The 288,358-nt window shown below is 35.7% G+C and overlaps 5 protein-coding genes and 1 non-coding gene across 9 annotated transcripts; 4 read left to right on the forward strand and 2 right to left on the reverse strand.

Annotated features, from left to right (window-relative positions):
* Nucleotides 1–382: 382 nt before the first annotated feature.
* On the reverse strand, nt 383–24,647 carry Syngr (synaptogyrin). The gene is made up of 5 exons (XM_069841301.1): nt 24,498–24,647; nt 23,952–24,189; nt 16,662–16,801; nt 9,853–10,033; nt 383–6,081 (listed from the first exon to the last, which is right to left on the reverse strand). The coding sequence occupies exons 1-5, from the start codon at nt 24,597–24,599 to the stop codon at nt 6,044–6,046; spliced, it is 699 nt and encodes a 232-aa protein (XP_069697402.1). The 5' UTR covers nt 24,600–24,647; the 3' UTR covers nt 383–6,043.
* A 190-nt stretch (nt 24,648–24,837) lies between these two features.
* On the forward strand, nt 24,838–67,409 carry LOC138710415 (E3 ubiquitin-protein ligase ZNF598). The gene is made up of 6 exons (XM_069841300.1): nt 24,838–25,345; nt 25,460–25,702; nt 36,326–36,537; nt 51,328–51,440; nt 51,523–53,414; nt 67,038–67,409. Exons 1-6 carry the CDS (start codon nt 25,169–25,171, stop codon nt 67,221–67,223), a joined length of 2,823 nt encoding a protein of 940 aa, XP_069697401.1. The 5' UTR covers nt 24,838–25,168; the 3' UTR covers nt 67,224–67,409.
* Nucleotides 67,410–67,563: 154 nt separating this feature from the next.
* Nucleotides 67,564–124,762, forward strand: LOC138710417 (uncharacterized). 3 transcript variants are annotated; one of them, XM_069841302.1, is made up of 5 exons: nt 67,564–81,695; nt 110,861–110,988; nt 113,756–113,857; nt 114,226–114,407; nt 123,556–124,762. In XM_069841302.1, exons 2-5 carry the CDS (start codon nt 110,886–110,888, stop codon nt 123,781–123,783), a joined length of 615 nt encoding a protein of 204 aa, XP_069697403.1. In that variant the 5' UTR covers nt 67,564–81,695; nt 110,861–110,885; the 3' UTR covers nt 123,784–124,762. The 3 variants fall into 3 exon arrangements, with proteins under 3 accessions (XP_069697403.1, XP_069697405.1, XP_069697404.1); XM_069841303.1 differs by lacking the exon at nt 67,564–81,695 and adding an exon at nt 109,289–110,689; XM_069841304.1 differs by lacking the exon at nt 113,756–113,857.
* Nucleotides 124,763–142,620: 17,858 nt separating this feature from the next.
* On the forward strand, nt 142,621–216,863 carry LOC138710418 (SPRY domain-containing protein 3-like). 2 transcript variants are annotated; one of them, XM_069841305.1, is made up of 9 exons: nt 142,621–142,866; nt 147,205–147,398; nt 168,819–169,022; nt 174,296–174,452; nt 178,167–178,352; nt 181,366–181,515; nt 189,231–189,409; nt 198,859–199,000; nt 216,465–216,863. In XM_069841305.1, exons 2-9 carry the CDS (start codon nt 147,214–147,216, stop codon nt 216,597–216,599), a joined length of 1,338 nt encoding a protein of 445 aa, XP_069697406.1. In that variant the 5' UTR covers nt 142,621–142,866; nt 147,205–147,213; the 3' UTR covers nt 216,600–216,863. The 2 variants fall into 2 exon arrangements, with proteins under 2 accessions (XP_069697406.1, XP_069697407.1); XM_069841306.1 differs by lacking the exon at nt 147,205–147,398.
* On the reverse strand, nt 173,600–173,671 carry TRNAY-AUA (transfer RNA tyrosine (anticodon AUA)). The gene has a single exon. It is a non-coding gene; the product is annotated as a tRNA-Tyr (tRNA).
* Nucleotides 216,864–269,113: 52,250 nt separating the features above from the next.
* Nucleotides 269,114–286,757, forward strand: LOC138710033 (uncharacterized). The gene is made up of 4 exons (XM_069840688.1): nt 269,114–269,251; nt 269,442–269,560; nt 280,637–280,818; nt 286,476–286,757. Exons 2-4 carry the CDS (start codon nt 269,473–269,475, stop codon nt 286,650–286,652), a joined length of 447 nt encoding a protein of 148 aa, XP_069696789.1. The 5' UTR covers nt 269,114–269,251; nt 269,442–269,472; the 3' UTR covers nt 286,653–286,757.
* The last annotated feature ends 1,601 nt before the right edge of the window (nt 286,758–288,358 follow it).

Below are 288,358 nucleotides of genomic sequence, written 5' to 3' on the forward strand. Positions count from 1 at the left end.
ATTTGGCAACCTTAAGACTGAAAAATGCTAAACTATTCGAAAATTACGCTTGATTGTGGTTTCTGTAGGTATTATGAATAAAGCCTGACCACTGGTTAAGATGAAAGATCACTGGGGATACTGTTCTTATGTATAGTTCCACTGTTATTCTGTTCAGGACAAGCGAGTATTACGATTATCTTACTGAATAAAAATTTCTGTATTCAGCTGAGTATCACACATAACAAGCAAAATATTTCCGAATTTGACATAAGGAAATGAGTTTGTGGCAGTATACAACCATATCTACTCCACTTGCAAATTATAGGTTGTACACTACTACTAATATAACTAAAATTAGTGGAAGTATCTATTCACAGTTGTAGATAACAAAGAAAAGACGAATTTTCAAACACTTATTTTATTTGTTATTATATGATCATGTCACAATGGTACAACAAAGCAATGTACCAAAAACAACCTGTGATTATGACAGGCAATTCCAACTAAGAATCTGGCAACATATAAAAATTATATTAACTTAAAAACAATACTTACGTGATCAAAATTTATCTGATATGATTCATTGTGGATAAACCTACAACGTTTGTGATTTTTTTTAACCTAACTCTAAATGTTTTTTGAAGTAGCCATAAATAAGTTTTTTTTTTCTTTTCCACAATCTATATATAAATAATATAAGCTTATGTACATGCATATATATGTATATATATAATGCATTAGTAGTACACGAACATTACCCAAGATCATTTCTAGTTCAATGGAACATTACTTATTACAGTATTCTTTTCGATTCGACTGCGATAAATTCATCACACTGAATACTTATTGGGCAACATAAGGTTCCAATTCAAATTAATACACATATTGCAGTGTTGAGTAATTCTTCAGTAATATTACTGCATCAAAGTTATTACAAAATGAGTTTTTCATTTTAAGGTAATTGTAAAGATATATTAAATCGGTACACTAAGTGGCTACTTCTAAAAACAGTTAAAAAAAATTGGAACTGAAAATCATTTAATTTTAGGAAACAGAAAGCTTTCAATAAAATTGAACATAAGCAAGATTCATAAGAATTCCATGCACGACTTGCTGGATACCACATAATTAAGTAACTACATATCAGTGCAAAGAGAATCTTGAGGTAGAATATTAGATCTGTTCCACATCATGAAACATAACAAAACTTGCTTGATAATATGAATGATTCAATACTGAATTACTGTAAATACTTCTTAAACCAAGTACATCTTCTTATTTTCAATGTTATGTAACGATTTCATATTAATAAACAATTTCCTTATAATGAATGGAAATTACCTTTGAACTACAGTCAGCTGTTGACCACACTACCTAAACCTTCCCCTAATACTGCACTGACGGAAGAAAGAAGATTGCAAGCAAGACTAGAATGGTTCGTATTTCTGTGTTATTTTATTACTTATCATTCTTGCACTTGACCAGTAATTGTTACTGAGTTCTCAACACTGCACACTTATTACTAAACAAAGAGCAATAAAATAAACAAGTTCAGTTTTATTGCTCTACAGGAGGTAACACTTCTGATTTGTCTTGGCACACTGTGAGTGGCTCTTGAAAATAAAATGACTCAACAATATGCTTTAGCAATATACATAGATATTTAAACTCTGATGCCCTAATGGCAGTTCTTCATATCCTATAACATTAATATGCTGGTAAATCTCTTGTTTGGTCGGTAGTGTCATTATTCATATTATTACTTTACAAAGTAATCCATCAATAGTCAACATTGTTCCTGCTACCTTCATTTTTCTGCACAACCTCTTTCTATTTTATGTATCAACAACAATGCCGACACCTTGTGGAGTGGTATTCTTGATACAATATATACATTCAACATGATAAGGTACAAGGTTTATATTATAAAATATTCCTCCCCATCTCATTCCTTAAAATAAAGTTTACTGTCATTAGTGAAATTAAAGTGCGTCATGATGATGTATAATGAATCTGGATATGAAGATATCATCCTTGCAACCTACCCAACATCAGCAGACTCCCAGTGGAATGTTCATATGCAATAAAAGTGGAACCTAATGTGGCATTCTGTAATATTCTTCAGACAGAACAAATTAAGATTTGAATAAAGTTATTTTTCCATCCCAGGAACTCTCTAAGAAATACTTTCAAAACAAAATGGGTGTATAATCAACACACCAGCCCTGTAAGGACTCTATGTAAGCATAAATCCCGCATTATTTCAAGAAATTAGACAAAGATGTTTATAACAAACACCACTTCTTTCTGGAGAAAGAATACTTTGTGCTATTAATTTTATAGTAATTATTAACTGTTACAACTTTCACATATTCACGAAGCAATATTTACAATTGAACATCTCTGTTTTAACAGTTAAGAAAAAAGCTATCTCTTTGCAATCAACTGTAAAAAAAGAAGAAAAAAAAAACAAGACTGAGCTCCAGACGAATCTAAATTCACAGGGTAAAATAGTTCATGTGTCATAAATCTGCTAGGAATTTATAGATTTCAATCTTATAATGTTTCTCATTTTGCTATTATCAATTAGTTCAGATAGTGGCTGATATTGCTATTACTACTTTTATGAAAGAAAGATTTCTTAAATCCATCTGGCTTAAATCATTTTGCTCAGAGAGTTGGCCCAATGCAACCCCCAACTTGGAGGACCAAAAATTTAATTCATTCACATATAATACAGTATTCATTAAAAAAACTTGAATCATATGGACATGTTAAGAGAATGCCAGAAGAAAAGTTACCCAGGATAACTTTAGAATGGATAGCACTTGGAAAAATGAAGAAGGGAAGACCACATGGATATATACAGTCAATAAAGAACGAAGAAAAAGAGGATAAAAAGACAATAAAATGATAGAAATAACGACAATGGATTAGGAATTGAAAGAATAAGTTATTGGGCACCAGAAGATGTTTGAAACACTGTCAAACCAGATACACAGTATATGTATGAAAAGAAAGATCTGAAAATAAACATTATTATAATTCAGTGCAAAACTTTTTTGGTATTTCATATATATATATATATATATATATATATATATATATATAATATATAAACTAGGATATTATGTCCACTGTTTTAGAATAAATGCCTGGAATGAAGCAAATATCTATTGTGATAATTAACTTGATTGTCGAGCCACTATTCCCATTCCCATTATAAGCCAAAAACGAATAAAAATATATTAAATTCAATGTGACATATGCAAATTAACCCTACAATACATGAACCAATGTAATAATTCCAATGTTTTTCAGTAAAACTAATAAATATTTGTAACTGAAGTGTCCTGAAAATTAATTTAATTTAATGCTCAGACACTTGATCATTCGTCTAAAAATTAATGTTTGATATAGTGCTGTTTCATTTCAGCTACTGCAACGTGTTGGAAGATTGTAATCTATCAATTCTGATTTACTTACATGGCTATTTCATATTTTAATATATGTAATAATAAAATTTCTTCTGTACAACAGTATGCAAATCATTCACAGCCATTAGCTATCTCCTTTCAATCATTCCAACGAAAGTTTACTTGAAAAGTTTACAGTACATTTATATTTACAAAATGCAAACTGTTTTATTCATGAAAGACGAAAATAAAGATCAAATTGATTTATGCACCTAGATTATTAGCTTTAATAAAAGAATTACGTATAAATATGCAATAGAGAAAGATAGTTTTGGTCGATATAATTAGCACGTATATAAAATAAACTGAATAATGCTCCAAAAAATATTTCAAATTTATTCTGAAGATTATTTAGAAAACTGTAATTTTCAAAATTCGTACTTATTTAAGAATTTCTTTGCCACACTATGTTGTAGTAAATATAAGTGCCTCATTTTCCATCGGTTAATGATAAAAACAGTAATTGCTTAAGTCTGGGGACACAACCATACTTTCCGCGTAATTTAAAAATAAAAAGTACAAAAATCAAAAGTAAATGTGTAAAAATACTATTGGGATAGTATATGCCAGTGTTGGAAGGTCAACAAATTGTCAATCTTCTGGACTTAAAATGACAGAATGTGAGAATGTTTAGTTAACTCACAAGTTATGAAGATAGTCCTGTCAATTGATATGGATTGTACCACCACCATCTCTGACAAACAAAACTCTTTGGCAACTCAAATAAATAGTACAGTGTTTGTACATCATAATATGGCTTGCATAACATTCAGACCACATCTTGTCTACAACATTGTTCTCTACAGTACGTCATAAGCCACTTCCCACTACATACAGAAATGTATACACAACATCAACAAAGACGAATCATTGTACTAGCTTTATTTCCTTATGTGTTTATGTTTCTTTGAATGTTAAGTATTTCTTTTACATCTCGACGATAACCTCAAACAGAAAAAATTACTTCTAACACTACAAAATATACAAAACAGACATACCAAAAAAAAAAAAGTGCGATTCTTTCCGTGAGACTAGACAAACATTACATAGCTGCTCAGTTAGGTAGGTAGGGATTTATAACCAAACAAAGACTCTGAACTGCTGCAAAAATTAATCATTTAAATTTAAATATTAGGAGAGATAAATCGACATTTTTAATTTCTTTAATCTTCAAATAAAATCATTCTTCAAATCATTTCGATTTTCCTAGTAACAATGCAATGTGTAAAATGGCACAGAATTAATGCTACAACTAGGAACCATCTTCTTCACAAGCTTTCATCACGTCTCTCTCAAACTTGTTTCGATATTACGAAAACAATGACCTGAAGCCAGCAGTTGCTACTATAAAAAAGCTAAGGGAGGTAAGAAGAGAGAGAGATAACTACCAGGCTAACAAAAAAAAATATCATTACTAATATTAAATTATACATTTCATCACACATATAGAGCAGCTTTGTACCAAAACTGAAATCAAGGTTACAGTCCACTTTCCATTTCATGTGCAGAGGCGTGACAGTTTGCCACATTCCACTTTTACCACAGTTAGAATTTGCCGTAAGCTGATCATCCTACATTTAATTAAATTCAATAAATATTCTCTGAAACAATATTAATCTTACGTTAAGCAACATAAGTTTTTTTCTATCCACAGTCACTTCTGAAAAAGAATATCTTCATAAGCCAATGATCAGTGCCATTCTAAATGTCTTTAAAAAAATCGTTCCACACACACTTTCAAAGACTCAACTGTGGCTGTATTTGAAATTGACACCAACAGGTTTGTTCCCATAACACGGAGACAAGAATACTCAGTTCCAGTAAATTCTAGGAGCTTGCTGCTTATTTTCACTTCTTCCTGCACTAATGTGATCGGTTGTCATAATTAATACTGTGTGAACTCTTATACTGAAATAACAGCAAACATCTTAACATATCACAGCCCCTTCCCCAGTTGTATATTTACAATGGATATAACTGTTACTACTTTGAAGGCAAAGACTTTTTCATCGAAACCAATTAAAAATAATGAAGTATATAAATTATAAATTAAACTTTATCAAATCAATAATGGTAGTCATGAGATTCAAAAAGCAATATTAAGTACGACATACAATATTTGAAAATAACAATGCTTGTAATTCAAAATTTCCGTATTCATATTAACTGCAAAAAAAATCACTGCATAACTGAATGCTTCTTTCAAATTATAAAAGCACCTCAATATATCTTAATACATATCTTCAAACACTATACCCAACAGAAGTGAACACAGAGTCTATACATCATTCCCAAATTTTTTAAAAGCTATCCTCCAAAACAAAATCCCATTCCCCCAGAGAAATACTGACTTACATTGAATGATACTAACTACAAGTGATTCTCTGTAATTTCCTTTTTTCTAACAATTCCTATTCGGGTTCAAGAATGTAATCCCAGTTCAAATTCATTTCTAAACGATGCTACTGACAGCAGCTATGGATTATCGAACACATTTCAAACCTCCAATTTCCAGCGAAGTATTTAAAAAAAGAAAAGTACAACACAGTGTTTCCTCACTACTACTTTCATGTTGCCAGAAGGTTTTAATATGCAGGAGCTTGAAAATCTGTGCCTACAGCACCTGTAAATAAAGAAAAAAGATATTGATATAAGTACACTATGTTTTCTCAGCTGCTAGTAATAAGTGCAGCACTTAATATTTTAATCAATTGCTGACTATTAAAATATGATATTTTCAACCTGAAATGCATCTCTTAATGTTTCACCATGGGCAATTGCTTAACTGTTCAATACAAATACTTCAAATTATTCTTACATCACTTTCAAGATTTCATTAAAGTAACATCAGGCAGTGGTCTGAGTGGTGGTGGGGCGAGTTAGCCAATACTGCTAGGGGTATTTTATACCCATGTTACATGTAACTTCGTTCATAAGTGCTTGCCACTAGAAACCAACTAGTTTTTTGCAGTAAATATTTGAAATTAAACAGTAGCAGCTCCACTTTGACATGTTGGTTGGTTCTTCTATTGGCAAGAACTTACTAACCAAGTTACTGGCTTTTCTCAATTGATCTCATCTTAATTATTGATATCCATTTTAAAATTGTGCACATTGTACTAGTACATCAACAATATCATACAGACTGCACTTTCAGTGAAAGTACTACATAGGTCCAACAGATTTACCTACGTCTTCATCCAGTGGAAGCTACATTCAAGAATTTTTGCCTAACAATCTCTTGATCCAAACTAGGACAGAAACCACATTACTGGATTCAGTGGCAAGCATGGTAATCTGTTTAACTCTTGGAAGTGTCAGGAACAATCTTTCTGCACATTTAGCAAGCTAAGAACTCTCCAGAATAGTGCTGCCAAAAGTAAGAGAAATGTATAACATACAGTGGGTGGACAACGAATTAGGAATTTAAAAGAAATTTTGTATCAAACTTCTGTGGTGACAAATAATTAATGTACCATCATAATTATGTCAAAAGGAATGTTTCATATTCATTCATGCACTCAAACTCGCCAAACAAACCGAAAAAGTTCAAACAAACCTTCAACAACAGAAAGATTACGGCTACCATGTTTTGGGATCAAAAAGGTGTATTGCTTGTTGAGTTTATGGAACCGGGAACTATAATCAATGCAGCTGTGTGTCAGACTTTACAACGATTGCGGAGAGCCATTCAAAACAAAAGAAAAGGCACGCTGACTTTTGGAGTTCTTCTGATTCATGACAACGCCCGCCCTCATAGTGCTGCTGTAACCCAATAGCTTCTTCAGCAATTTCGATGGGAAGTGTTTGAACACCCGGCATATAGCCCCAACTTGGAGCTGAGTGACTTCCACCTTTTCCCTGAACTGAAAAAATGGCTAGGAAGGCAGAGATTCCGGACTAATGAGGAGCTTCAAAACAACGTTAAGGCCCATGTAAACTCATTGGCGGCAACATTCTATGAAGAGGGGATTGGAAAGCTCATCCACAGATATAACAAATACTTCAATCTTCACGGTGATTATGTCGAAAAGTAACCATGTTTGTTCATAACTATTGGTAATAAATTCATTTTGCTATTTACACTTGCCTTTTTTTTTTTTTTTTTTTTTTTTTATATATATAGACCATCAGAGGTTGAAAAAAAAACAGCATTCATACTCAAGATATATTAACATTTTTTATAGGATAAAGGTAGAATGTTTTTAAGAAAACTGACTCAGATTTATTTAGAAATACAAGTTATAAAATATATTTTGAATTTTTAAAATATGTTGATTTCATTGTTATTTTTTATGCAAATGCCCAATTTTCTCAGGAACTATAAATGATAGAGATTTGGATTTTTAAACACATTTTGACAACAATACAATAACGAAATGGACGCACATTAAGAGATTTATGTCTATTGGTTTGATCAGACAAAATATTTTACGTAAGAAATAACAAAATAAAATCAACATTATTAAAAAATCATATATTTTTACAACTTGTACTTTTTTTTAATATATCTGCATCCGTTTACCTACAAACCTTTATCCTGTAAAAAAATTTCAGTACTACATCTTCAGCAGTACCTGAGCTAATGAGTCATTAAATAAGTAAATATAATCAGAGTCTACTATATACAGTCGCGAAGCTTGAGGTGATTTTTTGCAAATCTCGTGATAAAGCGCTCCAAGCGGTTAGCAACTAGAAACAATAGACTGTCCACAGTCGACTTTGGACTGTGTCGTATTTCCATTGAGTGCTAGCTCATTGCGTATTTCACATTGATGCTTGTGAAATGTTCGTTATTGGTTGTAATGAAAATGTTAATGGCTAAAATACAATAATTGGAATAATAATATTTTACTAGAGACGTAGAAAAATTAAGTTTGTTTTAATGACATTTATTGATCACGTTTTATTTTCAATTCTGGAGGGATTATTATTGCTTAGGCCTACTTTTTTTTTTTCAAAGGATATGTTTTTAATTATAGCTGTTAATTTTGTTGTTATTTTTATTTGTTGCTTTACTAGAGACGTAGAAAAAGTCTGTTATAATAAAATTTATTGATCACGTTTTATTTCCAATTCTGGTGTGATTATTATTTCTTAACCTCATCCCACTTTGTTAACTACGTAAGCCTACACTACAAGTACCGGTACACGTAAGTTATTCCATTAATTCATATTTACATTATTATTATTGGTGTAAAGGAAAATGCAAATTAATATTTATTGGTTTCATAGTTAATTATCGCTATAATCTTGAATGAGTGAAGCGATTATAGTAAATTTCAGTTCGTTTTGCACAAACAAAAATAATATTAACCTATTTCTTGCAGGTATCTTCGAGTTTATGGTGGAATTTAATATACTTCATTAAAATAATAAATTAACTTTATGCATTTAATATTTCAATAATGGAAGGAAGGTGTTAATATTTCGAAAAGAACACAACGAAAGTGTAACATATTTTGTTGTCTACTAGGAGAGAGAACTGCGATGATGAAGCGATAGTAGCGATCCTAGTGGTGGGCAACTACCCATGTTTGCATTTTTACTACATACTGAGCTTCGCGACTGTATATAGTAGACTGTGATATCATTTTAGTTCAGAAAATTTAATCGAAAACACATGTTTTAGCTCACTTGTGTTCTCATATTCTTTCAACCTTTTAATTAGCTTATCTCGATTAAGTGAGCTATAACCTCGAAAGTTAAAGGCTTTATATTATTGTTTCTGTTGGTTATACGACATGGCTTTCATCATCATATCATTCAAAACTCAGTAGGTCTATCCATTATATTATGTATTTTGTAAAAGAAACTTGTTCATTTCAATTTTCAATTTCATTTATTAGTAGGTTGTATTTTGTATTTTTAAATTTCAAATCCATTGCAAACACTTTAATCCCTTACAAACGAGAGGATTTAATGAAAGTCAAGTGCTATGCAGGTTACCCTTCAAGAATCAAACATTATTTACATTATGGTGTGATAGAAAAAAAAAGTGCAGCACCATTGTCTATAACATAGGCCTAATGAAAATGTCACAATCCATTTTTTTGCAGTATTACATTTATACTCAGTATAATGACAAAATAAGAGATATACTGTATGCATAATTTAAAAATTTTTAAATTGTGGATTATTTATGGTGTGCCAGAATTTTGTCCCGCAGGAGTTTTTACATGCCATTAAATCTACTGACATGAGCCTGTCATATTTAAACACACTTAAATGTCATCGACCTGGGCTGGGATTGAACCCGCAACCTCGAGCATACAAGGCCAGCGCTATACCAACTATGCTACCAAGGCCAACTGTATGCATCATATTTCGATTACAATTATTAAGTGGTTTATTCAAATCTGAAGAAAAAAAATTTAATATAAACATTACATACCTCTAGTTTGATTGGCGGAAAATGGAGGTTCCTGATAACCTCCATCACCCTCTTGTCCAACTGGATATGAAGCATATGGAGCTCCTCCAGGAATAGAACCTGGGTCTGCCTCGTAACTTGGAGCAAATGCTGCATCTGTACCTTGACGAAATCGTTGAAATGCAAACCAGGCACATCCAGCCTTTGAATAAAATAAGCACACACAGCTGCTATTTAACCTCATACAACATGAAAAAATACAAAGACAACTGACGACAAAGCAAGTTATTTTACATAAGCCACACTTCTCTATTTCTACCTGTTCACACCAGGAATACTTTCCACTATTCACTGTATATGAACATTTAATAGAAACGTTATAATTATTATATTTTAATAATTTCTTATATACTATGCAATGTGATCCTTAAAATTAATCATGTTGAAATTACAGTAGAACTTGGTTATAACGACATCCAAGGGACCTTGAAAATTATGTTGTTATAAACGAGTGTCGTTGTAACCGAGATTCATATTATCAGTCTAGTGAGGTGGAAAATGAAAAATAATAAACATAATTAGGCTTATTTTAGATTTATGTATTCACTTTTAAGCATACCATGAACACAATAAAATACATGTACAATTATAAATACAGTATTCTGTATTAAAACAGTTTGTTCATTACTCACCAAACTTATTTACTGAGGAGTGAAATAATCAGTCATTTTACTCTGTTGTCTCCTACTTGCCCAATATACATTTTCTAAATTAAATTCTATGTTCATTAGTTCAGTTGAAATTTCACTGCTCCTTCCCCTAGCTTCACAGAAATGTTCACAATTCTAATGGCTTCTAAAGTGTCACTCACTTCTGTTAGTGGCCATACTGCGTTAAAATACGTGCACTTAGTGAAAACTTCCTGTCGAAACTGGCCGCATGCAGGTACCATTAATACCGCATGAATTCGGGCAGGTTACAATGGGGTGGGGAATCTGCCTGCATTCCAGAAGTCTATATTAGAAGGGAACAGTAAAGGATTTGCCAGATTTCAGCAAAATACTTTGGTTCTTAGAAAATTGTATTCCAAACTGAGGTTGAAAATGACGTTATATGCGAGGTAGACGCATATACGTTTGTCGTATTAAGCAAGGTAGGAAAGCATATGTCTTATGGGGGATTAGTTGGGACCACAGAATATTTGACTTTATAGGCAAGGTGTCGCACAAAACGAGGTTGCTATAACCAAGTTCTACTGTATTATAATTTGTATTTCATACATCCAGATTATACTATGAGAAAGGTGCAATAAAGTACAAAACAGTACACATGTTAACATTACAAGTGATGTGCATTTGCAGTGCAATACATTTCCTTCACTTAAACATTCGGTGTAGTTCAGCATAATTATCCAGTATCTGATGTCATATAAATGCACAACGAGTTCAGAATTTATTACATCAATTCAGACTAATTCTTTTCATACAGCGTAGTGACGTCGACTATAGTATTACCAAACTCATTTTGATATTTATGTATTTCTGCCATACAAAATTTTTAAAACTATAATTAAGACACAAAAGTCCATTTCGGAGAAAAGTTTTCCGGGCTATGAGGCCGTGGTCCATTGGTTGTTTGACCAAACGTTTCGTTCACTGCTGCGGTGAACATCTTCAGTGGTGTAGATTGCTGGTGCGGCTGGTTCTACTGCGTGTGCCAATGACAGTCTGTGCTGGCTGCATCGTTGTATATATGTGTGTGTGGGGGTAGGGGGGTGGCTTGCTGTTGTCGCCTCAGTCTGCACTCGAATGTGCTTCGCGGGCGGGCTTGCTGTTGCCTACAACAGCAAGGGCCCCCCCCCCACACGCACTATATATACAACGATGCAGCAAATGCAGACTGTCATCGGCACGTGCAGTAGAACCAGCCGCAGCAATCTACACCACTGAAGATGTTCACCGCAGCAGTGAACGAAACGTTTGCTCACACAGCCAACAGACCACGGCCTCATAGCCCGGAAAACTTTTCTCCTATTGACGCCAGCCGTGAAAGCCTACACTCTAATAAAAGTCCATTTCACTTTAATAACAAATTTGAATAAATGGTGTCAAAGATGACACTATTTGTCATATGTTTTCTGCATTTCAAAACTATCATTTAACCAATTTCATTTCTTTTTATATTTTGTTTTATCACTAGTCAAGTTACATTAACTGCCACGCTGGCTCTGTGCTAGGGGCTAAAGCGCTGGGCTTATATGCAGGGGGCCCATGGTCCAGGCAACACAGGGTTGTCTCTGGAAACTCCGATTCTCCTGTAACATTTCAACAGTTCTCCATCATTCATTATTAGTATAAAGTGGAACCACTGCCTGTGATGCACTCTGGATAATCTCTGATGAACTAAGTGGTCTATGCTTTCTTCTCAGCACTAGCGACATCAATAAGCTGCTCACAAGAATTGGGGAAAATAAAAGTTAAGGGCCCTAACATTGGACAAAAACTATTTAAGAACATATTACTGTACCATGTGACACAGAAGTCAGTTGACAAATGAGAAACATTACTCTAATTGCAAATACAAATTGTATACAATATGTTCACTACCGCAAATGTTTAAAATGTGCTCTAGTTACTTGAAGATAGTTCCTCACTCGATCCTGACTTTCTTCTGTCATGTTTAAAAGTGTTCCAGGTGGGATGTGTTGGATAACATGGGTGATCCATTGTTTCAAGTCATCTACAGATGTAGGCTCTGTCTGAAAAAGTGCTGTTTCACAAATTCCCATAGAAGCAAATCAAGGTGCGTGAGGTCTGGTGACCGTGAAGGCCAAGACTGAGGTTCACTGATATTCACTGAAAGTTGAAGAGATCATGTTGACTCCTGAACAGTGAGACTGGAGCTACTACTGCATTGTGGGAACAATCACAGGACAACAATCACTTAGCAGAATGGAATCGAACAGAATTTCTCTTTACAATGTATTTAAGTGGAAGATAGCAGAAAGTGGTGCATCAAATTGAAGCAAATCGAATAGAATAGAATTCATGAGCTTGAATATTTATTCCACTGCTGGAACAACATTTTTTTGTTTCGGGTATGATTGTAAGTTCTCGTGAAGCCTTCGTGAAAAAACAAATGAACCACATCCATTCTTAGTGGATTAATTTGTTTACTTGAAAGTTATTCCTGAAATAGTATATATACAAAAATCACAATTTAATATGAACAAAGAAAAATTAATAAATCTTGTGCAAAATTATTCTATTTTGTACAATAAAACACAAAAGCATTATTGCAATAACTATGCTCGTGATAATGCTTGGGGCGAAATAAGTAAATTAATCGAAAAATCGGGTAACATTTAACTTCATATTCATATGCAAGTGACATTTTTTTAATATCATAATACATCATGTAAATGAAAAGTAGTGAATTATAGACACATGCATATGTAATAATTAATTAGTGCCCTCGTAGTAATTAATAACAGTATCAGTACTAACTAGTAGACAAACTTAACTCTCATAATAATTGTAATTATTTTGTTGATAGTTGCTGAACTAGGATAATTGACAGTTAGCTCGTATTTCAGTACATAAGGACAAAACTATTATGTATTCAATGTCAACATAACAATAATTTTGAATTACAATTACGATCATACCATAGCATGAATTACTAGTTCACAACCATCCATCTCCGATTCACAATTCGTTCTTGCCTTGGCACTGAACCAAATAATTGAAATAATCGTTGAATTTATCTCTGACTTCACTTGCATTGGTAGTAGCATTTCCACCAATATGATGCATCTGTTGAAAAGTGGCGTGTCCAGGAATTTGCTGAATTCATCTGTGATAGAGTCTAAACTTTTGGGTGATTATATCAAATGTGTTTTCCACCACATTCCGGGCTCTGCTTAATCTGTAGTTGAAAATTCTTTTTTCATCATTATTTCCCATATGAGCTATTGAATAGGGGCGCATTAAATATGTTTTAAGGGGAAAAGCCTCATTGCCTAACATCACGTGAGGCAGACAGATATTGGTATTAGGCAAGACTTGATTTTGAGGTATATTTAAAGAAATGTTCTCCAGAACAGATTTTTAAACACACCACCATCACAGAACTGCACGCATTGTATTCTTCACCTGACATAATTAGGAATATTAAATCCAGACGTTTGAGATGAGCAGGGCATGTAGCACATATGGGTGAATCCAGAAATGCATACAGAGTGTTTGTTGGGAGACAGGAGGGAAAAATACCTTTGGGGAGACTGAGACGTAGATGGGAGAATAATATTAAAATGTATTTGAGGGAGGTGGGATATGATGCTAGGGACTGGATTAATCTTGCTCAGGATAAGGACTGATGATGGGCTTATGTGAGGGCGGCAATGAAGCTCTGGATTCTTTGAAAGCCATTTGTAAGTAGGTAAGTATTCACCATTTATTCAGAATTTATTCTATGGCTATTTGTCAGCACTGCTAAATATGTAAATCGCTCCACTTGTTTGATTCTATTACTATTTTATAAAATTATTTCGAATTTCTGGTCGGTGTTAATTGCCATATATTAATTTTTACTGGCTCTCTTCTGATAAAGGAAAAATTTTACAGTCCATTCAAAAGGAACCAAATGACCTGGAAATGTACAAAAACTTGCCCAGATATGTTCAAACATTTTTAACAAGAGCCAGAACAGGTCACATTGTCACTCAATTGTACCTACACTGATTTCACCTTTCTGATAATCCTACTTGTCTGTGGTGTAATAATCATGATGAAGGTCTGGAACACATTCTTCTATACTGTCCATCCATAAACCACAAAAGTAGTAAATTAAAATCATCAGTACCAGTTGCAGAAGACACAGCCCTGCAGTATATATTGACTACAATCCAACTTTGGCTACTAGCAACAGGCATCTATATTGGACACGATCAAAATACCCCTCATTTCTCATGAAAAACAAGAACTGAAAAGACTACAATGGACTAAGTTATAGTGGACTTTATGTTGTCAGCAAACAGCTGGATACATTAAGAAGACTGATTGATTGATTCTTAATTCCCAATGCTCTGTTTAATCTTCTTAACATAAATTCCATATCCTCTGAGTTTTTGTGCTATGACAACCTGATCATCTGCATAACTGAGAGAAAACAAACATTCCATTTCTTTGATTGGTATTCCATGGCAGCTTCTTTCCCACTGTTTTAATGCTCCTTCTAAATATATATTGAACGGAAATAGAGAAAGACTATAATCTTGTCTCAGCCTCAGTAACTATTATTTCATCTCAGAGTTCACTGTCAAATTTAACACGTGAAACATCTTTCGATACAAGAGTGGGTGAAGTCCCATTCCGAGATTAATGAAATTGTTGACTCCATCTTGTAAATGGGAGACCAATATCTCGTCTTCCTTGGGGAAGGTAGATGAGGCCTTGCTATGGGAAACGTTCATGAGACATCCTCTGCATTTGAGGAAACCACTGTTCTTGATAATGTTGAATTTCATTTGTCATTTTCCTTCTTTAAGGTGTTCTCTTATGTGGTCACTTCTCAACCTATCTCTTAAAGTCACTCCCATACTATATCGAAGGAATCTCATCTCAGAAGTTTCGATTCTTCTCTTATCTCGCTGCCTTAGTATCCAAGTTTCACTGCCATAGAGCATAGTGGGTTTTGAGATTATATCATGTAGTCTGATTTTAATTTCCATTCTCATACTTATCCCAAAATATCTATTTAAACAACCATTTAACCTGTTATATTTTTTAATATTCTCATCTAGGTCTGCATTAAATCTATTTACTGAAATTGTACAAACTAAATATCTAAATGTCGTCACCTGCTCTATTATTTCAGAATCTATCATTATTTTTGCTCTTTGTAAATGTTTTCCTTGCATAGCCATAGCCTTGGTTTTTCCAATCGATATTTTCATATTATAGACCAGCGGTCATCAGCACACTGAACCCTTGGGCTAGCATCTCTTACCCGCAGAAAAGAGACTGCACTATGGTGCATCCGTGGCTGCTGGAGGGTATGCTCTCTATCTCTTCCCAGTGCACGATGGAGCATATCACATTGCTCCACTTACCCTTTACCCATTTCAGCAAGTGCTGACAACCACTGTTTTAGTCTTTAATATTGTAATCAATTCATTTACATTTCTTTGTAACTGATCTTCATATACGAAACATTATTTTTATAATATTCCTTAATTATCTTGTATTAAGATCCTATCCTTAATAATAAGTACATAACTACAAATTAATTTAGCTGAAAATGATATATAGATGCAATAGGCTTCTAGTACAAAATCGAATGAAAATATTTTTAGATGCTCTACTGATTGTAGCAAACAGCTTTTTGATATTATTACAAATAAGAATTGTATTATATTTCATAACTGGATGAATAATAAAATTGTGGACACATTCTACTACAAAAAGAGAAGAAATGTTGTGAAGGATGCTTAATAATTAATAACTAAGAGAAGAAACTGTGATGAAAGAGAATGAGTAGATAATAAAACAAACTAAGGGCTACCGACAGGTGATAAAAAGTTAACTAAAAATTACAAATTCCAAATAATTACTATCATCATGGTTCAGTAATCTGCAAGCAACTCAAAATACGAAATGCAATTTAAAACTTACAGTTTCAGTAAAATTAAACGAAACTTTACTCTACTAAGACATTTTTAGCACCGGTAATTACTGTAACAACTTTTTAACATACCCAGGTATTGTTTAGCGTATGTATTAACTTTGTGAATTATTAATAAATATACGCATACACATATTATAACATACCCAGGTAAAGATAGAGAAGAATGAAAATGCGATAGCAGCTTGTACATTGTTCACTCCATAGCCTCCTTGGGGGGTTTCAGCACGGCTCCACTGATTTGCCAAATAGCAAAATCCAACGAAATACAAGAACGCCCAGAATCCTGAAAATAAAACCTTTTATATAAAAACAAGAAAGCTAGGAATAATTTTAAGATTGGCTTCCAGTTTGTGTTCAGACCAGGTCCCTAGAAAGATATGACCGACTTAACAATGGAGTTAATGAGTAACATTCATGTATACATTTTTCATTAGTTCATAAAATTTGTAACTGTTATACCACTGCTATTAATTATATGTCGTTCACAGATCTTTGTGAATTGTCCCATATTTCAAGAATGATATTCCAAAAAGAAATAAAATTTATAGCTACAGGCAGTGCAAAATAAAAGAAGCCAGGAAACATGAATGCATTTTGTTCTGATTATTAAAGTGAAAATAAAATCTGAAAAAAAAAAAAAAAAGTGACGACTCCACCTCACTGATCTAACATTAAAGCACATCAAACCGTACTAGTTGTTATGAATGCTTCATATTCTATTTAAGATGTAATAGCAAATAATAAAATTTGCAAATAGATAAATCATATTGATGAATTAAATAATATTATAGTCACAATCATGCCATGGTATGAAAGAAAAATTTCACAACCTCGAGCGGGAATCGAACCTGCGACTTCCTGGTCTCCGGTCAGGCGCTCTACCACTGAGCTATCGAGTTCGTCTCACGCCAAAGGCTCGGAATTATCCTTTCATACTGGCGACTCTATTATAAAGTACTGTCCATAGCGTCTGATCTTAGTCAGCACTGCTTATGGCTGGAAAGAAACTTTACAAATGTAATCAACGGACGTATATACGTCACCCAAACATCGTAAGATGAAGATTACATTTGTAAAGTTTCTTTCCAGCCATAAGCAGTGCTGACTAAGATCAGACGCTATGGACAGTACTTTATAATAGAGTCGCCAGTATGAAAGGATAATTCTGAGCCTTTGGCGTGAGACGAACTCGATAGCTCAGTGGTAGAGCGCCTGACCGGAGACCAGGAAGTCGCAGGTTCGATTCCCGCTCGAGGTTGTGAAATTTTTCTTTCATACCATGGCATGATTGTGACTATAATAGCATTTAATTCATTAATATGTCACATCAACGGACGTATATACGTCACCCAAACATCGTACGATGAAGATTAAATCATATTGATTGAGCATTTAAAATAAATTTATCATAATGCTGTACAACCAATAATACAACCGGACAAAGGGGCACAGCCCCACTCACAACCAACTAGAACCTAAATGTTTTACATCTATTTTCAGATTTCTTCATAGAAAGTAAAAAATTGTTTCTAATAAAAAAATATTCTAATTAACTTATGTAATTATTCGTATTTGAAAGCCACTGGATCTATTTTTAAAACATAAATATAAATTACAGTGCATGTTCCCTATTATAACAGAAAGGGAATAGAGGCACTGAACATCCAAGAAAGAATTCAGAAGAATGTCTTTTTTATTTTTTTACTTTTTTTTTTTTCCTGATGGCTTCGAAGCTTGTGGCATTTCAGTATTACTGTATTCAAAATGTATCCTCAGATTGCAGAAGGATTTTTAAGATCTGTTTAGAATTTTGGACCATATATGGATTTAAAATAAAAATAAATAAAATGAAAATGCAGCACATAATAATTTCAACAAAATGCCTTCAAATTTTTTAACCGATTATTTAACGACACTCCATCAATTGGGAAGTTATCTAGCACTGGTGCCAGCAAGAAAGTATTTGGCGAGATAAGTCTGAGGATTCGCCATGAATTTCTGTACCTGGCATTTGCCTTACAGTTGGGGGCAAATCGGAAAAAGCCTTACCAGGTAATCAATCCAAGCAGCAATAATATCCACATCCGAGCATTCAGATTCTTAAAGTTCGATTTCGTAAGGTGGCATAAGAGTCAACTTATCTTATGCAAAAAAGAATTTAAGAAAAAATCATCAGAGCAGATTTCGAATTAATTGCCATTTTATATGAGAAAGTAAAAAAAAATTAACGAAATGAAGTAATTATTAGTTAGCATTGGCCAGGCCATCTTCCCACAATACAGGTCGAGGGTACAGACATTACCAAATGCATAACTTACTTATATTTTAATGGTGGAGATAATTCTTTACAATTGCGTAACCAAAGGAAGGTGGATAACTATCCATACCCACTTACTGACCAAAATTGCAAAGTAGACCAAAAGGCTGAACTAACCAAACCTAATCTGTCACTGATACTCGACCCTACGAAATCTGTCTATGTACCTACCAAAAAGCTTATATCCAGGGCCTCTCCACCAGCAACCACTTTCACATTCCCTTATTCCAGTGCGAAATTGGCGTTGCCATTCCATTTGTCTTTCGGTTACGATATGTATGACTCGATTAGAAGCAAAGTTTGTAAATTTGGGTTCCCATAATGTTTTTTTTTTTTAATAGGGACATTTCCAAATTTTTACATTAAAAATATGGGACATTTTGTAAATAAATAAGGACATATTACAAATTAAGAAAACCATAAATAAATCATCACAAGTGTTTTATTTTAAATAACACAGTAATGGTAAGTATAAAAATACACACACTAACATATATTCTACCTTAAATATTGCTAAAAGAAGCATGGAGAGAAAAAAAAGAGCATCACCACAAGTATTTGCAACATCGTAATACAAATTGGTCAACAATGTTTCATCAATTGGCCACTAAGAGTGCTAGCTACATGGTTATATTTAAAAACGGAATGTAATCTATAATTCACAGTTTTCTTTCAGGAAGACACTTAAAAACGAGACAATGGAATAAATTCGGTACACCAGGACATTTTACCAAAAAACTTGTAGAATGGGAACCTTAATGTAAATACATCTTACCTTTTTTTAGTAACGCAATTGTAAAGAAATACCAACATTGTCTTACACACTAATGGGAAAGTAAGTTATGTGTGCTCTGGACCTCTACTGCAGGAAGATGGAGGCCAGGCTGAGGCTTATTACATGATTACCTAATGAACTAAACATAGTTCATCGTGATCATAGCATTTTAGCAGTAATATCAGAAGTTAGTAAGCATCTAACGAGAGAATTACTATCACCTTGTCATACACTGGTAAACAGAGATTTTAACTGTTGTTTCCGAGATAAAGGGACTTTATTATGCTTTAAGTTTTTGGTATTACTCGACCAAGGCCAGTGGAGTATTGCAGTCCAGAGCGTCACTTTTACTGCTTCTGTGTTCGTAATATGTCATCGCAATAGTTCACATTATGCCCGTGGCTCCACTCGCCTCAGTAGAGTAATAATTCTGTAGAAGAACTAGACCAAACAAGCACCATTTTTTCCTTTTACAAATATGAATAGCACTGAGTATTAAGCATGTGATTTTATTTTCCGGCATCCAATACAGTCCACAGAATAACCTAGAACTATTCACGTATTGACCATGGTAATGAATGGATGTATTGCTGCCATAAAGCCCACATCAGTGCATTAAAATGCTTTCTTGCTGGTGTGGTCCAGGCCCCCAAATGGCTAATATTACGATGCCTACCCATAATTCACCTCTACTGCGTCATTCATAAAGTAATTCACCTGGACATATGTAGCAAACTTACAGTGTATTCCAAATCTCAGTGGACCAATGGGCATCAATGATGTCACACTGCAGCGAAATAGGAACAAAACTGCTGGAAGATTCAAGACCTATCACAGTGGCTGTAAGAGTTGTATGTGCTACACTAGCAAAATTTTGCGAAATTTTCATACTGTCATCCTCGCTTAATAACAGAGAGCACAAACAATTTATTTCTTGATCCAGTAGTAATAACAGACCTGTTGACATGTTCGTTCATAAGCCATTAACTTATTTCTTTGACAATATGCTCATTACAAACAATGAAGCAGAACACACAACAGTGCAAGATGTTATTCGTCTGCCAATTTCCGCCCTTTACAAGAACCAATCAGATTCACTGATGGCTGCTGATGGACACTGCCACCACCTCTTCACATTGATGGAAGCGCTGGAACATCAATGACATCATCGCGGAAATTCGGAACACCGTGATGCTATCTGATTGCTCAGCGCTGAGATTTGGAATATGCTTTTAAATACATACAGCGTATTCCGAACCTCAGCGGACTGGTGGTCATCAGTGATGTCACACTGCAGCAAAATAGGAACGAAACTACTGGAAGGTTCAATAGCTATCACGATGGCTGTACAAGTTATTGTAAGCACTACACTAGCAGCATTTTGCGAAATTTTCATACTGTCATCTCGCTCAATGTCCCGCGTCGTGGTCTAAGGCATCCTGCCTAGGACTCGCGTTACAGAATGCGCGCTGGTTCGAGTCCTCATGGGGGAAGAAATTTTCTCATGAAATTTCGGCCAGTGTATGGGACCGGTGCCCACCCAGCATCGTGATGCACTTGGGGAGCTACGATAGGTAGCGAAATCCGGTTGCGAATACCAGATATAACGGCTGGGGGAATCATCGTGCTAACCACACGATACCTTCATTCTGGTTGGATTATCGTCCACCTCTGCTTCGGCATGTGGGCGTGAGGCCAGCAGCTGGCTGGTCGGACTAGGCCCTTCATGGGCTGTAGCGCCACAGATTATTATTATATCATCTCACTCAATGAAAAGAGAGCACAAACAATTTATTTCTTGAACCAGTAGTAATAACTGGTCCAATGACATGTTCGTTCATATGCCATTAACATTTTTCTTGCATTCTACTCATTACAAACAACACAGCAGAACATATCACTTTGACACAACAGTACACGACGTTATTAGTCTGCCAATTTCCGCTCTTTACAAGAACCAATCAGATTCACTGATGGCTGCTGATGAACACTATCACCACCTCTGCATGCTGATGGAAGCTCTGCTACAGTGCTGGAGCATCAATGACGTCATCGCTGAAATTCGGAACACTGTGATGCCATCTGACTGCTCAGCGCTCAGATTCGAAGTATGCTGTTACATTACATGTCTCATCAGCACGTAGCTGAATAGCTAACATGTCTGGCACTAGTTTCAGAGGACGTTGGATAAAGACTACCTCAGATAATTAATTAATAATAAAAACTTGGAATTAAATGAACGTTGTGATTCCAAGAACACAGCTAAGTCACACAGTAGGTCAGAAGATACGACAGAAAATTACAGAGAAGAGAAATGAAGGAAGACAGATAAGAAAAAGAGAGAAGAGTCAGGCAGAGTAATGTCATTTTCGTATATACCGTGATTTTTTACATCTGATGTGGACAATATGGCGGCGATACATCCATTCACTGCTACATACAAGCACAGTATAGTTTTAGGTTATATTGTGGAAAGTATTGGGTGTCAGAAAGTAAAATCACGTGCTTAACACTTAATACTACTCGTATTGGTAAAAGAAAAAAAAAATGTGCTTTCTTTGGTCTAGATCTTCTGCAGAATTACAAACTTTTTAATTACATGTAAGTTGGTATTAAAATTAAAGATAATAGTTGTGGAGACACAATAATTATTTATTGCTTCACCAGCTTCTGTGAGATGTATGTAGTGATAAACATGCGGTTTTATAGTGAAAAGTCACAAATACTGGTAAATGTTACTTATGTCCCGGCCACTACAGGAACTTGATAAAATACCTTCAAAATGCCTTGCATTGAAGGTATTGAGTAGTAGATAATTGATGTGATCACTGGGAGAGCTGTAAGCCCACCTTAAATACGTACCTTACTTATATACGAAAATCGTCGTGAATGAACGAAGGATACCACCATATTTCTTTAATGTAACAGTGGGTTTCAGTGTTGCCAACATTGTAATAATATACACACCTAATCAAACCTTACCTAACCTTTCTTATAAAACTACACACCTAATCAAACCTAACCTAACCTGTCACATAATACACACCTAATCAAACCTAACCTAACCTGTCACATAATACACACCTAATAAAACCTAACCTAACCTGTCACATAATACTACACACCTGTAGTAACATTCCTTACACTTAGTATCATTTCGTTTTCATGTATTGCCGGCTCTGCCAAATCGTGTCGTTTTCCATCTAGTGGAAGTGGATCGTACTAATACTACTTATTTGAAGAAGCAATGGCGGCTTTCGTAATAATTACATTTTACATGTTTCGTGATATACTAAATGTGTTAATGTAGTAATAATTCTTTTTTTATTTTATTTGGTTATTTTACGACGCTGTATCAACACCTAGGTTATTTAGCGTCTGAATGATATGAAGGTGATAATGCCGGTGAAATGAGTCCGGGGTCCAGGACCGAAAGTTACCCAGCATTTGCTCGTATTCGGTTGAGGGAAAACCCCGGAAAAAACCTCAACCAGGTAACTTGCCCCGACCAGGATTCGAACTCGGGCCACCTGATTTCGCAGCCAGACGCGCTGACCGTTACTCGATAGGTGTGGGCGTAATAATTCTCTATAGGTATATGGTACAGTGAGATTTTAAATGTGTTGTTGTTGTGATAAAAGTATTGAAAATTGGTTTATAGCGCCACATTGGCAGTGACAAACGTGTGCAATATTCGTTCAGTGGCCGGTGGATGCTCTACATTGACCCCCTCTACAATCTACTAACGTAACATGCAAGAGGTCCAGGACGAATTTTACTAGGGAAATGATTCGTTTCCCTAGTATTGATTTCTGGATCTCTCGAGTGCTATATTGGTAATAAGTAGGACGAATAGGGCTACAAAAATGTATATAAATACACAGATAAGTATCAAACGGATAAACTCCAGAACATGGATTGCACCCTTTCCCTCTTACTTCAAAATTCCAACCTTGTGCACACAAAATAAATTATTGCCACTGAAAAGTGCCTTTTCGTAAATACAATGATGCGCATTCGACAAACGCAGACAAATCTGCTCATTTTAGTATTTTAAGACATAATTTGGTAGGTGCAATCCGTGTTCTAAAATGTTCCCCTCACTTAAGCAAGTGAAGCAAGAAACAATTGTGCCTTCTTCAGTGAATCCTTTCTGGAGAATTACGGTTGTATAGGGGCATGTCATACCTACAGATGGTTTACAAACGAAATCCTTTTCTGAATTAACAAGATAGAAGAGATTTCTAGAAAATAATATGACATGCTTGGAACTAGATTGTAGCCTAATGAGAGAATAGGTCAGAAAATACTCGTACGAATCTTATGACTATGATCACCAACCTGAAAATCCCAAGTCGCCAAGAACATAATGTTTTCTTGTTTTCACTGATGACATTTGTTCAAACATGAATTCTCCTACAAGAAATCCTATTGATGCCAAGAAAGCAATGACTCCAATTCCAACTCCATAATTACAAGCATTGTTGTCCTTATTATAGAGACACACTTCCTTCTTCTCTTCATGATCAAAATAATATCCTTGTGATGAAATACATCCAAATACTATGATTGCAAAAAGCTGCAAAAGAAACCATTACAGACTTTAATAACAATAAAAATAATAGTATGTCATTATTTGATAGCATGCAAAAGTATAGTCTACTTCAGAATATATTTAATTTTAATATTATCAATAATTATAAATATAATTAACCATAATGTGATAATTGGAAAAATCAATATAATCTCTACAATCGACTCGCCCCCACTTTTGGGAGAATCATGGCGGTCCTTATGTCAAAATCGATTACTTGATAATTTTCATTCTTAATGCAAGTAAAGAAAACAATAAATAAATATTGGACCTGTATTTGAATATTTGCTTACCAAACACACTGCCCTTAAAATAACTTGCGGTCGTTGTACAAATTGTATTGGATCAAATGGAGCCCCAGCTTTTCCACCACCGTACGCCCCACCTCCGTCCATGTTTTAACCAACTAATACTAGAGTAATTTTACTACCTTGTATTATAATATATTTTAATAAAAGTGTATGCTATATTAAATATTACAATTATATAAATTCGTATAAATAATAGTTACAATTAAATTAGGTTAGTAATATAATATTATATCCAACACTATCTTCTGATAGTACGTTTTTACTTATAGTTGTACTTCTTAATCCAATTTATACGATCATAACAGACAGTCCGATTCACACGACCAAAATACAATTCTAGAATACGTCATTTCCTGTTCGATGGTTACAGCAAGGACTGTAAGAGAATCTGTTCTAGGAAAGATAAGTGAAAGCAGAATGAAATAGTAAAATTTAGAAATATATTCGTTGTTAGCATTGTAAATATAACAGAGTTAGCATATTTTCAATAACCTTATATATTTCGAACTATATAATTGAACAATTTTTATAATTCATATTGTTTCAATCTGTACATGTGAAATTGCTACGCACGGGGAATAACACGACCTTATACTCGCAGGTTGCTAGTTGAAAGGAAATTAAAATAAGATTATTATTTACTATAATTTAACATGACATCAATCGCAACTACGGAATACTCTGAAAATGCATGTGTTGTGTGCTTTAAAAATGTTGTTATATACTCTATTGGGGATTGTGATCATCCAGTTTGTTACGAATGTTCTACGAGAATGCGAGTGCTGTGTCGTCAAAATGAATGCCCAATATGTAGACAGGACATGCCCAAGGTAAAAATAGAATTATCGACACATCTGATTATATGACTTTCCACACCTTTGTTTTGGTGTATTGAATGCAAAGACGCATATTTATTTAATTTATTCTGTGTATAATTGTTACAGGTTATCTTCACCAAAGAGGTGCAACTATTTCGGCATGTTAAAAACAACTCTTACCTGATGGACAAAAAATTTAAGATATGCTTTGACAATGCAGACATTCAAACAGCTTATAGCAAATTGTTGGAACATGTGTGCAAAGTCTGCCATGGACGTCCAGCCTTTAGAACGTTTCAAAATCTTAAAGACCACATGAGAAAGGAGCATGAATTATATTACTGTGATTTATGTGTCGAGAACTTGAAGGTACATGTAGACACGATGTCTTACTTTGTTAGGTACAATGTCACTATTTTTAACGGGATATTTATTTTACTTCTCTTTGAAAATTAACATATTTTGATGCAGAATTGCTACTAGAAATGAAAAGTGGGACAAGATAGAGTATCCACCTGCCACTGAATGAATATTGAACACTTTTATCACTGCCAATGTGGCGCTATAAACCAATTCCTAACACTTATCACAGCCACAACACATTTCATAAGTAACCTTAGTGGTTTGTATTATTATGATGTACCGAAGTACATTTATGATATTTTCGTGCAGGAATTCTGCGTTATCATATGGTGAAGGATGGACAGAACATTGTGCCACTGTCACATATTCTGCGACACAGTACATGAGGCCACCAAAGGGAAAACTGAAGAGGCAGACTTAAACTGAGGGGATTCGATCCGGCATCGGAACTGGAATCCGGTGTGGCTTAGTGGATAAAGCGTCAGTACGTAGAGCTGAAAACCTGGGTTTGAGTCCTGGTGCCAGAGAGAAATTTTCTGTTCTGTCCATCCTTGATCATTAGTGGTTTGTATTTACTTAAAACATGCTTTCACTGATGTATTCTTATTATCGACTTACTGGTTCATAACACCCTTTCTAATTTAATTTCAGATTATTTTAAGGTAGCCTATTCATAAATATCAGTCGTATTTTGTGACTAATTGAATTGCCTGTGAAGAGTTATTGGGTAAAGTCTGCATAAACAGGAGGTGAGGTGGTGCACAAACAGTTGCTCTTCTTGAAACAAGTTAGCTTTTTAGTTAATTATTAAAAGTTCTCCCCCCCCCCAGATGTTTAGATAGACCTCTGTTGGGAATATGTCGAACCTTAAAAAAATCGTGGAGACTTGTAAGTGATATTTTATAATTTGGTAAAAATCTTTCAGAACATTTACTAATTTTATGTACAGTAGGATTAGACAAATAGGCCTACTCCAAGTTTCCTTGGCTTAGGACATAGCTAAATTTTAAAATTAAACTTAAGTGATCTAGAACAGTGTTCCGCAACCAGTGTGCCTTCACAAGATGAAAGGTGTGACGCGAAAATTAATTGAAATTAAAACGGTGTGTTGACAAAACGTGCCCAATCCCCAAGTGTGTTGTGTGTGGTGAAAATCTCAGTAATGCTATGGTTCCCAGTAAATTGAAACGACATTTGGTAACAAAACGTTCTTTTCTGTCAAACAAAGATGTAGCCTATATTATTATCGTCGGTTGTTGGAACAAAATAAAAAAACAAGTGACGCTCATGACGATGTCTGTACAGGTTTCACAAAAAGTACAGGAAGCTAGCTACAAAGATAGCCAAACTTATCGTAAAGGCCAAGAAAAAAAAACACATAATAGCTGAAACGTTGTTAATGTCTAAAAATCGGTTGTTTGAGATGTTCTCAACTGTATGGCCCCTTGCTGACGATAATAAAGTGTTGATGGACTTAATTAAAGAACATTTAGTAACCTTGCAGCAGAAGTTCAAGAATTATTTCGGAGAGAGTGTTCAAGATTTTTACTGGGTTCGTGATTCATTCATTGTGTACCGGTAGTCAAAACATTTTCCGAATAATATATTCGTACAAGAGGAACTAGCAGACTTAAAAGCAGACAGAATATTGAAATTAAAACTTCTCGAAGTGCCTTTGGAAACATTTTGGTTGTCAATAAGGAATGAATACTCGGCTATCTCCAAGATGGCAGTTAATTTGTTATTGCCATTTTCAACTATATATATGTGTGTGTGTGTGTGTGTGAACTGGGCTTCTCGACATTAACTGGAAATTAAAACATCAAAGAGGGAGAGACTCAAATCCATCGATGAAGAAATGAGTGTTGCACTGTTAACGATTCCACCACTGATCAGCCACTTGTATGCAGCTAAACAAGTCCATTGAAGTTATTTACTTTAATATTAGTAACAAAAATACGTATTTTCTACAGTGAATTAAAGTTCATAAATTCTTAATAAATGCAAGAGTCGATTTTGATTTATAACAACAACAGCAACAACAATAATAATAATAATAATAATAATAATAATAATAATAATAATATTAATTATAAATTTAATTACATTACGTAATTATATTAAGAGAATCTTATATGTTTTTGAGGGGATTAATATTTTGGTGTGCCGTGTTGAGTCCAGGCCCATCTAGGGTGTGCCATGAGTATAAAAAGGTTGTGGAACACTGATCTAGAATACTTAACTGAGCCTATGTTGCTCGAATACAGCGACATATTACTTGCAGCAGTTATGACAGAGACAAGACAGATTACTGATGCACATCAAGATTAGTTATGTATTGTGGCAGGATGTTAAAAACGTAATTAGGCAAAATAATTGAAAGAATGGATCTTATCACGACATCTTGCAGTTGCCCAGACTGTTCAGCTACTCTTAAATTATTGTACTAGAGCACTACCAAAGGTAGGCATGATTTATTTACTTACTTTGCCTTTAGTAGAGTTGTACGTACTGACAAAAAAAATGGACGACAATTTGAGTCAGAAAATCTATTACTTGTCTCCAATCTTCTTGCCTAAAGACTCATACTAGTGATTATGTGGCATCCTGAGCACGCCATCCTTTCAACTGAATACGTTTTGAAATTTATTCCCTCCAATCGCACATTGCAGCATTGCTGACATATGAATTCATCCCATAGGCCTTTGAAGAGTTTCCCTGGACCTTAAATACGTTTATATGAATAGCAGTGCATTAAATTCTAACATTTTCAAGTGAAAATTTGTTTTCCTTCGGTAGCACTCTTGTACAGAATTACGATATTATTTCCTGGTAGGACGTAATAGTTATATGTGGTATTGTTATATTGGAGATGGTCCTAATCTTCATGTAAAACAATTGGTGTAATTCAGCCAATTTGACACATAATAATTATGTAGCCTACAGTACTCAGATAATTGTAACATACCTGAAAGGTATATGCATCCTGTACGTCTGATGAACAATCTATCCCACCCAATCATTTCTGAAATAATTATCTAAGCTAACCAAATCTTTTCTCTGTCAGATAGCTATTCCCCAACCACGCTTTCTAATTCTATCACTCAACTTGGTGCTAAGCTAAGCCAAGCCAAGCCAAGATTACCTAATCTTCTTACAAGAGATAGCTATGTCCTGATCAATCCTTCTAATCTTTTTACTGAACTAGGGACTAAGGTAATCCAAGCTAACCTAATCGTTTGTACAAGAGATATCTGTTGTGTGCAACTGAAGGCCAGTATGTGCAAAAGGAGCTTAGATAGTTAAATACAAATTCAATAACAGACAACATACACAATTAAACGACATCTCATACAAGTTGAGAGGATGCGTAGGCATTTCTTTCCCCTTCTACTTGCCCTGAGTCAGTCAGTGATGGACCAGTAGCTGTTATCTCTTATACCTGCGTCCCCAAACTGTACACACAAGAAAATAAAATTTTAAATAAAGTATATTAGTGAATATAAAATACAGTGACACAGATATTTGACGATTATATGTTTGAGTATGTTGTTGTTGTTTTCTAATGCCAGGCATTTGACAATAAAGTCATTTGACCTCTTGCACTCCAATATTTTTCAAAGGTATTATCATGGTCAGCCACTGAAGCACAGATTTCGAGGTGTTCTGAATCCATTTCTTGGTTTGAGTTGCACAATGGGCAGTTAGGGGACTGATATATTCCAATTCTATGCAGGTGTTTGGCCAAACAATCATGGCCTGTTGCCAATCTAAATGCAGCTACAGACGATTTTCGTGGTAAATCGGGAATTAACTGTGGATTATGATGCAGAGAGTCTCATTTTTTTCCTTAAGATTGTGTTATCAAATTTTGTCTGTTGAAGTCTTAAGTATGTAGATTTAATAAATCTTTTCACAGAGTAATACGTAGATTTAGTAACAGGTCTGTAAGTAGCAGTGCTGCCCTTTGCTAAAGTATCCGCATTCTCGTTTCCCAGGATTCCACAATGGGATGGTATCCATTGGAATAGAATTCTTTTATTGAGTGTTATTAATTGAGAGAGCATTTTAGTTATTTCTGCTGTTTGAGATGAAGGTGTGTGTTTAGAGACTATTGATAGAATAGCTGCTTTGGAGTCTGACAATAGAACTGCATTCTTAAATTTATTGATGTGGCATAGAAGATTCCTGAGACTTTCACTTATTGCAATGATTTCTCCATCGAAACTTGTTGTTCCATATCCAAGAGATCTATAAAGTAAGAAGAGACTGCACGTAACACCTGCACCGGCACCTTGTTCTCTGGAGATCAAGTTTGAGTACATTTTAGTGTCGTTCTTAAATTATTTTCAACTAATAATTAATTGAATTAAGGGATGTTAGTTTGTATTATGAAGTCAGGAGGGAGTGACACAGTGCAGATTGTTCCATTGTTTGTGCTGTAGAGTAGCAACTAGCGGTGGAGAAAATATTTAGGCCTATCTTCTGCTCCCAGTAGCTTTTTAATGTGCCAGTTGATATAAACAGCAATAAAATTAAATAAAAGGGCTTAGTATAGACTTTTGAAATATACATTACCGGTAAACACTTTCGATAATAAAATTTGTCACTGTGATGGAAGTCAATTAATTGAACATTTGTGAGATGGACAGTAGCATCTTCCCCTTCACTGATGGCAGAGAGTGTGAGTAGAGGGGAAAGCCTATCAACCAAACTGAAATGGGGTTTAGTGTCATTGTTTTGTAATTGGAGGAATATACTAGACCCTTATAGCCAGGGCTTTGAAAGTGTATGATGGTTCATCAGTCAGGCAAAAGTTTCATTAGTTATCTTTGTCGAACTACATCAATTAAAAAATCAGTATTGGTCTCACTTGCCAAGTAAAAATTTTCACTTGTCCCAGACAAGCAGATGAGTGATTTTTTCAAGCCCTGCTTATGACTTCACAACAAATTTATGAATGTGCTGTGTATCTATGCAGAAGATTTTGAATATCACTTCATAGAGTGTCTGTTCCTTCTAATTTTTTCCATCATTGTTAACAAAATAGTACAATAGTTCTTCCATACTTTACAAATCCTTTCTCTATATTCAAATTGTATATATGTATCCAATGCCTACCCACTTCACTTTATGTGATTCGGGTTCCGCATATAGCGGATGGATGGCAGGACTGTGACCCATTTTCTAGTTGTACACCACTTCGGCGGGCCATGTTGTACATGGTGTTTATCTGTTGAGAGTTATGTTGTGTTCTAGGGTGAGTGTATGTGTAACTGTTTCTGTAGTGTAGTGTATGGAATGGGTGATGATGGTGAGGAAGGGTGAAGGAAGAAAACCTGATGCTGAACGTAGCCTACTCCTGTCGAATAGCACCAAGGAGGCTGCCAGGCTTAACGTCCCCATCTGACAGACGAATCACTATCAACAGTGACATAGGCCTATGCACTGCATTTTGGTGCACAATTTAATGATTAGAATTGTGCACCGCCATCTCTCCTAGTCCCTAGGTAGAAATTTTTTATGAACATTTCTGACCCCGCCAGGGATCGAACCTGGCCCGGCTAGTCTGAAGGTAGACATGCTATCCACAGAGCTAACTCGGCGGACATATTCAAATTGTTCCTGTCACCAGAATAGCTTTCCTTACAAAATAATTGCCTACTACTTGATTTGGACAGACTATATAGATGGAGTATCGATAATTTTCTTCTGTTAAATCTTAATAAATGTTGCTTTATGACGTGTTCTAAAAATAAGACAGTTGCTCAAAATTCGTATAAAAGTAATGGTATGAAGTTACCTAGAGTAGAATCATTTAAGGATTTGGGTATTCATTTTATACACAACTTATGTTTTAAAATGCACTTAAATCACGTGGTAAGTGATGCATATAGAAAATTAGGATTTATAATCAGAAATACAAAAGAATTAAAAAATATAAATACTATTGATACTCTATATAAAACTCTAGTTAGGAGTAAGCTAGAGTATGTGTCTGTAATATGATCACCTCAGTTTCAGTCCCATCAGATGCAAATAGAAAGGATACAGAAAAGATTTTTACGTTATTTATATTTTAAAAAAACATCATGTGTCGTCTTATGACAAGCAAATTTCATATAATCAGTTCCTTTTTTAATTTAATTATAAACTTTAAAATATCGACGATTAATAAATAGTCAAATTTTACTCTAAGACTGTTAACGATATATTGAATAACTGTGATTTTCTTAAGTTTCTTCAGTTCAATGTAAAAAAAAAAACAATTACGTCATAGGCAACCTTTTGTTATTCCCATTCCTAGAACTATTTTCTTCTAGAACTCTCCATTGTTTGTTATGTGTAATACTTACAACTCTCTGTCTTTAAACTGTGATTCTCAATTAGATTTCAGTTTAACAGTTGAAAAATTTCATACAATATTAAAAAGAATTGTATTTCCTTTGATGTTTAAATTATGAAGAAGTGTATTATAATGTTTCTACTTTAGTTTTTAAATAATATTGCATCATTATATTGACATTTGGCACTATATTAACTGCAATATTATATTCTAGCATCTATTACCATTATGTATTTTCTTTCTTTCGTTTGTGTTGTTTGTTTTTTTTTTCTTATTATGTATTTTGTGTATGTATCTGTGTAAGCCACCTGTAATTGGAAGCCTGCTTCTGTTGGTGGTGGATTTAAATAAATAAATAATTGATAGTGAGAGTAAACCAGCAAGGTACATGCTTAATTATTACTTATATGTTCACACGTTCTGCAACAATTCAGTTTCTTTTTCATATTTCGAATGATATTAATGCATAGCCTAGTATATTTTCAATTTTTATTGAAAAACATATGCGAAATTTTTTACTAAACTCCCAAATAAGATGCACTTTCGAAATATTAGCCAAGCAAAATAAACCAGAAGAACATAAACCATGAGCGATTATTAAAATGCACTCGAAGGCATTCTTTACAATCCAGAAAGTAAGATATTTGACTTTGCTTATACATTATACAATGTAATTCATTTTGCAGTGATTTAATTACATAAACTCGCTCTATTTATATTTATAAAAATAACATATGTAACATGTTAAAATACTTGTATCTTGCTTTGGTGATTCACTTATTCGTAAGAAATGGGTTTACAGTGCACCAATAATTCTCCAGTAATGACCCACACTATAGCCTACTACTTGTTTTTGTCAGAAGGAGTTAACGTTTTGACTAAATTCGCAATGAAAATTAAATAATCCTGTATATAGGCCTAATCATTTCTCTCAGCAGATTCTTTCTTAATACCGATGATACTACCTCATTTTTAAATTTATTCTACATAATGCAAAATGTATAAAGAAAGGTGTCTGCCAAATCTTGGAACACATTAGGGAGGCCTGCCATTGTTTTGCAAGACCCATTCATTTTTTACTACGAATTATATTATTCATGTGCGTCAATTCTATATAAACTGACTCGTGAATACTTGGTATGAATGTTCATTCATTCATAGTGTTCTGCCCAAGGACAGGTCTTTCACTACAAACCCAGAATTCTCCAGTCTTTGCTATTTTCTGCCGTCATCTTTGTCTACGCATGTGATCCATATATCTTAATGTCGTCTATCATCTGATATCTTCTTCTGCCCTGAACTTTTCTCCCATTCACCATTCCTTGTAGTGCATCCTTCAGTAGGCAGTTTCTTCTCAATCAGTGACACAGCCAAGTCTTTTTCCTCTTTTTGATCAGTTCCAGCATCATTCTTTCTTCATCCACTCTTTCCAACACAGCTTCGTTTCTTATTCTGTCCATTTCACATGCTCCATCCTTCTCCATATCCACATCTCGAATGCTTCTATTCGCTTCTCTTTACTTCGTCGTAATGTCGAAGTTTCTGCGCCATACAATGCTACACTCCACACAAAGCACTTCACTAGTTTCTTCCTTAATTCTTTCTGCAGAGGTCCGCAGAAGATGCTCCTTTTTCTATTAAAAGTTTCCTTTGCCATTGCTATTCTCCTTTTGACTTCTTAGCAGCAGCTCATGTTACTGCTTATAGTACACCCCAAGTATTTGAAGCTGTCCACTTGCTTTACTGCTTCATTTAGAATTCGCAAGTTTACCTTCTTTACTTTTCTTCCTATGACCATGGTCTTCGTCTTGTTGGCATTTATTTTCATCCCATACTACTCATAGCTGTCATTTAGCTCCAGTAGCATCATATCCCTTAGTATTGTCTCTTCTGCTAACAACGCCATATCATCAGCAAATCTTATGTACTTTATTCTTCTTCTTCCTACTATCACTCCTCCCATGTTCTGAAAACAGTTCTTCACTAAATCCTCCAAGTAGATGTTGAACGGGGTAGGTGATAAAAGGCATCCTTGTCGTACTCCTCTCCCTATTTCACTTCCTTCTGACATTTCTTCTCTTATCCTGACTTTAACTCGTTTCATATAAAGGTTACTGAACAGCCTCCTCTCTTTTCAATCCACGCCAATTTTCTTTAGGATCTCATCAGTTTATTCCAATCCACTCTGTCAAATGCCTTTTCTAGGTCCACAAATACAAATGTATATAATCAGGGGCATATATTGCGGATGTTCAAGGTGTGTGCTGGACACCCTGTAAATTCGGTAATCTCATTTTTTATTTTAAGTTGTTTTATATAATGCAACAATAATTTTAATTTATCACAATTTAAATGCGTGGTAATCTCATTGGAAGTTGATGTATATAGTTCAAGACTAATTTTAATTCATTACCATTTAAATATTTTAAATGCCTGCTGGTTGAATGTGCACACCATCCCCAGAACGGCTTTCGTTTTATAATGTACGCTCTGCCTGACGAAGGGGGATGAGTTCTGTTCTGGTTGTCCTGTCCGTACAAAAGAACATCCCCTGCTGAGAGTTACTATAATTCTCTGCGCGCGCAAGGTGGCATGGTGGGGATACTCGCTTCTCTCAAGCTCGCAGGTCGTCCTGTATACAGGCAGCTCAACTTGTCAATAGCGTTACAAAATATTATCTTTGATGTGTGTGTTTACTGTTTGTGTGAGTGAATTTACTGTGTTTAGGTTTTACTAGGGTTCATAGTTGCGTGCCAGCGCAGGTGAACAATTTAAATTACTTATTTAATGATAATAGCACTTGGAAATGTACACTGTAAAAGATCTTTTGCAAAAGCCATTCTCTTCTCGCCCACTAGGAGAGAAATTACATATAATGAATAAGGGTAGACCTACCCCGCCACTTCCGATTTTAGTGCAACAATATAAAACAAAAAGCGAACAATACACTAGACATTTTTCTACTTCACAATATGAAATTGTAGAATAGTTAGCAGGTTGTGGAACTTCAAATAGGTTATTTTGCTGGCCATGGTTATTGTTTGATCATAAGTAATGCAATTTTGAATAACGTTATTTGTAGTTGCCTCCTTTCTCCGGCATTTGCAGGGCAGTCATTGAAACAAGGTGATTAATTTTTAAGAAGTTGTGGTGCGAGTACTTTGAATAATATTTAAATGTCATTTTCTTTTAATTTTATGTCATTTTTCCTTTAGTTTAAGGGCATTTTAATGATCATTTTAAGTAGATTTTTAGGTCATCAACATCTGCCCCATAGTTATTATTTATAAATAATACTAAATTATATATTAAAAATGGCAGTTAATGTTGACCCGATATTTCACTTAGGCCTATAATAATTGTGCGAGATAGACCAACTATATATTTTTAACAGAACACCCAAACTTCAGATTCAGCATACACCACTGTATATAATACTTTATTGTTCTCTAGGTATCTTTCGCCAATTGATATGAACGAAGTCCATATAATAATTCTGAAGGAATCACAGTACACAAACGTGTATTTACGCGAAAATCATTAATTCTGTTTTTACAGCATCAGAGAAATTGTTCTCTTTCCTTAGAGACTATAACTGTATATTTAGGCCGAAGCTGTAGTTAATTATCATCAAAAGAATTGGATTTGATCTAGGACATTCTGTTTTGAACTAATGATGATTGGAATATGAATTTGTACCATACATTTTACTGACAATCATCCTGCGTCATCTTAAAATAACAAATTCACAACAGTGATATGCGATATACTTGTAAGTTTTGTCCCGTTTGTGTTATTATTATTATTATTACTATTATTATTATTATTATTATCATTATTATTATTATTTTTGTACAATGGTAGGACCCTTAAGTTGCCATTCTTCATCCCAACTGAATGAGTGTAACTCCTATATGTCACTAGTTTTATTAAGGAAACACTTTTTTACCTTTAATTACAGGTTATTTCCAAAATGAGACAACCTCTTACATTGTTCTTAAACTCATAAGAATTGTATGTCTGTATTTGAATATATTTTCAGTTGGTATGTTCAGAATTTCTTTTAAAGTAAACCTGAATAAAAAAGTTATGTGCATTTGAGATCAGAAATTTTATTTACGTTTATGTTCTAAGGATCTGCCACCATAAAAATATGTACCAGTTCTTAATTAGTTCAGCTTTAGGTTTCCATTCTATGTGAATACTTATTCTGAGAATAGACGTGTGTTAATTTCCTCAGTTAATTTCTTTATTAGGTACAAAAAATTCTTTTTTATTTGTAGATATTCACTGGTGAAAGAAGATCTTACACAAGACAGGAACTTGCTTTACATCGCCGGAAAGGTGATCCTGATGATAGATCTCATAGAGGCCACCCTTTATGTGAATTTTGTGATCAGCGCTATATGGACAATGATGAATTGTTCAGACATTTACGACGTGATCATCTTTTTTGTCATTTTTGTGATGCGGATGGCTTTCATCAGTATTACAGGTAATATATGTCTGCACCACTCCTGTAGGCTGTGTGTGTTTCTTGTCCTGAACAAAATATGACTAATCATTCTCAATGGTCTAATGATTATTGTGCTACCTTTGGGTGCAGACATCATGAGCCAAAACATATTTAAAGGGGATGAATTTTTTGGACTAAAAATCGAAAATGTACATGGCAAAAGCGAATGAAAACCCAATAAGATTCAGAATGCCATTACAATAACAGAAACCTGAACAGCATATCCCTTCTCAGTTGACTGTTTACATAGTCAGCAATGTACCACAAAACAAAAGAATTATTCATGAACAACCTGATTTGATGTATAATCTGATTTGATGTATAATGTAGTAGATCAAGAGAAACAAGGTGATTTAAAAGATAACAAACATTTTTCCATGAGAAAAATTACTTGAGTTTCGGCACAAAACAGCTGTTTCAAAATTTGTAAGTAATAATAACAAAGTAAACCAAATGGTGAGAAAAGAACAATTACCGTTATTACACGACAGGTGTTTTTTTATATAGTTGAACATAAATTGTGTGGTTTTCAACTACTGACAACTCTGGAGTGAGTGAAGAGGTGACTTGTCAAGGAAAGAGGTTTTCTCTCTGAAAGTGAATAAAGTTTGCTCCTAACCGCTACTTGTTAAATTACCGAACATTATTTAATAATACCAGCAGTAACAATAATACAAGCACTTTAATTATTGCAATTAAAATTAGAACTCACCTCATTGTCTGTAAATCAGATAAATTTTTTTGTTGTTCGTTTTAGTGTAGGCATCTGTGATCTCTTTGTAGAAGGGATAAGTTTTCATTAATCCACTGAAGAGATCCTTGTGGATGGAAGTTAAGGCTAGCAATGTCAACCTGCTGTTGCACAAACTATTCCTGAAATATGTTTTAATCCTCTTTAAACAAGAAAATCTTTTCCATATAGAAGAACGGGTCAATAGATTTGTAAGAATTAAACTGTATACTTTGTATGCTTGCAAACACTTCATCAGATCTCACTAAAATTTCATAATTTTTGTATTTCTATACGTTTCATCTTGAAATATCAAATCAAGTTCATGTTTTAGTCATTCTGTTTCAGGAAAATACTTTGGATGGCATAATTTTAAATTATCCAGAGCATCACTAGCAAATGTCTTTGAATATACAGGAAATTGTGACGTATTGAGTCTCTAAAAACGTGAGTTTCCTAACATCATTAACCCTCAAGCAGTAGTGCGGGATGTTGTCAACACTCCAGTCGCATATGTGGAGCTATAACTACATACTGTCTGATTAGTGTAATATGTAGCTAGTTGGCGATGTATGCAATTGAGAGGGAAAGAAACTGGCCACTCTAACCCATTATCTCCTGGCCTAGTTGACTCATAAGTGGTGCCTTGTTGGTATCATTTGTGAGGTTCAGACCTGTCTTCGGATAGTTGATTAACAACAACAACTACATACTGAGTTAACCTGTACTTCTGGAACTTTCATTACGTTTCTTAGAATTGGTAAGGCAACAATAACCATAAACATGTTTGAAATCGGAATTCGAGATAATAACGGTTTAAGTGGTGTGGGGTAACACAGTGTTACAACAATGCTCCTATTGTAAATAGTGACAGTGACTAAACTGGCCATACTATTGTAACAAATAATAACAATGGATGTTAAGTAGTGACTGTGCACACAGAAAAATCAAGAAAGTTGTGCGGAAAGGAAGATATTAAGTAAATTATGATTAGGTGTGAATAAAACCAATATTGAAATATTACCATTAGACTTACTGTACATTAATTATAACATTGTGATAGGTATTAAAGTAGTTCACATAGTTGAATAAATAAAAAAAGAGAGATATTTTAATTGTTCACTAAAAAAATAGTCCATAAGAAGCCATTATACTTGGGGTGTCAGCAACACCCCGCATGACTCTTATCCCCGGTTTCTGGTACACCTCAGTTAACTGTCAGTTACTTAACTGCACTTATAAATTTAACTGCACTGATAACTTTCATGAGTTTACGAAAAGATTTATCAGATCTTGTAACTAACAGTTGAGGTAACTTCAAGTTCAGTATCTCTTGTTGTCCATAGATGTCTCCACTAGTATTTTGTTAGTGGTTTTTTTTTTTTAGTTATTTTTATTTGCAGAAGTTTTCAGTAGTAACATGGTAGTGAGCTCTGTAGCAGTAGGTGCAAGGCTTTTTAATTAAGGAATCGAGTGATAAACGATAGTGTACATGTGCACTTCCATCTCAATCACAATATGATTAAAAAAGCAATAATTGTTGGTATTTGGCGTGATCGCCGAGGTAAGTAATACTAATGGAGAGAGGGCTAGATGTAATTTCTGCTACAAAACTGCAACCACAGTCAGCTGTGGTGGTTATGGCAGCCATATTTGTAATGTAAAATATGTTACATTCGTCCATATGAATGCTTTCATGTGTTCAAATGGACTTTTCGGAGACCGAAATACCATTGGCATTGGTAGAGCACCCAAGAATAAAATATTCCTTGACTGACGACATAAGAATCTGAAGTTTATGACGAAAATTAAGCTTAAGATATTCGAAATTGTCTTTACAAACACACATTATTATCCTAATACGTCATAGAAAGTAGAACATTTACCGTAAGTTATGTAAATAAAACGCCAAATTTTTTAAACCATATCGATAATATAGTAAATTAATTAATTCCGGTTTATATTATTATTTAATATCAGTTATTATAGTTTACGAAACAGTAATGCAGTAGTGCCGCATGTCAGTATTTGTTTGAATCAGTACTAAAAGCCAGGTAACTACAGACCAAGGCACAGTTACCAGTTGAAGCACAGATAACTGTAAAGATTACGATAACTGTTGTTTCGGAAACTCATTTTAAACATATCAGCGTGTTAAATCGTAGATAACTATGTATGTACAGGTAACTGTTTTTCCAGAAACCGGGCATTAATGTTACAAAGTTAGGCATGACTGCTTAAGGGTTAAAGCATTCATTAATTTTCTGCATCACATTACCTAGTATTTCATACAATAGGAGTTTTTAGTATTGAAAATATTCTTCTAACATGTTCCACTCCATTGATGGAGTTTCTACTTTCAACAAACTTGCTTCAATAATTCTTTTGATTGTGTCATCATTTCTTTTGTTAGTTAATGTCGTTCCCATTTTTTTTATCATACTTCTTAATTCTTAATACGTGTGTCCAGCTATAAGCTGATTACACGATGGCCACTGTAGATCACATATGCAATTGTTCAGAGCTGCGGATTGGTGAGAATTTCATGTAATGAGTGGTTTTTAATTCTTTCCTGCATTTTACGGTTGGTGATATTACATTGAAGTAGGATATGTTCTATTGTTTCTTCTAATGTTACACATTTTTGACATAGTAGTGACTGATAATTTAAAGCAATGCAGGTAAGCTTCCGTAACAAGGTGTCCAATTCTAGCCTGTGCAGCAGAATTTGTGTCTGTCTGGGGATATCACAGTAGATTTTAATATTGTTGGCTTGTTTCAAAATTTTCCATAGTGCTCTTCCTGTTTGTCCAGTTTTTGATCATGTTTACGCAAACACTAAAGTCTAATGATTTTATTTGCTATTGTGTGAACTCGAATATTTCTTTGAATACAAGCAAACTCAAAATCATAAAATTTGTTTAAGAATCTTTCAATTTGGCAAATAGGTGCTGGATCGCGATTTTCCATTATGCATAATTACATCCCACTCATTGTACTTCGGGATCTGTGAAAATGATGACCACCTCATGTCTGTTGCTGAGGGTATGCATCTTCCGATCTCGGAATGAAGAATGTCAGAATAGTAAAAGAAACGTGGTATATCATTTATGTTTACAAAAAATATATGACACTTTTGAATACTGTCAAAACTTTGTTGCAAAACTTGATTAAGTCTGTGCTGAACATTGAGCAAACACGGCTTGATCGACATCTGGACACTTTTTTTTTTGGAGACTATCTGTGTCCAGTCATAACTGCAATGCCATCGTAGCAATGTCCCACAAGCTTAGATTTGTAGTCAAACTGAGATAATGTGTCATCTAATAGACGAAAAAGTACGTCTGCTGTACATTCTTCACTGATATCTCTCAACTACACTACCACTGAAATCTAATTAGGGCCTATCTCAAAATTAAAGAACATTCTGTTTTCTGTGTGATACTTGTTGTGTCACAAATTTACACTGAACGAAATCCAGTCGTTTCTTCATAATTATTAAGACTTGATATAGTCAGATATATACCTCATGATTCAATTTTGAATTATCTTTGAATTCCCATCAAGAACAGCTTTTATGATTGAATAATGATTTTGAATTTCAATGGGCTTCCCGAGTATGAATCTGATATATTTATGGAATCTTAATTTTCATTATTCCACTGAAGGCCTTTTCTTTCTGCTTAAAAATAAGCTGGTTTAATTGGATAATGCATTAATAACCTATTCGACCTAATATTTTCATTGTACTTTATGTAAAGCCTTCAACTTCCTTAGAGAACATCAGAAATATAATTTAATATTCTTTTCTAATGCCTTGAATTCGACAATTAAATGTTCCAGCAAAGATTCGTGCATCTGAAACATGTGTAATACTGACATCATTGTTCTTACATGCGCTCGTTTTTATGTTGATTAATAAACACAGTCAATAGCACAACTTTTGAAAGAAACTATTGTCACGCAACAATTTATGTTCAACATATCACTCAGTTTTAAATTTCTTAATGAAAGTTTCTTAGTTTGGTTTTATTTCTGTTACCATACATTTTCTCCATACAAAGCCATGATTAAACAGATCCTTCTTGTCTTCATTTTCCAATGCAAAAATGGAATTTGAGGTAAACTGCACACAAAATCATTTGTGGGATTTATTGTAGTTAACAATAGTGCACATAAAACACTATAAAAACCACAAAATCTTTAATATACTGAAATAATATACATCTGTACCTGTCATTTAGAACTAGGTTCCAAGTTTCATGACATATAAAAAAAAAATTCAATTATGCAAAAATTAATACACCATCTGTTCCTGTTAAAACTAACAAGCAAACATTCTGATGGATGGAGATTAAAAAAAAAAATATTTTTTTCTTTCGCCATGTTAATAATGTCAAAACAAGTGCTTATGCAAATTTTAGCCACTTGAGCACAATTACAAGGGACATAAAAAAAGTTCACCAGGGGCTATTTACAGAAATAAAACACAATTTCATGGAAAGATTTATTGGAACAGTCACAACAATTGTTCAGCTATTTTTCAACATATTTCTCACTGAAATCGAGATATTTGTCATACCATGGTGTCAACTTTTGTATCCCTGTGTCATAGAAATCTGCCATTGGGATCAGAACTAGTGTGTGACAGCCATTTGCACCTCTCTATCGATCCCATGATTTAACCAGAATTACTCACATATGCTAACACGATAACAAAGATACTAGTATATACATATTAAGGGTTTGTTCCCCAAACATCACATAATGTAACTGATTTCATCTGAAATCCTTATATTAAAGAACATAATACTTAGTTAATCTAAAGGTATGGTCACACGTCGCTACTTTTGCTGCTCAACTTTTGTACTGCAGCTGCAAAAGTTGTGTGTTGTGTTCACATGTAAGCCAAAAGTAACTGACTGCTCGCTACTTTTTGTGCTGCGCAACCTGAGCGCTGCAAAAGTTGCAACTGGAGGTTGCAAATCTGTTCACACCTCTGCACACCTGTTTGCACCTCTCTATCGATCCCATGATTTAACCAGAATTACTCACATATGCTAACACGATAACAAAGATACTAGTATATACATATTAAGGGTTTGTTCCCCAAACATCACATAATGTAACTGATTTCATCTGAAATCCTTATATTAAAGAACATAATACTTAGTTAATATAAAGGTATGGTCACACGTCGCTACTTTTGCTGCTCAACTTTTGTACTGCAGCTGCAAAAGTTGTGTGTTGTGTTCACATGTAAGCCAAAAGTAACTGACTGCTCGCTACTTTTTGTGCTGCGCAACCTGAGCGCTGCAAAAGTTGCAACTGGAGGTTGCAAATCTGTTCACACGCAAGGCACTACTTTTGCAGCCGCAGTCTAGATGCAGCTTTCCATCTCTGTGTTGACTTTTCAGTATACATTTTGTGGTTATGTTCGCATTATTATGAAACTCATGCGATTGCTTAGTTATCTATTATTTGCTAGTATTCAGAAATTGGCATTATTTTTACTATAAAGCTATTAAAAACGCCTATATACTTGAATGATAACCAAAAGCATATTCATATAATCAATTTTGGCAACCCTCCTGTTTGAAACTATGCTATGGAAAATTAAAAAAATTAATTATATCATCAGCATTTATACTCTGTGTTGTATATTTAGTAACTGTTACAAATAATTTGTTTTCATCACATCTAACATTAAAATATATTCAAACAATAAAAGTATCATTGGCACATTTGGGTGGCAAAACTGGTCGCAACTGCCGCGAATTTTCAACAAAACCAATATAAAAAATGCTGCAGCTGCAACCTTGAAAACCCTGTTCACACATCACTACTTTTAAGCTGTGCATAGAATGAAAAAGTAGCGGGCAGCAGGTTCGGCAGCCACTACTTTTCAGGTTGCACTGTTGTCGCAATATGAGAGTCACACAGTTTTTTGTACTGCAGTGCTGCAAAAGTAATGACATATGACCATACCTTAAGCTGAAAAGTTGCTCAAGATATGAAAGAAATAAGATGTGGTTGGTTTCCAATGCATCTATAAAAAAGATTTTTCTGTAATTTTGCTAATCAGTTTTAAATGATCTAGAGGACACTAGTGAAGGATACATGCTTTGAATTGCAGATGAGCAATACAAAGATCACTAGAAATTTTGCTTCCAACATCAATCAATCAGATTTTATAAGCTGTGTTAAAATTAATATGATTATTCATGATTAAGCTTGGTTTGAAATGAAAAACCGTAGAAAGGAGAATGTTTTTCAAAAGGAATAAAACTAGTAATGGCATGTAATGGATTTAGTAAAAGACAAGAAACATGGAGAGTACGTAAAAAAGTGACCTACAACTAAGTCAGGTGGGTAAGATAATCTCTCCTGTAAAAATTTTGGTAAATCTCGTGTTAACAAGTCAGTGAAAACATTTTGCAGAGTTAGTGGAACAGACATTACCTCTTTATTCCAGGTTAACATTACAAGTCTTTGAATAATGTATGATATCATGATAGTAAAATATCTATGTTTAAGTTGTTCCATCTATTACTTATCTTTATTGTTTACTAACAAGTCAATACATTATGACGTGATTATGTAATACATTAGCAAAGAAAAGTGGGACAAGATGATGTAGATAAGTTTATTGAAAATAATTTCAGGAATACAAAGATAGTACTTTTTGATGCTGACTAAAACATTTAAGACTACGAATACGTGATATGAACTATTTCATAGTCATTTGTGATCCTTGAGATGAATAGGTTCTTTATTTTGGTGTATATTGCAACCAAGACCTCTTCAAGTGATATCTCTATCCAGTGCTTTTGCTTCAGTAAAGTTTCATTTTACAAACCTATGGATCAACAATTGGCTCTCTTCTGACAAAGGGAAAATTTTAGTCTATACAAAAGAAACCAAATGACCTGGAAATATACAAAAACTTGCCTCGACATGTTCAAACATTTTTAACAAGAGCCAGAACAGGTCACATTGTCACTCAATTGTACCTACACCGATTTCACATTTCTGATAATCCTACTTGTCTGTGGTGTAATAATCATGATGAAGATGTGGAACACATTCGTATATCCTCCTGTCCATCCATAAACCACAAAAGAAGTAAATTAAAATCATCAGTACCAGTTGCAGAAGACACAGCTCTGCAGTATATATTGACTACACCCCACCTCTGGCCACTAGCAACAGGCATCTATAATGAACACGGATCAAAATACCCCTCATTTCTTGTGAAAAACAACTGAATAGACTACAGTGGACTATAGTGGACTTTATGTTATCAGCAAACAGCTGGATACATTAAGAAGATTGATTGATTTTGGTGTATATACTAGATGAGTCATACAGACAGCTATATATAACGATTCAAAGTAGGCTTCCTTCTCACCTGATGATGAAGACAGAACCAATCTCTGAAACACCATGAAATTATATTCTATATTTTATCACCAGAAATGGAAATACATTGATGGGCTGAACAAGATGAGTACATGTAAATACTTTGTGGGTGTAATGTAATAAAATTAAAGCGTTCTTTGACATTTTTTCAGATATTGCTTTATTTCCGAGTTATATAGCAAAGTAAGGATAACAAATGCAGCACAAACTAAAAGTCATTTTTCCCAGACATTGATTGATTCCGATAAGCAGATGTAATGATTAACACGAAGTTCTTTCTCTACAGCTTGTATAACCAGAGTTCGTGCCATTTTTTAAAGCTTTATGAAATTTGATCAGTTGATATCAAAAGCAAAATTTTCAATAACTTTAAAATTGTCCATATACAATTCGAAGTGTGAGGTATGTAAGATTGCCAACCCTCCTGTCTTTCCCGGGATCTCCCTTATTTACCCCTAATTTTTAACAGTCTCCCAGTTCCCCGCATTTTTCTTCTCTTTGAGCATTTTTCTCCCTTATTTTTGCATAATGTAAAAATTATTATTCTAAATATTTGATTTTGCCATGAGAGATGATTGTTTATATGATGAATTTTTGTTATTCAAGAAATCCATTATAATGTGCAGTCTTTATAGGAGGTAATGCTTGTCAGAAATGGGTTTTAGTGTTCACCTGTTTAAAATTAAACAATACTGGTATTAAAATTATAAACAAAAACTGGCTAGTTTCGTTCTAAGCACACTAGATAGTAATGCTCATAAAAAGAAGATGTTTTATCTCATAAACAATTGGACAGATGTTCAAAACAGGAGCATGACACATCTAATCAAATCAGAGTCGACTTCAACTATTACACAAGAAAAATCTGTCTCAAAATACTCTTAATTTAAGCTTAGCTGCTAAAGTATAGAATAAAGTTGTTTTTCAGTAATTGATCGGAATAATTGGCCGATTTTCTATGTGAAATTTTGTCGATTTTCTTCAAAAGAAATTGGCAACCCTAGAGGTATGTATGCCTTTTTTTTCATTTCATTTCATTTGTTGTATTTGCTTAGGTCTTACATTAGCATTGAAGCTTTAAGATGTGGAACAAGTCAAAATTTTACAACTTTACAATTTTTTTGATAAGATGTAGTGAGATGAGGCCGAGGATTCGCCACAGATTACCTGGCATTTGCCTTATTGTTGGGGAAAACCTCTTAAAAACCCAACCAGGTAATCAGACCAAATGGGGATGAAGTGAGGTGAGGCTGAGGACTCGCCATAGACTACCTGGCATCTGCCCCATGACTGAGAAAAACCTCGGAAGAAACCAACCAATCAGACCAAATGTGGTATCCAATCCAAGTCCGAGCGCAGCTCCTGATCAGCAGGCCAACAGGTCTGCCGACTGAGCTGCATTGGTGGCTCTCCTAAAAATATACAGTAGCCTACATAGCAATCAGATTATTAAATTTACAAACTTAAATGATTATTCATCAGTTGAACTATAAAATATAAATACATAGCAAATACATATCATGCAATTACTTCAAATTACAAGAATATTATGGATTTATTAATTTGTCCTAATCTCTGTAATGTTGACAATTAATGTTTGAGGAGAAAAATTCGCTCTGGTGCCAGGGATCGAACCCGGGCCCTTAGTTCTACGTACCAAACACTCTGACCACTGAGCTACGCCGAATTCAATCTAGAGCACCGGGTCGAATCCCCGGTGCTGGAGCGAATTTTTCTCCTCAAACATTGTCAAATTGCAAGCATAAACAGTTCATCAGTTGAGGTATACAGATTACTATTCAATTTAAAGCATATACAGTTCATCAGTCAAACTATACAAACATACATAATACATAGTAAACAGATTAATTAAATTTACAAGCGTACTTTCGTTAAGCTATACAGAATTGTATAGTTCATTCAAGTAGATTAATTCAATTTATAATCATAAACAGTTCATCAGTTGAGCTATAGAAAAATATACAATACACAGTAAACAGATTAAGTCAATATACAAACATATTTTAGATGAGTTATACAAAATTGTACATTTCAAATCAAGTAGAATAATTCTATTTACAAGCATAAACAATTGATCACTTGTGTAGAAGATATGAGTATGTAGACATTGGCTAATTATTTTCTAAACCATTTCTCATGGTCCTACAAAGCTTTTAGATAATTAGGCAGTGCATTCAAGACTGTAATACATGAATAGCGAACTCCTTTTTTATAGCAGCTTTGACTAACAGAGGGTAGATGAAGATCTGATTTATGTCTTGCATTAAAATTATGAATGTCTTGATTAGTACTAAATGTGTCTTGGTTTTTAATATAAAACATCATTAGGGAGAGAATGCATTCACAAGATAAGGTCAAGATTTCTAAATTTTGGAAAATATTTTTACATGACGTCCTTTTATGCACACCAGCCATTATTCTTATAGCTTTCTTTTGTAAAACAAAAATGTGTTTAGCTTCAGGCGAGTTACTCCAGAATATTGATCTATATTTTATTGCAGAGTGAAAATGTGCAAAGATTTTAAATATGTTTATATCACCAATGGTAAATAAACATCTTAATTCCTAATAGGCAGAGCTCAATTTAGGAGTAGGCCTAATACATTGTGTGTGTTTTCCAGTTCAAGTGATTATCCAATTCTAAACCAAGAAACATTGTGCTTATAGATTCTTTGAGATGAGTTCCATTTAATAGAATACTGTAGGAAACCTGAGCACTGTTGTGTGTACTAAATTTGACTGCACTGGTTTTATCAACATTAAGTGCTAGTTTAAAGTGCCTGTGCACTTTTGCCATGTTATGCACCTTTGTCTGGTATGGCAGTGAATTCGAGGTTATACACAGTTTGTGCCATACAAAAAACCTTATCTGGATTACATACTAACAATCGTTGTATATATGAGGGGTTCACAACCAGAGTGGACCAAGTCCTGGAATAATTCTGAGAAATTGAGTCTTAAAGTTTCTGGCTCATGCTTAGCAACTTTCACCTTCCATAGGAAGTACTGCTCTCTGTGGAGTAACAAATGAGTTATGGACTTAGTTTGTTAGGGCAATGAATAAATCTAAATTTTCTTCATACGAAATTGTATTATCCACAAACTGACCACTGGTGGACTTGGTCCACTCTGGTTGTGAGCCTCTCATATACATCTTACATAAAACGACTGATTTTATTTCCATATCATATTTTAATTATGAGACATAGCCTAGTATTCTGTATGATGTCACAGTTTACAACACAAGTTATTAGTTATTTTAAATGTTTGTAATTTTTTCAATGTTTTAATGATTAATACTTCTGAAAATATTTCTAAAATCAGATATGTGTAAAGTGTTCATACTGCATTAACCATTTAACATGGGACCTGAAGATGTCATATATGACGAAAACGTTTGTCCCCGTTTTCTTCACTATTGTATTACATAATCACGTCATAATATATTGTAAGTTTATTTCAACTCAACAACAATGTAACTTTATTATCTCAACAATAGGATTTGCTGTCCACACAGTAACACAGTATTCGTTAGTGCACTCCACTGACGACAATGACAATTTACTTGGACTATTACGAACAACAATGAACTGTTAATCTTAACTAATATTTACAAAGCACTATTTACAACACAGAACGGTCAGTTTTCAGTTCACAGCTCGTTTGTCTCGGCTAGTTCTTCTAGCTCAGTCACTCGCGTTCACAGAATCTCGAACCACAGACCTTCAGAGATGATCCGCTGAACTTCGAACTCAGGTACCCCAACTGCGGTCCACTGCACTCGAACTCCGGACTTCAGGCTCCACAGTTACGGACACAACTCAAGTCGCGCTCTGGTCTCGAAGCTGGCTTCACTGCTACACAAGACTGGCTTACTGACTGACTAATCATGAATCACACTGTCCGAGTTCACTCACGTTTCTTCTTTTATAACCACAGCGATGTAGACTGGAAAGTTCGAGTTCGCGATTTTTCGACGCATGTCCAGATAGCACTCCAGAGAAAGCACTCGAACAATCCGGACACCTCCTCTCCGCCGCGATCACTCTTTCCCCTTTCTTCTCTCCGCAAGCACCAGATGCGCGCGCAACCCACCCAAAACACGGACGACTTAGCCTCTCCTCTCTGCCGCGCGCCGTCCCCCCAGTGCTCTGTGGAGCCCGTGTCGACTCGTGCGCGACCTGCTCTCTTGTGGGAAGCGTGTTCGAGTCTCGAGGTGGCTGTCACAATATTGACTTGTTAGTAAATAATAAAGATAAGTAATAGAACAACTTAAACATAGATATTTTACTATTATGATATCATACATTATTCAAAGGCTTGTAACATTACCCTGGAATAAAGAGGTAATGTCTGTTCCACTAACTCTGCAAAATGTTTTCATTGACTTTGTCATGTTTTAATTACGTTATGAAAATTTTTCACATCGTTTCTTTCTTTTTACATCTATTTTAAGTTACAAACCATGCTTGACCCCACTGAGCTTATTCCTTAGATTATGAGTGCCTGATGTTTCAGTTTCCTTTAAAGTTCATCTTTGCAAATTGGATTCCAATTCTGTTCATTAACAAAACAAATGGCATATTTACATATAGAGATGTACTTCTTTTACCATGTTACCTGTGATAGTTTATCTGTACACTCTGATGCCGTCAGAACGGTGGGGGGGGGGGGGATTGTCTCACTACAACACACAACAAAAATAGTGTTGGTTTCGGAAGAGGAGTTGAATTATTTTTAAGATGAAAGTAGACTTTATGAAGTTATTCTTAGAATTTCTTGCTGTACTCTTTATTTTAATGTATATTTGATGCTTAAAAATATATGCTGGTAATTATATCATTTTTTATTTTAACAACTAATGTTTCTGGAAGTGCAGTAGAGTGGAAGGATACTCTCTCGCACAAAAACTGTTTTGAAATGCACATACAGGATGATTCACGAGGATATACTGCCATTTACGGAGCTTATTTCTGAAAACATTCTAAGCAAAATATGTCATATAAGTGTGTGTCCTAATCTCAGTATTTTTAGAATTACACTAATTTGAAGTTGTTTGTAAAATACCATTATTTAGTTTTAAGGGTAAAAGAATATTACAGATAAAGAATGAACTATTCAGGAGTATCATTTCTTTAATTATACCTGGTAAGGTTTATCTTGTCTCAGTAGCAATAAAACCAAGTACCTTCAAATGAGGGTGGAGATTATAGGAGGGTTGTAAATTTTTCAGGATTCCTTTCAAAACCTTGTTATTGTACAGGCTACTGGAACTCATTTTCTTGAAAGACAAGCTCAGTGACGGAACTACACAGTATGAAGAGAGATATTTTGTAATTTTATTTTGTGCTACAGAATGTATCAACTAGTCCCTTCCACCACTGGATGGATGGACGGCATTGCTCCACTCCTTCATCGCCATAACAATACAGACGAAGTAAAACATATCTCCTTTCTCTCTCTTTTCACAGTGAGACAAGATATATCACACAGACTTTAGCTAGTATTCTGACGCTAAAAATGTGTTGTGCATTCCATAGTTGTTTCGTACAGAATTTTTTTTTCGATCTTTAAGTACAAAATTACATTTTTCTTACGCATTTATCACAACAATTCTTACAATTCACGCCACTCTTGTAAATTCTTTAATACTGTACATTAGGATGCATAATTAAACTAAAGAATCAAGTTCCTAAAGTCGTATGATTTGTAACAATATTGTTGCGATAAGTGTGTAAGAATGATGCAATTTTTAGTTAAGAATTCAAAAACGAAATCTGTACAAAGCAATTAACAACCCATTTTTAGCTTCAGAACACTAGCCAATTAAAGAAATGATACTTCTGAATAGTTCATGTTCTATTTGTAATATTCTTTCACCCTTAAAACTAAAGAAAAAAGGTATTTTATTAACAACTTCAAATTAGTGTAACTCTGAAAATGTTGAGATTAGGCCATATGTTTATGTGACATTTTTTGCTCAGAATGTTTTCAGAAATAAGCTCTGTAAGTGGCGGTAAATCGTCGTGAATCACCTGGTATAAAATGTCACAGCTCTTGTATGGCAGCAAAACTGGAAGTCCTGTCACACAGAGTTTGTGTCATTTAAAAGGCCTTATGAAATTTGATCAGTTAATGTCAAAAGCAAAATTTTCATTAACTTTAGTATTATCCATATACAGTACGAAGCGTGAGGTATGTATGCCTTTGTGCCTTGACCATGTTATGCATCTTTATTTGGTATGATAGTGAATTGGAGGTCCTGTATCACACAGAGTTTGTGCCATACAGAAAACCTTATAAAATCTGATTAATTGATGTTAGGAGCAACATTTCTAGTGACCTTTCTATTGCTCATCTGCAATTCAAAGTGTGTACCCTTCACTTGTGTTCTCTAAATCATTTAAAACTGACTAGTAAAATTCCGGAAAAATCTTTGTGAATATATATGGATGCATTGAAACCAACCACATCCTATTTTTTCATATCTTGAGAAACTTTTCAGCTTAGATTAACTAAGTATTATGTTCTTCAATGTACGCATTTCAGATCAATATAGTGTTTCTGTTTGATTTAAAAGCTAGCTTTTTTTTCAGTTCCTATGACTACCTGAGAGATCATTTCCGGTCCGAGCATTTCTTATGTGAGGAAGGTGGTTGTATGGAAGAGAAATTTACATCCGTTTTTCGGACTGAAATCGATTTGAAAGGTGAGCGAAGCAACTGAGTTCCTAACATCTTTTAGCAAATTTAAATTGTACACTGTTTTAATTCGGTTTTATTGTTTTACAGCACATAGAGCTTCAGTTCATGGCCGTACAATTGGAAAAGCTGCCACAAAACAAGCTCGCATGTTAGAGCTAGAATTTACTCTAGCTCCTCGGTCACGGGAGAGGCTTGATGGAGCAAGAGGTGGTCGAAGGGGAGGAAGGCAACGCACCCACCATGATGAAGAGGATTCTCAAGGAGCTGTAGGTGGAGACTACGATGATCAACGCTTTGAAACACCATATCCAAATATCAATACAAGTTGCATTGAAGAATTTCCAACTCTAAGTGGTGAAGCGCCACCTGTTTTGAGCCCTCCACAAAGACAAAATTCGCGCAAAGTTGCCATGAACAATGGTGGACTCACAATACGAACAGTTCGTCAATCTCAACCCTTAGCAGTGACAGATGAGAATTTTCCTGCACTTGGTCCTGAAGGAACTGCCAGTGGTTGTAAAACTGTAAGGTTGAGTGTCAATAGTGGTGGACAGGATCGCCAAAACTCTGTCTCTGGAAGTTCTGTGAGAGGAAGTACGCAAAAGGCACCGACAAATGTTTCTATCCACGTGAATCATCGTCCAAGTGGTAGTAGCCAGAACATTCGTATTCGACCCGCATCTGTTCCTTCTCAGTTTCATGATGATTTTCCTTCCCTTGGTGGACCCAAACCCACAAATCCCACATCTTCTGTGCAGTGGCTTGGAAGTCAAGGAAATATGGGTGCAAAATCCAAGGTTCAGTCTTCATCTCAATCACAACCTCCCAAAGCCTTTAGAGCAGAAGAAGACTTTCCAAGTCTGAGTTCCAAATTTAGTACAGGCTGTACTATGACAAATACTTCATCTTCAGCAACAAAAAGCGATAGCAGATCGAAGAAAGCATCATCTGTAATGATTCCAGTGACCTCGTCATGGACACTGTCTCAGACATCTTCAGATGTGTCACGGACTCATGAAAATTCTACAGAACCAAATAGTGTTCCTGCTAAATCAACTGATAGTGATCCATCACACACTGCTAGTCTAGGAAATATCAAGGTGAAATCGAAAAAGAAGAAAGCTAAAAATGTCACACATACTAATAGTGACGTATTAACGAAGTCTACACACACTGCAGCAAAGGAGAGCAGTGCAAATGAATCTGGGAAGAAAAAGAAGAAACAAGCAAATACAGAGACTGATGGACAGCGAAAATCGCAACATATGACGAATGAAAAAGCGAATGGTATTGACAATAGTGAAGTTGAAAACAGTGCAGATTATATCCCCGCTCTCGAGCGAAAGAGATCAGAGTTACTGATAACAAACCTAACAACTGAACACTCTCCAGAAGATAATAAGTGTGAATCGTCTTTGTCAGCAAGCAATAAATTGCATGAAGATGTGTGTCCTCCCTTCAGTGCTGAAGTAATAGAGGACTTCCCTCCAGTTAGTAGTTCGGCTTGTTGGCCTCCTGGGTTTGATATTCCCAAAAATCGAAAATTAACGTCAGCGCCCCCCCCTGGATTTGGAGGAGGGGGCAAGACGTCCAATCTTAGCAATGTTACAGCACCTCCTCCAGGTTTTTCAGTAACTCTTAACTCAGTAGCAAGGCCTCAGACAAATGGTCTGACATTTACCAGTAGCAGTGGTCAAAGTTATTCAATTCTTCCAGGAAGAAATGGGAACAGTTCTCATAGTTTTGTGCCACCACAAGACTTCTCCCATCGAAATCAGGCATTGGTAACCCGTGTAAAGAAAACTTTAGGTGATGCACGTTCCATGGATGAATTTTGTCAGGTGTCAAAGATGTTTCGACAAGGTGAAATTAATGCTTGTGATTTCTACAAACATTGCCAAGAAACAATGGGAACAAAGGACTTTGCAGAAATCTTTGCAGAACTTCTTGTTCTTCTTCCTGATATTGAGAAACAACAGGTAAGGCTAAGAGTCTTACATTTTTTTTTATCTTTATACACTATTTTTTGAACAAGTATGCCTTTGTGGTCACTGTTACCAGTACTAATTTTGCAGAAAGCACAAACAGTGTTCTGAGTTAAGTTAATTGTTGGACATATGAATAGCATGCCAAAGAATTTCTCAGTGTATTTGTAATTTAATCACATTTTTCATAAAGGAATTAAGTCAAAATCTGCTACTTTCCAGAAAAGTGGAAAAGTAGAGGGAGATGGATGACAATAATAATTAGGACCTACGAACTTAACATGTCCTTATTATTCTTTATGTGCTAAAGACTAAAGACATAAAATTTCATTCTATACTAATAATAAAGTGAAAGAATATTCCTTTAAGAATTTAATGTGAAATGGGTAAATAAAATATAGTCTTTGTTCCTTTCTTCACCACATTTAATATTTAGTTGGAAACACTTTATTTAACGAATAACTGCATTGTTTTGCTTAGAAAATCTTGTAACATCATTATACTGTAGTTTAATAAGTAGTTCAGTTTGTAATTTATTCATGAAATTGACGAACACAGCAGTTCGACAGTTTGGTAATCCTCATTCATGCTCTTTGTTAAAGGAACAATTTTATGTAGGACCTGAAATAATAGCTCTATATAATAATAGGTAGAAAAGTGCTAAATATGCATGTTTTTGTGTGTTCATTCCATGGATGCTTATTTCACTACGGAAACTCGTTAGTGATTCGATTCTTAGTTTGCATGAGAGGGCGTGGTATCTTTCACAGGCACCTTCACACAATTTACACACACACTCTACACTGGGCTCATGGTAGCCTTTCGTTTTGCAGATCTTGAAATGAAAACCATGCACTGCGAAGCGTGTGATGGTGTGTCTGAGTTCGTAGTACGGTCTCTTCCACTCGTCGGACAGCATGGCCTCTGTTGTATAGAAGTCGCTCCATATTTGTGACCTCTTCGTTCGGAGTTCCTGTAGGAGATTCTCGTACTGGGCAGTGGACGGGAGCAGTAGTTGGTGCCTCAAATCTTCGATATAGAAGGGTTCCCTTGACATTTCGTAGCATAGTCGTGATGGAGCATATTTTGATATGGATAGGGCTCTTTTAATAAATGTTGCCTTCACTCATTCTGTGCGTTTTAAATTGTTCTTTGTAAGGTTCTCCCATAATGCAATATAGGGCTGATTTTGACTTTGAATAATGTCATGGCTGTCTCTAGCAATAATTTTTTTACATGCTGTATTTCATGCATTGCTTTTATAGCATGTATGGTTCTTTCATTTACATGTTGTGTATACGTATCCCCATGTGTCTGGAGGGTGATTCCTAAGTACTTGAATTGGGTGACATTTTGTAGCTCCTTGTGTTCCAGACGGAGTGTATTTTCAGCTGCTATTCTTCCTCCTCGATGGAAGATCATGGATACGGTTTTGTCTACATTGATGGCTAATTCGATCTCTTGGGCCCATATTGTGACTTTTAATTCAACAATAATGTTACTTTTATTCACAACAGTAATGGCTTCCTATTTCTAAATTTAAACACTCCCGTCAACAATGGGTATTCCACTCCACACAGCAACACAGTATTCGTTATTGCACTCCACAGACGACAATGACAATTCACTTGGATTATTGAGAACAGCAATGTACTCCTAATTTCAACTAATGTTCTCAAAGCACTATTTACAAAACAAAACTGTCAGTTCTCAGTTCACAGTTCGTTTGCCTTGGCTAGTTCTTCTAGCTCATTCACTCAAGTTCACAGAATATCGAACCCAAGACTTCCAGAGACAGTCCATTGAACTTCGAACTCAAGACTCTCGGACGCATTGCTTCCACCCGGATGCTGCCACAGTTTCTCAGCTCACGGCCAGTCGATCCAAAGACTCCTGGACGTGTTGCTTCCACCTGGATGCTCACTGCTGCTTCACCAACTGACTGAACTAAAACTGGCTTCGCATCGAACCCTGGTCTCGAAAGGTGGCTTCCTTGCTCGCTCATGGCTGCTTCACAAAAACTGACTGAACTGGCTCTCTTCGAAGGCTGCTCACTTTTATTTGTTAAACCACAGTTCGCGAACCTTCGATTTTCGGGATCAATCTGTTTCTCCAACAATCGGTTCGCGAGCTTTCTGGGCCTCCCCACACTTGGAATCCAGACGTTCCCTTTATGTCGTCCAATCCGCGCCGGCCGCAGTCTTCTTTCCCTTTGTCGCGCCCGCTGACTTGCGTCCCCCCTCTCTGCCTCCTTCCTTCTGCCGGACGCGTGCTCGACTCGGAGGCAGCGAGAACTTTCCAGCATGGTTGCCACAATATTGATAACTGGTCTAGCGAGGACTGAAGCTTTTGCCGTGATGTGGATGCTAGGGCCATGTCGTCGGCATATATATATATATATATATATATATGCTAACTCCATCTAGCTTGACAGTATTCACAATATCAGCTGTCGCTACATTGAATAACATGGGGCTTAGTAGGTCGCCTTGCAACACCCCGATACTTTGTTCTATGGGTTCTGAGTATGTGATGCTGTCGTCGATTATTGAGCTATTGTGCAGTATGTTCTTTACTATTGTGGTGACGTAGTAATCTGTTCCAATCGAGCCTTGTTTCTTTATTACTGTGTTTCTGTTTATGGTGTCAGATACTTTGCTGTAATCCACGAAAACTGTATACAACTTTCCTTTCGGGTGTCGCAGTGCATCTTTCATGTCTTCCTGGAGGCATCGGACAGCTTGAATGGTCGATCTTCCTTCCCTAAATCCAAATTGTTCCTCCGGGATACTTGGGTCTATCGTTTCTGCCAAATGATCAGTTATTATTTTCGTGAAAGTTTTGAACAACACATCTGCCAAGGCAATACCTCTGTAGGCGTCTGGATTCTTAGGGTCTCCCTTTCCCTTATACAACATTTTAATTATTGCTGTTCTCCACTGTGCAGGGATTTACCCTGAGCGCAGGCATTCATTCATAAGTGCTGTCCATGCCGGCACCATGGTTGGGACCGCGAGCTTCAAGTGTTCATTTGTAATGTGGTTAGGACCTGGTGCTGTGTTTGTTCTGCTCATTTTTATGGTATATGTGACCTCCTCTTCAGTAATGGGTTCGAAGCCTACAGCTGGTGATGAATCAATCTTGGGGCATGTATCTTTCGCACCTACAATGCCACTTAGGTGTTGTGTCCATGTCTGTATCAGTATTATCTTCAGGAATCTGGGATTCTTTTGGCACAGTGCTTTGTATGGATCCGATTCTGCTTCTTCTACTAACTTCTTTTCTTTGCTTAGATGGTACATATGTTGTTTTTGCTTCCCTTATAGCCTCTTTATATTCTCGCCTTTTGTCGGCATAATTCCTGTAGGCTGCTTTATAAAATGCTTTAGCATCTACATCACTGATGTACTTAAGAAGCTTCTTTTTGGTTTCAGTCTTGTTGTTTATAGGAGCTGTTTCGTCGGATATGGTGGTTCCATTGAGAAACTTTGTAAACTTTATCCAGTTGGAACTTATTCTATATACAGCTGTTAATGAACAGTATGTTCGTGCATTAACAAACCGATGTTTTCTAAGTTCTATGTAAATTCTTTGAACATTGAGAGTATAAAAATTTAATGCTCCTTTATGTCATGAGACTTCTCTTCTGTTTCTTCTGATATGGCATCCTTCTTGAAGAACTTGGACTACCATCCATGAAAATATAGAATAAGTTAAGGTTTTCAGATTCCACAAGCTTTACTCGCACATATTGTTTGCTGTATAAAATGATTTTCAAATATTCTCTCAATGAATTAAATCCAATCTCTTTTTGAGGGCGATTCCAAAATCCCTATCTCAGGGAAGAAAAGAGTGACTCTTTTCTGGAAAATGTGTTTCATAGCTTTGAGACACGAACTCATTGAAGTAATCATTTAAAAGAGCACACCTTAGAGACCCCCTTTCAAGTCTTACTTCATGATACATGTAGACCACATATTTGTTGGTTTAAGATCGTGAATGCAAAATTTATGGTAGATATGAGATGTATGGTAATCTTTTTCATTTTATGTCATTATTTCTCACTTTAATAATCATTACTGCTGCATTCAGTTACTTTAAAACTATCTCAAAAAGTTTGTGTGTGTGTGTGTGTGTGTGTGTGTGTGCGCGTGCGTGCGTTTTTTTTTTTTTTTTTTTTTTTTTTTTGTTTTTTTTTTTGCTCTGGATTTAATAATGAAGTCATCATCCTTCTTGCTTCCCAATATTTTGATGGAAGGTCCACAAATGTCCTAAGAGTTTCACAATTAGCCAGGTGCTCCATCTCCATGTCTTCTTCTCTGGTGCACAGTAAGCATTTAGGTGAATTCAGTACTCAAATACGATGGAGGTGTTTACTAAGGCAATCCTGACCAGTAATTAATCTAAACATGACCACAGCAGATTTTCGTGGTAGGTCAGGAGTTAGTTTTGGATCTTTGAATGATTCTTTCCATTTTGATATATGCAAAATTCTGATTACCACAGCTATCTCAAAAAGTAAGATCTGTACTTGATAACCTATCCACTACTGTTGGGTAAATGATTAGCATGTCTAACCATGAAACGAGTGGGCCCAGGTTCGAATCCTTGTTGGGACAATATTGACATGGTTGAGGTTTTTCTGGAATTTTCCCTCGACCCATTAAGAGCAAATGAGAAGTAACTTTCAGTGTTGGATCCTGGACTCATTTCGCTGACATAACTTTCATCTCACTCAGACGCTATATAACCATCACAGTTGATAAATCATTATAAGAAGATATTAATTTTATGACACATGTTTATTAGACTTTTTTTTTTACTTGTTTCGATGTGTTCTACCACATGTTAAAATATTAGACTTTTTTTTTTTTTGGCACTGTGTGTGTGTGCGCGTGCATGCGTGCCCTTTTTGGACACATTTTAGACAGTGCTGCTGCTTCTGAAATACGTTTTCCAAAGCTTATGTTGTTCGTGTTGAGTATCTGATTCTTGAGTAGTCCTCGGATTTAAGTAGATGGTGCTCACTCAGCTGGTGAGCGAACAAGCCTACTAAAATGCGATCATTTTGGTCCAGAGACCACTCATTTGGTGCAATGATAATTCCTTTAACATGTTTCTTAATTGTTATTACATGCAAACATAGTTTAATGAAGATTGACATCATTTAGTTTTAATATGTGTACTTTATATTACTTGCTATATGTTTCCATTGAATTATGGTAATAAATTAATATTGTGACAGCGACGTGAGATTCGAACTCACGACCAGTGTCCCTCAAGAGAGCAGACCGTGCGTGAGCCGACGCGGGCTTCACGGAGCACTTTGGGATGGCGCGCGGCGGAGAGAAGTAAGGGGAAAGGGCCTACGTGGCGAGGGAGTTTGCGCGCGCATCTTCTGCTTGCCTAGAGAGGCCGAGAAATCCGTCGAAGTGGAAGAATCGCGAATTCGAACTTTCGAGGCAACGTCGCTGTGGTTATAAATTACGGACGCGAAGGAACGAGAGCAGTTTTTCAGTTATTCAGTCAGTGAGTAAGCCAGAGCAAGCAAGCCAGTCTTGTGTACCGGAGTTCGACTCGAGTGTGCGTCCGCAACTGTATCAGCATCCGAAGGCCTGAGTTCGAGTGCAGTGGACCGCATTTGGAGGGACCTGAGTTCGAGTACAGTGAACTGTCTCTGAAGGTCTGTGGTTCGAGATACTGTGAACTCGAGTGACTGAGCTAGAAGAACTGTGAACTGAGAACTGATAGTTCTGATTTGTAAATAGTGCTTTGTAAATATTAGTTAAGATTAACAGTTCATTGTTGTTCGTAATAGTCCAAGTAAATTGTCATTGTCATCGGTGGAGTGCTATAACGAATACTGTGTTGAGTGAAAATCCAATTGTTGACGAGAGCGTTTAAGGCGAATTGTAGAAAGGAATTATTGTTGGAAGAATAAAATCCTATTGTTGATTTGAAAGAAATTCACAATATTAACCCTTGTTTTCTACGTCTTCAGTAAATGGCGCTTGGCCCACTATGGCTCTGAACCCTTCAAATAACTTAAATAGTGATACAGCATATATAGTGATATGTAATTATATTTCTTTCTTTCGAAAATGTAAGAATTCACGATCTCCTATGTACCATTGCCACGGAATGAATAAGTGTGTTTTTTCTTTCTACTCAAAAATGTTATATTTTGCTCATAGGAGTTACTGCAGGAACAACAATGCTATAATCTGAGGTGGCAGTGAAAATGTATTGTATTGTTATTTTAAAAGTCTTGTATATCCTTAAATATCAGTCCTATCAAAATTTTGCATAGAATAAAACTTATAGGAAATCATTTTTAAAGAAACTTTTGTTATGTAACATTTTTCACAAAAAGCAATAATAAGAGAGATATTTCGATTTATTTAATACAGGCCCCTTTAAATAAAGTATTTTGAATGCCATATAGCCTAAAATCTAAGTTACAACGAACTTAATTTATATTTCAGTTTTCATCGAAATCCATTGAGCCATTATCATGTGAAAAGACAAGAAACATCCAGACAGACAGACATACAAACAAAAATTTCAAAAAAGCGATTTTCGGTCTCAGGATGAATAATTATACATGTTAACACCAATTATTTTTGGAAAATCGAAAATTACCAGAAAAATTTCTGTTACAGATTTATTATTAGTATAGATTATACTACATTTTCGTTTAGGCACGGTGATGCTGATGGACAATGATAATAATTATTTCAGAGGTGTCTACTGGTAACAAAAGTAACGAAATGTAAGAATTTAAAATACTCAAATGATCGTGTATAATGAAATTACGCATATTGTTCTGCTTCACTTATTTAATCTTGGCACAGCTGCCTGAGCTGTGGTAGTCAGTAGTCAGCGATTACTAGGGCCCGGATATTTGTGTGCTAAAACTTAGAAATATTTATTTTTTATGTGCTAAACATTTGAAAAATATGTGCTAAAACTAAAAAAAAAAATAATATTTTCTGAAAATAAAAACAAAAGCATCAAAATGTTCATAACTTACTATAAAAAATTATATTGAAACTGACCAATTGCAGCTAAACATCCGATGTAAAATGCTGACTAGAGTTGCAGTGCACAACAAATGTCATCTCCAGATTATGGATCACAAATCCTTGCCTATTATCCGAGAACAGTGCTTTATATTGTCAAAAGGAACGTTCTACATCACATGATGTTAACCTTGCACATTTGAAGAGGGGTATATCATTAACACACACACAGTCAAGTTCACTTATGTTGTGACCTTCCAAAACTTGAGCGACTTTGCAGAGGGTTTGGTAGCCACTATTTTTCTCAAACATATCCTTAAATTTTTTTCTTAGAACTTCTATTTTCGAACCTGAGATAGTGTTAAGTTGCCTTTCAACATACAGTAGCTCTTTAACTTAATCATCATCAACAGCATGGCTTAGGCCTTTGGCCTGTCCGGCTTCAAGTATTGTGCTTAGGTGAAATATTAAAGTGATATATTATAATTGTGTTGAGTTTTTATAAAATATTAAAATTTACAGCTTAAAATACTAAAATATTATTCAATGTTAATTAAAATTGATCTCTCCATCGTTTACATGAACGTCCTTGATCTCTTCTGCCCTTGGGATAATCAATAATTCTTTAACTTAATTACTCAATAAATTTACAGAAGTTCTTAGTTTCTTTATTGAAAGAATCAAGAAACTGGTCACATTTTAAAGTAGTATCACATATTAAATTCTGAATAATCTCAATTGCAGAGACATCGTCTTTGTCCAGTTCACTTACTACAGATGTAAATGCTTCAAAATGATCTGCATAATACAACACAGCATTAAGCCAGATGCCCCAATGCGTGACTACAGGTGTAGGAGGCAATGGAAGATCAGGATTTATCTTTTTGAAAAGATCAATCCATGATGATGATTTTAAGAAGTCCCCCCCCCCCCCATTGGACACTAACTTGGCCACATTAGGATAAATGCTTCGGATTATTTCACACAATTTATGCAGGGCGTGAATAACACACGTTACATGAATCATGTTAGGGTAACTTACACAAAGACCTTCAGCAGCTTTCTTATATATGCCATGGAGTAGGTAAGCAGAAGCAATACATTGTCATATTTCACATCATTCGACCACAAGATTTCCAAAGATTGATTAAATAGCCTACCTATTACATGATTTGCAGCTGGCATTTCTTTACAGGCTAGCAAGAAAAATTGCTTGCAAATAATTTCGTCATTTTTAAGTACACCTGCTATTACATTTCTCACTTTTCGATCACTGGAATCGGGAGTTTCGTCAATGCTCAACCAGGTTTTTTGATTTTCTCATATAGACCTAATGTTTTGTAATGTTTCATCATAGCACTTCGGAAGATAATTTTTCCTTAGCGTCAATTCGTCAGGAGAACTCATGTTCGTATATTTAGTAGTGCTGTTGATCGATCAAAATATTTAATCGATTAATTATTTGAATTTAATCGATTAATCGATAGATTAATCGAGTTTTGATCAACTTAAAAAATGTTTTAATATACTCTAGTATAGAATTATTGTTAAATTTAACTTGTGTTCAGTGATAAGCATAAGTATTAAATGTTGTATATCTGTATATATTGTATCGTTATATTACAAAATAACTATTTTAATTACTTACTAACATATTTATTATGAGGCTTATAATGTATTGTGTCAATTTCTCCGCGAATTTTTTAGACAAACATAAATAACAAAAAGTATGAAGACTCACCTAGTTAATACTGCTTCATCCATGATTTTAAACATGTGAGTGCATTCACATGGTCTGAATTAAGTGCCGCTCTACATTTAGTTACAAGCAACTCAAATCAAGAAATGGATCCAGAACATCTCAAAATCTGTGTGTCAGTGGCTAACCATGACAATATCTTTGAAAAATATTGGAGTGCAAGAGGTCAAATGACTTTATTGTCAAATGCCTGGCATTAGAAAACAACAACAACATTTAGTTACAATGTTTCCTGCATCACTAAACACAAAAAAACTTTTTTTCTGTCGAGCACTTCTCCACGATCGTTCAATTTAAATCCAAATGTTTCATTGAGTTTACTTCTCAAATTCTCATATGACATAATGGAGTTTACACTTTTCACAAACTGCAGAAAACTGATTTTTTTCTTTATCAAACTAAACACACAATCTTCATATACAAACTCAGTACAGAAACTGCAACTGCAAAACTATAGAGGTCGAAACAGAGGACTGGCCCCTATTGTAATTGAATTACCAGATTTTAGAAAGAGAAGAAGATAGTTATGCTCTCACTTGCACACAGTGTAGACATGGCTATTTTATAAGGAATGAGGAGGACGAATCCCAGAAAAGTATGTATTTCATGTGCCTAGGAAGATGAGCTGACAATAAGATGAAAGTTTTCTTGGAAAACCATTAAACTTAATAAGGGTTTCGCATTGTGTTTCAACTTTCAATACAGGTAGACTAGGTCACTGTCCTCATATCTCCATCTCTTTCTGAAGTGTTTATGGAAAGATTTTTCCTATGCTATCTGGTTTACAGTTAGAAAATAATAGTACTATTTGCTTTTAAGTAAGCAATTTTCGAGAGAGAAATATTGTCGGGATTTTTTATATGAGTTTGTATTAACAAAATAATAATTAATATCAACTACAACCAATTAATTGTAATCGACTCGATTATTCGATTAAATATTTTTGATCGATTAATAGATTAGATTAATCGATTAAATACCACAACATTAATATTTCGCTTGCTAAATGTTACAAGGGTGTATGTAGTAATATTTCTGATATAGACATAGAACCTTGTAATATTGAGCCAGCGATTTAGTAAGAAACTTTCTGACCTCAGGATCGTTCATCTTATAAAGGGGAATGTCAGCTGAATAATAATCTGAGTGTTTTGGAATGTTGGAGAATGGCATTGATTCTGCTATAAGAAATTGTCTCGACGAAACACATGATGCAGCTGTGATGTGCTTACTTCCTGACTTATGTTGTATTACCTGGGATTGTTGGTCTGCACTTACTGATTTTGCACATGGCTGGCAAAATAATATTTTTTCATCGGGGGTAAAAGTGTTTTTAAACTCTAGTATGTACTGTTGCAGATGCTCGTGTACACATGATTTCACTTTAGGCATTTTTAATTCACACAGCTACACTTCACAAAATAAACCAACGGCTCTAGAGATCTGATTCTAACAAGCAGGCAAGAATATCCTACTCACTGCTTTGTGTCACTGTTTACAGACTCAGAAAAAAACACGCACATTAACATAGAGGTCACTGTATGATGTAATATCGAAATTGGATTCTGTTCTTCCCCAATTAAGCACGTACAAGTGAATTATTCTCATCTCAAGTGTAAGTGAAGCATTCGTATTGAATTCATTAGAGATATTGTAAAATCTTAAAAGGGAATGAGGAAAAGTACTAAAATATGTATTTATGGAGAAAATATCGAAAATATTTATTCACATAACATTTTTTTTTTTTTTTTTTTTTTTTGTAAAATATGTGTTTTTATGTAAAATAAAATTTGGAATTTGCGTTTGTCGGACCTTGATATAGATATTAAACTTTGTTTTAGGAATATGCACATTGGGAGGGGGGGGGGGAATCATTTTTTTTTACATACAAATCCGGGCTCTAGTGGTTACATATGTGAGTGTAGTATAGTCTAGAAGGCGACAGAGAAGTTGACTATGCATCCATTGAAATGGAGATCAGAGAACTTAAGAAACAAGTCTGATGACAGATCGTAAGATGACTGAAATGTGATTAATGTTTTTCATCATCCTTATGAGTAATCATTAAGTTGTAGTAACTAATTTTTAGGATGCGTATTTTCCGGGCTAAAAGGCCGTGGTCTGTCGGTGTTACAACCAAACGCTTCGTCCACTACTCCAGTGGACATCTTCAGTGCCATGGTACACGTGTGCGGAGAGATCTGCTGTATCAGGAACTGGCATTGAGACTGGTAGCACGTCGATATTTAAGGTGTAGGACTGTTGTTGCTTGTCGTCGCCACGGTCCGCACTAGTGGCTTCAGTGTTCTGATTGTCATAGTGTCTAATTGTCAGAGAAAGGGTTAGATGTATGTGCTTCTGAGGGCCGGATACCAAGCTTTGTTGACCTTGAGTCCTTCCTCCTTACGGTTAAAGTTGTTTTTGTGTTTATGTATTTCAATACCTTCCCGATGTAACCTGTAGTGGACGAAACGTTTTGTTGTAACACCGACAGACTACGGCCCTGTAGCCCGGAAAATACGCATCCTATCAATGCCGGCCGTGAAAGGCTACATTCTAACTAATTTTTGTTTCACATTTTCAGTAGACATCTTGTTTCTACACTACACACTGTTCACACAAACATCTACCATGCTTCTGTTTTGAAATTGAACCAGCTACCTAGAGCGAGAATCCTGTCCCTACTTCCAAGTGGTACCTATAGAAAAAAAAAAAAGGAAAACATGCCACCCTAGATTAAGTTTCTTGTAACCAAAACCAAAGTTCAACTACTATAGATAATAAACCAGTGATAGTAGTGAGTGAAGGTAAATGACAAGACAAATCTGAACGTCAATGTGTATTGTTGGCCCAATGATGTTTGCACTTCAGTAGGCAAAAATGGATATTTGGGTGTCCCAAAGGAGAGTTTTGGGACAAGGGGACTTTTTGGTAAAAAAAAAACGGTATGGATGGGAACCATAGTATTTTATATACGAGGCGTGTTCTTAAAGTAAGTTCCAAAAGGGTGTAGTAAGTAAACGGGAATATATTTACAAACCATTTTTGTTGCATTGTATTCCCCACACTTCAATTACTTCTCAACATAATCTTCACCATTATTGAGGCATTTATCGAGTCGTGGCACAAGTCTTTCTATCCCCTCATTGTAGAATTTGCCCGCCTGCGATGCAAACCACTCCCGCACTGCTGTTTTCACTTCATCGTCGCCATCAAAACCTTGACCATCGAGGAACTTCTTGAGGTGCAGGAAGAGATGGAAGTCACTCGGAGCCAAATTCGGGCTGTAGGGGGATGGTCAATTTGTTCCCATCCAAATTTCGAGATGAGATTTTGGGTGTCACGAGCTGTGTGTGGTCGAGCGTTGTCATGAAGCAACACAACTCCATCGGTCAGCATCCCATGTCTCTTGTTCTGAATTGTGCGATGGACCTTCTTTAAGGTCTGACAATAGGTTTCTCTATTAATGGTTTCACCCCGAGGTAAGAATTCGATGAGTAGGACTCCTTTTCTGTTCCAAAAAATAGTGCACATGATGTTGCGTGTTGACATGGTTTGTTTCAATTTCTTTTTCCTTGGTGATGCAGTGTGCCTCCATTCCATGGACTGCTGCTTTGATTCAGGTGTCATGTGAGACACCCAAGTCTCGTCACCTGTCACGATATGGTCAAGAAACTCATCGCCTTGCTCACTGTAATGTGTGAGAAAGCTCAATGCACTGGAAGCTCGTTTGGTTTTGTGTTCCTCGGTGAGCATCTTGGGTACCCATCATGAGCACAATTTTCGATATCATAATCGATCTGTTACAATTTTGTAGAGAACACTTCGCGACATTTGTGGAAAATTCAAGGAAAGCGAAGAAATTGTGATCCTCCTGTCCTCATGAATTTTTTCAATGACAGCACGCACCAAATCGTCATTGATCAAAGATGGCCGACTGGTACGCTGCTTGTCATGCACAGAGACGCGGCCCTCATTGAACTTCCTAACACATCTCCTGACCATTCCACCACTAATGGCATCATCACCATACACCTCACAAAGTTGATGATGAATGTCAGCTGGTTTGATGTTTCTCGCATTCAAGAAATGGATAACAGACCGCATCTCACAGTCGGCGGGGTGCTCGATCACTTTAAACATTTCAACTGATCACAACTAACCACACGGACTGAAGCTCTGAAACTGCATGCACAGCTTGCCTGAGGACTGAAGAAGAAAACACGCATGCACAATATAACGATTGCAGCGATGCGACGGCTATAATTGAAAACATAACTTACTTTAGAACATGCCTCATACAACCGTTTAGTCTATGTATGTCTATGTGTGAACGGTGTTAATATATGGTAGTGACTATGTTTATTATGTTAGCAATTTGAATGTAGTACAGATATTAAATTTATTAGACTTTCGAGCACAATAGAGGTCTGGGCATAGTTTCTCTTCAGCATAGTAAATTATCACTGTTTCAGCACAACACTTGCAGAAGATGGGAGAAATTACTTCGTAGGTTGTTCTGCATAGACTTCCACTGTTGTCATTATTGACAGTGGCCATAGTGCGAAATAATTGACTACAGTGTGTAGTACATACATTCCTCAAATAAAATTTAATTCGGAACAGTAATTACAAAATAAAATAACAAGCAAGTCACCGAAGTGGTATAGAATGACTTCTTATCGTGAAGACATGAAGTAAGGACATTTACAACAACCTGATATTGGCAAAATTTTGGTCCGTTTAGGGTTTAATGATTGGTTCGGCATGTAATGGACATTATGTGAAGAATGTTTTCGTAATGCAATATTTATGTATTTGTGTTTTTTTTTATAGGAGCTTTGGTCTGTTCATACAGACAATGGAAAGTGGTCAACCCAAGAGTTTGAGGTATGTGCTACATGTCGACAAGTTTTGTCTGCTTCTGACCTTCGTCACCATATGGGCAGTCATACTCTTGAAAATCATTTTCCAGCCTTAGGTTCGTCAGAACCTGCAACACAAGCATGGAACAAGAAATGAGAAAGAGTCCAATACTGTAAATTAAAAAAAAAATTGAAGACTACTTCATTAAAATGTATTGGTTCCTATTGTCATATTTGCTGGTATGTGATAAAGCCAAGGTGCAGTCCAGTCATTTTTTAATCAATTTGGTGCCTGTTAGACAGTTTACAGAGACTTAAATAAAGTCATTGTTTATTCATTGAATATATTATTTATATCTTTATTTATATGCTAATCCTTGAACGAACTTCTATTATTTTATTAATTCAGTTATATGTGGGGTAAAATTTATAGTAGGCCTGTTGTTGAAAAAGCTTTAACTTTTGTCTTAAACTTGATGATCTTTACCATTCACCTGATGTCATTTCATGTTGAGTTTCTGGTAAACGACTTTGTTAATAAATGTAAACATAACTGAAAAGTTTGCAGGCACAGATAAAATATTATTGTTTAAAAAATCATTGTTTGCTTATTTTCACTTCGAGAAATCCATAAAGTTGGTAAGTTTTCTTTCTTTAAAAAGTAGAACTATCATCACAATAGTAATAACAGTATTTCATGTTATAATTGAGTTCTCCTGAATATGATTGTGTCAAATTCTTTTTCGTATTACTTTTCTTCTTAAAGATAGAAGGATAATGTTATGCAAAAGCTAGGTCTGTTGCCTGTTTATGCCTAATGCTCCTAAGCCATTGGGTTGATTTTAATAAACTACCTACTCAAAAAGCATTGTCATCAGTCCAGTAAAACAAGACATTTGAAATTAATGTGGCAGTTGAAATATAGTTGTTAATTTTTTAATCCTATAAAAGAATCTTCAAACTTTCGAGAAATGAAAAGTTACGTGACTTTCATGTTAAATTTCACGATTTTTTTCTCAGTTGCATGTAGGAAAACATATTATTTAGAGAACTGGCATATGGTATGATCACTATTATACATACAATTTTTTTTATTCCTAACTCTGACATAAATCATATGTAGATATGAAACAGTGATAATCCAAGTGAAGACAAACATATCACTATACATATAAATAGCATATAATATATAAAGAACCACTAGTCAGTGAACTGTAAAACGAATACAGTATTAATATAATGATATATTATTTGTCTCCCTAACATTCAAAATCGCTAATTATGTTTAATTTTTAAGATACATAAAGTGGAAGAACAATTAAAGTAACAGAGGTCATATTTTACCAAAAATATTTCCTTTACAACAGCATTTTTAAAATGCACTTCGTCATTGTCAGAGTATGTTGTATAACTCGAGAAGGAGCAAACTATTTATCCGTGTTCCATTTTCATGTTGAATGAAAGAACGACTTTTTTCAACTGCATTTGTTATTAAGTATCATTGTCGTGTCTCAGTCATAACTCATAATACATACGTAAACATGGACTTAGACATGACTGTAACAGTAAGCTTCTGAATAAAAGTATTCACAATGAAATTATTATTATTATTATTATTATTATTATTATTATTATTATTATTATCATTATCATTATCATTATCATCATCATCTATAAGCTATGACATTTCTTAGGTGCTGAGTTCATAGATCTCAGTAAGTCTTCGCAGATTGTTTCCCACTCACTGTGAAGAATTTTGAAACCAATTTCTAAATTGTTACTGGGTTTGTACAGTATATTTTAGTCGAAGCCTTCCTAAATTTCCTCTTTGTTTTGGAAAATCTTCAAACACTTAATTTCTTTTCTTTTTATAGTTCTGACAATATGACTAAGCCATTAATCATTAAATAAATTCAAACGTTTATTGAGAATTTGAACTTAAGAGTAGTGAATGTTACAAGAGCTATTTTGCTCTAGTTCTACAGCATACTCCCAGTATTACACAAGCAACATGTTAGGCATGCACATATACAGGGCATATCAAAAGTCCGGTAACACATTTTAATACATTATTACACAAAAAACTACTTTCAAACACACGTCAGTTTAAAGTCAAACTCTCAATGTTCTGTTTATACCTTACAGAGATTCAATGTATGAACCACGAGTGACTCGGCAGATGTCCAAACGATAATCAAACTCTTCCCATACCCTTTTCAACATATCCTCTGTGACCGTGGCGGCAGCTTCTCGAATTCTGGGTTTTAGTTCCTCTAAAGCACGTGGCAAAGGCGGTACAAACACATGGTCCTTTAGGTACCCCCATAGAAAAAAGTCACATGCAGTCATATCGGGTGACCTTGAAACATCTGTCCCTTACTTCAGCACATCCTATCCAACGATCAGACCTCTCCGTATTCAGGTAAGCACGAACTGCATTGTGGAAATGTGGCGGAGCCCCATCTTGCTGAAAGATGAAATCGTCATCGAGATCTTGTCTAAGTTGAGGCACCAACCATTGCTTCAACATGTCCAGATATGAATGTCCAGTCACAGTAGCCTCAATGAAGAAGAAAGGTCCGTACAGTTTTCGTTGTGACAACGCGCAAAAAACATTCACCTTTGGTGAATCACGCTCATGTTCAATGATTCTGTGAGGTTTCTGTGTACCCCAAACACGACAGTTGTGCTTGTTAATTTTCCCACTCATATGGAATGTCGCTTCGTCGCTGAAAATTAAGCGGCTGAATAACTTTGAGAGTTTGGCTTTAAACTGACATGTTTTTGAAAGTGCTATCATTAGTAGTTTTTGTGTAATAAAATATTTAAAGTGTTACTGGACTTTTGATGTGCCCTGTACAATGAAAGATCCTTTTTTTTTCCCCCCCCTCGAACATTTAATGTTAATATACATGTTTACTTTCGGAAATAGTTGAGTGGAAAAAGTGTAATTAATTTTGACATAAACCCATTCGTGATTTCGTCTCGAGATAAATATAATATAGTGGACAACTTTTATACTGCTCTGTACTAGATGCTATTGTAGTATGGCAGCAGAGCGAGGATTATTTCTGCACAATAATTAAATAAATGATTAAGTAAGTAAATAAATAAGCAAACAAATAAATCTTTCTATGATTGACATAATTCTTTAATTCTAAGCTTGCCAGTCGACTATTATAATTATGTATTACTCTTTTCTTCTTCTTTCGTGGCTTTACTGTCCAGGATGAACCTTGACCTCTTCTTGATCTGTTACTAATGTTTTCCAGTTCCAGTAGCCGATCCTTCTCAGATCTTCATCAATTCCTTCTATCTATTTAGTCTTCGGTCGTTCCAATCCACTTTCTCCACCACAATTTTCTTCTAATATTTGTTTTGAGAATCTCCATATTGACCTTTCTCGCTACAAGTCCAGCTCATCGTAATCTTCAGGATTTTATCATTTTTGTGACTGGTTGTTTTCTGCAAATAGAGTACAGCTCGTAGTTGTACTTTTTCTCCATCTTTGAAGTATTTTCCTGTAAAAGTTTTCTGTCTTTTGGTATTGTTTTCTGTTAATGACCTAAGTTCACTCCATAAGAAATATCATTTGACTGTGTCACTGTTGATCAGAGATACTGAAATCTTTTCACTCTCTCAGATTCATATTCACTATTGATAGAGAGTCCCATGAAAGTGTTTTATTTTTAAGGAAAATTCGTTTTGAAATTTCAAGATTTCGGTGTTATTATTCTTATTTATGTGCACTAGTAGCTAAGAATGTCATCAGTATACTAAAATGAATGTGTTGTCTGTTGGGAGATTTCTGTGCCTGATTCACAAGTCTCCAAAATCTAACAGAAGGTAAATTAATCATATGGTTGGCAGTATGTATCTTTTATACTGCATGCTGACATGTAAGTGACAAAATATTGACAGTATTTTGTTTTGATACCATTGCCAGCACTATCTGACACGTTAGTATACAAGATCCCTGCTGCTGTCCATGTGATTAATTTACCTACTGTTAGATTTCGGAGACTTTTGAATCAGGCATAGAAACCTCCCATGGACACCATATGGGCTATTCCATATGAAATTGATCAGTAGAAAACCTCGCATTTTTTTAATACTCAAATTTTTTCCCTTTGTATACAAGGTGTTGAGGACAGTGCATTTTCAAAAATATACTATCGAAAGTCAAACGGTTTTCGTACTATTGAGCGACAAATTTAGCATATTTTATAAAAACAACCCTCTTTCAGTGCTCAGAACTCTGGAACCATTTACTGCAGAACATTGAACGGGAGCTCATTTTGAAGCTGACATATGGTAGGTTATGTTAAGAAGTAATCCTTATTTTTATTATATACAGAGAGACAGATAATATGATTTTACTTACTTTTAGGCTTTTTCCCAATTTGTAAAAAATATTGAGAAAAAACCTTGCATTATTAAGAGGGACTTCGGCATTGTTTGCTTAGTGGCTCGGCAATAAGTTTCGAGAGTATTAAATAAAATATTTTCACACGCCTAGACTTGAACGGCGCAGTATCGCACGTACTGGCCGAGAACTGAAGATAAGTGAGCGTTCGGCATCATTTTACTCCTGTATTTATGAAAACTTGTGATAAAGCTAGCCCAGCTATGCGCTACTAGACGACACATCACGTGTTTGTCTCCTGGCTTTGCTTGTCTCGGCTAGCTCCCGCCTCACAGTCAGCTGGTTAGTTCGTGCGCGTACTATTTATTTTTTTTTATTTGATATTTTCAATACTTTATTATCAACGGTACACCAGTAAAAAATATGTGTTTATTTGTACTTTCAATGTGGAATCTAACCATATATTTTAAAAATATTTTTTCGTGGTCAAAGGCGTCTTAATAAAGAAACATCTAAATTTCTCCATTTCCATAAAAAGTAAGAAAAACTGTTTACATGTCAATATAAACTTTAACTTCTCAGCATCAAAGTAAACCATGATTTTGATCATTGGGTGAAAGGGTTTCGGAGCCACAACAGTTTAAAGTTGCTAATTTTATGAAAATACGATAAATTTAAATATTTTAAATTGAAACACTGAAGTTCTGATGCCTCAAACTTTGCACAAAGCATTGTATCACAGTTGTCAACGGACAGAAAAAGTTTCATTGTATTTAAAAATTGCAAGGTCAATTTTCTCTATATTTCGGTCGATTTGAGATGGAATAGCCCACATTCATTCTAGTATACTGGTTGGCACTCTCAGCTATTCCTGTGGACATGCTTCAAAATCCGCTATTCACTCAATTTTGAGATTTCCGTCACATGAGCTGCTTGTCTTGCTGATTTCTTTGGGAATGGGTGTAGGTTGTCCAGCAGTTGTTCTTGGTGTGTGGGGCTAGTTGATGTCCGTGACCTTTCAGAACCTTTCATCATGCACAGTTCCATCAGCTTCAAATGTATCTCTGATGCAATGGTGCGTCGAGTTGGTGGATGCTTGTGGAACTGTCTTGCAAATTGTTATTGCGCCTCCGTGATGTTTTCGTACTTCCAGTAAAATTTTAGGACAAATTTTCTTTCTTCAAAGCTTAGTCGCACCTCTGCATTATTTCATGTTACTTGCACCTAGAAAAAAAGACAAATGGTTGTGAGTTATAGACAGTGCGAAAGTGAGTACACCTTTTAGGGACATCCTGCAAATGCAGAATATTTATTTCTTGCTATGCTAAAATCTCGTAAAGAAATTATTGTCCTGTCTACTACAGTAGCAACAAAACTACTAATTAACAACATTATTATATGAATTGTATTTGTTGTATAACAATCAAAATTGTTTTACCTCAAGAAAGATAAACCTAATGTGAAGTGGATAACAGTTACTTTCAAGTTACATATTAACAGTGGATATGAAGTTTTCCAGTAATTCAACATTATTAAAATAGTTCAGAATAGTGTGAGACAATTTCTTTGTATTTATCTACACAGGAACAAAATATTTTAGTTATAACACTTAATAAACAGTACTAAATTAGGGTAATTTAATATTGTATAGTCCACACCTGTGGAGTAACAGTCAGCGCGCCTGGCCAGGAAACCAGGTGGCCCGGGTTCGAGTCCCGGTCGGGGCAAGTTACCTGGTTGAGGTTTTTTCCGGGGTTTTCCCTCAACCCAATATGAGCAAATGCTGGGTAACTTTCGGTGCTGGACCCTGGATTCATTTCACCGGCATTATCACCTTCATTTCATTCAGACACTAAATAACTTCAGATGTTGACACAGCATCGTAAAATAACTCAATAAAATAAATAAATAAAAATATTGTATAACTGAGGGTGTGTGTGCAAGAATGGAATCTTCATAAATCTTGCATCAAGATCATTAATTATTATTGGTGTAATAGTCACAAATTTTCACAGGACATTCCTGAATGTTATGAAGAGTTGCATATCGTGCTATGTTTGTAGCATTGACATCTTCTGGATTTACAGCTTTTGCAACAAGAGCATGTTTTAAATCCTTGTCCATTTCCAACTTAAAGATTACGAACCAAAGTTTTTATACTGTATTCTGACCTTGGAACATTCTTTAGGAATATGCCTTTATAATTTTTTACTTCAAAATTGTTTCGCTGAAGCCATTGAATAATAATTCCTTCCATAGTGCCAACTCTATATTTATTATCTTTAATTTCTAAAACAATGCCAGAGGTTTACATGATCCCCACAGCCGCAATAAAAATGTGGCACAAACACATTAACACCATCACCAAGTTCAATTGCCTTTAATTTGTTCTCTGTGTGTTCAACATTTTTTCAGCCAGGGAATAAAAATTCATACTTGCTAAAATGCTGCTTAGATGATTTGTAAGTAGTCAACTCTGGATATAGTGAACATTCAGGTATAGTGAACCTAAATTGTTGGTCCTGCATACATTAAAAAGTACATTAATATTTCCGTTTATAGTGAACGCTCGCTTCGGTTATAGTGAACCTTGTATCCTAACAAATTCTTTTGAAGTCAGACCTTCTTGTATAAAATTGAAAGAATGTGTTGAGAACAAGATTCTAAGTTTCTTACTCATTTAGTCAAAGGACAAAGATAGGATTAGTGATTCCTAGATAGTGAGCTGTACTGTAAATCCAGGCAACGCATGACGACCTTGCCTCACTCCACATCGAAGGGTTAACATTCTGTTCTGAGGCACACTACTCTACTGTTATTTCTAATCCTCCACTGTCAGAGGGTTGCCTTTTGTTCTCAGAAACATTTCCATTATGACAGAATTGAAACAACAGAATGAAATTGCCTTCTTTTATTATTATGTCCAGAGCATAAATGAAGGTAAGATTTCGATGGCTTTCAAACTTCATCAACCCTTTCCCAATTTCCATTAAGGGACCTGGGAAATTCCAAGGCTGAGTACACAGTCACACCATAACAGCATTTGTCATTTCTACCTGATCGTCTGTTTCTAGTGTTCCAACATTGAATGTACTATATAAAAATCTCGAAGCGTAAAGTGTTTTCTTTGGAAGATAAGGCGAATATTATAAGTGACATTGAACATGGTATTATGCAAGTGGATGTGGGTCGACGGTATAATTTAAGTAAGTCAAGTGTGAGTATCAGTATACAGTGTAATCCATTCCACGAAAATGAAATATTTTATTTTCTTGTTCACAGTTTCATTCATTTCTGTCATTTAAGATTAGGGGAGAGACACTTCAGATATAGCAAACGAAATATGCAAGTCCACAGAGGTTCACTATGTCTGGAGTTGACTGTATGTAGCTTTCACCCCTGTACATAGTAGGATGTTCATTGTCTCTAAAATGCTGTATTTGTTTGATATAAACAATTATTTTATTTATATCAGTTTTTTCCATTAATACCTTTCTATAATTTTTTGTTTTCATTCAGTTCAAATATAATTGCTTCAATACCTTATGAAGGCTTGCATAACTTCCTCTAAATCCAGTACTTCCCTCTAATTTAGTTTTTAGTCTCCCTATGGTCGATGTACACTCCTCCAATGTGTAAAATCAATGTGTTGTCCTCACTATACACTGATCAAAATCGTACAGTCCACCACTGTGGAGTAATGGTTAGTATGTCTGACTGTGAAACAAGCAGGCCCGAATTCAAATCTTGGTTGGAACATGTTATCTGGTTGAGGTTTTTTCCAGGGTTTTCCCTCACCTCAATCCATTAAAAAACAAATGCTGGGTAACTTCTGGCACTGGCATTATTTCTTCATTTCACTTAGGTGCTAAATAACCATAGCAGTTTATAAAGCATCATAAAATAAACCGATTAAAAAAGTCATGCAAGTCCATAACAGTCTTATGACGTTCACGATTTTTATGAACAAAGTGGCTCTTCCTCTTTTGCTTTATTACATACACCATTCTCTCTTATTTGCCTGCAGCAGCTGCAGTCCTACCTTGTGATTTGCTGACAGGAATACGGAAGCCACCACGATTTACTTCATTCATAAACTCTAATACATTAGCACAAGCTCGCGATTTTGACTACTCAGTTTTTTGTTTTTAACTTCGGACATGATTGGTGAAGAAATTGTAAATGAAAACGATAGGTACCAGTACACAATTTAAGGGGACACGCTACTTAGATTTCTAATCTCCACAATTTTGATTGTAAGTTTTTGAAATTTTAAAATCGAATAGATGTTGATGAGTTACATGTGCACAATTATTTTCAAAATTTTATGTTGAAAAATGTACTCGGAAAAAAATTATGTTTAAAAAAGTGTTTATAATTTTAGCAAACAAATATCTGGGTCTAATATAAAGATAATTTGTTTCTTAAACTTTTAAAATGATGCTAAGACTACCTAGTCAATACAGTTCATTAGTAAAAAAAAAATTAACTTTTAACATTGACCAAAATTGACGAAAATTCAGTAGCGTGTCCCCTTAAACTATGAGTAGGGGTGGTGATTTTTCGCAAGAGCGATAAAATGTAAAATGACTAAAGGCTTGTGCTTTTGTATTTTCATTTTTCACGACCTATAGGTATATCCCATTTTAATGAATTTTGAATATGCGATAAAATGCGAAATGACTATAGGCTTGTGCTTTTGTGTTTTCATTTTTCACGATCTATAGGTATATCCTATTTTAATGAATTTTGAATATGCGATAAAATGCGAAATGACTAAAGGCTTGTGCTTTTGTATTTTCATTTTTCACGCTCTATAGGTATATCCTATTTTAATGAATTTTGAATATGCGATAAAATGCGAAATGACTAAAGGCTTGTGCTTTTGTATTTTCATTTTTCACGATCTATAGGTATATCCCATTTTAATGAATTTTGAATATGCGGTAAAATACGAAATGGCTAAAGGCTTGTGCTTTTGTGTTTTCATTTTTCACGACCTATAGGTATATCCTATTTTAATGAATTTTGAATATGCGATAAAATGCGAAATTTGTACTAAATGTGATGTAAATGCAAAAGCGACCATTTTTCAAATTACATTTATCTTATATAAAGTTATATTTTTGTAGTAGAAAATGACTTTCTTACATTCAAGAAGAATGAAAAATTGCATATTTGGGTTTTCTTGAGGAAGGGTATCCAAACCTTTAAATACTTTTATTTCCATTTCCTTTGTTTACATGCTACAATTCATGGTTTCAGTTTGTAGAATAATATGTTGACAATATTTACCTGCTTTGAAAATTTCTTCCGATATTTGGATGAGAATTTAGTGAATAGTAATAAAATTCTTCAACTCTCGCAAAAACAGTGAAATCTAGATATAACGCTACATCATGGACCATAAAAAAATATTATTGTAGAGGAATTTATTGTTACAGCAAGAATTTACAAAAAAAAAATGTGGAAGAGATAGTGTATAGGAACCACTTCTGCAGTTGAAGTACAGTACTTCCTCTTAATCCAGTACTTCCCTCCATGGTTTGTCCACAAATGGGTCCACAAGGCGCATTGACATCATCGCTATCCCAACAAGATCAACAAGCAGATCATAATTGATCCAACTGTAAGGATGGAAACGTATGAAAATCAACCTATTGAGGTACATCAGGAAAAATGCGACATATACGACCCCACTATAGCATATTATAATGAAAAATATCATCTAATGTCGATCGAAGTTATTGGATTACTGATTGGGGCTAGAGGGACCATCACAAAAAGATTCGCGCATATTTGCAAGCAGTTTGATCTAGGACAAACTCTTGTCATTGAAGTATCTCTGTCTGCAGTGAAAGGATCTATAAAAATCCTAAGAAACCATCTCTACACTTAAATAGATTGATCTCTTTCCTATGGCAATCTGCTCACTTAAGTTGGGTCTTGCAACTAGTGCTAAATAGATAACTGTGATCACCTGATAGCAAATAGATACCGTACTAGGAAATTTTGTATTTCTTCTGGAATTAATGATGTTTTGTTTAGTCATTTTCAAATATTTATAATTAATTGTGTTATTTCTTTTTCTTTTCCTTCTCCATTGTTTTCTTTTTTTCCATTATAATTGTTTACTTACCATTTGCTCAAAAAAAAAAAAAAAACAATTTTTTGATAAGCTTTGACTTCTAGGCAGCCTTCATTTGGAGGAAGCTGAATTCAAAATAAATATTATTTAAGAATTCATAATATTTGGTAATGTTGAGGGCTTGAATTTGTTAGCATAAAACACAAATCGTAAAGAAAAATAATGCAATTTTATTTTTAATACATAAAAATTCTTACCTCACTGTTAAATACAATACAATATAGTAGACAAGTATACAATAATTATATCTCAACCAAGAAAGAAGATCAAATTGATTATCGTAAGAAACGGGCAATTGCAAAGAGAGAAGTTCGAAAAAAACATAGACAAAACTGGATAAACTTTGTGGCATACTTAGAAAGTGATGTTACTCGGCCTCAACCACAGACTTATACAATTCTTAAGAAATTAAATTGTGAAGTTAAAGATAATCTAAGAATAAATGTTATTTCACAGGACACTTGGTTACAGTATTTTCAACGACTATGGTCAACATCAACACAAGCTCTCACGCTTCCATTTTCTCCTAATCCTTTAATGGAGTTAATTTCTATGGATGAACTACAAAGGGTCTTGGCTAAATTGAAAAACAATAAATCTCCAGGAGAAGATTTAATAAATAGTGAATTATTCGAATATGCTAGCCATAAATTTCTACAAAGATTTTTGAGATTTTAAAATTTGATATGGGAAGGACAAGGAACTCCAGAAAGTTGGACTAAATCTATTGTAATCCCTATACATAAAAGAGGAGATTTGAAAATTACGGATAATTATAGAGGAATAAGTTTATTGAACACAGGATATAAAATTTATGCAAATATTTTGAAAAACAAACTCAATGAGCATTATGACAATATTATCAGTGAAGAACAAAATGGTTTTCGTCGAGGAAGATCCTGTTGTGGTGGATATTTTGCATTGAAATTACTGGTTGAGAAACATAGAGAATTTAATGTAGAAACACATATGGCATTCATTGGCTTTAAAAAGGCTTTTGATAAAGTTAATCAGAATAAATTACTTCAGATTTTGGCAGATGATCAAGTACCTCAACAGATTATACAAAATATTTACAATATATATATAAAACATCCATCATAGCAATTCGAAGCAACAATTGACTTTCATAATGGCGACCCATTTATAGTGGAGTAGACAAGGCTGTGGTCTTTCACCACTTCTGTTCATTATATATATAAACAGAATCGTTCAAGACTGGCGACAGACACGCCATGGATTTATTCCAATTAATCGAAATTTGCAGCTTGATGCTTTACTTTTCACTGATGATCTGGTTCTCATAGTATCAACTGAAGATGATTTACAATATTCAGTACACAATTTAAATATTGACAGTGAAAAATATAACATGGAAATTGATATTGAAAAAACGAAAATCATGTCATTTTGTGGGAAATCCCCTGTACCAAGTAAAATCTGTTTGAATAATAAAATAATAGAAAGAGTAAATACTTTCACTTACCTTGGCTATACACTATCACCTTATGATGAAGTAGATATTGCTGAAAAATATGTAAATATAATAAAACAATGGGGATCATTAATAAAATCATGAAACCTTCACTAGTACAAAGATACACAATAATAGGCTGGTATAAAACCTTAGCACAGCCAGTATTAAGCTATGGTAGTGAAGCGTGGACTGTGAAGAATAAAGACGTCAGTAGAATAACAGCAAGTGAGATGAGGTTCATGAGAGCAACAGCTGGTTTTACTTGCTGGGATCATAAAAAAATGAGGACATAATGCAAAAACTTAAAGTAGAACCCATTATGCAGTTCATCAGCAAGTATCAACTTCAGTGGAAGGGTCATCTCGAACAAATGGATCGATGTAGAATTCCAAAAGCACTGTTTCATTACATCCGCATGGCAAAAGTTCTCTAGGCCGTCCGAAGAAGAGATGGACTGAAAATTCTAGTTTGAGACCGTAACAGGCCACTCGGCCTAATACTTGTTAGGAAGACGATACCATTATAGTAGACCTACTATGCATTATGTTGATTCACTTTTTGTCCTTTTCAAGCGAACACATTTTACATATTAGTCACAGAAACCTTGAAGACATAACAAAGTGTTCTAAATTTTATTTTTAGCCCTCTTTGAAAAAGTCAGAAATGACAGGACAGTCTGTTTTACCTTTTTTTTTTATGAAGATCTTACTGCATCAAGAGTCACAAAATGACCTTCCAGAATACAAGGGACACTTGTAAGAAACGTTTGTAACATGTCTTAGAAGTCAGTGGCTTATACTGGGGTTAAGTTGGTAGATTTATATTTTATTCTTTTTCCTCTTCTTCCCCTTTCTCATTTTCTGCTTGTTTGCTTTGAATTTCCTCCACAATGTCTTCTTCCATTAGTTGTGCAAAAACAATCTCATCATCAACCTGTGGGTATTCTTTTTGGTGGAACAGTGTCACTAAACAGTTCACCATAGTTTGTTAAAGCAGTAGCCAACATTTAAATCACTCTCCGTCTTCAGAGTTGTTGTTTAACAACCACTTCATACATTCTTAATTTAGTCCACACCTGTGGAGTAATGGTTAGCGCGTCTGGCCACGAAACCAGGTGGTCCGGGTTCGAATCCCGGTCGGGGCAAGTTACCTGGTTGAGGTTTTTTCCGGGGTTTTCCCTCAACCCAATATGAGCAAATGCTGGGTAACTTTCGGTGCTGGACCCCGGACTCATTTCACTGGCATTATCACCTTCATTTCATTCAGACGTTAAATAACCTAGATGTTGATACAGCGTCGTAAAATAACCCAATAAAATAAAAAAAAATACTTAATTTAAAACACATCAGACTGCCAAAGAAGCACACAGGAAAAACACTGGTCACTGCCGGCTTACTGCACAGTACACAGCAGAATAGGCACAAAGAAAAAGTTCACGCAGCATCACTGTACACGTATTTGGCACAAGGGTTGATAAATTCCAGAGCTGTTCTGGATGGGGTGGCAGGAACAAAACGTTGTGGCTGGTGGTGGTGGTGGTGGTGGCAGAGCTTTCAATGTCCAGGAGGTTGATTCTACTCTTTAAATCAACGTTGTTAGACAGAGACTAAACGGAGCAGAGCGCTCCACTATGACTCGTTGCGTGCTCCAGTGTTTCCACAGACATAAGCAAGTTCACGCTCCGACTGCACCTCTCTAGCTCTACAACCGGTTTTGGAGCTTACAACTCCGACACTACTGCTTTAAATGAAGGAGTAGATTTGTTGTAGTTCATAAATCATAATTTACTCTTTTGCGACCTATTTTATCTTACTCTCAAGAGAAAAGTATATTACAGAGACTAAAAGTAATCGTAATGGAGAGGTTTATCGTTATTAAGACTATCTTAAAATTGAGGGGGAATTTTACATTACATTAATGAAATTAATGTCGAGATTATGATATTTTAATGTTATAAAGAGTATTATTGTTATATCAGTAATTGTTGTACAGAAATTTCACTGTATTTTTAATAAAGAGTGTAGTTATTTTTAAATATACTGTTGGACTAAGTTTATGAGCTAGGTTTCCGTTTCAAAAAGTTAATAATTCAGTTGGAGGGCTTTAGTTACCCTTTTGTACATAAACTGTGGGATGAGCTGTTAATAAGCACCGTCCTCAAAAGATGTACTAAATGATGGTTACCTACAGATGTGTTTGGAATTTTTTAATTCTTGTTCAGTGATTTAATAAGCGGTAACTAACATGAATAAATACAGGAAGGGTGGTGAAGATAATTTCAACAGAATCAGTAATTGAATAGCTGCCTAGAATAATGAAAGTCCATTTTTGGCCAAACTGAGTTTTCGGCTGAAAAATGTTGTATCGCACATCTTGCACATCATGTGCTGCAATCGTCTTGCTGATATTCACACTACATCGAGAACTGTAGTATTTTGATTGTGTTGTTTAGCTGAATAACGTAACGCAAATAAAATGGCGGACAATCATACTTATAGCGTGTCACATGGTCTCATAAAAACGTAAATAGAAAGAGAAAACATAAGATTAATACGTACGTAAGACACCACAGGATCAGGGGAAAGAATATACTTTGAAGAAAGGTGACATTAAACCAGCTGTGAAACGACCTGAACTGGTGAGTGGAATAATGTTGTAAGTCAATGTAGGCCTATAGAGTGCTAAAGGAGAATAGTTAAAGGTAATAAGGTCATGGTTACTCTGAATTCTGTCATGGCCTAATAAGAGAATAAAGAAAAAAGAATTCTTGTCTGTCTAATATTGATATTGTATGCCTAAACATATGTTCTAAGTTGTGTAATTTGTTTCAAGTTATGATATAAATTTGTCTATTATTATTATTATTATTATTATTATTATTATTATTATTATTATTTAATGTACTCAATGTAACAACTATAAAGAATCTACCAGGAAACATGGACAGTATTTAAGTTTCTTTGCTTTACAACATTGTTCTTCTGGATTGACTTACAATGTTTTTCTACTGTAAATGTTAAAAAAGTTGTGTTATTTGGAAGACGAAGACAATACATATATATATGGTGTGAATACTTACTGAAGTATTAATACAGATCTTACACTGTCATGTTTTGTAATATTTAACAATGTTAGTATGAAATAAACATATTTTTAATTTCCTAACAAACTGTAAAAACTGACTTACAACGTTATTCTAGGCAGCCATTCAATTATTAAGAAAAATTATCTTAAAAATGGAATAGGATGTAACTTATGACCTATTTAAAAACTTAAATTATAAAGAACTACAAATAACCTCTTACACTAGTGTAAAGTTATTCATATCTTACTCCATTAATTTAAAGGGTAAAACACAGTTAAAATTGGGGTGAGAGTTACCCGGGCTAATAGCTAGACCATGCCGGAGTCATAGTTACCTGGGCTAATAGCTAGACTGTGTTGGAATGAGAGTTACCTAGGCTAATAGCTAGACCGTGTCGGAGTGAGAGTTACCCGGGCTAATAGCTAGACCAAGTTGGAGTGAGAGTTACCCGGGCTAATAGCTAGACCATGTTGGAGTGAGAGTTACCTGGGCTAATAGCTAGACCATGTTGGAGTGAGAGTTACCCGGGCTGATAGCTAGGCCGTGTTGGAGTGAGAGTTACCTGGGCTAATAGCTAGACCGTGTTGGAGTGAGAGTTACCCGGGCTAATATCTAGACCATGTCGGAGTCAGAGTTACCCAGACTAATAGCTAGACCGTGTTGGAGTGAGAGTTACCCAGGCTAATAGCTAGACCGTGTTGGAGTGAGAGTTACCCGGGCTAATAGCTAGACCGTGTTGGAGTGAGAGTTACCTGGCTAATAGCTAGACCATGTTAGAGTCAGAGTTACCTGGGCTAATAGCTAGACCGTGTTGGAGTGAGAGTTACCCGAGCTAATAGCTAGACTGTGTCGGAGTGAGATTTACCCGGGCTAATAGCTAGACTGTGTCGGAGTGAGAATTACCTGGGCTATTAGCTAGACTATGTTGGAGTGAGAGTTACCCGGGCTAATAGCTAGACCATGTTGGAGTGAGAGTTACCCAGGCTAATAGCTAGACCGTGTCGGAGTGAGAGTTACCCGGGCTAATAGCTAGACCGTGTTGGAGTGAGAGTTACCCGGGCTAATAGCTAGACCGTGTCGGAGTGAGAGTTACCCTGGCTAATAGCTAGACTGTGTCGGAGTGAGAATTACCTGGGCTATTAGCTAGATTGTGTTGGAGTGAGAGTTACCCGGGCTAATAGCTAGACCGTGTCGGAGTGAGAGTTACCCAGACTAATAGCTAGACCATGTCAGAGTGAGAGTTACCCAGCTAATAGCTAGACCATGTCGGAGTGAGAGTTACCTGGGCTAATAGCTAGACCGTGTCGGAGTGAGAGTTACCTGGGCTAATAGCTAGACCATGTCGGAGTGAGAGTTACCCGGGCTAATAGGCCGTGGACTATGGCCATGTTATGACCATATATTTAGTCTGCAACTGTGGTAGACATCATCAGTGGTGAGGCACTCTGAGATGTGGTGATCTTGTACTGCTGAGGAGATCACTGCGTCCTAGACTGTCTTGCCACTGATGATGTCTACTGCAGCTGTACACGAAACATCTGGTCGTAACATTGCAGTAGACCACAGCCTATTAACCCGGATAACTTTCATCCTATTGACTCCAGCCATGAAAGCCTACATTCGAAGAACACAACATTATGTCCGAAACTCACAACAGCAGTCACAGTCTGCCACACTCCCTTTCTTTTGCATGTTGGACACATTGTGTAGTCTAATACAATTTGAAACAGATACTAATCTCTCATGTGTCTCACCGGTCATCTAGGTATGAATCATGTCTATCCCAAATTATTGAAAGTTGTTGATTATTTGTATTAAAAATTTGAAGCTGTTTCATTAAAATTACCTATGTAAGGGAGCTTTCATAACGTGTAATTAAATGTAATCTAAATAAAATAAAATGTTTGGGATGGATGGTAACCATATATAAAGATATTGTAGTTTTTATTCACACAACAATGTTACTTTTATTGTCACAACAATAATCACTTTCTATAATTGAATTTAAACACTCCCGGCAACAATGGGATTTCCACTCCACACTGCAACACACTATTCGTTATTGCACTCCACAGACGACAATGACAATTCACTTGGATTATTGAGAACAACAATGTACTGCTAATCTCAACTAATGTTCACAAAGCACTATTTAAAAAACAAAACTGTCAGTTCTCAGTTCACAGTTCGTTGCCTTGGCTAGTTCTTCTAGCTCATTCACTCAAGTTCACAGAATATCGAACCCAAGACTTCCAGAGATAGTCCACTGAACTTCGAACTTAGGTCCCCAAACTGCGGTCCACTGCACGTCGAACCAAGGACTCCGGATATGCCGCACTCGCCAGGACGCTCCCACAGTTGCGAACACACTCAAGTCGAACTCCGGTCTTGAAGCTGGCTTCACTGTTACACAAGACTGACTGCCTTGCTGTCCAAAAACGGAACTCTGGCTCTCTTCGAAGGCTGCTCACTTTTTATTAGTTAAACCACACTTCGCGAATCTTCGACTCTCGAAGTTTCTGCTTCTACAGACTTCTGTTCGGAGGTTTCGTTCCCCCCTTCACCTCGCCAGCGCAGCACCTGCAGCTTTGCATCCCCTTTGCTTTGTACCACACCTCAAATGCCCATGCACCAGATGCGCACGCAGCCTCCCCCGCTGCGCCGCTCGTCTCTCGTGCTCCCCACCCTCTGTGGGACACGCGATCGACGCCCAGTTGTCACAATATATTAAATTCAGGTTTTGTCAGTCTTATTAATGGTATGCCATGCTGGCTTGTTTCCCAGATTTTGTATACGTACTGGGCTCACACCAGCTCACTTTAAGCACTACTATTGTCACAAATGAAAATGTGAAAGAAAAAATGAAAAACCTGTTTATGGTGTGTATACCTAAGTGTAAGGAAAGGTTGATCAGTTATAAGGTAGAAAATAACACAAATATTTTTAACCTTACCATTGCTAGCCAGGTATTCCCAGTTGATTTGAAAGGTTTATGTGAGGGCAAAACAAAAATACCATTTTTTGGGCTGTTAACATAAACAGCTTTGTTGAGAGTGGTCTCCTGGATGTGTAATCCAAGTAAATGGACAGTCGAGAACAATCAGGACTAGCCACACTGCGTGGTCTGCAACCTGGCATATCGTCTAGCAACTATCCAAATGAACGAATCCATCTGTTTTCTCTGCATAGCCTCTAGGCAGCTAATACTGTTTTTTCACATTACTTGATTTGGAAGAACTGTCAGAAGTGTTACCATTTATAATATAAGGTTATTCAAAAGTAAGTTCTCATTTTGAAATGGTAATAAGTTTGTCAAATTTTTAGATTCCACAAAAATAAAAACATCGATTTGTTCGTAAAGAAATGGGATTTTGTTAAAACACAAAAAAATTAAATATGACCATCACCGTCTTTCTTCTATGCTATAACTGGCATTAGTAAGCACATTCCTAGGGATGTTTTCAAACACATCCGATATTGACTGTTTCAGTTCCTCACGTGTAGTAGGTCTACTAAGAAATAACTTTTCTTTTAGATGAGGATGAGCAGGCTCTGGATAATGTATCAGCTACTGTGTTATCCTTTCCAAGACGATAGACAATATCAAATTTGTAACATGATAATTCTAATCTCCAGCATTCAATCTTCTCATTTTTTATTTTTCCATGTTTAGTATAATTACACATGAATGATACTGACTTTTGATCAGTTAATAGCGAAAATGGGCGTCCTATTAGGTAATGCTTCCATTTTCGCAGTGATTCAACAATAGCGTAAGCCTCTTTCTCTACAGCAGAATGGCGACGTTCACTTTCAGAAAGGGTTCTAGAAAAGAACGCTACTGGCCTTGCAGAATGGGACAAAGTTGCAGTTATAGCAAAATCAGAAGCGTCAGTCTCAACCAAGAATGGAAGTGACTGTTGATCTTTAGGAATAGGTAGATCCAGTAAAGGACGAATACGATCAAGATCAGGTTTAATAGTGTTGTTTATAATTTGATAACCTAGGAGGTTAATGGATTTAGTAGAGAATTTACATTTGCTTTCATTGAGAGTAAGGCCATATTTCTTTACAGCCTCAAGAAACTTTCTCAAGTTTTTATTGTGATCTAGTTGACTAGTACTACACACAGTAATATCGTCTAAGTAAGCATATACTCCATTTAGTTTTTCATTACTGATAATTGAATTAATCACCCTCTGAAAATATGCCACACCATTCGTAACACCAAATGGAATTCGCAGAAATTGATAAAGTTGTCCACAGGCTTCAAAAGCTGTATAAGATCGCTCATGTTCAACAATGGGTATCTGATGATATGCACTCTTTAAATCGACAGTACTGAAATATTAATATTTAGCTACTTCTGAAATAATGCTTTCAACACTAGGAAGAGGGTACGCATCAAGTAGTGTAAATTTATTTATGGTTTGTGAATAGTCAACAACCATTCGCTTCCTATGATTAGTACTCGAAGTAACAAGAACTTGTGCCCTCCACAGCGATGTACTCATTTCAATTATGCCTTCACTTAAAAGTTTGGCGATTTCAGATTCTATGAATTTGTTGTCTTCTTGTGGATGTTTACGAGACTTTGTAGCAATAGGATGACAATCCTGAGTGAGATTAGAAAATAATGACACAGGCGATATGGAAGCAGTAGCAAGACCACAAACATAAAGGGGTTCACGAGGTCCCCCAAAAACAATTTCAGTAGAAGAATAAAGTTTGAGTATATCATGCCCAAGTACTATATCAGCACACAAGTCATCCATAATTAATAGCACGACATCTCGATAAATGTGATCATCAAGTTCTATAGTAGCATTACAGCTACCTCTCACATGAGAAATGAGTACTGATGATGCCATTGCAATCTGCACATTAGCAGGTGTCGTTTCAAAATTATGCCTGTTTACTAAGGAACTGTTAATGAAGCTGGTGGATCTATGTCTGGTTACCTAGAATGCCAGCTGTTCGGAAAATGCCTACTAATTACACAGTCACCAAATGTGTTGCGTAATAGTGATTTTACATTATTGTGTATGTGAGGTGGAGCTCCAGCTTGCATGAAAAAATGTTTTCGATTTCATGATTCTGTAACGCTGGTATTGCAAAGTCTTGCAACATTTGAAAATATCGCTGCCCGGTTACCGTCACAGTTTTTGTTTGTCCATCTTCAATTTCTTCAAAGAAATATGGTCCTATTATGAAATGTGACCTAAAACCGCACCAGAGAGTAACCTTGATATCATGTAAAAGTAAAACCATTGTAAAAATTATTAAAATCACTCTCCTACTGTCATCTATTCTGAACAACAATTATTGTTTATACAAGCGTGATACAGTTACCATAGCAATGAAACACACATAGATAAAAAACCTCAAACCTTCTAAATATTGTTACACTAGCCTCTTCCAGAATTCGAAAATTATACCCTTTGGTTAATAGACGTTCACAAATTGGATTGGATTGTTCAATGCTACTCTACACCTTGCTTGTACGACCACTTTTAACTTATGCAGCGCCAGTGTGGGGGACAGCAAATAAGACTCACATGCATCGCCTACAAGTTCTCCAGAACAAGTTCCTGCGAACAGCAACAAATGCCCCGTGGTTTGTAAGAAATCAGCAACTGCATCAAGAATTGGGAATTATTCCACTAGAACAGTACATCCCTTCAATGTCAAAATCTTTCTTCAACAAACTTCCTGGCGTTCCTGGAGCTGTGACATATAACATTGGAGCAAGATCTTGTCAGCCATCTAGACTTAAAAGGAAACTACGTCAGGACATCTTTCTTAGCGATACTGACGACTCTTCATAAATTCAACACAGAAAATCATCATATTTTTATTCTCATAGTTCACAAAAATGATTAATTAATTTAAAATAAATTTAATTAGAGGAGCCTTTACAGCCAACCTCAGCATTATATTCTTTATGGGATATTCCATAATTTAACAGTGGTCTGTATAGCAAGTTTGCTGGTCGACCAAAAATAAATTTAAAAAAAAAACCTAAACAGTAATAGTACCTATATGAAACCAAACTGCTGATATGTACAGAAGCTACAGCTGTTTAAAAATTGGAACTTACTTTTCAATAACCTTGTATATTTACTTCATATATGCAGAATTTCAAATTACATTTTATTTTCGTACTTCAATTTTAAGTGTACGTTTATTAATATAGTGGACTTCCCCAGAATAAAGAGTTCTAAGGCTGCAGGCCCTCTTTCGGAAAAAAAGTCTTTCTTCAAGTGATATGCATGCTATGTAACACTGAACAACAAATATTTACTTTTCGTCTTGATTCGAAATAAAAATAGGTGAATATTACTTATATGTGTGCCCTAAATCTGAATTTAAAATCCAAATTGCCCCATCACGTACCATTTTCCAGGGAAAATGAATCGAATTTTTTTATGACAAAACTTATTTGTTTTTAATTTTTCACTGCTACTGATAAAATTAAAACATATTAGGGATTCAAAATTCCTCATAATACTTGAAAAATGTGTACTAGATACAAAAATTATGTTACACAGTTTAAGACACAACAACAATAAAAATATTTCATGTATATAATGAGAAAAAAATCTGAATTTGAACTTCATTTAAAATAATTTTCTGCATGACTTCTGTTTATAACTAGACCTGGGACTGTCTTTTACAAGGAACCAACAATAGTCTGCAAGCATGCTGGATGATGATCTTCCTTTATATCGCCTTTCCATTTCAGATATTTCTTGATGAAATCTTTCCCCATGCTCATCGCTTACCACTTCAAAGTTAGGAGGAAAGAAATCCTAATGAGAATGTAAAAAGTGTATTTTGAGAGACATATTACACTTCATTTTGTCATATGCGCTTCACATGGTTTCCACAACAAGTTCTATGTAGTTCTCTGCCCTAAAATTTCCAAGGAAATTTGAGCAAACGTCTTTGAAAGCGAGCCGTGCCATTCTTTCTGTAACTGAAAGATTTTCCTCAAACAAAGGGTCAGCCATAACTTTGTAAATTTGTGGACCGATGAAAATGCCCTCTTTTAATTTGCCTTCACTCAAACTGGTAACTTTTCGTTTAAATACTGAAAACCACACCCTTGTTTGTTCATTGCATAGACCTCACTTTGAACTGTTATGATATTTACTTAATAGAAGGGACCAATATCTGTTTACTTATTAGAAGTACAAAATAACATGCCAACAACCTTAAGAAATCGGAAATAAGTCATAAACTCATAAAATGCATTAGCTTTTGTTTTCATTTATACCCCCAACCCGTGCCAGATGTTTCCTTGGGGAGCACTTATTGAAAAGTGAAATCATAGTGTATCTTAAAACTCTTCATTTTTGGATTCAGTGCAATTCAAACCATAAGAGACAAATTGTTTTAAGTCGGAGCAAAATTCTTGTTGTTCAATGTAATTAGTATCTTGTTTTTCTATTTTTCTCCAATTTTAGTTAGCAGAATATTGAATGTTCTTGTAGTTATTCATAAATACTAAACAATCTCTTCCTCATAATTCTGAAATTAAATTCCTGTGTGCAATTCTCGAAAGGTTAACATCATGCACCCAACATGACAGTCGATATAGGAAATCATATATGTGCATACGTATGAAAAGGGACCAGTTGTCGGATATTGAGTTATTGTTATTTTTTAACTCTACGATATTGGTTGAATATGAGCATTGAAATAATTAGTGGATTTAACCCTTTATGGCCAGAATTAAATACTGCAAGCCCATGCAACTATCATTTAAATCCCAAGTAGCACAGTATCCCTGATGGATTTAAACAGTGATGATTTCTTCATGTTTCTTCTTGTAGGAAGTGAGAAAGTCCCTAGCTCTTACTGTGTCGTCTTTTGTAGTATTCTGTACTTTTGTAATGGTCAGTTTGACTACATAGTTTCAGTCTCTGCCAGTTTGTTGCCATCAAAAGATTTGTCTGCGAGGTAGATTTGGTTGTAGTTATAAAAACAATGTCGTTTTAGTCATGACTATGATATTCGGAGAGCTCCGAATTACAAGTCAGATGAAAAAGTGTCTGTTAACTTGCCACAATCTGGTGACCGGGAGTGTTCTCTAAACCGAAGCTGCTGTTAGCGCTGGTATGACACCAAGTTCCAAGAAGAGTATTAGACGACTGTCCTCGAGATATCTATGCCATACAACGTTACTTGAAACTTACCTGAATCGCAAGCAAAATGTTCAGGTATTACGTGGTGTGGATCTCCAGAAAAAATCACATGTGTTTTCCATATCACATCTGCAACGGGAAAACAACACGGTCATGGTGTTCAGTAGGATGGAGCATTATCTCACTGAGGAGAAGTTCGTGAAAAACATTCGTCATGCTGCTGAGGTCGTGGTGGCCAATTACATGGCGTACAAATTCTCCAGATGTGACGTCACACGATTTCTTTGTTTTGAGTGCTGTAGAAAATGATGTCTATGCGCACTGCACAGCGACCCAGGGATACTGATGATCTCAAAGCAAAAATTTTCTCAGCTTTTCAGAAAGCCACCCCTGAGATGTTACATCACACATGACAGAAATAAGCCTTACGACATGAATTGTGTTGTGTGTGCATTGGTGGCACGTTCAGGATTAATGTGGGAAAAACTCCCATCCTTCTGGAATACAGAGAAATGTTTCAGTATATCTATCGCTATGGTGAAAAAGGATGCCAAGAATTAAAATAATCACACGCAAATTCTAATCAAAAATAATTTAATAACAATAGTGTTAGAATGGACCTCAAGATTCCATGATGTCCACCCATAAGGCCTACATTTTTTTCTTGTGAGGTTATTTGAAATTGAGGATCTGCAAGAACAAACCACGAGACATAAAAGAGTTGCAACGAATAATTTTGGATGAGAGACAACAGATATACCGAACAGTGTTGATGAAAAAGTTTAAACATTTCCAAGACAATATTATGCATTTTTTGGCAGTGAATGGGGTCATTCAAACACATTCTGTGAACTAGCATTAGCATGTGACACAATTAGAAGGTTGTTAAATGTTATTGTTTTGAATGGTTTATCACTCTTTAAGTTCTATGCATTGTGCTAATATTGTACTTATATTTTAATAGTGCAAATCCAATTTTATAAACTATCAATGTGTGTATGTGTCTTTTTTATTTATAAATAAATGCTTTTGTGTTTTGTACATTTTGAGAAGGCGATCATTGACGGCCAGTGGAGTCGGACAATGACGGCCGGCGAAGGCAATCATTGAGGGCCGGTGGAGTTGGACAATGACGGCCGGCGAAGGCAATCATTGATGGCCGATGGAGTCGCACAAAGATGGCCGGCGAAGGCAATCACTGCTGGCCGGTAGAGTCGCACAATGACGGCCGGTGATGGCAATCACTGATGGCCGGTAGAGTCGCACAATGACGGCCGGCGAAGGCAATCACTGATGGCTGGTGGGGTCGCACAATGACGGCCAGCGAAGGCAATCATTGACGGCCGGTGGAATCGGACAATGACGGCCGGCGAAGGCAATCACTGATGGCCAGTGGAGTCGCACAATGACGGCCGGCAAAGGCAATCACTGATGACCGGTGGAGTCGCACAATGGCGGACGGCAAAGGCAATCACTGATGGCCAGTGTAATCGGACAATGACGGACGGCGCAGGCGATCACTGATGGCCGGTGGTGTCGCACAATGATGGCCGACGAAGGCAATCACTGATGGCCGGTGGACTCGCACAATGACGGCCGGCGAAGGCAATCATTGACGGCCAGTGGAGTCGCACAATGACGGCGGGCAAAGGCAATCACTGATGGCCAGTGGAGTCGCACAATGACGGCCGGCGAAGGCAATCATTGACGGCCAGCGAAGGCAATCATTGAAGGCCGGTGGAGTCGCACAATGACGGCCGGCGAAGGCAATCACTGATGGCCGATGGAGTCGCACAATGACGGCCGGCGAAGGCAATCATTGACGGCCGGTGGAGTTGCACAATGACGGCCGGCGAAGGCAATCATTGAAAGTCGGTGGAGTCGCACAATGACAGCCGGCGAAGGCAATCACTGATGGCCGGTGGAGTCGCACAATGACGGCCGGCGAATGCAATCACTGATGGCCAGTAGAGTCACACAATGACGGCCGGCGAAGGCAATCACTGATGGCCGGTGGAGTCGCACAATGACGGCCGGCGAAGGCAATCATTGACGGCCAGTGGAATCGGACAATGACGGCCGGCGAAGGCAATCACTGATGGCCGGTGGAGTCGCACAATGACGGCCGGCAAAGGCAATCACTGATGACCGGTGGAGTCGCACAATGGCGGCTGGCGAAGGCAATCATTGACCACTGGTGTAATCGGACAATGACGGCCGGCGAAGGCAATCACTGATGGCTGGTGGAGTCACACAATGACAGCCGGCGAAGGCAATCATTGACGGCCGGTGGAGTCGCACAATGACGGCCGGCGAAGGCAATCACTGATGGCCGGTGGAGTCGCACAATGACAGCCGGTGAAGGCAATCACTGATGGCCGGTAGAGTCGCACAATGACGGCCGGCGAAGGCAATCATTGACGGCCGGTGGAGTTGCACAATGACGGCCGGCGAAGGCAATCATTGACGGCCGTGGAGTCGCACAATGACGGCCGGCGAAGGCAATCACTGATGGCCGGTGGAGTCGCACAATGACGGCCGGTGAAGGCAATCACTGATGGCCGGTGGAGTCGCACAATGACGGCCGGCGAAGGCAATCACTGATGGCTGTTGGAGTCGCACAGTGACGGCCGGCGAAGGCAATCACTGATGGCCGGTTGAGTCGCACAATGACAGCCGGCGAAGGCAATCATTGATGGCCAGTAGAGTCACACAATGACGGCCGGCGAAGGCAATCACTGATGGCTAGTGGAGTCGCACAATGACGGCTGGCGAAGGCAATCACTGACGGCCAGTGGAGTTGCACAATGACAGCCGGCGAAGGCAATCACTGATGGCCGGTGGAGTCGCACAATGACGGCCGGCGAAGGCAATCACTGATGGCCGGTGGAGTCACATAATGACGGCCGGCGAAGGCAATCACTGATGGCCGGTGGAGTCGCACAATGACAGCCGGCGAAGGCAATCACTGATGGCCGGTGGAGTCGCACAATGACGGCCAGCGAAGGCAATCACTGATGGCCGGTGGAGTCGCACAATGACGGCCGGCAAAGGCAATCACTGATGACCGGTGGAGTCGCACAATGGCGGCTGGCGAAGGCAATCATTGACCACCGGTGTAATCGGACAATGACGGCCGGCGAAGGCAATCACTGATGGCCGGTGAAGTCGCACAATGACAGCCAGCGAAGGCAATCACTGACGGCCGGTGGAGTCGCACAATGACGGACAGCGAAGGCAATCACTGATGGCCGGTGGAGTCGCACAATGACGGCCGGCGAAGGCAATCACTGATGGCCGGTGGAGTCGCACAATGACAGCCGGCGAAGGCAATCACTGATGGCCGGTAGAGTCGCACAATGACGGCCGGCGAAGGCAATCATTGACGGCCGGAGGAGTCGCACAATGACGGCCGGCGAAGGCAATCACTGATGGCTGGTGGAGTCGCACAATGACAGCCAGTGAAGGCAATCACTGATGGCCGGTAGAGTCGCACAATGACTGCCGGCGAAGGCAATCATTGACGGCCAGTGGAGTCGCACAATGACGGCCGGCGAAGGCAATCATTGACGGCAGGTGGAGTGGCACAAAAACGGCCGGCGAAGGCAATCATTGAAGGCTGGTGGAGTCGCACAATGACGGCCGGCGAAGGCAATCACTGATGGCCGGTGGAGTCGCACAATGACGGCCAGCGAAGGCAATCACTGATGGCCGGTGGAGTCGCACAATGACGGCCGGCGAAGGCAATCACTGATGGCCGTTGGAGTCGCACAGTGACGGCCGGTGAAGGCAATCACTGATTGCCAATTGAGTCGCACAATGACAGCCGGCGAAGGCAATCATTGATGGCCAGTAGAGTCACACAATGACGGCCGGCGAAGGCAAGCACTGATGGCCGGTGGAGTCGCATAATGACAGCTGGCGAAGGCAATCACTGATGGCCAGTGGAGTCGCACAATGACGGCTGGCGAAGGCAATCATTGACGGCCAGTGGAGTCGCACAATGACGGCCGGCGAAGGCAATCACTGATGGCTGGTGGAGTCACACAATGACGGCCGGTGAAGGCAATCATTGTCGGCCGGCGGAGGCTGGAATTTAAGTTTGCGTCCGCTGTTGTTGAAGTATCACAAGTATCTAGTGCAGAGCTCGCTGCTAAAATAGCACTAATTAGAAATGAAGACTTGAATTGTAGAACATCGCAAGTCCATAGAACTATTTTTTTCAGTAGAGACAAAAAACTTTATAACTATAGAAGTTTTTGTTTCACTGAAGTCATTTTTTGTCAGTGTGTGTGTCATGCTCCCTTTCACACTCCCTAAAAGTTTCAACAGCCTGCAGTGCCTAATTTAGGAGGAAATTATTAATATATAGCTATGGACTTGGGATGTTTTTCAATTCATGGTAAAAAAAATAGGTTATGGAAGAAAAAATCACTTTATTTAAGCTATGATTTAGACATTCTAACACAAATGATGGTAATAAGCATGAGAAAATAACAAATCACATCATTTGCAAGTAGGAAAAGTAAATTATCAGCTGTTTCTTTATTGGAAAAATTTCAGTCAGCTGCTTCTTCTTCTCCGGAGTGCATCGATATTATTTCAAGTTGAGAAAATCCTGTGAGATAAATATAATGCTGCACGTGCTTGTGATAAATACTTTACTAAACGTTTTAGATTTTCTGACTTTATAGGTGGTGTATTGACATACAAGGTGAGGTTGCTAAAAGTAACATCCCGGAAAGGATTTTTCATCAATGAATATATCACAAAATCTGTTCCTCCCATATTTTCTGTAACTGCGACTTTCCCTGGAAACTTGTTTGAGTACTTCTGACATCTGCACTTCGCTGACATTTTACAATACTGTCTCAAGTGTTGCTTGTGTTCTTGAAAGTCTCCACATTGAAATTTCCTTCATTCTTCACAATGTCATCCGATTCTCTCGGAGTTTCTACTTTTTCTTTTTTCCTTTTGATTTTTTCTATTTTTTCAAAGTTTGTGTCACATGGAAGAAAACTGTGACCTTTTACAGGGAAGTGGTAAGTGATGCACTTGAATCTTCCAGAAGCAACTAGAGTTGTAAGATATTGAACTACTGTCATATTTTTGTTCTGGCTAATGCAACCATCGGAGAACAAGTAGAGGGAGTCAACTTCAGCAGACAGTACATTTGTAATATAGTTGTTTCGTGTTTAAACAACTTCATTAACACCCCTGTGTCCCTGAGATTCATTCCACACGAACATTGTGCTTTTTGTTGATTTTGCACTGTGAATACAAAAGTTGAATTGCCACAGCTGATAGAGGTAGATATCTCGTTCACAGATAGTAAGGGCATGGCAAGTTCCGTTGAAGTCAATGTTATTTCTATCTTTGGCAAGATTTGAGAACTTTTTCTTGTTGTAGAATACAGAAGCTTTTCGTTTGTGTATTTCTAGCTTTTGTGTCATCTGTCTCTTCAAGCCGTGATTTGTGCAGAATTTCAACCTATTTCCTAACTCAGCACATGTATTATACACGTCCGTAGCAGGACATCCGAAAGCATAGTTGAAGTTGTAAATATACTATTTGTGGAACCAATGATATTTCATCTCTACATTTACTTTTTAAGGAGTTGTATCACTTTTGATTTTAAGTAATTTTCTAGGTACTGCTTCTCCAGATAGAGGGTGTAGATTTTCATAATACTTACTTCTGATGACAGATATCGCCTTTTACTTTTATTCCTTTCATAATGGCTCACGTTATAAAGGAAAGGATCGCATGTGATCACCTACCGGATACAGATAAGAAAATAAAACTTACCACATTTAGGACTACACTAAATACATTAAGTGAAATTTTTAAAATTTAAAAATCGAAAGAAAACAAATTAAACACGCAGTACCTTACTTAAGGTCACAGCAGATTTACTATGTCTGTTATTATGTAGATCTCTTTTACCAGTAGGAGATTGCAGTTATCGTTGCAAGGTGATTTACTCTTCCTTGTCCGATGCATGAAGACTGCAAAATACATCCGGCATATGAGATTATTAGTTGTTCCTACAGATACCTAAAAATACATAATAATATACGTGCAATTTCATAGAAAAAAACTCTAGCAGTGACTTTTAATATTTTATGAGAGTTCATAAAAATTGATGGCAATATTTCATTGTAGCTACGATTGGTTATTTGTTTAATGTGGTATGTATAATATGAAAAAGTATTTGAATATTTCAACTTACTTTTTACTTCTTAGTGAAGTTCTTTTTGGGAACATTTGTCTGTTAGCGGTCTTCAACAGAAAACAATGCTTGGTGACATCAGTCCACAAAGATGAACGTTTTGCTTATTTTTGCCAGCCAAAACATTAAAAGTAATTACAATAGATACCTTTTCTGTTTCACTAAACATATCACGACATTTTCTTCTGCATTCGCAGCTAGAGTCTGACATTCTAGCTGGATGTATTTTTCCTTTGCTTGTTGTATATTCTTCTCCTCCGTTTCCGTTTTGCTAAATTTCTTTTCCACTTCTCACACACTTTACGTTTTTTTCCACGTATTTGTGAATCACTATCACTTGAAACTTCCTCCATTTTAAATAGTAAAATAGTCCACACTGTGGAGTAACGATTAGCCCGTCTGGCCGCGAAACCAGGTGGCCCGGGTTCGAATCTCGGTCGGGGCAAGTTACCTGGTTGAGGTTTTTTCCGGGATTTTCCCCTCAACTTAATATGAGCAAATGCTGGGTAACTTTCGGTGCTGGACTCCGAACTCATTTCACCGGCATTATCACCTTCATCTCATTCAGATGCTAAATAACCTAAGATGCTGATAGAGTGTCGTAAAATAACCTACTTAAGAATAGTAAAATATTATCGCTCACAAATTTTAATTTTCTCACTGAAAAGATCGTAAGGAAACTGACTGAAATAAATACACATGTAACTGCATGGAAAAACTGACCAAGTCCATGGACTTGGGAAGTTATTCCATTCAGTAAGAATTATATTGCGTCATTATATATGGTAAGAGTTGGATTTCGGCGGTAATAAAGTGCAAGGAGGTAACCCTAGATATGTACATTAATTTAACAAAAAAAGTGAAAATCGAAAAAAAGTGGACTTGGGATGTTCTGCAATTCAGGTTTTCAAATATTGTTGACAATCTGAATCATGCTGAAGATATAGTAGAGAAAACATACGTGCAATTACGAAAAAGATCTCATCATGTAAATAAATAATTGATAAATTTACAATGATAATTAATTCGTATCATCGCCGCGGTCTCATGCTTAACATTCGGCAGATCTTTGAGCGGCCTCGTGCATAACATTCGGCAGGTAATTATTGTTTTCAGTTTCTTATGTCGCCGCTCCAATCACTCGCCTCAATTTCATTATTGCAACCAATAAGCTGCTTCCATTATTAAATGACACCTACTTGTCTAATCCACGTGGACTAAAACCGAGGTTGCAATGTCTTGTGCTGAGGACGAACATTAAGGTATGTGATTAAAAATTATTATTAAAGATTTATTAATAATAATAATAATAATAGTCATTTAACAATATAACAAACTAGTGCTTATTCTTATCGAGGAAGTAGACGTGACAACGTGACGCTTAGAGTGAAACCTACAGATTGTTGCAATCGGTCGGCAAAATTATGTTTTAAAAGCACACCGCACGTTATTGTATGATGCCGACATGTTAACCATGAGAGCGCGGCGATAATAACTAGTTTTAAAATTCACTTCCAATTGTATAGTTAATCAACGCAAAACCAAAAGTACTTAACAATCTGAGTTGTTTCTCTTGATTCAACTGCAATGCTGCTAGCATGGGAGCCACTGGTCTAGTAACAGAGTACAGAACTGCTATCAGATTGAGACAGGAGTCCATTATTATGTAAGTTGAATGCTTAAGTTCATACCTTCACTGTTGAGGGGGTGGGGAAGGAGGCGAGGGCGGTTGGTCGGCGCCTTCAGAGGTCTGTTGGCCCTGTTCCATTCTCTCCGATGGAATCTCCACCTCCTTGTATGTCGTATAATCCGTGATTTCGATGACCTCCTCTAATGGTGCGTAGAGGTGCTCCTCTTTCAGCTTGCAAAATTTTTTGCTCCTTTTGAGGAACATCCTTTTGATGGTGGCTTTCTGTGTGTCATCCTGTGGACAGTCACAATTATCGCTTTCGTGTTATAGTAGCGGAAGGCGGCGTAAGCGGCTCCCGCCAAGCCTGCTACACCTACAGTCCTTATCCCGTTGACGAGGAGTCTCTCCGGTCTTAAGGACTCTCTCAGTCTGGGGTTATTTTTCATTTGTTGCAATGCGCCTCTCAAATGACCCAACATTTTCATGGATTTAATTCGGAAGACATGTAACACAGCAACGGCATTGCTATTGTTGCCATGCATCGTCTTTCTCTCTCCATAGAGAATGCATTTAGAGTTCTCAATTGTTGTTTCGCTAAGTAACGTTTATGTAGATGCAGACCCTACCTCTCTTTTATAATATTCATAATTAAAAGTGTTGATATGGGCCTATGTTTTGCCTGTGTTGTAGGCATAATAGAACTTGAATGTTATGAATCCACTAATACTAGAGGCTTGTGCAGCAAATACTGCAAACTAAGTTCATAAGAATTTCAAATAAAAATTGTTCAGATTTATTTTCAATGAAGAATACCAGACATTTTGAAAGTTATTTGCTTCCAGAATAGTGAAACATACTCCCTCTGAATGTTTTTTTTTTTTTTTTCTTTTTTTTGGCCAAATACTTTTCCTTGAACCTATCCGTCTTCAGTTCTTGAGTTTCAATGCGAAATCGCAAGTAACAATGTCAGGACGATGATCGAGTTTTTCATGTGGGAGTAATGCAGTAGCTATTTCAGGTCATTGCGGATTGTAGGTGAAATTTAAGAAAATGTGAGGTTTGTCATGCTTTGAACAAAAGACTTAGATGCATGTTTCGTGAACTACCCTGAAATGTAGAGGGCAGAATCACTTTTTCCCCACTAAGAGATCTTGCTGGGGTGATCAAACGACTACAAAATCTTGTAGGCCTCTTATTTTATCAGTAAGTAATACTTGGGGTCTTTTCTTAGGAATTGTAATTTTTGCGGTTCCTCCAGACAATACTAATCTACCAAATATTGCTGGATTAATTTATGTTTCATTCGTTGCTGGTTGCGGGAAATAAACTTACTCATCATGGTAGCAAGAAGTGTAATGGCCTGCATATTTTTCCTACAACAAAATATGCTTGGCAGCGATCACAAATTTAATCGATTAAACCAAAGAAATATGAAATTAATTTTTATGTAGTTTAAAGACGCAGCTGAAATAGGAAGCATGACTCAATTACTACCAAGGAAAATTAGAGAATCAGACGTATAAATATTTATATCACACCGCCATTAAATATATGAAAAAGACCCACACCACTTGATTAATAACTATAAAAGTATTTCATTTTTAATAATAATATTGTTACTTTACATAAGTTTTATAGTTTTCAGTAACACACACACACACATATATATATATATATATATATATATATATATATATATATATAGCCGTTACTCAGTAAATTATAGGGTTATTTACAAGAAGTCGTCGCTGAACGATTCACATTATTTCCAGGTTAGTTGAATCAACTCATCTAGTGAACGATATAAATCTTTAAAAGACTAGGTGTCTCTCTCCCTTCTCCTCTTGTTACTTGTCCTTATATACCCGTCAGTCAAGGCCTTCTGACAAATAAAAGCAATTGACAATAGATATCTCAGTCATGACAACCTCATAAAATATCCTATCAATTGAATAATCGATCTTGCTACGTACAACATAATTATATTATATTATTATATTATTACCCATTTCAGCGAGTACTGACGACCACTGCAAAATACGATAATTTGGTCCAGGAAGCATTGTCTTTTGGCACAAGGATGATTTATGTAACATGTTTTTAAATTATTCGTTTTTTAAATACCGGTACATTCTTTAATAAATCACTGAAAAACAAATGTGAATATAGGAAGTGGAGTGAGTACGAAATTATTATTTTTTGGCGCATCATTTTTACGTAAATAACGATAAATAAAAAGGGATTATTAGCAAGTACGTACACTGCGTTTGTGAAATGCGTATCACCATGCTTTCGAAAAGGCACTTTTCAGTGCCCGACACCCCGCTTTTTTTCATCATGTGCTACATGTCGGATCATCATCGGGGCTTGCAGCCCCGATACCCTGCTTTTTGCATCATGTGCTACACGTTGGATCATCGGGGCTTGCAGCCCTGATACCCCGCTTTTTACATCATGTGCTACATGTCGGATCAGCCCCGATACCCCGCTTTTTACATCATGTGCTACACGTCGGATCATCATCGGGGCTTGCAGCCCCGATACCCCGCTTTTTACATCATGTGCTACACTTCGGATCATCATCGGGGCTTGCAGCAACGATACCCCGCTTGCTACGTGCAACACAATTATATTATATTATTACTCATTTCAGCAAGTACTGACGACCACTGCAAAATACGATAATTTGGTCCAGGGAGCATTCTCTTTTGGCACAAGGATGATTTATGTAACATGTTTCTAAATTATTAGTCTTTTAAATACCGGTACATTCTTTAATAAATCACTGAAAAACAAATGTGAATATATAGGTTGTGGAGTGAGTACGAAATTATTATTATTTTTATTTTTTTGGAGCATCATTTTTACGTAAATAACGACAAATAAAAAGTAACATGCCACATAACATTATTTCAAGAAATACAGGAAACAAGCATGAACAATATTCACCATTCTTAATGATCGGGGGATAGAAAAAAAACGTATGGAATAGAAATTACATACAAATGTGCGTGTAATAAACAATAAGCAAACCATTTTGGATTAATAATTCCAAAACAACGTGAATATAGCGTGGATTGTGTAGGAAAATAATTTCTTACATGTTGCTTCCAATGTGCATCATTGTTAACTTATGAAAACAAATGAAAATTAACATGGCATATAAACACTATTTGAAGAAAGATAGGAGATATTAAGTAATATTCATCGTTCTTAATGATCTTTGGATGGACAATAACAATGAAATATGTATAAAATAGAAATTACATACAGGTGAGCATATAAAAAACAGTAAGTAGAATCATTTATTTGATTAATAAGCTTAAATTACTCCAGGTTTAGTGTAAGAGTGGCCTATATATCTAACGATGCCTCCCAGCAAATTACTTAATTTAAAAACAAAAAAATCGTGTTAGAAGAGTGAATTTGTGTATTTTCTCTGAAACTTTCCAAATATTTGTAGGCAGTCTTTTACATTAGATTGCCAAACATTGGTTTATAGCGCAACATTAGCATTAGCATCCATCTTGACGATGTTGTGTAACAATAGACAATGGAATCATTCACAGAAGTGGACTATAAATGATGTGAATCGTTCAGTGCATCCATCTTGTTGTGTAACAATAGAAGTGAACTATAAACGATGTGAATCGTTCAGCGACGACTTCTTGGAAATAACCAATTATAGGAATGAAGATCTAATATAAAATATTCTTTCACTGCGTCTACTTAAATAAAACTCCAAAAATTTTCACTTTCATATCAACAATATAGCATTAACTTATGTGTTACATTAACTATAATAATATTTACTTTTTAATGGCAATGTCATCAAACATTCTTAAGTTTTGTAGATCTTAATATCCAATACACAGCTGTACTCTGAAAACTATAGACCAGAGAATCAGACCTGTAAATTATTATTATTTTTTTTTTTTACATTATCAAAAAATTACACAAATGAAGATCGACATATTGGTATAATGATGTGAAAGAATCTGAGCCATCTGAACTCTAAATATGTCAGCAATCCTGCAGGCCATGACCTTCGCGTTTTATTGTTTATTGTAGTGTGTGTTTTGTTTTATTCTGAAATGCAATTAATTAGTTCTCAAAACTGACGAAAGATGGATTTTGGAAAATAGGAAAATGATGTAGGAAAATTGACACTTCACTGAAAACTACTATTTTTCTGAAAAACTTTGAGTTCCAAGCTTCAAAATGAGGGGTCATTTATTAAAATCCGTTCAGCCGTTTTCCCGTAATTTCCATTACCAGTTCAAATTATATATATAGATATTGTAACGTGTAACGGCTTAGATTCCAAAAGTAGGGCTACATATTAATGAGCAGTTTGTTACTTCGCGAAACTGACTTGTTAAATTCAGTGGACATCGATTTATTTATTATTAATTAATTAGTTCATTTATTTCCATATTAATTCAATAATTTATTTACTCATATACATATTCATTCCTTTAGTCGACCTGGTTGGCGAGTTGGTATAGCGCTAGCCTTCTATACCCAAGGGTTCGATCCCGGGCCAGGTCGATTGCATTTAAGTGTGCTTAAATGCGATAGGCTCATGTAAGTAGATTTACTGGCATGTAAAAGAACTGCGGGACAAAATTCCGGCACACCCGGCGACGCTGATATAACCTTTGCAGTTGCGAGCGTCGTTAAATAAAACATAACATTTCATTCCTTTATATATCTATTCATTCATATCGATACAGGTATGTGTTTTACATAGTAGTTTACACCATGAAGAAACATAAGTGAAATCCTACCTAAATAAATATGTATTAGTTACATGACATTTGGTTATGAATTTTTCGATTTTAATTATTTATATTTTATTTTACATAGGTACTAATAGAAAGAATTGCAACCAGCAGTAGAAATTAATTTCAATATTAATTGTGAAAGTTTTTATTTCTTACGTTATTTTCATTCGCCAACATTAATAATGTATGTATGTATTTATTCACACTGCAGTGGGTATATACCCGGTGGCAGTGGTTACTAATTACACTCAATAATGACAATAATAAACTTATTAATTAAAAATACAATTAATAATAATAATAAATAATAATAACAACAACAACAACAACAGGGAATATACTAAATTAAATGAAACGATCACTTAAAATAACATTTGAAATAAATCTAATTTGTATCTTAAAACTAAGATCGAACTAAAACCCACGAGTATGATATGTTCATATCTGCACAAGTACCTTTCAAATTACACTCATTTCGCTGTTAACTCACTCACTGCAATGGAACTACGATACATTTCACTGATTCTATCCTGATTTCACTAACACTTCAAAAACATTTCACTGTTCAAATACTATGCACTGCCACTATAAACTATAAAGCTTCACTGACAGGAACACGTTTCACTTACACAGCACACTTCACTGACACGACATACTTCTTCACTGATACAACACACTTCACTGACACAACATAATTATTCAGTGATACAACACTTCAATAACAACATATCATTTACACCCTTTAAATACTGTGTATAATTACCGTCTATTAGTAAGGTCCTTAAGCCTATTTTTAAATACATTTTTGGTTGTTGGTAAAGCCTTTAGTAAGTCTGCAGGTAAAGGATTCCAGTCCTTGATAGTACGATTGAGAAAAGAAAACTTTCCAGTGTCCGTCCTCTACCTTCTTTCCCTCAATTTATATGAGTGGTCGTTCCTTGAAGAGTAATTTGGCGGCTGCAACCTATTTTTTATTTCTCTCCAGGCAGGCAATAACTATGGTAACATGTTGTACATAATGAAGTTGACAATAATTATTGCCTTATTATTCGGTTTACCGAAGGCTCGATTTGTTTCGCTCTCTTTGTGGGAGGACAGCTGCGGCTTTTGGATATAAAAGGCATATCATCACGTCATTGAACCATCCAGATATTACAGTTATCTATCTTCAGTAGCAACAACTTACAACGTAAAACTACATCCATCAGAGATTATATTCTTTCTTAAAACTGTCATTCTATCTACTTAGAAATGACTTCTTAATGAAATAATAATGTATGTGTACTTACAGTAGTTAAAAAGCATTATACAGAGTGATTCAGACCACCCGTAACAGACATTTATTCCGGAAACTAGTGCATTAAAATATTCGAAAAAAATATTTATAACTAAACCACATGTGAACTTTCACTTGAGCTTGATTTCATCATTCAGCTCTAACAGGAAGTAGGGTCAGTGGCGTATCACTTTAAAATTTCAAATGGGAGTCGGGGTCAAATAGAGTACCATTTTATAGAGCTCTTCAAAACAAACAACTTTCATAAGAAACGTTTTTATCAATTTCTACTCTTTCAATCAGAAAACGTACAAAAATTCAATGCCATCAATATTGAGGAATGTTACAAGACGAAAATGTAAAGAAGACAATTAATGTTGACATGCTATTGAAATACTGGAGAATTCCATTAATTTTTATAAATGTTCAAACTGTCTGCCGTTCTGAGCAGCACACACCCGTACTCTTCTTCTAACACTGAGCGTGTTCACGCCTGTAGAGTAACGGTGAGCGCGTCTGGCCGCGGTGGCCCGGGTTCAATTCCCTGTTGGGGCAAGTTACATGGTTGAGGTTTTTTTCCGGGGTTTTCCCTCAACCCAATTTGAGCAAAAGCTGGGTAACTTTCGGTGCTGGACCCCGGACTCATTTCACCGGCATTGTCACCTTCATCTCATTCAGACGCTAAATAACCATAGATGTTGATAAAGCGTCGTAAAATAACCTACTAAAAAAAACACTGAGCGTATTCCGAATCTCAGCGCTGAGCAATCTGGTGGCATCGCGGTGTTCCGAATTTCAACGATGACGTCACTGATGCTCCACCGGTGTCTCACCGATCAGAGTATTCCGAATCTCACCGGTCCGGTGGCATCAATGACGTCACGTTGCAGCGAAATAAGGAACAAAACTGCTGAAAGGATCGATGCTGTCATGGCGACTGTACAAGTTGTTGTCTGTGCTACGCTAGCAAAATTTTGCGAAATTTTCGTACTGCCATCTCGTTCAAAGAAAAGATAGCATAAACAATTTATTTCTTGAACCAGTAGTAATAACTAGTCCGTTGACATGTTCGCTCATAAGCCATTAACATACTGTTTTTACATTGTGCTCATTACAAACAATACAGCAGAACTAAAGCAGAACACACCGCCATGACACAACAGTGCACGATGTTATTCGTCTGCTAATTCCCGCCCTATACAAGAACCAATCAGATTCACTGATGGCGGCTGATGGAGACTGCCACCACCTCTGCAAGTTGATGGCACTGGTGCGACACCGGTGGAGCATCAATGACGTCATCGGTGGAATTCGGAACACCGTGATGCCATCGGATTGCTCACCGGTGAGATTCGGAATACGCTCTATGCCATCAGCTTGCAGGTGGTGGCAGTCTCCATTAATGAATCTGATTGGTTCTTGTATAGGGCGGGAATTAGCAGACGAATGACATCGTGCACTGTTGTGTCATGGCGGTATGTTCTGCTTTGGTTCTGCTGTATTGTTTGTAATGAGCACAACGTAAAAACAATATGTTAATGGCTTATGAGCGAACATGTCAACGAACTACCGGTTCAAGAAATAATTAGTTTATGCTCTCTTTTCTTTGAACGAGATGAAAGTACGGAAATTTCGCAAAATCTTGCTAGTGTAGCACAGACAAGAACTTGTACAGCCGCCATGACAGCCATCGAACCTTCTAGCAGTTTTGTTCCTATTTCGCTGCAGTGTGACGTCATTGTTGTCCACCGATCCGGTGAGATTCGGAATACGCTGACTGTCAGTGACTCCTAACACTTCTGCGTGGTCAAGTGACTGGCAGGTCTCACGGATTCGCTGTCTTATGTCATCTCTTGTGGGACGATCTTGATAGACGATGTTTTTTAACCGTTCCCAAAAATAGAAATCCAAAGGATTCAAATCAGGAGATAGTGCTGGCCATGTCACATAACCGCATCTCCCAATCCATCGCCCAGGGAAGAGCTGATTGGCTGTATCACGTGCCACCAAAGAAAAATGAGCTGGGCAACCATCCTGCAGAAGCCATATTACTGCTCGTATTGCCAGTGGTACTTCCAAAAATTGGTTGAGGATGTTCTTCAGGAAGTCAGCATACATGACACTATTCAGAGCACCTTCAAAGAAATAAGGTCCAATGGTTCTGTGTCCGAAGATGTCACGCCAGATATTGACACTCCACCTTTGCTGGTTGTCTACTTCTCTCAGCCAGAGAGAATTGACTTGAGACCAGTGGATATTATGGATAGTGACATCGCCATTGCTCTTGCATGTCGCTTCATCTGTGCAAAGAATACTGCGATGAGACCGACGGTTTTTACCTGACAACCAATTGCAGAAAACCGCAAGACTCTGAAAATCTTCTCCTTCAAGCTGCTGGTGCATACTGATGTGGTAAGGATGCTAACCTATTTGTTGCCATTCAGTACCCTCCACACCGTAGTCTGACTAGTATCAGATTCCCTAGCAATTCTCCTGGTCGAGTCGGGAAGATTGACAAGAACGGTAGCAATGACATCAGCTGATCTCTCGTCTGTTATGGTTAGGCTGCAACTGTCCACTTGCTTGTACAAGAGCAGCAAGACGCCTGAAAACAGTGCAAGATTGACGAGCACTTTGAGGGTACAGACGCTTGGCAACCCAGAAGTTTCTACGAGATTCGCCCATACCGTCAACATATCAAAACCGAATCAACTGACACGGAAGTTCGTCTCACAAGTCAAAATTCTGATGGGGGCAGATAAAAAATTGATTTTTTTCCTTCTACGATGTTAATAATTTATTTTATTGGGTTATTTTACGACGCTGTATCAACATCTAGGTTATTTAGCGTCTGAATGAAATGAAGGTGATAATGCCGGTGAAATGAGTCCGGGGTCCAGCACCGAAAGTTACCCAGCATTTGCTCGTATTGGGTTGAGGGAAAACCCCGGAAAAAACCTCAACCAGGTAACTTGCCCCGACCGGGATTCGAACCCGGGCCACCTGGTTTCGCGGCCAGACGCGCTGACCGTTACTCCACAGGTGTGGACACGATGTTAATAATGTCAAAAGAAGAAGAAGTGCTAATACAAATTTTGGCCACTCGACAGCAAGTATGAGGCCACCCAGAAAGTGACTTTCCCTGGGACCATTTAAAAAAAACACAATTGCATGGAAAGATTTATTGAAGCATATACAGCAATTGTTGCGCTATTTGTCAACATATCCCCCACCATAATTGAGACATTTGTCATACCACGGAATCAGTTTTTGTTTCCTTGTGTCATAGAAGTCAGCCGCCTGGGATCGGAACCAGCGTTTGACAGCCACCTGCACCTCTCTGTCGATCCCATAGAATGACAAATGTCTCAGTTTCGGTGGGGAATATGTTGAAAAATAGCTCAACAATTGCTGTGTCTGTTCTAATAAATTTTTCCAATGAAACTGTGTTTTCTTTCTGTTAACGGCCCCTGGCGAACTTATTTTTTTGCGACCTCGTAATCGCGGTCGAGTGGCCAAAATTTGTGTAAGCACTTTTTTTGGCATTATTAACATGGTGGGGAATATGTTGAAAAATAGCTCAACAATTGCTGTGCCTGTTCTAATAAATTTTTCCAATGAAACTGTGTTTTCTTTCTGTTAACGGCCCCTGGAGAACTTATTTTTTACGACCTCGTAATCGCGGTCGAGTGAACAAAATTTGTATAAGCACTTTTTTGGCATTATTAACATGGTGGAAAAAAATATTTTTTATCTGACCCTATCAGAACGTTTTGCTTGTCAGACTAAAAATGATCTTCTCCCTCCATATCCTTGGTGATATAGCTACGACTCATGATAAGGTCACAGAGCAAGTCTGTCTACTGTCTCCTCTACTGCAGTAATAATAATAATAATAATAATAATAATAGTAATAATAATAGTAATAATAATAATAGTAGTAATAATACTAATAGTAGTAGTAATAATAATAATAATAATAATAATAATAATAATAATAGTTATTTACTGGCTTTTAAGGAACCCGGAGGTTCATTGCCGCCCTCACATAAGCCCGCCATTGGTCCCTATCCTGAGCAAGATTAATCCAGTCTCTATCATCATATCCCACCTCCCTCAAATCCATTTTAATATTATCTACCCATCTACGTCTCGGCCTTCCCAAAGGTCTTTTCCCCTCTGGCCTCCCAACTAACACTCTATATGCATTTCTGGATTCGCCCATAATAATAGTAATAATAATAATAATAATCATCATCATCATCCTTGCATGTATTGGGCCTAGTGGCCCGTTACGGTCTCTTGCCAGCGTTTGAACGGTCTGCCAAAGGATCTCTTGCCCACAGGATGGTAATTTAAAATTTGGCGTGGAATTCTAGAACGAGGCATTCTGATGATATGTGATCTCCAGTTTTGTCTGTATTTCTGTAGGTATTCCGTAATCGGTTCAATCTACAGTTCTTTCATAATGTCAAAATTTCTAATGTGATCCATTCTCGTGTATCCCTCTGTACGACGCATAAATCTCATTTCTGCCGCCGTTAATCTTTGTGAATCAATATTACGAATCGTCCAAGCTTCACTACCAAAACAGAGTATAGGTCTGGCAAATGTTTTATAAATTCTGGTGCGCGTGTGTTTTTGTACTAAGGTTGGTTTGAATATCTGATTAATTATCCCCATTACCCTGTTGAATTTAATAATTTTCTCATTCAAATCTTTTTCTTCTTCATATGAAATCTGGTAACCGAGATAACTAAAATTTTAACTTGTTCGATGATCTTATTATTGATGCAAATTTTGCTACGGACTGGTTCCTTTCCTTTCCTTAGATTTGTCAGTTGAGATTTCCATATTGAAACTTTCTGCCATTTGATTAAAGTTGTAAACCAAACGTTGTAAATTATCTTCTGAAGTTGCCATAAACACAATATCATCAGCAAATAATAAAGTATCTATTTGGGACAAACGACTTATCGGTATACTTCCATGTGGTTTCAATCTCCATTCCTTAATAATGTGATTCATGTATATTATAAATAATAGGGAGATAAACTACAACCCTGTCTCACTCCTTGTAGCAGAAAAGTAAAGGTAAGCGTTCACTACATCGTATCGCACTCATCGGACGAATCGCACGGATCTGAAAAAGACTATCTTTGCTGTAATTGTTATGTAACCGCGTTCACTACATCATATTGCATGCATAGGCTCTCGGCAAATCCGTCCGCGTTTCTCGGATGAGCAACTTTTCCGATGCGTGCGATCATGGCCTTCTTTAATAAATCAATTTTAATTGCTCAACTGTTACTATTATGTTGTGCCATGTTCAGTGTCGCGCCAAAATGGCAGACGGAAAACTTATTTCGCGTGTAGAAAATTGCGAAGAATTATGTAATTTGAGGCGTTCCCATTACAGTAATCAAGTCGTTTCTTGCAAATATATTATGTAACCAATATTTCTTTCGTTTCTTCCTCTTCAATTAAGACGCATGAAGCAATTACAAATTCTTATTCGCTAACAGACGTAATTAATAGACCTAACCTCAACTCCTTTGTTTTCAGTAATGTCAATATCGTACGACGTCATGTATTAAACAGCTGATAGGGGAATCCGATGAGGTGGAGCCGTTACAGTGAACGCACTGCACTTAAAATATCCGTTGCGTGCGATTCGTCCGATGAGTGCGATACCACAGTCCAATATATAATATATTAGACTGTGGCGATACGCTGTAGTGAACGCTTACCTTTACAGTAATAAACTTGGCTGATATCACAATTAACGTAAGATTCACTAAAACAATTATTCTGATACTGATAACGTTAGTCTTGGTATAAGCACAGTCTAGTATATACATTCACGAAGCTTGAGTTTTGAGGGTGCTAGGAACAATAGACTGTGCCGGTACTATTTCGCATTGTCTTTGATGAGGCGATAGTAGCGATCCTAGTGGTTAGCAACTATCTATGGATGCATATTCCCTACGTACTGAGGTTCGTGATTGTATATACTAGAGTCTAGTTTGGTAACTAAACTGTGGTATAAGCCAGAAATAATTCGAGTGCTAACACTTTTACAACGTTCACGCTCCGCTGCTGTATCCAACTGACATATAAATTGTTTTTTCCAACGCGATATATAAAATCTATGCTTCTTGGAAATGGTCAGGTGATACACATTGAACTGGTACAAAGAAGACGACTCTGCCTGAAAGTAAAAATTAAATTAAGAAGAAGAAGAAAAAGAAGAAGAATGATTACGTCTTTACGCTATAATTGTAAATTGAATCATTGCCTACTTTAATCAGAACTATAGTTATAAAACGTGTAATACGTAACAATATTGTGGAAATTATGTAACCTACCTCGCAATTGTCTGATTCACGTCTGATTACTACTCTATTAAAGTTTATTGATTCTAAATTATTGATTAAGATGTTATTACACTAATTATTGCTACATAGATTGGGTAAGTTGCTTTACTTGCTTGAAATAAAATAGGCCTACTTTATAGATTTTTAAATCAATTTTTGTTTATTTTGGCACATAACATAATCGTAACAATCTATTCATTCACACTTCGTATAATAGCTGACAAAATCTTGTGATTTTATATAAAAATATGTTTAATTGTTCATAGGTTACACAAATATACAAAATTCACAATGGCCCAACAGCTGAATTACGATATAGCTGAAGATTTAAATTACGACTGCAACTATAACATGTTCCTAATAAGGACTATGATGGAAAACCTTCGAAAAAATGGTAAGTTGTCAAGAGATGTGTTATTTTTACATATCAAAAACAGGTTAATAGCTCTGTTATTAAGGAAACGCATATAACTTATTTATATACATTATTATTATTATTATTATTATTATTATTATTATTACTTTTACTGTTTCTTACCAATGTTTATTATTGTCACACTAACATTACTTATCCAACTTTCATTATTTACTTTCATGTTGTTTTATGGTCTAGATATGTAATAACTATGTAATCAATTTATTGTATTCAATTAGAATTAGAGTCTGGCTGGGCGGAAGAGAAAGCCTACTGGCCTTAGCTCTGCCAGATTAAATAAATAAATTATTAATTATTATGAAAGTAAAATTGAATATATGTAATATATACCTAATTAGAATATTTATAATTATATCATTATAAATCATATAGGTGCAACTGGCTATAGTTTATCAGTGACTGAATGTCTCCTAAAAAAATAAACTGACGTCCGATCCCTTGTACATTCGGTGATGGAAGACCGGACGGTGGTGTGAGATTGATTTTTCTCTGAGTGTTTATGTTCCTTCCACTGTATTATAATTGCATCCCTGAATAGCTCCAGTAGTTTGAAAAGAACATTACTTATAGAATTACTATTACAAAAACGTATTACCTAAACCAGCGTTTCTCGAACTATGGTCCGCGGACCATCTGTAGTCCTCGAGTTCTGTCCTTGTGGTCCTTCAAAAAAGACAGAAAAAAAAATAAAATTCAAACGAATTCCGTAATACACTATAGCTGAAAATTTCAGACTTTGGAAATTACACATGGCAATCGCCTTTCACTTTTTGTCCCAGTACTAATATTTTATGAAATTTCTTACCCTACCCGTCTACCCATTTCCCGCTCTAATCTCAGCAACAAATGAGGGATTTAAAGCACTATGAACGTGGCGTTTCTCGCCAGCTTTTCCCTGCATATCTGGTTCCGAGCCTGAAACCCAGCCAGGGAGCACCCGAATTCATAACAGAGGACCAAAGTACCGAACCTTTTCATGTATTGATGACTTTCTTCATAGTTTTGCCGACACCCAGTCTGCACATTGAAATGGGCACGTACTATAGGTCGTAGGCCTACACCAATAATAAAACGTGCCAAATCGCATCTTTACTTGTTGAAAATCGGGCATGTTTCTGCATTAATTTTTTATTTGTTTTTCCAGATGACGATATAAAAAATTTTAGACTCCGCCTATTTTAAAATTCGACAAGTTTACTTTTTACACTTACGTCCAAGTGTCGTTTCAATTTCGCGGGTTCCATACACTCGTTTGAAAGCACTTCGTAACAAACAACGCACCGAGGTTTTGGTTCACTCTCATTGCCACATCAAGTAAATCCAAGTTCCAAATAACTCTTGTGATATTTACGAAAGCATTTTTCCTTTGAATAGCTTCTAGTAGGACTAGATATTTCTTTAATGGCACTATAATTAATATAGTTCTTCACACACAGCTTCTGAACTGCACAGCTCAGACAATAGCGCGTTTCCTGCTGATTTGCAGCTGCGCTGGGCGTGAATTCGTTTCAAGCATGGGGTCATTACCTGGTTGGTATTTCCGAGGTTTTTCTCAACTGTAAGGTGAAAGTCACATAATTTCCGGCGAATCCTCGGTCTCCAAATATCTCTCGCTGTCACCAATGCCATCGACGCTAAATAACCTAGTAGTTGACAAAGCATCGTTAAATAACCGACTTAAAATGCTTGTTATGAACTTTGCGTCTTCCTAGCCGTGCAATAACGTCATAATTATTTTTATGCTCGACCATGCGGAAATGTAGTAATTATACACCTGGTAGCAGTCCTTTAATGCATGTCATTAAAGTACACCTACTCCTTAAAGTTCAGGTGTTTTCAGCCAATGACAACTCAGATTACAGGTGTTCAGCCAATAACGAGTCAGCTTTGTACCGTTATAAAACCGCAAGTATCGATTATTCTCGGATATGCAATCGAAAGAGCATTACTAGCGAAAAGTCACGGAGGCTGGAAATCCAATACTGTCGCAGAAGGTTATGTTCTGTTACTATAATAATTAGCGTTAATTGTAAATAATATTCAAATAAATTCAATTTGTCATCTCGTTTTTCAATGTCGAATTCAATAATCAAAGTTATACCAAGTTTAACGGATTACACAAGGTCAATGACATTATTGTTCCTCGGAAAAAATCAATACTTTCGCGTCTGCGCACATCTCACAATTCACGACCTAGAACAAGGTCACTTCCGATCTTGTAGATATAAATAAAATGTATACATCTGAATACTGTAATTTCAAGTTAGAAAATTATGAAACTCGCTTGCGCTCGTTTCATAAACATCCATACTCGCTTCTTAATTACTATCATTATAAGCTCGTTGCATAATGTACTATTATGCTCGACCATGCCGAAATGTATTAATTATACACCTGGTAGCAGACCTTTAATGCACGTCATTAAAGTACACCTACTCATTAAAGTTCAGGTGTTTTCAGCCAATGACAACTTAGCTTATAGGTGTTCAGCCAATAACGAGTCAGCTTTGTACCGTTATAAAACCGCAAGTATCGATTATTCTCGGATATGCAATCGAAAGAGAATTAGCGAAAAGTCACGGAGGCTGGAAATCCAATACTGTCGCAGAAGGTTATGTTCTGTTACTATAATAATTAGCATTAATTGTAAATAATATTCAAATAAATACAATATTTGTCATCTCGTTTTTCAATGTCTAATTTTATTTCAATGTTATCTCTGTAGGTTCTTATGGCCTAGCAAGGTCAATGTGGACATCTGTTCCTCGGAAAAAATCAATACTTTCGCGTCTGCGCACATCTCACAACATACGGGACATTGCTCCTGGTCAGATACAATAAAATTAATAATATCAAGTTAGAAATATGGTCGAGCATAAAAAGTCGTATGAAACTCACCTATAATGGTAATTAAGAAGCTCGTATGAAAATTATGAAACTCGCTTGCGCTCGTTTCATAAATATCCATACTCACTTCTTAATTACCTTCATTATAGGCTCGTTGCATAATGTACTATTATCGCACAGGGTTCTCTAATGGAAACTGATAAGCTTCTGATATCATCAACTGCATCCAGAGAATGCAATCTAAAATTTGAGAACCTTCCCTGAAAAACAATGAGACAGACTTTCATGTCGTAAACTGGAAGTGAAAGCTGATTCTTAATTATTATTAAATTCAATGCTTCATTTCAGACAGGCCTCGTGTCATCAGCTGGATGCGGAAGCTCGCCGCATGCAATAGAAGCATCGATGAAATGCGACTACGAAACGACTTCATGTATTATCTTGTGCTAAATGTGCAGAAAGGTGAGCTGAAGCCTCCCTTCACCGAATCTCCACCAATCGGACCCCTTCCGAATATTTGTAACGTCGTGGTAAGAAATCAACTATCAACGCAGAATCTGCCTTACTATACAAGTAGAGTTATTTGCTTACGCCAGCCGTGGCGGAAATGTGAACTTGCGCCGAGCCACTGTGTAACCTGCAACGTGCAGGTTGCAAGGGATAGTGAAGTGCATTCCATAACCTCTCCTATCCAAAACCCAACCTCAACCTGCTCGTGGTGCAACCTGCTTTTACAGATGAGGCTCTGGGGACCAAATATTGGCGGCATAACCACATCAGAAATAGAGGAAATGCTATTTCATCTCTTACGCTGGCCTGCCACGGCGTAGAAATGTTCCACAAGTGGTGCTTGTGAGAAAGGTCGGTGGACTCTAAAACTCCTCCCGGCCAGGTCCGATGGACCCATTAACCAACGACAGGTGTGGCCCTCCAGTCATACTGGGGGTTTACGTGAGTGGGTGATGTAACCACCATTATAAACAAAAAATTGGTGCCCACAAAAAAACGGTTACACTTATGCTAATTAACGCTAATGGCTTCGTTGCCAAAGCCCGGCATTAGATAACAACAACAACAACAACCTGCAACGTGCATAGCACCTATGGAGGAAGGCGGACACCCGAAGAAGTGAAGAAACTGTCTGACTTATTAACGGATTTTCATTTTCCTTACGTCAGTCACTTAAATATAATTTTATACAGTATAAGATTACAAACTAATGTTTAGTACGTGTAACGAAGAAAGAAATGAATAAGAAAACATAGAACACATTACCACAATCTAAAATTAATTGTCTTCAGAATGTCTCTGCGACAGAGTTTCAAAATCAGAAATTATGTCACTTACTGCCAGTCGTAGTTTATTACGAATGTGTTTGTCTGTCAGTCGTGATCTAAATTTGGTTTCTACTATTTTCATTGTTGAAAATAATTTTTCACAAACGTAAGTTGTAGCGAACATGGCTTCAACAGAGTAAGCGAAAGAACGAAGCTTCGGATAGGCTAATAATAATAATAATTATAATAATAATAATAATAATAATAATAATAATAATAACACTTCACCTTTTAATGTTTCATGAGTGACATGTAGTATAATGCCTTTTATGTTATACAAACGTTTTCCTGGTAATAATTGTAAACAAATCGTACATTTAATACTCGTATTCTCATCAAACATCATATTGGCAGCAAAAAAATGCATCCTCTCATCCTACTTGAAACTTTCGTTTTTGTAGAGGTACTGTACATGGTTTCGAGAGAGACATTGCGACGATACGCCACTCACATGTCAGAGACAAATACAAATGGAACGGAGTTTGACTCCAGTGAGTCAGAGGGTGGGGGTTGGGAAAGGTAGGAAGTAAGAGAAATGCACATCTATCATTTCGAGCCACAATGTGCTCGTGAGTCACATTTTCGCCGCGGCTGGCTTACGCTATTGTAGAAGATGGACAAGTATCGCTACGTTTTGATTTATTTGCACTACTGATTCATATGGAGATGCAGTTCAGGTATGAAACTCGCCAACTGCTCTGGATAATTAATATTTCGTGACTTTTTTTTATTTTCAAATGACACAGTAGGCCTACATGTAGGAAACTTTCAGTTACTCTTCACTCTTCGAGTTAGCTATTTTCTGTTTGTATCAGTGGAGATCACATTTTTCCAAGTTAGCATTTAGATGGAGCTTTCTTCTGTAACAATGTATGCTAAGATTTTCGCAGTGGATCTGGATTTTTGGGAGGTTTCACCATTAAATATTTTGGAACTATGTATCGACTCCATCTTTAGGGAATGCAAGGGTTACACTGTTGTTATTGTATACGAAACTTATGTTGTAACACAATATTATATACTGCATAAATTTGTATATTTTTCTTTCTTCATTGGATGTAATAAAACAATGACTTTGGAATAATAATAATAATAATAATAATAATAATAATAATAATAATAATACATTTAATAATAATAATAATAATGATAATAATAATGATAAATTTAATAATAATAATAGTAATAATAATAATAGGCCTAATAATAATCATCATCATCTATATATATATATATATATATATATAATTTATTGGAACTGGTAATGGAAATTACCGGAAAACGGCTGAACGCATTTTAATGAATACATACATACATACTGTACATACATACATACTGTACATACATACATACATACATACATACATACATACATACATACATACATACATTTATACATACATACAGCCACCGACGTAGCTAAGGCGGCTAAGGCGCTTGCCTGCTGATCCGGAGTTGCGCTCGGGCGCGGGTTCAATTCCCGCTTGGGCTGATTATCTGGTTGGGTTTTTCCGAGGTTTTCCCCAACTATAAGGCCAATGTCAGGTAATCTATGGCGAATCCTCGGTCTCATCTCGCTATCATCAATTCCATCGACGCTAAATAACCTCGTAGTTGATACAGCGTCGTTAAATAACCAAGCAAAATACATACATACATACATACATACATACATACAATTACATTATATTTCATTACAAATATATTACAAAAGAGTTCTGGCCTTATGTCGAGAGAGCTCTCAAACTTACGCATCCTAATGTCGTTAAAATACCACAACTGCCTACCTATTCCTGTTCGTTGGTCCATCAAGAAAGAGTCAGGAAATGAGCAAAAGTAATTTGGTCTAAGTACAAAAGTTGAACTTTCCATTCATTTTTAATTCTCGGTACATGGTCAGTTCTTCAAATGGTTTGAATAATTTATTTGTGTTTTTGATTAAGGTGAAATTTTATTCAAAATACTCATTATCTGTCTGTACAATAAAATTATTCAATTAGTTATAACTTATAACCCAGTTTTTACGGGAAGCGGTTGACTAGAAATATTTCTGAGGGAAGAAAGAGAACATGAAATATAATTTAAAATTAAAATTTCCTTTGTTATGAATTACTGCAATATTACAAACTAGTTGGGCTATAATAGTAACACTATATAATTATGTTTTAAACAGTAAAATACTTCCTTGCCGCTTTACAGATGATGCCGTTTCTTTATTATGAACGACGTAAGTATGATGAGAACTGGTTTTCTATTTATACATACGTTATGTATTTCATATCCCACAATAATTTATTAGTAATTATTACCTATTCCTGTAATATTACGACTATATTATTTTAATTTACATGTTACAGTTCTACATTGGTAAATAAGGAAAATTGCTATCTCAAATTTAATAGTTACTTCATTGACTACGTAAAAATCAGTGGCGGCTCGTGAACTTGTGGATTGGGAGAGCTGCAGTAGATTTCGGTACATACAAATTTTACTTCTTGATACCATTACTAATAAGTATAGGACAAAAATAAATATACTACATATCGGAAAACCAAAACTTCCTGACTTAGTTGGGAGATGTCTGTGGGACCATTTGCTAATCCCTAAGAAAAACTAATACCATCGATTTCAGTCTAAATTTCAGATCGGCAGACACTCAACTTACAATCTACCAGTTCATTCTGAATTGTCTTAGAATAACCTTAAACAGTGACATGTTCCAAATGATTTTTGAGAGGCTCGTTTAGATTACTCACGGACTGTAGCAACCCACGAAACACATCAGGGTTCTTCGAATCGTTTTTTCATCATGTTCCCTAAGGGGAAGTTCATATTGGCCGCAAAATTTGATACAATCAATTTTTTTAAATAATTTCACGATTTTTTCTCACTTCTTGATTATGTTTGAGAATGTTTGTTCTGTTCGTTTCACTTAATTGCACAGCAGTATGAGTTGCGTAACATAGCCAATGAAACAACATTTTTCAGGTGAGACTGCGAAGATTCGTGCATTTTGCTTTTTATGGGCAAATGTCCTAAATCTGTCACACCACTCTTAGTCCATGCAGCATCACCACCGAAGAGGAGGAAGGAAAACAAAATACAGATTTTTTTGTTCACATCCACGTAACCACAAATGCTTAGCATAAATTTCATTGTTATACTTCCTTACATATATGCACTATTTCGGCTGGATGAAGCTTAAGTAAGATTTAAGTCGGGTAACGGACGACCCTTTAATTTCACTTCATTACATCAATATTCTCCGCAAGGGAAAGTTGAGAAAAATAAAATTAATATTTTGTAATTCACACACACTCATGCTTGCAAATTTGCACTGGTTAAGTTACGGTATTAAGACGTCACACCAAAGCAACACTCAATATACTAATGGTGAACAATTTTCTAAAACTGGAAAAGAAGTCTCTTTCGTATTTTATGTGCTATATCAAAAGGATTCTACTCGTGCAATCATTTTGAGTTAAGGAAAATATTAGGTTCTGCTGGAGGCTGTATATATACGTAATAATAAGGCAAAAGAGAATATTAATTTCGTTACCGTAAAGTGGGGTGACTTTGAACGCTGAGGTGACTTTGAACAGTAATTTAGCTCCTTTCTAAATTAAATGCTGTAGCCAATTGCGAAAAAATTGTTTAAGTTGTCAATAGATTAGTTCAGTTTACGGTATATTAACTCGATAAGATTCTTCAACAATAAGTATGTGAAAAGAAAATAAAAATTTTGTCATTAAGTTTCATGGGAATAGAGAATCCATTTGACGCAGCATTACAATAGCGGTGTGGGAGGAGAGGAAAGATCCCTTGTGGCCTGGCTCTGCAAGCCACTGCAGCGAGATATGGGTTTTAAACAGCGGCAGTTTTCCTCTGCTTCCCTTCACCTCTCTACCCCATGACCATGCAAGACACACTCTCTATGAGCTGACCACTCTGCAGGTCCCAGGACGACTTTGAATGCAGTGCCAATTCCAATACAGTCGACGCGCAAAAAGATTATGCATAAGATAATAGTACATATTCCCGGCCAGATGAAATATAAAGCAATTTACCAATAAAAGCTGTAACAATTCTTCTACAAATTAAAATAAATATTATTTTTATTTTCCTGTCAAAGCAGGGAGTACTGCAGCTCCGCAGCTCTTATGGACGAGCCGCCCATGGTAAAAATGTAGCAATTTGATATTACTTGACTCATTATCTTGCTACAAGAATGAGAGACAACTGTGATTAGATCTTCGTTTTATTTTATGGAAGCTGATTTTTCATATTGAACTAACAATAAGAATGTTCTTGTCTAGGTTATCTTGTTTAGTTTTAGAATTATAATAAACTATAAATTTCATCTTTTCTGAAATATTTAAAATAATTGAAAATTACGACTATGAATTCTATGTTATTAATGAACAGATGCATAACAATAAAATTACTTACAAGCATGCTAATTGAAATTTACGGTACATGATATTTCAATGTATAAATTGGAAATATTGTGACAATATATTTTCATAATGAGACAATTGTTAAAATCAATTGTTGAATTATTTTGTCTGATATGTAATCATGTTATCTTATATTAGATTATGATGACAGATAAAATATTGACGCATAGCTAGGGCCTACCACTTTAATGATGTTACATGATTATAGTCCAAGTCTTCATATACTGTACATCTTGCAATTAACTTTGTTACTTATTTAATTTGGAGTTATGACTAAGTATAAATAACAATTTAAAATAAGCCATTTGCATAGAAAATATCAGAGAAAATTTTGAAATAACAGAAATAAATTGAGTCATTTTAATGACATACACATAGGCCTACAAAGTGGACGTAAAATAATCAGGCATATACAAGGAATGTTAAGAGCACCCAACAACTATAAAAAAGCTAAATTTTATTTTGTTGTGAAATGCACGGTTAATTAGATAATTAAGTTTAAAACACTATAACACTATAAGGAATTCAGAAATTTTGTTCAATCAATAGATTTCACATCACTGTAAATATTGTAAATAGTGAAAATACTACTCTACTTAAAATTAGTATTAGTATTCAGTAGTAGTAGTAGTAGTTAGATATGTTAAAATAATTATAAGCAATTCACGACCTTTATTAAGTCAATAGATTTCACGGCAGTGTATTATATTGTAAATAGTGAAAATACTACTCCAGTTAAAATAGTATTAGTATTAATAATTTTAAATAATTCATAAACTCTATTCAGTCTGCTGACTTTACATCCTTGTAAATATTGTAAATAGTTTAATATTAGTTTTTGTTTTAAGTTCAGACAGAATGTAAAAATAGTGTAGCAACAAATGTGTGTAGTATTGCATTACTGCAATGGAGCATACTGAATAAAAAGGGGACACATTTTTAGAAAAAAAAAAGTTTAAAAGTTCATCAGAGAGGCAACATCGCGTAATCTCTCGTGGCAGTGAATGAACTTCAATATAAATAAACCATTACATATATATATATAGGTTACCCGCCAGACATAACCTCTTGGGCTTACAATGACTCATCTGTCTTTGAACTTGAATGTAAACAAAACATCATGTACTTACTAGTTTATTTCCATTACCTCTTTTAAAGTTATTCATAATTGAATGATACCGGTACTTAAAAACAATATTATTAGACATCAAACCACAATAACAACATTGGTAAACTATCCTGAAGCATTACACGAACATTTCAGAGGTAATGTTCAATGGCCTCATTCGCTTCTACATATGCTTGACACCTTCTCAACCAATTTTGTTGTGTCTTTGCGATGATCCCTTTGTCGTTTCTGATTTCCCTAGCTGCCTGAAAAATACGATCGTGAAGTTCGTTTTCCGTATTAATTTCACCCTTGTAAACTCTGCTCTTCCTGTCGCCAGACAAATAAAAATCCAGAGGTTTCAAGTCTGGGGTCCTGGCCGGCCATATCACAGCACTAAAATAAAACGGCCGCTCCGATTCGGGAATTTCCTTGTTAAGTGCCGACGCACTGTACGAGAGATATGGGGTGATACACCACCATAGAGGAACCACATCTTCCTTCTCTTCTTCAAAGGAACGTCCTCAACAATTTAGGTAAATCATTCCTCAAAAACTGTTTATGCATTCTAGCTGTCAAGCGAGGTGTAAGCACGGAAAGATCAATAAGGGAATCATCTATAATACCGGCCCAGATATTGATAGAAAACCTGTGCTGGAAATTCTGCTGTTGGATAGTGTGAGGGTATTCTACAGCCCACGTGTGAGTGTTGTTAAAATTTGTGATGCCGCCGCGTGTAAAAGTGGCCTCGTCCGTCACCAGGATATTTGCTACAACATCTGGATTCTGGGTACATTGATCGAGTAGCCATTCGGAAAACACCACTCTTGGTTGATAGTCATTTAGAGGTAAACACTGTATGCGCTGGACATGGTACAGGGTGCGTCAGAAAGAACGGATGGATTTCACATGGCAAGAAAATTGTAAAGATTCGTCAAATCAAAAATTTATTGTTATCAACATATTCACCAATACATGCAGTTTATTTATGTAAAACAACATTATCCATATGATGTCCTTGGCTTTCAATACAGGCATCGAGGCGTTTTCTGATGTTCGCCATCACTTTCACAGTCATAGCTGGTGCAATTGCCACGATTTCTTCACGAATCGCTGTCTTCAGTTCGTCCAGTGTATGTGATCGATGTTTACAAACTTACGCCTTCAAATGGTCCCAAAGAAAGAAGTCGCAGGGCGTGAGATCTTACCGTAGCCTCGGACAATCTCAGTGCAATAGAATTTCGTCCAGGTGATTTCTTCTTTAATGTTGAACCTGTGATACGAAATGAAGCCTCCCACCGCAAAATTGTATTCCGAGTTGGAATCCTAGCGTGACATCCGATGTCGAAATGAGTCCTGAGTGGCGATCACAGACTCTTCATTTTTCAAAAATGTCTCTACGATGAAAGCACGTTGTACACCAGACCAACACCATGTTCTCAACTGAAACTGCATTCTCTGGCTGACCCAACAGTCGTGGTCCCCCTCACTATATCTCTCTCCTCGTTGCGTATCGATAGTTTGAAATCCATCCGTTCTTTCTGACGCACTCTTTATAAACTCTAAATCAGTTCTTTAAATGTTCTAAGTACAGTCCAATGGGATGTCCCAACTTCTCGAGCAATATCGCGACTGCTACGTCCAGGGTTTTCTTCCACAAATTTAAGATATCCTCCTCTTTGTTCAATATTTCGTTAGGGCGTTGTCGCCCACAGTTATGATAACCTGCATCAACGCTTCCGGTATCACGGACCCGCTGACAGACTGCAATAAATGTCTCTGGATTTGGAATATTTCTCTCAGGATATCGCTCTCCATAAATCACTTGAGCAGTACGAGAACTACATCGTGTTTCGCCGTAAATTAATATCATGTCAAGATATTCGCTGTTTAGAAATCGTGGCTTACGTGATACATACAAGCACTAAACAAAAACTCACTGGCTCTCCGAAGTAGGAACCGATACAACAAGGAAACGAACTCGGTTTAATGATAAAATGCACATTTTTGGTCAAATGTTTGTTACAGTGTTCATAAAATCGATAAAATACATAAAATTGACGGAGATATGCTACAGTTGTACGAGCACTTTATAAGTCTTTTGAACTTTTTAACTTAGGTTTGTCTGTCAAGTGAACGACCCCTACCACAACCATCCCCTCAGGTCAGCACTAAACAACCATTCACCGGCTCTCCAAAGTACGCACTGATACAACAATGAAACAAACTCAGGTTTGTCTGCCAAGTGAATGACCTCCATTAAGCACCTCCTCAGGTTACAATATTGCAACCTCTTCGAATTTTAAAATGTTTAAATTATCCTTACGTTTAAATTAAATTTACTCGAAAACCGTGCACTCTATTGAAATACGCCAAAGGAAAAAATAATTCTTTATTAGATTCTCTATCAACATAGACATAAATTACGTTCGCACTCGCAATAGTTATCGAAACAGAGGGTGTTAAAGATTTTGAAAAAAAAAAAATTTCTGCGAAATTTACAAACTTTACACCAATATGATTCTAGACATTTTTGTTATATGCAACATGAACTATTCATCCTGATAATTTTCCTGGTTATTTTACTCCCACTTATTATTATTATTATTATTATTATTATTATTATTATTATTATTATTATTATTATTATTATTATTATTATTATTATATAATCACGCTAAATCCGAATTACAGGTATCAGAGACATTTCAGTATTCTAGTGTACCGGTATTACATGATTTCCACTTCCTGACCCAGTACAAATTTCGTCCAACAGCAACATGACCACGGAAGTGGAAGCGAGTCCAAAAGAGGAGAGAAAGATGCGAGTGGGGCAGTACCATCTCCAACTGAATGGATGGATGAAGTGGATACAGGAAAGAAAGAGCGTCCGTTTATTTACCAGCATTCGCCCGATGGTGGTGCCTTCCTAGCCTCGCAGCCAGTACCACGATGCGGTGCTTTCTGCTACCTTGCTGTTGTCAGCAAAGCAGAGGAAGAATAATGTGTCTATCATAATGAGTAGGCCCTACCAGTTCTAGTTGTACCAAATTAGAAAGTAATATACAAGTAAAACCATAAACTATACTGTATGTGTTGGTCGCAGGGAAAGCAAAATATTTATCATTGTTTTGGGTACATGGAAGCTTGTCGCAGCTGATAAAATATGGCAGGAGAAATTGTTATATTTCTGTGTTATTTTCATAAATTAATGCTCGCTTAGATTTTCCATTTTTTTTCAAATGTCAATATGATACACCGGCTTTATTCCATCGAAGTCTGCTGAAGGTATTATACCAGTAAATAAAATTATAAACATGGAAAGTTTTACTGAAGTGAATACAATAATATGTAAACCTTATTTATACAATTTATATAATACAGCAATCAATACAACTGTACTGATAATTTAGTAATTCGACATCCCTGAAGAGCAATTATATTTGTATCATATTTCTTTGTCTTATTTAACATTTTCTCACTATCTTAATAAGTTTGTGAGTTTCATGACAACCTGCATTGTAGATAACAGTTATTTTAATGTTTTATAATGTTATAATGCCTTCCAACAATAAAATTCTTATTTACAATTATTGAAAAACTCTTTCTACAGAAAGACATTTGAGACTGGAGTGCTTGAAATACAAGAAATCAACATGTTAATGTTGGGAACAGTTTCTGGGACATCTTTACTAAAAATGGTAACCAAATTTGTTTTGAATACTCATATCTCTGAGCATTCAGTGACCTTATTACATTATAACATTGCAAAATCCTTCAAAAATGTCAAATTCAATGGCAGGAAAATGTCTTGGAATTTCAAAATAGAAACAAGTTATTTTTATAAACAGAAAACTGAAAATCTGCATTATAAATTTTCTTACAATATTTACAAATGTTTTCTGAAAAATCAGTTTTTAAGTATTTACGCATTTCCTCTGAAAATTCCTCAGTTGCTATTTCGGAAGTAGGTCTTCAGTCATTTCATTTTTACTTAAAATTTCATGTGTCTGAGTTTTTGAATGTATTTCACTTCTACCCCTTCTACTGGTGAACTTGCATCCAAGGCCGCATTTGCAGTCAAAGACGTCTTACGGTCACAGTATACAATATTGAGTGAGTGAGTACAGTACGTACCAGAAATATGATCGTATTTTCCAGAGAATAAAGTGAATTCATTATTGAATCATATTTTCGCACAGGTACTGTGACCGTTTGGTTTCATCACTTCCCGATTTCCTCCACGCGTTTCTGCTGGCCCCTCTGTAAAGACTAGTGGCTGGGTTATCAGCTCTTTTCTGAAAACATTTTGCTGTCAGGAATTGGACGTCTACGTAATGTTATATAATTGTTTAAAATAATTTAAATAAAAGGGCCTCGTTAAGTACAACTGTCACGTGATTTCACCCCTTTCTACGACCCTGCGACATAACTACTTGGACGGACAGTAGACAGCAATCTGAGTAAATTTATATGTGCGAATCGGGCAGAAGTGAATTGATTACAATACCTTGCTAACGGAAACAACGGGTAACTTTGAATAATAAGATGTCCCGTAGTTTTCAACGAATACTTCATTCCGTACTCTTTTATGATATAGTTTCAATAATAGTGCAGGGTTGGGCAGATAAAACCGGCCCCATCTCATGTCATATGATTTGGAAAATAAATTATGTAGGGTATTGTTTTCTTTTCTTCCTTTTTTCTTGAAAATGTAATTATGTTGGCTATACTGTATCTTCCGCGTGTTTTGTGTCATTGTTGCGCTATTGTTGCTTATAACCTCTTCTGGTTACTGTTTAAAAGTCAGACGTTCTAAGCACATGTAAACAGTTGTTTTTAAAGTCAGACGTTCTAAACACATGTAAAGAGTTGTTTTTTAAATAAGCATGACTTATTCAATACCAGAGCGAATATTCATTTTGGAGGCGTACGTACAGACCAGCTCTATTAAGGAAACACAACAATTATTCAAAAACAAATATCCGCTTCGCTCAGTACCAGCGAAAAGCAGCATTCAAGATTTGGTGCGAAAATGGCGTACGACTGGATCCATAAAAAATGGAACAGGAATGGAATGTAACAAGGAACAGAACTCCTTCTGTCCGGACTCCTCAACTTACAGCGCGAATTAATGAATTTATCACCCATGAGGAATTGACACGTGTTTTCATTAACCTGTTAAAACTGCACAGAAGTGTCTAGATGCAGATGGAGGGCACTTCCAACATTTATTATGAAGGTAAATGCATTTTATTTTCATTCCATTTGAAGTTTGTTTCAAATCATTAGTACCTATCAATGTCATAACACGGGCCGGTTTTATCTGCCCAACCTTGTATTTCACAACACTTCTATTATATTATTATTATTATTATTATTATTATTATTATTATTATTATTATTATTATTATTATTACTTATGCATTATTTATAGACTTGAGTCAGTGGAAGAGAAGGCCTTAACCAGTGTTGCCATATTCAGCGATAAGTCGCTAAATCTAGGGAATTTTGAATCAGTCTCGGCGACAAATTTTGTAACATACGATTAGCGACTTTTCTGCGGATTTTTATATTTTTTCCACTTTTTTCTTTCTTTTAAGTTAAAAAATTCAACTGAAGTAATGCACTTCTTAGTTTTAGAAGAGGCATGGGTGCATGTTGAGTAGTCTAATGATTCATACGTGAAAGCTCTGATCTCATATATTTGTGATCAGGGGTGAAAGATGCTGATTCAATTATTCTCACGGGTTAGGTCTCTCTCTCAGTGCTACTGTTCCAACACCCATAAACGTGGCAACTTTGATTGACACGTGACGAGTCGCAAGCTGCAGCGGATGTAATCTTGGTTTTTCCTCGTAACGCGGAGATTTTCCACTCCGAACCGACCCGAGGCAATTGAGTTTTGGAATTTCGTGCCGACAGTTCGTGTGAAGCAAATGAGATTGTAGTTTTTGCTAATTTTAATATATTTAATATATATTTAACAAGTGTTACAACTTGCCAGAAAATGTAGTATCAATGATTGAAACAAGTGCAGTGTATTCTTATTTTTTTTTTAGTGATATTTATTATTAATTTTTAGCGACATTTCTGAGGATTTTTTAAACAAACTTTGGAGAGATTTTGCTACTTTTTGCTGAAAAGTTAGCGAGATTGTAGGGCGACATGTTGGCAACAATGGTCTTAACTCTGCCAGGTAAAATGAAATAAATTATTATTATTATTATTATTATTATTATTATTATTATTATTATTATTATTATTATTATATTTTTGGATATATTAATATTTAATTTAAACATTTTGCCATTGTTTTTGTAAAAAAACTGATTTATAAATAAATAAAGATGTATTGGTTAAGACTTTAAAAATTCTAAAACTGTCTCAGTCCCTTGGATTTAAATTAAAATTACCGTAAATCGTAATATTCATGATTAAACCCCCGCAATACAGGTTGCATTGTTCAACAGAATTATTATAAGATAATACGAACTGAGCATACGCGATATATATATATATATATATATATATATATATATATATATATATATATATATATAATAAGTTTGTACCATCAAGAGTTTAGTATTTATTGTGTTTATAGGGCCTACTTGAATTTTCTGCGTAGGGCTCTTTTTGTTAACAAAGAGGAAAACTCAACACTTACATCACACACAATTTGTCATTATTGCGTCAAATGTAAGAACAGTTGTATTCTCCAAAAGCCTCAGCCTAGTTGCGAGATACGTGTGAGATCAATATACTGTATTTTGTTTCAAATTATATTAAACTACACAATGTGTCCATCACGCGAAAAGAAGTGTGGCAAGCTGTGGCTCCTGTTGTTTCTGATAACAATGTTAATCGTAAGTATCTTATCGTTTCAATAAATGTGGTGAGTTATAACTATGAGTAACTTTCTATTAGTCTCATTATTTAATATTATTATTTTACGTGCTAAGAGGTTATTTGTAGTTTTAGTATTTGCAGTTTTCTAAAACTCCCTGCATGATATTCAATTTTGAAGTTAATTTTTCTAAATGATTACCTATTGAATTTTTTTTTCTTTTTTTAATTTTCGCCACTACCTTTCCTACATTTTATTCCCAGTAGTTTCATACCGTTGCCTCTCTTAAAACCACTTTGAGCACTGAATTTCATGGTTTTATAGGTTAGATTAGATGTAAGGTAATTAAATTTGTGACGAAGCCAATAATTATGTTTCCCCCCCACCTCCAAAATACCTTCATCCGTCTTTAGATGATTTGGTTACGTGAGTATAACTTCTCATTTGAATTGCTTCATAAAGAAAGGGTATCAGTCACATTTTTTTTCGAAATTGAGTTAACATTGAATTTCCGATCTTGAATGTTCAACACATCGCTTTATGAAGAAAGGAAGCCAGTTCAACGCAGTAGCGGACGGTGGGTTTGAACGTTGAGGAGGCCAAGACGTGAATGATGAGAATATAAAATTATAAGGTCTGTGACGTACCTCATTACCAAGCGCAGAATTTATAGATTTTAAGAAATTAAAATTAGCTTTTCAATTTATGTTTTAGGATTTTAAATCTTATGTTTAGGAATTTATATGATTTTACGGGATAGAAAAATAAAAATAAACAACATGCTGTTAATATATTACAAAGGCTTGGTAAAGATTGCCACTCTTTGGGACACTTTAAGTCCTAACCTATGAATTAGGTATTTTTAGGTCCTATTACATTTAAGAATGTTACTCTTTGCTACATAAAACGAACAAGAAAAACAATATTTCGAGAGTAACGAGATAGCAACAAAATTGATTCGAACTTAAGAATCCGGGGCTTGCTCATTACTATTACATAGTCTAATTTTACAGCAAATTAACTGGACGTTTCTCTTTCTTCGCAAACCGATCAAATAGGTCACAACATACTGAATAACTGCTACTAGAAGAAGCTTGAGACAAATCTGCATTCGTATCTAAATTCTCGATATATTTAAAATAGACTACTGTATAAGTAAATACATGTCGTAACACAAAAGAATAAAATAACAAGAACGCCCGCAAACAAGAGAAAATCTAACAACATAAATTAAAACTTTTACGCAGGAAGAGAAAACTAACAACACGTGACTCAATTTTCTAAAACCAAAAAGAGAGAACGAGAGAGAGCTTCCCAATACAGCCGAAACCAGCCGCGACTATAAGCAGTACAGTTGTCAGCGGTGGGTAGGACGTCACCAATTAATCGGCTCCCCTCGCGCGTTCTATCAAGTTTAAACACTCTTCTAACCAGCTATCTTATTGGTTGAACTGCTGTTGTCATAGTAACCGGGGAGTAGCGTCATGTAGCAGACTCCTCTCTCCCGCTCTCGCATAGACACTGCAGGCTGCTAGATATCGACTATACAGAGTCCGTGGATATACAGAGTAGCGCAATCACCGAATCGGCCGCCATTGTTATTCCTTTTCAACACGCTAGGGATAGGAATATTTGAAGTAAAACTCAGATATTTTTAATTTGAAGGGCAAAACCGTCTAAAGGAGCTTCTCACATTATAGAACATTATTATCAGTCAACATACTAATGTATAAAAACTTCATTTAATAATTATTACACCATAAATACGCATTTAAGTGTTCAATATACTCCTTCATAAACATCACAGTTATAGGTATTACGGCAGCATGAACTTAATAAATTACAAGTAACAAATGAAAACAACAATTTTGCAAATAAAATAACAATAAATCTAAACATTTCCAACTGCATTCCTCGTGCAAACTCTCCGGCTTCCGCATATAAGGGCACACTATACTGAAATTTCTCGAAGTTTATTAGTTTTAAGAGTTCACAACAGTGAAACCAATAACTACCATACTTACGAAGCTAGATTCACCAAATTTTGATCACTGGTATATCTGCTTATTAGTGATAAGTGTACAAAATTGCATCCGCCTATGATACGTGGTTCGCAATTTATTAATTATTTTATTAAAATATTGAACCGCTTTATATAAAAAGTCGCTTGCATTACAATTGACATTATTCTTAAGTGATTTTCATTTATAAGGCTCCTTACATACATGGAATTAAAGCTTACTATAAGGTTTTGCTGTAAAATTAATAAGTAAATTGCTAGAATTTTTTATTAAATAAAAAAATTAAGTTATAAAAATTCCTAGTAATTTACCCTTTCGCTGTACAGATAATTCCAATAGTAATGTTTGTTCCAATGTATATAAAGAATCTTATAAGTGAATATCAATGAAAAATAATGTAAATTGTGACGCAAGGGTCTTTTTGTATAAAACAATACAATATTATTCTATTAAGTTATTAATAAAATGCAAACCACTTATTATAGAAAGACAAAATTTTCTACATGTGTTATTATTAACCAGATATACTAGTGATAAACATTTTGTGAATTTAGCTTTAAACATATGGAAGTTAGTAATTTCAGTATAATGTCCCCAAAGATACACTGACGTGAGGTTTTGTCATTTTGGTCAAAAAATGGTTTATTTGTTTTTACCTTTAAAAATTCATTTTTGGTCTAAAGATGCCCTCGGCCAATTTTCATGATCATACGACCAGTCTATCAGCTATTTAGGGTCACATTTTTAAAAGGCTGCGGGCTCTGACTGTTAATTTAAATGCTCCGTCCACGCTCTCCATTATGAATTCTGCTACCATTTTGCAAATTACGCTCTATTTTATACATTATTTATAATGTTAGATTTCCAATTGAGCAAGTGTAACTTCTCGAAATATTTCTTCATGGAATCCAACAGGTGTTAGGCCTACTTAAGAGGGTGCTTTCCTTAAAAAAAAATTTTATTGGGTTATTTTACGACGCTGTATCAACATCATCTAGGTTATTTAGCGTCTGAATGATATGAAGGTGATAATGCCGGTGAAATGAGTCCGGGGTCCCGCATCGAAAGTTACCCAGCATTTGCTCGTATTGGGTTGAGGGAAAACCCCGGAAGAAACCTCAACCAGGTAACTTGCCCCGACCGGGATTCGAACCCGGGCCACCTGGTTTCGCAGCCAGACGCGCTGGCCGTTACTCCACAGGTGTGGACTCCTTTAAAAAACATTCAGTTACAAAGGAGAGCACAACTCTTGTCTAAAGGAAAATTCCGCTTGTTGCTAGGTGCCATAACGTGTTTTCCATGCTTGGTTTCTGTTTGTGATACAAGAAATATATGCAAGTTTCTAACAGTTTTATTATTAGTGTTATAATAGTATCTACAGTATATAGTAATTTGTAAGTAATATTTATCTATTATAGTGTTTTCATAAGTTTACATAGTTATTTTAGTTACCGTTATTTATTAGTGTAGGTTAGGTGTGCACAGCGTGGTAGTATATATATATATATATATATATATATATATATATATACATATATACATATATAAGGGTAAGTTCTGTACATAATATGCTAGGTCTATAAGTTTCAAAATGCCTAGAAAATAAAAAAGACAGAGACCTGGTTCATTATTATCGTCCAAAACTTTGAAGTGAATTTTCTCCACTTTAATTTACTGTAAATTTTGCTAAAATTCTACTCTTTCTACAGATTTTGTACTACGTGCATGATTTTTTGTAGAGTTTTTTCCTTAATTTATTTATTTTATGTCGTTTTAGCTTAGGAAGTCATTTCGCGAAAGTACATAAACAATTCTTACAGTTTACATAGAGTTTACTGTATTAGAATAATGATTAGAGGTTTTTGAATATGTTCTTAACAAAACTTACTATCAGGATTATACCTAACACTCATATTTTTTGTTGTTGTTGTTTAGTCAAATGTTCGAAGACATGTTTGAATCTCATAAGTACCACCAACAGTCATGAGACAACTAGGTCAGGAGATAATGGGGTAGGGTGGCCAGTTCCTTTCTCCCTCCAATGCATACTTCGCCGCTTAGCTACATATTCCACTAATCAGACTTCAGATGCATACAAACAATTGTTCTTCCTCGGACACATATCGTCAAGTGAGATGTACTGCCTGATAATATATATGCATATCAGCCAGAATATTAATAAAAAGGTATTTTTAATACTATTTTTTTTACGCTCGAGTTGAATTTTTTTCTGTTTTTACACTTTTAGTGCATTAAATATTTTTAATTATTTTTTTAGTAAAATAAAAGGAAAATTGTATACTAAATTCTGAAGGTCTGGCAAGTATGTAGACAAAAATTCTGGCCATAATAGTAGCAATTTTTGAAAACCTAAATTTACACAATTTAAAATTACAAATTAAAAGTATAAAATTTCAGAGATCTATCTAGAATAGTTTAGAAAATTGAAATTTCACATCAGTCTAACCTTAATAGGGTTTCTAGTTTCTACAGTCTCTGCATTTTCCAATCGAGCCAAACAATACAATCTTGTCTCAAGAATGAATTCAGAACTTCACAAATATATTATGTCATTCTTGCAAATAGCAAATAGGATTAAATTCAGAAATGCTTGATTTGAAAGGGAGAACATGGTAAAAATTTGATACTGATCCTAATTGGTACGTGATTTTCATTTGTTTTATGTAGAAATATCATTGCTGAAACAATTTAAATTCTAGATTAGTTTTATAAAAATATTTTGGGGATCAATTTTTGAAAAAATAAATATCAAAATACAGTCATTCATTAATCTCACAATGGCATGTTCGCTTAGGTAGCGGATCGTTCCTTTTTATATTTATAACCACTTCTTTCCTTTTTCCTTATTTCTTTCACCTTGTCACAGTGAAAACAAATGTGCGCTTTTTTCAGTTTTCTGTGAACAGTTCTGAACACAGCAGCATTGCATTTTTTCGCACTTCAATTACATTATTTCCCTATGCAACTGTATACTGCATAGAGCGCGCTGGACTAACAATGGCGGATTTGTCGGCATTTGCCGGCTCAAACGATTGCGGTACTCTGGATATCCACGGACTCTGGACTATACAGGTTACAGCGCTATCTGTTATTTTTCAGTACGAATTATTTGTACTATCTACAGTATAGGGAGCGGGCATCACCAACTGAATGTGGTCGACTTGACGTAACTTACATCTTAGTCGTAGTGAATAGTAAAATTAATATAAAAGGAAAAATGTTCGTCATTTGCTATAACTTGTCTGTGATCTTAATTCAGCTGAAATTATTACTGCCATATTGTGTTCTGGTAAAATATTAGGGGAGGCTCGGCCTCCCTTGCCTCCCCTGAAAATCCGCCGCTGGACTTCAACGTTTCCTTCATTGTTATATTGTGATCGGAATGTGAGCGTTTTGTAAAGGAAGAGCATCAGTCAGGACAGTTTTTCTTAATTTCCCACAACTTAGCTAAAATGGACTGATGCTCTTTCTTTATGAAGCAATTCATTTAATATTTGGGCTTTATTTAAAGAAACTAATAAAACATACAGCTGTTGTAAAACGTCTAGTTTTGTGTGTTTTTACTTTCTACTTGTTAACATAGGCTTAATATGTAACTCAATTTACAGTAATACTAACTTCATCACTGTCGTTTTCTATAACATTCGAGCCACTCCCCTTTATTTTGACCAAATAAAACATGGCGGACTAATGTTCAATTGTCTTCAACCAGAAGGCGTTGTAGTCACTATAGTAATATAAATCGTTGGTATTGAGATCGTTTTGAATACAATACCCATTTTCATGGAACTCAATCCGTATTGAATACGACCCGATCTCACCTTTTAGGTGCATCGATCTTGAGACTCAGGTCATTTTGAATCCCCGTTTTCATGGAAGTTTGAATACGGTAATCGTATTCAAATGATTTGAATACTCTACGAAAACATAATAAATGTATCGTGATCCCTTCCGGCAATCCTGTCTCCTCGTATTCTATTTACTCAACATCAGGAACCCTACCGCTGAAAACCGCAGGCGTAAAAGTTAATTTCCATGTAGACCCTATCCTTGCCTTGACTCTCTTCCTGTAAGATGTGTTCCGATTTTATTAAACTCGTTCAATCGAAACTTAACCCTAACGGAGTAAACCAAAAATCAAGCCCCTACAGTCTCGGTTGCGCGAAACGAGGAAACCGGGGCAAATTGAACTCTGCGCTTGCCGCCATATTGTTGGAGATCAGACGCATAATAACGCTGTGATGATCTAAAATTGACAGATTATGGCCATTCTCGACGTTTAACGTAAAATTAGGACGAAATAAACATATTCAAAGCTTCATTGATATGCGTTAAAACATTAAAGAAAATAAAATACGTACGCAGCAATTTGTAGAAAACATACTCATACATCCATAAATAGGCCTACACAATACACATTATACTGCAGATTGTATAATTTTACGATAATCAGCAATTTGTTAGGTTTCAGAGAATCTAAAATTATATTAACATACATTACTCTTAGATCACAAGACATAAATATATGCACCTTGATTACACAAGTTCTTATTATAATCAAATTCTTAAGTGAAATAAATATGTGATAATCAGTATAGACGTGTTGTTAAGTTTTAGAGAATCGAAAATTATATTACCGGTACTTCTAGACCACAGGACATAGGTAATCTTGCAAAATATAATGTGCGAATGTAGCCAAATTACATTGAATTCATTCTTCAATTAATAAAGGTAATGCTATAAATTATAAAAAGTATCGGTACCTAATACATTGCAAACAATAGGTAACGCGAAGACCTAAAAACTAAACAATCAGTTTATGCAAGATAAAAAAAACCGCATACTTTTTATGTGTGGATGTTTTACATATTGTATTGTTATGTTAAGTAAATAAACTAGATATATTATCATTGCTTGCGGAGTGTTGGTACATAATTTTTACGCACATATGTAATATCAATAAGATGCCATTTCTTGCTTTTGTTAATAAAATATATCCGGCAAAATGTAAAAGAGTTATTTATAGGTGAACTCTGAATCATAAGTTCACAAAGAAGGCTTAGCTATTATAGCTATTTATTTATTTATTTATTTATTATCTGTCTATTTATTTATCCATATATGGATCTTGAATGAAAGTTTATTATCTTGCAGATAAATTCATTTACATAATAAAAACAAAAAGTTATCTTTCCACTAATGTTTTAACATCTGATGTGTAAGTCTAAATTCACTTAGTGGGATTTCTCTACAGTCTGATATACCTGTACTAACAATTAAGTATTCTTTATTGTCGTAAACTACTGATTGATTTTTAATGATATTGATATTGTAACAACAGATATAATATTATATCGTACCTTTTACAAATGGCTTGGAAAATTAAACGGGGATGGTATTATCGCCGCGCTCTCTTGGTTAACATTCGGCAGGTTTTTGAGCGGCCTCATGCATAATATTCGGCACGTCTTTGAAATGTATTATTGTTTTCAATTTCTTTTGTCGCCGCTCAAATCACTCGCCTCAATTTCAATAATGCAACCAATAAGCTGCTTCCATTATTAAATGACACTTACTTGTCTAATCCACGTGGACTAAAACCGAGGTTGCAATGTCTTGTGCTGAGGACGAACATTAAGGTATGTGATTAAAAATTATTACCGGTATTAAAGAGTTATTATTAAGAGTTAAGAAAGCCAACGTACTCGTATATGAAATAATAATAATAATAATAATAATAATAATAATAATAGCCATTTAACAATATAACAAACTATATAGTGCTTATTCTTATCGAGAAAGTAGACGTGACAAAGTGACGCTTAGAGTGAAACCTACAGAGCAACAATCGGTCGGCAAAATTATGTTTCAAAAGCACACCACACGTTATTGTATGATGCCGACATGTTAAGCATGAGTCCGCGGCGGTAATATATCATCATATATCATCTTTCAAAATTCTATCGCCATTACTTTTACACTGTTCACTGAAAACACCCGACACAAAACAAAGGACAAGTAAGACAATCGTGTTTACCGCTCCATTTCTACCAGTAGCATGGGGGCGTAAACATACGCAGACTGGTTTCAATTTTGGACAGCACACCAGCGCTCTGTGTGAGTCTAGTATACTACTGTATATAACGTCTTTGCAAAAAATGAACCCAGAAGTATATTACGGTAGTCAGGGATTAACACTAACACATCTCAAAAGAAAAAAAAACACGTATGAAAGCAAAAACCACACAGAAGGATGAAAAAGAACGCAAGAAAATCACTTGAATTGTAGAACCTCTAAACCATACCTGCACAAACAGCTCTCAACGAGCGCGCGCGCTCCTTCGGAGCGGGAGAGCCGTATTTACCGCTCGCCGAAACGGAGAATGACATAGACTTGCTATAGGTAGAGGAGAGGGAAACGACCACTCAGCTATCTAGTGAAGAACTGTTTCACGTTGCTTACCTACTGCTACAGTATGGAGGAATCTAAAAGACGGAAAAGTGATCATCAGGCAAATTCTTTCAATGTTGCATGGGAAAATGCTTATTTTTTCATAGCTGCTGGAGTAAATACTCTAGTGCCTTATCTGCGATAACATTTTGAAAGGGAGAAAGAAACATTACATAATGCGTCATTACGAGTCCAGACATAAAGATACTCACGATTGTTTTATTCCTGAAGATCGCAGTGAAAAGGTTCAGGAGTTGAAAGCTGCATTATTACCCGAAGTAGGTACAGTCGGTATTTTTTTTATAAATTTGGAATACATTGTCTTATCAGAGGTACTTTCTTAATTACTTCTATGCCCGAGGTCGCGGGTTCGATTCCGGGCCAGGTCGATTGCAGTTAAATGTGCTTAAATGCGACAGGCTCATGTCAGTAGATTTACTGGCATGTAAAAGAACTCCTGTGGGACAAAATTCCGGAACACGGGCGACTCTGATATAACCTCGGCAGTTGCGAGTGTCGTTAAATAAAACAATATTTTACATTTAACGATTTACAGCTCGAACTTATTCAACTTCATTGTGACCTAAGGGCTAAAGATCGTTTGAATAGTACTACTAGCCTGGTTGAGTTTTACAAGATTAAACATTAGCAATAATATCCACGACTACACAGGCTGGCTGTGAAAATAATTGCTATGTTTGGCTCAACATTTATATTTGTGAGCAACTGTTTTCTATAATCAGCTTTAATAAAGGCAGGGATGGAACATCTGTAACTGATGTTTCATTATGATCAGTAGGCTACCAAAGAGTTTGTAATACTTACTAGAGACACATACCCGTGAGTGGCAGGCAAGAAAAATGTCACAAATTGAATCGGCTAGCATCCGCCATTAAAGGGAGTGTTTGCGGCGCGAAATTCGAAAACAGTACCATAATACATTGATGTAGCTTGGTGATAGACACTGTTTTAAACATCTTTTACAAAGAATGAGTCGTGATGAAATAAACATGAATGCAGAGGAGCGCTATATTTATTAAAGTATTATAATGATTCATCTTTGGCGATATTCTAAAAAATAAATTAAATCACCCATATACACTCGGGATAAGTATGTGAAATATTGAATAATGGCAATGTCAACATTAATTTTCAGTATTACTAGTATTGTTTTAAGGACACAATAATGGATATTTACTGTAATATTTAAAATGATCTATAGTCCTTTCATGCAAGGAAAGAGGAAGGTATATGGTGCTTTGAAAATATTTAGTGGTGAAATATGAGATTATAAAAATTCTGGAAACTGATTTAAAATATAATGAGAATAAATTTTATCATAAAACAGTCTATTCATTGTGTAGTTAATGACCACCAGGTATGAGGTCAGTTCAGACTTTTTAATACAATTAGTAGCGGTAATAATAGGCCTAGTAGTAGTGGTAATAGTAGGCCTAGTAGTAGTGGTAATAATAGACCTAGTAGTAGTGGTAATAATAGGCCTAGTAGTAGTGGTAATAATAGGCCTAGTAGTAGTGGTAATAATAGGCCTAGTAGTAATGGTAATAGGCCTAGTAGTAATGGTAAGAGGAGGCCTAGTTTTGGTAATATTACTAGGCGTAGTAGTAGTGGTAATAGTAGGCCTAGTAGTAGTGGTAATAATAGGCCTAGTAATAGTGGTAATAATAGGCCTAGTAATAGTGGTAATAATGACCTAGTAGTAGTGGTAATAATAGGCCTAGTAACTTAGTAGTGGTAATAGTAGGAGTAGTAGTAGTGATAATAGTAGGTGTAGTAGTAGTGGTAGTAGTAGGTCTAGTTTTTGTGGCAATAGTAGGCCTAGTAGTAGTGGTAATAATAGGCCTAGTAGTAGTGGTAATAGTAGGCCTAGTATTAGTAGTAGTAGTGGTAGTAGTAGTCCTAGTTTTTGTAGTGGCCTAGTAGTAGTGGTAATAGTAGGCCTAGTATTAGTGGTAATAATAGGCCTAGTAGTAGTGGTAATAGTAGGCCTAGTTTTGGTGGAATTAGTAGGCCTAGTAGTAGTGAGACCTAGTTAGTAGTAGTGGTAATAATAGACCTAGTAGTAGTGGTAATAATAGGCCTAAGTAGGCCATCAGCTATATTTTCACTAATTTCTTTGCACATAATAGCCCTATAACCAAAAGCTAGAAGTACATACTGTACAAAACGGAAATTAAATGATTAATTCATTTATTGTGAAACAAAACAGTTTTAGACAGATATAGTCTGGGATTTTCTTATGCACTGTGCTATTATAATCCACTGTAATGTGATGGCACCTAACCCTTACAACCTTATAAACCTGATTAATGTGTTTCTGGAAAAACTTTATCCAAGAAATATTCCGACAATCTGTAAACACATTCAAAGGAGGAACTGCATTTGGAACATTCTTCCAAATATTAAGATATGTATGCTTTCCTGAGCATCCTGCAATAGTAGCTATGTTCGAACAATTATTTGCAACGCAGTATTTCACCATTTTCTTATTATTTCCCTTCAAGTGTAATTATATTTATTCGTATTCCTCAATAAGCATGAACTGCTCGCACTCCCGGCGAAGCATCAACTTCCTTTAATGGCAGCCGAACATCGGTTCAATTTTGTACGCGAAACTAACGCCGTTGGTGTCCCTAGTTATATATTACAAACTCTTTGTAGGCTACTCTTCCTTTCAGCTGCCAACAGCATAAAACCTCTTTTCATGTACTGATAAATAAAAATATAACAAAATGATATTGTACATTTATTATTTCTGTAAAATAAATATTTCTATTATTTCTGTAAAATAAATATTTCTTTATTAATTAATAATAGTCCAAGATAGTTTTGCAAAGAATGAACGAGAATTCATTTCATGAACACTCGTAATAAGTACTTCCTTTTGTGTATATTTTGTACGAGATCACCCCTTCTTTCAGTCCACCTTTATACAGAGCGCAACTAGAGTATGTGTGATGTATCTTGTCTCACTGTGAAAAGAGAGAGAAAGGAGATATGTCTTACCTCGTCTGTATTGTTATGGCGATAGGGGAGTGGAGCAATGCAAACAAAATATCTCTTTTCGTACTGTGTAGTTCCGTCACTGAGCTTGTCTTTCAAGAAATTGAGTTCCGGTAGCCTGTACAATAACAAGGTTTTGAAAGGAATCCTGAAAATTTACAATCCTCCTATAATCTCCACCCTCATTTGAAGGGACTTGGTTTTATTGCTACTGAGACAAGATAAACCTTACCAGGTATAATATCTGCATTCCGCTCATGAGCTGTGAGCCTGCTCGGAGAGCGCAAACCTTGTGCAGGTCTGCTCTAAACCTTGTAGTACCCAGTTGTACCAAATACTCTCTAACAATAATACTGGAAATCTTGCCTGTTTAGCATTGCAAGCGGCGGCGAAAAGTGACTGTGCTGCTATCTAGCGGCTTGGATTGTTATACACTCCTAGCGGCGTGCTGGGTTACGTAAGGAAAAACGGAGAGGTATGCATTTGATGTCAATAAGAAAATGTAAATCAATAGAATTAATTAGAGTCACAAAATTCACGACATTTTAAATTAATAAGAAGTTACAAAGTTATTGAAATAAAAATGAAATGAGACAATTCTTGTATTTGATTTAGTTGTGCATGACTTTAAAAACTTTCATACATTGCGTATTTCGTTTCTTAGCTAATGATTATACATTTTATTTTTGATGTAACAATTTATTAGCACATTGAAATATTTGTCAGTGAAAATACTGGCACAGTCGCTGCTTTAGGGATGAATCCTGTATCTTGTATTTTATCTCTTAGATCAAGCAGATGTGATTTTAAAATCTCTGCAGACATGGCATCTTTTTTTTCGAAAATAACTTATAGTTTGCTTTAAAATTTTGTTTGCTTGGTTTGCAAACGCACTTCTGAAATTTTTACGTCAGTTGAAGTTTGTTGATTAGGCCTGTCTATACCTAATTCAGTGGATCTCTCAAAGCGTTTTTTTTAGCATTATAAGTTATATTTTCCTCCAAAGACATTTTATCTTCAGTAATAATAGTTACAACCTTTTCATTCAATGGTAGAATATCGGATTTTATTTTTAATAATTAATTGTATGGTGCGATTTATACCGGGGCCTATACCAAATTCATGGAGCCAATTTTTGAGAGATCTAACTGTTGGTGAACATACAGTAATTTTCCTCTTAAAAATCTTTAGCCTTGAGGTGAACATTAATGGAAAGTTGCGGCAAAATTTCTGTCGTAACTGGAATATCGTCTCCCCAGTTCATTCTTTTTAAGCAGAGTTGTGACTAATGAATTCATTATCTTGAACAATTTTAATTAAATCGGCATTTGAACTCGCACTGTTCCCGCTAAAAAAAAACAAATGGAACTCAGATGGAACTACGAAACTTGAAATTTCCCCGTTTCAAATGGTGGTAATACCATGTGTGCTATTCAATATTAATTGAAATGTAGTATTATTATGATAATCCAAATTTGTGGGCACAATGTATAATCGGTATCTTGAGTTGGAAGACTCTGGTTCTAATGAATATGATAAAGGCAGTACAATCGTGACGACCGTAGTATATTTTGTATGATAATTTTGCAAATTCTAGCTCACTTAGCACTAATGCAGCCTATTTTTACATGACTGCGTAATTTTTGGGGTATTTAGAGGTGTACAGTATTTTGATTTGGATACAGTTTTGTTTTCTAGCTATTTTGTTACACAAAGAAACTGTTCCGGATTTAAGCCAGGCAATCTAGGCAGAGTTATGGGGGGGGGGGAGGTACTGCCCCCCAAACTTGTCTGAACTCTTCATTGTTTCTATTAACGTTAGAAAATATTAAATTCAAAAGATATTTTTTGCTTTTGTTTATGATTATGTTTCTGTGTTTAAAATGATGAATTAATTAATGTCTTCAGATCATGTGTCATAATATTTATTTTAAATTTCTGAATATATAATAATTTCTATACCTCATTTGAGGAATGGAAGCACTGTAATGTTTCTTTTTGTAACAGCCTGTACTCATGTGTTAGAAGTCTGCAGGTGTTCAGGCCACCACTTGGAGATATATGAATAACATACTGCGCAATAGTTCAGAATAAAAAAAAGTGATTCCAGTAGGCTATAATTTGTAAACTTAAAGACGAGATTAAATTAAATAATTAGAGCAGCGGCCATCAGTATAGTGCACTATGGTGCATCCGTGACTGCTGGCGGATATGCTCTCCCTCTTTCTGTTGCACGACGGGACACATTACGTTGGACTGCTTACCCTTGACCCATTTCAGCGAGTAATGACGATCACTGAATTAGAGATTATATTTCATTTATGGTATCTTCAGAAAGGTAAAGTTCATATAAAAAAGGTTCTGTTAGCACTGTTACGTAGTTTTATTGATGTATGCATGTGTTTCTGTACGAGAGAGAAAAAGAGAGAGATTGTTTTATATTATGCCCTATTACAATTTGTAGTAGATCTACATTTCAAGCCCTATACAACTCGGTCCGAAACATCACGGATATGGATTTAACACTGTAAGAAACATGCCCCCGAAAATATCTTTATTAAATGATCATACTCAGATATACTGTACCACGGTCAAGCTATAACGGGGAGAGGAGGTAAATGATGTCCCTCATAACCCCGTTATATGAGGAGTCTATGGTTTTGCTTTGCTTCCCTCCTCCCCAAGGAAATGGATCTCTCTCCGCCTATGTTCGGCAAAGAGTTGGAGTTTATTTTTCAATTTACTTTATTATACTTCCTATCCTTCACAAATCAATTTTGTTTTAACAATGAATAAGTTTGAATAGTCTTTGTTTCTTTGTATCGAGTCTGATGTGCTTTCCTTTTTTTCGATTTTTTTACGACGCTGTATCAACATCTCAGGTTATCTAGCGTCTGAATGGAATGAAGGTGATAATGCCTGTGAATTGAGTCTGGGGCCCACCAACGAAAGTTACCCAGCACTTGCTCGTATTGGGTTGAGGAAAACCCCCGGAAAAAAATCTCAACCAGGTAAATTGTCCCGGCCGAGATTCAAACTTAGGCCACCTGGTTTCGCGGTCAGTTGCGCTAACCATTACTCCACAGGTGTGGACATGTGCTTCGTCAGATCGACTTTGATGACATCATCAATGCTTTCTCTGTGAATAAACTGCGAAGAAAATCTTTATACTTCACAAGTAAGATGCATGTATTGTGATTCCAGTAATTTATTGTTTTCTGAATTGGAACATTTCATTTAAAACTAATTTAAACTAAACATGACCTGTATAATAGCTACTCATAAATTGTTTGTGGGAGTTGGGGGGGGCAAATTTTGGCAATGCCAAGGGGCGGTACTATACAGAGTGACTATACCTAAATCCGACCCGGCAAAGAAAAAACTTATTTTTTATCACTGCCCTAGGGCTGTGTCATGGATGAATATCCATGGCTATTTTTACTCACCTAGCATATTTTTTCAGGAAGCGTTGGCGACACTGATTGGTAATACTGATTGTTTCATGGCCTTCACGTCTATGAATATGGCTGGTGTTGTGATCTTACTTACAGGTGTATTTCTAGATATCAAGCGACAATTTGTAGTAATGGTTAATAATTTTTGTGTGTAAAACACTCTACCCCGAATTTGGGGCGAATTTTATTGAAAAATTTTTAAACTGTTCCAATTTCACCGAAAAATTAGACGATTGCTTCCTTCTGATCGAAGAGTATTTTCCAGGTAATAGTGTGTTGATTGCGGCAATAATTTTTTTGTTTTGATATCACTTTTGGGTTTTTGGTTATTTTAAAAGTAGCATGTGGGAAATAGGAATGATTAATATATAAAAGTAGCGCTAATAAGAATTTGGTTCTAAAGTTTTAGGTTAGGTTCTCATTATTCAAAAAATTTTCCCTTTCTGAATGTGGCGTAGGTACGAGGTAGTGAATAAAGGGGTTTTCAGTGTCGTCAACACCTCTCACATAATACTACACACGTAATCTAACCTAACAACCTCTCACACAGTTAATACTACACATCTAACCAAACCTGACCTAACCTGTCACATAATACGCACCCAATCTAACCTTTCACATTACTACACACATGTAGTAACACTTCTCATGTTTAGTATCATTTCGTTTTATTAATTTGGATAAATTTCAGAACACGGATTCCTTCCTTTCCCCTCTTACTTCAAAATTCCAACCTTGTGCACACAAAATGAATTATTGGCACTGAAAAGTGCCTTTTCGTATGTATGATGATGCGCATTCGACAAACGCAGACACCTCTGCTGGGTCTATATGACTATAGGATATCGGTAGTGTGTTTATGAGAATATATGTTGGCTAGATTGGAGAATGGGGTGATGTCATGTGGTCGACGTATGTTAGTTGAGGTGATATCTCAGTGAGTTTTATTTACTCGTCGTGTTGGTTTACGTCGGCCATGTTGTGACGTTAGAATCGTTTGTCAAACTTCACGAAAATTAAGCGATATCCTATAATAAAAGAATCCCATTAATTATTTTATGTAAGAGCTGTCTATGTGCTTATCAAGTACAAATAGTCATTAAATACAATAGTGCAATAAGAGATCAATGATTAACGTTTTCGGCAATATTTGCCATCTTCAGATCAACGATCTAACATATAATTGTAAAACACAGTGATACATATTGGTAGAAGTTCAATTAACAATATGTAACCTACAAGTTGTATACAGGATAAATATGTGGTTAAAATTTACAGTGTTGAATAGGTTAAAATTAACAAATTACCCTCCATGCCCCCGAAGTGCCTTCATGACATGTTACGGGGATACCTTTACCTTTTTTACCTATGTGGCTAGCAGCTTTGTATCATTATGAAACTACTGTAGTTGTACATATTTTTCCATTGGAAGGTATTCACACATGCGGAGTCAGCTTTGGCCGAGTTTGACTGTAAAAACGAATCAAGTATTGTAAGGAACTAATTCGGGTTATATGTTTCTGTTTGAAAACTTTTTATGTAGCCTATAGGCCTAATACAAGACTTACGTGATGATGAGTGAGGAGGTTGCTGTATTCCTTGGACTAGTTCGGCTGTTACCGACTTCTCGCATCGTGTTCACATGATACTATTACATGTAGGTTCAGGTGGAGGATGTCTTATGTTAATTTATTTAAATTAATTAACATAAGACATCCCTCACCTGAACCTCCACGCACAACCCGTACTCCTTTAGCTACGTCATTGAAAATGACGAAATAGTTCAACTCATTTAACTTATCCCATATACTGAAAAAACTTTTGTTCTCCATTCGTCAAGTTTTAACTTGTTAAATATTGTTCAATGGTCGAGAATGCTGTCAGAACACAAGATGGATGCTGTTTTCTTCACATTACGCCTACTTACATCTATAACGATTTTGAAACATTCTTTAATTCATCCCATTCAGTGGCGGCTCGTGGGTATTGAATTCAGGGGGGCTGCATACAAAAATAAACCATGCAACTTACCTTATTTAAAGATTAGCTCCATGCGCCTTGTCTTGTAGGTTGCAAACTTTTGAATCATCTTAATAAAATCCAATATGTCGTTTAACATAGTCTTTACAATGGAAAACATAGCTAATGCGGTCAGTCTCTCTTCTCTCATTGTATTTCTGAAATAGGATTTTACTCTCTTCAAACACGAAAAGCAACGTTCTGGTTCGGAAGTTGTCATTGGTATGGTGATAGCTATGCGTGGTAGTTCCACAACTTCTGAAAATGAGGCCTGCGAGTTCTCAGATAGAAGAAACTGCAAGAGCTTGACTGCGTCACTGATATTTCTGAATTCTTATCTCTGATACAACACAGTGAGTTCCGTTTTTAGTTTGTCTTTATCGAACACTGGAAAAAGCTTCACACATACATTTAGGTAATTTTCAGGAAATGAGCTTTTGTAGCATTCATATTTTTCTTGACACAGAAGAGAAGATAATACAGTATCAGATGATCTATGAACTGGAATTGGGTGTTAGCTTGTGTGATAATGAGGCCACACACTTCCTTGGCTGCCGCAATCCTTGTCTGAATCCCTTCGATCTTATGACGCTTTTTAGGATTTTCATTTGCACAGATCTCGCTGCTCAACTGTGCATTGTTCCGTATTGTCTGTAAGGCATTAACAAAGCTTGATATGCAGAGTTGGCCTCGGTAGCATAGTCGGTTGCGGGTTCGATCCTGGCCCAGGTCGATGGCATTTAAGTGTGTTTAAATGAGATAGGCTCATGTCAGTAGATTTACTGGCATTTAAAAGAATCCTGTGGGACAAAATTCCAGCACACTGGTGACGCTGATATAATCCCTGCAGTTGGTAGTGTCGTGAAATAAACCATAATTTAATTTTTTTATATGCAGATTTGAACCTTAGAAATATCTAACTGGCGATGTTGTAGTTGGTTGTATGTCTACATGATACATCAATAAATGAAAAAAAAAAAAAAACAGCCAGAAATTGAATTCAGGATCTTCAAGAGTACGCACCAGGTCGCTTGCCTCATTTATTGTGATGTTGTTAGATGTTTCAGATTCCATTATGGTTTGAAAACATTCTAGCAATGGCTCCTTCTTCTCATGAACAACATTTACTGTTCTTATTTTAAAACTCCATCTTGTTGTCCCAGCTGATGAAATTGTCTTTGAAACACATTAATCTAATACGGACTGTGTGGAGATCGAGAGAAGAAAGCAGGGATAGTGGATAAATTAGCAAAAAATGTGCGAGATTTGTAGGCTATTTTGTTTAGTGGCTCTTTTCATTATGAGATTCAACTGATGGGCACTTAATTTCACATTTCTCCTGAATTGTTAAGGTACTGAACTGAATAGACTAAATATTGTAACAGAATTAAACATTGTTGCACTTGTTATACTCACAACATTAAAGAAAATGTATTTAAAACTGCGCGCTACTGACAAACTGCTGCAAATTTTGCAGCGCCTGGAAACTCTGGATTCACGGTGAGGGGGAAGCAGAGGGAGGGGTAAAACTAACGCGCAAAGCATCCGAGACGAGACTGGCAGATCTAGGGGAGGAAGTGGCTTCACCAATCCATCCTTGTCTCTTGTTTTGCTCTGGCAGCATCAGTGACTTCACTAACGATTTTTTAAAATTCGAGCCACTAAATAGAGACTGTATAATAAATGTATTTCACAACATAAAATGAGACAAGAGCCACAAATGTCTGGGGGTGCTGCAGCTCCGCAGCCCCCCTTCGAAAGCCGCCCCTGATCCCATTTTATTCCATTCTAAATCTTTTTATAAATGTGTCCAATTAAAGTATCTAAGCTATTGACCTTGCCATGTTTTAAAACAGGTGTATAATATATGGACTTGTTTCTAGAAATTCAGAACACTTGCTGATTTAACATCTTTCAGCTTTATGAGATGTTAGCATACTTGCTTCTCTTCCTCTCTTCATAATTAGTTTTTATTTCCGCTATAACTCAGGCACGGATTCCATAGACGTCACTCTTTGTCCTTCTATTTTGCTATAGTTTCGTGGAATACTGACGAGTTGGTGACTGAATGAATCACATATAGACTTACGTACTTTAGCAATGTCACACTAAAAAAAAAAGTGTAGAATTCTTGGACAGTTATCACGTGACATAAAGTAAGATTTCAGTCCATATATAGTTCTGATAATCACATTAAAGCAGAAGGAAGACTTAACTGTCTTGTACATACTTGCAAAACTCTGTCAGTTTTTTTGTAATCGGTATTTACAAAGAAGCAAAATTCGGTAATTACGTAATATGCATTGGCCAGGACGTCATTTTACTGTAATAGAGGTCTAGAGCAGTCATTTCAAACTCAATGTCAGCATAAACCTAGGAAGAACATGGTACCAGACTCGGGGCAGATGACGTAATGCAAACGACAATTCAATCACACCTGATAGACGGCATCATTCAGTGTTCTGTGACAGATCACTTGTTATTACAGAGGCTTCATAAGTTAATGGAACTTCAATATCTGACCATGAAATCGTGTGTTGTTGCTTTCCTAATGTTACAATTTACACTAGTTAATTTATTGTAGTTACCCTATATGCTGAGCTGTGTGAGTCCGCACCTCCTTGAACTGCTCAAGAAACTATTTGGTACCGTTCATGACACAACAATGGAAAGTCTGCGCAACCTGCAGCCATACCCAGTGCTCAGGATGAAGTGCTCAGTGTCACATGATAGAGAAATTACTCACGAACGAGTTGCTGTTGATGGTGATTTTATAAGGTAGGACATAGCAACTTATATTTTATAATTCTAGAAAGTGTAAGTATAGAAAGCATTATGTATGATAATATAGTGCATGCATTTTATCTCCCCTCATTTACATGTTTATTGCTGAGCTGTGCACTGCCGTGTCCACTCTACATTCGTGAGTGGGGGAAGATAAAATGTATGCACTATATAGGTCCTTTTTTCTGTCGGTAAAAGATAAGTTATAATTATCATAAAATATGGACCAGTATGTAGATTTACTTTCAGGGATTTACATTCTCTCTGCACATGATTTTCTGTATAGAGAATGCATCTGTTTTATAGATAACCTTGCATCTAAATATTTCCTTCCGCTTTACTGACGAACATAATGTGCCTCCATCGTGCCGAAGCTTTCAGTAGTGTTTTATTTCCTCAGTAGTCTATTCGTTTTGTTTGATGGCAACTGTTTTCCCCATCGGTCAGTAGCTGGGAATGATCCGCTCTCATTGTGATGTAATTATAGAATGATTCCGAGTATTCTAAGTTTTGGTGAAATATTTGGACACACTTCTGATTTATTTTCTGTATTCAAGAAATAAGATCAGAGCAGGCCTGCACAAGGTTGTGCTCTCCGAGCCGGCTCACAGCTCATGAGCAGAATGCAGATATTAGCTGCGCTCTGTATAAGGGTGGACTGGAAGAAGGGGTTGATCTCGTACAAAATGTACACAAAAGGAAGTACTATTACGAGTGCTTATGAAATGAATTCCTGTTCAGTATTTGAAACACTATCTTGGACTATTATTAATTAATAAAGAAATATTTATTTTACAGAAATAATAGAAATTCTATAGCTACTTAAATGTACAATATCATTTTGTTATATTTTTATTTATCAGTACATCAAAACGAGGTTTTATGCTGTTGGCAGCTGAAAGGAACAGTAGCCTACTGATCGTAATGAAACATCAGTTACAGATGTTCGATGTCTGCCTTTATTAAAGTTGATTATAGAAAACAGTTGCTCACAAATATAAATGTTGAGCCAAACATAGCAATTATTTTCACAGCCAGCCTGTGTAGTCGTGGATATTATTGCTAATGTTTAGTCTTGTAAAACTCAACCAGGCTAGTAGTATTATTCAAACGGTCTTTAGCCCTTAGGTCACATGAAGATCAATAAGTTCGAGCCGTAAATCATTAAATGTTAAGTTCTGTCTTTTAGATTCCTCCATACTGTACTGTAGCAGTAGGTAAGCAACGTGAAACAGTTACTGAGAATAAGCCTACACACTGCACTCCACTAGATAACTGAGTGGTCGTTTCCCTCTCCTCTACCCATTGTAAGTCTATGTGATTCTGACGTATCTTCCTCTCCGTTTCTGCGAGCGGTAAACTCGACTCTCCCGCTCCAAAGGAGCGCGCTCGTTGAGCGCTCTTTGTGCAGGCCTGATCTAGAGGATTCACAAGTAGACGAGTCTTCATGTGTAAGGCAGAGTCTTTCTGGTAAATTATTGGATGTGTAAGACAAAAAGAAATGTTCTTTTACATTCATAGGAATCAAGTTTCCAAAAGTCCTTGCAAATTGTCATTCTCTGTTTTTCTGAAACATGCATGGTGCATTTAAAATTATTGCAGTCAGCTTGCCACGGATTCTTTGCTGGCTGCAGACCCTTTCTAGGTTTAAAAGTCTTACAGTATTTCTACATTGCTTAGAAATCTTCACAGCACACGTTTGGTTTAGCTTGATGCCATCTACTTCGTCCTTTTTTTTTTTTCTCATTTTTAGTGTCTTCTAATTCATTATTATCACTAGTACTATCATCCTGCTACCCTGATTTGGATTATAAACATCCTGTGAATCATATGAAATGAAATCGTCATTAGTAGATTCTCACAGTCAGTACGAGTATAACTTACATATTGTAGAAAATGGTTGTTGAATTTCGTAGGTCAGGATAGCTTAAATCAAATGTTGAAGTATTACTACAAAAATGCATTATGTGCACTTATCATTTTGCGTGTATAAAAATACAAATTATGGACTTAATGTTTGGCACAGTTGTTCAACTTGACATAAATGAAAATTACCAGGACAATGTGTGTTTTACCAGTCGATGGAGAATGAAAAGTTGTATCTGAACCACATAAAATCTCAAAATTGACACTTTTGGAGTGCACTTTCATTGCAGCCCGATGATACATGGTATTGCAATGATGCTGTTTATATATGTATATAATAGTGTTGTGGGATTTAATCGATTAATCGATCAATTTCTGTTGTAAGATTAATCGATCAAAAATGTTTAATCAAATAATCGAGTCTATTAAAATTAATCGGTTGTAGTTGATATTAATGATTATTTTCATAATACAAACTCATACTAAAAATTCCGACAATATTTCTCTCTCGGAAATTGCTTACTTTAGAGCACAAGAGTACTGTTATTTTCTAACTGTAAACCAGGTAGAATAGGTAATATCTTTGCACAAACACTTCAGAAAGAGCTGGAAATATGAGGACACTGACCTAGTCTATCTCTATTGAAAGTTGAAACACAATGCGAAACCCTTATTAAGATTTTTGGTTTTCCAAGAAAACTTCCACCTTGTTGTCAGCTCATCTTCCTAACATATAAAATACATACTTCATCCCTTTTAAAATAGCCATGTCTACACTGTATGCAAGTGAGAGCGTAACTACCTTCTCTTTTTAAAATCTGGTAATTCGATTATGATAGGGGCCAGTCCTCTGTTTCGAAAGCTGTAGTTTTGCAGTTGCAGTTTCTGTACTGAGTTTGTATATGAAGGTTGTGTGTTTAGTTTGATAAAGAAAAAAAAATCAGTTTTTTTGTGGTTTGTGAAAAGTGTAAACTCCATTTTGTCATATGAGAATTTGAGAGGTAAACTCGGTGAAACGTTTGAATTTAAACTGAACGATTGTGGAGAAGTGCTTGACAGAAAAAAGTTTTTTCATGTTTAGTGATGCAGGAAACATTGTGACTAAACGTAGAGCGACACTTAATTCGGAGCATGTGAATACACTGACATTTAATAGAGTTAAAGGGTTTAGTTTAATTTGTAAGTTTTCTTTTAAATTCGGGATATTGATTTTTTGTTTTAATTCTTGAACCATGGATATGAAACTTTTTTGAGTTTTTAATCTACAGAGAGGACTGTATGAATGCCAATTGTTTCCTGGTAATCTGATAAGTTTTTCATATTGAATCAGTGCTTTTTCTTCTATTGTCATTTTGATGCTGTTAATATTAGTGAGGAATCTCATAGAATCTATTGGAGTTGTTTTGATTCCACCAGTAATGAGCCTGAGCGCTTGGTTTTGAACATATTCTGTTTCGTTTGTGAAAGGTGAAATAATTAAAATTTCTTCGCAGTATGTCAGGACTGACTGTATAAACATTTTGTATGTAGTGTTCAAAGTATTTCTAGGGCATCCCCATTTCTTTCCTGATAGTCTTTTTAGAAGGGAGAATCTTTTACGAGCTTTTTCAGAAATGCATTTCAAATGATTGCTCACTGTTAACTTACTATCGAAAATAACTCCAAGATATTTGGATTCGTAAGTCCTAGGAAGGTGTTGGCCATTGTATTGGATATTGAATTCTCTTTCTTTTTTACCAAGTGAAAATATTTGGTAGTTACTTTTGCTTAAATTGAGTGTCATCAAATTTGATGTATTCCATTCATGTAGTTAATTTAGAGCTTTAAGAGCAGAATTTTGAATTTTGTCTCTATGTCTGTAAGATCCAGAAGTCCACAAAACTATATCATCTGCAAATAGTGCTGTTTTCATGTTTGATTCCTCTAATAGGGAGGTAAGTCATTTATATAAATACTGAATAAAGTTGTGCTGAGGACAGCACCGTGAAGTAGAACTCGATATGTTTGTCTTTAACTAGAAAGTGAGTTATTGAATTTAGTGGCAATGAATCGTTGACTAAGGAATTCTGATATCCATCTGAACATATTGCTGGAGATACCTAATTTCTGGAGTTTTAGTAATAATTTATTTCTCCAAACAGAGTCATATGCTAACTGAAAGTCAATAAATATTGCCAAGGTATCTTCTTTCTTGTTAAAACTGTCTTTTATTTCTTGGCCGAGGCATGTGACTTGTTCATTGGTAGAGTGTAGTTGTCGAAAGCCAGCTTGTCTTGGTGATAAAGATTTTGGGATTCTAAATACCAAGTTAATCTGTTGGAGATCATTGACTCCGTAGTTTTTGCTATCATGCTTAATAGTGCTTTGGTCGATAACTATTAACATCATGAGCAGGTTTCCCTTTTTTGTGAATTGGTACAATGATTGTTTTTTTCCAAGCTGCAGGAATTGAGGTGTTCCATGATAAATTGAAAATGAATAAAAGTACAGATTTGGCTTTTTTCCCCAAATGTTTAAAAAATTCGGAATGAATGTTGTCGGGGCCAGAGATTTCTTGGTTTTTAATCTTGTATCTTAATGTCGTTTGTCATTTGATATCTTCTTCTACCCGGAACTCTTCTCCCATTCCCCATTCCTTCTAGTGCATCCTTCAGTAGGCAGTTTCTTCACAGCCAGTGACCCAGCCAATTCCTTTTCGTCTTTCTGATCGGTTTCAGCATCATTCTTTCTTCACCCACTCTTTCCAACACAGCTTCATTTCTTATTCTGTCTGTCCACTTCACATGTTTCATTCTTCTCCATATCCACATTTCAAATGCTTCTATTCGCTTCTCTTCACTTCGTCGTAATCTCCATGTTTCTCCCCCATACAACACCACACTCCATACAAATCACTTCACTAGTCTCTTCCTTAGTTCTTTTCCAGAGATCCGCAGGAGATGCTCCTTTTCTATTAAAAGCTTTCTTGGTCATTGCTATCCTCCTCCTGACTTTCTGGCAGTAGCTCATGTTACTGCTTATAGTACACTTCAAGTATGTGAAGCTGTCCACTTGCTCTATACCTTATTTAGAATTCACAAGTTTATCTTCTGTAATTTTTCTTCCTATGACCATGCTCTACGTTTATTTGCATTTATCTTCATCACATACTGCTCACAACTGTCATTTAGCTCCAATAACATATCCTTTAGTATCATTTCCTCGTATGCTAACATATCATCAGCAAATCTTATGCACTTTATTCTTCTTCCTCTTACTATCACTTCTCCCATGTTCTGAAAACAGTCCTTTACTAAATCCTCCAAGTAGATGTTGAACAAGGTAGGTGATAAAGGACATCTTTGATATACTCCTCTCCCAATTTCACTTCCTCCTGACATTTCTTCTTCTATCTTGACTTTGACTCGTTGTTTCCAAGAGTTAAATATGAACTTAGATTGAGATAACATGAACTTAGATTAACATTTATACAACAGAAAAGTTCGGTTCAACCACCGCCTGCTTGAACACATCCGATGGCTGTTTATACTGCCTGCTCATAAGACCATTCTAAAGGTGCTTCTACATGGTTCAACTTTTCTTTCAACTTTCCACATTCAAGCAATGCATGCAAGATTGATATTTAGTATTAATTTTTATATAATATACATATATACATAGTGAATATGACATTCAAAACGGTGCACTATGTAGATACAAAATCTTCATGCATCCCAATTAAACATGCATTTTAAACTTAACTCTTTCAATAGTTTTCCCAGATTGCATGTGTACATGCATGAAAAATTGAACCATGTAGATGCAGCTATACAATGCTTTCACTGAAATGGTAGGTGGCAGCACCAAATAAAGTATGGTCTTCATCAGTTTTTTAATAACAAAAATAATGACTTAACCTTACAAGTTCCATAAAATGTCCTGCTATAGGCATCCGACAAGGAAACCTCAGCACGCAGAAACCAGCGGGCATGACTGTCTCGCACAGATGACATATGCTCCCATTCCCAGCATTCTCTCACGTCTATGCAGGGGGGTAAGAGGGGTATAGCATGCGTGCCACAAGGAGTCCTGAGTTTTGCTTGTGGGATACCTATAGTAGTTAATTTGCAATTTTAACTTGAAAAAACTGTTTTTAATTCTGTCACATGGCAGCTTTTGTAACTGAGCAACTCATTGAATAGAAAAAATTATCGCTAGATGGCAGCTCCTAATGGTCAGTGAAGTCGCTTGTGGATATAGGATAATATTGTGGCACCCGTCTGGAACATTCTGGTCGCGTCTGGCGAGTTGCATGCGCGTCTGGCGAGAGGGAGGGCACGGGGAAACGGAAACACGAACCTCTGACACTAGCCGCAGTGCAGAGTGAGGGGGGAAGAAAAGCGACTGTGACTGGGCGGAAGTAAGGAAGCATGTGGAGACCGATTGTTGTGGAGGTCCAGAGGCTTCGCAACGCAGAACATTCTAGATGTTCGTGGTGAATAAATAACACCGTGAGTTGCTGACGAAAGTCAGTCTTCAGTCAGCCTTCAAGTCTTGGATAGCAGCGAGCAAGGTGTACCTGAGTTCGAAGTGCAGTGAACTTGAATGAGTTCCTAACTGTGGCAGTATCCAGGCGAGTGCGATATATCCGGAGGTCTTGAGTTCGAAGTGCAGTGAACTTGAGTAAGTCCGTAACTGTGGCAGTATCCAGGGGAGTGCGATATATCTGGAGGTCTTGAGTTCGACGTGCAGTGAACTTGAGTAAGTCCGTAACTGTGACAGTATCCAGGGGAGTGCGATATATCCGGAGGTCTTGAGTTCGAAGTGCAGTTAACTTGAGTGAGACCGTAACTGTGGCAGTATCCAGGGGAGTGCGATATATCTGGAGGTCTTGAGTTCGACGTGCAGTGAACTTGAGTAAGTCCGTAACTGTGACAGTGGCCAAGCGAGGGCGATGTACCCAGAGGATCTGAGTTCGATGTGTATTGAACTTGAGTGAGTGAGCTAGAAGAACTAGCCAAGGCAAGCGATTTGTGAACAGAGTACTGACAGTTTTGTTCTGCACGTAGTGCTTTGTGAACATTAACTGAAATTAGGAGTACATTGTTGTTCTTCTCAATAATACACGTGTATTATCATTGTTGTCGTGTGGAGTGCAATAACGACTATTGTGTTGCTGTGTTGAGTACTCCACTCAACATTGTTGTAGGGTGAATTATTAAGAAATAAAAGTCACATTGTTGACAGGTGAATGTGAATGGGCCTTAAAGGCCTTAAACATAACCGTACATAAACACAGAAGTTTGCACCCAGGCTACCAAATGGGATCATTCACAATGAATTACATAAGCATTGACATAAACATTACCGTAAGATGTTAACATGAAAGTTTGCAAACTCCAAACTTTCATGCTTATGCTTACGTGATTTGCAAACAGAACACAATCGTCGAGTGCTGAAGTATACGACAGAATATGAGGAAATGACGTCGTTATGTTTCCATGGTTACCAAGTATGTTTGCTGTTATGTTTATGTTCCCATCGTGAATGATGGTATGACTTCTTGATTGTACCGTAACATTTATATTCTTAAGTTAACGCTTATGTTATGTTTAATTTTCATTGTGAATGAGCCTTAAGTGTGCAAAATTTGGGAATAAATAATCACCAAAATATGTAAATTTATATACATACATACATACACACACACACACACACACACACACACACTCTGGAATTGACAGTAATGAATAGGACTATGATGCTTAGGTAAATAAATATTTCATTTGCACTGAAATAGAAACTCGTAATTGAGTTTTAAGTTTCGAACATGGTCACCTAAGCATATATTTTTAATTACATTTCATATAAAAACACATATTTTGACAGTTTTAAATGTTGTTGTTTTCTAATGCCAGGCGTTTGACAAGAAAGTCATTTGACCTCTTGCACTCCAATATTTTTCAAAGATATTATCATGGCCAGCCACTGAAGCACAGATTTTGAGGTGTTCCGAATCCATTTCTTGGTTTGAGTTGCACAATAGGCAGTTAGGGGACTGATATATTCCAATTCTATGCAGGTGTTTGGCCAAACAATAATGGCCTGTTGCCAATCTAAATGCAGCTACAGACGATTTTCGTGGCAAATCGGGAATTAACTGTGGATTTTGATGCAGAGAGTTCCATTTTTTCCCTTGAAATTGTTGTCAAATTTTGTTACAGTTTTAAATGTAAATGCATATTTTCAATTAATATCCTCATAAAACACATAACAATTCAGTTTTCATTAAATAATTTTCGATGAAAGCCCTCATTTCAGATTAATCATCACCAGAATGTAAGTAACATGCATGAAAATTGACGTAACATTATTTATGGCTCTGCTAATTCGGGAAGCAATTTTATTAACCTCTGCTGCCTCTCTTTTCATTTCCCATCATACACTTGCCTCTAGCGATTGCATGTTGTTGTGTTGCACATTGACCAGTGCTCCTTATCAATCTTACGTCAGCATTATTCTGTTTTCTCCAAACATTATATAGTACTTCAGTCGAGGCCAGATTACTCAGTTGTAGTAAATTTCTGGTTGTGTGAAGTGATGGTTTTCACGGTTACATTTTCTTTGTGTATTACAGTGACTAAAGTAAAAACAAGACAAGTTATTGTTTGCAGAAATAAGTTTCAGAATTTAAAGATATTTTTAGTTAGTTGATGTGTCCTGTATTGCCAGCCATAAGGGATAGCAGTAATGCTGAAAAACAGTCTCAGGTTACACCAGGGCCGGGCATGAGAGTGGCTCAGTCTAGTCGGCCAGAGCTGCTCTTGCTCCGAAAGGCACTTCAATTCCAAGCCAGAGCAGAATCCTCACGCATTGGTGGACTCGCATTACAGCTACCTTCCCTGCATTAATGTAACAAGAGCCATGGTTGTTCTAGTCATTCAGTCTGTCAGTACATAATAGTTTATAAGGATATTACATCAATCCATTGTACATTACAGGATTTATAACACTCTTATTAATTTAATGAAATAAACTTCGCTCTATGCACACACACAAATCATTAGGCTTATTTACATAACCCATACGCACATACTGCAATCTCCTCACCACGGTCCTACGAGACAGGCGTATGGCTTCCACTTCCCCTACTTGCTGTGGACAGAGTTCATCAGCCAATATAATTAAACATCGCTTGATGAATTCACCTTCGCTGAATGTTTTCAATTCTTTTGCAATTTCGTGGCAAATTTTGTAGCTAATTCTCATAGCCGATTCACTAAGTGCATTATTGTCATCCTGTTAATATGTAATATAATATAATATAAAATAATGTGATGCGATGCGATATATGATATGATATATGATATGATATATAATATGATATGATATGATATATGATATGATATGATATGATATGATATGATATGATATATAATATGATATGATATGATATGATATGATATGATATGATATGATATGATATGATATGATATGATATGACCATAAATTAATACAACTTACAGAAAAAGTTTCTCAGATACATTATATTAGAGTATCTATTCGATATTTATATTGCATTATAAGTTATTATAGTACATTTAGTAATATATAATTTTAAATTATACAAATATTATGATATATCATAGTATAGTATATTACAGTTCATGATATATAATATGATATATTATATACCATAATTCTTATATATTTTAAAATTATATATTACTAAATGTATAATAACTTATAATGCAATGTAAATATCAAATAGATACTCTAATATAATGTACCTGAGAAACATTTTCTTTAAGTTGTATTAATTTATGGCGTTCATTACCAACATATTTGTCATATTCAGTAGCACGTTGTAAAGAATAATGTCGTTGGATATTGAACTTCTTAATAAGTTGGAGTGTTTTATGCCAAATTAAACACTTTGCTAATCCACTACTCTCTACGAAAAAGAACTCCTCCTCCCATGATACATGAAAAGCATTGGGAGTAGCGGGATGCTTTAGTGTATGAGCGGAAGATCGGTCTTCAAAGTTCGCCGTCATACTGCAGAGTCACCACTGCACCGACACTGAATGACGTACAGTATGCATACGTCACAGGGCTTGTGAGACCCGCTCCTTAAAGCACACAGCGCTCATTTCTCAGAATCACGTAATGTGCCCAGCCCTGGGTTACACAATACCTAGCTGGCAACAAACACATCACTGCAGTTTTGCGCATAAAAAAGAAACAACCTCTAATTAGTAATGCAGTTCCAGGTTGTTCTAAATGACCTTTTAAATTTTCAATTTATTGTGCAGATTTATGTAGAGAGTTTGTATCAACCCTTTGTTTTATAAAGTAAATAATCCTGTATTATGGAAGTTTCTGACAAAATATTCAAATATTGACATTTCTGCAGAATCAAGTGTTATGAAGAAACTCTGGAACAGATTCGTTCAGTTTGGGTTAGCTTAGACGAAACTTTAGACTCTACTGGAAGGAAAGTTGGGAATGTCATTGTTGGGGTATTAAAAAATGATGAAAGTGACTTTGAAGAAACGTTTTTGTTAACATGTCAAGAAAAGACTGCAGCAAACCATGAGATGGTCGCAAGATTATTTAACGAAACAATTTAAATTTTGTGGTGAGGTGGTGTGAAGTACGACAATGTTTTACTATTATTGACAGCTGCTGCAATGTATATGAAGAAGGCAATGGCAGGTCTGACTCTTAAATTATTCATGTTACATGCATTGCACATGGACTATACAGAATATGTGAAGAAATTGGAACAGTATATTCTAATGTGGATAAATTGATTTCTAATGAGAAGGAAGCGTTTGTTAAGTTGTTGAGAAGACTTGACATATTCAAGAATAAAAATCCTAACATACTTCTGCCACCCACACCGGTAATAATGCAGTGGGAAACTTGGTTTACGTCAGTACAGTATTATGCAGCACAGTTTTATGGTTTTGCCTCTATCATTAACGAACTGAGCAAAAAATGCCACTTCATTAGAAATTCGTAAGAAAATGTTACTGACACAATGTTAAAAGATGACTTGGCATATCTCTCTGCTAACTTGTGTTTCCTTTGCAGCACAATTGACGAACTTGAAGCAGTGGGATCCTTCTGTGAGAACTGGTTCAGCATGTTCGTGATGTCGAGAAAAAATTTAACATCTAAGTGGATCTACAGCACAGATGTTACAAGAAAAATACAGAGTTATGTTTGAAAAAAGTAGTGGGTTTTACAACATGTGTAAAATTTGAAGTGTGTTGAACTGCCAGCAAGAAAAGAATATTGATGTGAGTGTGAGTGACGTGTCTTGCTGTAAATTTGTCAGACTGACTTCTTTGATGTGAAACACTCATTTTCCCAGACTAAGGGAGTATTCTGTGGTAATCATTAGTCATTTGTGATGGACAGTTTGAGGATGAATCTCATTGCATATTGTAATTCTTCAGCAATTGGCGAGATATAGTATAAATTATATTGTTATATTATTTATATTAAAATAAAATAATTCAAATAATGAAATATTTGTACTTTTTTGTGACCTATTTAAGATATTTTTCAGCTATAAGAAATAAATATTTTCCTAAGTTTAATACCTAAAAATCCGAGCTCTAGTAATAAAGTAGGCCTAGCTGACCAATTAGCTAAAGAACTGCAGAAGGAAACACAATTACATATGCTTAGTTCCAAAAGTACAATAAGAAGTGAATTACAAAAGTCGTACATTGAAAATTGGCAAGGAAAATGGGAACCATCAATCAAAGGAAACGAGGAACATTTGGGAAAGACCCCAAAGGAAGATAATAATGACACCAAATGTAACATGTATAACAGAACATAGAAAACTGAGAAGTTATAACAAATACCATATTATTGATGACCTGAATGCCCAAGTAAAAAGGGGATCCAAAAAAATGGACCATTTATTAATGGATTTAGTCTGTTAGGTTTTCGGATATTCCACCATCTCCTGGAACTAGGGTTGCCATATTTTGAAATGAGAACACCTCTTTATTTTGAAATGGTGAAATTAGGACACCTCTCTCGATATTGAATGAGTCATTACGTAAAATTTTAAAGATATCAGTACCCATTGTATATATTTACTTTTGTCAGCATTCACAAGAAATTGTGTGCTTTATTATTGTGTATACAACATACTCAAAATTTGTTATATGACATTAATCTATATATAAATTAACTTCCCCCCCCCCCCCCAAAAAATACAATTACAATTCTAAATCCTGACAATTACATTTACACTTCTGTATGCCATGCATATTTTCCAGCTTAGTGTTTTTGTGGGCACAGCGACAATATGCTTGTTTTGGCATAAACTGAAAGAGAAGATTTATTGATCATACATGTGAAACAGTATATTGAAAACTTCAGAATTGTTAATTTTATGATAAATAACAAGTATTACCACCTCTTGCCTTTATTAATTCTGTGATTCTTCTTGATTGCTCCTGATGAAAGCCCACATGTCCTCCTGTAGTATTTCCTTCCATTCTTCCTGTAGTTCCTGCCATAGTTCGGCTGCGGTGGTGAAAGCTCGAGTCTGGGTACGACGTGTAAGGATGTCACACATATGCTCAATAGGCTTTGTTGACCAGTTCAAAGTTGAAATGCCGGCCTCCTGGAGGTAGTCCATCACACACCAAACAGCATGAGGACTTGTATTGTCGTGCATAAGTGCAAAGTTTTCGTCCATGAAATGTGCAAAAAAGGACTACATGATCAGTGAGTATCTCTTCTTAGTACTAGTATGTCGTTAATGAGCCATTCTCTATGAATATGAGCTCAGTATGGTTATGCTGCTCTACACTATCACAGAGCCTCCTCCAAAAGGCATCCTCTCGGAGAAGGTACAAACGGAAAACATTCTTCGGGTGTTCTCCACACCCTTTCCCTTCTGTCTGGTGACCTTAGATAGAATCTAGACTCGTCACTGAAAAGCAGTTTGTTCCACTGTTCCTCAGTCCATGTTCATGTCTTTGCACAAAACATAGACAGGCCCTTCGGTGTTGTGGAGTAAGCTCTGAGCCTCTGGCAGGTCTTCTTGAGACTCGCTCTGTCTCATGTAGCCTCCTCCTCACTGTATTTTCACTTACAATTGTATTGTAGACTTCTGTCAGGTGACGTTGTGCCTCAACAGTAGTGAAAAGTTATTTTTGCAGGTCTTGAGCTTCAAGAAACAATCTTCCTGGCTGGCCAAAGTGCATCTTGGATTGCCTGATCTGGGCCTCTTCTGAAAAGTATTCAGTTCCTGGAAACATTTTACATTTCGAAAGATATACTACTGCAGGACGTACCCAGGATTTCACCAACTTAGTAGTAGCTGTGGCCTTTATTTACTAGTGAGACTGCTATCACTGAATTCTCAGGGCTTAGAAGCATCCTTATGTGCCTTCTGTCCCAAACATTTTCAGACTCTCCACAGAGAATATTCATATTAACGCTAAACATTGATAATGCAACAATACCATCAGAACAATATGTTTAAATTTTAGCATGCTGCCTTACACCACCTTGGAATGAGGGCCTGTATACCTGTACGGTAAAAGTCTGGACCAACATGTCTGAGCCACTCTTTAGTAGTGTGCACAAGGGAGTCGTCATCTTCAAATCTCGTTCTGCGGAGAGATTCCTTCAGTTTACCAAAGAGATGGTAATCGCATGGTGCCAGATCAGGACTGTAAGGCGGATGTTTCAGCGTTGTCCATCCAAGTTTTTTGATCTGGTCTGTGTCTTGTGACTGAAATGTGGCCATGCATTGTCCTGCAATAGCAGAACATCCTGCTTCTCCCGATGTGGTCGAACACGACTCAGTCGAGCTTGAAGTTTCTTGAGAGTTGGCACATATGAAGGGTACACGGGAATAACAATCAAGGTCCATTTTAGAAAGTTTCGAGAAAAACGAATTTTAAAGTTTAAGCACTTAATACTTTGTTATGTGTGTATTTAATAGAAATGACGTAGTAGAATGTCAAGAACGATGAATTCTTATTACTAGCTAGACCACATGATAGTACTTCTTTTCCACTATAAGATAGCATTATTAACTCAGTTTCGATTTTTGATGGACCTTGATCGTTTTTCCCGTGTACCCTTCATATGTGTCAGAATTAATGGTGGTGCTGCATGATGTCCACAAGCAAGAGTCCTTCTGAATCGAAAAACATGTAGCCATAACTTTTTCTGCTGAAGGCGCAGTTTTGAATTTAATTTTCTTTGGTGAATTTGCATGATGTCACTCCAACCTCTTTGTCTCTGTTTCAAAATCGTGGAGCCATGTTTCATCTCCTGTCACAGTTCTTGCAAGAAAGTCATCTCCACCATTCTCATACTGGTCCAAAAGTTCGCTGCACACTGTTTTTCGGATTTCTTTGTGGTCTTCTGTCAACATCTTCGGAACCCACCTGGTACAAACCTTTTTTAACCCCAACTGTTTCTATGTTCTGCACACACTTGCTTCTCCTATTCCAACTTGGAGTGACAATTCTTGCAGTGTTATGTGTTTGTCAGCCACACCATGTTGTTAACGTGCTGCACATTGTCAGGACTTGGTGCAGTGCAGGGTCTGCCGCTGCGAGGAGTATCCCAAATATCCCAAATATTGGAGTGCTCTCTTTCACCAGATAATCTGCTTGCCCACTGACTAACCATACTGCAATCGACAGCTGAATCTCCATACATCTTTTTCAACATCTTGTGAATGTTTCCCACTGTCTCATTCTCACAGCATAGGAACTCGATAACAGCATGTTGCTTTACAGCAGCCATTTTGAAGGAGTACTATCATGGTGCCACTCACAGAAACGACTTAAATTAAATTTGAATACAAGGAGAAAAGATGTATCTATGACGTCCATAAATTGCAAAGGTGTAGAATGAAAAATAAATAAAAAGAAATGTGCATTACTTCAGGTTAATTGGACCTTACATCATATTCATGTCACTGTATTCTGAACTTGTTTCATAACAAAATTTTTGCCTCATATTATCTTTTAACTATTTTAATATTCTCCATGAAGATCAACTGTACAATCTGCATCACATTTATTTTATAACTGAGTTTGCTGTAGAAGTGTTGGCCTTTCCTTCAGGAAACTATAGAAGTCCACGCAAGACAAATTTTTCAAATGACATTTTGTGATTAATATGGCCTTTATGGTTTTAACTGAAAACTGATTCCTTTCGTCAAACCAAATTGAATTCCTAACACATAACTTACAATCTGAATTAAGAAAAAGAAATATTTTAACAATAATTTAGGGAAAAGGGACGTCATTTAAAAAAAACAGGACATTTGGCATCCCGAGCATACTTTTCTTGGGACAGGGGACAAGAGACTGAAAAAAGGGACAATTCCATTAGAAACAGGATGTCTGGTTTCCCTACTCTATAACAATGGCGGCTCCTCATTTTGATGGACTACCAGCAACCTTGAATTTGCATAATTTCTGACTGCTTTGAACACTACTGAAAAGCAGATTTATATTTTCTTCATCTCCCATGATGAGAGCAGTGAGTAGAGAATCACCACATCTCAGGTCCAAAGTTTTCAACAGAAAATATGTAAGATATTTGATTAAGTATCAAATATGAAAATACAAGGGAAGCAATACTTCCACCAATTCCATTGATGTTGTGCCCCTGGAATAGGTTCTTCTTCAATAAGTGAACTTTAAATGTTTGTGTTCATCTTGTTGGGGACTACTACCATTGATACTAAAGAATTTGATCGGAATTAATGTCGCATGCTTCCTCTTTATGTACTCTTGTAAACCTAATAGGATTTGTTAGTTTTTATTGTAGTGTAATCTATTACACCTGTACCTATTCTTGTGATCCATTTGTATTTATGAACATTTACGTTGAAAGAATGAGTTTGTAATTTTGAAATTATTATAGCTTGCGAAGTCAATAAAAAGTTTACCATTATTGTTCAGTTTCCTTCCCATGTTTTCCTACTTCATCTTTTATTGGTGTGTTTCCATTTAAATTTTTGCCTATTATGTAATTGTTGGAATTTGTCTTATTAATAGTATGCTTTATAAATTTTCGTAAAATTGTATCATGGAAGTACTGACACCGTGGTTTTTAGTTTCAAAGCAGAAACATCCATTGATCATTCAATCATTGACCAACAGTATTGCTTCATTAAATTATGTATGTGCCTTACATAATGATTTCTGTGCATTAAGGGGATAAGTAGCTTTTGCTAGTCAAGGACAAGTTTGCACCCAAGCAATATTGCTCTGGCAGCAATTAAATACTAGCAAATTCTGTTTAACTCATGAATTGCATATAATGTTTTTTCCACTCCCATATTGAAAGAGAGATTTAAAGAAAAATAAATTGTCCGGCCTTAATTAAGGATGACCACGAGGATCCGGAAATTAATAACAAATATAATAAATTAAAGATGAATATTTTTTTAAACATAAATTGTAATAATTAAGCACCGTTAATATCAATACCTTCTGAGTGGTATAAGTGAAATGTATAATCTGCAGGGAATCTTAAGAATTTGGGTGTTGATTTTTTAATTTCAAAAGATAATATTGATAATTGTTTTAAAAAAATACATGTAAATTTTGGTAAAGAACCTCAAGCACCAAGAAGTAAACCTATTACTGACCAATTGAAGAGAGGGATGTTATACTTGGCACTAAGGTAGGGAATACAAGGCTCATAAATTGACCCCTGTTCATGTTCAACCTGATGAGCTTAGTTGATCTCTCTCCATGTGTATAGTTGAATCTGTGATAGTATCCTTTTGAAGTTGCTATTATAGCCATTCTTCTATGAGAGTCATCTTCAGAAATACAGTGGACCTCTTCATGAACTTCCCAGCCCTTATTCTGAAGAAGACAGGATACATGATTTAATATCAGAACTGTTGGGAGGGTCGTTGAGCGTTGAGTATTCTTTTGTTTGTTGCTATGGCATCTGTAATGAACACCGATCAAAATACCCCTCATTTCTCAAGAAAAACAACTGAATAGACTACAGTGGACTATAGTGGACTTTATAGTGTCAGCAAACAGCTGGATACATTAAGAAGATTGATTGATTTTGTTTGTTGCTATGTGACTGTTGAATGAAACATATTTTGCTTACATCCCTAGGAAACTAATGTGACTTAATGTTTTGTCGTTAGTAGCAACCAACAGTATCACGGTAAAATCCATTTATTTCCCTGTGAACAAGGTAATAGCATACGTATGACTTGGAAGGGGAAAATATTTATGAGACAAGTTCGTGAAGGTTCTCTTTTTGGCACGAGTGTAAATGAGGCTAAAACCTTGTTTCACAAACACATGAGGACCAAAAAGATAACTTTACGAATATGTATCATACAATGTTTTTTTCTACGATAGCACAAATTTACAGTAAATATATATTTCTAGTTGGAGAGGTTATAAGATCACAGTGTCATGGCTGTCTAAACTCAAAACCATTAAGAAGTAAGTATCCATGGATTGGCAGCCTGTTTTATTCATGTTCACGATTTCATGGCCGTCTAAACCGGCCATATAATCAACAAAGCAGTTGAATGATAAATCTTGTTACAATGAGTACTACATGTAACTTCAGAATAATAAGGGCTAAAATGTAGATTCAATGTTAAATTTGTTACTTATTTGTGTTACATGTAATATTTACGTTATGAAAAATCAAGATAATGCATTCATTTCTTACTGAATGAAGTTTGTACATTGAATATTACATTAGCAGTGTGTAAAATGAATTGTAGTGCCTAAAGTGTTTTAAAGTCTCACTTTACACATTGAAAACAATGGGTAAAATGCAACTTTACGCATTATTGTATAAAAAATAATTTAAATCATGTCAGTTGGTGATATTTTTTCCTTGGTTACAAAAAGTATTACTTTTAATGATATTGTACTTTTAATTTTTAGACTCAATAATTCTGAGCAGTAGTTAACGTAATGAACACTGAAATTAAATATGTTCATTGATGTCTTATGTCTTGGCTGCTAAGTTTGTTTTATTCTTCTAATGTGTCTTTACTGCAGAGTTTTCACAAGACATTATTGTAACTTAATAGCTTATATTGTCACCTGAAAAATACAACCAGGAAACCCGAATTTTGTCGGTTTTGAGTTATCTACTTTACACTTATCTATGCGAAGTGTTCTATTCAATGATACAGCTGGGTATCTCACAGGATATATTGTTGTGACGGTAACGCCATTTCAACTAATAGGTATGTGTTTAACTAGGTATTTTTAATGCTGCAAGTAGGTATCTTGAGTTACGCAGTTGTGCAGCTAAAACTGCCTTGTCTAGACGAGATATCTACTTGTCAGCCATTTTCTTGTAACAGACGTGACATGTACACAGTTTTAGAAGTTAAGTTTGAAACATTTAAATAGGTTTTTTTTTTTTTTTTTTTTTTTTTTTGTATTCCATTCTCAACTCGTCACCTTTGTTCTTTCTTACACTCATTTGAATTTCCATTATTATTGCTCTGAGAATTTGTTTTTAAATACACTCGAAAGCTATAAAGGTGTTGTGGATATAGCCATAACAAAAAACAAAAGAAAATATAAGTGAAGACAAATAGAGCCACTCTGTAAAGACGATCACTTCACTTGAACTTTTAAGGGGAAACATTGAAATTTTTGCAGTTGTTGAGTCCTACTATTGTTGCTCTGGACCAAAAATAAAATACCTAAGTCCCTCGCTTAATATCACACTTATGTACACCATGTATAAATCAGCATGTGCAGAAAATGGCATTCAAGTTGCTATTGCTGCTACTTAAAGATAAATCTTCACGGAGGAGTACAGTCTCGGTTTCCATTTCCCCAGAAAAGATCAGTGTCGTATATGCATGTCCTACAATACTCTTAAGGTCGACAAAGATGCAATTAAAGCAAATGATTACTCTCATATTTAGCAAAAGATAGAGCTCTAATCGAGAAAAAACAAGACAAAGAGCTAGCACAGAACTCAGATGGGACCTTCATAAGCTGCAGTTTTGATCTTCAGTAAATTTTGTTAGCTCCAACTTACCAACAATGCTCTATTTTATAAGCAATGCCTCAAATCTTTTAACTTCACAGTGTACTAGGAGATTGTTTTATGTGGTCCAAAGTAGAAGCACAATCTAGTATATACAGTCACGAAGCTTCAGTTGTGAGGGTGCCAGTACTATTTCGCATTGTTTGTAATGAAGCGATAGTAGTGATCCTAGTGGTTAGCAACTATCTATGGATGCATATTTACTATGTATTGAGCTTCGTGACTGTGTATACTAGACTGTGGTAGAAGTCACATTTCCTGTTCCAGTGAACATTGTGGTGGACAGAACCTGAACAGATTTGTTGCTGCATTGTGCTTCACTTCTGTTCAGGAATTGTCTAATCTAGAAACCATAGATTTAAAATTTATAATTGTTGATTTGGCCATCACTGTGGAGCAAAAAGGGTCGGAAAAGTAAACTGGCCTGCTGACTGGAAGATTATTACCTGAAGTACAAGAAGAAAGGGTAACAAAATTGCAGTTATTCATGGAATAACACATAAAAAAATTATAGATTGGAACTATCATCTGGGTCATCTGGATCACCACGTGACCATTATAAAGGAAGATGAAAATCGAAAGCCAGTCAGCTGACAGAAGATATGCTGGCTGAATTCCACAAAAAGAAGTCTATTTCTTATGCAATTCAAAGAAAGTTTTAATGAGAAGTTTAGAGAACTAGAATGTAACAAAAAAAATAAATAAATAAAACAAGAAACACCAACAATTTCTCATTGTCAGACACCAGTCTTTATACACATGCATCTTGCCTATACCTAAGAAAAAGTATGATGATTTGACTTCTCTATTCAGGTCAATTCCTCCAGCATTAGGTCCAGAATACGAAAATCTACCATATTAAGAACACATAGAGGAAATTCTCTTCAAAATATGTGACTGATTCTCAGTCAATAAATTAGTATTAAATTGTAACAAAATTAACATAATTCAATTTAAATCCTGTCCTAATTCAACCTCGCAAATTTCTAGCGCAATAATTAACAATAAATTCCTATTAGAAACAACAACAACAACCAAATTTCTTGACTTAAAAATCGATAATATCTTAAATTGGAAAAATCATATTAAAGAAATTACCCCCAAACTAAATTCAGCTTGTTTTGCTATTAGATCTATGCAAAAGATAGTAAATATCAATACCTTAAAAACAATATGCTTTGCATACTTTCACTTGGTAATGAGTTTTGGAATAATATTCTGGGGAAATTCCACAGATAGTAACAGTATATTCCTATTACAAAAAAGAGTAATTAGAATAATAGTAGGTGCCAAATCTAGGGAATCTTGTAGGACTATTTTCACCATGGCTTGTCAGTATATCTTTTCATTAATAATCTTCCTTTTATGTAATCGTGAAAGCTTTGTAACTAATTCAACAGTTCATAGCATAAATACACGTCAAAAAAATTACTTTCATACTCCATTGACAAGTCTATCATGCTATCAAAAAGGAGTGTGTTATATGGCAGTAAAAATTTTTAATAGCCTCCCTATCGATATAAAACATGAAACTCAAAACATAAGATTATTTAGGGCCAAAGTAAAGAAGTACCTAATTTCTCACGCCTTCTATTCTGTAGGTGAATTCATGACATTCAATAACGCTTCATGAAATTGATACTAAAACTTTGTGTTGCACTAGTAGACTATATTGTAAATCTCTTCTGTATATATTTTTATCTAGACTGTGACTATAAATTAAGACTTTATAATAGTATTAAGTTTTTTGACTTGTTCCATATTCTAGCTGTGAAGCAATGTATGAATACCATGGAATGTTAATAAATACAATACAGTACCTGAACTGTCAAGGAGGTAACTCATCTGATGAGAGTGAGTGATTAAGAGAATGATTATTTCAGTGTTTTTTTTTTTTTATTTTGTGCGAAGCAAATGTGCTTACTTACAACTTCTTATTTTTGCATCTTATGATTATTTCATTTTTTTGTGGTAAATAAATATACTAAAGACTGCTTGAAGTTGATTTTTTTTCCAAATTACAAATAGATAACTTATCTTAATACGTATTTTAGGATCAGTGCAACAAATAGGTATCCCATTCTTTTTGTAAACAATTTTAAATTTTACAAAATTATTCTGAACAGATCCCAAAGTACAGTTCATTTCTAATCAAGTCAGAATTTACACGAAATCTTCGTATGCTGTAAAGCATAGAATTTCATTGAAATTTTGCAAACCAGTTTCCTGCAAACTGGCTATTTTTAAGCTGTCTACTTATAGTTCTAAGGTGACAATATAAAATCTTTCGTCAATTAAATTACGAGTAATTCTCCAAGTGTTGTATTTTAATTTTCTAATTCCTATTTTATAGGCCTATGTCCAGTGCGACTGCCTCTTGTATGTTAATTGAATGACAGTTATGAATATCTTTTAAACAGAAAATGAACGTGTTGAATTATCAGTAACAATTTTCTCAAATAAAACGTGTGGTACTTTTGTGTTTTGTAGCTATGCACCGGATGATGACGACAGAGTGGGTATCTATATTGCCAACAATCCCTTGACACCCGACACCTGTTATTATGAGGCTGAGATAATAGACACTGGAATGGATGGAAGTATTTCAATTGGACTATGTTCAAAGCATTGTCCATTAGATGTACATGTTGGATGTGCAACAGAATCTGTTGGACTTATGACTGATGATGGAAGGTATGTTTATGGCCAGATTTTCTGTTTACACTAATTTATAACTATTGCTGTTCTCTCTTGGGATGATTACCTGATTTAATTTTTTCCGAGGTTGTCCCCAAGTGTAATCCCACAGCAAGTTCTTGCGTTCATTTCACCAAATATCATCTCGCTATCACTAATGCCACTCAGCAAGCACAAGAAGCCATTAGACTGTGATGAATCCAAAATACAGAAAAAATAAAAACAAACATATGGTGTAGAATGATCTCACAAAAGACAGCACATATTTTCATTTTGTCAGACTAGGTCATTTGGACCTACAGCTTTATGATGCTGCTGATTTTTTACATTTTTGACCTAAACACAACTTTAATATAAAAAAATAAAATAATAAAAAAAATAAGACATAGAAATCCAAAAGGAGAAAAAAATGTTCTTCATTGTCTCATTAAGTTCCTCGCCTCCCAGTATCGGTCACACTCTTTCACTTTGGTTAAGGTTGGACAGCGAAGTAGGTGGTCCCTGTTCATATCTTCTTGTAGATTACACAAGGTACATTTTGGGACTCATAGTAAGCCAAAATAATGGAGGTATTGAGCTAGGCAGTCATGCCCAGTGCATAAGCGGAACTTTGTGACTGCTTCATTTCTTGGCCTATTTGGTATTTCTAAGATGTCCCTTTGCCAGTGTTTCTCTTGTGTTCTGCTCTTAATATCTTGTGCATAAGCTTCTTGGATAAAATAATAATAATAATAATAATAATAATAATAATAATAATAATTATTATTATTATTATTATTATAAATAAATAAGTAAATAAATTATTATCATTATTATTATTATAAATAAATAAATAAATAAATAATAATTATTATTATTGTTATTGTTGTTGCTGTTATTGTTGTTGTTATTGTTCTTATTATTGTTATTATTATTGTTATTATTATTATTATTTGTCATTGTTATTTGTTATTGTTGTTATTGTTATTATTGTTGTTGTTGTTATTTGTTATTATTGTTGTTGTTATTATTATTATTATTATTATTATTATTATTATTATCATCATCATCATTATTGGTCAGTTTCTGTTAGATGCGTTTCCAATTCACTGTGGGCTAAAGCAAGGAGATGCACTATCACCATTAGAGTATGCCATTAGGAAAGTCCAGGATAACAGAGAGGGCTTGGAATTGAACAGGTTACATCAGCTTCTTGTCTATGCGGATGACGTGAATTTGTTAGGAGAAAATCCACAAACGATTAGGGAAAACACGGGAATTTTACTGGAAGCAAGTAAAGAGATAGGTTTGGAAGTAAATTCCGAAAAGAAAAAGTATATGGTTATGTCTCGTGACGAGAATATTGTATGAAATGGAAATATAAAAATTGGAAATTTATCTTTTGAAGAGGTGGAAAAGTTCAAATATCTTGGAGCAACAGTAACAAATATAAATGATACTCGGGAGGAAATTAAACATAGAATAAATATGGGAAATGCCTGTTATTATTTGGTTGAGAAGCTTTTATCATCCAGTCTGCTGTCAAAAAATCTGAAAGTTAGAATTTATAAAACAATTATATTACCGGTTGTTCTGTATGGTTGCGAAACTTGGACTCTCACTTTGAGAAAGGAACATAGGTTAAGGATGTTTGAGAATAAGGTGCTTAGGAAAATATTTGGGGCTAAGAGGGATGAAGTTACAGGAGAATGGAGAAAGTTACATAACACAGAATTGCACGCATTGTATTCTTCACCTGACATAATTAGGAACATTAAATCCAGACGTTTGAGATGGGCAGGGCATGTAGCACGTATGGATGAATCCAGAAATGCATATAGAGTGTTAGTTGGGAGGCCTGAGGGAAAAAGACCTTTAGGGAGGCCGAGACGTAGATGGAAAGATAATATTAAAATGGATTTGAGAGAGGTGGGATATGATGATAGAGACTGGATTAATCTTGCTCAGGATAGGGACCAATGGCGGGCTTATGTGAGGGCAGCAATGAACCTCTGGGTTCCTTAAAAGCCAGTAAGTATTATTAAACGATGTCACGTCCGTTTAGAATCAGTATATTGTTGCTATTCGTGAACTGTACAAAGACACATTTTAACTTCATAAGTGACACCACAATAAGGCATCACTCATGAGACACCTAAGCCAGGAGGTAATGGGGTAGGGTGACCAGTTCCTTTCCCCTTCCATTCCATACCTCGCTGACTAATAACATATTACACTAATGAGACTTCAGATGTTCATGAACAGTTGTTCTTCCACTGCCACATATCGTCAAGTGAGATGTACTGCTGATAATAGATGTATGTATCAGCCAGGACCTCAATCAGAGAGGAAAGCAATATGAATTCCTAATAATTTTACATGTGACTTTGCAGTATCCTAAATATCATTTTTTAGTTTAAACAGCATTATGAGTATTATTAGCGGTAAGGTAGAAACTATTAGCTGAAAATCATTGACTAGCTTCAGAGAAAGAATTAAACATAGCCCCGCTTAAAATATTCATATTATCGTTTGTTAAATAAAGAGTGGTATTATCAGCAGAAAGCATTGACTGACATTTAACATTAGATGGAAGGTGATTATTAAAAATAGAGGTTCCAACATGAAGCCTTGAGGTCACTTTCTTGTCGAAAATGAACCAAGACTGTCAATGCATAGCTTAAGACATATGAAGGGTACACGGGAAAAACGAACAATGTCACAATGATGTTAAGGGTGATGCCATTATCTAATTCACTGTATTACTACAAACATCAGTGTTATTTTTACCAAAAGTGGTAAAGGAGAATTAAAACCACGCATACACTCATCATTTACTTCATTTCAAGTAGAAACACCAATAAATTTTGCAGTAATATACTGAAATAGATCACTGTCTCACCTTTAATGGAAATGTGACATTGTTCGTTTTTCCCGTGTACCCTTCATATAGAATGTACATAGAGAGTTATATGGCATTAACACTGATAGTCATTGTCCAGTAATGATTGGAAAATCACAGTTAAGCTTTGAGCGCTAAGCATTTCAAACTTTCAATTGCTTCTCCTACAAAATGTATTCCAAATGACATCCATCATTCTTGCAGTGGACTCTTCACTTGTTAATCGACATTATGTGAAAGATTGACTTGACATGTTTGTTCTTGATATTTATTACAGGCCTTTTTGAAGTTTTCATTAACTTCATTAACATTTACATTAAAATATAAACACCAGTCTTTATAACATTTGAGTTTGTTTACATAGTCCTTCATACTCTTTAAATGTTCATTGTATAATCCTAGCTTAAAGTTATTTCTTGATCGCTGAGGATATTTATAATATTTTAACAGAAAAATAGTGTGCATGTGTGTGGATGTGCTCGGGCGAGCATGCCTCTGACATTTCCCAACAGTTCCATACTGCTGTTGATGTCAAATGGGTATGTCTGTTGGATAAAATGGTAAGGGCAGTTTTCCTGTTTTAGTTTTATTAATGTTGAATTTGTCTTGTAATAGGTGATCTTCTCTGTTTGAATCCTTGTGTTTCCAGATTTTTTGTAGTTTTTCTTTCCCCCCCCCCTCCTCCTTCCCCTCTCCCTCTCTCTCTCTCTGGAATGAGGAAGAACTAAAACACTTATACTACAGCCTGAGTCCTATTGGTGCTTATCACTTCTGTTTTGTGAATGATAGGCCTATTTGTAGCTGAACAGCTATCCTCTTGTACAAGTACAGTATGCCACACCATGAACTTAATGCAGTCTATGGCATAGATGATGATGAAATGAGGAGTGTAGTTTCAAATCAGTTACATCACTTTTTTTTTTAGAAAATTAGTTAATGTTACATTTCATATCTTCATATGATTCTACAACTGTTATGGCACTGTTATGCTCCAAAGCAGATACATCTCATGGATTTGTATGATGAAAGAATAGTATTGGTTGCAAATCCTTGGTTCCTTGCAAACGTTTTTCCTTCATACTGAAAAATTATGTTTTAGTGATGTATCTGATTTTGCAACGAAACACCTCATATGTCAATTAATGATTGCGAAATGAGTCCAAGGTCAAATGCCGAAAGTTACCCACAATTCTTTGCATTTGATTGAGAAAAAACCTCGGGAAAAACCTCAACCAGATAACTTGTCCCAACCAGGATTTGAACCTGGGCCTACTCGTTTCACTGTCAGAAATTCTAACTATTACTCCACAGCAGTGGACTGGTCAAATATTACTCTTAGATATTTGTAATTTTTGTATTTCTCAATGTTTTTATTTTGAAATATTATAGTAATCTCAGGATCCCAGGATTTGTGGATGTCCGATACTAAGTCATCAGCATACATGGCTGATTTAATATTGAACAGAGTTGTACTTGAAATAGCATTTTGGTACAGGCCTACTTTAGATTGCTTGAATTTGGAAGCCTATTATCATATCAAATGGCACAGAAGTGTTCATTCAAGAAATTATAGAACCATTTAAGCCTTTTGTTTTTATATATTATTTTAATGTACCGAATTACATATGATATTTCCATGCAGATATTCTGCGTCATCATACGATGAAAGAGTAATGGAATGGAGAAAAATTCTCTCCAGTGCCGGGATTTGAACCCGGGTTTTCAGCTCTATGTGCTGATGCTTTATCCACTAAGCCACACCGGATACCGTTCCATTACTCTTTCATCGTATGATGACGCAAAATATCTGCATGGAAATATCATATGTACTTCGGTACATTAAAATAATATATATGATATGCGTAAATCACTTCGTGATTTAAGACGGTGTTTATTCCGTCGGATCCCGGCCAACTAGTCACTCATAACGAGTGCACTTCAGCACATGTGTGGACTTCGGTCCTACGTTCATAGACATCTATGACGTAGTGCAGAGGGCGGCCACTAGAGGGAACCCAAGAGTTGGAGCTAAATCTGAGACGATTCCGGTGGTATCCGGTGTGGCTTAGTGGATAAAGCATCAGCACGTAGAGCTGAAAACCTGGGTTCAAATCCCGGCACCAGAGAGAATTTTTCTCCGTTCGTTACTCTTTCATCGTTTTGTTTTTATGCTACTTGTTGCATTTTGTGTAAAAGTTTTAATTTTCATACAGAATCATACAAGATGATTTTTGTACCTTCTATTGTGCTCCAACACTAGTTCTATGCAATTGCTAATCACATGGCCAAAATATAGCTCACTAGCAGGGTTTGTCATATCATACAATTAGATGTACATGATTGCCATTTAAGGTACTATGATGATAATAGTAATTCATTTTCTACACAGGTTATACAAAGAGGGCAGCAGAGGTACCCAGTTGTGTACACGGTGTGAATGTGGAGACCGTATAGGTTGTGGAATTAAATTTGACCAGGTATCAGAGGGAAGAGGAGATTCCTTTAGTACAGTAGTCCCTGTGTATTTTGTCAGAAATGGGAAAGAAGTAAGTATAAAAAAGAACCTAATTATCTATATATAAATTAAGATAAATTATTTTACTTCATACCAGTCGAATTTCATATATTTACATTCTTCAAAAGAATGCAGAAAATGAAACTACACTAAAACCTCAATAAGACGCGCCTGCTTATTACGCTATCCCGTGTAATGTGCTTTTTTTGGTCCGGTCCCTGCACATTTCATATATAATGTCTTTATAAAATACCCCGTTTGTTGTGCTCAAGTCCCACATAATACGCTATTTTTGTGGAATATTTTCGATGTAATTTTCAGCAATGAAACATCTTGGTCACTGAACTCACTGTGCCATTAACCTGAAAAGTATTGGTATTCTACCCTTTACATGCACATTTAAACCTTCATACTTCATACCTTAGTATACCCCACCCTCTTGTTACGCTCTCTTATTCGACTCCTTATCTGCGTGGTTAAAGCCTACATACAGTTACAATACCTCACTCACTTGCTAACTCTCTCTCTCAAACAGCATTCCTCACTCGGCCATAATAAAATTTTGGAAATTTTTGCTGGGCAGTTTGTTGTCCTTTAGTGTATTGAAGTGTCTGTGAATGTCATTACAGTGAGTGTTAAACGAAAAGCACTGTGTCGGAAAAATTAGAAATCTTATGAAAGTACGATGAGAACAGTACTCTTACTCAGAAACAACTCTCTGATTCATTAGGAATCCCATCATCGATATTAAGAACGATAATAAAAAATTGCGACTCAATCACTACAATTACGACGTCATCGGGAAGATATAATCGCAGGAAACTGAAGTGTGGTAAATATGAGGACTTGGAGAACACGCACACAGCAAACAACTATAAATGACTTTTTTTCCGAAAGAATTAAGTACAGTACATATTGTAAATGTCTTTCTTGTACAGTACAGTAATTACTTAATGGAGTAATACTATGTTACCTTTCATGAATCGTGTACTTCAATAAAGAAAAATGCTAATAGATACTGTATATAAGTCAAAATTAGTATACCCGCCTAATACGCGGTTTACACCCAGTCTCTTGAACAGCGTCTTATCGGGGTTTTACTGTATACATTACTGTAATTACTTACGCCACTCAGCTTCTACCAACATAAAAACATACCATTAGAAACCTTTTCAATGCATGTAAAACAGTTACTTAAATACATACCAGATGGTTACACTGCATCATGTGGATGAGTCTCTTATATTACATAGTTGTGTTGGAGGGTATCCTAGTGATCTGGTTATTGACAATGTAATTCAACTTCGATGTATATTTTATATACAAAATAACACATTTATTAATATGAATGTTGTTGTTGTTTTCTAATGCCAGGTGTTTGACAATAAAGTCATTTGACCTCTTGCACTCCAATATTTTTCAAAGATATTATCATGACCAGCCACTGAAGCACAGATTTTGAGGTGTTCCGAATCCATTTCTTGGTTTCAGTTGCACAATGGGCAGTTAGGGGACTGATATATTTCAATTCTATGCAGGTGTTTGGCTAAACAATCATGGCCTGTTGCCAATCTAAATGCAGCTACATTTATTAATATGAAATAAACTAATTTGTCTCTACTTAATTAGTATATTACTTATTAATATATGCAACCTGTTAGATTCCATTGATGATCCTCTTCTTGCGACTACAATAAATTTCGCACAAGAAATAAGAGCCAGTATAGAACACCTTGGTTTCCCTTCTGAGGAACAGCCTAATGTGCGAAATCTACGGAAGAAACTATGAAATCAACAGTTTGAAGAATGGAAAAAACTTAACCACCGTGGTGAAGGTGTTTTGCATTTTTCAGAATGGTCAAAATCAAATTCCTGGATATCAACCAAGAAAGGCCTTTCCACCTCTCAATGGACTAACGCTATAAAAATGAATTGCAATGTCATCGCAGTACTAGTGTCCCTGGTAGGAGCCAAGAATCCCGTTGCCGCCATTGCAACGAGTACGAAACCCTTCCTCATGTTCTTGGTGTCTGCAGAAAAGGGGAACTGTTGCGGAACAATCGTTATCACTGGGTTAGAAGCCGAATTGCTGAATGTCTCAAGAAGTCTGGAAAGTTTGACATTTATGAAGAAATACATTGTATTTCAACCACTGGCTCCACCAAACATGCCGACATCATAGCAATTGATAACAATCAAAAGATTGGCTTCATAATCGATCCCATTATAAGATTTGAGGGTGCCGAATTCCAACCACAAGAAGTAGATCTGGAAAAGAAAAGACATTATGAACCCTGTTTTCCTTATTTGGAAGAGAAATACTGCATACCCATTTGTCGCTGGGAAGTAATTGGCTTGCTCTTTGGTGCAAGGGGCACTATATCAAGATTTTGTATCAATTTCTTTCATCATTTCCATATTGATCTTTTGAAACTTCAAGATATAGCCATTAATGTTTTAAGACATTCCTTGTTAATTGTAAATAACCATCTGTACAGCTCTATATATGAAAAATAAATTATTCATGTCGAGGATAGCTGCCCCCCAAAAATAAATTAAATTAAAATAAAATGGAAATAAAATTTAAATTTATAATAGAATATTGTTGATCTACAATTAAGTTTGGTGCTATTACCGCTCGGTACCCCTTTTTCAAGGGCAGCTATCCTTTTTGGATTCTTCTCTCTCTTGTCAGTCTATAATAATTGTAATACATAACTGCAAATAGACATAAGTATCAACACTTACCAAATCCAACATATAGGCTACCACAGTGCTTTTTTTCTGGAGAAAAAGGTGGTGTAACTCTGTGCAGAATATACGTACCTAGGTATTATAGCAGATGTGGAGATGATTACTGTCCGGTGCAGAGGAATTTTGTCGTTTTTAACCTCCTTTTTGTCCAACTTTAAAGACTTTGAAGGTCTGAGCGGATTTCAAAGAAAAATGCTTAATTATTAACTCATCTCGGTTCCAATATGAAAAATACAACAAAAAAGTGCCAAAACGCCATTCCAGCGCATTCCACCAGAAAAAAAGCACTGGGCTACCATAACATCTTTGTTCAATTCTTTTATGTTATTCATTGTTTTACAAGAACAGAATTGTTAATATTCCTTTTTATACCTTAATTCTGATTTTGTAGGGATCAGTTTCCCAATTCCTTCCTGAGATTTATTTTAAATAGTTTATGGAACATCAATTTCCACATCTAAATCTCTGTGATTATTTAAACTAGTGACTGATTGTTGAATGATATAGATTCTTTCATGAATGGTGTGTAGGTTTGTTTGAATGTAGACCCTGAACTGAACTGAGCATAATGTCTTCATCTTAATATTATTTAAATTAAAATAAGGAAATTTAACATAGTATGAAATAAAATATTGTACGTTACAAGGATGAAAATGTTTCAAGTATTCGTTTAGAAATTCTTGTTGTGCTGTATCTCATATAAAATCTAATTTTCGGCCCATGTAATGTAATTAATTTTATTTTGTTTTTACCTTTAAAATGTACATTGTGATACTCCTTATTTATTTTCTCCATAATACCTGTGTAGTAAATGCAGTGTTACCTAAAAGTATACTTCTAAATCATTTCATCCTGTACAATTTGTTAAAAAGTAGTGTGAATACCGTTCAGTGAGATTATAGAGTACATATTGGTAAATAATACATGCATCAGTAATGTGAATAATGAACCTCTTTCGTAACTGATATATTTGGTGTTCTTGTTTTTTCAGCTGGGTACCACACTAATCTCGTTACCAATGGATGGTCTTTATCCAGCAATAGGCATGCATTCAGTTGGGGAGGAAGTACGGTTATTTTTGGGCTTGAATTGGGTTCCTGAAGAGGACAGTCTCATGTCTGTAGATACCAATGAGGAGGAGTGGTATCGCCTTAATGACATACGGCTCAATGGACAGGTTCGTTGTTTTGTTATGTATTTCATTAGTTTACTTTTATACTTCTCATTACCGGAAATTAGAGTATTTCTACAAAGAGTAAATATCCGGATTTTTGCGGAAATAACGCGTTTTCATCATCACCGACACCAAATGATCTCAGAAATGTCATCTGATCATAGTGTGTAGTCTTTTTTTCTAAACTATTACGCACATGTTATTTATATTCAGCATCTGTGAGTCAATTCAAGTATGAAATAGACACATATACGGGGTGTTAAAGAAGAAGTATCCAATATTTTAGGAGGTGCTAGTATGCATCAAAACAAAATAATGTCTAATAAACATGGGTCCTACAATACATACTTTCTGAGATCTGAACACTTGTTCATAGGAGATGCTCAATGTGACATCCATTCATGGGAATGCATTCCTCAGTCCTTCGGCGTAAGGAATCACGCTCTCTTGAGAAATTTGTTTTAATATGTTAATAAGGAAGTCCTGATAACGATCCCCAGTTAATCTCTGTGGTAGCACGTATGGCCGCATTAATCTATCACCAAGAACGCCTGCCCATAAGTTGATTGAGAATCGGTGCTGATGCCTTGTTTCTTCAACTGCATGGGGATTTTCATCAGCCTACACATGCTGATTACGAAAATTCACAACATCATCTCTGCTGAACCCTGCTCATATCTGCAACCAAACTTTTGTTTTCAGTATTCCTTGCGACATATCAGTATTCCTTGCTAGGGGTGTCAACTACTGTGTGATTATCTGGTAGTCTGCTGTATTGTAGGACAGAAAAATGCATTTCCATGAATGGACATCACTTTGAGCACCTCCTATGAACAAGTGTTCAGATCTCAGAAAGTATGTGTCATAGGACATTATTTTCTTGTTTTGATGCATACTATCACCTCCTAAAATATTGGATACTTTTTTTTAAATAATTATGTTTTATCTATCTACTTAATGTATTCAGCTGTTTGCTGACAACATAAAGTCTACTGTAGTCTTTTCAGTTCTTGTTTTTTATGAAAAATGAGGGGTATTTTGATCGGTGTTCATTATAGTGCCTGTTGCTAGTAGCCAGAGTTGGGGTGCAGTCAATATATACTGCAGAGCTGTGTCTTCTGCAACTGGTACTGATGATTTTAATTTACTTCTTTTGTGGTTTATGGATGGACAGTATAGAAGAATGTGTTCCAGATCTTCATCATGATTATTACACCACAGACAAGTAGGAGTATTAGAAAGGTGAAATTGGTGTAGGTACAATTGTGTGACAATGTGACCTGTTCTGGCTCTTGTTAAAAAAAGTTTGAACATGTCTGGGCAATTAATATCTGAAGAGAAAAATTCGCTCCGGTGCTGGGGATCGAACCCGGGTCCTTGGTTCTACATACCAAGCGCTCTGACCACTGAACTACTCTGAATTCAATCCACAGCATCGGACCAAACCCTCTTTCATTGTTTCCCTTTGTGGCCTGACTCCATGTTGACGTATATGTCCAATGTCAACTGCCATTATATTAGGAGCGCACTCAGTTGAGTGACTTGTTTGGCCGGGATTTTGCAGTTACATGCATAGTAATCTGTACAGACACATGCACTGCAGCTATGAGAATATTATAGATTTATTAATTTGTCCTACAGAATAATATCTGTAATACTGACAATTAATATACGTCAATTTCAAACTTGCCAGAAATATAATGTAGGTACAATATTATTTAATGAACTTAAAACTATGCAATGTGACAATAATCAATTCTACTACAGCTACCGATTTCAATTCACCTATATATGTATAAATTACAACAGTGGTTAAACAAACATATAATTTAGAAACACAAATTGTGTGTGGAGAGTTCCACCTAAATTGCAGAAATGTCTCACTGATAATATATATTGTGGCTTTTATTAATTCAATAACAATGTTACTGTTAATCACAATAATAATGGCTTTTTATTTCTGAGTTTAAACACAACCGTCAACAATGGGTATTCCACTCAGCACTGCAACACAGTATCCTTATTGCACTCCAAAGATGACAATGACTATTCACGTTTATTATTGAGAAGAACAACAATGTACTCCTAATTTCAACTAATGTTCACAAAGCACTATTTACAAAACAAAACTGTCAGTTCTCAGTTCACAGTTCGTTTTCCTTGGCTAGTTCTTCTAGCTCACTCACTCAAGTTCACGGTACGTCGAACCCAAGGTTTGCAGATAACAGTCCACTGCACTTCGAACCCAAGACATCCGGACCGTTGCCCTCTCCTGGACGCTGCCACAGTACTCACTTAGTTCACTGTACTTCGAACCCAAGACTTCCACTGGATACATCTCCGCTAGCTTTCTCGCAGCCGACTGTCTAACTAGACTGGCTCAACTGAATTGGCTTGACGGATTATTTGTTCGGTCACACTTCTCGAACCTTCAATCCTCGAAGTTTCTACAACAATCGGTCTCGAGATATTTCTTCACTTCTGCCGCAGTCGGCCATCCTGACCCTCCCACTCCGCACAGCAGTCAACGTCTTGCAGCTTTCCCTCTCCTCTCCGTGCCGCGCCCAGTGCCACACAGAGCTCGAGCCTCGTCTCCCACGCCTCCCTCCTTCCCGCGCGCCCTCCCTTTTGCCGGACGCGCGCTCGACTCCCGATGCAACGAGAATTTTCCAGCACAGTTGCCACAATATCTAAAAAATTAGTGTTCACGAAAAGTATCAAATGGTGTAAGCAATGATCAGTCAAACTTGACAAAATAAGGAATGAAGATCAAGACTCATCTTTATGGCTGTTTCCCACTTATGATATATATTATTTTACTATGTTCATTTGTGTGCAAGTCTTTCTTAAATTTTAGGTAGCCTAACATGTATGCTATTTTTTATCAAGTTGAGAGCAATGCAAATTTAAGGTTTACAGTACAGTATATTTCTGCCAAGTTCTTTGTAAAGTGTCAATATGAAGTTTCACTATTATATTTTAACAGAACTTGTACACTAGAAATTATTTGTTGCAGGTGCTTGAGTACACGGGAAGAGGAAAGAGCATCATAGATGTTGGACTGGCTCAGGCAAGGTCACCACTCAATACAACTGTTCACTATTTCGAAATAGAAATTGTAGATCCTGGAGAAAGCTGTTATATAGCAATTGGACTCACGAGAAGAGTGGGTATAATCACTACTTTGAAATTTGTTAGCACATGAATTGCAATTTTAAGCCTGGAAATAAAATTAGCCATATTTTATGGAAGAATAGGGAAAGTAATTTTGAATATCATTATAGGCAATATCATTATATTAGATCATATTTTTGTGGCAAGCTACAAGAAAATTAAATTTTTCTTGTTTAAGAGTATATGATACTGTTTGTGACATAATTTTAATATACTGGTAGTGCATTTATGGATGATCACAAGATTAAAATCTTTTCCCACTATACTGGAGAATTACCATGGTAGCTTTGAACCGTGCCATTACGTTTACCACCAAATTTAACTACATACACAATGTTGCCAACATAAGAACATGATTTTGGTCTGTGGTGTCGTTAGAAGGAGAAATTTGTTTTTTTTTCTCTTTACCTCCTTCATTCTGAACATTACTGAGAGATAGCACCACTGTTACTCTCATCTATTGCAATGATTTTTCCCTGGACCACCAATTTGCTTGGACGACATTTCTACATAGAATATTAAGACATATTACAAGTGATCTCCAGTTACTAACAGTATGGTCATCAAAATTGTGTGTCCATTTTATCTCGAACTAAAATCTCTCTCACATTTTCTTTTGTTTCATCACGGCCAAATGGGTTTATCTCTTCGGTATTGATGTTTCTAGTCAGTCATGACCTTTATGACAGTTTTTGTTTCGTATTATTGATAGACGGTAATATAATTAAAGCGGTGAATAATTTCATGGCCCCTAAAAGTTTTTTTTTTTTTTTTTTTTCGTAAAAGGCTAGGTATTTTGTCTAGGCCACAAGTAAAACTGCAATGCAGTCATAATTGTGTACTTAATGCTTTGATGAACATTGACAGGAAATTTACTTTCCGTTATTTCAATGATATTCCGTGAACCACACCTTTTTCCTCTTTATTTCGTTGTCATAACCTACTTTAAGATCTTACTACATGAGCATTTTCTTTTAGTGCATTCAAAACATCGTCGTTGTACTGCATAAATCTTGCACTTGATTAATAGAGTGATTTATTTAAGAATATAGTCGCGAATTTTACTACCATCATTTCGATTGTCTTCTGTTTGACACAGCTCAGTACGGCCCGGTGACTAGTGGCCAGCGAATAACGTCAACTATCGACATTGCTCTGCCGTGGGTATTATCCAGTTGTTCCATTTATCCATTCCTACCACGACCAATGGATGGCTTGTAGCGACCATAATAATTACATACATTTTACGAGTTTATATACTGCCTACTCCAGCAAAAAATCAACCATAAACAAACATTTATAGGTACTTCATAGTACGTCAGAGTTTCATTTGGCATTGACTATTATTATTTTCATTTATAATTTCAGACCTTTTGAAGACATTCAAATTTAAAAGTTTCGTTTGTTTCTGAAGATAGTCAAAATGATGTACACTTTTCAAAATAAAATTATGTAATATTCCAGAAATATATCAGAAGTAGACCTTTGGTTATTCTACTATCTTTTGGAACTTAACATTTCCAATGTTTCGGATGGGTCATTATGTCTGGCTATTCCAAGCAATTGAACGTCTGTAATTCTTTGCTATTATTTAATAAGAAAACAAATTGTGGAATCGAATGAGACACTGGAATAGCATGAACATATATATTCAATAATACTGAATTAATTAATCTAGTACCAGTTATCAGAACATTGGATTTTCTCCATTTGTTTTCTAATATGCCAGTAAACTTCTGTGATGTTTATTAACACTTTTATCTGTAATGTTCATAGCTTTGCAGTTTAGTATGTGCCGCAAATTCATAGCTATACAGTTGAATATTATTACAATGTACCAAAGTACATATGATATTTCCGTGCGTCATCATATGTTGAAGGATGAGTGGAACAGAGAAAAATTCTCTCCGGCACCGGGATTTGAACCCGGGTTTTCAGCTCTACATACCCTGACGCTCTATCCACTAAGCCACACCGGATTCCCATCCCGATGCTGGATTGAATCCTTTCGGTTTAAGTTCCACCTCTTGGGTTCTCTCTAGTGGCCTACCCTCATGCACTGCATCATAGATGTATTACAGAGGCACAGTGTCCATACATGTGCAGAGGTGCACTCGTTATGAGTGACTAAGTGGCTGGGATCCGACGGAGAGGATTCAATCTGGCATCGGGATGGGAATTCGGTGTGGCTTAGTGTATAGAGCATCAGCATGTAGAGTTCAAATCCTGGTGCCGGAGAGAATTTTTCTCTGTTCCACTCATCCTTCATCATATGATGACGCAGAATTTCTGCACAGAAATATCATATGTACTTCGGTACATTGCAATAATATATGATATTCGAAAAATAATGACTTAGTGATTTAAGATGCCGCTTACTCCGTCAGATCCCGGCCACTTAGTCACTCATAATGCGTGCACCTCTGCACATGTATGGACATTGTGCCACTGTCATACATCTATGACGCAGTGCATGAGGGTAGGCCACTAGAGGGAACCCAAGAGGTGGAACTTAAACTGAGAGGATTCAATCCGGCATGGAGATGGGAATCCGGTGTGGTTTAGTGGATAGAGCGTCAGCACGTAGAGCTGAAAACCAGGTTCAAATCCCGGTGCCAGAGAGAATTTTTCTCTGTTCCACACATCCTTCATTATATAGTTGAGTGTTGTTCCAAAACATTGAAAAATTTAAATTTCAGGACACAGTGACATACACAGAAGTCTTTTCTAATCACTAGATCCCAGATTTTTAGGCTTTAAAAAATAAGTAACAAAAACAAGGGAAATAATTTGGGTGTTAGTCCAGCAATTGAGGTTACATATCTCCTTCATGTTATCAAAACATGGAGCATTTTAATAAAAAAACCAAAAATTATTCCAGAAATCCCACGTAAATCTGCAGTAGCAAAATTCAGACTGCTTACAGAACACGATTATTTGGCCAAACACTTGAATAAAATAGGAATTTACACAAATCCAAATTGCCCTCTATGCAACAAAGAAGAAGAAATGACTGAAGATCATCTACAAACCTGTGAAGTTCTACCTGACGGATCCACCACAGAGAAATATTGGAGAGCAAGAACGCTAATGACTTCATTGCCAAAGCCCGGCATTGGATAACAACAACAACATGTTAACAAAACACAGTAAAAAACAGACCACTCTTCCTGCACAAAAAGTAATAGAATTTCTTCAATTGGATGATAGTTGACAGTCTTCTTACATTCATTAAGGATAAATTCAAGAAGGAAGACAGAAATGCAGACAGATTCATGTCTGTCCATCTCTTTGTGGTAAGCATATGAAATCTTCAAAGAAGAATATTCTACTTTATGTTATAAGTAGAGACACTTCGTGAAAAAAGTCAGTATTTAAATATGTAATTTATGAAAAAATCGGTACTTAAACATGTAAAGCATGAAGAAAAAGTGTGAATTTAAACATGGAAACATGATAATGAAACACTCACACCCCTACATTATTCCTTAGTCTTCGTTGCGTACTCTTGCTGAAATTATGGTAAATATCTTTTACACATTTCTTCTTATTGTATTAGTATGTAATAAACCTAAACATTGCACATGGGTGACACGCAGATTTCAATTTTTCACAGCTGAGCAACCACACTTTCCACATAATAAGACATAAAATACAAACCCATTTTCATACTTACTTTGAATGTTTCATTGTCGAAAATAAAATAATGGAATTTCGTGACCAATGACTGTAAGATTCAGTAATATATAAGAATTGCCAAATTCACAAAAGATGGGAAAACGATCAAAATTCGCAACAAATCACGATCCTAAAATGTGTCTATAGAACAAGTATCATTCATACCTATAGAAATTTTAACTCTCTGACTCAATTACCAGAAATTCATGAAAAAATCATTCACGAAAATCGGGTATCTCTAATTGTAAGACTTTCCTCTTTCTGTGAATTACCGATATGTCTCCCTTAGAAGTAAGATACCCAGAAACGTGTGTTTTTGCTGATAGCATCAGAATAGAAGTGTTAAATAAATGAGGCATCAATAGTCCAATTAAATTTTCCAAATTAAAAAATGCTTTATTATATGATGACAAACAGAAGCACCTTTCAAATTTGTTAGTCTAAGAATGTTGAGAAGTTTTCACTACCAGAAGAAATTGCAGATCATGAAAGTGATTGATACCAATAGCAACTGATTCTGAAAATTATTGTCTTGTATTCGAGAATTGTTGAGTTATGGTCGTAAAAAAAAAAAAAAAACATACCTTTGCTGCACCTGCAAAATCCTCTATGTGCATTTAAATAGATTTTTCAGGAGAAAGATAAAAACATTGTCACTTTTATTCTCTTGATTTTCAAAGCTACTTTCGGTATAATTTGAATCATTACATGAAAAATTATGAAATTATACTGCAAGTAGCTTTAAAAAAATCAAGGGAATTAAAAGTGGTGTTTCTTTCTTTCTCTTGAAAAATCTGTTTAAATGCATATAGCGGATTTTGGAGACACAATGATGAATATTAAACAAATGCAGAACAACTATTTTGAGGAATCTAAGAAGAATGATGCACTGAAATCAATTGGATATACTGCAGGTGCAGTCGATGTTCTCGAATATTTGAAGAATTTATGCATTTACATACATTGTAACATACATATGGTGTGTTTGAAAATGGTTTTATTTTTTTTTTTTTTTTCGAAAAATTGTTGATTTAATATGAAAAAAGTGGTATTTTGTGTTTTTGTTTGTATCAACCAGTTATGCTGTATGTACAGTACTGACTAAGTTTCTGATAATTAAATATATGAAATTACAAAATATTGAGCCCTACGCTATGTATATGGAATATGTTAAAATGTACTTGCATACACATTGTTCAGTAAATTGCAGATAAGGAAACATTAAATTAAAAATCATTGTGCCCTACACTAAACAGAATCCATTAAAAAGTGACATTCACTGTCTGGAGAAATCTACATGATGTCATAACCTATAGCTACTGCATCACTCGCAGTTTGACCCCTCTGTATTGTGTATTCCAGTTTTCTGTGGTGTTCATGCTAGTATATTAACTGTGCCATAGAACTCATTTGCGATGTATGCTAACATTTTAGAGGAACATCGACATGCCACTGCTCATAGGAATGGCTATCTCTGTGAATTGTATACATACTTACTAGCTTAGGAGTGGAAGGGGAATGAAGCACTTCAAAACTTGATGACATTAATGATCTATTACCACAGCTTCACTATGAATATTACTGTGCGCTTTCCACTGACATTACCACTACATTTTACTACAAATACCATTTCTACTGCTACTACTGCTGTTGCTGCCACTACTGACATCACCACCACCACCATCACGACCACTGCTGCTGCTGCTGCTGCTGCTGCTGCTGTGCTCAGTAGCAGATTACAGAATGATTTGGCGTAGTTTCAGTTTCACGTGAATGAAATTCACTTCACGTTTTATTATTTATTTCATTTGTGCTGCTAATTAATTCATAAATGGATTTATTAAAAAAATAAATACGAATAAAGCAAAATTGGTTTTACTTCGCAAGATGAGATAAAATTTGCTGTGCTTTAAAAAGTCCTGTTATTTCGCTATTTGAAAATGTATCTTATGATGGTCATGTACGATAATGTTTTAACGAATTTTTTATAAGAGCAGTAGAAACTGTTTTGTTTTTATTGCGGATTGCGAAAAACAAACACCACTAAATATACAGTATCAATAATTGCTATAAATTATAACAACTGCGTTTCATGGTACTGGATTGTTGATTGTTGTGTTCAGAAGCTTAATTAGGCCTACATCATGATGCTGTGTAATTACGTCATTACATGTTTATTCATTCCCTGAATCATCAGAAAATCTGGAATGTAATGAAGAAATATGGATTGCCAGAGAAAATAATCAAAATTATTCAAAATATGTATGATGGATATGGGTGCCATGTTCTACATAATGGCCAACTCTCACAATCTTCTCCAGTTACAAATGGCGTTAGACAAGGGTGTATTTTTTCTCCAGTGATATTTATAATGGTTTTGGATGATATAATGAGGGCAACAACGAAGGATGTAGCACGAGGTATCAGGTGGAACCTGATGGAAAGACTGGAAGATCTGGACTATGCAGATGACATCTGCCTCCTATCCCAGTGTTTTATAGATATGCAGAATAAAATATATGATGTACATAGGGAAGCTAAACATGCAGGTTTAACAGTAAATATAAAGAAAACTAAAGAATTACGCATAAATTCTAAAACTCTGAGACTTCTGATGATGAAAAATAAAATTATAGAACAAGTTGAAACATATAATTATCTGGGAAGTATAGTCTCCACAACTGGAGGAGCCATTGATGATGTCAGATCCAGGATTAAGAAAGCAAATTCGATATTCACTCAATTGTATCTGGTTTGGAGAAATAAAAACATTTCTAACTAGACAAAATTGAAAATCTTCAGGAGTAATGTTAAGGCTGTCTTATTATATGGATCTGCAACCTGGCTATCAAGCAATACAATTATAATAAAGTTGCAGTCCTTTATGAACAGGTATCTGAGGAAGATTTTTAAATACCTACTGGCCAATGATAATAAGTAACGAAAATTTATGGTGACTAACAGAAGAAGAACCAATAGAGATTCAAATTAAAAGACGGAAATGGAGGTGGATAGGACATACTCTGAGAAAACCTAATGAGGCTATAGAAAGACAAGCATTAGAATGGAATCCCCAAGGAGCTAGGAAGGTGGGGCGACCAAGAGGGACATGGAGAAGAACGGTTAATGAAGAGGTGGGAAAGTCTGGAGAGAAGTGAAGGCTATGGCAGCAAATCGTGTCCGTTGGAAGGTTCTCACTGAGGCCCTATGCTCCACATAAGGAGTGAAAGGATATACTCTACTACTACTGCTACTGCTACTGCTACTGCTACTGTTACTACTACTGCTACTACTACTGCTACTGCTACTTTTATTCATTGTTGTGCAAAGCGTTTTCATCACCCAGAAATTCCAAATTTGTTCTAAAGCATTCTTTTGAACCCTAGTAACATAATATGTCGGAGCCAATTGCCATGGTGCCTCAGTGCTCTAAGCAACGTTCTGCTCTGCCCTGAATTTATAACTTGCATAGAGCAAGTCTGTGGTCCAGGCAACAAGGATTTTCTCCAGGTAAACCGGTTACCCTGTGACATCTCAACAATTTTATATTATATTCTGTGAGTGTAATTGAACCCACCATCTGTGGTGCACTCTGGATAGTCTTTGACGAACTAAGTGACCTATACTTCTCAGCACTAGCTACATCTATGAGCCTGCTCGTAGAGTCAGTGTGAATAATGAGAAATCAAGGACCTTACCATTGGACTAAAAAATATGTGTAATTGAAGCCGAAAAATATTTCACTACACTCGTAATTCGCATATCTTTTGAGATACATAGTGTCCATTACTGTGCATAGTACAATGTTCGCAAAATGCAATTACATTACGGCAAATTTGACACTTTATAATAGTATTAAGAATAGAATTAGATGGAATTGATATAGTTCTTTTCATAATTTATTATTTTATAATGACGTAATTTTCATTTGATACTATATATATTTTACTTTCTGTATATTAAAAAGCAATTAAAATGTGTACAAGTGTAATTATGTCATGCCTGGAATTGGTCATACATTCTTTGCAGGACTACCCCAAACATAGGCATCCTGGCTGGAATAAGGGTTCCATTGGCTACCATGCTGATGATGGGAAAATCTTCATTGGCAGTGGAGTAGGTGATCCATTTGGGCCACGGTGTCATAAAGGAGACAGAATGGGATGTGGAATTTTGTTTCCCAGAGATTATGTCTGTCAATATGACAGGTGGGTGCCTATTTAATATTTCTCAGGTGTTTCATTCTATCTTATCTGTGCAGAGAAACAATATTTTTAAGATGGGAACTGAACTTTCTAAGATTTAGTTTTCAAAAAATTTAATTACAGTTAAAAATCTTTATATTGAGAGCTAAAGAAGAGGAGAGAGGGAGAAGAGGGCAGAGGGGGAGAGGTAGGGAGAGAGAGTTTTTTATTTCTTTATTTACAAAGCAACATGTTCCATTACATAAAGTAATACTACATGCCTTGGTGTTCTTTTGGCAACACAGTAGTTAATATAATTATGTTGAATTTTTTACGATGCGTATTTTGTCACAAAACATTTATTTAACATACTTCTTTTCTGTATATTATATGTTATAATCCTTCAGTTTATTGGAGATCATCATTGTGGTTTTAGGCATAATAGATCGACTATTAATTTCATTTTTTGTATTCGACAGATATTGGAGAAAAAATGGGAGTATAAGGGTACAGTACATCAGTTATTCATAGATTTAAAAAAGGCGTATGACTCAGTTAAGAGAGAAGTTTTGTATAATATTCTTATTGAATTTGGTATTCCCAAGAAACTAGTTCGATTAATTAACATGTATCTTAGTGAAACTTACAGCAGAGTCCGTATAGGCCAGTTTCTATCTGATGCTTTTCCAATTCACTGCGGGCTAAGCAAGGAGATGCACTATCACCTTTACTTTTTAACTTCGCTCTAGAATATGCCATTAGGAAAGTTCAGGATAACAGAGAGTGTTTGGAATTGAACAGGTTACATCAGCTTCTTGTCTATGTGGATGACGTGAATATGTTAGGAGAAAATCGACAAATGATTAGGGAAAACGCAGAAATTCTACTTGAAGCAAGTAAAACGATAGGGTTGGAAGTAAATCCCGAAAAGACTAAGTAGGCCTATATGATTATGTCTCGTGACCAGAATATTGTACGAAATGGAACTATAAAAATTGGAGATTTATCCTTCGAAGAGGTGGAAAAATTCAAATATCTTGGAGCAACAGTAACAAATATAAATGACACTGAGGAGGAAATTAAACGCAGAATAAATATGGGAAATGCGTGTTGTTATTTGGTTGAGAAGCTTTTGTCATCTAGTCTTCTGTCAAAAAATCTGGAAGTTAGAATTTATAAAACAGTTATATTACTGGTTGTTCTTTATGGTTGTGCAACTTGGACTCTCACTTTGAAAGAGGAACAGAGATTAAGGGTGTTTGAGAATAAGGTTCTTAGGAAAATATTTGGGGTAAGAGGGATGAAGTTACAGGAGAATGGAGAAAGTTACACAATGCAGAGCTGCACGCAATCTATTCTTCACCTGACATAATTAGGAATATTAAATCCAGACGTTTGAGATGGGCAGGGCATGTAGCATGTATGGGCATACATATAGAGTGTTATTTGGGAGGCTGGAGGGAAAAAGACCTTTGGGGAGGCAAAGACGTCGATGGGAAGATAATATTAAAATGGATTTGAGGGAGGTGGGATATGATGATAGAGACTGGATTAATCTCGCTCAGGATAGGGACCAATGGCGGGCTTATGTGAGGGCGGCAATGAACCTCCGGGTTCCTTAAAAGCCAGTAAGTAAGTAAGTAAGTAATTCTTTAGTTAGATATATATATTTTGTGGATGGATGATTGCTGATAAATCAGGCTTGCTTCAGTGCACTGAATACCTTGAACACAATAACAGTTTGGCCATAGTATACAGAGAAGCCCCAAAAAATGTATATACTGTTTGTTCATCAATAACTTTGGAAGAAATTGAGATAAATTTTTCATTTTAGGGGAAATTGTAGCTTAACTTTGTTAGCTGGCGCTGACCAGACAAGTGCACAGGTGTAGATCTAATGTGAAAACAAAATGGCGTATGCAAGGTTGTTGTTCGAACAACGGAAGGCAATTTTGAAGTGGTATTTTAAGTTTGAAAACATTAGTGAGGTACAGCAACAATGGTGGAATGAGTTTCAAACAATGCTGACACATCTAACAATTGCGCATATTCGGGGCAAATTCGAAGCCAGTGATACTGTTAACGACGACATGCATAAAGAACGTACTGGGTGACCTGTAACAGCACCAACTGCAGCTACCTCTGCAGCAGTGTTGCAGCAATTTACATGTTCACCACAGAAGTCTGAAACAGTGTGCATGTGACACCAGAGTCAGTCGATCATGTGTACAGTGAATTTTGAAGACTACGAAGTGGAAGGTGTACATTCCAAGACTGCTGTATGCAATAAATGAGGACGACTCTGATCAACGAATTGAGTACGTGAGTGGTTTGAAAACATGGTGTCCGAGGATGGAAAAGTATGCAGGGAACATTGTCTGGACTGACGAGGCACAGTTCAAACTGAATGGTACTGTAAACTGCCATAATTGCATGTACTGGTCCCCTGAAAATCCGCATATCGATCAGAACAAAGCCGTCAATTTACCGAAACTTAATGTATGGTGTGGTTTGCCCTCTTGGGGTTTGATTGGGCCATTCTTCTTTGAAGGCACAGTTACCAGTGCAGTGTATCTCGAGATGCTTCAGACAACAGTGTACCTTGCATCTAAGAGCTATATGGGACGAGAGATTTTATCTGCAAAGAAATGGCACCCCCAGCCCGTTACCATCGAGATATCTGGGCGTATCTGGGTGAAACTCTACCAGAATGATGGATTGGTCGAAGAAGTGCTGTCGAGTACCCAGCACAGTCTCCAGACCTAACGCCTCTTGATTTGTTCCTATGGGGAACCCTAAGGAATGTTGTTTATTGGGAAGAGCCAGCTACCCTGGATGCGCTATGAGAACAAATCAAAATGTCACATGCAGCTATTACACATGCATATTACAGAACTTAGTATGCGGAGCAGTGTGGTGGCATCGACAATGTTTGGGTGGCTACTTCAAACACCTATATTAAGCTATTATTTCTCCAGAAATGAGAATTTTATCGGGGACACTGTGGTGAAATAATGACGAAAAATTAAGAAAATCCACTTAAAAATTTATTGTGACTCTCTATGTAGACCGAGCTCAAAAAACTAATTAATTTATGTTCCCATGATTATTTTGAAGCTTTTGACCTAATATAAACTAAAAATTGTGAAAATTGTGATGCAAGAAGCCTTTTTAGTGATGTCAATATAAAATACATTTAAAAAGTATAATTTAAAAACTATTAGCTCTAATGGCACCAAATTTTGTATAGATGATTGTACTGTAGGCATGTTTATGTAGTTTAAAATTCATAAATTTTGGATGAAAATTGTAAAAGATTTAAAACTCACATAAGTGTCCCCTTTGTTCCAAAGTTATTGATGAACAAACAGTATATACATTTTTTGTGCTTCTCTGTAGCCTGTAGTTTGGTAGACCAATGTCAGTAGTGTGACCAGTATTAATGAAAAAAAGTACTTCTTTCAGACAAAAAGTACTTATACCATTTGTTGACAAAATCTTACAAATTAGCATTTCGAAAAAATGTCCTTTAGATTGCAACATCTGTAAAAATACAGAAATATAAAAACTTTTCAAAATTTTCATTAGTGTGACATAATAACAGTTATCCATATTTCGTGAAAATAATATTTCTCTTAAAATTAAACCATTTAAATTGTTCTATTTTTAAAGAATAAGAGTTTTTTTTTTAACATATTGGTACCCAGATTGTTGATGTTACTAAGCTTCCAAACAAACTTAATGTGATTAAGCAAATTTGAGTTATATGTACTTTGGCATATCTAAAATGAGGCAAATAGGGCACGTGCCCTGGGTGCAAAAGCCAGGGGGGGGGGGGAGCAAAAAAGCCGAAAGAAATAGTAATTTGTTCAAGAAAATTAATTTGAGAAAAGCAAAGTCGTAATAAAAAAAGAAAAGAAATGTTGAGTGTGATTCTGAATGGCTGTCATCAGCAATGAACTGAATAAAAGACTATACCAACTAGCACAGCATCTCTGTGTGCTTAGCTCTTCGAGTGACAGGCAACAGTGTGGTGGCAGCAAGTGTCTTTGTCAGACATTGGCACCTTTGCTTTCTATAATTTTCAAAAAGACTGGGATATTTTTTTTCTTTAGTTGCATTTCTTTTATTTATAAAACAGTTATATTACCGGTTGTTCTGTATGGTTGTGAAACTTGGACTCTCACTTTGAGAGAGGAACCTAGGTTAAGGGTGTTTGAGAATAAGGTGCTTAGGAAAATATTTGGGACTAAGAGGGATGAGGTTACAGGAAAATGGAGAAAGTTACACAACACGGAACTGCACGCATTATATTCTTCACCTGACATAATTAGGAACATTAAATCCAGACGTTTGAGATGGACAAGGCATGTAGCACGTATGGGTGAATCCAGAAATGCATATAGAGTGTTAGTTGGGAGGCTGGAGGGAAAAAGACCTTTGGGGAGGCCGAGACTTAGATGGGAAGATAATATTAAAATGGATTTGAGGGAGGTGGGATATGATGATAGAGACTGGATTGATCTTGCTCAGGATAGGGACCAATGGCGGGCTTATGTGAGGGCGGCAATGAACCTCCAGGTTCCTTAAAAGCCATTAAATATAGAGTGTTAGTTGGGAGGCTGGAGGGAAAAAGACCTTTGGGGAGGCCGAGACGTAGATGGGAAGATAATATTAAAATGGATTTGAGGGAGGTGGGATATGATGATAGAGACTGGATTGATCTTGCTCAGGATAGGGACCAATGGCAGGCTTATGTGAGGGCGGCAATGAACCTCCAGGTTCCTTAAAAGCCATTAAATATAGAGTGTTAGTTGGGAGGCTGGAGGGAAAAAGACCTTTGGGGAGGCCGAGACGTAGATGGGAAGATAATATTAAAATGGATTTGAGGGAGGAGGGATATGATGATAGAGACTGGATTGATCTTGCTCAGGATAGGGACCAATGGCGGGCTTATGTGAGGGCGGCAATGAACCTCCAGGTTCCTTAAAAGCCATTAAGTAAGTAAGTTGCATTTCTTTTATGTGTGCAAATATTGTGGTAGCTTCCACTGTAATATAAAATTACTTTTACCAAGTTCGGTCTTGCCAGTTAACAATTTTGAAATGTACATAGGAGATCTATTGTGTTAGATTTAGTGATTGATTAGCGTTAAGCAAATGTGAAGTTTTTGGAAGTGAAAGGATGCTATTTTAAATGTAGAAACTTGTATAAAAACAATGAAACCTAAGAAGGAAAGTGGAGCTATAGGCGAAGAAGACGAAAGTTGGTAGCAAATGAAGCCAAAAAGTCTAAGTCTTTTCGATGCTTCTTTAAAAAGCCTGGAGCAACTGTGTCCTTTCCCCTTCTGTTGCATACTCACTGACTAGTTACATATTACACTAATCAGACTTCAGATGTATACAACAATTGTTTTTCCTCTGACAAATATCGTCAAGTAAGATGTACTGCCTGATAATAGATGTACATATCAGACAGAACCTCAATCAGGGATCCAAGAAGAGTTAAAATTCTAGATATCGCCAGCAATTCATTTGGAAATTTGCTTTTTGTAGCATTCTGAAGATTAAATAATACTCCAGCAGATTCAACAATTTGCATAGCTGGATCGGAAATTGTCATTGCTTTAATTTCATCAGGGCTGATTGGGCTGAATGCATGAGTTTTGCTTCCACTTCAGCCTTAAGTTTTGATGGAAGGTTATCTGGCTTTTCTAACACTTTTGTGGTATATATCATCACGGATAAGTTTCAGTTTTGATTCAGTATCATTATGGTATGTTGAGCCTTTTAAGAAAGTAATGTGAACCATGAGAAGGTGTGGGGGATAAATGCCATAAACACTAACAGCCTGCAGCTTGATGAATTGAATGTCATTGGAAGAAGCATCTTTCAAATATCTCATTCTGGCATTCCCATCATCAAAGATCTTGAAAAATTGATACAATATATATGAATGATTGGCCAGTAACACACTGATTTAACCCAAGTCCTTTGTTTGACGAGCTATGGTCGCTCTGAATATCTTATTAAGACATCTTAATCAGCAAGTACATATTTTCGGCATAGCTTATCATAAATTCTGCATTAAAAGTCTTTCGTAGTTATTTTATTATCAATTTTTTATCATTCATCTGTAAAGTGGACATTAAATCCGAGTGGAGGAAACTTAAATAATTTAAATACTAGTCCATTGAGTTAAAACATGAATTCCATCTGGTCCACACAGGTATTGTGAGAGTAGTAATTTTGCACCCTTGTTCTGTGTCCTGGCAGCTTCTCTTGAGGAAGCTGGTATATACAAGTTTTTGCATTTTGTGGTGTTCAAAAATGCTTTCTTTGTCTTCATTACAGCAGTATTTAATTCTTCCGCTTCACCTTCAAAAACACTTCCCACATTGTTCAATTTATGAGCCCCGTATTGCACATGCTGAAGGTTTACCATCAGACAGACCTTTCACCATTGTTACACCCTTGGTCATGTAATGTGATGAAAGGGGGGCGGATGTTGATGAAAAGTCATCTTCTTATTTTCCACATTAGGATGATGCCTATTAATATAGAAATCCTTTCTATGTTAATATCAACGTAAAAAATAATTTCTTATATTGCATTTTTTTACGTTTTTGAACTAATAGCTCATTTTTATATTTTTTCGGCATTTTTGGTCATTTTTAATACTTTGAAGAACTTTTAGATCATTTGGAATGCATTTTACTTTCTTCTTTACCGATAAGTCTGTTAAATCATTTTCTAAGCAAGTAGATCAGTAGTAATTACCTACTGAATAAATGAACAACAGTGATGTTTGAGTTTTATAGTTTTGGAACAGACTCTAAAGTCTATCCCTCATTCCACTGAAGGCTTCACTTCACACAACGGAAGTAATATAAAATGCTTGACAACAGCTCAGTTTAAGTGAGGACTTTGACCGCTACAGTTCTTTTGTCGGTACGAAGGTGTCTTTAGAATGTATGTTTGCAAGGGAGGATGTATTTTTAACATAAATATTGCAAGAATGCCCACAATTTGTTTTGTCATTCATACTCCCTCATCTGGAAGATCTGATAACAAAAGTGAAGTGCGGAAGGAGGAGGAGACTGAGAATGAAGACACTGACATGGACCACCCCTAATTGAAACACCCTCATTAAAATCTATAGTTTTCCCTTAAAACCTTCATTTTATTGCATGTTCTTTACCTTTATCTTTGCTAAATTCCAGGAAGTTGCCTCCTCTCTCCGAGATTTGCAGGGCAGTCATTGAAACAAGATGACTAATTTTTAAGAAGTTGTGGTGCGAGTACGGTGAATAATATTTAAATATCATATTCTTTTAATTTTATGTTATTTTTCCATTAGTTTAAGGGCATTTTAATGATCATTTTAAGTATATTTTTAGGTCTTCAACATCCGCCCCCTAGTGATGAATCTGTAACACAGCCACAATCTTTCTTGATCAATGTCAAAAGTTTTAATTGTGTCCAGAGTGACATTCAATTTCATTCGCTGACTCTAGTAATATGGAAGCCCCTAATCGAGTTTTATATATATAGGATGTCAGCACTGCTGCATTCTTTCTCTGGCCTCCCAGTACCTATCCACAAAGCTGACAGATGAAAGTGCTGGACAAGTCTTAATGTGGTTTGAGTCCATGTTGTCGGAACATCCACAGAGCATGCAGTGGGGGCTGGATAGTACACTGTCGTGTTGGCATGCCTGGGAAAAAGCCCAGGAAGGAAAAATAAAATAGGATCGTATCATTCAAGGTTTTTGGTTGCCTCTAACAATAGTACTTATAAGAAAAGTCATCATGAACATAACAATTTAATAAACCATAAACAAAGTAGAGAGAAAAGAAGTTACAAATATTATACAAGTTAAGAGCTGTGAATATATGAGAATAACCCCAAACAAGGGGGTGGGGATAATAGAAAGATATTAAATACTGAAAGTCTAATAATGGCATAAATTGCCGAAAGAGAGAGAACTAATAATTAACATGGAATAAGAAGTGAAAAGATAGTAATATACACTAGGAGTGATCAAACACCCACAAGAAAAGTACAGTTCCCCGTGGCACACGGGCTCTGATAAATCCAATAAAGTTCAACACTCCAACCTTTAGCTGAATGCTGGTGCTGGTCCTTGTAGAATATGCCGTCACTGACTCACAAACTATTACCATTAATATCACCATAGACTTGAAGAAACCTCACTGTCGTATGAAGGATGTTAACCATCGCACACTGTCTAGAATATTGTAATTAGCAGAGCTGGCCAATGCTCTGTTAGAGATGAAGCAGACTGTCACCGGGTCTATGTAACTGCAATATGAAAGCGATGTTCTATCGGTGATGCGTCCCACGCATAATCAGAGCCGTTCCCTTTCAACCAGGCGGGTCGACTCAACCCCAACGATGGCGAAGTGCAACAAGCGACGAATTCTCCAGTGAAGGTTGGAGACTGGTCGTCCTCTCTCTGTCTCGCTGCCAACAAGAGTGGCGTCTCTCGAGGTCGCTCCTAGCTCCTCCAGCAGACAGCGCACCGCTCTCTTCTTCCTCCAATCAGAGGAGGAGAAAATGGGGGTGTGTTCACAAAATAAAAAAGAACAATGTAGCCACCACTATAACATAAAAATCCCCGCAGCATAAACTACACTACAACACCCAGGCGGTGGAGGTGATTAGCCAGACAGTCATAACCTACTGTGGTGCGGAATATCGCAACAGCTTCTCTTCTGGGCCATTCGGGGCAAGTGTTTATCTTTAATTTGTTCCTCCAAACTCTTATGGAAACATTGTCTCACTCGACTTCTTATATTTGTAGATGCCCTATGGAATGGCAGGATGTTAGAATATGAAAGGGGAATAGTTGTTCCTTTCTTTGCCAGAAAGTCTGCTGCTTCATTCCTGGCAATACCGCAGTGAGAAGGTATCCATTGCAAATGTACAATTTTATTTAGTTTCTTGATGTCTTCTCTGCATCGTTGAATGTCATCATTAGCTGGTTAGTTTGAAATATTGTTGATGATACTGGTGGCCTGAACAATACTTAAAATTTACCATTTCCAGCTTTGTCTGTGGTTTCATCACAAAACAGAAACACATCACTGACTTTTAGTTCTTCCTCTTTTCCGTTAGTAATGGTAGATAATGTTGTCAAATTCTGTTGGCAGAGGGAAAATTACCAAGACTATGAACATATTTCAACAACCATTTCCTTGCTTCAGGACAATCGAATTTTTCAGCAGGAATGTTGCACTTCACAAAAGTTTCAGCTATGAAGCTATAAGAACGACTTTATTCATACTCTTTGCCTACAAGTCAATTCATCCAAGAAGTTTGCCCCTTCGTTTATCAGAATTTGTACACTAAGATTAATGGCAGTCTGAAAACCATATACTGTACTAAAATATGGCAAGTACGGTAGTTGTTCATTAAAAATAATACCTAATAACTATCTCTGTGTTGTAGTGATGGTGGATCAGTGGAACTCAGTCCTTCGTCTCCAGCAGAAGTAGATGACTTGCTCGAATTAACCCTCGACACAAGTGACAGTGAGGATGAGGATTGGTGGAACAATCAGTGTGCCATAGAGTGCAGCAGTAAAGTTAAGGTATGGAGATACGCTTTATTATTTTTAGGACAATATCTTGTAGCTTACATTGGAATTTTTAGTATAGATACTAAAATTTGGTTGAAAATAAAGTAGTTAACTTCTTTATGAAACTGAATTGTGCTCTGTAACACTACATATTACTTCCAAATAGCGGATAAATAAATATAGAAAAATTAGCTACCCATATTGACTGTAAGGATATAAACAGTTACTTGGAATATTGCATTGAGAAACAGTGGCGCATAGCTGGAGTGATTAGTTGAGTTACCATTCTCCGTGAATCTTACTAGCGAGGTGGATCAACCAACTAACAATCTAGGGCCCTTAATCAGATGATATCAGGAATTCGAATTATAATGATGCTTAATAAATTGACAATCATTATTTTAGTAAAACAGTTAAAACTTAAAAAACTCGCAGTGTGCATTATGTTTGTTAGTTGAGATATATCACTTTCTTAAGTTGAAATTGCGATAGAAAAGCTGAAAATTTACAAGTCTTCAGGTATCAATCAAATTCCAGCAGAATTAATACAAGTGGGTGGAAGCGCATTATCTACCAAAATTTATAAGCTTGAACTTACTATTTGAGAAAAGGAAATAGTACCAGAACAATGGGAGGAGTCCATAATTGTACCTATCTTTAAAAAGGGGGGACAAGACTAACTGTAGTAACTTTCAAGGAATCTCACTTTTGTTGAAGTCGTACAAAATTTTGTCCAATATTCTTTTGAGAAGATCAACTTCATATGTGTATGAAATTATTAGGAATCATCAGTGTGTTTTAAGCGTAATAGACTGACTATTGTTCGGATTTTTTGTATTCGACAGATATTGGGGAAGAAATGGGAATATAAGGGTACAGTACATCAGTTATTCATAGATTTAAAAAAGGCATATGACTCAGTTAAGAGAGAAGTTTTATATAATATTCCTACTGAATTTAGTATTCCTAAGAAACTAGTTCGATTAATTAAGATGTGTCTCAGTGAAACATACAGCACAGTCCATATAGCCAGTTTCTGTCTGATGCTTTTCCAATTCACTGTGGGCTAAAGCAAGGAGATGCACTATCACCTTTACTTTTTAACTTTGCTCTAGAATATGTCATTAGGAAAATCCAGAATAACAGAGAGGGTTTGGAATTGAACGGATTACATCAGCTCCTTGTTTATGTGAATGACGTGATTATGTTAGAAGAAAATCCACAAACTTTTAGGGAAAACACGGGAATTTTACTTGAAGCAAGGAAGGAGATAGGTTTGGAAGTAAATCTCGAAAAAACAAAGTATATGATTATGTCTCGTGACCAGAATATTGTATGAAATGAAAATATAAAAATTGGAAATTTATCCTTCGAAGAGATGGAAAAATTCAAATATCGTGGAGCAACAGTAACAAATATAAATGATACCCAGGAGGAAATTAAACGCAGAATAAATATGGGAAATGCCTGTTATTATTCGGTTGAGAAACTTTTATCATTCAGTCTGCTCTCAAAACAGTTGAAAATTAGAATTTATAAAACAATTATATTACCAGTTTTTCTGTATGGCTGTGAAAATTGGACTCTCACTTTGAGAGAGGATCAGAGATTAATGGTGTTCGAGAATAAGGTGCTTAGGAAAATATTTGGGGCTAAGAGGGATGAAGTTACAGGAGAATGGAGACAGTTAACACAAGGCAGAATTGCATGCATTTTGTTCTTCACCTGACAAAATTAGAAACATAAAGTCCAGACGTTTGAGATGGACAGGGCATATAGCACATATGGGCGAATCCAGAAATGCATATAGAGTGTTAGTATGGAGACCGAAGGGAAAAAGACTTTCGGGTGTGCCAAGACGAAGATGGGAGGATAATATAAAAATGGATATGAGGGAGATGGGATATGATGATAGAGACTGGATTAATCTTGCACAGGATAGGGACCGATAGCGGGTTTATGTGAGGGAGGCAGTGAACCTCTGGGTTCCTTAAAAGCCATAAGTGTGTAAGTAAGTTGAGATATATATATATATATATATATATATATATATATATATATATATATATATATGTAACACAAGCAACTGCACACAGCTGGATAATTAAAACAAAAATTGTTTTTGCACCAAGAGCATCAAACTAAAACAATCCCAATATATTCACCTTGTTCACAGTGTTGAACATTTCATTCTCCAGGCATAACTTTTTAGATTATCAAGAACTATGGCAGTCACTCTGATGTGTTATTCATAGTAATGACAACAATTTTATCATGGTACAGAACAGGGGCTTCATTTCAGTTTTTGTTTGGGCAAAAGCAAGACTTTTTAGAGAAGAACTTATAGAGTATATCACATAATGTACTCCGTCCCTGTTTCCTCTATTTTCCACATCATAAACTGGGATAAATTTCACCATAAAAAAATAAAATGAACTGTGATATATGCACTGAACATATTTTTAAAGTTCATTATTTTTTACATTTCTTAAGTATTTGTTATTGCTTTAAGTTACAAATATTGCTGACTAGTGGCTTGTGCAGCAAATGCTGTAAACGTAATTAATTAGAAGTTCAAATAAAAGTTTTTCTGATTTATTTTTCAGAAAAATTACCTGACATTTTGAAAGTTATTTGCTTCCATAATATTGAGATGCAACATTTTAAGCAATATAATAACTGAATGAAGTGTAACCCTGTCAAAAATATATCTTTTAAAAAGTTTCCCTCTCAATGTTTTTTTTTTTTTCTTGAACAGATCCATCTTAAGTTCTTTGAGTTCTCCCTACACAAAAAATGATATGATTGACAGCAATTACAGATATAATCGATTAATCCAAAGGAATATGAAATTAATTTAGATGTAGTTTAAAGATGCAGCTAAAATAAGAAGCATGACTCAATTTACTAATACCTCTTCCATACTGCACTGCATCCTAGAAAAATTAGAGAATCACACATATAAGTATCTACACCGCCCCGCCATTAAATATATGAAAAGACCCACCCCACTTGATTAATAACTGTAAAAGTATTACATTTTTAATAACAATATTATCTTACGTAAGCTGTGTAGTTTTCAGTTACATATACGCACTGTAGCTGTTACTCTGTAAATTATAGATATAAAATAAGTTTGTAGTTTTTAAAATCCATTACACAGCTGCACTCAGAAAATTACACATCAGAGAATCAGACCTGTAAATTATTTTTAGTAAGTCTTGAGATGTTCTAAAAAATTACACATATGAAGATCGATATATTGAGATTATGATGTCAGAATCTGAGCTCTAAATATGAGCAATCCTGCAGGTCATGACCTTCGTATAATATTGTTTATTATAGTGTGTATGTTTTGTTTTATTCTGAAAGGCATTAGTTCTTAAAACTGACGACAGATGATTTTAGAAAATAGGAAAATGATGTAGGAAAATTGACATTTCACTGAAAACTACTATTTTTCTGAAAAACTTTGGGTTCCAAGCTTCAAAATGAGGGGTCATTTATTAAAATCCGTTCAGCTGTTTTCCCGTAATTTCCATTACCAGTTCAAATTATATATATAGATATGGTTTATGTATTTATTTTTTATTTTATGGTCAAGTTTATCCATTTTACAGTACATTTCCAGTTTCCACACACAGACCTAGTTTTAACTTCCTATTCTATTTATATGTTACGTAATTTACTTGCACTTGCTATTAATATGACGTAGGTGTGAACAAATGAACACACAATTTTATTGATAAAGAAATAATTTTAATATCAATAAACAAAAAAAAAAAAAAAAATTGTATTCTTATTTGCAGTATGTAACAACCATTAATATAGCAAAGGCTAACGTCTTAGTTTCATTTCAGCAAGGTCATAACTTTTTATTATTACTACTACTACTACTACTACTACTACTACTACTATTATTATTATTATTATTATTATTATTATTATTATTATTATTATTATTATTATTATTCAATGATACAAAAGTCTGATGTCGGAACCTGGCCTCCTTTGTCAAGTCTCTCCATTCTTCTTTGTCTTGCATAAAGTCATTAACTAGTTCATCTTTTATTTCTTGAGCATTTATAAAAGTGGAATATTCAATTTTTTTGTTAAATTTATTTATACACACTTTAACATCTAGATCTTATCGCATGTGTAGGATCTTTGGGTGTATCAATAGGCTGTGGACTATTGTGATTGTTATTGTCATATGTTATAAATGGTTTGTATTCATTTTAACAGTCCACACCTGTGGAGTAACGGTTAGCACGTCTGGCCGCGAAACCAGGTGGCCCGGGTTCGATTCCCGGTTGGGGCAAGTTACCTGGTTGAGGTTTTTCCCAGGGTTTTCCCTCAATCCAATATGAGCAAATGCTGGGTAACTTTCGGTGCTGGACCCCAGACTCATTTCACCAGCATTATCACTTTCATCTCATTCAGACGCTAAATAACCTCAGATGTTGATAAAGCGTCGTAAAATAACCTACTAAAATAAAATAAATATTCATTTTAACTGATTTCAGTTTTTAATGATTATGATATTGATGACAAATCTTGGTATGTAAATTTCCAATCCGGCATTTGCCTTTGTGACTAATAGAAGCCATGAAAAAAGTGTCATATTGGGCGGCCATGAGATTTGAACCCTCTTCCTCCTGAATGCGAGTCTAGTGCATTACCACTTGAGCCACCTCGCTCATTTTATTCCAATATGAAAAATATAGTAATCACATTTTTTTCTTTGATAGTACTGCTCAGTTATTATTGTTCTTTTTTAATCTTAAATTCAAGAGAGGGGCACCCTTTTCCCCCCTCCACAAATGACGCCAGTGATATAGAATCCTGGAGAACAAAATTGGAAATAAATTTTATAATACTGTCTCTCTAAAAAGTTGAGAATATCGGTTTTGAATGACTATTTCAGTCATATACCAGTAAAAATATTTTCATTGACGAAAAAATAACTTTGTGGACAGGTTCAATTTTATCTGTTTGCAGGGAAGAATATGAATAAGTTCAAAGGTTTTTTTCAGGAGGGATACTTTCTAAATGGGAAGGGTGGTTGTATATGCCTAAGAATCCAAAAGAAGGTCGAACTTATTTGCTATAAATAGGTAGAATGCTTCTTGATACTACTACTCATTCTTGCCAATTTTCCCAGATTTTGTAGTCTTGACATGAATGTTTTCTTCTTTGAAAATAGTTTGCTAACTTAGAGCCAAAGGTTCCTGTCGTTTCTTGCAATATGATGAATAATTCTGGGAGAAGAACTCCATCCATGCTAACGATAGTCATCATGCAGGAATGTGTGAGGGCAATGTTTTTGTAGGACATTGTTTCCATGTGCTTTTTCCAGTAAACAGTAATGTGCGTATTTGAAATCAGTGCAGACAAAGTATTATATCGAAATGATAGCCGTCCAAATCTTGGATTTAAAATATCGGCATCCTAATGAATTCAAATGAACAAAAAAGAAAATGTAAATTAATGTTAGAAAAATACATCATGAAATTAAAAAAAAAATAATATTCTGCGACAAGATGTGGTAGCTATTAAAACGATAAAAATTTATTGAAAATAAATAATATACACTGAATATTATAAAGATGAATAGAGATGATGATTGTTGATCTTCAATGAAATTTTAAAATGGTTGATGCAATTGTCTGAATAGTCTTTTCAGGAACCTTTAATTTTCTGAGGATCTCCAATGTAAATTTGGGAATTGTTCCTTGCACACCAAACATAAGTCCAATGACATTCCAATCTTGAATATTATATTTATGACTGAGATCATCACAGCATGAAAAGTAAATAGTGCTTTTCTTTTCATGTACCTGCTTTGGTTGATCTTCATTAATATCAAACCTTACTGTTGGGCCAAGAATGAGACCAGTTCTTTTATTTCGGTCAATTATTATGATGTCAGCATGCCCTGTAGATCCTTCCATAGAAGACAGTGAACTTCCTCATATACTTCGTATTCACCATGTTCCCTTAATCTGTTAGCAATTATTGAGCAGACTGTGTTATGTCTGTCAATTCGCAGATGGATTTTGTTGTTTTTGTAAAATGACAATTGTTGAAAGCAGGATAAGAACTACAATTATTTGATGAATTTATCCTGGATCAGAGTAAGAGTAATAAGAATCGGGTGGATCCTCACTGGTTGAATATTCCTGGATCAATTTTCTTGGGCGAATTAGTTTGGGTGAATTTTCTTTTGTATTACAACTCTTGTGTCAAATTGCCCAGTTCCCGAATAACAGGTTATAATTATCTTTAAGGACCTTGAATAAGAATAGGAAATAGTGTGCTTGGTATCTGAAATATAAACTGTGACATTTGAACTAACAAATAATCACAGTTTTTCTCGTAATTATTTTTGGAGTCACTGGACAGAAATCTATACGAACATAACAATAAGAATTTTCGTTAGATGCTTTCTAATTTAGCCAGCTTTTGTAACAGAATTCCAAACTACAAATGCATATTCTAGTTTCGATGTCATTAACATAAAGTGTTAAAAGTGGATCAGGCATAGAGAAATAATAAGTTATCGACTATATGAGATCATGGCTGCAGTGAACTATAAGGCTGGAGCACTAAATGATTTGATAGGAGTCCAATTGTTATAGGAATTCGTCTATTAGTGATCCTTTACTTCCATATACAAATTATTTTTTTCGTGTGTTTTAAAGAATTGCAGTGCAATTAAATGTGTAACAGAAGTATTTAAAAATTCTTGTAGGGTAACCAAATTCTTACTCTGTCATTTATTACCTAATATATCCAAGTATTTTATGCAATTTTTAAAATGTCTTTCCCATAGTAGCCAAGTGTACCACATCAAAATAGAATAATTAAAACAAATAACGATTTTCATTCATGTTTTTAAAGCCGTATTTATTTATTTATTTATTTATTTATTTATTTATTTATTTATTTATTTATTTATTTATTTATTTATTTATTTATTTATTTGTTTGTTTACACTACAGTTGGGTATACACCCGGTGGCAGTGATATATAATATACAATAATACCATTACAATTATACAATAATTACAGCAATAAAACAAAAAAAATAAAATAAAATAAACCTAAATTTATTTCTAACTATAAATAAATAGATGCAATAAACCTAGGACTATAAATGAAAACTATTCTATAATAACGCCTAACAATGAGCAAAAGTAAACCTAACTTATAAGTACTTCTATTTCACCCAACTATTACCAATTTAAGTAATTACATATCACCTTAATTTATTTACATATCAAGTAAATTACGTATCATCTTAATTAATTACATATCAACTTAATTAATTACATGACACAACTTAGATAATTACACTGCACCTACAATTACATTTTCAGTCTATACTTCTATACTTCTTCCTCCAGAAAAGTAGGCTTTGCTATACCTTATAAGAGTAGATGTTACGAAATATTTACTATTTATTATTTTTATTTATTTAATTTAGTGTCCAGACACTTTGTATAAAGCTGTTCATCTACTTGCTTCCCAGTGCAATTCTCCAACAGACTTGTATTTAAAGTTCTTCATAGCACTGCACTTTTTAATATGGTCCCAGTTCATGACACTATTGGCATCTTTGCACAGAACACATGCTGATGAGGAAAGATTGGAGAGTTGATGACGATGTTCTGCTAGCCTATTGCAATGTAGAATGCTGCTATTGATTCTTTCCTTGCTTAGTTGGCAATTGTATCTTTTTTATATGATCAGCACATTCCATTTCTTGTCTTTGCTTCAGTGAATAAGATCTTGATGCACTTCTTCTTTAAATTTATTATTGATATTATGGAATGGTAGGGGTTGGTACCCTTAGGAAAGTTCAGGATAACAGGCAGGGTTTGGAATTGAACGGGTTACATCAGCTTCTTGTCTATGCGGATGACGTGAATATGTTAGGAGAAAATACACAAACGATTAGGGAAAACACGGAAATTTTATTTGAAGCAAGTAGAGCGATCGGTTTGGAAGTAAATCCCGAAAAGACAAAGTATATGATTATGTCTCGTGACCAGAATATTGTACGAAATGGAAATATAAAAATTGGAGATTTATCCTTCGAAGAGGTGGAAAAATTCAAATATCTTGGAGCAACAGTAACAAATATAAATGATACTCGGGAGGAAATTAAACGCAGAATAAATATGGGAAATGCGTGTTATTATTCGGTTGAGAAGCTCTTATCATCCAGTCTGCTGTCCAAAAATCTGAAAGTTAGAATTTATAAAACAGTTATATTACCGGTTCTTCTGTATGGTTGTGAAACTTGGACTCTTACTCTGAGAGAGGAACATAGGTTCAGGGTGTTTGAGAATAAGGTGCTTAGGAAAATATTTGGGGCTAAGCGGGATGAAGTTACAGAAGAATGGAGAAAGTTACACAACACAGAACTGCACGCATTGTATTCTTCACCTGACATAATTAGGAACATTAAATCCAGACGTTTGAGATGGGCAGGGCATGTAGCACGTATGGGCGAATCCAGAAATGCATATAGAATGTTAGTTGGGAGACCGGAGGGAAAAAGACCTTTAGGGAGGCCGAGACGTAGATGGGAGGATAATATTAAAATGGATTTGAGGGAGGTTGGGTATGATGATAGAGACTGGATTAATCTTGCACAGGATAGGGACCGCTGGCGGGCTTATGTGAGGGCGGCAATGAACCTTCGGGTTCCTTAAAAGCCATTTGTAAGTAAGTAAGTAAGGGGTTGGTACCCTTTTTACTACTGTCAGCGCATTTCGAACTGGTGGATCAAGTTCATGTACAAACATGCAAATGTACAAACCACGCAGGAGTCCCTCAACTGAAAACTATGAACTGAAGCATTGGTAATCCCGACTGTCCCAGCTGACTTTAGACCTTGATCTGCCAGTTCGAAATGCGCTGAGTATAGTCGATCAGCTAGTTCGTTCCCCTCAATTCCACAGCGTGAGAGGATCCACTAGAAGTATTATATTCTTGTTCATATTTTGCAACTCTGTTGTTAAATCTTGAATGTCTGCTATGCAGGAACTTGAAGGTTGTGTAGCTATGACGCAAATGAGTGATTGTGAGTCACTCAGGAAAACTGCATTGTAGAAATTCTCTTGTCTAGATGTTAGACATTGTATTGCTACTTTTATTGCTTCTATTTCTCCATCGAGATTGGTCTGATATTTTTATAGTGTGTGACATAAGCAGAACAATTTACTATATACATTGGCTCCTACAGTGTTATTCCTCCCTACTTGAGATCTGTCAATATACAGAATGTTTCAAATTCAACTGAAGAAATTTATCTGGTTACAGAGGTTTTGTAGACAAGCAATTTGAGATAGAGAACCAAGGGTCTCCGACGAAAAATACCAGAATTATCAGTTGTTAAAGTTGTTTACAATTGATAATCCTGTGGGTATGGAATGGTATGGGATGGGACTCGAATGTACTACCTTTAGGTCTGAAGTATGATGCATTATCTGTTACACCAGTGTTCCGCAACCTTTTTTTACTCACGGCACACCCTAGACAGCCCTAGACTCAACACGGCACACCAAAATGTTAATCCCCTCAAAAACATATGTTGTGACTCTCTTAATATAATTACGTAATGTAATCAAATTTACTACTACTACTATTATTATTATTATTATTACTATTATTATTATTATTATTATTATCAAACATAAATCGACTCTTGCATTTCTTAACAATTTATGAACTTTAATTCACTGTAGAAAGTACACATTTCTATTACCAATATTAAAGTAAATAACTCTACTTATAGTTTCAATATGATACTTGGGACTGCTTAGCTGCACACAGGTGACTGATCTGGGGCGGAATTGTTGACAGTGCAAGCCTAATTTCTTCATCGATGGATTTGATTCTCTCCTTCTTTAATGTGTTAATTTCAGTTAACGTCGAGAAGCCCAGTTTACACATACATGTAGTTGAAAATGACAATAACATATTTTTTTTAGTTGGTTATTTAACGACGCTGTATCAACTACGAAATTATTTAGCGTCGATGATATTGGTGATAGCGAGATGGTACTTGGCGAGATGAGGCCGAGGATTCGCCATAGATTTAACTAGCATTCACCTTATGGTTGGGGAAAACCTCGGAAAAAACCCAACCAGGTAATCATCCCAAGCGGGAATCGAACTCGTGCCCAAGCGCAACTTCAGAATGGCAGGCAAGTGCCTTAACCGACTGAGCCACGCCGGTGGCTGCAATAACATATTAATTTTACTGCTTCGTGCATCACAATTTTCAGAGGAGATGACAAATACTTAGCAACAATGGCTCCGCGATGAATGAGACAATGGTCGCTCCGTATGTTATGTTAATACTTCACGTACTTTAGGCACGAAAACTTTCATAGAAACAGCTCCATCTCTAAAACGCTAACGCAATCCTCCTATGTTAATTCATTATGGACCACATATTCATTAGTTGTCCTACGAAATATTTCTACACTGGTTGCTCGCTCGGGCACTTCTCTGCACCAAAAAAAAAAAAAAATGCAATTACATCCCCATGAATGTACCGAATGTAAAAAAGAAGTTGTGCGTGACCAGTAGTATCGTCGATCTGAAGTGAGAACTTCTGACTGCTCTTTATTTCCTCCTTCATAATGTCTTGGATATCACTGGACATGTCACTAACTCGGCGGCTATTTGTGTCACAAGAGAGAGGAATTTAATTTTAATTAATTTTATTAATTTCTTACAATAATAGGTAAAAGTTCGCTCACACCTTTCACCTTGTGGAGGCACACCGGTTGCGGAACACTGTGTTACACCACCGCTTCATGCTGAAAAATCTCCTCTAAAATAGGTACAATAACAAAAATGAATGAGGGAGAAACAAAAAGCAACGCAGTAGCATGCTGTCCAATTAATTATTTGCTGGCAGTTTTATAACTGTTAAATTTTGAAAATACGGTTGATTAATTCTTAACAATTAGGCTTCATTCAATCCTTAATATTGTCCGAAACCATCCTCAAAATTCTGGAAACTATACAATTTACTATTAACATTTCAGATGCCTCTCACTAGACCTCATCGAAGCGAGTGTACACCATGTAACTTCTATTAAAATTCATAAAACAATATACCTCGTAATTACTATAGTCTTATCAAAAATGATTGTGTCATAAAAGGTAACTGTTACTTACGACGTATAATTGGGGTTGAATCTTAATTGAAGTTTATTGAAAATTATTTACTTACAATGTTCGAAAGGTGTTATTGACGGAAGAGTAGATGCCTGTTGATTAGTTCGTCGGAATGTTACATAATGGTCTGCTTGCTAGGTGAAGCGTAGAGGAGTGATGGAAGTATTATATTAACTCATAAGTATCGACATAACTTATCTGAAAATAAAATAAAATGACTTTCAAATTTCTATTCTGCATGCTTAGTGCACGCAGTGCAACCTGGCTATCAGAACAAATGTAGATATTTATGCCTTGGCATGATCTATTTAGGTTTTCCTGAGTGCAAGCTAATATAGCAAACCCTTCAGCTTGAATGCATGTTACTTCTTTATAAACTGTCATTACTCCACACAGAGTCAAGATACAAGTTGATAGCAAATATAATCTGAATCTGAACAGCTGACGATCACTAGTCACGTTGTTACATCACGTCATTTTTATATGCCTTACTAAAACAGTAACAGAGGTAGACACCATATTTGTTTCTTTATTTTGTATATTATTTGTTGTCAGCAACTTAATGACGTTTTAATATTCGTGGCATTTGAAATATAGGCTACTGCCTACTTCATATAATAGATCTGTCATATATACAACTAACAGTCAATGTTCTACTTTTTAAAATGTTACTCCTCTTCATTATGTAAATATTCCATGCAAGTGGTTGTATTGGTATTAATAAGAAATTGTCGAATTTATAAGGTAACATCGATTGCTATTCATCTTTTAAAGTCCTAACAGCAGGAAATTTTTCGTTCCATATTGTGCACAAACAGTGGGTAGTTCGATCTACAAACGAACAAATAGGGCTACTTGTTCTGGAATTGTTTCCATTTTCCATATATGGAATGAATAGGAGTGAGTACGTGTGTCATATCCCAATGACAGTGTCTATGGAAAAATCAAGTCATATTGAAGGGAAGTGCCTGTTGGAAATCTCACTTCTGACAACCAATTTTGTCATATCATATTGCAATTCTTGAGTCTTCTCAGTTATAACGGACAGTTTATGCAGCAGACTATTACTGTTAGAGAATGCCTAGGAAATTATTAAACCATAAAGAAACCCAAAGCTTAGGAAAACCATTTCGCTGATGGACAGATAAATTTTTGTAATCTCAGAATGGACATTGGTTATCCAGAACCGAAGATGAAGACAGGAGGAGGAGGAGACTATTACTGTGTTCGATCATACTCAGGACCATCAGGAATATATTCCGACATCATAATTATAATGAAATAGATTAACTTCACTTCGTTTCACTTCTTTAACTTATTATTATGATAATTACATGAGGAGGAGGAGAAGGAGACTATTACTGTGTTCGATCATACTCAGGACCATCAGGAATATATTCCGACATCATAATTATAATGAAATAGATTAACTTCACTTCGTTTCACTTCTTTAACTTATTATTATGATAATTACATGTTTTCTCATTTTGCTTGTGTTACTTAAGATACCTTTTTGGATACTTTATTCATCATCATCTGTGATGCTACGGTCCTTTAAGTTTATTCTTGACCTCCTTAAGAACAATTGACTAATCCTCTCTTTCCGAAGCCCTCTGTCTCCATCCCTTTATCCCTGACCTTGCAAGATCATTCTGGACATCTTCCAGCCATCATAGTTTAGGTCTTTTGACCACCTGATTTAACATCTAATAATACTTTAGGGATTCGCTTTTTGTCCATCCTGATTATGTGACCAAGCCAGTCCAATGCCCTAATTTTTATATTAGCATCCTTGTATATAGTTTGTAATTCTGAGATGGTTTTAATTCTCTAGATCCTCTGGTCCGGGTCCAGGTCCAAAAATTCTCCGTAATATTTTCCTTTCCCAGGTATTTAGAATTGTAATTGCACGTTCAGGTGAAGTCTGCGTTTCAGAAAATAACAGTTGATTTGATAATTGTCTTATAAATTCTCACTTCAATTACTTGATTTATAAAAATTCAATTTTTAAAACTAATTGAGTTTATTCAGGTAAGATACAATGCTAGATTTCTGCCGCTAATGCTATAACTTCTTTAAAGCCCCTTCCAGACTTCTCGACTTTATTAGACAGAAACTGGCTTACAGATATAATTTATAACAAGCAACTGGCTGGCCCTGTTTTCGATCAGAAGGTAATTTGTAATTTCATTAATCATATTCAGTATGGGTCAAAATAGGTCCTAAAATTTTCTTGTCTCATGAATGAAATTTGCACATCCAACTGTCTTTAAAACAATAAATATGTAAGAGATTTCAATGGAATTTCGCACTATGCAAGTTCGAAATGTATTGGGTCATTAGTGACCATTAGAAGATTTCAATGGAATTTCGCACTATACAAGTTCGAAATATATTGGGTCATTAGCGACCATTAGAATGTGTGACTCATAAAACATATCACAGTCTACTATATACAGTCACGAAGCTTGGGATGATTTTTTTGCAATTCTCGCGATAGTTGCTAGCTGTTTGGAATGCTGTGAGTACTAGGAACAATAGACTGTGCCACTGCCATTGTGATCTAATACAGGCCGTAAGGCAGACCATGTAACTCGCTTAACCCGATCACGAAGGGCAGCGTTTCAACCATATAATTTAGTTGGAATGCATAAACAGTAACATATGTTTCTCTAAAATGTAGTGTAATTCCATTAATAAAATTTAAAACAATGATTATGAGACACTTCAGACATAATTCACTTGCGAGTTAAGATATAATATTATTTATGGTGTGGAAATTACGTTGTTCATATGTGTAATGCCTGCCTTTATTTCGATTAAATATTGCGAAATTCTTGTACATTCATTTATGCATGATTCAATAATTTTCATTTGCACCGCACGGATATTTAGATATGTTGAAATTATAGGTTATGTTTACTGTACCAGTTGCCCCTTTCTGTCTAAATTTAGTGATCTCCAATGCCTTGCCATTCATATGAAAGTTATAGGTTATGTTTAATATATTTAACTTATATTTCTAAATTCGCAATCATACATTATAATTATAACTTAAGAATGAAGAATTTAAGAATGCAGTTATATTGTCAGACTCCAAAGCAGCTATTCTATCAATAGTCTCTAAACACACACCTTCATCTCAAACAGCAGAAATAACTAATATGCTCTCTCAATTAATATCACTCAATAAAAGAATTGTATTCCAATGGATACCATCCCATTGTAGAATCCTGGGAAACGAGAATGCGGATGCTTTAGCAAAGAAGGACAGCACTGCTACTTACAGACCTGTTACTAAATCTACGTATTACTCTGTGAAAAGATTTATTAAATCTACATACTTAGACTTCAAGAAACAAAATTTGATAACACAATCTCAAGGGAAAAAATGGAACTCTCTGCATCAAAATCCACAGTTAATTCCTGATTTACCACGAAAATCATCTGTAGCTGCATTTAGATTGGCAACAGGCCATGATTGTTTGGCCAAACACCTGCATAGAATTAGAATATATCAGTCTCCTAACTGCCCATTGTGCAACTCAAACCAAGAAATGGATTCGGAACACCTCAAAATCTGTGCTTCAGTGGCTAGTCATGATAATATCTTTGAAAAATATTGGAGTGCAAGAGGTCAAATGACTTTATTGTCAAATGCCTGGCATTAGAAAACAACATTATAATTAAGCATAATGTCATGTATGATACCCCGGACATTCAATTTGTCTGTATTTTGATACTACAATTGAGTACTGAATTATTGTTTTTATCTACTACTTAAGAGACGAAGTAACACAATTGTACGTGCACTAATTTCATAGGAGTGGTGTGGTAAATGTTTTGTCTAAAATTAAGGAAGGTAGATGTGCTAAATTGAAATCACAATATAAATTCTTTTTTATTAAACCTCAAAATAGCTTCCATTCTAAACTTGAAATGTTGACGTGAACAGATTATGTTAACGCGTAAAATTCTCTTCACATTAAAATAACACAGTTTTGTAATTATTTCTGCAACATATTATGCAACAAGAAGTAAACGGAACTTATGGACACATTACACTAAATAAAGCTTACCAATAATAAGCAATAACATTATAATATAATATTTCACTGAGCTCCATACGCTGAAATAGAAAACCTGAACAAACATTACGGCCTGGTCTAGATCGAAAAAGCATTGACTGTGCCGTATTTCGCATTTTTGTGGAAAGCTATGTAATCTGTGAAATGTTTGTTATCGGTTGTAATAACTGTAAATGGCTAAAATACAATAATTTTAATAATAATATGGGACAGGGAGACGTTTGTAGTACTATAAATTGTAAGAAAAATAGGTTAGAGTTATCCTTCTTCCGAAAGATCCAGGAAGGTGAGTTTATAGAATATTATATATATTTTATGAAAATAATATATAAACCTTATGTATTTCATATTTCAATAGTGGAAGGAAGGTGTTAATTTTTTCAAAAGAACACGTTATCGAAAGTACAATACATCTTATGGTCTGCTAGGGAAAGTCTCTGTGATCAGGCGATAGTAGCGATCTATGGATACATATTTCAACTGTCTATGTTTGCATATTTAGTAAGTATTAAGCTTCGTGACTGTATATACTAGACTGTGATAATATACTGGTGCAGTCACTGTAGCTCGAGAATACGAGAATACATATCCGGGTGCACAAACATGCAACTGTCAGTCTGCGTCTAACCGGCCCAGTTTGCATATTTATTGCGGAGTATCTTGCAGGGTGGTTCTGTAGTTCTGAGCATTTTACAGTTTAACAGTTTCTTTTTTACCATCTTCGTAATGTCTTAAAATGTCTGATGATATTTTTCAAATTATTATAGTTATGTATACACATATTGAGAGACTGCCACAGGCTATAGTTATGCCCTGGAACATAACATAAGCACTAAAATAAACCAAATTATCTTTACTTTGCAGTGTAAAAATCATTTTCCCTAGTATTGTAATTTTCCCTGTGACTTTACTGACTTAAGATTTATTACATGAAAGTTACAATGCTGTTGAGAGAATCTTAAGCCTCGTCTCCACTATTAAACATTTAACAACAACATGTTAAATATAACATGTTGAATTTAACATGTATATGGACATTTCAAGTCTCAATTGACTTAACATGTTAATTGAGTATGTTAAAGTTGGCGTGTTTTCCAGCAGCAATGGAAAACATGTCAAGTCAATTCACTTGCTCATGCAATGTCAGTACAATTCGGCAAAGTTCGTACAGTTTCTATAGCAACTAACTTTCGATTTTGTGGTGCGTAACTAGAGCACCTCTTGATTTTTTTTATACGATCCTTAGTGTTGGCTGTAAGTTGTTCGAAGTATTGGGATGGACGAAAGATAATACCGTTAAAATGAAATTGATTAATACATTAATGGAAAAGCCTCGTTTGTGGGATGTGGCTGCAAAATAATACAGGGACAAACAAAGAAGGCCGACTGTTTTAGAGAACTGAAATTATTATTATTTAACTGTTCTCGAGAATACAATAGAGAGTTTTCGCATCCTCGTGGTTTGCTAAATGTTAATACAATGTTGACGTCAGTAATGGTCGTATTTGGTGACGTATGTTAACATTAACATTCGTAAAACTTAGGAAAGAATAACATGATATTAGCCGCTCCTTTAACATTTATCATGTCATAGCTCCTATGACAGTCAATCAATCGCGCTGTAATTTTTTTAAATGAGGTGAAATGGCTGCTCTTAATTGTGTGTTTTCCTTTGATATGACAAAAAATATTTTTGCAGCACTACATTATTAAAATCGTGTTCTGACATTCTCAGAAAGTTTTTGAATCCAAATCGATCTTCAACTTTAAGCTCATTTAGAATGTCTTCTGCATTGTGTCTTTTTCTAAGATATTGCCGCATCCACATTCTCATTTCTTCCTTTTCAAGGCCTTGTAACAAGCAATAGAGGAATTACAAAAGCCAAACCATCATCATCTGAGTCCATTGTCGAAGGTTTGAAAACAAGACACTACCTACATTAAAATCTCATAGACGGTTTATGGTGGACTACGCAAGGAAAGTCAAGTTTAACATGTTGGGATGTTAACAGTAAACAGTTTAACATTTAACATGTTGCTGTTAAATGTTTATTAGTGGAGACGAGCCTTTACACAATTGACGTATTTAAAAGTCTGTGTGCAAAATATTAACATTTTGAATGTCAATTATTACGCAAGTTATTTTCTTTTTTAATCTACTGTATGTGTTTTCCTGATTGAAGGTTTTCTTTACGAGAAATGGCAAAACTGTGGGTGTGAGGCAAGTTCGCATCCCTAAAGGCGGCTTCTTTCCGACAATAGGAATGCTCAGTGTGCAGGAGAAGGTGCGAGTGGATCTGCGACCTCTAACAGGTTGAAAAGATGTGCAACTGTTTGATACTATTTTGTATAAATGAAAGTTTATGTGCAACGAACTTTGCTATTTTTTCACTCTTTATATATTTCAGAAACAAAATATGTTTATTTATGGTCTTTCGATTGTGCTGAAAATTGGGTACATCGTTCAGCTCAATAGTTAGTGTTTTTGTCTGCATTTGGTAGGCCTGTGTTATACAATACTGACTGTTATGATTAAATGTCTCGGTCCCTTTAATAACTCCATTACAAATACCTCAAAACAACTGTACCTTTTTTATAGTTACTGTATAAGATAATGTTAGGTCAGATCCATATTTTACAACCCCATTCCATTCATTGCACTTCATTTTGTGTTATGTACAGTATATCCCTTCTTGAGATATTTCTTTTATTTATAATATTACTCTTCTTCTGTGTGTGCGTGGATTAAATTTTTATACTAAGTACTTACTAATTTTATAGTAAGTCCAAATTGACATGTTCCATTATTAGAGAATATTCTCTACAATCACAGTAAGTCACTAGGCGCAATACACCAGCACCGAGAAAAATGTGATGGGAAATTCATGTTCTGCGTATTTTACGTATTATGTATGAACAGTACTTCAATCACAATTTTTTTTTTAACCTGCAAATTGCCACACTTGTATTACAAGATTGCCTCATGTATAATGTATTATTTACTATCTTAAGAATAGTAAAGTTCACCAGTATACATCATGAAAGCATAAGAGACAGGTAAGTATGATTCTAGAAGTGAATATAGTTCTAGTTGTCTTCAGGCACCTTAAGATCTCCTGCACTTATTTCCTTAGGATGAGCTGTCCCATGAACTGTTCTGACAAACCGTTCTTGGTCAAACAGAATTTTTTTTTACAGAATTGTATATAGACCAGTGTTCTAAGATAAAAAAGATAGTAAAACAAGCAATTATATATGTCTTTGTTCATTTCGAGACGTGTCATTCATTTGTTGGCATCTTCATTGAGTATGTGTGTAGTTTGAAATCACAGTAAAAATGATGGGATGAGAAGTTATCTTTAAATGTTCTGAAATTGTAGTATTAAAATTGAGATATTCCAAGAAGGAATGAATATGCATGGAGGATCAAAGCTTTGCGAAGTTTTCAGTGGAGTCAGTTGATCAGAAACACGATACATGGTGTTCTATAGGGTGACAACAGACTAAACATAGCACTTCCGTTGCTGCTTGGAACATGATGTCATAATTTCACATCCACTAACTGGTAACAGGAGGTGTGACAGACATGTAGGCCATTTTACTCTTTAGGATTGGCCTGAAATACACTAAATAGCACGAATATAACAATGCTTTAGTACATTATCTAGAGTAAACTGTACTTCACAGGAATAAACCCTTATTCTTCATGAGTTTCATGACAAATGACATATTCCTCACTCCAGTATGACCGGTAGGAGCACTTGGTTCCTGCACACTTTGAAATATTTGTTGTTGGTCTGTAATACAGTAGCAACGGGGAGGATAATGGACGAAAAAAATACCTTTGATAATAAAGAGATGAGTCAAAATATTGAAGATGGCAACAATGCCAATGATGCATACTAATCCAGAATTACGACCTGTTATTTCAAATGAGTTTTCTTTTCTGAAAAAAAAAATTGAAGATTTTTTAGCATTCTCACTCAATATTCTGATAATGACTGATTTATGATGATTATCATGACTTACCACGAAAAGTGACAATGAGCTCTCCTTTATTGATAAGACAGTCCTTGTAAAAAACACATTAAACATTAAAGCAATATTTAATTTTGGTATGGTGAAATAAAAATTAGGAATGAGACTTCCCTTCAAAGAAATAGGCAGATGCAAGAAAAAGTTCATTTCCCAACTCCTTTTTTCATTCATCTTCAAAGTGTCACACTGGACAAACCAAGTATTGCACAGTTGAATAATTATGTTTTTACACTCTTTTTCAGCATTAGAACACTGATCTGTATAAAAATTCTTGTTTGAACCAAGATCTGTCCCTTCTGAACTTGAACCTGGGCTTCTCTGTCCATCCATAGTATGTTTGCTTTGTGTCATGTGTGAAGTGAGAAGGAGATGGAGTTTCATAGCACATTACTATCTGCTTCAGATATTCTTGTGGTATCTCGCCCAAGTGAATGCCTTCAGATAAGAAATATATGCACATTGTCTTCACAAATATAACTTGAACATCTACTATAAAACTGCTTCATTGTCTTTTTTTTTTTGACAGGAAAATTTTTTTTTCATACTTATTTGAATATGTCTTCAGCTTTTTTGACTGTACACAAAAACATAAAAATGCTGCATCATTATGGACAAACTTTGAATACACATTTAATAGCTACAAAAGCCTCTTGTAGAATAGCTTGGTTATTGTAATCTTTGGCAATGCAAGGTTTTTGGGAATACTCAGACTCAACAACTAGAATATCGTCTTGCCCTCTTGCCTTCTTTAAATATCTTAGTCATCATTTAGCCTTTCATATGTTTTACTTCTTTGCTTGTGCAAAATATACTCTATGTGACACTCATCTTGTGGATTGCTTTATATTTTGAGCTCACACTCCTGGCAATAGTTGCAGGTGTCAGTTTTCGTTTTTGGAAAGTGAAATAATTTGTATTTTATTCGATTTTCCTTGCATGTGTGTTGCACATTTTAAGTGACCTAACGCCAGTTCATAAACATTTGCTTCGATCTTCCTATGCTTACCATGCTTTTCACGCTGTACTTAGAGGGGCTGCTTTCCAACATTGTTTCTTTTTTATCACAATAGCCAAATTCTCTTAATGCTTACCTGATAAACGCTGATAAGAAACGAATGACAAATCACTTGATTACAGCCATCTTTCTTCAAACAGTACTGCCATATATGCTGTCTATTAACTCTGGGCTCTTCTATCCTCCTGTACCTTTCTCTCCAAGCTCATGCAGCCTGCCAGAAAAGTATCCTATGATTCCTTGACTCTGCTGTCATAAAATAATTCATATATTGCTTACTGCAGCTGCAAAAGGGTATCTGTCAGAGAGCTTCCCATTGAAGGCTTTAAGGAACGAACCTGGACAAATACCCAATGTCCCATCTCTACCTTCCCGTGGTGCAGCTGTTAGTAAGCATGATTTTACAAGGTGAACTAAAGGGAGGGGTTACTCATCAATTAGCACTGGTCAGCTTGATGAGTTAATGACTGAATTTGGTATAATTTTCCTCTATTCAATACCTAATTCCCTCTTTACCCTTTCCTATCCAGTCCTCTGACTGAAGTCTTACTTTCTTCGAACCCGACGGCATTAGAGCATTCTAGGCCTAGGGGTTCATTTCACTTCCCTTCCTCCTCTTTCTACTTTTCTGTTCCTAGTGCTGACCTGCTATGGCACTAAAATCGTCCTCCAGTGGCTTAAGGAGGGAAAGCTGGTGATCAAGATCTCCCAGCTAGGTCCGATGGACCCATCGACCAACAGCAGGTGTGGTCCTCCAGACATTCTGGGGGTTGTGTGTGGTTGAAGTAGTCATCAAAATGTTAAAATATTGTGTTCACTTAAATCGGCCACAACTTGCCATTTAACTACTCCAATATGAAATGAGTACCATTAAGGTAAAATTATCCGGAGGTAAAATAGTCCCCCAATTGGATCTCCGGGCGGGGACTACTTTAATGGTACAGAATCAACTAAACATCTTACAATGGAATGCTGGCGGTATAACACTCAAAATCTGTGCTTCAGTGGCTGACCATGATAATATCTTTGAAAAATATTGGAGTGCAAGAGGTCAAATGACTTTATTGTCAAATGCCTGGCATTAGAAAACAACAACAACATATTGCTTACTGCTTGTGAAATAGCATCCTTCAAATTCTTAATTGAGAACACATATGTTTTGTTCTGAGAAAAACATAAAAAACCATCCTGTGTTCAAGATTGTCCACGAAACAAATCAGTTTTTTTTTTTTTTTCAGTCAGTAGGTAACTTTGAAATGATTTTACAGCACACTGTTTGATGGTCATTAAATGATTTTCAGAGGAGGAAAAAAAGTTTAAATTCGCCGACTTGGGTACCTTTTAACAATCAATCCGTAATTTCTTTAATTCCTTGTCCCTTTTAATCATTGTGCCTTATTTTTTAAACAGAATATACACTGCAACTATCACAAACCAACATACTTTTACGCACTGTACTTTACTATATCAAAAAATATTAAAAACCTAACAATGTTTTGCCTCTAATATACTTGATAAGACTCAATAAGAAGAAAATTAGCTAATGCCATGAAATAATAAATAAATAAGCCCACTACATCCCATTAGGGCCAGGGCCTCCTGCATCAGGCAGGGTGAGCTCTCCTTATACTCACCTGGGGAGCTATTCCTGACGAGTCCATTGTATTGGTTAAAAAAAGTTATTACCCTCATGCTTAACGATTGTTCATTTACTGTCTCTGATGTTTGTCCATTTTCAGTCACTAGAGGTTACGCACTGATAATAGTTAGATGTTTGATGTCAGTCCACTTTCCATCACTTAGGGTCTGTCCATGTTCTTCCAAGCATCTGTCATGTTGTGCTGCATGTCGCCATTCTTGTCCACTGTCTATCAGCTTCCCTCCTGAAGAAGTCGCTCCATCAGGCCCTCGGTCTTCCCGCTGTCCTCTTCCCCGTTCTTGGATCCCACATGGTTGTCACATACGCCCTTCTCAACGTGTTCAGTCTGCTCACGTGGCCTCCCCACTTCCACTTCTGTCGCTGAGCTGCCATCATGAAGCCTTATAGGCCTGTCATCTTCCTTTCTGTGTGTATGAATCAGGAAATTGAAATCAAACACCTAGGAGCTCCAGACCACCGGACTAAAATAATAATGGTGAACACACAGACAAGTCTTTACGAGTAGTTATCAGTAGGGCCTGGATTTTTCGAAAATGCATATGTGCATATGGAAATGTATATTTTGAGGGTTAGTGCATATTTCGGCATTTATTTAGTTCGTGTATGATCAATTATCTGACATTTCTGGACGATCTGTAAATCTAGTAATAAATTTGTATGTCGGACATCCCTTGGCACCACAATAACCTTCCTATTTCAAGTGAAATGTTAACGGGATCATACTTCCAGTCTCATAATACATGCAGGTAGATGGACGTTGCAGACCTTTTTCACAAAAGGAATTTCTTACATTTCTTTCTCAATGCAGTGTCCTCTCAAAGTTTGTGTCGATAGGACCGCAGGTGTTCATCTGTTGATTTGTTTTTCATCTACTAGTTTATGCGATGTTCTGTCAGATTAAACTAAAAATGCCTAAAGATAAGTACACTAAATCCTTTTTAATTAAACAGTTGATTTCAGGCAATAGTGACTATTCAAGTGACGGCGATGTAGTGTATTGTCAAGAGAAAACTGTGAAATGCGAGAAAAAGTTTCAACTAGAACAGCATTCATAAACAACTGCACATCTCTAGTCAAAACAAAAGGGTAAGAACATGCAACAGGTACTTCTAACTCAGGCGAAATCACGGTGTGAAGTTAGTACATTTTCTGCTGACCTTTGTAAAGCTTTTGTATGCAGCAACATTCCGCTACATAAATTAAATAATCCACATCTACGATCACTTCTTCAAAAATATTGTCTTAATTAAAGGAATGAAACATATATATCTTTGAATTAAAATAAAATAATTCCTTTGGTTAGTGCATATTGTTTTGTTTTTAGTGCATATTTGCATGCATATTTTAGGTATTTTCAGTGCATATATATTTGGGCCCTAGTTATCAGTCATCAGAATCATAATATGCACTTCCACCAGTGCTGTGGGCCACTGCAAAATTTCATCATAGAAGTCAGAGTAGTCTTGGGGAATATAGCAGTACATCTTTTGAATGTCATCCTGCTTGGCTTTCTTAAATGGTATTTTACTAGATGGGTACTTTTACAATACCTTTGAACTCGCTGCAGTACTAAAAAATGGAACTTGGATATGCTGAAATGTTCTTTTTCTACACGAGGAGCATTCCTAGTCTCAGAGTTTACTGGTCTTTTATGGAACTGTGGTCAGAAGCTTTTAAAATCGAGAGCATTGAGACATCTTGGACACATTACAGATGAGACCACAGATCTCCTTCATTGTGTAAATACGATCCTTTCCTTGTATTGGCCACTTTATAACACCGAACTTCCTGTCACAGGGTAAGAATGAATGATCTTGAAGGGGGAAAAACTGTTTGATTGCTTTGAATCACCCAGTGTCTGTGAGGGCTAAGCAGAAACGCAACGTAATGTGATTCTTATTTTGCCCAGGACACTTGTCTGCAAAGAGGTGAAGTTCCTGGACGTCAGATGGCACATTGTTATTGATGTAGTAAAGCAAAAAGATGCAACTTCATTCGGCCCATTTTGGGCTTGTCTTTCATGATATAATACGTAATAATGGTCTTTAGCTAGACTTTTCATATTATACATACAGAGTCAGTTGTCTTAAATAAAAAATGTCCTGGACCGGAATTTTTGGCAATACGAGATTTTGCATGAAATCACAAACAAGACCAAGGGTCTCATCAGAGTGTGTAAATTTTTCTTCACTCTCTTGCAAAGTCTTTGTAAATCGTTTGGATTTCCTTGTATGCACCATTAACTCTACAACCTTCTACTCTTTTTGCATTGTCATTTAAACGTTTGTTTTTCAGCCTGGTTTTCTTCTTCTCACATTCACAGCAAATGTCTTCCTGCGGCCTGCCAAACTGCAGGCTGAAATATTAATTGAAATTCCGTAAATAAAATTTATATTTCATCCTTTTTTTAAAAAGACTATACATTTTAGAAACAGCAAGTTCTGCTGCAAGGTACCTCTAACTATCTAAAGTAAATGGGCCTGTTTTACAGGGAAAGAACTTATATGTGTATGCACTTACACAAGATCATCCTGTTCCATTTTCAAAACAGACAGTTGTTGGCCTCGCTTATCTTTAGGGAATCTTCCCTCCAACAACAGTTTTCGCAAACATCGTATTCTCAGATCAGAAATGGGGGATTCCCCCCTCCCCAATTGGAAAGTTATCCCTCTCTCATAAATTCATATTAACATACATCCCTGCCAGTCATTGCCACACACAGTGGTAGTCTGTATGTCTTGCATGTTCCTAATGGCAGTGCAATTGTTCAGTTCAGTTCAGTCTCGGATCATTGATAAGCCAGGCTCTTCATACACTCACACTCCACTATTTCATCCTCCTCACACTGATCAGATGGTCCTTCTTCATGGTCAATAACCTTGACATACAACTGCAGCTGATAGTTGTTTTTCCAGTTTTCACCAAATCTTTGTTGCAACAACTTTTTTATATCCAACAATTTTTCTGCTTTTATTTTATTCCTTAATGGTACTAAAGGTGGGCCAAACCTCTCAATATTTTCAATGGCATGACTTAAGTAGTCACACTGGACATTTACTTCATCATCATCATTGGCGCTACAGCCCAAAACGGGCCTGGCCTTCTTGATTCTCTGCCTCCAATCTTCTCTATCCCGGGCTCTCACTTCCCAATTCCTACACTTCAGTAGCTGCTGACAATCTTCCTTGATTGAGTCCTTCCATCTTTTCCTAGGTTTTCCAATAGGTCTTTTGCCATATATCTGATCCTGCATAGCCATCTTCGGTATGCTTGAATTGTCCATTCTCTGAACATGTCCAGCTCATACCAATTTTTTGAGTTTCACTATTACTGAAATCTCCATATCTTTGTATCTATTGTAAATTTCTTTGTTATATCTCATTCTCCAGATCCCATTATCTCTAACGGGTCCGAGAATTCTTCTTAACACTTTTCTTTCAAAACTGTTGATTATGTTTTCTGTTTTTTTGGTCATAACCCATGTTTCGCATCCATAAATTAATACCGGGCGTATGGATATTTACTTAGGTCATCCAATTTCACATTGATGTAATGTTTGCTTCCTTTCATTATTTTCCTGAGTCTAACTGTCTTCATATCACTTATGCCAACTGGCATTTTTAAATAATCACACAGATTTCTGAAATTGTGGATATGCCAGTCCTCACCCAACACATGAACGACACCGACTGTAGCCGTAAATATCACGATATTTTTTTGGTGTCAGTATTTCTGTATGTTTCCTGAGGCTTTTTTCCAAAATACCAAATATTCGGTCTGCTGGCAGAAAGAAATGTCCTCACACAGGAAAAGTCATAGGCCTACATATTTCCTTCAAGGAATCTGGAGATTTATTCAGCAACCACCAATACAAAGCATGGACAACATGTGCATTTTGATTTCAACCAGCGCAACCATCTCAGGAGGGAAACGTTGTTTTCTTTGAAATTATAATTTGTTAGGAAATGATTCAGAGCAGAGTTAACTTCAATCGCCTCCCCCTTTTTCTGGTTTCTGTTCAGTGTAAAAGTTGGGAAATGTGTTATCATTATCAGTGTCAGTAATGCACGAAGCATAGTAAGAAAACTGTTGTGCATAGTATGCCTAACCATTTGCTAGCTTTGGTAATGGCTGCACTTGTTGGAGGTCAAAACATAAGGACATACTATTCTGAGGATTTTTCTTCATAATTTTGTAAAATATTTTTGCTCTCAATTTATGAGCAGTTAACTCAGCTTGTAGTTCCAACTTTTTTTTTCTGGAGTATCAGCACATTCAATTTCGAATTTCGTCCTGATGCAATATCTACAAACGTCCATTGCAGAATCACCAAACTCCAAGTTGAAATTTGTAGAAAAAATGTTATAAAAAAACATTTTTTCACATTTAAAGAATCTGTAACTTCAGCATTGTACATTTTATACAGTCTGTTTATGTTCAGTTCCGAAACAAGGTAAAGTCTCTTACTTTTCCCCCTTGAATAATGGCTTTTTCTGACTTTGAGTTTATAAAGGAAATTGATTACAGACTGTTTTTTTTTTTTTTTTCCTGCATACAACTTGCTTTTTCGGTCACCGCCTCTCCTCTCAGTGATGGGTTTACATGATATTACTGACTTCGCAATACTGTTAGTTCTGCTTTGCCCAATACTGAATAAAGTTCTAAAAAACTTACAGCATATTGGAAGTGTTTCATCATGAACTCTAACTTGATACCTGATGAACATAGAGTTTAATTTTTCACCATCCTTCCTTGGACGACTTCGTTTCGGAATGGACACACACATGGATCTCAGAAGTCTATCTTGCTGCAATTTATCATGATGATTAAGGATCTTTTTTTCTTTGCTGAATTAGGTAGAAAGCTGGGATGCTGCAGCATCTGTATCTTTCTTCCTTATGGTTAAAGGGAGGCTCGAACTGAAGCATGTCAGGATCCTTGTTGGTATATCTAAAAATATCAAAATTGTGATTATATTAGGTGATGAATTATGCAACAAACTTAAACAATACTGCATTTTACCTATTTTACCTCTGGAGAATTTTATACTGAGGGACTCCAAAAAATATAGTGGGACTGCGTTGGTGGTAATGCAGCTTACGTGGGTACCTCTTTGTTACTTGTTAGCTTAAACAACAAGTAAAAGTTATTTCATACCATGTTCATCCTCCTCCATTCTTGACACTGAATTGCTAGCTATTGATGCTGCTCTTCAGTGTGTTACTCAAATTTCTGAAAAATCTATTTGCATACTTACCGACTCCAAGGGGGCTATATTTAATATAATTAAATATGTACCAAACCTATATGCACATAGAATTATTCCAATTCAGAAACAACTAAGTGAACTAAAAGAACTCCAAAAGGAAATAACATTTCAGTTGATACCTAGTCATTGTGGTATACCTGGAAACGAGAAAGTCGATAATATTGCAAAACAGGCAACATATTTGCAACCAAGGCCTCTTCAAGTGATATCTCTATCCAATGCTTTTGCTTCAGTAAAGTCTCATTTTACAAACCTATGGATCAACAATTGGCTCTCTTCTGACAAAGGCTAAATTTTACAGTCTGTACAAAAGAAACCAAATGACCTGGAAATGTACAAAAACTTGCCCAGACATGTTCAAACATTTTTAACAAGAGCCAGAACAGGTCACATTGTCACTCAATTGTGCCTCACCGATTTCACATTTCTGATAATCCTACTTGTCTGTGGTGTAATAATCATGATGAAGATCTGGAACACATTCTTCTGTACTGTCCATCCATAAACCACAAAGGAAGTAAATTAAAATCATCAGTACCAGTTGCAGAAGACACAGCCCTGCAGTATATATTGACTACACCTCACCTCTGGCTACTAGCAACAGGCATCTATAATGAACACCGATCAAAATAGCCCTCATTTCTCGTGAAAAACAACTGAATAGACTACAGTGGACTATAGTGGACTTTGTTGTCAGCAAATAGCTGGATACATTAAGAAGATTGATTAAATAATACTGCATCAATTATTGCGTGATTAATTATCACATTATCATAATGTGTGAATTAAGGAGTCAATTCTAACTCATATGTAAAAATGTGTGTAGAAAAGTGTAACAGACTCACCTGTTTTCTTGTTCCCCTTTTCGTTTCGATGTTCCTTCCTTCCGACATTTTCGAGCTCCTGTAGAGTGCTCCCCAACTGGCACACCTTCTTCCGTGATTTTATAATAAGGATAGTGCTTAAAATGTTGTAATGAATGTAGCTAATACCCTGTTAGCCCTTTCGTATAAATTCTTTAAAAAAATCTTTCACTTATATAGCAGAAGCTGTATTAACTAACCCCTTGCCTAATGAAGTCTTGTCAAAGCATAGCCGTCTAGACATAACGTCTTGGAGATGCTGCGACTTTTATTTACAGTTTTCTTTCGAGCTGTCAATTGGAGTTTTTTAGAGGATTGTTGTATGTTGTAAAATGATCTTTCTTGAAGAAGGGGAGTTATTTTCCTCTAAATATACGCGAAAGGTTTTCCAAAATTCGTAACTGTTTGAATAAAAGTGCATTGAAGTTCTGTCCTGCATCCCAAGTGGAATCAACAAAGTTTAAGAAAGGGAGTCAGAATCGAGGTCTTGTAAGAGTTATTGGCAGTAAAGTGATATGACAGAAAAGGTCTGTCTACGAAGCACAACATTCACATGGTCAACATAAAGGAAAAAAGGGTAACAATGACGGAGGAGAAACAGTTGTGAAACTGAATGGCGTAATAGAGTACAATAACGTTATGTTGTGGGTTGGCTGTCATGTCAGCATCAGGATGAAGTCTTATATCCCTTCCCCATTATGGGAAAATACATAAAAAAGACTATAGAAATGTTTCCTTCAATATAATGTTTATGGTACTTTTCAGCTTTTCAATGTCTACGTAATTGCATGTAAGACCATGAAGGGAAGCAAACCCAGGAAGAAAAGGATCTATACAACTCTTCGGCTAGACCTGGAAGCAGGCATTTTATAGAGGGTTAACCTTGCCTAACTGCAATGTTAGTGGAAGGGGAGGGAATGCTGGAGTTACGACGACAATATTACAAGCAAACTGTTGGGCTCATTCCCCCCCCCCCCCGTAATATACCTACCACCCACAGAAAAAGAAGCCAGTGAGAACCTGTTAAGTTTTTAAATCTCACAAGAAACAAGCGAAACAACGTGGGAGTGCAAACAATGTTTTGTACTGAAGTCTTTTGAAGCTTATCATACTGTTCAAAATGTAACCAAATTATGAGTATGATATCACAATTTGTAGTAAAAGACCCGTGTTTATTGCAAATGACCTCCACCTGCCTTTAAATGCCACTTACCGCACATTACCAACTCACAGTCTGCACGTGAGGACTTAAATAGAGATTCCAAGCAATAAACCCTCCTTTTAAATCTTACTGCATAGACTTACAGGTAGCAACAAGCGAACTTCGAAAAGAGTCAACAATGAACATTTGTTAAAGACAGGTGGCGAATTAATTACGTTCATTCTGGTGTACTGCTTTCATGAGAAATCTTAAGTTCATGGACTTAACTCGGTTTGATCCATTCAGGGTGATGGACAGAATACATTCTGAATCGGACCCTTGCACAGTGGGCCAGATATGAAATCTGACGGGAAAAAATTATAATGAACTCACAAATGCATCTGATAGGTATTATATTAACTAATATTTTATTACAAATTAATATGTAGTTATTTGTTGCTAGATAGAGGTAAAATTAATACTGGCATGTAATTTGTTGTTACTTCAATTATGATTTCTTAAAGAAGAGCTTAGCTATAAAATTATTTTATCTACCACAATGTCTTAAAAATTAAACTGGCATGTCCAAATTTTGTGTTAATCACTTCTAACAGTCATCATAATCATTATCACCACCACCATTATCACCACGATCTTTTTCATCGTCGTCGCTGCTGTCTGTGTTGCTGTCATTTTCTGCTTTTTCACGGCATTTGCTCGTCCCTTGTGACCTTTCCAGAACTTTTGGTTCGCTTAATAATTGTCGAACTGCTAAGGGCAAAGATTCTTGTCTTTTCTGTGGAAAAGGAGAAGCATTTGAGATCACAGGATCAGAACTTAATAAAAGAAAGTTCAAAACTTCTCTTATGTTGTCTTGTCGCGATGTTTTTCGTGCATGTCCTTCTCTATATCTCCTAATTTGTTTGTTTCTAGCTTCTTGAGCTTCTTCAGAGAGCATTCCAATTGGTAATATTGCAGATCTAATTATTCTGCCCCCATGTATAAGCACTTTGTGCAACTGACCAGCATGAAATACCACAGATAAAGTTTGAGATATAAATCTCTTGTTTTAAAAGCAAATGCATCAAATTTCTCTACATCAACTGAAAAACCACTCGATATTGTGCGCAGAATAACAGAGAAGTGTCTGATTAATTGTTAGTCACTTCCTGTAATTGATGCAGATTTAACTGGCTCACTGAAGAATCACCGAGCAGTATTGCCGTCATTGGAGTTTCCAACACCTCCAGGCTTTGGCTGGTCAACAATCAGTCCCATTTCAGTATGAAAGCGTTTTATTATCTCCTGTTTTCTTTAAGATACTTCTTCTTCTTCTCGTTTTCTGACCTGCCACTTTTGTATGTCAAGTCGATAAGTGATGTGTAAAAGACATTCACAAAACCTGATCCAGGCATGCAAGGGAGACAGTCCAAATCCATAGCGGCTGCAGTCCTGTGTTTCTGTCCTACAACGAATGTTCATTCATTTTGAATCTTGCGTACACCACTTTTAACACTTGAATATAATTAATTGATGAACTAGTGGACTTACTTGTGTTAAATATGTAATATTTGTCTGGCTTACAGCTGTTTCAGTGCTTCACGCACCATCATCAGAGCCTACTAGATCGCGGCGTCATCTCGAACTTCTCTGCCTGTTAAGAGGGTGTGTTTTATTGTTGGAAGGTGTTGAAGTATGGAGTCGAATAGTGTGTGTGTACTGAAATTGATCTGTGTGTTGAGGATTTGATCGGGGTGTGTTTTAGTGTGTTTGTATATTTCGTATTGTTCATTGTTTTGGGGGTAGCGCCACTTTTGCTCTGAAGTTTCTGTCACAGAATTGCACATTTTACCGTCAACCATTGTGAATACCAGTTCTGAAAATACATGAAGTTCCGTGCCACACACTACAACTTTGGTAGGCCTTGAAGTTTGTATTTGCTCTTCCATCAATTTGACTTCTGTCTTGGTCATAGCAGCTGTTTCCTTCTCGTACAGTAGTTTGATTAGTCGGCAAAATCTTGGCGAGGAGGGTCGAGGGTTTTTAACTTTCTTCATTGTATCAGTGTCTATGTTGCTATATAGTTGTAAAGGAACAAAGCAGATTATAAACATATCGGAATCGCTGTATTCGGCATTTGCAGTTTGAAATGTCTGTCTGTATACACTATGACTGCTGCTGCCATCACAACCCCACTTAATTACTGCTTTTATAGTTTTATCATCACCAACACATCGTCTAAATACATCTTCTTGCGCAGCCACAAGACATTCGATAGTATGATCAACTATTGATTGCAGATCTATTTCAGCAGAAATGTCAGTCACTTTTATACGCTCTCTTGGTGGGTAGCACTGCAGTTTCGCTTGTCTTACGATATTTTATGCAGGATAAATGTCACATCCTCTTGCTTTAGCTCCTTTCCTTATATTAGCATTGTCTTTTTGTTAAATTATTATCTACAATAAATGCTAAAGCCTCTTCTTTAGAGTATGGTACTAGTTTAAATCCAGGCGATTTAAAGGCCCTTTTATATTTTTTGGCGCTACTGGGAGTAGTCTGCGTAATTTCCTTAATGATTCCTGCCGCATCCCTTTTTCCAGAAGCCCTCAAAGAAACCTCTGCAGCTAACGTAAGTTCCTCATGTGAACGTTCCTCTGTTAATGGCTGTATTAATTTCCTTTTGGTTTTCATTCCAGTTTCTTCGAAAGTTTTCCGAGGTCTTCGTACTCTAGGAGTAGAAATTTGAGGCTGTTGAACTACAAGAGACACTTTATAAGCATCGTAGACCTTCTCGGGAAATGTAACCAAGAACTGCAATTTTTTAAAAATCTGCCCTTCTTTCGACTGCACTGCTTCCAGCGTTTATCGAATTCGCACTTAAATGCACTTAAAGTCAATTGAATGCTGCGCATTACATCACTAGCACAATGTTCTAAATCATATCTCATGAGGACATACACATACAAGGCTTTATTTGAAGATTTAGCATGAAGTACTTCATACAGCTCTTGGCGAGTCACGACGAAATGCCCTAGCCGCTGACTCCGATCTACAAAAAAACGCGATTTTACTCAAAAGGCGCGAACATGCCACAGATGTTAAAACGGGATATTAAAATATACACATGCAGATATGTTATCATAGCAAAATCAAAACTTAGACAGACTTATAATTTTTTAAAAGTCTAAATGAAAATTTTGAACTAAAATTTTTAGCATACTGCACACACACACTGAAATATTATGTTTTATTATAATAATTATGTGTAAATATAAGCTCCTCTAAGATCAAAGCACATAGTCCAACAAGGTCTCGGCCAGACATAAACAAGTGAATATTCTTCACGGCCACCCCTAACTGACGTTTGTGGGGAACTTTTCTTTTTGAAACAGCAGCTATAGCATAGTGGCATCTGTACCGGTAGCTGTAGTTCTCAGCTTCGTGTTTTTAGTAGTGGTTAATAGAGCTTTCATTTAAATTCGTTCGTGAATTGTAGGGGTTAATGTGTTACTATGGAGTCACGGAGAAATGTAAAAGAGTTGTTTTTTTTATTTTAGTTGGTTATTTAACGACGCTGTATCAACTACTAGGTTATTTAGCGTCGATGAGATTGGTGCTAGGGAGATGGTATTTGGCGAGATGAGGCCGAGGATTCGCCATAGATTACCTTGCATTCACATTACAGTTGGGGAAAACCTCGGAAAAAACCCAGCCAGGTAATCAGCCCAAGCGGGGATCGAACCCGCGCCCGAACGCAACTTCAGACCGGCAGGCAAGCGCCTTAACCGACTGAGCCACGCCGGTGGCCAAAAAAAAAAAAGTTTTTCTTTCAATAAATAAAATAATTAAAATAATTAAGAAATCTAATAATGGCCAAACAGTGAAGTGAATATAATTGAGACCAAACTGTATACGACATAATTAATAACAAACAAAACTCGTTGAATTTGTTGGGAGATTGCACAAGTGGTATGTCTAAGAGGAAAGCAGACTTCGTAGCTGTCGTATTTCAAGCAGTATAAGTAAGTGCCAACTGTTTTTAATATCATTATGCTTTCAGTTTCCTGTACATAGTAGTTTAACTGGAATTTTTGTTATCTGGGATTATTTTTTTCCCCATTATTTCTTTAGAATACAGACGTATGTACACTTAAGGCAAAAAGAGTGGGCTGACTCTTGGTCAATAGAAATGCTAAGTTCTATTGCGTGGTTCACTCGTGTAAATGCACTGCACTTCAAGGCTTTGCTGTGGTGTCTCTTCATTGAAAATCGTCCGTCTATAATATACTTAAGGCAAAAAGAATGAGCTGACTCTTGGTCAATAGAAATGCTAAGTTCTATTGCGTGGTTCACTCGTGTAAATGCACTGCACTTCAAGGCTTTGCTATGGTGTCTCTTCATTGAAAATCGTCCGTCTACAATGTACCTAGTCAACCTTACGAGCTGTGTGTGGACCAGTGATAAGATGTCTGACATCCATACCAGAGGTTGTGAGTTCACCTCCCAGTACGGTAATTTTTTTTTAATTTTAGTTTTTAATTAATTAATTAGTTTAAATGTGAAATGGCACTTGTTAATAAATTTCGTTATGCCTTCCTTGTAAAAATATGATTGCCCATCACCTGTGGGCTATTAATAGGCGAGACCTGGCCTGTATAAACAAAAATGCTTGTTTCACATCCTAAAAAGCCGGATGCATATCAAACATAAATAAATAATTAAATAAACAGAAAACAAATAATTTATTAATATATTAACAAAAAGAAAGCCTGTGGTGGGGACTAGTATCTCGTCCACAAACCACCTGCGTCAACATCTGCCCTCATTCTGTGCGGCATGGAGTCCACAAGATTTTGGAACAGGTCTAAATTCATGGCCACCTCCTCCCATTCATCTAGAACTCTGTCCCACAATTTGTCAGCTGTCCAAACGGGTTGTTGTTCTGCCCAATTAGAGCACAGGATCCGTTTGACTGTAGCCCACAAATTTTCAATTGTATTCATATCTGGTGAATATGGAGGCCAGTTGACGATCACGTCGACATCAGGCCTCCTCGTAAACCATTTTTGAATCCGGTTGGCAGTGTGTACCAGGTGATTATCATGCTGGAAGAAAAGTGTTCCTTCTGGATATCGTTCTCAGCCAGAAGGGATCATTACATTTGCCAAAATGTGTTCGTAGACTTCTGCCATAAACTGACCGTGGATACATTCCAGAAGTCCGCCCCATCGCATGACATCCACCCCCAACACATGACGCTCATGCGACCCGACCTGTTAAGTTGTCTCACAAAGCGTTCATTATATCAGTGGCCATCCATATGATAAACTAGGACAGGACCATCATTCCTACTGGAGACAATTACCTCATCAGAGAAAATGACATTTCTAAAATGTTTCCTCACGGTGTGTGGGACCTGAAAAGTTGGACGCCGTCTTGAGTTGAGAGGCAGATCTAAAGGGGTGGTACTCAACTTCTCTCAATAAAATGGCGTCCTCTTCCCTTGTAGAGATGCGCGGCCGACCAGGAATGGAATGATTCACAACTTCATCATTCTCAATAAAAAAAATTTAGCCTGCTGCTTAGCAGTTGACAATGGAACTCCAATCTCTCTGGCCACCATCGACGCAGAATAACCTACGCAAACCAGAGCAATGACTTGTTGACGGAGTTCTTGTCTCTCTGCCATCTTCAAGTGCAATGATGAGACAGAACGTTTTATTAACAGACAGGAATATTGCTTGTAAAAGAGGAAGGTTTATTATTTATTAGAGTTTGGGCATATTCTAAGAGATGTTGCCACATAAATATAGCTTTGCAAGACATATATGATGGCAAATTTGTAATTAAAAAAAGAAGATTGTGGGAGATTCGAACCTTGAGCTACTACTATTAACTCGTTCAATAGATCAATGCCGTAACGACTTAAGCTACTGAGACTGTTAATATCGTTCTGGCATAATATGTGGTGTTCCTGTTCATATTCACTTCAGTTGACTTTATATTTATCAATTTTATTATTATTTCACTCTTCAGGGGCCCTGTTGTATCTAGAATCAACCCTCCATTCGATTTTATAACATATTTCAGACTGTTAAATAAAATACAGCAAATTTAAATGGTTTAATTATGTATTACCTGGTGAACTACGGCTTTGACGAGACGAGCATAATTAATTTTATGTATCTGGAACTTAGAAATTGTCGTCCGCCCATTCTTTTTGCCGTTAAGTGTACATAGGCCTACATACATAAATACGTACATTTTATTTTTTTATTTTAGTAGATTATTTTACATTTTATCAACATCTTAGATTATGTAGCGTCTGAATGAGATGAAGGTGATAATGCTGGTGAAATGAGTCTGGGTTCCAGCACCGATAGTTACCCAGCATTTGCTCATATTGGATTGAGGGAAAACCCCGGAAAAAACCTCAATCAGGTAACTTGTCCCAACTGGGAATCGAACCCTGGCTACCTGGTTTGGTGGCCAGACACGCTGTTACTCCACAGGTGTGTTGTACATACATACATATTCATAAGTTCTTGCCCACTCAGCTGGCGAAGTGTGTTGAGTATACAATGTTACCTCACACCTGATATGACAGAGTAGACATTTATGCAGAATGGCAATTTAAGTACGGTACTCTCTCCAAAATTGCTCCATTACTTTTTTAATGCAACATTCCAAGTAAGTTTGAACATCATTAGGCTACAGTTAGTATGAGCAGCTAGTTTTTTATATTTAACTATCTTTCTACTATGGAGATGTAACAATGTGTGCAGTTTTAGTGGAGGTTTCGACGTGAGCTCATTGAAAGTAATCTTGTAAGTGACGAGGCAAACAAAATCCTCTTGATTAATAAATAGCTTGGGAGGTATTTGAACACAGGTCTTCCAAATGTGACTTACAACTAAATTAAGTGAAGTAAAAAATTGAAAAATAATTACTGAATCAAGGGATGAAAAGATTTTGCCACATACAACAGTCCCTTTGCACTTGCAATAGTAATTGCATTTTAAGCTTTTACTTCACCTAATTCTCTAGCATGTATTAAAAATAGAATGTTACAAACTTGGTTCCCGCAATAAAACACAGTTGGAGAGAAAATTATTTGTAAATATCGGAAAATGCAATCACTAATGCTGAGTGTGTGAGTTTCTGGAAAGGAGTGTGTCGGTATTGCACTGAAAACCCTCCATAATCGTCCATGTTAACAAGAGTACAACAAGTGGCTTTATTAATATCCAAGTGTATGGAAACAGGGCATTAAATCCTATACTGTGATTATAACCTGACTGCTCTAACAACATACCATTTGAAATGCACTTAATTTTGTTATTTACTTCAGTTAATTATATCTAGGTTGTCATGTTTCATAATCAGGCACAAATGATGTTGAAAACAATATGATAAGTTTTTACACTTAACAGGCATGATGTTTTTCTTTCCATGCTTGATATACTGTATGTAGTGAGTTAAACCTTTCTGGAAATCTGATAGTCTAGAACAGGCTTCTCAGGGCCAACGCATAAAAATTGTTACAGAGAGCAAGTGTAGATAGCGTAGTCAGCAGAAGAGATAAGCGCAATACCCAAAGATAGCCAATCGCTGATTCATGTCACACACATGAGCGAGCTAAGTTGCAACTGTTGCGGGAGAAATTCCACAAAGCTGCACTTTTGAGTTGTACTGTCACAATAGACGGTTGTTTTCGGAAGGAATAAAATTTCTTAAGTAGTTTGCAGTAATAATAATAATAATAATAATAATAATAATAATAATAATAACTTTATTTTCTAATTATATATTAATGAGTAAAAAGAAATCTGAAGCATGAACAACCATACATGTTACGTAATTATTTAAGCACAAGAAACTGGCAACCCTACCCCATTATCTCCTGGCTTAGTTGCCTCATAAGTAGTGTCTTGTTGGTATCACTTATGAGGTTCAGACCTTTCTTCGGACAGTTGACTAAACAACAACAATACTTCATTTCTAGTACATGGTTTTTGGTATGTCTTTTTTTTTAAGTTTATACTATATTTAATAAAATAAAATTCAATTAAATAGTAATAATAAAATTACAATTAAACATGTTGGTTGTTAAGGTACGTATTCTTACAATACGTCAATATTAATATAATAATTACAATAATAGTTAAATAATATGTTTAATAATGTTTTCAGTAATTAACAGTAACCAAAACATCTTAGAAATTCACAATTATTTTAAATTAGAACTATTCAAATCTTAAATCAGATCTCAAATTCTTTTCTCAAGTCCTTCAGTACTTCATTATATTTGTTACTGGTCTTGATTCAAATTAGGTAACAATTAGATTAATGAAGTAGTATATTGACTCCCACAATTTCACTTTCCCTATGAAAGCTTTTATTTCTTCATACATTTGCGGTAATAAGGACATTCTTTCTCGGAGATGGAGACAACATCGTAGCAGTTGCAGATGTCTCTTCAAATGTCACGGTCAATGACGTCATCCGGAGATACACGAACTGCTCCCACATCTTGTTCCACTCTTACATTAAAAAAGAGAGAGAGGAGGAAGTGATCTGAGAAGGCCCTATTGAGACGTCTGGTCTAGAATTTCTGAAGTAGGAACATCTGTAAAAACAGAATTCATTATTGTCTCTAATAGGATAAGGAGTAGCAGAGTTTAAATTTGATGTTACCATGAAAGAGATGCTAATTCTTAGTACCGGTAACAAGGTTCTTTCAGGGTGTTATAACATGTGACGGCCTTACTTCCGTACTGAGAAACTATGCTATTGATTCTAATGGATCTCACAAATCCATCGCCCTTCCTTAAGTTAAGTTGAAAACTAGATATTAACACCTCAAGATATAAAATCAGTATATCTGCTGAAATGTGATTTATCAGGCTTTTGACAGAAAATCAATTGAAGGATCAGATAAATATATACAAATTTTATTCATTCTTGATTCACAACACTTCTAACACAGTGCATAATTAAAAGTTGTTGGTTCATTTTAACAAGTTTTAACGTTTTATTACATTTAAATTTTTAGGATAATTTAGAAACAATACAATGAACTGACATTGCTACCTGGTAAGAATGCACTCTGGAATATTCTACATCAGTTGTATCAGTTCGAAGAGCAAGTAGAGAACGGGAATGTGTAAAAAACAAGAAAAATCTATTGCAAGACTACGGAAATTAACTGGATTAATGGATTAAACTCTCAGTCAGTGGTAATAGGCAGTGAACCTAGCATAGTCTGTGCAAAGACATAAGGTAAAAGTTCCAGTAGTTGACCAGTTAAGAGAAATACTCAACATAAACAGTTGTAGCTTCTTGTTTGACCAGTAAATGACATCAGATGGCTGAAACTGCCTCTAATAATATTATTAATAATCATAATAATAATAATAATAATTTTTAAAAAGTCTTTTTCATCTTCTATTTCTTTTTATTTATTGTATTCCATAGAGCTTACATCAGCATTGTAGTTTTGAAATGTGAGACAAGTAAAAAATTATACAGAAATATAATGATATTATAGTAAGCAGTTCAATTCAGTTTAGAAATAAACGTTTCATCAATTGAGTAGAAGTCATAAGTATGGAGAAATTTTTGTTAATTCTGTTCTAAACTTTTTCTCTTGGCTCTTCGAAGCTTTAAGATAATTAGACAGTGCATTGAAGACCGTAATACATGAATAGTATCCCCATTTTTATAACAGCTGAGTCTAATAGAGAGTAGATGGGGATTTGATTTGTGCCTTGTATTGAAGTTATCAATGTTCTAATGGATTTCTAACATAAAACAACATTAGGGAAAGACTATGCTCACAAGGTAAGGGCAATATTTCTGAATTTTGGAAAATCATATCCTTTTACGCACACCTGTCATTATCCTTATAGCTTTCTTTTATGAAACAAAAATATGTTTAGCTTCAGATGAGTTGTCCCAGAATATTATTCCATAATGCAAAGTATGTCATTGTAAGTGTTTATATCTCCAATAAAATATAAAGATCTTATTATATATATATATATATATATATATATATATATATATATATATATATATATATATAATAACAGGCAAAACTCTTTTTAGGAGTAATACATTCATAATGTGTTTTCACTTCAAATGATTATCCAGGTGACACACAGGTGTTAAATGGGGAGGATCTATAGAACTCCTTAACAACACATGAAAGCTATATAAAACCCAATCTGCTCTACGGAAGTGAAGTAATATCCACTGTAAACGGCCAACTCAAAGACAAATTAGAAGCAATCCAATCTAGATCACATAGGATTGTGACAGAAGTTGTTAAAACTACACCGATCACTATAATGCAAACATTAATAAAATTGACAATCTATCTTTTAATGCAATATTCATCCAATACATGAAATAGAATATTTTAATACTATTTCTGTCCTCTGACTGGGGTTCTGGCTGATATGTACATCTATTATCAGGCAATATATCTCACTTGACGATATGTTGCCAGTGTTATTCCTCAGCTCGTCCGCCCATCTCATTCTCGGTCTTCTTGGAGCTCTTTTTCCAACTCTGGCACTCCCAACTGTTGCTGCATGTGCCCATTGATTACTATTGCGTCTTATTGTGTGTCCTGCCCATTTTCATTTCTCTATTTGCGCTGTGGATACGGCATCTTTCACGTGTGTCCTTTTTCTTACGTGTGTGTTTCTGGTACAGTCCTTCAGTGTAATTTGTAAGTTTTCCTTTCCATTTTTCTCTGAGATACTTGTAGGGTTGATGAGTTAGTGTCCAAGTTTGTGCTCCATGTATTAGTATTGGGAGTATACTGTTGTCTAAGATATCTTTTTTAATTTCCAATTTGTGCGTTTTATCCATTAAGATAAGTATCAAATATGTGTAGGTTTATTGCAGTCAAATTACTTATCAATAGTATACACGTTGAACCTTTATGTTATTACATGAAATGGTATATCAAAGTTTTTGACAAACGTTTTCGCCATAACCATGGCATCTTCAGGTCATATTAAAGGAGAACACAATAACATATGATGAACACTTAAAATATTCAGGCTAAAACAATCGTTAAAAGTTTAAAAACTGGTGTGGTAGGCAGTTTGAACATATGTCATTAAAAATACATGTAGCATGAAATTAACACCATGAAGAACATAGAATAGGCAATTAACACTGTACTAATTGATAAGTGTACAAAGAAGTGGAATAAAAGCATAACAATCTTCAAATACAGGCAGATGCAGTTCCCAAAATAACGAAACATGCTACAGAATGTAGGTTGCTCGTGCTGCTGTTTTATGGGTGTATAAATTCAAAGCCCTGTAAAGGTATAATGGGGTAATGTAAGAGAATTTATTAAATTGAGACCCAAGAAGGGAATATTAATTTTGAAGGCATGGTTAAAAGTACTTACAAAGCAGTTGAGGAGAGGCTAACCTGAATCCAATGATGCAGCAACATGACTGAGCTTTACAGAGAGATGTAGCAAATAAAGAAAACTATGTACCTGGCAAACCTAGTAGATAAACTGGAATTATTTCTGTACAATTTTGAAAAGCGGGTTATTCAAATTAGGATATTGTTCATTGAATATTTTAACCTGAATATTTTAAGTGTTCATCATATGTTATTGTGTTCTCCTTTAATATGATCTGAAGATGCCATAGTTATGGCGAAAACGTTTGTCAAAAACTTCTATATACCATTTCATGTAATATCATAATGGTTCAACTTGTGTACTTTTGATAAGTAATTTGATTGTAATAAACCTACATATATTTGATACTTATATTATACTTATTGAACCCAACATGCCTTTAAAATCAGTAAGATAAAGTTTAAGCTCCAGAATTTTTTCCAAGCTAGTGATATTCGCTTTTTTACTTCTTTGTTGCTGCTATTGTGGAGTGACCACTTTTGCCTAAGTAAATGTGTTCCCGAACATAGTTAATGCTTTCCGGCTCTAATTTGATTTGGATTTCTTCGCTGTTCGTCATTAATTTGGTTTTCGTTGAATTCATTAGGAGTCCAACATTCTTGCATTGACTCTAGTTGTTTCAGCATGTTTTCAAGTTCTTTTGCTGATTTTGCGAAGAGTACTACATCATCTGCAAATCGTAACTTTGTTATTTTCCTTCCATTAATATCTATCCCGTGGTTGTACCAATCTATTTGACGAAATGCTTGTTTCAATAGGCAAGTAAATAATTTCGGGGATAATGGGTAATGGCTTGACATCTCTGAGAAGTTCGAATGTTGGTCCTTCTTTGTCCATTTTAATCTTGGCTTTGCTGTTTGAGTAGATCTTCGTTAATGTGCTTATATTTCCTCTCTGCTCCCTGTTTGAGCAGTATCTTGAGTACGCATGGATGCTGTATGCTGTCAAAAGCCTTTGTAAGGTCTACAAATGCGACATATAGTTTTAGATTGAATTCCTGTGTTTTTTTCGAGAATTTGGCACACTGTTTGTAGGTGGCCACTGGTGGAAAAGCCTGATCTGAAGCCTGGCTGTTCTGGTGGTTGGTTTCTGTCCAGTTCCTTGGTCATTCTTCTGGTTAGAATTTTAGGAAACAGCTTGTAAGTATTTGATCGTAAACTAAATTTCTTCTTTTGCTATGATGTCATTGACTATCTGTATCAATGGTCTATGAGAATTGTTTCGCCGATTTCGAGGCATTTGTTAGTAATCCCATCTTCTCAGGGTGTTTTTCCCTTTTTTGGTTTGTTTTTATGGCTGATGTAATTTCAGAGGTGATGACTGGAGGAACTTCTTCGACTTCCAGGCGTCTGTAAATTTCCATTTGCTCTTCCTGTTCAGGGATTGTACTTGCATAGAGATTTTCATAGAATGTGGTCACAGTTTCAACAATTCCTGTTCTCGTCTTGATTTTGATTCCAGCTGAGTTTGTCGTGCTTGTCATCAAGTGTTTGCCTACAAATATTTCTTTCTTCAGTACTCGGGTGGATTTAGACTTTTCCATGATTTCTCTGACTAAATTCGAATTATATCTCCTTTTCGCCATTTTGTTTACTTCTTTGTACTCCAAGAACTTTTCTTTTGATTCATATCTGTGTGGTTTGAGCAGTTCCCTTCTTTCCATTTGTTTTAATGTGTGTGCACTTAACTTTTTTCTTCTTTTTTAAGTTTCATGGCATTTTGCTTTGTTTCCTGCATTTCTTAGGCATTTCTCTAATATAGAGTATCTCTCTTTTATGCTTCCTTTTATGAAGTATGTTTCGTTGAGGTTGTCTTGCAGTGTTAACTTGAATCTATCCCCATTGTTTTCACTTATACTCATTTTTTGTGTTCTGTATTTTTGCCTGCTTCTTTTTCCGATGCAGATCATTCTATGATCAGTTTCGAATGTTATGTTATTTATAACTGTGAGTTTTGTAATTTGCCCAAGTTTATATGTTAGCATGAAGTCAGTTTCATTTTTAGTTTTTCCATCGGGGGATTGCCATGTCCATTTGTTCTCTAGATTGCCACAAAAAAAGAAGTTCACTATTTTAAGACGGTGACTCTCGGCAAACTGCACTAGTTTGTTTCCCCATTTGTTCCTTTCTCCTACTCCATATACTCCGACTGCCTCTTTGTTGTCGTGTTCTTTTTTCCAATTTTGCTGTTGAAGTCTCTGATTATGAAATTGCTTTCTGACCTATACCTGTTGAAGAAATTTTCTAAGTTGCTGTAGAATTCTTCTATTTTGTCTTCAGAGCTTTTCCTGTAGGCGCATGTACTTCGATTATGGAAATTCTCTGATGTTGCAGTTTTAGCTTCAGCATTGCTATTCTTTCAGAGATTCCGATTATTTTCTCAACTTGGCCTTTTAATTTTACTTAATACTTACAGATAAATTCTGTAGGACAAATTAATATATCTATAATATTCTTTTAATTTTAAGTTCTTATGTACTAGAAAAATTACACTCCTTTGACCTTTTATCTGTCTGATGTAGCTGAACCAGTTGCTGTTTTCCTTTTCGATCAGTGCTTTTCCTAATTTCTCTGAGTCTGATGACGACATATTTCATTTTCTCAAGGGCATGTTCTAGTTCATATTCGTGTTCCTCTGTTCGAAGAGTTCTGACGAATGTCGCTATTTGGAGTTTGCTATTTGGTCTGTCCCTCTTTGAAATCTGGTTTTGTATTTCGTTGTCTTATTTATTCCAGTGTCCTGTTTTTATTTGTTTTTGTCTCTTCTCCTTTCCAATGCCCCCATTTCCCATTGATCAGGATTTTTTTAAATCTAATTTTGACCTCATGGCTCTTTTCTCTCCCAATTTTTGCTCGTCATCTTATCGCTGCTTGAATCTCTCATCATTTCTTTGTCATATTGTCTTCAATATAACATTCTTGGCCTTCTAATTTACTTTTTCATTTCATTATTGCTATTTTGTCGTCCAGGTTTTTCACTGTTGCTAGTGCCAGGCCCCTGCTCTTCCAGTCTTTTCCTATGTAGCATATCTGCTCCTGGTTTTGCTTCTACTTCTAAATTTCTCAATATTTGATGCACCTATTCTCCTACATTGTCTTTCTTTGCTTCTATTTTCAGACTCTGTATGATTATGTTATTCCTCCTCTCGTTCCTCTATCTTATTTCTTCTTGCTCTTTTTTTTTTTAATTCGCTGTTGCAGTCTTTCTAGTCCTCTTTTCATCGAGTTTTCCGTTTTCTATTTTTTGTTGCATGTTTCATCTGTCTTGGTCCCATTTTTCATCTCCTTTCTTTGTTCTGTCTTTAGTTCCTCTATTTCCCACTTTGTTTTCTCTCTGAAGCCTTCATTCTGTTTTATTTCGCTTCCTAACTTCTCATTCTCTGCTTTCATTTCTTTAGATTAGATGATAGTAATGAATAAGATTTAAATGAATGTCCTTAGGAGAGGTATATTAAAGTCTTCTATCACGATTTTTCTGTGATATTTAAGGTGTTGAAGAATAGATTGATATACTTTTAAATTTTGAAAACAATCATCTGAGTTATACTGTATATAGCTGCCATAATTATTAAAATTTAAAATAATATATTATAAATTATGTGTGATATCGTCAGAATAAGTCCCAGGTTCGATTGTGATTTCGTTTTGAATCCAAATTATAATTCCCCCTCTATGATCAGATCGGTTTATTTGGTACTAAGTTTTGAAACAAGAAAGTTTGTGTAGTGATGATAATGATAGGGTGACCAACTTCTTATTACAAAAATACGGGAGACTTAGTCACGACAAATTTTAGCTATTTTTTTTTTTTTTTTTTTTTTTTTTTTTTTTTTTTTTTTTTTTTTTTTTTTTAATATAATAAGGAGAAGTGCACACACATGTGCATTAGTTTTGGGCTCTGCTGTATTCCAGCAGCGATTTTCTCTTTAAACACTCACTGAAGTGGTATCTTGCACATGGTTTGTCACACAGTTTACACACGCATTTCGGTGATGGGTCGTGATAGTTTGACCTTCTGCAGAGTTTGTGGTGATACCCATGCACTGCCAGTCTTGTCACTGCACTGCGGATCTTGTTGTTTGGTCCAGTCCAGCTCCGATCAGTCATAGCGTCTGTTGCGTAGAAGTCATTCGGTACTTCATTTCTCTTCTGTTGACTTTCCTCTTTCAGAGCTGCTTCTTGTTTGGTAGCTGGTAGTAGAAACTTGGTGCGTAGATCTTCTACAAGGAAAGTTTCGCGTGCTAACTCATATGCTAGTCTAGATGGTGCGAATTTTGAGATTCCTATTGCGGCTTTTAGGAATCTTGCTTTCACTTTTTCTAAAGTGTTTAGATCTCTGTAGCTAAGGCTAGTCCATGTGATATGTATTCCATTTGTTAAGATGGGGAGCACTTTTGCTTCAAACAGTTTCAAGCGACAGTTGTGTGATATTCTGTATGTCATGGATAGCTATTATTGCTGCTGCCGCTCTTTCTTTCGTGTGTATTCTAAAGGATCTTGCTGTTGTTTTGGAGTGTTACTCCAAGATATTTGTAGGTGTTTGTGATTTGAAGAGTGTTGTTCTGGAGTTGGATGTGGTCACCTTCAGCCTGTCGACCACTCTTTCTGAATACCATCTATACAGTTTTTGATAGGTTGATGTCGAAATCATTTTTGTTGGCCCATGATGCGAGGACTATGAAGCCAGGATTCATTGACGAGATGGTTTATATAGTATTTATATTATAAAACTATAATTTTAATTATAATACAAATATGATTGATGTCACAATATTGAGTACAATAATATTTTAAAATATGCATGTGTCTTAGTTTTAACTTATTTATATTTACCAACAGGCCTCTGCAGAACATTTAATTTTTAACTTCTTATGCAAACCAGAGAGAAAAAAAACTCTGCAACAATATATGCATACAGTTACACGAAGGATTACAGGATCACTGAAACAGAATGTATTAGGTTGGTGCATAATTCCGTAGCAATTTTTCATAAGTTTATTAAACACATCACATACACATAAGAGAGAAGTTAATCATCAACAATATATTCTCCTTCACTATTTACAAGTCTGCCAATGCTGGAGTAGTTTTTCGACTCCACGCCTGTAGAAATCGCGTGGTTTTGAGTTAAAGAAGTCATCAAGCCACGTTCGGAGCGCATTTTCATCCGGAAAGAAAGTTCCTTGAAGGTTGTTTGTTAGAGAATGGAAAAAGTGAAAATCTGAGGGTGCAATATCAGATGAATAAGGTGGGTGCGGAATGACTTCTCAACCCAACTGCTGGATAGTGTTTTGTGTCAGGTTAGCATAGTGCGGGCTGGCATTATCATGGAGTAGCATCACTTCACGCAGTCTTGTTGGTCGTTTTTCTTGGATTTCGTGTACAAGACGTCTTAGTTGGTGGCAATAAATGTCGCACGATGGTGGAATGGTCACAGTTCATCACATTTGCCAGTTCTCGGGTACACTGACAGGGATCATTGTGTATTAATGTGTTTAAACGGTCTTCATCAAACTCCGAAGGTCTTCCTGAACATGGAATGTCACTAATGTCAAAACAACTCTCCTTAAAACGAGAAAACCATTTTCTTGCCATGCTCTCTCTGATAGCATTGTCCCCATACACAGCGCAAATGTTTCTGGCCGCCTCTGCTGCTTTCGTCCCTCTGTTGAATTCAAAAAGAAGAATGTCATAAATGTTCCACTTTCTCCACTTGACACTCCATTTTCTAGCATTCACGGCTTCACTCACGATCTGCAAAAATGCAAATTTCAATATGTAAACTCAAGCACAACAATTGAACTTCAAATAAAAAATGACAATCGATAAATAAACCTGTAGCAACTGGAGTACCAATACGCAAAACAGAAATTCTACGAATTTACTCACCAACCCAATATTAATTGGTACCTACTAAACTATCAATATTTTGCCAGTTTATATCTAACTATATATATGGCAGGTTTTATTATTACATCTACATTTAAAAATGATTGCTAAAGAAAAATATGGGAGAATTAGAAAATCAATACATGAGTCGGGAGGATCCAAAAAAACTGGGAAATACGGAAGAGTTGGTCATCCTAAATAATGAAGAACATGATTCAAGAATTATTACCGGTATAATATGACATGAAGTAAATTAATAAATTTTGAATTTCCGTTTTTTTTTAATATTATGTGCATTCCAGTGCAATATTTTATGCTCACCTAGCATAGCTGATTTGATTAAAACTGATTAATCTTCATAAATCTAGGAGTGATAAGATAATTTCTTTAAGTTGTTTTAAGGGGTCCCCTTCCCCATTTCGAAATATTAAAAACTCCTTTAATTCAGCTTTCTGATTAATTGATGTTATATTATCAACTTTCCTTTTAGGGGAAAGACATGATGTCATTCTGGTGATAACAACCGAAACTCAATAATTTGCACATATAGGCGTGGAATAACTGCCTTGATATCCAATGTTTTTAGCATGTCTGATTTAATAAATTTATTAGCATCTGTCGCCATTTTGAATTCTATTTCCACCTTATTTCAATTAATTCTCTGAATTTTCTTGTACTTGAAACTCCCTCAATCGATAAAGTTGTTTTCATAACTTCATGTGATGAAGATTTCATATATTTTTATTATTTCCTATGACATGAACTTTATATAGACCCGATGCGAACTATCATATTGTACTTACTGGTGGAACATCATTTGGTTTTCCTTTTGAAACTCGGATTGATTGGAATCTGATCAGGGTAGATGTATATTGCCTGCCTTTCTCGAATCTATACCGTCAAGTTCCATTTCCTCTGTTCTGTGGTGAAGTCCACTGGAAACTTCCATAAAAATAAAAAAAAATACTTCACCAACTAAAGAATATATATAATTTATCAATTTTATTTAGACGTTATGTATTGTATACAATATGGTGACTGATGACGTCAAATATATTATTACGAAATTATGTAGGAAATAATTGCCTTGAATTTATGGTTTGTATATGAAATTATTAGACCTTCCAATATAAGTATTATAATATATAAAGATTATAGCATGTCTAGGCAGACTGCTCTTGTGGAATAAGAAGGGTACAGCAACTCAATTTGCCATGATTCTGTACTACATATTAACCTTGGGGCTGTCACAGACATACTCCATTAAGACATGAGGATTTTCACTGCCGCAAATTCGGAAATTGTACCTGTTTACAACACAATGTGTGTCGAAAATGGCCTCATCAGAGAAAATAATTTTCTGGAGGTAATTTTTGTTTTCACTCAGCTGCTCTAACATTAGCATCACATAGTTTACCCTTTGTGGTTTATTGCGAGACTGGATGTGTTGTACCAGTTGGAGTTTCTATGCATGTAATTTCAACCTTTTATGCACAACATCATGCACCATTCTCTTTGTAATATTCAGTCAATGACGAACATGGCAAACAATGTTTCGGATTGCACTGAAACGCTGCTAGAATGTGATCTGTTTTTTCTTGCGATGTTCTTGGTCTACTCAGTGAATGCCTTTCAACACTGCCAATGTTTTTAAATTGTTGATACCACTTATGGACTTATCACTTGAACCTTGTTTTCTAACATACTCTGCACTCACAACAAACTGACTTCCTCTGGTCACACACAGCCTGGTTGTCTTGCGGTTGGATACATTGTGTGCAGCATTTTCCTACTCTGTGTTTAAACTGTGAAAAAATATGTTTAACTAAAATTCCGGACATCTTTTACGAAACACCCGGTATATAAACAAAATTTAATGGAAAGGGATCAAATATTCTTAAGATGTAGCATTTATACATAATGCTACTTCTCGCCTTTGCCATTACATTCCTGTATTAAATTTCATCCAGGTTGGAGGATCCATATTGGAGGATCGCGATTTCACTGTCCCATAAACGTTTCCTCTTATAAATTTGATTAAAATGATTAGTGACAGCATTCAACATAAGAAATGTTTACTACAGATTTTGTTTGTAGGTCTGAGGTGTAAGGATTGTTTTGAACAGGGAAATTCTTCATTAATTTTCTTTACCTCTTTACCATATATGATTATAGTTTTATCTTGAAGTGCAGTCATATATAATTATGTAATGGTTTGATGCCCTTTGTGCACTATGGATTTTTTTAAAGTTGCAACAATTCAATCTTCGTGTTAAGAGATTGTTAAAAATTTAAAAGAAATGTATGTTGTGTATTCACTAAATAAAGTGAAATAAAATTTGTTCCTTCATTTAAAGAAACTGTGATGCCATGTGGTAGTTCTCAGCCTTATGAACTATTTATTTGTTTCTTCTTGGTTGAAGGTAATAAATCAGACTGATTTCATAAGGGTATAAAAAAATGGTAACATTTAGAAAAACCTACATGATTTAATTCATAAAATTGTAAATTAAGTAAATAAAAGTTACATGTTATACTCATTTGTATTTAATTTCATTGAATTTGTCCTAATTATAATAGTTTAGAAGTATGATAAGATTAACGCTCATTTCAACTTTATATTCACGCAAGAAACTGTATGATTTTGAAGAGTTACATATTTTCTGCTCCACCACAAATTTGAATACAACATATCGATTGGAATGTCATTTCAGTTTCCTCCTATTGTTATATGTTATCATTTATTTGATTTCAAAATATTTGGACCCAATTGGTATAATATGTAAATTATGAAATAAAATAAAAAATGTAGGGACTGCATCTTATTATCAACAAGGATTAAAAAATTGTGATGTTAATGAAAATTGTAGATGCTACAGTTTTTGCACAATGTCAACAACAAACACGCAGAGAAAATACAATGTACTGGCATCGATATGCAGATGATATAATAGTCCTATATAATGGAAACAAAAGACAAATAGAAAACCTACATCAACAACTCAACAAAATACATCCCAAATTAAAGTATACAATAGAAACAGAACATAACCAAGCTATAAACTTCTTAGACATCACCACATCCAAAACAAATAACAGACACGAATTCAAAATATACAGGAAACCCACCACAACACATATACACAATTGAGGAGCGTTTTTGCAAAAGTCGATAGATGCAGAAATCAAGATTTTACAGAAATTAAGTGACAGGATCTATCGAGTTTTGAAAAAACCTGGAAGGTTTGATAGTCTCTGCATACAGTATGAATCAAGTTTTGGTAAATCTGATTTCATAGATCGATTCCGGAGGTATCCATACGATATCCATATGTAACTCACTTTCGAAAATTTCTGTATCTATCGACTTTTGCAAAAATGCTCCTCAATTCATCAAACCATCCTACACAACATAAACATGCAGCTTTCCGTACAATGACACACAGATTAATTAATATACCAATGAACAATGACAACTACACTGAAGAACTAAACACAATAAAATATATAGCACAAGACAATGGATATAACCCTAACATGATAGACACTCTAATAAAGAAGGCAAAACAAAAACAGAACAAACCAACACAAACACCACGTGAGAATAAATACATAACATTAACATATCACAGTACCAATACTCATAAAATTGCAACTTCATTCAGAAAACTAAAATACAAGATGGCATACAAAACAAATAACACAACACAGAAATATCTAAATAATCACATTAAACATTCAAATAAATATAATTCAACTGGCGTTTACAAACTAAAATGCAATAGTTGTCCACATTTTTACATAGGACAGACAGGAAGATCCTTTCATACAAGATATAATGAACATATTAAAGCTATAACCAAACCCTACATCACATCAAATTACGCAGAACACATTATCAACAATAACCGTGACTACAATAATATAGAAACAGATATGGAAATTTTACACATCACACCAAAAAGCTCACAGTTAAACATCTTAGAACAATACGAAATATATAAACATACAATAACATACCCACAACATATACTTAATACACAATTACAGTTCAATACCCACACATTATTCGACGTCATGATATGTCATAACACACAAACAACCGCCCCCACCATAAGAGCAACACACCCCCACCCCTATAACTGACGAATGCAAATCGCAGAATTCAAGATCACTAGAAGTTCAGGAGACACTGATGAAGACGTACATCACGTCGAAACGGGCCGTCTGTCCAAGGTATATACCTTTTTTTAAAATTTTAACACTTTTTAACGTGTGTCTAAACAATTTTATGTTTTTAACAAACAAAGTGTTAACGTGAACTAGAATCAATGATATTTAGACGTTTGCGATATTGGATAGTATACTTTAACCGGAAATTTAGCAACATTTTCATATAAAATATTCAGTATTATTTAAAAATTGCAACGAAATTGCACATGGTAAATATTTTTAAGGGATATTTTTTTTGTCCAGAATTTAAATTTGACTTTTTCCATTGCTGATGAAAAATATATAACCTACATAGGCTATTTAGTAATGAATGATCATGATTTTTTATTCACACAGTTTTGAATCAGTTAAAATTTCTGTTATATTGTTAACATAATGTCTCATATGTTATATGATAATCATATAGTTGAGTTTATTTCGTGTTTTAACCTGTGACAGACGATGTCAGTTGAATCATGTTTAGTTTCGTCTGTGGCACAGTAGAGTTGATGTGTGAAGAACAATACATTGCTCTGAAATTTCCTTGTGTCTTAAAGAATCGTTTACTGAGAGGTATGAAATGTTACAAGAAGTTGGTGGAGAATCTGTTCTGAACTATAGTATGGTACTGATGGAAGGCAATCATCATCATGTTCGCTGTTTTGGATTAAGTGAGTGATTCCTTCGAGCTTGTTGTATATTGGGGCTGTTGAGTTACATAAAACTGAGAACATGAATTTGTGGCAGGCTCGCTTCTTCCTGAGATGTGAAGTGTGATAATTGATTGCCTTTGGAACAGATTGGGTATGAGGTTTGCCACTTACATCTAGGATTTGTTTTTGCTACCTGGTAATGGATTGAAATTAGTTGTGCTCCTATTTGGGTCTGAGGTTTTGGTAATATGACCATGGCGTATTCTTGAAGTGCTATGAAGAAATTGTTATAGAGTAGGTGAAGTGCAGTAGGGTGATTACCCCCGTATCTACTAGTTGTATAGCTCTGTTTTAATTTCTGTAGGAGTTTTGAATAATGTGTTTTTCCAGAAAAATTATAGTTCATATCTACACTCAGGATTTTGATGTAGGTTTGAGTATCTGATCTGTGATTCGGGATAGAGATTTCGTTCCATAAGTAAGGACGCTTTCGTCTTCTATAGCAGTGTTCCGCAACCTTTTTCTGCTCATGGCACACCCTAGACAGGCCTAGGCTCAACACGGCACACCAAAATGTTAATCCCCTCAAAAACATATGATGTGATTCTCTTAATATAATTAGGCTACGTAATGTAATCAAATTTATTATTATTATTATTATTATTATTATTATTATTATTATTATTATTATGGGCGAATCCAGAAATGCATATAGAGTGTTAGTTGGGAGACCGGAGGGAAAAAGACCTTTGGGGAGGCCGAGACATAGATGGGAGGATAATATTAAAATGGATTTGAGGGAAGTGGGATATGATGATAGAGACTGGATTAATCTTGCACAGGATAGGGACCGATGGTGGGCTTATGTGAGGGCGGCAATGAACCTTCGGGTTCCTTAAAAGCCATTTGTAAGTATTATTATTATTATTATTATTATTATTATTATTATTATTATAAAAGAGAAATCGACTCTTGCATTTATAAAGAATTTATGAACTTTAATTCACTCTGAAATATAAACCTTTCTATTATAAATATTAAAGTAAATAACTTTCCTCATATCTTCAATGTGATACTTGGACCTGCTTAGCTGCACACAGGTGGCTGATTCGTGGCTGAATCGTTGACAGTGCAAGCCTCATTTCTTATCGATGGACTTGAATCTCTCCCTCTTTGATGTTTTAATTGAAGTTAAAGTCGAGAAGCCCAGTTCACACATATATGTAGTTGAAAATAGCAATAACATATTAACTGCCATCTCGTAGATAGGCAGTTAGCCGGGTATTCACTCCTTATTGACAACCGAAATGTCTCAAAAGGCACTGCGAGAAGTTTTAATTTTAATGTTCTGTCTGCTTTTAAATCTGCCAATTCCTCTTGTATGAGTATATTATTCGGAAGATGTTTTGAATCCACAATAAATGGGTCACGAACTCAGTCGAAATCTTGTACACTCTATCCACAATAATTCTAGAACTTCTGCTGCAAGATTACTAAATGTTCTTTAATTAAGTCCATCAACACTTTATTGCTGTCAGTAAGGAGCCATATAGTTAGGAATATATCAAAAGACCCATGATGATTGCGTCAGCAGAGAGAGGAATTTAATTTTAATTAATTTTAATAATGTCTTAGAATAACTGGTTAAAGTTCACGTCACACCTTCCACCTTGTGGAGGCACACCGATTGCGGAACACTGTTCTATAGAATATGATATGTTTACTTTTCCTTGGATTTATGATCAGTCCCAGTTAGTTAAGGTAGTTTGGATGGTCTCGATATCTTCTTGGTGTAGTGTTTGACATTTTCTGCAGGTTTGTCTTGGGGGGGGGGGTGTTTGGTTATTAGATATACAGGTAGTACATTAATTGTAGGGTGTGATTCCGTAAAATATAATGAACAAAAAAGTCTAATACCATTTTGCTCGTTTTTGCGAGATTTTTTAAGAAATAATACTTTTATGCCGACATTTCGATCGCGAATTTTACGAATACTGTTTAAAATACGGTTTAATTTCTTGTATAGCAACGAAGAGAACGTTTGTTATGTTCACGTTCCAGCAGCATTTTAATTAGAAAATTCACAGATTTCGAATTAATCGATTGAAAAAAAAAACATTGGAAACATTGATTGTCGAGTGACATAAAGAGGGTCTAAAAATCTGGCATCGCTGTCCGGACGGCAGTCTCGTAGTGCTCGCAACTGATCAGCTGTTGTGATGTTTACATTGCACTAGTGTGCAGTTGGACGTACAGCGGTAGAGTTTAGTTTATTTCAAAACTACGAGATGCCAGAGTTCACAAATCGTGAGTGCTTAGACATGATCCAGGCCGTAGAAGAAATTCGGAACAGTGAAGGACTACTGGCCAGAGTTAGTCATAATTGGACTAGAAGATGTGAAAGCTGCACGCACGCTGATGGTGGACATTTTGAACAGTACCTGTAAAATGTGAGTGGAATGTGGTTTACAGAGTTTATTACTCTTTATTTCATTATTAACGCCCAGAATTAGTGATTCGTAAAACAACAAACTGTAAAGTTAATTACATTTTGTTCACAAAGTTACATCAGTTTTTTTTTTTCATTAATTGTAACTGAAACTTCAATCCGAAGTGTTTTCACTAATTTGGACATAATTTCCTGATTTTCACGTTATTTCTTGTTATTACTGTATGTATTTCTTCTTACATTAAAATTATTACGCCGTACTTAGTATTGAATTGTTAGTGTATTGCATTGTAAGTTGATAATTCTGTATTCATTGTTGTACTGCGCCCGAACACGAGCTATTTTATTCATTCGGGTTATTAATTTACATTTTCTGACATTAAATTTCACAAACTAAACAATTAAAAGTTACGTCCCTATCCGGAGTTTACGTGGGTCATTTTTGTGAGAAGATTTATCCCCAGATTGGCTCGCGAAGTATTGCACTGAAGCTCAGTACATTTTTTGTTTGCTGCCGCCAATTACAAAAGTGTAATTCACAAACTGTGAAGCAACGATATTCTCTTTATGTCAGGTTTAAAGATTTATTAATGTACCATTGTGCTTAGGAAAATATTTGGGGCTATAAGGGATGAAATTACAGGAGAATGGAGAAAGTTACACAACACAGAACTGCACGCATTGTATTCTTCACCTGACATAATTAGGAACATTAAATCCCGACGTTTGAGATGGGCAGAGCATGTAACACGTATCGGCGAATCCAGAAATGTATATAGAGTGTTAGTTGGGAGGCCGGAGGGAAAAAGACCTTTGGGGAGGCCGAGACGTAGATGGGAAGATAATATTAAAATGGATTTGAGGGAGGTAGGATATGATGATAGAGACTGGATTAATCTTGCTCAGGATAGGGACAAATGGCGGGCTTATGTGAGGGCGGCAATGAACCTCCGGGTTCCTTAAAAGCCAGTAAGTACGTAAATTTATTAACATAATATAGTGACGTGAGATGGAAAATTTGCCATTATATATTTTTCCGGAAAATTTTTCCGCCTCGCAAATAGTTCCTTTCTTCGCTCCTTACAATCTTAAGAGCCTCACATATATTCCTCACTATATTCTCATCACTTACCAGCTTATGAAATGAAAGTCGTAAGCCTTCTAACCTTTGATGGCTGTGTTAGTACAGACTCCAAAACAACGCCATTGTTAAGTTCATATCATATTTTGAGAACTTTACTAATCTAATCTAAACTGTCACAACACTATTACCTCGATATGGGCTGATGAAAGCCTTTCATTTTAAAATAAGTATTGTTGGCTGAGAAAAACATTATAACATTTATGTTATAATATTTCGTAATTTCTCTTCTTCGTTATCTGTGAACTCCTCACTTTATTTATCGTAACTCATTCACAGATACAGCCAAATCAGCACCCATACTGAAACTGTGTTACTGAAACAAAAGTTGATATGCTGTTGCAGGTACTGTATAGCCCTGTCGCAATCCCCTCCAAGGCGAGTCACTCCTTCCACTTAGGGGAATAGAAAGTGCACATCGCACAGAGACAATTGCACAAATCCGATAAATCTGAAATAAAATTCTGGCTGCTTGTAGATTTTGACTCTAAATATCTTTGTAATGGGTTCCCTTATCTCGGCATAGATGAGCAAAGACCAGCTGACGAAACACTTCCGGAGAACGTTGTCAAGAGGTTAGCAGCACCATATCTCAATAAGGGAAGGAACACGACAACAGATAATTTTTTCACTAAAGTCAAACTTCGGAATAAACTGAAAGAAAAGGACACTAGTCTTTTTGGTACTATGAAACGTGAGAGATAAGAAATTCCTAACACCGTCAAAACAATGAAAAATCATCTCTACACTTCAATACTCTTGAAGAACGAAGATAGTATCCTCACAGTTTATCAAGGGGAAAACAAAACAAAACTGTTCCTGTGTACAGTACCATGCATTCCGATGTTGAAGTGCAGACCAGTACTAAACGACTTCCTGAGACAATTCATTTCTACGAAAGGACTAAATTTGCCATAGACATTATAGACCAGATGACATGGAAATATTCACTTCGTTCTTAGACACGTCGAAGGCCAGTACGTGTTTTCCACAATATCCTTGATCTAGCTGCAATCAATTCTTGGATTGTTTTCATTTTTTTTTATTTTATTGGGTTATTTTACGACGCTGTATCAACATCTAGGTTATTTAGCGTCTGAATGATATGAAGTGATAATGCCGGTGAAATGAGTCTGGAGTTCAGCACCGAAAGTTACCCAGCATTTTCTTGTATTGGGTTGAGGGAAAACCCCGGAAAAAACCTCAACCAGGATTGTTTTCAAGGGTGTGACAGGACAGAAGATAAGCCGGAGAAATTTTATTCTGCAACTCGCAGAACTACGCGCTGAGTACGTTGAATCCAGAAAACAATCATACAGGACAGAAGATGAAGATGGAATCGAAGACTTGCAAAATAAATAATCGAAGACAGCAGAGCCAAATGATGAAATGCCGAAACAAGACAAATGTACATTGCAACAAATGTAGCAAGCTCTTTTGTGAATCCTGCACACAAAAAGTGTTAAAGAAAATAGTTTGTTTCAAATGTAAATAATAGAAAGATTCCATAGTCACGTTACTAAGTTATATAAGTGCTCATTGCATTGTATTTCATACCATTAATAAATTAATATTTTAAAAAGATCAAGGAGAATATGTCTACAGCTACTAACATTAATTTTATGTTTTGGAAATAAAATATTACAATATGCATAGAATTTTATTATTATTATTATTATTATTATTATTATTATTATTATTATTATTAGTATTATTATTATTATTATGTGTAATTTCTGTATTAATTGCGTTATGAAAATAAAAATTAACCTTAAATAGCATGATATCAATGTAATAATGTGTCTAAAAATAAAAGCTGTCAAAATGACTGCATCCGTGGTTGTAGCTATTAGAGACCTGCAAAACAGTGCTTACAACCAGTTTAGATTCGACCGGTCAGAGCTACAACCGGCTAGAATGAACATCAGACCGGATACTTGGTTGTCGAGCGGTTACGCCTGATGTATTGCAGAGTAGACAGAACACCAGGCGCACTTACATGAAACTGATGTTTTTCGAGTATACAACCGGAGTAACAATGAAGGAAATTTACGTTGTCTTATTGAAAAAAAAAAGTGTTTGCAAGTACTCTTACAGTTGATTCGACACTATTACACATATATTTTCTTTATTATTCTGAACTTGCAGTAAGTAACCTTATAAGTATCATTTATATTTTAAACTTTTAGAGTTTTACTAATAAAAGTTGCTTATAGATATGTTAAACAATGTTATAGTTTTATACAGAACAAGACGTGCACAAGCCATGTATATTTTTCTTACCAATAAACGCTGTATAGCTGGCGTTTTTCCATACCAGTGTTAAACAGTATACGTCATAACTTCATCATTTGATAACGTCGTAACTCTTTCTCGTCACATATTGACTGAATCTTGTTCGATTTGTATAACCCAATAATCGATATTACATAAGTTCATGTAAGATCTCGAATTCTTCAGCACACAAATCTCACACAGAAAGAAATGGTAAGGAGGAAGAAAATACGATCTCCAAATAACTCTAGGTACAGTTGTCAAAAAAAAAAAAGTGGCCGCACTCGTGAACAACGAATATTTTCTAAGTCCACTTCGGGTCACGGCGATGTTACACGATGCATGTGCTTGTAGAAGCAGTTACGGTACTATGTAAGTATTCTATATCTGCGTCTCGCAGAACGGAGGTAGAGTGCTTGCTTAATGAGTCAAAGGTTGTGAGTTCGGTCCTTCTTCAAATTTTCATTTTATTTTTTAATCGATCTTTAGCGATATAAATAATATTCAAATTATCATTTATATTCTGTTATCGTCCTTTATCGATATCAAGTTATTTATATTTTGTTATCGTTCTTTTAGCGATATAAATAATATTCAAGTAATATTTTTTTGTATTCTGTTGTAATTCTTTAACGATATGAATAATATTCACGTTTTTTATATTCTGTTATCGTTCTTTAACGGTAAAAATAACATTCAAGTTATCATTTATATTTTGTGTTCGTTCTTTAGTGTTTCAGTATTCAAATTATTTATATTCTGTTATTGTTCTTTCGCAATATAAATAAACTGTATTTCATGTAATTATTATAATACAAATAAACATTTTTCTTTGTAAAATAGGTTATTTTATTTAAATAATTAATTATATATTATATAATATCTTATATTAATTCTTCTTCTTATTTGGTATTACAGCCCAGGTGGGCCTTAACCTCCTCTATGGCTCTCTTCCATCCTTCTCTATCCATCGCCAACTCCCTCCAATTCCTTATTCCTAATCTATTCACATCCACTCGTACACAGTTCCACCATCTTGTTCTCGGTCTTCCTCTTAATCTGGTTCCATCTGGGTTGTTATTGAAGACAATCATCTTATATTAATTAAACAAACTGATATTTATCATTTATACTCTTTGATACTGTATAAATAATATTCAAGTTATTTATGTTATCGTTCTTTAGCGACATAACATTCGAGTTATAATTTATATTTAGTTATCGTTCTTTAGCGATATAAATAACATAAACTTAATATTAGGTTTGGAACAATACAGTTGCATAATACTGATGTTAGTTTTTTTTTCTTTTTATATTATTACATTATACTATCTTAAACCACAATAAAATGAAAAGGAGTGACGAGGAATTGAACCTGAGACGTTGATATCTAAATTCCGACGTTCTTCCGCTGAGCTACGAGAGCACAAGTGTGGAAACATATGCGGAAAAATTGGCCCAATCCCCCTCCAAGATTATCTGATGATTTATAGAAGCTACCCCAGGATGCAGGGGGCAAAGGCTAATTGGGATTTCCCGGTCTCTGATCGGGTCAAACATCCTGGAGTATATATTGACTATTTAACCTTTGCGGTTAATTTCGGTGAAGTCTGGAGGGCCCAATTAGTTAAGTCTACTCTTTTAATCTCCACGTCTGGGCCCCCTGGGATCTAATAAAATGCGAAAGAGACAGCGGTGTGCGGAAAGCAACGGGAAGTTACCTCATTTATCCTTCCCAAGAAAAATTGCAAACATGAGCAAAGGAAGCTTTTAATAAAAAAGGAGCATCTTCTGCGGACCTCTGGAAAAAGAACTAAGGAAGAAACTAGTGAAGTGCTTTGTGTGGAGTGTGGCATTGTATGGGGAAGAAACATGGACTTTACGACGAAATGAAGAGAAACGAATAGAATCATTTGAAATGTGTATGTGGAGAAGAACGGAGCGTGTGAAGTGGACAGACAGAATAAGAAATGAAGTTGTGTTGGAAAAAGTGAGTGAAGAAAGAATGATGTTGAAACTGATAAAAAAGAGAAAAAGGAATTGGTTGGGTCTCTGGTTGAGAAGAATATTAGACGACATTAGGATATGTGGATCATATGCGGAGACTAAGAGGTAGGCAGAAAATAGGAAAAATTGGAGAATGCTGGGTTTTCAATGAAAGACTTGCCTATGGGCAGAACACTTATGTATGTATGTTCAGAATGCCTGGAATTTCGTGTCTAAGAACAGTCACTATTTGCAAAGATTAGTCGATTCCATGCCCACTCGACTGCAAGGTGTGATCAAGATAAGGGAAAGATAATTGAGGCACTCAGAAGCAAAGTGATACAAGTGACATTTAGTAAGTTTTGAGATAAGTGGCTTTGAAGTTGAAACGGAAATTAAAAAAATCTGTTACAGGACTATGTTGCTGTAAATTTACAGTTGTATATGTTGGTATCTATATTTTTTAACTTCTAAATAGAAATTATCTATTCTAAAACAGTTTAGGTAAAATAGGGTCCTAAAGTCACTTGTATTATTTTGCCACGAAAATATTTTTGTGGAAAAGTAATATAAGTGCAAGGGTTTTCAGTATTTTTATATTATTTAAAACAAGAACAAGGACATTGCTTACAACATTGAAACATTCCTGTCTTAACAGCACTTGAGCTTTCTTATTATCATACTATAACAAAAAATATGTCTGTATAACCGAAAGAATCAATCAGTCAATCTTCTTAATTTATCCAGTTGTTTGCAGGCAACATAAAGTCAACTATAGTCCACTGTAGTATTTTCAGTTCTTTTTCATAGTAAATTAGGGGTGTTTTGATCGGTGTTCATTATAGACGCCTGTTGCTAGTAGCCAGAGTTGGGGTGTAGTCAATATATACTGCAGAGATGTGTCTTCTGCAACTGGTACTGATGATTTTAATTTACTTCTTTTGTGGTTTATGGATGGACAGTATAGAAGAATGTGTTCCAGATCTTCATCATGATTATTACACCACAGACAAGTAGGATTATCAGACATGTGAAATCGGTGTAGGTACAATTGAGTGTCAATGTGACCTGTTCTGGCTCTTGTTAAAAATGTTTGAACATGTCTGGGCAAGTTTTTATACATTTCCAGGTCATTCGGTTTCTTTTTAACGGACTGTAAAATTTTTCCTTTGTCAGAAGAGAGCCAATTGTTGGTCCATAAGTTTATAAAATGAAACTTTACTGAAGTAAAGGCATTGAATAGAGATATCACTTGAAGAGGTCTTGGTTTAGTTCACTTAGTTGTTTCTGAATTGGAATAATTCTATGTGCGTATAGGTTTGGCACATATTTGATTATATTAAATATAGCCCCTTGGATTCGGTAAGTATTCAAATAGATCTTTCAGAAATTTGAGTAACACACTGAAGAGCAGCAACAATAGCTAGCAATTCAATGTCAAGGCTGGAGAAGGCTGAACATGGTATGAAGTAATTTTCTTGATATTTTGGAATATAACACCCTGCTCCTGATGTTCCATCATCATCAGGGTTTAGAGATTCATCTGTATAAATTTGAAGGTAATCCTTATATGTGCTGCAGAGTAGTCCCATGGCATCTAACTTCAGAATGTATGGAGGATCATTTTTGAAATGATTTCGTGGAATTTGTAGGCTATGTTCTGGAATCATCCATTTTCATGGAGGAATTTCATTTACAACTGGAGTTTTAGCAATGAGTGTGTCTGTGATATAGACTGGTATTTCTTCTTTGTTTATTTTTGTAGGAATTACATAGGATATTATCTTACAGTTTGATGAACATCTGAGGTCTGGATGAGGCTTGCAATTTTGTATTTTTAGATCCTTTTTTAATACATAGTGTCTGATTGGTTGAATAGTATATTCAAATTCTAGGGCAACAGTTGATGTGGTTTTTGGAAATCCGAAAGAAGAGCACTAAGAAAATTTTAAATGAAATTCAGCCTTAGTCGCTGTTCATTACGTCACTAGCCTCATCTAATGAAGTCACATCTCTCTCTGCTGAAACATCTATGTTTCTGTCATGAAGTGGATCTGTAGTGTTCCTACCGCGAATATTCCTTCAACTTCCTCTTCCACGTCCTACAGTCCTTAATATAGGCCCATCCTAATGCTTCAGGTCATGAAAGAAAGAGTGGTGTATGAGTGGGATGAATTTCTTCAGCTAATGCAAGTTGTTCCACTAAGCAAAAGTTATCCTTATTGGATCACTGTATAGTTGGTCCAGCTCAATGTGTTCAGGCCTTCCACAAAGATGTTTGGAATATGTAATCTATTACCTCTCTCCATTATGGCAAATGAATTAGTCATACACTGAAGAAACGCAACAACAATATGTAAACAACGCACTTGTATTAGTTTGCCTCTCAATCAAAACTCTATATGCATTGTAATACAAGTGTAAGGCCAACGTGGAGCAGTACTGACTGGAACTGCACTTATATTACTTTTTCTCTGAACAGAAGTGACGTTAAAGATTTAGAATATCCTACTTATCTCACTTTTTAAAAAAATGTCTCTTATATTACTTTGTTCTGAGTGCCTCAATTAGACTAAATATTGAATCGTAGCTTTTTGTTTTGTTTTTCGAACGTTTAATTGTTTGAATGTTCTAAGGCAGACGCCAGTAAGTTTGTTTTATTTGTACCACGAAAGATATTTTTGTTGAGAATAAAATCTTTTTTCTTTCCATTTGCAGCCACAATGTCATAATGATAAAGTTATGGCATAATACATTAATGAACCTGATGTTAATTACCAAAATAATCGTAAAAGAGAAAGGAGCAATTATGTATATTTTGTCTCTCTCTCTTAAAAATAAAACAAAAAAACAACATAAAAAGAACGATGTTGTATTCGAACGCAGGACCTCACGAATACCAGGCCGGAACACTACCATTACACTATCAAGTAACACACGGAATACTCTAATTATAACTGTAGATATCAGGCAACGTGGTCCAACAACATGTAACATCGCCTGTCTCCGAAATGTAGCGAAGATACCTGAAGGGAACTTTGTTTCTGGAGAGCGGCCACTTTTTCTTTTGACAACTGTATATGTCATTATACAATAACTCTTTAACATTTTCTCAGTACACAAACAGAGTAATAATATTGAAGGATATTTATTTACTTTAATTACAAAAATATGTTTGCTTCAAATAGAAATATAAATAATTTGACACTTTAATACATTTATTTTTGTATTTCGAACTTGCAGTAATTTGACTAGTAACAAATAAATTAACAATGGACACAGTGACATCGAAGGAAATAAACATAATGTATAATGTGAAATATCATAATGTAAACATATTCAAAATATAATTACAATTCATTATAAAACAAAATATGAAATAAGTACATACAGTCCATTATGACGTTTGTACTTTAAACTAAAAAATATATATATATAGGCCTACCTCTAAAACAATAGTTGCATGCTTTTTAATTATTCTAAGCAGTTGCAATTATTTATTAAGAAATCAATTTAAAAAGATAAACAGTGATGTCATTTTTAACAATACGATTACTTTGGCTCCTAATGGTGGTTGTTCTGTACAAAATAGCCTAAGTATAATTTGCACATTTCTAAACTACGAATAACAAAAGAATAGCAAGTTTTAGAAACAAGTCATTCTGTATAGAAAAGATCTACTTCAGAGAAAACAAATGTCATTCAAGAACTATTTTATGCACATACTGCTAATAATAACTATTTGATGTTCACAGTTATTATTATTAGGGCCTATTATCAGAGACTACATGGTCAGAGTTGACTTCTTGTGTTTATTTATTAATAAATCTGTTCTACTAGTCTAAAGTTACGCTCGGTGGAAACACTTAATCTTATTCATGGAATGGCCAATATTCGTTTCACAAGTGTTGCTAGAGAGGCTAGAGTTGTTTGGTGATCTTTCCACCAATTTAGTATGTAGAAAATGAAATAAGCATAATGTATTATGTGAGATATAATAAGTAAATAAATCCAAAATAGAATTACAATTAATCACAAAACATAAAATTAAATAACTAAGTATAAACATTTCATTATAACTCTAAATGCATTCGTCCAAAACAGTAGCTATTCATATACAGGGTACAAGTGAAATAACCTTGCAGATTGAACGGGGCATAAAGTTCACTTAAATGAATAGAAAACTTATGTTATGTTTTGTGATTAAATGCACGGATATTAGAAAATTGAGTTGGAAGTTTCAGCAGTCTGGCAACATCGCCGCTAGTTGCACACTGCTTTTTCTTCTTGTAATACAGATGGTAAGACGTCAACGAACTCAGGTCTGACTCCCTAGGTCAAGCATGTGAAAGTGGGCCATAGATAGTATTTATCATAGCTGTGGTTCGACTTTTCTACAGTGGCCTGATGATTGACAACTCACTGAGAGGTTCGATTGCTCGAAAATTAGTTGCTAGACTCTTGCCACAGTAAACATACTAAAAGCATTGGTTGTATGTTTCAGAAGATATAAATTTGTTTTTGTTTTAGTTTTACTATTGAGTTTACTGTTCTTTTAAGTATGTCATTATTGCAATATTGTAATTCAGTTTTCTAGTGTAAGCAAAAATTACAATCTTGGTAATTTGTGGATACCGAAAATTTTTTTTTGCAATTTACGCTTTACAACGTCTGTAGTTTCACGCTGCCTGCTGTTTGTTCCTCTTGATGATCCGCAGCTATGGTACACTGTGATCTTCCTTTTATACGCCATAGCCGTCCACCCACAGAGAGATCGATTCAACTCGAATACTCGTTAAACCGAATACTGAGGCAGTACGCAAGCAGATGTACTTCGCATACTGCATATAACGCCAGGCGTTCAGTAGCACTATGTAAGTTTCTTCTTTTACAACCGGTTTTGCAGGACTCTATTGTAAAAATTAGAACCATGTAAGTATGCTATGTATCGAGAAAAAAAAAATAGTTGTTAGAACTAAAAAATCAACCTATGTATTTAATAAGATATAGCTCAGTCCCTTCTCTAAGCAGTAAGAACACAAACAGAAGTAAAGAATATTACACAATTTTATTTTGTACATTAAGAAATACTCAAAAGTGCATAAGCTTTTTTCAGAACATATCGTACACAATTACATAATATATAAAAGATAAACAACAATTACTACTACTACTACTACTACTACTACTAATAATAATAATAATAATAATAATAATAATAATACACCTCTGATTGTGATTCTGACTGATATGTACATCTATTGTCAGACAGTACATCTCATTTGACGATGTGTGTCAGAGGAAGAACAATTGTTTATATGCATCTGAAATCTGATTAGTGTACGACTGTACGTAATATGTTATTAGTCAGCGATTTATGCAATGAAAAGGGAAAGGAACTGGCCATCCTATCCCATTAACTTCTGGTTTATTTGCGTCATGAGTGTCACTTGTGAAATTGAATCCTTTCTTCGGACAGTTGACTAAACAACAGCAATAACAACAACAGTAATAATAAATAATAATAATGATAATAATAATAATAATAATATAATGATAATAGTAATAATAATATAATGATAATAGTAGTAATAATAATAATAATAATAATAATACACTGCGATTGAACACATTCAGCATTACAATTACTTATACGGAATGAAAATATATAGAACAGAAAATCTACATAACTACAAAATACAAACTTTAAAACTATCAAAAAAGAATATTGAACTTTTACATATCGCTAGGCCGGAAGAAAAATGACACAACTTAAAAAAGTGTAAATTTTCAGGAAAAGCAATTGGAAAAATATCACTGTTCCGAAATTTGTAAAAAAAAAAAAAAAAAAAAAGGTAAAGGTATCCCCGTAACATGCCATGAAGGCACTTGGGGGGCATGGAGGTAGAGCCCCATGCTTTCCATGACTTCGGCACTAGAATGAGGTGGTGTGGTCGGCACCACGCTCTGACCGCCTTTTACCCCCGGGAAAGACCCGGTACTCAATTTTATAGAAGGCTGAGTGAACCTTGGGTCCGAAATTTGTACTGAGCAAAATTATAAAGTTGGACATTACTTCCTTATGATAGCAAAAAGCGTGTTTCATGCCCTTTGTAAGAAAGCTATCGTTTTGAACATACGAGTAACTTCAAAATTATCCCCTGAAGAATAGGTATAATTTTCATATTCTATTTTGAATTGTGTCACTTTTTTGTACAATAGATTATACTTTTGTGGTTTCATTATTATTATTATTATTATTATTATTATTATTATTATTATTATTATTATTATTATTATTATTATTAAAAGATGTGAGGAGTGTGAATATTTGAGGGTAAAAATTAACTCAACATACAGCCAGGAAAGTGACATAAAATATAGAATTCAGAAAGGTAGATCGGCAATAGCTATGTTAAATGGAATTTGGTGGGATAAGACAATAACAATTGAAACAAAACTCCAAATCTATAAATCTATAATAAGGAGTACTATAACATATGGTGCGGAAACGTGGCATTTAAACACAGGGGCGTATTCTGCGGACTACCAGGGCTACCGGCGGTAGCCAAAGGAAATTACAAAAGAAAAAGTTTATAATATAACATAATGTAATAATTTTGTATTATTAGTTTTACCACAGTAATTAAAATTAAAGTAATTGTTAGATTTATATGCGCTCTCTGCTCTCGAAAATAAACAAGTTGTCAAGGTGGCATCACTGGAGAAACCGCTTGCTACGTGAGGTAGCCTGTGACCGTACCGCGCACGCTGTCCGGTCGCACAACTGCCCATCCCCCCGCTCTCTTCTGTTTCCAACGTGCAGTGTAAGGCCGGGTGAGTTGCCGCTCTCGTGATCAGTTTCTTCGCAGGCGCGAAGCAACAGTACGCTTAGCACGCTAGCTCATGAATGTAATTGTGTTCTTGCAGTGCAGTATTTTAAATTTGTGATTTGTTCGAGTGTCTAAGAGTTATATTAATTGTGAATTATTAAGTTTTTAATTTCCCAATTAAGTGATATTGTGAAAAATATGGCAGAACAAGTTTCTGGGGAGGTTTGTGTTGAAAATGACTGTGTAATAGAAGGTTTATTAAAAGTGCCTTTTAACCGTCGTACATACAACGAGGAAGTTGAAATTGTGAAAATGGAAAGACCAACTCCTGAGTTAAATTTGTCCATGGACGTAAAAGAAAAACAGCGTGAGTACACACGCCATTTCACTTCAACATCATATGGTACGTGGAATTGGTTGTGTGGTACTTCTAAACTGTCTAAACTATTTTGCTGGCCATGTTTGTTATTTAGCCGCGAAACTAATGTGTGGTCAAAAGAGGGTTTTCTAATATCAACTCCCTTCGAACGGCAGTCCTAAAACACGACAAATCAAAAGCTCATATTTGTAGTAGCATGAACTTTGCAAACTTTGGGAAGACAAGAATTGATTTACAGCTAGATAAGCAAAAAGCTCTACATATCAACCAACACAATGCTCCTGTGGAAAAAAAATCGGGAGATTTTACTGCATCTTATTAACGCAGTCTGCTTTCTAGGAAAACAAGAATTGGCTTTTCGGGATCATAATGAGAGTGTGGAATCAGACAATAGAGGAAATTATATTGAATATTTAAGTTCCTTAAGTGAATTTGACCATTTACTGGCCAATCATCTTGAGAGTTCAACAGTATTTCGTGGTACTTCTCCCGCAATTCATAATGACTTAATATTTGCTATAAGTGGGGTTATGATAAAGAACATAAAATCTGAAATAGAAGAAGCACCTTTTGCGGCCATTGTTGTTGATGAAACAAGTGACTGCTCTAATCAGAGTCAATTGTCCACTGTTTTAAGATACGTCGATAGTACTGCCAATGTTCAAGAACGGTTTATAGGATTCACAAATGTCAGTTCGGGCAAAACTGCTGCTGCTTTGTTTCAGCATGTGAAGGTGTTATAGCAGAATACAATGTCGGCAATAAGTTAATTGCACAGACATACGATGGTGCTTCAGTTATGGCGGGAAATATTAATGGCTTAAAAACAAAAGTTCAAGGAAAGTATCCTCAAGCACTATTTGTCCATTGTTACAGCCATGCTCTCAATTTAGTTTTGCAACAAACTACTTCATCCATTCCAGAATGCCGCATTTTTTTTTCAAAACACTGTCGGGTTTAGCTGCATTTTTCTCATCATCTCCTAAAAGATCAGAAAAACTCAAGAATTTATGAAAAAGAAACTCCCAAAAGTAGCACCAACTAGATTGAATTTTACATCTCGGCTTGTAAATACAGTAAAGGAATACAGAGAAAAACGGACTGCTTTCTTTAAAAATATCATTTGTAATGACTCTGACGAAAACTGGGATGATGCTGTAAATGTGCAGGCTCAAGGATATTTGAATTTTTTCACACAGTTTCAGAATATATTTATTCTTGAAGTCTATGCCAGAGTGTTCGCACATACAGATGTGCTCTACAATATTCTTCAGACAAAGAGTCTAAACATAGCATACTACTTGCAAGAGGTATCAAAGTTAAAAAAAAAATACTGTATCCGAGTTCAGACGTAGTGGGTTTCCGTCCATATGGAGTAATATGGAAAATGAAAATTCTTCAGCCAATACAATGGAACCACCATTAAAGCGAAGAAAAGGAGATGATGAATTGAAACACAGGCAGCTGTACTACAGCATACTAGATCGTATGCACATGGAAATTACTGACAGATTTTCTGATTATGGAAAGCTTCAGTTCACATATCTTCTAGATTCTCAAAAATTTTCTGCTTATAGAGAAAACTTCCCGAATGAGGCACTAAATAAATTATTTCAGTCCTATAACAGTCACTTTGATCAAGTACGTTTGAAAAACGAATTAAGTGTAATATATTCAGCAGAGGTCTTTGATTTTTCGAACAAACCTATCCATGAAATATTATCTGCCATATATGAAAACCAGCTGAACCAAGTTATTCCTGAAGTCCTTAAATTGGCAACATTAATTGTGACAATACCAGGTACGTCAGCATCAGTAGAAAGAATATTTTCTGCGTTGAAGAGAATAAAATCCTACTGTAGATCAACTCATACACAAGAACGTTTATCCGGCTTGGCACTGATGTCCATTGAAAAGTCATTTCTACAGAAACTTCGCAAGCGGCCCAACTGTAATTTCAATGACGAAGTCATCAAAGTATTTTCGTCCCAATCAAGATGTCTGAAATTCATATATAAATAGGTAAGGAATTTTATTATAGGGACTTTAAAATATATTTTGTGTAATAATAGGGTCAGTGGTAGCCCAGGCCCTTAAACCAGTATACGCCACTGTTTAAACACGAATCTGAGATTGAAACCCCTCTCCACTGAAATGAATTGTTTTATACGTTCCACTAGACATTCTAAATTGGAAAAAACTCGAAACACAGCCATTAGACAAGAAATGGGAGTTAATAATACATTGTCAGATTTCGTTAGCTACAAGCAATTAGAATGGTATGGCCACGTAGGTAGAATGCCAGAAACAAGATTGCGCAGACAGATTTTGGAATGGATTCCGCCAGGAAGAGGAAAGAGGGGAAGACCAAGGTAAACCTGGATGGACGATATAAGAAGTGGAATGAAGGAGAGAGGCTTGGAAGAACAGGACTGGGAGGCAAGAGAAGAATGTAGGAAGAAGATAAGAATTTAAACACTTTGGATACAGGAAGATGTAGTTTACATTGTAACCCTGTTAATGATGATGATTATTATTAAGAATTGTGAACTTACAAAGAATATGACTTTCCTTTAACTTTACATACCCAGCCCCCTACCCGAACCTCTGAAATGTCCCCCCTCGAGCAAATTATCTGAAAGAAACACTTGTTGAAGACGATTTTGTACTTTCAACGACTGCCAAGATAGCCTCCTGATATAGTACTTCGTAGTAATTTTCTAAATTTTCTGTTGATTTTGTTTGATTTCAAAAATCGCTCTGACGGGAAAACTTCGATAGAAATTATTTATATCGGTAGAGTGCGATTTCGCTAGGTCTAACGAAAAATCGATAGGGTTGACCTGAGTAATGTATTATCGCCGCGCTCTCATGGTTAACATGTCGGCATCATACAATAACGTGCGGTGTGCTTTTAAAACATAATTTTGCCGACCGATTGTTGCTCTGTAGGTTTCACTCTAAGCGTCACGTTGTCACGAAAACTTCGTCGATAAGCATAAGCACTAGTTTGTTATATTGTTAAAATATTATTATTTCATATACGAGTACGTTGACATTCTTAACTCTTAATAATAACTCTTTAATAATAATTTTAATCACATACGTTAATGTTCGTCCTGAGCACAACACTTTGCGACCTCGGTTTTAGTCCAAGTGGATTAGACAAGTAGGTGTCATTTGATAATGGAAGCAGCTTATTGGTTGCAATATTGAAACTGAGGCGAGTGACTGGAGCGGCGACATAAGAAATTGAAAACAATAATGCAATTAAATTTCAAAGACCTGCCGAATGTTATGCACGAAGCCGCTCAAAGACCTGCCGAATGTTAACCATGAGGGTGCGGCGATAATAACTGAAACTGATCTCCCTTCTTCCCTCTTCCTCTCTTGCCGTGTGTTCTGGCAATAATGGACTGTGAGTGAGCCCATATGCCTACTATTTTTCATAAAATAATTTAATTAGAGGATAATTCTTGATTATACACATTTACTTTAAAAGCGACGCAATTTAAAAGTAATGCTCTATACTTGGACATCAAATGGCGCAGTCATAACATACACGACAGCTTCATTTTTGTGCTATGTTTCGTGGCATTGTTGTATCAAATTGTAATGTGCATTACATTTATTACAGTTCTCACAATAATCGCAGATAATCTTTTTACAACGTAGTACAGGCCTATTCTAAATATGTTAAATTGATTGGTAAGATGTTATTTTATAGTGAAAATTATCCACATTATTTTATTTAATATTTTTTCACGCTGATATTGTAGGCTAATAATTAATACCAACATTGTTAATATTAGTCTATATATTTTAACACTCCTCCTTGTTACCTATTCTGCTCAAACTTACTTAGTTATTATTCTCTCATCTTTTTAATATTTTACAGATAGTGAGTATACATTATTATTGAAATTAAAATGTGTGACCCTGCAGAAGACCTGAATTATGATTTCAACTATAACATGTTCCTGATAAGAACACAAATGTCGAAACTTGAACCACAAGGTGAGTACTTCAGCAAGCTGTAGATATACAGGGTGGAAGTGAAATAAACCTGCAGATTTGCTAAGTGAATTGGTCATATTGAATATAACAGAAAAGTCTAATATCATATCCGTGCGAAGTTTATAGTTAACGAAAACAACAATTTTTTTTCCAAAAAGTTTAACATCGTCGTTCTGGATAATACTATGCATAGGATCTTGATTTCTGTCAATGCTAATAGACAATTCAATAAAGAATATTTTTTCTTTGTCGTTCTGGATAATTACTATGCATAGGATCTTGATTTCTGTCAATGCTAATAGACAATTCAATAAAGAATATTTTTTCTTTATCGTTCTGGATAATTACTATGCATAGGATCTTGATTTCTGTCAATGCTAATAGACAATTCAATAAAGAATATTTTTTCTTTGTCGTTCTGGATAATTACTATGCATAGGATCTTGATTTCTGTCAATGCTAATAGACAATTCAATAAAGAATATTTTTTCTTTGTCGTTCTGGATAATTACTATGCATAGGATCTTGATTTCTGTCAATGCTAATAGACAATTCAATAAAGAACATGTTTTCTTTGTTGTATTTCATAGACTGGACGGTTTTCGTGTAAATTAAATGTAAAATATTTCAAATTTGTTCCCTAACATGACTAGACGTGGCAACACTGATCAGCTGTTTTCAACTTCTTTCGATAGGGGTAGAGAGTAAATTGTTTACTTTATTGGTAGTCAAGTTTTCTTGTGCCAGTATTACATGAATACCCAGTGGAAGTGGTGTTTGAGTCTTCCGAACTTGAAGTTTGTGTTGACATTCAATTTACGGAAACATCCCCAACCAGGTGCGTTCGACTGTCCTGAAAATTTGTATACAACAGAGCCATCTTCAGTTACAAGCCGGAGCATGGGTAGGTTTGGCAACGCTGAGTGGAGGCGGGCGGAGGCGAAATAAAGGCATGACGTTTGACGTTTTAGTGCTTTGATTTCATTGTCATATGTACATTTTCGACATTAATTGATACAAAACTAGGTGCATCTGATCAAGATTCAGTGTATTGATGTACATAATTTTTACGGAATCCGAAATTATATTTTATTTGAGTTTCAGAATACCGCGTAAGTACTTGCATACAGCCACTTATAACATAAAAAAATATTTAAAACATAAGTGTTTTTTATTGATTGTACAAGAGAAAATAAATAAATACTTCAAGAAATGTTACTTGTACCAAAAATAAACAAAATAACGACGTACTTTCACAATATATGCCCTATTCCAATCAATTAACCATTACATGGCTAGTAAATTGACAATGTTTGGCTGCTTTATGTTGTTTCACCTCTGACGTGAAAAGTCTAGGATATCATATACATTTTAATTTCATGTGATTATCTGTCGTGCTTTCCTATAAATATTCCAGATGCACAGGAAGCCAGTTTTAGTTTGAATCTCGCCAGTCACCATAACAATACTGTTATCCTAAATTATTTGTTATAAATTTTTTAAAATACAATTTTAAATAGGCCAAGTCCAAGTATAAAGATCTATGAAAAAATGAAGAAACATACCTTCAACATAATACGTAACAAAATAAAACACATGATTATCTATTAAATATGTGCCAATTAGCGTAAACTCAGTGAACTTTAAATCCTGTAAATACGAAGTGAAAAGAAACATGTTTGTAACTAATTTATTACAAAAGAAATACTAATATTAACAAATAAACCTTGAAAACCAACGAAGTGAGTGTATGCATCTACAAATTATTGGTAGTTCTGACGTATAGCAGGCATTCCGATTCTTCAATAAAACTGCAACATTTATGGGATCACAAAACAGCTGTTTACAATGGACTTGAAAATCAACGGCGTAACTTTATTGATACAGAGATGAAGGTCCATAGTCACAGGGGGCCAGAACAGGTACAGCCCGCCCTAGTACTTTTTCTTCCCACTTAGCATCGAGATTTGAACTATACAAGCTAAAAAATATTCACTGATTAACTTGCAACTTCTTTACTGTGTTACCTTTTTAGGAAACTGGACAATGCTTTGGACAGTGGAGGATAACTCTTGAAAGTAGTCAGTCAGGTAATTTCCTAAAAGGTTAACCCAGTAAAGAAGTTGCAAGTTAATCAGTGATTGTGTTAAAAGTGTATATAGAACAATGAATAAAACATTCATCTTATAAAAATAGGAAACCTTATTTTTGTTGTGAAATATCGAATATTCAATCTTAAATACTGTCTCATCAGAACAGAATAGAAACCAATACGTGTCAAATGTACAAAAGCTAGTTCGGCATATGTTATTGCAATCGCACTGCAGACATTCAGATACTTCACGGTGCATTCAAAACATTGTGTAATTTCAGTCGTTACAGTACGTCTATTTCAGTTCAAAAGACGCCGCATTCTGTTATGCATGTACCCAATACCATCAGAATGAGACAAAAGACATGACCGACACGCAATCTGGATTTAGGAACTGGAAGAATGCATTGGGTACTGAAAGGGGATTTTCAGAGCATGAAAAATCTTAAACTCAGATGATGTAGGAAGAAAAAAAATTGCATATGTACGTATGTTTGAAGTATGGTACATGAAACTTTTCTATGAACATTGCTATTACATGGAATCAATAATTGAGGTTATTCCGTTTTTGATAGTCAACAATTACATAATTGAGAAAGAAACTGAGTGAGGTTTTTTCGCCAAACATTCTGAATATAGGCTACATTGAAAAAAGGATAAAAACCCTTGCTGAATATGCTGTTCTTATTCCAAAAAAATGCTACATACAAGTCTCCTGAAATTCAAAATCAGATCTTACAAGTAACTGCAACAAATTGTATAGAGAGCGATGTAAGAAATGTCGATGTTCTGTGGTTTATACTCATGGAAAATGGCACGAGAGCAGTGGCGGTGCGTCAATAAGAGCACGTGAAAACCTTATTTCCATTAATGCACGACTAGTTTTATTATTTAATACCGTATTGACGTTGTGGGATGTATAATACCAAAATCGAGTATTTTAAACTTCCCGCATCTTGCATAAACTTTTTATGTAAACTTGGCAACATGCGTTCACGTACAAGCCGTGCTCTTTTCAAGCAGGTTACAGGAATTACACGCATGCGCGGGAAAATATTGTCTTTCGCAGGCCGCTTATGACTCGTCAAGAGCACAAAGCGTTAAGTGAACAGTGAATCTATCCTACAGATGTCAGGTGCATCGATACCTATCGTTCACGTGCTGTATCTCGAGAAGGAAATTTAATAGTCTGTATTTTAGTCTGTAGGTGTCAGCATCTCTCACTGTCGGAACGTTTACTTTATGTGGATGTGTGTACAGTGCTGCTACGAGAGTGTAGTTTGTGAATTACTATACTTTAGTGTTAGCATAATAGCATGGTTTGGCTTTCAAACACGTACGTTAATAAAATCTATATATTCCAACCGACTGTGCTAACTCTTTCAGAGAGTGTTTAATACACATGATTGAACAGTATTATATCACTGGTTTCGATTTTCCCCACAAACAAAAATCTTTCAAAAAATGTCGTTTTTGTGAGATTTTTAGCTATATAAATATGAATAAAATCTACAAATCCCGTCGGATTTGTCTAGTATTTTAAAACTGGCTGAATGTGATGGTGGTATGAATTTAAGTATCTGTATGGTGGTATATATAAAGTTAAGAATAATATTTACTGGCATGTATTTATTGTAATCAAACTATGCGAATGTGATTACAGTATTAGTATAGGCTATAGTATATCAGTGTGTTGTGAACCAAAATATATTACTGAACACATCCTTTTGTAAATAACGGCAAACGTAAACAATGAACTCTGTTCAACAGTAAAGAACTGGGTAAACTGACTTACCAGGAAAATTGGAAATAAAAGACTGGGTTTCATTATTATTATTATTATTATTATTATTATTATTATTATTACTATTATATGTTTTGAATTTATATACGGTTTTTTCGATAGTGAAACATCAGAATCATGATATTTCATATTAGGCTAAACGTACGATTTCAAATTCTCTTCGGTTTTGGAACACAAAATTGTGAACACACGTAATACTTTATCACGAGCAGCCACTGCACGAGAGATCAAAATAATAGAAAGCACGTTACATTTGCTTTACGATATGTGACAACAAAGAAACGCTTTCACGGAAGCAACACTAAAATCTCTGAAAGAGAATTATGGACTGGATACATCTCATCTTCTCAGTCAATGTTATGATGGCGCCAATGTCATGAGTGGGAACTCAGAAGGGTATCTACTCGCATACAGAAAACACTAAATTTAATAGAAAAATATACCGTATGTATTGGACTGCTACAACCATCGCCTCCATTTGTTTGTTGTGATGACTGTATCAGAAATAACACTGTTATTGTCCACACCTGTGGAGTAACGGTCAGCGCGTCTGGCCAGGAAACCAGGTGGCCCGGGTTCGAATCCCGGTCGGGGCAAGTTACCTGGTTGAGGTTTTTTCCGGGGTTTTCCCTCAACCCAATATGAGCAAATGCTGGGTAAGTTTCGGTGCTGGACCTCGGACTCATTTCACCGGCATTATCACCTTCATTTCATTCAGACGCTAAATAACCTAGATGTTGATACAGCGTCATAAAATAACCCAATAAAATAAAAAATAAAAAACACTGTTATTCAACAGTTTGGCCAAAAAAATTATGCTGCACAAGTTTTTCCAAAATGGAAAAGTAGCTGCTATAAATGTAGGGAATATGATAGTTCGTATTTTGGAACAGCGATGGTCTATAACTAAATTATACTGGTACACTATAAGGGAATTATAGGGATGCTGGATGCGTAAAGAAGGGTAACTTCAATGGTTAAGACATTGCCAACAGCAAAGGAATGAAAACAGTGACCTCTGAATTTCATTTCTGTTTTGTTTTATGCAAAATGATCTTTGGACTCCTACAACCAGCTGGTGCTGTCATGCAGAATCGAAAAACTGGTTTAAGCAATGTTATAAAACTTGTACAGTCTTTTAAGTCGTCATAATCTGTGAGGAAAGATTCAAAATTTGAATCAATTCTGAACCAAAGTCAAGAAATTCTGGTTCTTCCAAAAGAATCTGATGATGGTGGATCAAGGAAACAAGAAATGTGAAAAAGGTAGACCTTCTTATATTAAACCGATTGTCAATTCACAGTGAAATGCGCAGTTTCAACACTCAACAGTTAAATGGTATGTTTCATTAAATTTTAGGTGTCGCCATATCCCAAGTGAATGAACAATTTTCTGGTAGCGAAGAACTGTTGAAAACAATATCAAATATGGAGGTATTTTAAATTAAAACATTGCACAGTCTGGAAAAACTGCTTTAAGTGATTTTTAATTTTATTTTAAAGTATCGACAATATTTAAGATTTTCAGAAATGTCCTGAAAATTCGATGTGATGATGTGATGTAGGCCTACTAGTCATATAAAAGTATAAAAAAAGAATACAGATCAATAATAATAATAATAATAATAATAATAATAATAATGCGTTTGTTTTTTATTTTATTTTTATATTTATTTATTTAACCTGGTAGAGATAAGGCCATCAGGCTAGGGAGTTTATTATAGATATATAATTTATTTCCAAGAAATAGTCTGCCCAGGCATCCTGGGTTGCCAAAAACACAGAATAACACACATATAAGAATAATAACGATTACGGTAAAATAGATGAGTCAAATGGAAATGTGAACTAGGAGCTTAAATTTAAGAAATAATAAATTTGTACATTATATTGTAACAATCACACACTAACGGATAGAAAGGGGGGGGGATTATGATATTCCGTATAAATGATTTTTCAGAATTGCCACAGACCCTTTAATGCTAGAAGTAATTATTTTTGGAATGATGTCATGGATTCCAAATGTTTTGATACTGTTTACAGTTGATCGTGGGATGGTGCCCCTCGCTCCGATCATTAAACCATGTACTTCCCAGGTGCCTTCCATCTGATATTTTTCTCGAAAATACGGAATAGTAGGCTCATAAATTTGTTGTTTCTCTGTGTTGAAGAATAAAGAAAGATTTTTCTACTTAAGTAAAAATTAAACCTACTCTACGCAGTAAGAAAATGCTTTAATAAGTTTGTTTTTTAACACTGTTAAATTCCGACAGTCTCTGTATCACTGTGTAGGGTATTCCACAAGCGCGATGGCGAGCAGTGACGTGCAGTCCACCCAAGCACGGCTTGGGCAGCACTGATTGACTATAAGAATCACGATATCTACGTAAATCCATGATTAAACTTTCTGTTTATTTAATCATGAAGTCCTGAAACATTTCTAAATACTTTTTGTTAATTGTAAGTCGCGCGATGGGGCACGTACAATGCACATACTGCGGCCCCGAGCGTGCCAGCAGTGCAGAATGCAGGTTAGCATGGACGTTGCCATGACAACCCACGTCATCAGAACTTCTAACCAATGAGGGACGTCTCACGATACTGTAGTAAATGCATAATACCCCAAACAGCTGGTAGCCTGCCTGGGCTGGCTGTGAGCTCAAAGTCGAATGAGTGTAAAATGTACTGTTTCTCTCACGTTTGTTTGTACCGGTAGGCCTACTTTGTAGATACATTGTGTACGTGTATATAAGTGCAATAAAAAGTTTTGATTATGTCTGGTGATAATAATTTAATTCAGCAACAAAAGCTAAATACAGTAATTTAACTAAAGCAATACGGGATCATGATGTTGCTATTGCACATATTCGTGCTTCTAACGCACTCGCGACTTTTGGAACTGTGCATATTGAAACTGAGCTAAGTGACCAAACACAACAAAGTATTATTCTACATAACGAAAAGGTAACACGCAATAGAGACATTCTGAAAAGGCTTATAAATGCAGTTTGTTTACTTGCAAAACTGAAACTTTCATTTATAGGAAACGGTAAGTCGAAAATGTGCAACAACCGCGGTAGGCCTAATTATTTAGAACTTTTGGACTACACCGCCCAGTACGACCCTCTTCTAAAACATCATTTGGAGACATCTACAGTATTTAAAGATGTATCAAATCGTATTAAAAATGATTTAATTGAATCTGTTGCCAGTGCAGTTAATAAGGAAATTAAACAGCAATTACAGAAATCTGACTTTTGTTTGCCATATTAGCTGATGAGACAACTGATATCTCGAATAAATCACAATTTTCTCTCGTTTATCGATGTACGATTGAAGGAAGGGTGGTAGAGCGGTTTGTGTGCCTCCGTGATGTGAGGACAAAACAGCGGCAGCACATTCTGATCTTATTTTTAAGACATATTCAAGACTTTTCAAACTGCAGTAAGAAACTTGTCGCACAGAGCTACGATGGAAGTGCAGTGATGGCCTCTTCATTACTTGGTGTCAAGCTAATATTAAGGCGCCTTTTCCACAAGCTCTCTTTATTCACCGCTATGCACACTGTTTAAATTTAGCACTGTCTCAAAGTGCTTCAAGTATTCCTGAATGCCGTATATTTCTTGCTACTCTTTCTGGGCTTGCAGCTTTTTTTTCCAAATTATCAAAGCGCACAAAATTTCTTGTTTCCCCAACAAGATGGAATAACTCGTCACGACTTACTAATACTTAGAGTAGTCTTTTGTAATAGTATTTTTAATTTTAGGCAGTAGTTGCAGTAGGCCTAATCTTATAGATTTTGTAAAAAAAATGATACCAAATACCAATGTATTTTTATAATTAGTAATATTATAAGTATTTTAATCAAATATAAATAGTAAGAAGGAAAAGAAAACTTGATTACGCGGCTGTTTGGGTAATCTGTTGGGCCACCGCACGTCACTGATGGCGAGATTGTGTATGATGATGAATACGATGATGTCTTATGTGTTGGTATGGCTAGTATGCGGCTATTTGGCGTGCGTGTGAAGAGATTGTGATACGATGACAAGTATCTGAAACGGGAGGCAACTTAGGTAGGTGTAGAGGTGTGAAGGACTTGAAAAATGAGAACAAGGGAATGAACATTTCTACGTTCGTTAAGCCGTAGCCAGTTTAGAGTTTGGAAGGATGAGGTAATGTGGTCAGCGCGACGGACATCGCAGATGAAGCGAACACAAGAATTATGAACACGTAATCTTTGCGACTGGTTGACATGTTTTATGACATAGGTAATAGTTTCGGGCTTACATGTAAGAGCGCTGAAATGTCTGCTCCCTCCTACAAAATAGCTTCCACCCCCCTTAGAGATTCGATCTGGCTACGGCCCTGGAAAGATGAAATGCAACGCGCGTGCCTCTGAATGTTTGTATGCAGAGGTTTCCGGATAGGACAGTATATACCTACTGCAGAGAAATATTCATTGCTGTCTACCAACGGGCTCGTGATACGGGCAACGTAATTCCAACATTTCGCAATCGGGATCGACAACGACCTGAAGAAATTGTTGCAGGGAAGAGGAGATCTTAAATTTGGTCAAGGAAAACCCCGGCCGAAGCAGTCGTGACACCATTCGCGATGCTCGGGCTTCGCATTGGACGGTATAGCTTGCGCGATAGATCTGAAAGCTTCAAGACCGTTGAGATTTAAACGGTAGACAACGTTTTCTTGTCAGGCGTATATTCCACTTGCAAAGCATTTCTCTCTTGTCAGTCAGTCGCTTGCTCGCTATATGCGCTTTTAGTAGTCTCCTTGTATTATATTACGGAAGTATTCAGTTGTAGCATTTTTAAGTGTGTGTAGTAATACTGTATCATAAAAATCCGTATCTAGAGTTAAAGTGCGCATGTGCGTGCATATATGGTATTGATATTTAAATTGTGTATATAGATTATATAGAGTTATTTAAATCGTGTATATAGAGCTGTAGTGTGTGTATACAGGGTGATTCACGAGGAAAAGTAAAAAATTTAGGATACGATATCTTAGGCCATTTTGAGTGAAAAAGTTCATATGGACATAGGTCCATTTTCGAACGATGGCGGAGCTAGATGCATTTTTGTGGTAAAACATCTCACCCCAATGTGAATCAGACGTTACCACATGCTGCTGACTTGAGACAAGGTCACCATTGAATGATGTAACATTGGAATCTGCATTGTGAACGATGTAGATAAGAGAAGAGAAACAAACCGGGTGGTGGGGCATTACAAATGTCATAACAAATACGCTATCACTTATCGGTTCACAGCAGTTCAGTCAGCTACCTACAGTACAGTAGTTATACAGGTACAGTTATCGGAAGTGTTAAGTTGTGTTTTTCAGGATGCCTTATAAATTTTCGACTGCAGAATACGCCGATATTGTGTATGTTTATGGTTTGTGCGATGGAAGTTCCTTGCGTGCCGTCGTTGAATATGAACGACGCTTTCCGAACAGAAGGGTACCATATCGAAGAGTATTTACTGTCTATGGGGTTGGATGAAAGCGCAACAGTGCATTGAAGCAGAAGGAGGTACCTTTGAAAATGTGCGAAAACATCGATCCCGACTTCTAGAATATTAGGTATGTATGCATACGTGAATATAAACTTAAAATTTGTCCGTTATCTGTCTCTAAATGCGAGGTAGTACAATGGACTCTCAGAAGTTTTTGTGAAATCAAAGAGCCATATCTCCGTAACCGTTCGAAAACGGACCTATATTCATATGAACTTTTTTCACTCAGAATGACTTCAGAATTCACATCCTGAATTTTTTACCTTTTCTAGTGAATCAACCTGTATATATAACATTTCAGTTGTGTATATACAGTTAGTTTAAGTATTTATAAGTTTCAATTACAGTAGACCTATTGTTACGGAAATTCTTGAAAGTGCCGGGCATATCCCACTTAGACTTCCCCCTTATCATCCCGAATTAAGCCCGATCGAGAACATTTGGTCTTTAGTGAAGGGATGGGTTGCAAAAAATACAAGACGATTATATGGACCAGGAAGTACTGTTTGATGACGTCATAGACCCAATTATCATAAATATCAGTGGTATCAGCGACGATAACGATGATTTCAGCTATGATTATGAAATGGAAGGGATAGCAGAGCTTGAAGACTCCGACTACCAGCTCAAGGTAAGAGGTCAATGTTTTCAGTTAGATGTTTGGAGCGTATTTGTTGTTTGCACTCTGCCCTCCTCTTTTACCCTGTGACGTCAGCCAGGCTTTCAGATCTTTTGCGCGAGCTGTACTTACAACATTAACAGTCTTACTAATAAACCGTGTATAGTTTTTATACGAGACTTATGCAAAGTTGAGACAGAAAACGTTACTAATAAACCGTGAATAAGCTATGGACGTATAAACAAGCTGTAACTATACAATGGGAATTGCTTTGCAGTAGTTATATACACGAAACTCCTTGTTTAAGCGTTGTATATAGGGAAAAAATGGCCGCCCCTCTAACAGCTGTTCGTATCAACTGTCATTTTATGATGATGGTTACCTTGAAACCACAGAAGAACAAACCAAAGATCATAGAATTATTAGAATAATATTGCTGTAGCTTGTACTCTTTGACCAAAATGTAGTGTGGTAATCGATTAGAGCCAGTTGTACTATCGATATTTAACACGCCACACTAGAGCGCTCTGCCGGATGCAATAGAGAACCTCAGATATTCTATTACCTTTCGTAACGAAGTAATGACGAAACTATGACGTAGCTGTGTAACAGTTATACTGTTATACACGACGTATGTAGTGATTATTAGTAAGGAATTTACACACGACTTATAAACGAGGTACTCATTGTATAAGTATAAGACAGTTAAACGTCTGTATATAGAGTTTTTATTAGTAAGACCGTAAGTGAACAGCTATTGCAGCCCTGTCACGTCCAGCAGTTACAATCTCTGAAGGACTTTCCCTCGCGTCTGATGTTTTCCGAGTGGCTTCTGCATCAATGTGAACAAAATGCAGATTTTCTAACAAAAGTACTGGCGACGAACGAGGTCGACTTCACGCGAATCGGAGTAATAAAGTTCCGAGTATTCACACGTGGGCTGTAGGAAACCCACGAACCGTCCAACTGGACTGACAGATCCATAGTGAGTACTGTTTTATGATTTTCATGTTTTTTTTTTTCAGACAGAACGAGAATAATTTCATGGATGCGTAAATTGGCTGCGTTTCATAATACCATTAATGAAATGCGTTTACGCAATGACTACATGTATTATCTTGTAGTAAATGTACAGAAAGGCGAATTAAAAGCGCCTTTCAACGACAATCCACCAAATGGAAATCTTCCGCCATTAGAAGACATTATGGTAAGTGGACCAAAGACCGAGAGATGATTCATTTACAACTATGTGTTGGTGTTAATGACACTTATTTTGTTCTCAACAAAGTTCGCGAATCTAGAATAAAGTAAATGTATATCATTTCTCTTCTAGTGTAACTATTGGTAAGTAAGAAAACCGGGTCACTTGAAAATTCGACATATCTTTAGGATTAATTCATGTTCCATGAATGACATGACATAGGCTAAATGACAATGCAACAGTTTATTAATTTCTCATAATCTTAATTCAACAATTTCTGACTACAATGTTCATGGAGAAAACAAAATTTTGCGGTTTCAGTGTGCAATCCACACATTATCTTCGTGATATCTTTTGAAAATTTCACATACAAACAAAGCATTTTCTCATAATTTATAGTTTGATAAAACTGTAACTGCATTGCATTTCGTACAAAATGTCATTATGCTACTAATGCAAAAAGAGTTGTTGCGTTAATCGAAGACGGGAAGAGTCAGTGTTATACGTCTAGATTCTCCAGATTCCTCAGACTACAATACAAAGAGTGACCTGGATCAACGACAGAATTTCAACATTCTCAGGATGATCATTTTATTGTCTTAGAAATATTAAGTTAACGGCACATTACAGTTATTGAGAACTCAGCTCCAGATAATAAGAGAGTACCGGTATATATAATCCTGAGGACTGTAAGAAGACTGCATGAATATGACTTGAAAGCATGGAGAACCACTAAAATGCAACCGCAACATCTTGTAGCGCGTTTGCTTTTCGCATATAATCATAAAAACTGAACACAAGCAGAGTGGAAACGTGTCATGTTCACTGATGAATCGAATCGGGCCACAATCACCAGATGGTTGTGGAAGAGTATGGGCTGGAGAAGATCAAGATAGGGTTCCTAGGCTCATCTATCGCCAAATCCGAAGATTTACGATGTCTGTAAAATTAATTATTATTATTGCTATTATTGAGCATATTATTATTCCATGTTGAATCTTTCGTACACTACTTTTAACACTTGAATATAAATAATTGATTAAATGGCGATCTTACTCGTGTTAATTATGTAAGCATGTGCGGCTTACAGCTGTTTCGGTGCTCTTTGACACCATCCTCAGAGCCTTCTGTGTCTCGGCGCCACTCAACTTCGCTGCCTGTTGTGTGGGTGCTTTCGTGTGATGAAGAGTTGTGTCAAATAGTGTGTGTGTTCTGAAATTGATCTGTGTGTTGAGAATTTGATTAGGGTGTATTTTAGTGTGTCTGTATATTTCATATTGTTCTAGTGTGTTGAGTTTTTAGTTTTTGGGTTGTATGTGTAGGATTTCCGTGTCTGTATTTATGTTATTGTATGTGTGGTTAGCATTAGTTGTGTGTTCGACATAAGCAGAGGACACAATACATCTACATATGCCGAATTCGTGTTATAATATCAAGTTTTTATATACCCAAAGTGAATGAATAAATGATTGTTTATTGTCATCAAATCATATACCGTACATTTACATATCATCCGTTAATGATGGCCTGTAACTTTTTTTGGTTTTCAGGTACTCACCTTAATAAAATGTTTACTATAAAGCACATATTATATTACTTACCTTAGCTAGTTCTTTATATTTTAAGCTTAACAATAAGTACTTTAACTTACGTAACTAGTACAAGTAATTATTATGAATATCCTTATAACATAGTTTTCTCATGCCATTTCTTCTTTTCTCTGTCTAAACGTTTTCCCGGGTTTTTTTTTTCAAGTTTTTTGCTTTTAGCGAGTCTATATATATATTTTTTTCCAGATTTCTTTAACTGCCTTGCTTTTAGAAATCTACCTAATTTGCTTTGAACTGTTCTTAGATCTAATTTTACAATTGCCTGTCTCTTCAATGAATACTTTCCTTGTCTTATCATTTTCCGGCCAAGATAGTGGAATATGCATACCATAGACAAATAAATAGAGATGCATACCATCCTCCTTTTGTCCACTGAATAGACATTTATCTGTTTCGGTGCTTCCTCTTCTGTTCCTTAGTCTCCAAATTCCTAATCTTCACCATGCTAAATCTACTCGTTCCTTCTTGGTGTTAATTCTTATTAATTCTTATACATTATTCCTGTCCCCATACGATTTTCATTTCTCTGTAAACACTTGTTGTTTAGTCAACTGTCCGAAGTCAGGTCTTTCCTCACAAGTGATACCAATAAGGCAACGCTTATGAGGCAACTCAATGAACACGATCTGTTTAAATTTCTGAACACTTCTTGCCTTGCTGTCCCATTACTTCCCTCATTTATAATATTACCTATTGAGTTTAGCCTATATTCAATGAACCTATTTCTTGCCATACCAAATTTAGTCTTAATTTGCTCACATCCTATTTTTCTTAGCCAATTAGGCTTTCGTCGAGTGTAGAATTTTTATACATTTTTTTCCACGGTATCATTTTCTTCCTCCATAATATAAATAAACGAAAAGAATCCCAGTGCTATCCATAGGCCTATCCATTTCAAGTATGGCTGCCATATTTTAGGAGTGCCATGGAATACTTAAAGATGTTTTGTACAATTTTTTTTGTGCTATCGATATAATTATACTCGTGATAAACCACTTCCCCAGATCTCTTTATCAATGTATAATATAATATCTTTGCTTCAATCATCATTATATACTTACTTACTTACTTACTGGCTTTTAAGGAACCCGGAGGTTCATTGCTGCTCTCACATATGCCCGCCATTGGTCCCTATCCTGAGCAAGATTAATCCAGTCCCTACCATCGTATCCCACCTCCCTCAAATCCATTTTAATATTATCCTCCCAACTACGTCTCGGCCTCCCCAAAGGTCTTTTCCCCTTTGGCCTCCCAACTAACACTCTGTATGCATTTCTGGATGCGCCCATACGTGCTACATGCCCTGCCCATCTCAAACGAATCATCATTATATAAAAATTTAAATTATGGTTTATTTAACGACGCTCGCAACTGCAGAGGTTATATCAGCGTCGCCAGTGTTCCGGAATTTTGTCTGGGAGTTCTTTTACATACCAGTAAATCTGCTGACATGGGCCTGTCGCATTTAAGCACACTTAAATGCCATCGACCTGGGCCGGGATCGAACCCCCAACCTCGAACACAGAAGGCCAGCGCTGTACCGACTAAGCTACCGAAGCCGACTATATATATATATAATTTAGGTTTTTACTTCCTTTTGTTGGGCCATTTAGTCTTACATGTATCTATTGCTGGGAATGCTGCGTTGCCTTATTTACATTGTCATTTTGTTCTTTCCAATCTCTATTATTATCTAATATTACATCTAAATAAACACATATGAAGTAATAAGCGACCCTTAAATTACACATTATCACAAACATAAGCCGTTATATATATAGCAGCATTTCAGTGGCGAAACGTGAAGTCAACACCAAGGCATGCACTATGCAATTGCTTTAATATCTCTCAATAAATTGGGCGTGGCTAGACATCATTCCTTGTATTATTATTATTATTATTATTATTATTATTATTATTATTATTATACAGAATAAAGTTACATTGTTTAACTTTCAAAATGTAATTCTGTGGACTTAGCAGTATATTTATTTGTTTATGTGAAATCCAACCGCTGTTAATTTAATCACTGGCTTATCTCGAGAAAATATCGTTGCTTTTCTTCGAAGTTCGAATGTAGGAAATGTTTTAATTTAAGTTTTCCCACATTGACACACTCGTTAGTCACCCATTTTTACATTAAATAAAACAACAAATACGAGGAGCATCCAGAAAGTAAGTTTCCCTATTTTTTAAAGAAAAAGAACACACACTTTCAGGAAAACATTTATGGGCAACAGGTACAGCAATGTTTCAGCTATTTTTCAACGTAGCCACCATCAGAATTGAGACACTTGTATCGTGGAATCAACTTTTGTATCCCTCTGTCGTAGAACTCTGCCGCCTGTGAATGGAACCAGCGTGTGACAGACGTCTTCAGCCCTTCGTCGTTTGCCAAAACGCTCACCGGAGGACAGGAATTTCTTGAGGTGCAGAGGGAGAGAGAGAGAGAGAGGCAGGGAGAGAGAGATAGAGAGAGAGTAGAGAGAGAGATATATATATATTCGTCCCATAGACCTGACAGAGCTGCCGATGAATTTTAATTGGCGCAATGCTTTGTGCATTAAAGAACTTTATCACCGACCGAACCTCGCAGGCGGCGGGAGAAGGAATAAGAGCTTCCATTTCGGACCACTGCTGCCAAGCTACTGGCACCAGGCGGGACCTATCCGGCTGGCATATGATTGTTACGTCATAGATCTGTTACGCATGCGCAATTGACACGGCTAATTACGTTTACTTTCAAGGGGAAAAAATTGGGAAACTTACTTCCTGGATGCGCCTCGTACAATTTTATCATGTCACTGCTGCACGTGTTACGAAAGACATCTCAACACACAAAAAATACAAACAAATAAATACGACCACACAGGTGTATACAAACTCACATGTAATAGTTGCGACAAGTTCTACATAGGACAGACAGGCAGATCATTCCAAACACGCTGCAAAGAACACATTAAAGCTATAACCAGAGGACACAATACATCTACATACGCCGATCACATAACCAATACTAACCATACATACAATAACATAAATACGGACATGGGAAATCCTACACACCAAAAACTGAACACACTAGAACAATACGAAATATACAAACACACTAAAACACACCCCGATCAAATCCTCAATACACAGATCAATTTCAATACACACACACACTATTCGACTCCATACTTCAACACCTTCCAACAATAAAACACACCCTCTTAACAGGCAGAGAAGTTCGAGATGACGCCGCGATCTAGTAGGCTCTGATGATGGTGCGTGAAGCACTGAAACAGCTGTAAGCCGGACAAATATTACATATTTAACACGAGTAAAGCCCGGTTCAGACGGTGCGTGTTTCTGTGATAGATTCCAAGGTGGCTCCGCGGATGGGTCGCCTGCGTGGTCACTCACCGGAAGTAATCCGCTCTGGTGGGTCCGTGGTTGGCTAGCTTGCTGGATTTCGAGGGTAGGTTCCTTGCCATTTTTCGTGATGGTTTGCAGGCTGGAAACCAAAGATGATCATATAATATCACCTCTGAAACCATGTCGCCATTTTCGTTGTTTTCCAACTAAACCTGCTTTTTTTATATTCTTTAGTTTCTAAGAAACAGCAACTATATCGGACTTTAGCTGTTTTGCACTTATGGCTTAATTACTTTATTACGACATTTACTACTGTTAATGTAGGACTTTAGTTGTTTTCCACTCAAGGTTTAGTTTCTTTTTGACCATGAGTGTTGGCAACAGATGAAACAGCAGATGATTTTCCAATTTGAACTCTGAAAAGAGCCAGCACCGTGTAAACAACTACCGTCACCGTAGCCAACACGGGAGCCAGCAAGTGACCACGCAGGGCGGCCATCAGCGTAGCCACCTTGGAATCCATCACAGAAACTTGCACCGTCTGAACCAGGCTTAAGTCCACTAGTTCATCAATTAATTATATTCAAGTGTTAAAAGTGGTGTACGCAAGATTCATAATGGATTCCACTGTACATTAACTTTATTTTTATGTCTTTTTGTTCACATTACGAAATGATTCTTTGTGTCATGCAGGCAGAAACGGACGTTGAAGGGTGGAAGGAAGCTCTGAAGAAGTTCAGGGAGGAGTATCCTCCGACTCCCTCAAGACTGACGGACGAAGGAGGATTTCTGGCAGCGCGGCCCAAGGCTCGCTGTGGAGCATTCTGCTACATGTCAGTCCTCTGCAATACTAAAGAAAATAAATATTGAAATCGTCTTACACACTTTATCTACCCAAATTCAACTGAATCCTGTCTTGAGATTATTCCTATTTATGTACTTTTACATACGAATGAAATAAAACGTTTAAACACATTCCGTAATTAATACGATTTTCAGAGATTCTTTCATTGTTCAACATATCATGTGAGATTAGAAGTGAACAGACGGTAGTTTTCATCCCATTGCCTTTGTGTCCCGCTCATTTTTATTCTACTATTGGGCCATCATCATAATATCATATCCACACTGATTATGAATAACATCAGCTAATGAAATTGTGTTACAAAGCGTCATGTGCACTGTGCAGGGTCGAATTTACCCTGAAGTGAAATTTGTTCGGATGCATTCGTAGGCCTAATCATTTTGATTAATTTTCAACACGCGCCTTTTTAACAGGGAGCGTAGAAATCGGAATGAATCTAGGTGTCTGAGCTAGAATAATCGGTATCGCGTTTTGTGAAAATTATTTTCAGACATTTGTAAGTTAATAGTTTCCAGTGTGCATTATATTTGTATGCAAGAACAACCAATCCCTTAAAAGCATTGATCTCCAATTCCTGTGAGATTGATCTTCCAATACAAGATAAGCTCAGTTAAACACATTTGAACCAACAATTTCTTTAAAAAAAAAAAAAAAAAATTAAATACATTGAAGAGAAGTCAACAGATATTTTGTATCCAGAGTAAAACCGCACTAAGCATAAGAAAGCGCAGCATTTACTTTTTCTACAATTATGTGTATGTAAATGATATGTAACTTAATACATTTATTTTGTTATTACTATTTGTAATTAAATATGGGAAATGCCTGCTATTAGTCGGTTGAGAAGCTTTTGTCATCTAGTCTGCTGTCAAAAAATCTGAAAGTTAGAATTTATAAAACTTCTGTATGGTTGTGAAACTTGGACTCTCACTTTGAGAGAGGAAAAGAGATTAAGGGTGTTTGAGAATAAGATTCTTAGCAAAATATCTGGGGCTAAGAGCGATGAAGTTACAGAGAATGGAGAAAGTTACACAACGCAGAATTGCACGCATTGTATTCTTCACCTGACATAATTAGGAACATTAAATCCAGACGTTTGAGATGGGCAGGGCATGTAGCACGTATAGGCGAATCCAGAAATGCATATAGTGTGCTCGTTGGGAGACCGGAGGGAATAAGACCTTTGGGGAGGCCGAGACGTAGATGAGAGGATAATATTAAAATGAATTTGTGGGAGGTGGGATATGATGATAGAGACTGGATTAATCTTGCTCAGGATAGGGACCAATGGCGGGCTTATGTGAGGGCGGCAATGTACCTCCGGGTTCCTTAAAAGCCGTAAGTAAGTAAGTAATTTAGTTAATTTTTTTTGTAGTTGAACTGCTGTACATGAATTTGGAGCATTTTTCTAAATTGCTGGACATTATGTTTTGTTCATTGTCTTACAATACAATTTTTTTTTTCCAAAAATGATAAAGTTTCCAAAAATGATTAAAGTTTCCATAAATTGGGTCGAATATGTGTTTAATCGGTTTTCGCTTCACTTTCACTTTTCATTTTCTGATGACACATTCAATCTTTAGAAAAGAGTATTACTGCCCACAATTTTTCAGACATAGTTCTTATCAGTGCTGCAATGTCCTTCTGTGTTATCATCTCCCATTCTTTACTGCATAGCTATAAAGGACACTGCTTTAATGAATAATGCAGC

This window comes from Periplaneta americana, chromosome 12 (assembly GCF_040183065.1).
Source record: "Periplaneta americana isolate PAMFEO1 chromosome 12, P.americana_PAMFEO1_priV1, whole genome shotgun sequence".
NCBI lineage: Eukaryota > Metazoa > Arthropoda > Insecta > Blattodea > Blattidae > Periplaneta > Periplaneta americana.

Bases quoted from the DNA above. Each gene is read 5' to 3' on its own strand.
- LOC138710417 (XM_069841302.1), top strand. From the start codon at position 110,886: ATGGCCCAACAGCTGAATTACGATATAGCTGAAGATTTAAATTACGAC. The intron at 110,989-113,755 runs GTAAGTTGTCAA...TTATCTCTGTAG, and splicing joins GGAAAACCTTCGAAAAAATG to GTTCTTATGGCCTAGCAAGG. The intron at 113,858-114,225 runs GTCAGATACAAT...GCTTCATTTCAG, and splicing joins CATACGGGACATTGCTCCTG to ACAGGCCTCGTGTCATCAGC.
- Syngr (XM_069841301.1), bottom strand. From the start codon at position 24,599: ATGGACGGAGGTGGGGCGTACGGTGGTGGAAAAGCTGGGGCTCCATTT. The intron at 24,190-24,497 runs GTAAGCAAATAT...TTTCTTTTGCAG, and splicing joins TTTTAAGGGCAGTGTGTTTG to CTTTTTGCAATCATAGTATT. The intron at 6,082-9,852 runs GTATGTAATGTT...CTTTATTTACAG, and splicing joins TTCCGCCAATCAAACTAGAG to GTGCTGTAGGCACAGATTTT.
- LOC138710415 (XM_069841300.1), top strand. From the start codon at position 25,169: ATGACATCAATCGCAACTACGGAATACTCTGAAAATGCATGTGTTGTG. The intron at 25,703-36,325 runs GTACATGTAGAC...TTTTATTTGTAG, and splicing joins TATGTGTCGAGAACTTGAAG to ATATTCACTGGTGAAAGAAG. The intron at 36,538-51,327 runs GTAATATATGTC...CTTTTTTTTCAG, and splicing joins GGCTTTCATCAGTATTACAG to TTCCTATGACTACCTGAGAG.
- LOC138710033 (XM_069840688.1), top strand. From the start codon at position 269,473: ATGTGTGACCCTGCAGAAGACCTGAATTATGATTTCAACTATAACATG. The intron at 269,561-280,636 runs GTGAGTACTTCA...TTTTTTTTTCAG, and splicing joins GTCGAAACTTGAACCACAAG to ACAGAACGAGAATAATTTCA. The intron at 280,819-286,475 runs GTAAGTGGACCA...TGTGTCATGCAG, and splicing joins CGCCATTAGAAGACATTATG to GCAGAAACGGACGTTGAAGG.
- LOC138710418 (XM_069841305.1), top strand. From the start codon at position 147,214: ATGCTGAGCTGTGTGAGTCCGCACCTCCTTGAACTGCTCAAGAAACTA. The intron at 181,516-189,230 runs GTGGGTATAATC...CATTCTTTGCAG, and splicing joins CAATTGGACTCACGAGAAGA to GACTACCCCAAACATAGGCA. The intron at 199,001-216,464 runs GTATGGAGATAC...TCCTGATTGAAG, and splicing joins AGTGCAGCAGTAAAGTTAAG to GTTTTCTTTACGAGAAATGG.